This window comes from Mustelus asterias, chromosome 1 (assembly GCF_964213995.1).
Source record: "Mustelus asterias chromosome 1, sMusAst1.hap1.1, whole genome shotgun sequence".
Taxonomy (NCBI): Eukaryota; Metazoa; Chordata; class Chondrichthyes; order Carcharhiniformes; family Triakidae; genus Mustelus; species Mustelus asterias.
The window spans coordinates 185,464,216-185,752,573 of record NC_135801.1 but is presented as its reverse complement, the minus strand read 5'-3'; the positions used below and the strand labels follow the sequence as shown (position 1 = coordinate 185,752,573).

The 288,358-nt window shown below is 43.7% G+C and overlaps 1 protein-coding gene across 2 annotated transcripts; it reads right to left on the bottom strand.

Moving 5' to 3' along the window:
- Positions 1–111,749: 111,749 nt before the first annotated feature.
- Positions 111,750–284,379, bottom strand: dnaaf9 (dynein axonemal assembly factor 9). Of its 2 annotated transcripts, XM_078224135.1 has the most exons (38): positions 284,128–284,322; positions 270,279–270,358; positions 262,805–262,924; positions 256,763–256,887; positions 250,610–250,706; positions 249,663–249,769; positions 244,828–244,905; positions 244,351–244,452; positions 243,749–243,865; positions 240,356–240,411; positions 238,996–239,131; positions 237,370–237,451; positions 237,243–237,279; positions 235,561–235,645; positions 226,264–226,340; positions 222,415–222,459; positions 220,184–220,229; positions 219,221–219,332; positions 210,166–210,236; positions 205,014–205,064; positions 190,165–190,252; positions 186,358–186,461; positions 172,252–172,398; positions 166,108–166,196; positions 162,996–163,097; positions 162,403–162,520; positions 156,407–156,495; positions 154,946–155,104; positions 148,875–149,000; positions 137,505–137,542; positions 133,668–133,803; positions 131,852–131,938; positions 131,405–131,511; positions 126,547–126,621; positions 119,941–120,143; positions 119,627–119,692; positions 118,379–118,472; positions 111,750–115,801 (listed from the first exon to the last, which is right to left on the bottom strand). In XM_078224135.1, exons 1-38 carry the CDS (start codon positions 284,220–284,222, stop codon positions 115,695–115,697), a joined length of 3,654 nt encoding a protein of 1,217 aa, XP_078080261.1. In that variant the 5' UTR covers positions 284,223–284,322; the 3' UTR covers positions 111,750–115,694. The 2 variants fall into 2 exon arrangements, with proteins under 2 accessions (XP_078080261.1, XP_078080269.1); XM_078224143.1 differs by lacking the exon at positions 243,749–243,865 and having other exon boundaries at positions 284,128–284,379.
- Between the last annotated feature and the right edge of the window lie 3,979 nt (positions 284,380–288,358).

Here is a 288,358-nt window from a genome sequence, read left to right as displayed (position 1 = left end):
GTTGTTTCATAGGATGTGGAGTGTCCCTTTAAAACCAGCATTTGTTGCCCATCCCTGGAACTGAGTGACTTGCTCGGCCGTTTTAGAGGGCAGTTAAAAGTCAAGCATATTGCTGTCGGTCTGGAGTCACATGTAGGCCAGGCCAGGTAAAAATGTCAGATTTCCTCCCCGACAGGAAATTAGTGAACTCGGTTGATTTCATACAGTAAGAAGTCTCACAACACCAGGTTAAAGTCCAACAGGTTTATTTGGAATCACGAGCTTTCGGAGCGCTGCTCCTTCCTCACTCACCTGATGAGCGAGACTTCTTACTGTGCCCACCCCAGTCCAAGGCTGGCATCTCCATGAGGTGGATTTCAACAACAATGGGTTGCCATGATCACCATTAACATAAGAACATAAGAACTAGGAGCAGGAGTAGGCCATCTGGCCCCTCGAGCCTGTTCCGCCATTCAATAAGACCATGGCTAATTTTTCTCGTGGACTCAGCTCCACTTACCCATCCGCTACCATAACCCTTAATTCCTTCACTGTTCAAAAATTTATCTATCCTTGCCTTAAAAACATTCAATGAGGTAGCCTCAACTGCTTCACTGGGCAGGGAATTCCACAGATTCACAACCTTTTGTGTGAAGAAGTTCCTCCTCAACTCAGTCCTAAATCTGCTCCCCCTTATTTTGAGGCTATGCCCCCTAGTTCTAGTTTCACCCGCCAGTGGAAACAACTTCCCTGCTTCTATTTTATCTATTCCCTTCATAATCTTATATGTTTCTATAGGATCTCCCCTCATTCTTCTGAATTCCAATGAGTATAGCCCCAGTCTGCTCAGTCTCCCCTCATAAGCCAGTCCTCTCAACTCCGGAATCAACCTAGTGAATCTCCTCTGCACCCCCTCCAGTGCCAGTATGTCCTTTCTCAAGTAATTACTGAGACCATCTTTCAATTCCAGATTTATTAATTGAATTTAAATTCTACGAGCTGCAGTGATGAGATTTGAACACATCTTCCCACGGCATTGGCTTAAGGATTATTAGTCTAGTAATGTCACTCCTACACCACCGTCTCCCTGCCCCACACCACGACTCCACCCAAGTGTACTCTCAAAACTTTTATCAAAAAAATTCTAGATAGAAGATGGTTAATATACTAATTGGAAGCAGTTTTTGCAGAGAATAAACTCCATTAATTAAACTAAACTGTTCACAGCCGTTACTGACATGTTTGCCTTACTGTGGAATTAAGCATTTTAATTACTCTGATTAAATCTTACTTCATCTGATGTTAACTCAATTTGTCTTCAGAGAGGTTGAAGGATATGACAGACATGAATATTTACTTGAGAGCATGAGGTGGTTGGATAGTTACATTCAGGCTATGCAATCATGCAAGTATCTACTTCGAAAACAGTTTAATCACAAAAAGACTGCATTTATTTATTTATTTTTAATTATCCCTGGGATGTGGGCATCGCTGGCTGGACCAACATTTATTGCCCATCCCTAATGCTTCTATTTTCTTAGAAGACCCTAAGGAAACTTGACATGTCAGCTACGACTCTCACCAACTTTTACAGATGCACCATTGAAAGCATTCTTTCTGGTTGTGCCACAGCTTGGTACGGCTCCTGCTCTGCCCAAGACCGCAAGAAACTACAAAGGTGTGGTGACCCACTGTAATTACATGTTGTATGCCTGGACTCACCCCTGCTGCACCTGGCCCGAGACTCCTCCCTTTCCACCTGAGACTCCTCCCTTTCCACCTGAATGAGGTATAAAGGTGACGGTTCCTCCCCCCTGCCTCAGTCTGGGCCAGGTTAGCTACAAGGATGTGTTCCAGTTCTTTGCGATTAAAAGCCTGTTATTTTCACTCACTCGCTGGAGTCCTCGTAATTGATGGTGCATCAAAAGGGTCATGAACGAAGCCCAGTCCATCACTCAAACCAGCTCCCATCCATTGACCTGGCTACACTTTCAAGGACCCCACAAACCCCGGACATTCTCTCTTCCACCTTCTTCCGTCAGGCAACAGATACAAAAGTCTGAGGTCACGTACCATCCGACCCAAGAACAGCTTCTTCGCTGCTGCCGTCAGACTTTTGAATGGACCTACGTCGCATTAAGCTGATCTTTCTCTACACCTTAGCTATGACTGTAACACTACACTGCACTCTCTCCTTTCCTTCTCCATGAACGGTATGCTTTGTCTGTATAGCACACAAGAAACAATACTTTTCACTGTATATCAATAATGTGACAAGAATAAATCAAAAAAACCTTCAACTGAATGACTGGCTAGGCTGTTTCGGAGGGCATTTAAGAATCAGCCACATTGCTGTGGGTCTGGAGTCATACATAAGCCAGGCCAGGTAAGGAACAGCAGATTTCCTTCCCTTAAAGGACATTAGTAAACCAGATGGGATTTTTATGACAATGGTTTCATGGTCGTCTTTAGACTTTTAATTCCAGATGTTCATTGAATTCAAATTTCACCATCTACCATGGTGGGATTCGAACCCAGGTCATTACCCTGGGTCTCTGGAGCACTTCCCAGTGACAATACCACCGTGCCACTTCTCATGATTTCAGGATGTCCCAAATCACTTTACAGTTAGTGAAAGATTTTAAACGGCTGAATCGTTCTCTTTTTATTCAAATTCAATTCGCAGATAGAAAGTCCCACAAACAACCACGTGATAATGATCAGAGATTCTGTTTTTGGATTTCCAATCCCGAGGAAGGTAGTGTGAGTCGGGAAATTTCCCGGCTCACTGCACCCACCTCAGGATAAAGTATCCCATCAGAATTGGCTTTTGCTCCGTGTGGGGGTGGGGGGACGGGGGGCGGAGGGGGGGGGGGGGGGCGCGTTGGGAAGCGCTGCGCGTGTGGAAGGTGGTCAGGCTCACCCCCCTCGAATGCAGATCAGACATGGCCACAGCAGCTGCCAAAGGGCAAGGCAGACTGTTTAAAAAGGCTCACCTTGGTTTTCTGAGTCGTTGTCCCAGTTATTTTGTTAAACATCAGGCTCTTTAGCTATCACACTTGTCTCACCACCCCCGCTCCACCACCCATCACCGCTCCGCCACCCCCCCCCCCCCTCCCAACCCCCACCCTACCCACCATCCACTTCCACTCATTGAGGCAGCAAATAGGAGACGAACATCCAGCAAAGGCGGCAGAGAGACTTCACCGAGGGGAATTCTGGGAGAAGTCGCCGCAGTCACCCTGACTGTGTAGTGGGTAGAGGAAGTACTGGTGTCAAGGAGCGGTTTGCTCAACCACAGCATATGCATCTCATTAGAGACTGTATCAGTCCCATATCAGATAGTATGGACATCTCCCACAAAGGAATTAAAACGCTTCCTAGTGACCTCAATGTGTTGTTATCATCAAACCTAAGGAAGTCTATTCCTTGAGTTTGTGTCGATCTTCACAACTAAGTGAATAAGATAACATTTTAACCCATCAGTTCCACGTACTTTTGAAGTGCAAATACCATCCAGCACTGCACAGTTAAATGACTAATGTTCATCACAGGATAAAGCTCCTTATGATCTGTATAATTTGTTTGGATTCTTCATTATCTTCATTCTCTTCCTCTGTATTCTCTTCATCAAGTGTTATTTTGAGGGCCCCGCCTCTCCACTTTGGACAGTTCACGATGTAATAGTACTATTCCCATTACACTATTTCCATAGAACCATAGAACCATAGAACATTACAGCTCAGAAACAGGCCTTTTGGCCCTTCTTGTCTGTGCCGAACCATTTTTTGCCTAGTCCCACTGACCTGCACTTGGACCATATCCCTCCACACCCCTCTCATCCATGAACCCGTCCAAGTTTTTCTTAAATGTTAAAATGGACCCCGCATTTACCACTTTATCCGGCAGCTCATTCCACACTCCCACCACTCTCTGCGTGAAGAAGCCCCCCCTAATATTCCCTTTAAATTTTTCTCCTTTCACCCTTAACCCATGCCCTCTGGTTTTTTTCTCCCCTAGCCTCAGCGGAAAAAGCCTGCTTGCATTCACTCTATCTATACCCATCAAAATCTTATACACCTCTATCAAATCTCCCCTCAATCTTCTACGCTCCAGGGAATAAAGTCCCAACCTATTCAATCTCTCTCTGTAACTCAGCTTCTCAAGTCCCGGCAACATCCTTGTGAACCTTTTCTGCACTCTTTCAACCTTATTTACATCCTTCCTGTAACTATTTCGAAGAAGAGCAGCAGAGTTATCCCTGCTGCTCTGGCCAATCTCGCACTCAACATCACAAAAAACAGGTTGTCTGGTCACTATCACATTGCTGTTTGTTGAGGTTTGCTGTGCACAAATTGGCAGCATTTATTTTATATTACAATGATGATTACACATTAAAAAGCTCCTCATTGGCTGTAAAATGCTTTGAGACATCCAGTGGTTGCAAAAAGTGCGATGTAAATGCAAGTCTATTTTTCCAAGTTGCACCTGAAACAAATATTAACAATTCTTTGGGAATTCCTGTGTTTATTTCACCTATTGTTATTGTTCCAATTCCGTCTTCTGCTTTAATAACCACATCTGTTAAAGAAGCTTTCATCCTCATTCCACCTGTCTGTAACTCTTCCTTTTTATTGAAGCCTGCGTCCAGTATCTGGACCATTTGGATATCTGGCTCTCATTGAGACCTCTATTCTTTGTAGTGCTACGGAATGTCCCATTTGTCCCGGGAATTTTTCAAAGCGTTGGCTACCTGATCTGACAAGAGTCTCCTACTCAGAGAACCAAACTCCAATTTGAATCAGGAGTCTGTCCGAATGGGACACCTTAGCGGAATCCAGCAATTCAAAGTGGTGATTCAGAGATTCCCAAAGTTCATCAGTGCGTTAACATTTGATGTTAAAGGTCTGAATTAGCTGGATGAGCCACCCACCACCTCCTGGCCGTTGGTAAAATACCAGCAAAGGCAAGAAAGACCATAGAAGACCATAAAGACCATAAAACATAGGAGCAGAATTAGGCCACTCGGCCCATCAAGTCTGCTCCACCATTCAATCATGGCTCATATTTTTCTCTTCCCCATTCTCCTATCTTTTCCCCATAACCCCTGACCCCCTTATGAATCAAGAGCCTATCTATCTCTGCCTTTAAGACACTCAATGACCTGGCCTCCACAGCTTTCTGCGGCAAACAGTTCCACAGATTCACCACTCTCTGGCTGAAGAAATTCCTCCTCATCTCTGTTTTAAAGGACCGTCCCTTTAGCCTGAGGTTGTGCCCTCTGATTCTAGTTTTTCCTGCTAGTGGAAATATCCTCTCCACGTCCACTCTATCCAGGCCTCACAGTATCCTGTAAGTTTCAATAAGATCCCCCCTCATCCTTCTAAACTCCAACGAGTACAGACCCAGAATCCTCAACTGTTCTTCATATGACAAGCTCTTCATTCCAGAGATCATTCTTGTGAACCTCCTCTGGACCCTTTCCAAGGCCAGCACATCCTCCCTTAGAAATGGGACCCAAAACTGCTCACAATATTTCAAATGGGGTCTCACCAGAGCCTTATACAGCCTCAGAAGTACATCCCTGCTCTTGTATTCTAGCCCCCTCGACATGAATGCTAACATTGCATTTGCCTTCCTAACTGCTGACCGAACCTACACGCTAACTTAAGAGAATCTTGAACAATGACTCACAAGTCCCTTTGTGTTTCTGATTTTCCCATTTAGAAAATAGTCTATGCCCCCATTCCTCCTTCCAAAGTGCATAACCTTTTCCACATTGTATTCCATCTGCCACTTCTTTGCCCACTCTCCTAACCTGTCCAAGTCTTTCTGCAGCTCCCCCTGCTTCCTCAATACTATCTGTCCCTCAGGTGACAGGCATTGCACCCCCCCCTACAATCCTACTTGATTGTACACCCCCCCCTGACTGCCAGGCCAGGGATTTGGGGGTGTAAATTCTGACCTATGTGCTGAAAACAGGCTTGAGAACCATTTTCACAAATATAAACGCCCCGATGCTTTGTTTTCACCATGAATGCCTGAAAAATCATCCATCCCAATTTCAGAACGGTCATCTTGCAGGCATCCTTGGGATGGTTGTCCCCAAAATTAGGCCTCATTCCAGATATTTTACACCCACAAGCCTAGGCAACATGTCCGAACTTCCATCCCTCTTCCTTATTTCAGTTGTTAACTGTTTATGAAGCAAAGCAATGTGTTGTGTTGTATAGTCTCACATAGCCCAGTCTGATGTCTTGTCTGGAGGGGAATTGAAAAGTTTATTTATTTGTCTGGGTTAATGAGGGTCAGTGGACTGAGAAACCAACACCACCAAAGGCCCATACACTTCCAATCAGTTTATTTGTTTCTCAACCTCTTATTCAAAAAAAAACTTAATCATGAACTCCCAAACAGGAAGGCGTTATCACCAGTTAGCTCAAGTACATGTTATGCTTTCCAGGTCAGTGCAAATACACAGCTAATATTATGAAAATAAATGGGAGAGGTTTGGCTTCATGCAAAGGGGTTGAATAATATCAGGAGAAGTTTTCTCTCCTTGAAAAAGTGTCAACTGAGATGGCATCTTATATCGATCGATGTGGGGGAAAAGCATCCTTAGCAGCAAGTGTAACTTCCACTGGCTTCCAACGAGGGGCCTACGTGGCAGGATTTTCCAATGTTAGCCCTTATTATTCAGTCACGCAGTAAGAAGTCTCACAACACCAGGTTAAAATGCAAACAGGTTCATTTGGAATCATGAGCTTTCGGATCGCTGCTCCTTCCTCATCGCCTGATGAAAAAGCAACGCTCTGAAAACTCGTGATACCAAATAAACCTGTTGGACTTTAACCTGGTGTTGTGAGACTTCTTACTGTGCCCACCCCAGTCCAACGCCGGCATCTCCACATCATATTGAGTCACAGACAGCTCCGGCCATATTGGGGGCCAATTGGAATTTACTGGATGAAGCCACTCATCTGAATGGCCACACGTGAGGGCCAAATAATGTTTAAAAGAGACTTTAGGCTCAATTTTAACTCAAATCTTTGAGTGAGTTTGAATCTCACCCTGGGGAACACTGGTGGAAAGAATCAGGGCGGTCTGTTTGTTCAGTTTTATGACCCTACTCCACGACAGTATCTGGATCGTAAACTCTACACAATCAGATCCTAATTGCTTGAAGATAAGATAGAGATTGTGGCTTTAATCCCAACTCTAGCTCTCAATCTTTAGTTGACATGATGGTGCAAACTGCATTGCCAGAGGTGTTATTTACTTTGCGTTGGACATTAAACGATGGTTTCACCCGACCCTTTAGGTGGACATAAATGGCGCCAACATTCACCTGTCAATCGCTACCCCAGCACTAAAGAGAGGATCCATTGTTCTTTCCCGCTGGGCGCCATGGCCTCCACATGTCTCTGACCGCTGGATTTCCGGCACTGTCAGCTCCGTGCCAAAAATTCAGCGCGGAGCTGCATGAATTATTTAAATGAAGATTTACATGTTATTAGTAAGCCAGGGACTGAAGTCCTAGCCTCTCCTCTCCCTCTCCCCCACCCCCGCCAGGAGTGTTTCATTCTAGCGGGGTTTATAATAGCTCCCCACTTGCAGGGAGCTAGCAGCCTGACTCTGCTAGAGTGAAGGGAGGCCAGAGAGGCCCTCCCCCCAGGAAGTTGGGAGTAAGGGGGGGTGCCCCTTGGGTATTGCCAGCTTAGCAGTGCCAGCCTGGCCCCCTGACACTGCCTAAGGGGCAAAGTGGCAATGCCAGCAATGTGGAGTCATGGGGCTTGCCAGCGATCGAGCGGCACGGTGGCACAGTGGTTAGCACTGCTGCCTCACAGCGCCAGGGACCCAGGTTCGATTTCAGCCTTGGGTCACTGTCTGTGTGGAGTTTGAACATTCTCCCCGTGTCTGCATGGGTTTCCTCCGGGTGCTCCGGTTTCCTTCCACAGTCCAAAGATGTGCAGGTTAGGTGGATTGGCCATGCTAAATTGCCCCCTAGTGTCAGGGGGACTAAGAGCATAAACATGTGGGGTTACGGAGATAGGGTTTGTTGATGCAGACTCGATGGGTAAATGGCCTCCTTCTGCACTGTAGGAATTCTATGATTCTATGCTATACCACCTCTGTCCACCATGAATGGACCACTTTAGTAGCTTTGGTCTAAACATAGACCAGAGGTCAGGTGGAAGTGATGCTCTTGGCATCAAGGCAGCATTTGAACAAATATGGCATCAAAGAGCCCAGCTTATCTCACTGAAAACCAGATCAAATGAAGTTGATAACCTGTCTATTTTCTCTTTGTATTCACTATATTGTAACCTTTACATCATCATCAATTGTTCTATGGTGAAAGTGGACTATTGGGTTCATTAAACCTACATCAGGGCTTTATTCACTTAAATGTATTTCCATTCAACTCTCTCCTGGAGTTTCTGTTGAGTCTTCCTTGGACTTCTGTGTAGCAACTTAGTACCTTTCACGACAAAGAAGATACTTCTTAAACACAAGCTGTTGTTGACCAATTGCTACAACTTAACTCTCTTCCAGTCTGAGATGCCTTCTACATTTTGGGCTGGAAGATGGCAAAATCCTCCGCCATGGTTTTGGCATCGGCACAATGCAGGCAATTTGTGAAAATTATGGAGTGAGTAACTTAGGCCGTGTGTCAGAATTGGCTGAAACTTTTGCACCAATTACCATAATTCCGTACCTCCTTTTAGAATCAGAGGAATCATCAAACTTGGTGAATTACGGTTGCTGCAATCGCCACAAAGAGAGTTTAGATCATTTCGAGAAGCCCTGGTGTGGGCTCTGAATCAGTAACTTATTCAATCCCTCAGCAGGCTGCCTGGGGCTAACACTTCAGCTGATTTGTTTTCAGACGTTGATTGAAATCTGAAGCCTCAATTAAATAATAAAAGGGTTCATGATTTAATGAGCTGTTGTGCTGAGCCCGCAGCAATGAAATGTGGCAAAGGAATTGCAGGTAGTTTTAACCCTATACATACGTCTCCCTCTTTAATCAAAAGAGAAAATGCTGGAAAATCTCAGCAGGTCTGGCAGTATCTGTAAGGTGAGTAAAGAGCTGACGCTTCGAGTCCAGATGACCCTTTGTCAAAGCTGTCAAAATTTGCTCCCTTTTTAATGCTGTTTTACACATTTAAAGTTTATTTTTTAGTCACAAGTAAGGCTTACATTAACACTGCAATGAAGTTACTGTGAAATTCCCCTAGTCGCCACACTCCGCCGCCTGTTCAGGTCAATGCACCTAACCAGCACGTCTTTCAGAATGTGGGAGGAAACCGGAGCACCCGGAGGAAACCCACGCAGACACGGGGAGAACGTGCAAACTCCACACAGACAGTGACCCAAGCCAGGAATTGAACCCGGGTCCCTGGCGCTGTGAGGCAGCAGTGCTAACCACGGTGCTACCGTGCCGCCCAACGCTATATACAACGCACTCAGTACAACACTCTCAGTACAACGTGTATACAACGCTCTCAGTACAGACCCATCAATCCAATTAAATCTGACCTGTACGTACATACTGAGGCCCCTATCAGATTGGAGGCTCTGCTCTTAAGCATATCTCTGGCGATGAAATGCTGGGACAGCTCAGCAGGTCTGACAGCATCTGTGGAGAGAGAATAGAGCCAACGTTTCGAGTCTGGATGACCCTGGATAAACTGTAAAAATGGCAGAACATAGGTGCAGAGTGTAAGAATGTGGCAGGTGGCTGGGTGGGTGGGGAAGTGAAACAAGATAGAAAGTGAGATTTTCAAAGTGGAAAAATAAAAACACAAAGTAATAATAATGGTTTAATAAGATGAAAAGAAGAAGAGCGGAGGTTGAGGAGAGAGTTCATGGGCAAAATATGGTGGATGCTGGAATCTGAAAGACAAACAGAAAATGGTGGAAAATCCCAGCAGCTCTGACGAAGGGTCATCCAGATCTGAAACATTGGCTCTGTTCTCTCTCAGCAAACGCTGTCAGGCCTGCTGAGATTTAACTCTTTGCAATATTTGTCTGCACGAAATACATTATATAAATGGAAGCATAATTAGTGAGTGGCCGGCACTTGTGCAATTCCAGTGAAAGAACCTAAAACATGCACTGAGTCATGTTGCACAGCAGGAGGCCATTCAGCCCATCGTCTCCAGGACTACGATTGAGGTTGCCAGCTCTAGGTGAACATATTCCTGGTAGGTTTTAATCGGCATGACCCACCCTCATACCCGCTTCCTTGTTCACCCTAGTGACCCACCGTCTACCCCCATACATTGGAAAATAAAACAACTCTTTACTTTCCAACTGGGTGTCAGTCAAACAACCTCCTCATCCTCCATACCCAATATTTTTCCAACTAGTAAATAGAAGCATTCAAACAAAATGATTTTAAAAAGTAATTTATAACACCCCTCCAGGGATTCCTCGCAGCAATGTCCAGGCGGCTAATTGTTCATTTAAAGTTTATTTATTAGTGTCACAAGTAGGCTTATATTAACACTGCAATGCAGTCACTGTGAAAATACCCTAGTCGCCACACTCTGGCACCTGTTCGGGTGACACTGAGGGAGAATTTAGCATGGCCGATGCATCTAACCAGCACGTCTTTCGGACTGTGGGAGGAAACTGGAGCACCCGGAGGAAACCCACGCAGACACGGGGAGAACGTGCAGACTCCGCACAGACAGTGACCCAAACCGGGAATCAAACCCGTGTCCCTGGCGCTGTGAGGCAGCAGCGCTAACCAGTGTGCTACCGGGGGCAACCCTAACTATAATCAATGATTCAGATTAAAAAGTACCCTTCAAGCTTTGACCTGTGATTGATCAGCAATATTCATTTTCAATTAAAGTTACTAATCTCGATAATACAGTAGCGGTTTCACGCTGTCCGTGTTAGACTTTGGATCAGCTTCAAAGACAATCCCGACAGTATTTTCACCTGGGCTGACTGGGATGGAGATGAACTGTATGTCTTTAGTCTAATCCTTACCCTGTGTGTGCCTTCTCCACCCCCCCGCACCCCCACCACCCCAACCTCTGCTGCCGCCTCCCTCTCTTCCTGTTCCCATTTGCTGCAGAGTTACTTTCCCTCCGCTAAAAGGAGAATAGAAGAGTTGAAAGAGAAAGAAACCCCCAGAAAGTGGTTACTTTACCTCTAAGTGTAGTCGCCTTTTGAGGAAGCCCAGAGAAGGCACAGGTAAAAATGACAGCAAAAGTTGTCACCTGTCAGCTTAAATACAAGGACAACCCTGCTGGCCAATTACAGTGACAAACCTTGTTTATTATCAACCCTGTCGGCTACTTAGCTTCCTGGAGAGGAATAACTAACTTCTTTCCACATTCCAAGTCCCTCTTAACCCTTTGCTGACATAGAAATCTCAAGCAACAAGTGAAAAGAATAAAGTCTCTATGTAGTATTTTTCCCGGCCACTAGATGTCTCAAAGCACTTTCCAGCCAATGAAATACGTCTTGAATAGTAGTCACTGTTGTGAGGTAGGCAATGTCTGATCCAATTTTTCACACTGCAAACTCCCACAAATTAAGTTAAGTTTATTTATTAGTCACAAGTAAGGCTTACATTAACACTGCAATGAAGTTACTGTGAGATTCCCCTAGTCGCCACACTCCAGCACCTGTTCAGATCAATGCACCTAACCAGCACGTCTTTCAGACTGTGGGAGGAAACTGGAGAACCCGGAGGAAACCCACGCAGACACGGGGAGAACGTGCAGACTCCACACAGGCAGTGACCCAAGGCGGGAATCGAACCCGGGTCCCTGATGCTGTGAGGTAGCAGTGCTAACCACTGTGCCACCGTGCCGCCCCATAGACCAGATCATCTGGCATTTTTTGTGAGGTTGTTTGAGAGATGAATATTGACCATGGGATCTTTTATATCTACCTGAGCAGACAGATAGGGTCTCAGTTTAATGTCTCATCTGAAAGACAGCAGCGCCAACAGTGCAGCTCTCCCTCAGTACTGCACTGGAGCATCACCCTGCATTTCTGCACTCGAGCCCTGAAGTGGGGCTTGAACCCCGAAACTTATGATTTAGTGTGAGGGTGCTACCAATTGACCACAGCTGAGACGTAATAAATTTGAGATAGCATTTGTAGTGTAAGGGACAAATACATAAGGGACAGAATACAGTACCACACACACAGTGATATAAAAGAGCACATGACCCACACCCAGAGTTGTCGAGCATTGGACAGAGGTAAAGCTCTGGGGATATATTAGGGAAACAATAGTAGTTTTAAGGGATTTATATTTGTATTGGTAAACATTAGAAAAAAATGTATAATTTTAGTGGGTTTAACTTAATATCTTTGTGCCTGGAGGGGTAAAACCTATAGTTAGATTCATGCTGGACAAAGGTGCTTGTAATGTGGGGGTTGGTTTCGGATCCAACTGTGTTTTTATTGTGCTTAGAGAGGGTTAAGGTGTAAAGAGTCAAGAAACTAGCAGTGGTTGCTTAGCAACTAGGGGCTTGAAAAGTAGAAAAGCTTTTGCATTTAGTTCTTAGCTGACTTTGTTGGCAGTTGGAGACAGGGCGCTGGGGAGTAAACATCTCTAAACTCTGCCAGAAGAAAGACTGGACAGGACACGGGAGCTGCAAAGAGGCAGCCTACCCAAAAAATCAGATACAGTGCAGATAACCCAGAGAGGTGGGACAGAAAGAATGTCTTAAGAAGGTTGAAGTTAAAAGAACAGAGGTATTGTTCAGGAGAATTCAAGAAGAAAAGTAAACAATATGTTCTGAGTTGAAGAGACAGTTGCAGATTGGGAAAGCAGACTTCAAAGGTAAATCAAAAGTTTGATGCCATTTCAATAGAGTCTGAGAATCGAGAGTTAAAGCAATTGCGAACAGTTTGTACAGCAATCAAAACAAAGAAACCCTAAAGAGGGAGCTGTAAAACCTGGATACTGGATTCACTGCTTAAAGTGGAGTACAGTAAGAAGTCTCACAACACCAGATTAAAGTCCAACAGGTTTATTTGGAATCAAAAGCTTTTGGAGAACTGCTCCTTCATCAGATGAGTGGAGGTTAGTTCACAAACACGGCATATATAAGCAAAGACACAATTGCAAGATAATTGCAGGTTGGAATGTGAAGAATGATTGGAATGTGAGTCTTTACAGCTAACCAATTCTTTACAGATACAGTAAGAAGTCTCACAACAACAGGTAAACTTTACAGGTACAAACAGTGTGCGTGGAGAGAGGGTTAATCACACGTTAAGATGTGCGAATTGTCTCAAGCTAGGGCAGTTCGTTGGATTTTGCAAACCCAGGCAGTATGGTGGGGATTACATGTCGGGTCACATGAACCCAAGATCCCGGTTGAGGCCGTCCTCATGCAGTTTCTGCTCGGTGATTCTGCGTTGTCGTGTGTCTTGAAGGCCGCCTTGGAGAACACTTACCCGAAGATCGGAGACTGAATGCCCGTCTGGAAGGGTTCATGCCACCGGTCCCACCTTCAAGACCATCCAATTGGGTGATGTTGACAAACACCAATTCCTATGAAAAGTTACTTTTTTTGGCTATGAAGCATTTACGTGTAGACATATGGATTAAAACGTTGCCGGTTGGCACTCATTTTAGTTGGTAGTTGAGATATGGTCAGTTCATTCGATCAGTCAGGTTGCATGCTTGAGTCTTTCAGACTTTAAAAGCAAAGCGGCAACATGGTAGCACAGTGGTTAGCACTGCTGTCTTACAGCGCCAAGGACCTGGGCTTGATTCCCAGCTCGGGTCACTGTCTGTGCTGAGTCTGCACATTCTCCCCGTGTCTGCGTGGGTTTCCTCTGGGTGCTCCAGTTTCCTCCCACAGTCAGAAAGACGTGCTGGTTAGGTGCATTGGTCATGCTAAATTCTCCCTCAGTGTACCCGAACAGGCACTGGGATTGTAATGACAGGTTCAAATCCCACCATCGCAGATGATGGAATTTAAACTCAGTTAATAAATCTGGGATTGAAAGCTAGTAATTGTGACCAGAAAGTTAACACTAATTGTAAAAACTCATCTGGTTCACTAATGTCCTTTAGGGAGGGAAATATGACATCCTTACCTGGTCTGGCCTACCTGCTGATTCTCAGCTGCCCTCGGAAATGGTCCAGCAAACCGCTCAGTTCAAGAGCAAGTAAGGATGGATTACAAATGTTGACCTTGCCAGCGACATCCACATCCCATGAAAAGAGAGAAAAAGGTAGAAATGAACAGTATGCTGATAGACAAGGGCAAATCATTTAACGGCCAAGGGTGAGTGGCAGTACTTGCTCACCTTATTGAGTTACTGACCTCAGGAATGTCGCGATCCAATGCCTCGCAGCAAAGTGGAGAGGAGACTGCAAAAAAAACACCGTAATTCAGATTTTTGTTTTAATTTGTTCATTCATGGGATACAGGGCGACCCCAAACAAGAGGATGTGTAGGGAGGTGCATTGGCCATGCTAACTTCTCCCTCAGTGTACCCAAAAAGGTGCCGGAGTGTGGCGGCTAGGGGATTTTCACAGTAACTTCATTGCAGTGTTAATGTAAGCCTATTGGTGATACTAATAAATAAACTTTAACTTTAATTGGCCACACAAGGGTCTCAATAGGCCTGAGGGCAGGCGGGTTGACATCTCCACTGCACTGCATTGGAAGACAGGTCGGGTAGGGCAGGTAGGCAGCAGCCATGCCAGGCTATGTTTTTTCATGAGCCCTCCCCACCCTCAGGTCTTCAAACGTAACAATGGGGGAGCAAAATGGACCAGTAAAACCAATCAAGGACGACTGTGGAAGCAAAGGAAACTTGCTCAATTTACTGATCTCAATCTCTACTGAAGGGTGACACTTTGATTGGATTTATCATGATGAGATTATCACCCCTAATTAACAATAATCTAAATGAAACAACAAATAGAATGAAAGGAGATAACGAGCAAACAGACAGATGGGTTCAAAGTAGAAACAAACTAAGGGAAACAGGAAGGGGTCAGAAAGTAAAACAGTCAAAGGGGATACTGGGGAGGACTTGACTTATTATTATCACATGTATTAGTATACAGTGAAAAGTATTGTTTCTTGCACGCTATATAGACAAAACATACCGTTCATAGAGAAAGAAACGAGAGAGTGCAGAATGTAGTGTTAGAAAGAGAAAGATCAACTTAATGCAAGGTAAGTTCATTCAAAAGTCTGACAGCAGTAGGGAAGAAGCTGTTCTTGAGTCGGTTGGTACGTGATTTCAGACTTTTGCATCTTTTTCCCGAAGGAAGAAGGTGGAAGAGAGAATGTCCGGGGTGCGTGGGGTCCTTAATGATGCTGGCTGCTTTGCCGAGGCAGCGGGAAGTGTAGACAGAGTCAATGGATGGGAGGCTGGTTTGTGTGATGGATTGGGCTACATTCACGGCTTTTTGTAGTTCCTTGCGGTCTTTGGGCAGAGCAGGAGCCGTACCAAGCTGAGACCACTCTCAGTCAAACCGAGCAGTGAAGAGGATAAGGGTCCCAACAAAGTATAAGTAAAGCATTTTTTTTTGCGGGTAGGAGCCCCCTCAACACATCCCCCCCCCCCCCCCCCCCCCCGCGCCCCCCCCCCCCCCCCCCCCCCCCCCACACACACACAGAATTCCATGGACCCTCATGCGTACTGAGATGCAGTTAGTGAACTGCGGAGGGTAAGCCCATTGGCAGCCTGCCCAGTGGCATAGAGTGGCAACCCAACCCAGCCCTGCACTCCAATTGATCCAGGCCTTCCAACAGAAAGACTAGGGGGCCGACACATACAAAACAATCCGACCAGCAGTTCAAGAGTTAAAGCCTATTCCCCATCATTTTCGTTATGCCAGCAGCCATGGATAGACCATCATTGACCAAAGCAATGGGTTATTCGAATCATTCTTCAGCTCCATAAAGCACAATGTGGAGAGTAATCACCCTGCTAATGGTTAACCGATTGAAAATGTTTATGTGTTTTTAATCACCAAAGTGATTAACAATAGCAGCAATATATTTATTCCCCAGCTTGGCAGCGCTAGGTTTGGAGAGCGGTGGCTGGATAGGTTAATGGTCGCTTTCCTGAGGCGTCACTTGTCTTTTGCCCTTTGAGATTCTGATGGCTTTTCTATGAAAATGCTTTCTGTAATTTTCCAAAACCGAGTCAGAATCTTTTCACCTTGGGACCATGACAAATTCCTGACCTGGAAGTAGTCGGAATGGCCAGCACTGGGAGGTTTCTATTTCTAAGTTGCGGTACAGTCATTCTCTCATAGGTCATGCAGCGAAATACGCTAAACTGGTTGATGTTAAGGCATAATGAATGGATCCTAAACCAGATGTTGAAGCATGAAACTAGATGCAAATCCTTTTCTGTTTACTTACAGAAAGTGTCAATATATATACCTCCTATCAACTAACTCACCCAGTATTCCAACAGTCCCTCTTCATGCGCTCAAGATACTTAATAATCAATAGCCTCCACATTTTACCTTAACCATAACAACACACTTAACCTGATTTCTGATTTGATTTATTATTGTCACATGTATTGGGATACAGTGAAAAGTATTGTTTCCTGCGCACTATACAGACAAATCATACCGTTCATAGAGAAGGAAAGGAGAGAGTGCAGAATGTAGTGTTACAGTCACAGCTAGGGTGTAGAGAAAGATCAACTTAATGCAAGGTAAGTCCATTCAAAAGCCTGATGGCAGCAGGGAAGAGTGACCTCAAATTTTTGTATCTTTTTCCTGACGAAAGAAGATGGAAGAGAGAATGTTCGGGGTGCGTGGGATCCGTAATTATGCTGGCTGCTTTTCTGAATGTAGACAGAGTCAATGGGTGGGAGGCTGGTTTGAGTGATGGACTGGGCATCGTTCACGACCCTTTGTAGTTTCTTGTGGTCTTGGGCAGAGCAGGAGCCTTATCGAACTGTGATACAACCGGAAAGAATGCTTTCTATGGTGCATCTGTAAAGGTTGGTGAGAGTCGTAGTGGACATACCCAAATTTCCTTAGTCTTCTGAGAAAGTAGAAGCGTTGGTGGGCTTTTTTAACTATAGTGTTATTGGCCAAGACAGACTTGAGGTGGAGCCACCTGTCACGTGCCCCGATCACCTTCCCACCCTACAGAGGTTTTAAATTCACCCTGAGTTAAAATCAGCCCTGTGAAATAGTATTTGATTCACTCCGGGCTTCCTGCATCGCTAGAACTAGTGAGCAAGGTGATGGCCTAGTGGTATTATAACAGTGGACTATTAATCCATAAACTCAGCTGATGCTCTGGGGTCGAATCCCACCACGGCAGATGGTGGAATTTGAATTCAATAAAAAATATCTGGAATTAAGAATCTACTGATGACCATCGAAACCATTGCCGATTGTCGGAAAAACCCATCTGGTTCACTAATGTCCTTTAGAGAAGGAAATCTGCCGTCCTTACCTGGTCTGGCTGACATGTGACTCCAGGGCCACAGCAATGTGGTTGACTCGCAACTGCCCTCTAAGGGCAACTAGGGATGGGCAATAAATGCTGGCCAGATCGCGATGCCCATATCCCATGAACGAATACAAAAAAGGATGCAAGATTGCACCTTGGTAGATTCCTTTGCCCTTTCAAGAACATTCTTCAAAGGCCCTGTGGCAATATAATCATTTGTACAACCGCATTACACACATTTAGCCTACCATGCTAATAAGACAGGATTTTAATGTTATAAATTTGTCACGCAACTGCAGTTATGGCAGATTGCATATTAACCAGGAAGCAAGGAGCCAAGGTAGTAAGAAAAGCCTTTGATAGTGACTAAGGGGCTGGTGAACTCCCTGTATAATTTCCACACGGCACAACACATTACACAACGCTAACGATTAATAAACAACTTCCAGTTCATTAAAAACAGAAATGCATGCCAACTCATCATGCTCAACAAATCAGGAGTGTGATGGAGTGTTCTCCACTTGCCTGGATGGGTGCAGCTCCAACAACACTCAAGAAGCTCAACACCATCCAGGACAAAGCAGCCCTCTTGATTGGCACCACATCTACAAACATTCACTCCCTCCACCACTGATGTTCAGTAGCAGCAGTGTGTACTATCTACAAGATGCACTGCAGCAATTCACCAAAGATCCTTAGACAGTACCTTCCAAACCCACGACCACTTCCATCTAGATTCGGACAAGGGCAGCAGATACATGGGAACACCATCACCTGCAAGTTGCCCTCCAAGCCACCCAGCATCCTGACTTGGAAATATATCGCTGTTCCTTCACTGTCGCTGAGTCAAAATCCTGGAATTCCCTCCCTAACGGCATTGTGGGTCAACCCACAGCACGTGGACAGCAGTGTTTCAAGAAGGCAGCTCACCACCACCTTCTCAAGGGCAACTAGGGATGGGCAATAAATGCTGGCTCAGCCAGCGACACCCATGTCCCACAAGTGAATTTTAAAAATCATCACAGGATAGGTGACAGTGTGATACTGTTAATGACCGTTAATAGAGAGAACGACCACCCATTCCCCACAATCAGCACATGTTGTGAATCAAAGAACAAAGGACAGTGCAGCACAAGAAACAGGCCCTTTGGCCCTCCAAGCCTGTGCCGCTCCTTGGTCCAACTAGACCAATCGTTTGTATCCCTCCATTCCCAGGCTGCTCAAGTGACTATCCAGGTAAGTCTTAAACGATGTCAGCGTGCCTGCCTCCACCACCCTACTTGGCAGCGCATTCCAGGCCCCCACCACCCTCTGTGTAAAAAACGTCCCTCTGATATCTGAGTTATACTTCGCCCCTCTCACCTTGAGCCCGTGACTCCTTGTGATCGTCACTTCTGATCTGGGAAAAAGCTTCCCACCGTTCACCCTATCTATCCCCTTCATAATCTTGTACATCTCTATTAGGTCTCCCCTCATTCTCCATCTTTCCAGGGAGAACAACCCCAGTCTACCCAATCTCTCCTCATAGCTAAGACCCTCCATACTAGGCAACATCCTGGTAAACCTTCTCTGCACTCTCTCTAACGCCTCCACGTCCTTCTGGTAGTGTGGCGACCAGAACTGGATGCAGTACTCCAAATGTGGCCTAACCAGCGTTCTATACAGCTGCATCATCAGACTCCAGCTTTTGTACTCTATACCCCGTCCTATAAAGGCAAGCATACCATATGCCTTCTTCACCACCTTCTCCACCTGCGTTGCCACCTTCAAGGATTTGCGGACTTGCACACCTAGGTCCCTCTGTGTTTCTATACTCTTGATGGCTCTGCCATTTATTGTATAACTCCTGCCTACATTATTTCTTCCAAAATGCATCACTTCGCATTTATCTGGATTAAATTCCATCTGCCATTTCTCCACCCAATTTTCCAGCCTATCTATATCCTGCTGTATTGCCCGACAATGCTCATCGCTATCCGCAAGTCCAGCCATCTTTGTGTCATCCGCAAACTTGCTGATAACACCTGTTACACCTTCTTCCACCCTGGTACTTAATGCCAGGGTTGTGTCTGCAGGCATTCTCTGGCACTGATCTTTGCCATAATATACAGGGTTAAGGAGGAGGTCACTCAATCTACATGGTTTCACCGATCCACCAGTTAACTGGGCAATTGTTTCAGGCTTGTGCATTGCTCCACATGCTGGAAACTCCACTGAGACCGATCCCACCCCAGCCCTCTCATCTTGTTAATGGATGAGACAAACTTGAGCTAATCCAAAACTCTGTAACCTGCATCCGAACACACAGCAACTGGGCAGCTCAGCCTGGTATCCTACATAGAAACATAGAAGATAGGAGCAGGAGGAGGCCATTCGGCCCTTCGAGCCTGTTCCACCATTCATTATGATCATGGCTGATCATCCAACTTAATAGCCTGTTCCTGCCTCCCTCCCCCGCATCCTTTGATTCTTTTAGCCCTGGAGCTATATCTAACTCCTTCTTGAAAACATACAATGTTTTGGCCTCAGCTGCTTTCTGTGGTAGCGAATTCCACAGGCTCAGCACTCTCTGAGTGAAGAAATTTCTCCTCATCTCAGTCCTATGAGGCTTACCCCGTATCCTTAGACTATGACCCCTGGTTCTGGACAGCCCCACCATCGGGATCAACCTTCCTGCATCTCCTCTGTCTCATCCTGTTAGAATTTCATAGGTTTCTATGAGATCTCCCCCCATTCTTCAGAACTCCAGCGAATACAATCCTAACCGACTCAATCTCTCCTCATACAACAGTGCCGCCATCCTAGCAATCAGCCTGGTAAACCTTCGCTGCACTCCCACTGTAGCAAGAACATCCTTCCTCAGATAAGGAGACCAAAAACTGCAAACAGTATTCCAGGTGTGGCCTCATAAGGCCCTGTATAATATCCTGACCAATATTTATATCTCAAACAATATCTATAGAAGAGATTATCTGGTCATTGTCACGGTGCTGCTTGTGGGAGCTTGCTATGCACAAAACTGACCACCACATTTTCTACATTGCAAGAATGACTGGACCTCAAAAATACTTCATTGGTTGTAAGTGATTTGGGATATCCTGTGTTTGTGAAAGGCGCAATATAAAATGAATGAAGGTAGGCCAATTGGTCTAGCTCACCTTGTTTTCTGAAAAAGAGCGTAACTTTTCCCTGGTGTCTTTTCCAACACTCTGGGTGGAATTTTCCACTCCCACCCGCCATTTGATTTGATTTGATTTGATTTGATTTGATTTGATTTGATTCATTATTGTCACGTGTATTAGTATCCAGTGAAAAATATTGTTCCTTGCGTAATATACAGACAAAGCATAGCGTTCATAGAGAAGGAAAGGAAAGAGTGCAGAATGTAGTGTTACAGTGATAGCTAGGGCGTAGAGAAAGATCAACTTAGTGCAAGGTAGATCCATTCAAAAGCCTGATGGCAACAGGGAAGAAGCTGTTCTTGAGTTGGTTGGTACATGATCTCAGACTTTTGTATCTTTTTCCCAACGGAAGAAGATGGAAGAGAGAATGTCCAGGGTGCATGGGGTCCCTAATTATGCTGGCTGCTTTTTCGAGGCAGCAGGAAGTGTAGACAGAGTCAATGGATGGGAGGCTGGTTTGCGGGATAGACTGGGCTTCGTTCACGACCATTTGTAGTTTCTAGCGGTCTTGGGCAGAGCAGGAGCCATACCAAACTGTGATACAACCAGAAAGAATGCTTTCTATGGTGCATCTGTAAAAAGTGGTGAGACTAATAGCGGACATGCCAAATTTCCTTAGTCTTCTGAGAAAGTAGAGGCGTTGGTGGGTTTTCTTAACTATAGTGTCGGCATGGGGGGACCAGGACAGGTTGTTGGTGATCTGGACACTTAAAAACTTAAAGCTCTCAACCCTTTCCAATTCATCCCCATTGATATAGACAGGGGCATGTCCTTCACTACGCTTCCTGAAGTCGATGACTATCTCCTTTTGTTGACATGAAGGGAGAGATTATTGTCATCGCTTACAACCATGGGAATCATAGCGGGCGGGGGCAGACCATGGAAAGATCCATGGACCTCGGGCAGGAACTTCCCAGTCTTGGGGCGAGCGCAGCCGGAAAATACTGCCCTTTGATTTTTTAAGTGTGGAATAGTGATCATATCTGACTTCGTCATTGTACTTCAAACATACCCTCCATGTGAAGCATTCAGGCAAAGCTGTTGTAAATACTTTCTTTGAAGTTGTTAAAGTGAATTCTGAATTTTATAAAGTCAGTTTTATCTTGGAGTTGTGATTTAAGGAGCAACAGTTCACTTAGTATGACCTGATAACAGGGTCTAATTGTACTGCATACAAATTTTCACTTATCAATGCAGTTCACCCATTGATTCTCACAATTCCCCATTTAATTATTTCTTTGTTGATACCACACAAACATTGAAAATGGCCCAAAAGGTCTGAGCTGCAACTTTAAAATACATCAGCCAGTAATTGAGGAAGTGTTTAAATAAATGGCAAATATTGGGTCTTTATCACAGACCATTTAAGAGGTGAGATCTGAAATGAGAGCTGGGCCTGGGCCAGGTGAAGTGGGGATGTGGCTGGACAGGGACTCGGAACAGACACACAAGGTGAACAGCGAGACTGGGCTGAGAGCCGAAGGCAAAAGAGAAATTGATGGAGAGATAGGGAGAGTCTCAATGGAAGGGAGGGTCAGGGTGGAGCGTAGGGAGGATCTTTGTGGAGAATGAGTGTGGGAGGGTCTGGATGGAGAGTGGGGGACGGTCTGGGTGGAGGGTGGAGAGGGTCTGGACGGAGAATGGGGGAGGGTCTGGGTGAAGAGTGGGGGAGGGTCTGACACCCTTCCTCAAAGAGTGGCTGGAAACAGATTCAATAAGAATTTTCAATGGAGAATTGAACAAATACTTAAAAGAGGGAATACTTTTAGGGCTATGGGGAAAGGCCAGAGGGTTGGGGTGAATTGGATCAGTCTTGTATGGACAATGATGGGCCAAAGGGCCTCCTCTGTATCATTCTATAATTATTTGAGTGGAAGAAGACTGAGGAGCAAGAGATAAGTGTCACAGATGAGTGTGGAAATGGCAGGGGACAACTTAGCAAGAAACTGCAGAGAGACAGGGTGTCAGAGAATGTTGGTTTAACCGGGGATATTGACAGAGATATTTAACTTCTGGGGAATTCATTGTTAATTGCAGTGTTGTAAATGTAATTTCATTGTCATAAAAATTAGTATCAGTCGTAGTAAAACACTGGCTGAGAGGTCAAATCCATCCAGGATTATTAACCCAGAGTCCTTGAGCTGTGAGTGTGTTTTTGATAAGGAGAAAGATAATTCTGAAGATAGAAACATAGAAACATAAAAGATAGGAGCAGGAGGAGGCCATTTGGCCCTTCAAGCCTGCTCCATCATTCATCACGATCATGGCTGATCGTCCAACTGAATAGCCTAATCCTGTTTTCTCCCCATAATCTTTTTATCTTTCCCTAGGTAAGGAGACCAAAACTACACACAATATTCCAGGGAAGGCCTCACTAAAGCCCTGTATAATTGCAGCAAGGGCTATCGCTGGGAACTTGGGCCAAAATTGGGAGAGCTATCCAACAGACTAGTCAAGCAACAGCCTAACAGAGTCATACTCACCAGATCATACCTATCAACCAATATGCCAGAATTCTCTCTCATAAACATGGTGAAGCTACACATAGGACTCCATGTATGCAGACAGCAGAAGCTTGTGATTGATAGAGCTAAGTGATCCCACATCCCATGAATCCAGACTAAGCTCCTGCCGCATCCAGTCATGAATGGTGGTGGATAATTAGAAAGCCCACCAACACCCCTACTTTCACAGAAGACTAAGGAAATTTGGCATGTCCGCTATGACTCTCACCAACTTCTACAGCTGCGCCATAGAAAGCATTCTTTCTGGTTGTACCACAGCTCGGTATGGCTCCTGCTCTGCCCAAGACTGCAAGGAACTAAAAAGGGTCATGAATGAAGCCCAATCCATCACTCAAACCAGCCTCCCATCCATTGACTCTGTCTACACTTCCCGCTGCCTCGGCAAAGCAGCCAGCATAATTAAGGACCCCAAGCACCCCGGACATTCTCTCTTCCACCTTCTTCCGTCAGGAAAAAGATACAAAAGTCTGAGGTCATGTACCAACCGACTCAAGAACAGCTTCTTCCCTGCTGCTATCAGACTTTTGAATGGACTTACCTTGCATTAAGCTGATCTTTCTCTACACCCCAGCTATGACTGTAACACTACATTCTGCACTCTCTCCTTTCCTTCTCTATGCACGGTATGCTTTATCTGTATAGCGTGCAAGGAACAATACTTTTCACTGTATGTTAATACATGTGACAATAATAAATCACATCAAATCAGTGCAAAGCACAGGGCTAAACATTTGCAACCATCTTCAGCCAGGAGTCCCAAGTTGTTGATCCAACTCAAGAGGTCCCCAGAATTACAGAAGTCAGTCTTCAGCCAATCTGGCTCACCACATTGTTATGAAACTCAATTTACCTTTGTGTCAAGCATGGAGGTCAGGAGCTCCAACTCCTGACGTTCTGCAGTCCTCCCGTACAAAGAACAAAGAACAAAGAACAAAGAACAACACAGCACAGGAACAGGCCCTTCGGCCCTCCAAGCCCGCGCCGCTCCCCGGTCCAGGAATGAATCCTGAATCCAGGATCCCCGCCCAATTTTCCAGCCTATCTACATACCAATATCCTATCCACCGAGCTGTCCCTCACAGCTACGATGCTTTGTTCATTACAACCTATTAACTCACCCCCACCCCCCCATTCCAGACCATGTGATCTCCAGGGAGAGGCGAAAACCCAGAGTGAAAAACCCCAGGGCCAATATGGGGAAAAAAAATCTGGGAAATTCCTCTCCGACCCCCTGAGGCAATCGAAACGAGTCCAGGAGATCACAATGGCCCTGATCGGAAAATGCTTCCCAACCCTAGTAATTTCCACTTCCACGAACATCATAGAATTAAGCCTTAAAACGAGAAACAAGGAACAATTAGCCCGCGCCGCTCCCCGGTCCAACTAGACCACTCTTTTGTATCCCTCCATTCCCACTCCGTTCATATAGCTGTCTAGATAAGTCTTAAACGTTCCCAGTGTGTCCGCCTCCACCACCTTGCCCGGCAACACATTCCAGGCCCCCACGACCCTCTGTGTAAAATATGTCCTTCTGATATCTGTGTTAAACCTCCCCCCCTTCACCTTGAACCTATGACCCCTCGTGAATGTCACCACCGACCCGGGGAAAAGCTTCCCACCGTTCACCCTATCTATGCCTTTCATAATTTTATACACCTCTATTAAGTCTCCCCTCATCCTCCGTCTTTCCAAGGAGAACAAACCCAGTTTCCCCAATCTCTCCTCATAACCAAGCCCCTCCATACCAGGCAACATCCTGGTAAACCTCCTCTGTACTCTCTCCAAAGCCTCCACGTCCTTCTGGTAGTGTGGCGACCAGAACTGGACGCAGTATTCCAAATGCGGCCGAACCAACGTTCTATACATCTGCAACATCAGACCCCAACTTTTATACTCTATGCCCCGTCCTATAAAGGCAAGCATGCCATATGCCTTCTTCACCACCTTCTCCACCTGTGACGTCACCTTCAAAGATCTGTGGACTTGCACACCCAGGTCCCTCTGCGTCTCTACACCCTTTATGGTTCTTCCATTTATCGTGTAGCTCCTCCCTACATTATTCCCACCAAAATGCATCACTTCGCATTTATCAGGATTGAACTCCATCTGCCATTTCCTTGCCCAAATTTCCAGCCTATCTATATACTTCTGTAGCCTCTGACTATGTTCCTCACTGTCTGCAAGTCCTGCCAGTTTTGTGTCGTCCGCAAACTTACTGATCACCCCAGTTACTCCTTCTTCCAGATCATTTATGTAAATCACAAACAGCAGAGGTCCCAATACAGAGCCCTGCGGAACACCACTAGTCACAGGCCTCCAGCCGGAAAAAGACCCTTCCACTACCACCCTCTGTCTTCTATGACCAAGCCAGTTCTCCACCCATCTAGCCACCTCCCCCTTTATCCCATGGGATCCAACCTTTTTCACTAGCCTACCATGAGGGACTTTGTCAAACGCTTTACTAAAGTCCATATAGACAACATCCACGGCCCTTCCTTCGTCAACCATTTTGGTCACTTCTTCAAAAAACACCACCAGGTTAGTGAGGCATGACCTCCCTCTCACAAAACCATGTTGACTATCGTTAATGAGTTTATTCCTTTCTAAATGCGCATACATCCTATTTTTAAGAATCTTCTCCAACAACTTCCCCACCACGGACGTCAAGCTCACCGGCCTATAATTACCCGGGTTATCCTTCCTACCCTTCTTAAATAACGGGACCACATTGGCTATCCTCCAATCCTCTGGGACCTCACCTTTGCAGTCCAGGAGCAGGCTGCACATTCGGAGTGCTGCATCTTTACCGTCTTCAGGCCCAGAACAGGCCCCACACACCTCTGCCTAGAGAGGGTAAGAAAGGTGCGAAAAAACCTGGAGTAGATGACTGGATGCTGAGCAAGTGTCCTCGGCAAGGGCAAAGGAGGGGGACAGGGAGAGATCCCAAAACCAAGTCCCAGGTAAGGGGCAAAGACGGGGTTCAGAAACAGTCTCCCATTAATTTCATTTAAGGAGGAGCCGAGAAATAGGATCCAAGTTCGAGAAAGGGGTCCAGGGAGCAGACTTTAAGTAAAGATGATCGGGGTAACTGAAGGCCATTGGGGCACAGGTGCCCCTTTGGAGCAGTTGTGTTCTGCTTGCTGCAGCCATAGGTCTGAAGTTGTGGCTGAAATCTTGTGTTTGAGAGCACGCTCGGGAATCCTGGGGAATGGAATCACAAAAGGAGAGATTGAAACTCTGTGAGTTGGGCCATCGTTGAGGCCGTCAGAATTTGGTAAGTGCAGAGGGCTCAAGAGAAGCAGTGAAGATCCAAGAAGGTGATGAAAGGTTTGCAGCTGGGTGCTGTGGGCCGTCGGTGCAAAGGGACCTCTTTCAAGTGTCCTGCTCGGTGCAGCTGATGAATTGAATTGAAATTGTTCCTGTGAGTTGATGCTTGGGCGTAGACTCGGCGATCCAGGGGAACGGAACCTTGGAAAGTGAGATTGAAACACTTGAGCTGAGATGGAGCAACTCTTAAAGCAAATTCCAAGGTGAAGACTTCAAATGTAAGGATGGAATTGGTCATGAGAGAAACAGTTTCAGTGAGATTGGTTTACTCACAGTGTTTACTGACATAAAACCATAAAACCCCTATAGTGCGGAATGAGGCCATTCAGCCCATTGACCCTGTGCTGTCTGACGCACCATCCCACCCAGGCCCTCATCTCCCTATCCCCATAACCCCGTGCATTTACCAAGGCTAATCCACCTAACCTACACATCTTGGGAGACAAAGGGCAATTTAGCGTGACCAATCCACCTAACCTGCACATCTTTAGACTGTGGGAGGAAACCGGAGCACTCGGAGGAAATCCACACAGACACGGGGAGAACATGTAAACTCCACACAATCACCCAGGTCCCTGGCACCGTGAGGCAGCAGTGCTAATCATTGTGCCACCGTGCTGCCCTCTGAGTAGGTTGTTGAGCAATTCATTTTGGTCACATTTGTCATTCATTGTGTAGTTTGATGTGTTTGACCACAGCTTGCTTGTAAATTCACTTGTGCCTCATATTTACCCTAAATGTCAAAATATATGACAGATATGGTGAATGATTTTGGCCAAGATTCTCCCAAAAAAAAGCGAAGTTCCCAACTTGGAAATGGGAGAATTTCCCGCCTGGCTCAGGCAAATCTCCATTCCCAGCAGCGGAACCGGAGAATCCCAACCGTGGGTGAGGTCAGAGAATTCCGACCATAAGATCCTGAGGGGACTTGACAGGATGGATACCGGGAAGATGTTTCTGCTTGTGTGTGTGTGTGTGTGAGTGAGTGTGTGTGTGTGGAGGGGGGATACTAGAACCAGGGGAGACAGTTTAAGAATAAGAGGTCTCTGTTTGAAGATGGAGATTTTGTTTTATCTCAGAGTGTCGTTCATAGAATCATAGAAACCCTACAGTGTAGAAACAGGCCATTCGGCCCATCAAGTCTGCACCGACCACAATCCCACCCAGGCCTTACTCCCATATCCCTATACATTTACCCGCTAATCCCTCTAACCTACGCATCTCAGGACTCAAAGGGGCAATTTTTTTAACCTGGCCAATCAACCTAACCCGCACATTTTTGGACTGTGGGAGGAAACCGGAGCACCCGGAGGAAACCCACGCAGACACGGGGAGAATGTGCAAACTCCGCACAGACAGCGACCCAAGCCGGGAATTGAACCCAGGTCCCTGGAGCTGTGAAGCAACAGTGCAAACCACTGTGCTACCGTGCCGCCGTGTTAGTCTGTGGAATTCTCTTCCCCAGAAAATAGTGGGGGCTGAGTCACTAAATTTATTCCTGGCTAAGTGAAATGCTTTTTAATAGAGGAGGGAGTCACGGGTTGGGGGGGAAGACAAGAAAGTGGAGTTGAGACCAGCTGTGATTTTATTGGATTCCAAACATCCTTCACCTGCCCCTGAGTCCCGTATTCCTAAAATCAAACAGAAATTAAAAACAGGCAAAGAATGATAAAAAAAAGCAGGAATAAAATAACGTATAAGAAAAAGTTAGCTGGAATATAAAAACAGACAGTAAGAGTTCCTACAAATACTTGAAATGGTAAAGAAGAATTAATGAAAGTGGGTCCCCCAGAGAGTGAGTCTGGGGAATTAATAATGAGAAATGGTGAACAGGTAGTTTGTGTCTGTTGTAAAAGACAAAAATTACATCCCAAAGTAAGTGGAGCCTCGTTGTAACGCGATGGTTGGGGTCCATAAAATGTTATCGCGAATGTTATCGGGGTTGCGCTAAATTGGGGTTGCGCTAAATCACTAAACCGGAAAATAGCAAAAAAAAGGGTCCATCGCGTCATATCCGATTTCGCGTTACAACGGGGCTCCACTGTACCTATAAATTAAGAGGTGATAAAGAAGGAGGAACTTAACACAACTGTAATCACCAGGGAACGGGATATTCAGATGCTCTTTCCTAGGGGAGAAAAGTCAAGTACTAGGGGACATAGGTTTAAGGTGTGTGGGGAAAAGTTTAGAGGAGATGTGCGAAGCAAGTTTTTTACACAGATGGTGATGAATGTCTGGGACACGCTGCCCGGGGAGGTGGTGGGAGCTGGTACGATAGCAGCATTTAAGGGGCAACTAGACGAACACATGAATAGGATGGGAATGGAAGGATACAGACTCCATAAGTGCATACGGTTTTAGTTTAGGCAGACAGCATGATTGGCGCAGGCTTGGAGGGCCGAAGGGCCTGTTCCTGTCTTTGAAACAGAGAACTAAAAGCTGACAAATCCCTATGACCTGATGGACTTCTGCCTAGGGTTTTAACAGAAGCAACTGCTGAGATAGTATTCCCATCAAGCCGGGAGATCAACCCTGGTTCAATGAGGAGTGCATGAGGGCATGCCAGGAGCAGGACCGAGTGTCCCTAAAAATGAGGTGTCAACATGGTGAAGCTAAACACAGGCCTAGAGGGCATGGGGATTTTCACAGTAACTTCATTGCAGTGTGAATGTAAGCCTACTTGTGACACTAATAAATAAACTTTAGCTTTAAAAATGAAAAGGTCTATTTGCATGCCAAACAGTATAAGCAGTAAGTAATAGACAGGGCTAAGCAATTCCACAACCAAAGGATCAGATCTCAGCTCTGCAGTCCAGCTGCATCCAACCATGAATGGTGATGGACAATTAAACAACTCAACATCCTCAATGATGGAGGAGCCCAGCACATCAGTGCAAAAGGTAAGGCTGAAGCATTTGCAACAATCTTGAAGTGCCAAGTGGATGATCCATTTTGGCCTCCACTGGAGGTCTCCAGGCATCGCTGATGGTGTCTCCAGCCAATTCAATTTGCTCTACGTGACATCAAGAAAAGGCTGAAGGCACTGGATACTGCAAAGGTTATGGATCCTGACAATAGTCCATCAATAGTTCTAAAGACTTGTGCTTCAGAACTTGCCTTGTCAAACTGTTCCAGTACAGTTACAGCACTGGCATCTATCCAGCAATGTATCCTGTACACAAAAAGCAGGACAAATCCAACCCAGCCAATTACCACCCTATCAGTCCATTCTTGATCATCAGTAAAGTGATGGAAGGGTTCATCAACAGTGCTATCAAGCAGCATCTGCTCAGCAATAACCTGCTCACAGACGCTCAGTTTGGGTTCAGCCAGGGTCACTCGGCTCCTGACCTCATTACAACCTTGGTTCAAAAATGGATAGTGGTAGAATGGTAAATGACAAGTAACTACGAGACCCGTCACGTTGATGATACTGAGGAACCCTCATTTGTAAAGTCACAATTCCCAATATGAGGTATCTGGGATCTACTGTTTAACCTGCACACGCTATTCCTGAGCAAAACTAATTCTCATCAACCACTGAAGAATTTCCTGCAAAAATGTGATGATATTGTCCCTCTCATTCAGACGTCCAATATCGAACAACGAGAAGGTGACAATTAAACTTATCAGTAGGCTTCCCAACTACCTTGTGAATATTTTGTTACAGAAATATATGTCGGCTTTGTCACCCCTCCCAACCCTCTCACTGCTCCCCCACCCCACCCCGCTCCCCACTCTTATGCAGGAATCATCAAAGCAACCAGTAGTAAGCCACGGTGACCGGATCTCCAGCACTGAGTCCATCCCTGTGGCTCAGAAGGGAAAGGGGGAGAGCAGGAGAGCAATAGCTATTGCGGACTCATTAGTTAGAGGGACAGATAGGAGGTTCTGTGGCAGCGAAAGAGACTCACGGATGGTATGTTGCCTCCTGGGTGCCAGGGTCCGTGACGTCTCGGACCGTGTTTTCAGGATCCTTAAGGGGGAGGAGGAACAGTCACAAGTCGTGGCACACATCGGTACCAACGACATAGGTAAGAGAAGGGACAGGAATTTAAAACAGGAATTTAGGGAGCTAGGGTGGAAGCTGAGAGCCAGGATAAACCATGTTGTCATCTCTGGTTTGTTGCCGGTGCCACGTGATAGCGAGTTGAGGAACAGGGAGAGAGTGCAGATAAACAAGTGGCTGCAGGGATGGTGTAGGAGGGAGGGTTTCAGTTACATGGATAATTGGAGTACATTCTGGGGAAGGTGGGACCTGTACAAACAGGACGGGTTGCACCTGAACCAGAGGGGCACCAATATCCTGGGAGATAAATTTGCTACGGCTCTTCGGGGGGGGTTTAAACTAATTTGTCAGGGGGATGGGAAAAGGAGTTGTAGTCCGGAAGTCAGTGTTGAGTGTAGTGAGGTACTGAGGAGGGTATCATGGTCGCAGGAGTGTACCAGCAGACAGGAAGGTGGGTTGAAGTGGGTACTTCAATGCAAGGAGCATCTGGAATAAGGTAGGTGAGCTTGGAGCGTGGATTGGTACTTGGGACTACGATGTTGTGGCCATTACAGAGACATGGTTAGAACAGGGACAGGAATGATTGTTGGAAGTTCCGGGGTATAGATGTTTCAGTAAGAGTAGGGAAGGTGGTAAAAGAGGTGGTGGAGTAGCATTGTTAATCAAGGATAGTTTAACGGCTGCAGAAAGGCAGTTCGAGGGGGATCTGCCTACTGAGGTAATATGGGCTGAAGTTAGAAATAGGAAAGGAGCGGTCATGTTGTTGGGAGTTTTCTATAGGCCCCCAAATAGTAATAGAGATGTGGAGGAGGAAATTGCAAAGCAGATTATGGATAGGTGTGGAGGTCACAGGGTAGTTGTCAGGGGTGACTTTAACTTTCCAAATATTGATTGGAACTTTTATAGGTCGAATAGTTCGGATGGGGCAGTTTTTGTACAGTGTGTGCAGGAGGGTTTCCTGACACAATATGTGGATAGGCTGACAAGAGGTGGGGCCACATTGGATTTGGTACTGGGAAATGAACCGGGCCAAATGCTAGATTTGGTTGTGGGAGAGCACTTCGGAGATAGTGACCACAATTCGGTGTCTTTCATTATTGCAATGGAGAGGGATAGGGCCATACGACAGGGCAAGGTATTTAATTGGGGGAGGGGTAATTATGACGCGATTAGGCAAGAATTAGGGAGCATAAGATGGGAACAGGAACTCTCAGGGAAAGGCACAAATGAAAAGTGAAGCTTGTTCAAGGAACAAATGCTGCGTGTCCTTGATAGGTATGTCCCTGTCAGGCAGGGAGGAAATGGCCGAGTGAGGGAACCATGGTACACAAAAGAGGTTGAATGTCTTGTCAAGAGGAAAAAGGAAGCGTATGTAAGGATGAGAAAACAAGGTTCAGTTGGGTTGATTGAGGGTTACAAGTTAGCAAGGAATGAACTAAAAAAAGGGCTTAGGAGAGGTAGGAGGGGGCATGAGAAGTCCTTGGCCGGTCGGATCAAGGAAAACTCCAAGGCTTTTTACTCTTATGTGAGAAATAAAAGAATGACCAGGGTGAGATTAGGGCCGGTCAAGGATAGTAGTGGGAACTTGTGTATGGAATCAGTAGAGATAGGCGAGGTGATGAATGAATACTTTTCTTCAGTGTTCACCAAGGAGAAGGGCCATGTTTTTGAGGATGAGAGTGTGATACAGGCTGATAGGCTGGAGGAGGTAGATGTTCTGAGGGAAGATGTGTTAGCAATTTTGAAAAACCTGAGGGTCGATAAGTCCCCTGGGCCAGATGAGATATATCCTAGTATTCTTTGGGAGGCAAGGGATGAGATTGCAGAGCCTTTGGCTTTGATCTTTGGGTCCTCACTGTCCACGGGGATAGTGCCAGAGGCCTGGAGAGTGGCGAATGTTGTTCCTCTGTTCAAGAAAGGAAATAGGAATGACCCTGGTAATTATAGGCCGGTTAGTCTTACTTCGGTGGTCGGTAAGTTAATGGAAAAGGTCCTGAGGGATAGGATTTATGACCATTTGGAAAGATGTTGCTTAATCCGGGATAATCAACACGGATTCGTGAAGGGTAAGTCTTGCCTCACAAATTTGATTAAATTCTTAGAGGAGGTAACTAAGTGTGTAGATGAAGGTAGTGCAGTTGATGTCATATACATGGATTTTAGTAAGGCATTTGATAAGGTCCCCAATGGTCGCCTCATGAAGAAAGTAAGGAGGTGTGGGATAGAGGGAAATTTGGCCGACTGGATAAGTAACTGGCTATCTCATAGAAGAGGAGATGCCGGCATTGGACTGGGGTGAACACAGTAAGAGTTTTAACAACACCAGGTTAAAGTCCAACAGGTTTATTTGGTAGCAAATACCATTAACTTTCAGAGCGCTGCTCCTTCGTCAGATGGAGTGGAAATCTGCTCTCAAACAGGGCACAGAGACACAAAATCAAGTTACAGAATACTGATTAGAATGCGAATCCCTACAACCAACCAGGTCTTAAAGATACAGACAATGTGGGTGGAGGGAGCATTAAGCACAGGTTAAAGAGATGTGTATTGTCTCCAGACAGGATAGCCCGCAAGTCCAGGAGGCAAGCTGTGGGGGTTATTGATAATGTGACATAAATCCAACATCCCGGTTTAGGCTGTCCTCATGTGTGCGGAACTTGGCTATCAGTTTCTGCTCAGCGGCTCTGCGCTGTCATGTGTCGTGAAGGCCGCCTTGGAGAACGCTTACCTGAAGATCAGAGGCTGAATGCCCGTGACTGCTGAAATGCTCCCCCCAGGAAGAGAACAGTCTTGCCTGGTGATTGTCGAGCGGTGTTCATTCATCCGTTGTCGTAGCGTCTGCATGGTTTCCCCAATGTACCATGCCTCGGGACATCCTTTCCTGCAGCGTATCAGGTAGACAACATTGGCCGAGTTGCAAGAGTAGGTACCGTGTACCTGGTAGATGGTGTTCTCACGTGAGATGGTGGCATCTGTGTCGATGATCCGGCACGTCTTGCAGAGGTTGCTGTGGCAGGGTTGTGTGGTGTCGTGGTCACTGTTCTCCTGAAGGCTGGGTAGTTTGCTGCGGACAATGGTCTGTTTGAGGTTGTGTGGTTGTTTGAAGGCAAGAAGTGGGGGTGTGGGGATGGCCTTGGCGAGATGTTCGTCTTCATCAATGACATGTTGAAGGCTCCGGAGGAGATGTCGTAGCTTCTCCGCTCCGGGGAAGTACTGGACGACGAAGGGTACTCTGTCCATCGTGTCCCGTGTTTGTCTTCTGAGGAGGTCGGTGCGGTTTTTTGCTGTGGCACGTCGCTACCATGCAGACGCTACGACAACGGATGAATGAACACCGCTCGACAATCACCAGGCAAGACTGTTCTCTTCCTGTGGGGGAGCACTTCAGCGGTCACGGGCATTCAGCCTTGGATCTTCAGGTAAGCGTTCTCCAAGGCGGCCTTCACGACACATGACAGCGCAGAGCCGCTGAGCAGAAACTGATAGCCAAGTTCCGCACACATGAGGACGGCCTAAACCGGGATGTTGGATTTATGTCACATTATCAATAACCCCCACAGCTTGCCTCCTGGACTTGCGGGCTATCCTGTCTGGAGACAATACACATCTCTTTAACCTGTGCTTAATGCTCCCTCCACCCACATTGTCTGTATCTTTAAGATCTGGTTGGCTGTAGGGATTCGCATTCTAATCAGTATTCTGTAACTTGATTTTGTGTCTCTGTGCCCTGTTTGAGAGCAGATTTCCACTCCATCTGACGAAGGAGCAGCGCTCCGAAAGCTAATGGTATTTGCTACCAAATAAACCTGTTGGACTTTAACCTGGTGTTGTTAAAACTCTCACTGTATCTCATAGAAGACAGAGCGTGGTGGTGGATGGAAAATTTTCAGACTGGAGACCAGTTATCAGCGGTGTACCACAGGGATCAGTGCTGGGTCCTCTGCTTTTTGAGATTTTTAATCAATGACTTGGAGGAGGGGGCTGAAGGATTGATCAGTAAATTTGCTGATGACACCAAGATTGGTGGAGTCGTGGATGAGTTGGAGGGTTGTTGTAGGCTGCAAAGAGACATTGATAGTATGCAAAGCTGGGCTGAAAAATGGCAGATGGAGTTTAACCCTGATAAGTGCGAGGTGATTCATTTTGGTAGGACAAATTTGAATGTGGATTACAGGGTCAACGGTAGGATTCTGAGGAATGTGGAGGAACAGAGAGATCTTGGGGTTCATATCCACAGATCTCTGAAAGTTGCCACTCAGGTGGATAGAGCCGTGAAGAAGGCCTATAGTGTGTTAGCGTTTATTAACAGGGGATTTGAGTTTAAGAGCCGTGGGGTTATGCTGAAACTGTACAGGACCTTGCTGAGACCACATTTGGAATATTGTGTGCAGTTCTGGTCACCTCACTATAAGAAGGATGTGGAAGCATTGGAGAGAGTGCAAAGGAGATTTACCAGGATGCTGCCTGGTTTGGAGGGTAGGTCTTATGAGGAAAGGTTGAGGGAGCTAGGGCTTTTCTCTTTAGAGCGGAGGAGGTTGAGAGGTGACTTAATAGAGGTTTATAAGATGATGAGGGGGATAGATAGAGTGGACGTTCAGAGACTATTTCCTCGGGTGGATGTAGCTGTTACTAGGGGGCATAACTATAAGGTTCGTGGTGGAAGATATAGGAGGGATGTATGAGGTAGGTTCTTTACTCAGAGAGTGGTTGGGGTGTGGAATGGACTGCCTGCTGTGATAGTGGAGTCGGACACTTTAGGAACTTTCAAGCGGTTATTGGATAGGCACATGGAGCACACTAGAATGATAGGGAGTGGGATAGCTTGATCTTGGTTTTGGACAAAGCTCGGCACAACATCGAGGGCCGAAGGGCCTGTACTGTGCTGTACTGTTCTATGTTCTATGTTAGGGGCTTAACTTATAGAACAATCGATACTGTGTCAATCAACCATTACTTGAGGTTACTGACGCCAGAAGATGGCTTGATGGCATGATTGATTTATTCTCACAGTGATGTGACAAGTAGTAGAGTTCAACATTAGTTCAGTGAAACCGTCCAAACACTTTGGATAGTCAGCCCAGTGGAAAGTTCTTATTCCACTATCTTGCCCTTTGGTTTATTTTGAGAGCTGTCACCAAGCAGCAGGGGTGTCAGATCAAAACCTAGAGGCCAAACGCGGGGAGTTTGAGTATAAATTGAGCATGGGAACAGTCACGGAGGCGCACAAAGATTTCACTTGGTGTTACATCTGAGGTATATGTCGAAAGAAAAGTATTCCTCATGATCATAACTGGCTTCTACTGACTGGATCCCTCATGGCATTGCTCACGGTGGGTCAGTCAAAGGACATATAATCCTTTATAATGACGTGAGCATTATACCATGAAATGCATAATGTGCTGTTGTGCTGCTGTGTGCAGGTGATGTGATCTTTTAAGACAAGAATGCATAGTTGTCGTACCTTTGTTGATCAATTAGAAGCTAAATTATTCAGAGCGATTTATAATACGGTGCATATGTTTTTAAAAATATGACTGTCCAGGTAAATGAAAAGGAATTTTTGTATCAGTCAAAAAATGTGTGTTGGCGTAAGACTGTAATTTTGTTTTTTTTTAAAGTGTGACACAGGAATTCGCATTTCACTACAGAACTGGAATAATTCTGCAAAGAGAAACAGGTTTGTCGAAGTTTGTCATCTTGAACTCAGCAGGACAAATGCGAGAATGCCAAATTTCAAATAAATTACAATAACTTGTACTACTGGGGAAAATGAATGAAGTTCATCCTGATTGGCCAAGGCTGACTTACCAACCAATCGGCACCCATTATCTGCTGTGGTATAAACTGCTCTGATCTTTTGAAATTTGGCATTCTTGCTTTTGTCCTTGTGCTTTTCAGCAATAAATATTCAAATTTGATGCATGTGACTCCTTAACTGTGACAGTTGAAACTTTTGCAGAGATTTGTATCATGAAAAGCTTTTGCAAAAGGTATCTTAAAAATACCAAGAGAGTTTTAACTCCTTGAAACCCACTCAGGAGGGGCAACAAGCGCCCTGGCCAATTTTAAAACTGAATATTCACTGAACAAGGTAGCCAGGGCTACTGGGTCACGGAGGGTGTTGAAATGGAACGGGTTAATTTACCACTCCATTCATACTCCCTTCTGCTGATTTCAACGCAGTTGTTTTACATGCAGCTGAAAGTTAAAAGTTAAAATTGTCCAAAAATATATCATAGGTCACCAATTTGCATAAATGCCTGAGGCCCCTGTCTGATTCAGCTGCATGTAAAACAACTGCGTTGAAATCAGCGGGGGTATGAATGGAGCGGTAAATTAACCCGCTCCATTTCAACACCCTCCGTGACCCAGTTTCTGCCAGTGTGGGGTGGGGTGGAGAAGAGTAATAGCCCCTCTTGGATATGTTTTCTTAAACTGAGACATTCAAAATTCTAATTTTCCTGTCGGCATGGTGGCACAGTGGTTAGCACTGCTGCCTCACAGCACCAGGGACCCAGGTTTGATTCCTGGCTTGGGTCTCTGTCTGTGTGTGGAGTTTGCACGTTCTCCCCGTGTCTGCGTGGGTTTCCTCCGGGTGCTCCGGTTTCCTCCCGGAGACGTGCTGGTTAGATGAATTGGCTATACTAAATTCTCCCCCAGTGTACCTAAACAGGCGCCGGGGTGTGGTGACTAGGGGATTTTCACAGTAACTTCATTGCAGTGTTAATGTAAGCCTACTTGTGACACTAATAAATAAAATTTAAGTTTGTACAAGTTACGTGGCTTTATAATCTTCCATCTAAATGTCAGTCTTAAGCCATTGCCTTTGGTCTCTGCCACAAACTTTGTTCTCTCCATCGGTTGCATGCCTCTCCCTGGCAACTGTCTGAGGCTAATTCAACCTGACTGCTCAAAACCTCGATATCATACTTGAGCCCAAGATGAGTTTTCAACAACATATCCATGCTGTGAGTAACACTGCTTATTTCCACTTCTGTAACATTGCCAGCACAGCCTCAGCTCTTCCATTGCTGAAACCCTGCTGAGATTGTCATCGACTTCAGGAAGCGTAGTGGAGAACATTCCCCTGTCTACACCAATGGGGACGAAGTAGAAGTCGAGAGCTTCAAGTCTTTGGGTGTTCAGATCACCAACAACCTGTCCTGGTCCCCCCACGGTGGGCGGCGCGGTGGCACTGTGGTTAACACCGCTGCCTCTCAGCACCAGGGACCCAGGTTCGATTCCCGGCTTGGGTCACTGTCTGTGTGGAGTTTGCACGTTCTCCCTGTGTTTGCGTGGGTTTCCAATGCATTGGAACACTGTTGGAGCCCAGGTTGGAAATATGCTCCAATTAGAGGAGGGGTAAAATCTGCAGCAGAAAAGTTGACGAATAAACAGGTGACACATTAATAGAATATTTAAATTATTGTAAAGATAAAATAGATATTTCGATCACACTATTCGTGGCCTCAGGACATCTCAAAGCACTTTGTAGCCAATTACATTTTTCTTCCAGTTACTGTCACAGGAAATACAGCAGCCAATTTTCATAAGGTCCAATGAATCACCAACATTCTAATGACCAGTTAATTTATTTATAGTGATGTTGAATGAGGGATAGAAATTGGCCAGGACATTGGTGAGAAATCCCCTGCTCTTCTTAAATTAATGGCATTTTAAAAATTCATTCATGCGACAATGAATAGGTTTTGTGAGAGGGAGGTCATACCTCACTAACCTGGTGGAGTTTTTTGAAGAAGTGACTAGAATGGTTGACGAGGGAAGGGCCGTGGATGTCGTCTATATGGACTTTAGTAAAGCGTTTGACAAAGTCCCTCATGGTAGGCTGGCGCAAAAGGTTGGATCTCATGGGATAAAGGGGGAGGTGGCTAGATGGGTGGAGAACTGGCTTGGTCACAGAAGACAGAGGGTGGTAGTGGAAGGGTCTTTGTCCGGTTGGAGGCCTGTGACTAGTGGTGTTCCGCAGGGCTCTGTATTGGGACCTCTGCTGTTCGTGATTTATATAAACGATCTGGAAGAAGGTGTAACTCGGGTGATCAGTAAGTTTGCGGACGACACAAAATTGGCAGGACTTGCAGATAGTGAGGAGCATTGTCAGAAGCTACAGAAGGATATAGATAGGCTGGAAATTTGGGCAAAGAAATGGCAGGTGGAGTTCAATCCAGATAAATGCGAAGTGATGCATTTTGGTAGAAATAATGTAGGGAGGAGCTATATGATAAATGGCAGAACCATAAAGGGTGTAGATACGCAGAGGGACCCGGGTGTGCAAGTCCACAGATCCTTGAAGGTGACGTCACACGTGGAGAAGGTGGTGAAGAAGGCATATGGCATGCTTGCCTTTATAGGATGGGGCATAGAGTATAAAAGTTGGGGTCTGATGTTGCAGATGTATAGAACGTTGGTTCGGCCGCATTTGGAATACTGCGTCCAGTTCTGGTCGCCACACTACCAGAAGGACGTGGAGGCTTTGGAGAGAGTACAGAGGAGGTTTACCAGGATGTTGCCTGGTATGGAGGGGCTTAGTTATGAGGAGAGATTGGGTAAACTGGGGTTGTTCTCCCTGGAAAGATGGAGGATGAGGGAAGACTTAATAGAGGTGTATGAAATTATGAAAGACATAGATAGAGTGAACGGTGGGAAGCTTTTCCCCAGGTCGGTGGTGACGTTCACGAGGGGTCATAGGTTCAAGGTGAAGGGGGGGAGGTTTAACACAGATATCAGAAGGACATATTTTACACAGAGGGTGGTGGGGGCCTGGAATGCGCTGCCAGGCAAGGTGGTGGAGGCGGACACATTGGGAACATTTAAGACTTATCTAGCTAGCCACATGAATGGAGTGGGAATGGAGGGATACAAAAGAATGGTCTAGTTTGGACCAGGGAGCGGCATGGGCTTGGAGGGCCGAAGGGCCTGTTCCTGTGCTGTATTGTTCTTTGTTCTTTGTTCTTTGACATGGGTGTCGCTGGCTGGGCCAACATTTATTGCCCATCCCTAATTGCCCTGAACTGAGAGGCTTGCAGAGGGCAATTAAGAGTCAACCAACATTGCTGTGGCTCTGGAGTCACATGTAGGACAGCAGATTTCCTTCCCTAAAGAACATTAGTGAACCAGATGAGTTTCTGACGACAATCGACAATGATTTCATGGTCATCAGTAGACTTTTAATTCCAGTTTTTATTGAGTTCAAACTTCAACAGCTGCCATGGTGGAATTCGAACCTGGGTCCTCAGAGCATTACCCCGGTTCTCTGCATTACGAGTCCAGTGACAATACCACTGTGCCACTACCTCCCCGCATGGGATCAGTTGCATCCACTCAAGAGAGTGTCTGACCTGAAAGGAGGCACGTCTGACAGTGCTGCACCCCCTAAGTACTGGAGTATCAACAAAGGTTTGTGCTTAGGTCTCTGGTTTGGTCTTGAACTCACATGTTTCTGAACCAAAGGTGAAATTCTACCCATGAAGACACGATTTAAAATAAAGTAAAGTTTATTTATTAGTCACAAGTAAGACTTAGATTAACACTGCAATGAAGTTACTGTGAAATTCCCCTAGTCGCCACACTCCGGCGCCTGTTCGGGTCAATGCACCCTAACCAGCACGTCTTTCAGATTATGGGAGGAAACCAGAGCACCCAGAGGAAACCCATACAGACACGGGGAGAATGTGCAAACTCTACACAGACAGTGACCCAAGCCGGGAATCGAACCCAGGTCCCTGGCACTGAGAGGCAGCAGCGTTAACCACTGTGCCCCTGTGCTGCCACACGCTGGCGAGACAAACACACAACAGCTCACTGAGAAACTTTACCTCAGCAACTACTTTTTTTCAAAGTACTGCTATGGGATTCAAAGACTGGCCCAGGTGCATCACAAACACTGCCAGCTGGACACTTGTGTCCTGTGACCATATCAGCCAAGTTATAAATAACACAACCAAATGCTCAATCTTTGCCAAGTTCAAAGGAACTCTTGTGATGCTGAAAGGGACATTTGAAATTTAATCAGGGCTCTCCCAATCTCCCACTGTAACATTGGCAAAGGACCATGAAAAACTCTGGCCTAAATGGCAAAAAAAACGACCAATCCTTTAGTTTATTTATTAGTGTCACAAGTAGGCTTACATTAACTGTAACAATGAAGTTACTGTGAAAATCCCCTAGTCGCCACACTCCGGTGCCTGTTCGGGTAACACTGAGGGAGAATTTTAGCATGGCCAATGTACCTAACTAGCACGTCTTTCAGACTGTGGGAGGAAACCGGAGCACCCAGAGGAAACCCACGCAGACACGGGGAGAATGTGCAAACTCCACACAGACAGTGACCCAAGCCAGAAATCGAACCCGGGTCCCTGGCGCTGTGAGGCAGCAGTGCTAACCACTGTGTCTCTGTGCCACCCAAGAGAGTTTTTATTGAGGTTTACATAGAAAATATAGCACAGAAATAGGCCATTCAGCCCAAGTGGTCAATGCAGGTGTTTATGCTTGACATAAGCTTTCCGAGATCTCACCAACATATCCTTCTAATTCTTCTTCATGTGTTTATCTAGCTCCCCCTTAAATGCTTCTATGCTATTCATCTCAACTTTTCCATGCGGTAATAGGTTTGCCCGCTCTCCTTGTTATCTGAGTAAAGCATTGCATTTATTGGTGACTTATGACTTACCTTGTGTATATCTTATATTTGTGACCCCTAGTTTTAGACTGTGTACAAACAGAATCTTCTCCACTTCTACTCTATCCAAACCTTTCTGAATTTTAAAGATCTCTATCATGTCACCTCTCAGTCTTCATTCTTCAAGAGGAGTTAGACCTGGCCTCTTCAATCTTTCCTGTTTTATGCTCTCAGTTCTGGAATTGTGGTGTTTGCCCCCTTTGTGGGTCGATCTGCCAAGATGGTCACATGACCAATCAGGGACCAGGGTTACAGCAATGGGCTTCGTATCAGTTTGATCCTGGAAGCTGACTTGTATTTAAATGTATATAAATGTATACATTTATATATATAAATACATATTGTATTTATATGTAAATATAGTTATTTACTGTGGTGAACCATCGTTGGTTCCCACTAGATAGTACTGAGCCAGGGTCTGGCCAGTACTACAAGTATGTATATATGTTGCTGTTGGGGTTAGGGATGGGTTGTTCTACTTGTTGCTGTTGGGGTTAGGGTGGGGTTGTTACACCTTTGTATTGTAATGTTGTGGTACATCCCAGTCGGGCTCCGCCTCCTGGGAGAGGTATATAGGTCCCTGCTCTGTCTGGGACCCCTCAGCCTGGGATCGTGTATATAATTAGTAGCTGCCTTGTTACAGCAAATAAAAGCCTTTATTTCCTGAGCATCAAGCCTCGTGTGTGATAACGCGCATCATTTACATAGAACTATAATACAAAGGTTGTAAGTCTCTGTATTATAGTTTATGTAAATAAACATTGCAGTTGTTATTGACCTAACTAAATAGGAATCGGAATTATTACACGTATCATCTTTGTAAATACATTTTTGCACTTTCTCCACTGCTGCTGCAATTTTTAATTAATTAATTTTTAATTATGTGCACCATAATCTAATTTTGGTTTGACCAATATTCTACCCAGTTATACCATGGCTTCTCTCCTTCCAATTTCCTTTCCTCTTGAAATTACAGTGGGGAGGAGACCATAGAAATTCTACTCCACTAAAATTACTGTAATAGAACCATAGAACCATAGAAAATTACAGCTCAGAAACAGGCCTTTTGGCCCTTCTTGTCTGTGCCGAACCATTTTTTGCCTAGTCCCACTGACCTGCACTTGTACCATATCCCTCCACACCCCTCTCATCCATGAACCCGTCCAAGTTTTTCTTAAATGTTAAAATGGACCCCGCATTTACCACTTTATCCGGCAGCTCATTCCACACTCCCACCACTCTCTGCGTGAAGAAGCCCCCCCTAATATTCCCTTTAAACTTTTCTCCTTTCACCCTTAACTCATGCCCTCTGGTTTTTTTCTCCCCTAGCCTCAGCGGAAAAAGCCTGTTTGCATTCACTCTATCTATACCCATCAAAATCTGATTCACCTCTATCAAATCTCCCCTCAATCTTCTACGCTCCAGGGAATAAAGTCCCAACCTATTCAATCTCTCTCTGTAACTCAGCTTCTCAAGTCCCGGCAACATCCTTGTGAACCTTCTCTGCACTCTTTCAACCTTATTTACATCCTTCCTGTAACTAGGTGACCAAAGGTAATGAATCTACTTAAAATTCAGAATAGGCTGTACTGCTGTAACACCAATATTAATGTGTGAAAATGAACTGTTTTATCAGTAAACAGGTTTACTCTGTCTCTTTCTGTTGACCCTATTCTTCTCATTCTCTCTTTGCCCTTCAATAACTCTATGTTTAACATTATTAGATTTCTAACTAACGCACTTGATTTTACATGCACTAATTCATTAATCTATCCTTTTTAATGTGTTGCTCTTTTTCTCTGTAAGGATTATTCCTAACACTCGGTCTGTGTTGTCTTAGAATTGGATGTTAGGCAATGGTCAGCTAGAGTGACGGTCAGCTGGTTTTCTCTTACTGTAGGGAAATGCTAGGCCTCTGCTTTACGTGGCACGGTGTCATACTTTATTTATTATTACTGCTGTGAAGCACCTGGCGATGTTTTATTACAGTAAAGGCGCTAAATAAACAGTTGGCATTGCTTTACACAAGGGAATGAGGGAATGCTGCATTGTTAGAGGTCCCATCCTTTGCAACAAGACCTTGAAATCAGGCCCCCATCTGCTGGTGGTTCTGTTGAGTATTAAGGATCCAAAAGGCATTCAAAGAAGAGTAAGAAATTCTTATTGTTTACTTCATCCTTCTGCCACTACTAACCACTGGCTAATTAACCATTCCATCTTTCAGCAACTACTAACCACTGACTAATTAACCATTCCACCCTTCAGCCATTACTAACCATTGACTAATTAACCATTCCACCCTTCAGCCATTACTAACCACTGACTAATAAATCATTCCATCTTTAAACCACTACTAACCACTGACTAAGAAATCATTCAATCTTTCAGCCACTACTAACCACTGACAAATTAATCATTCAATCTTTCAGCCACTACTAACCACTGACAAATTAATCATTCAATCTTCCAGCCACTACTAACCACTGGCTAATTAATCATTCCATCTTTCAGCAACTACTAACTACCGACTAATTAACCATTCCATCCTTCAGCTACTACTAACCACTGACAAATTAATCATTCCATCCTTCAGCCACTACTAACCACTGACAAATTAATCATTCCATCCTTCAGCCATTATAACCACTGGTTAATAAATCAATCATCTCAATGCTCATTTTCGGAACATGGAAATATGTTAAATGGGAGCAGGAGTAGGATATCCCGTCCTTCAAGCCTGCTCCGCCATTCAATATGATCATGGCTGAACCTCTATGTCAACACCATGTTCCCGTGCACTCCCCATACCCCTTTACACCTTTAGAGTCTAAAAATCTGTCTAATTTTGCGGAGTTACTGCATTTCCTATTTAACAGCAATCATTACACTTCAGAATAATTCAATATAGGCAAAGACCTTGGAGGTGGCTCAGAGATGAATAGCTTATAATCCATTTCTTCCTAACTTGTGCTTTAATAAGAATATAAATTCCCACCATCTTTTCCCACCTTACAGAAGCTTTCCTCATTCTTTCCACAGGTTTTAGTTGGGAACCGAGGGGGTTCATGCCGTGATCTGGTTTGTGAATCTGGTAATGGGTTCTAAGCTCTCTGACAATCCCGACAACAATAACAATTACACAGAGGCCATTGGAGAACAAGGAACATCCAGGGAAAATGAGGGCAGTCTGTGCCAGTGTGATGGAAAATCCTTCAAAACCTCAAACCGAAACCACAAAACTATCCACAGCAGCTGCACAAATCCCAAGCACCTTTCTGAAGGGTCCTCTTCAGAGACCAAAATGAGCAAATACCAGATTGCCATGCAGAAGAGAAGCTCTTGGGAAAATGGCAGTATCATCAGAAACCACAGAGAAGGTCAAACCATTCAGGGGAGTTCTTGTTCCAAACGATTGCATTCAGTCAGTGAAATGTTTGAGTTTTGGGAGCTTAAACAATCTGAGAGAACAAAAAACATTTCCAATCTTAATTCATCCCAAAACAGCAACTTTTCTGGCAGGGTGCAGGCCACTAAATTGATCAAGAAGTCATTTAGTGAGCAGTCCTCAGAGCATGCGATACAGAAGGATGCTTGCTCACAAGTGAGTGATTCCAACATTGAGAATGAGACCAATGAAGAGCAGCGGATCTGTACGAGGGCTGTGACCATCCAGGGAAGACGTAAAAAAGACATCTTTTCAAATCCAAATATTTTCTTTCAAGTAGATAGGCATGTCCTCCATGTGAGTCAGCAGGTAAGTTAACTCTAAGAAGCATGTTTGATTTATGCAATGTACAACTAATAGCCCCCATTTTTTATCATTGCTTAGAAATCTGAAGCAAAACCATTTGGGCCAGTTCTAACATGAAAAAGACTATGATATGGGATGGAGCAGTGATGCGGGTTATGTTGTAATGTTGTATGGTGCTTCATGAAGAGGTCCAGAGGCTTGTCTGCTTGAATAATAACTGTTTATTAATAACACATAACTATATACATATGTACAGGATATAATTGAGGCAACACAATGGCACAGTGGTTAGCACTGCTGCCTCACAGCGCCAGGGACCTGGGTTCAATTCCAGCCTCGGGTCATTGTCTGTGTGGAGTCTGCACGTTCTCCCTGTTTCTATTGGTTTTCTCCGGGTGCTCCGGTTTCCTCCCACACTCCAAAGATTTGCAGGTTAGGTAGATTGGCCATGCTAAATTGCCTCATAGTGTCCCAAGATGTGTAGGTTAGGTGGATTGGGCACGGTAAATGCGTGGGGTTAGGGGGATAGGGTGGGGGAGAGATCACGGTGCAGACGCGATGTACCAAATGTCCTCCTTCTGCACTATAGGGATTCGGTGAATCCTGGTTAGATGCTATCTTCATGCTGACTTCTACTGGACTCACCACTACACTCTATCTCCCATGTGGTACTGTTTCCCCAGTCCACCATTAAGCCTTGCAATCCCGAATACCCAAATGGAGGAGAGAGGAGGCAGAGGGGTTTAGGGGAGAAATTACGGAACTGAGGACCCAGCTGACTCAAGACACAAAATGGAGCAGAAGTGGCTCCTTAAGATTGCTCCACCACTCATGGCAAATCTATCTCAGCTCCGATATCCTGCCCATTCCCATATCCCTGCATCCCCTTGACTGGTCTGGTCAATGGACTGTAGGAATTTGAGGATGACCAAGAGGCCAGAATTAGAGGAGGGAGAGTTTTAGAGGGTTATGGGGCGTATTCACATGTCAGCAACATTTTCATGACAAAGAACATTTTGGAGGACTTTGTAAAGGTAAGAGCATGACCCCAAGCAAAAGACCGGATGGGGGCTTGAAACCATGGTTGAAAGGCGGTTCTGAAGAAAGAAAGACAACAAGAAAAAGAGATTTGTAGAGATCGTTGCAAAGAACAATGAAATAACAAGAGAATCTCTGGTTAAACTATATAGTGCGCTGGGCAAACTAGTTGAGAGGTGGGGAATGACGAGTCATTAAAATACAAGATAATACAGACATAAGTTTCCAAAAGGGAATTTAGAAGAAAGTTATTACTCAAAGTGTGGTGACAATGTGGAAGTCACTATCACAGGGAGTGGTTGGAGAGAATGGTATCAATGCATTTAAGGTGAAGCGAGACAAGTACATGGGAGAGGAGGGAATCTAGATGGTTATGATGATAGATTTGGATGAGGAAAGTTGGGATGAGGCTCAAATGGTGCATTAACATTGGCATGGACTGGTTGAGCAAATGGTCCTTTTCAATGCTGTGTAATTCTATGTATGTTTCTGATCACTGAAGTTAAGTATCTCAATAACAACAAAGAACAATACAGCACAGGAACAGGCCCTTCGGCCCTCCAAGCCCGCGCCGCTCCCCGGTCCAGGAATGAATCCTGAATCCAGGATCCCCGCCCAATTTTCCAACCTATCTACATACCAATATCCTATCCACCGAGCTGTCCCTCACAGCTACGATGCTTTGTTCATTACAACCTATTAACTCACCCCCACCCCCCCATTCCAGACCATGTGATCTCCAGGGAGAGGCGAAAACCCAGAGTGAAAAACCCCAGGGCCAATATGGGGAAAAAGAAATCTGGGAAATTCCTCTCCGACCCCGTGAGGCGATCGAAACGAGTCCAGGAGATCACAATGGCCCTGATCGGAAAATGCTTCCCAACCCTAGTCATTTCCACTTCCACGAACACCATATGAATTCCCTGCCCCCGAGACAGGTTCCCAACTATCCGCAGTCTCGCTCTGTACTGGCTCCAGCAAGATGATCATAGAATGAAACCTTAAAACGAGAAACAAGGAACAATTAGCCCGCGCCGCTCCCTGGTCCAAACTAGACCACTCTTTTGTATCCCTCCATTCCCACTCCGTTCATATAGCTGTCTAGATAAGTCTTAAACGTTCCCAGTGTGTCCGCCTCCACCACCTTGCCCGGCAACACATTCCAGGCCCCCACGACCCTCTGTGTGAAATATGTCCTTCTGATATCTGTGTTAAACCTCCCCCAATAGTAATTACATTTTACCATGAATATCACTACACCATGACACGGAGTGGGAAAGGATTCAAACTGCATCAGTAGAATCAGATGATGGTGGTATGTTGCCCAATTTGACTTCCACTTTCCTGAATACCAAACCTACTACCTCCCCATTACAGCATCTAGCTGTTTTGTCATTGTTGGTTGTAATTAATAGCTCACAGTCATTCATATCAATCTTTAAACTTCCTCCGTCAGATGAAATCAGACAGTGAATTGTCAGTGGAGAAGATTGTCCACCAGATCCTGGGCATATGTCAAACTGAGTTGGAGAAAATTCGAGCCATTTGGATCTGGCTGTGCAACAATATAGGTTTGTTTAATCATTCACTACGTTCTATTTTTAATAATGCTCTCAGCTTGTGGCCAAATTGTGAGCTAATTCTTCATCCACGTGAACTAGTGCCCCACTCACTTTTCGTTAGGTTGAGCTTTTTGATGTTGTGTGCCAACTAGGACAATTGAACCATCCAAAGCTGAGATAGATACACTTCTGTCAGGCAAGAGTATTAAAGGATATGGAATGAAGGTGGGAAAATGGAGTTGACATGCAGATATCCCATGGACTATTGGAACATGTGAACATACCAGTTGGGAGCAGGAATATGCCAATCGGTCCCTCGAGGCAGCTTCCCCATTCAACAAGGTCATGGCTGAACATGATTTTAACCTTAACTCAACATTCCAGCTTACCCCTATTAAACTTCTGCCCTCTTGCTTCTCAAGAATCTATCTATCCCTGTTTAAAAATAGTCAAACTCTGACTCCACCACCTTTAGAGTTCCAAGACTCACCTTTTCCTCATCTCTGTCTTAAATGGGCAATCACTTATTTTTAAACAGTGAGTCACAGAAAACTAGCGTGCAGGTACAGCGGATAATAAAGAAAGCGAATGGAATGTTGGCGTTTATAGCTAAAGGAATAGACTATAAAGGTAAGGATGTATTGTTGCAACTATACAAGGCATTGTGTACAGTTTTGGTCGCCAAAAAAGAGGAAAGATGTAGTGACATTGGAGGCAGTTCAGAGGAGGTTCACTAGATTGATTCCAGAGATGAGGGGTTTGTCGTATGAAGAGAGATTGAACAGTTTGGGCCGATACTCTCTGGAATTTAGAAGAGTGAGGGGAAATCAAATTGAGGTATACAAGATGATAAAATGTATGGATAAAGTAGACGTGGAACGGATGCTTTCGCTTGTGGGGCGTTCTAGGAGGAGAGGTCATTGTCTTAGGATAAGGGGGAGTAAATTTAAAATAGAGTTGAGGCGAAACTACTTCTCCCAAAGGGTTGTGAATCTGTGGGATTCGCTACCCCAAAGAGCGGTGGATGCTGGGATAGTGAGTAAATTTAAGGAGGAGTTAGACAGATTTTTAATTGATAATGGGTTGAAAGGTTATGGGGAGAAGGCAGGAAGATGGGGATGAGGAGCATATCAACGATGATTGAACGGGGGAGCAGACTCGATGGGCCAAATGGTCTAATTCTTCTCCTATACTTTATGAATTTATGAACTTATGAAACAGTGACCCCTCCATTCGAGATTCTCCCACAAAAGGAAAACATCCTTTCCACATCTGCACTGTCAAGTCCCCTCAGGACCTGATATGCTTCAATCAAGTCGCCTCTTACTCTTCTGAACTCCAGTGGATACAAGCCTAGCCTGTCCAGCCTTTCCTCATAAGAGGTATTAGTCATTCCAAGTATTAGTCTAGTAAACCTTCTCTGAACTGCATCCAATTCATTTTATCCATATCCATCCAAAAATAAAGAGACTAATGCACTCCAGATGTGGCCTCACCAATGCCCTGTATACCTGAAGCATAACTTCGCTACTCTTGTATTCAATTCCCCTCACAATAAACAATAACATTCTATTAGTTTTGTAACTTATTTACTGCACTGAATCCTAATCTTCTGCGATTCATGCACTAGCACACCCAGATCCCTCTGCATCTCAGAGCTCTGCAATCCCTCATTATTTAGATATTTTGAAGGGCAACGAGGGACGGAAAATAAATACTGGTCTAGCCAGCGATGCCCGCATCCTGTAAATTAATTTTTTTTTAAATCACAACTGGTCCCTCCATCCAAATAATTTATCTAAGTTGTAAAGAGTTGAGGCCCCAGCACTGATCCCTGTGGTAGACCATGTGTTACATCTTACTAACCGGAAATGATCTATTTATGCCGACCCTCTGTTTCCTGTTAGTTAACCAATAGAACCATAGAGAACCATAGAAAATTACAGCTCAGAAACAGACTCTTTGGCCCTTCTTGTCTGTGCCGAACCATTTTTTGCCTAGTCCCACTGACCTGCACTTGGACCATATCCCTCCACACCCCTCTCATCCATGAACCTGTCCAAGCTTTTCTTAAATGTTAAAAGTGACCCCGCAATTACCACTTTATCCGGCAGCTCATTCCACACTCCCACCACTCTCTGCGTGACGAAGCCCCCCCTAATATTCCCTTTAAACTTTTCTCCTTTCACCCTTAACCCATGCCCTCTGGTTTTTTTCTCCCCTAGCCTCAGTGGAAAAAGCCTGCTTGCATTCACTCTATCTATACCCATCAAAATCTTATACACCTCTATCAAATCTCCCCTCAATCTTCTACGCTCCAGGGAATAAAGTCCCAAACTATTCAATCTCTCTCTGTAACTCAGCTTCTCAAGTCCTGGCAATATCCTTGTGAACCTTCTCTGCACTCTTTCAACCTTATTTACATCCTTCCTGTAACTAGGTGACCAAAACTGTACACAATACTCTAAATACGGCCTCACCAATGCCTTATATAACCTTACCATAACACTCCAACTTTTATACTCGATACTCCGATTTATAAAGGGCAACGTACCAAAGGCACTCTTTACGACCCTATCCACCTGTGACGTCACTTTTAGGGAATTCTGTACCTGTATTCCCAGATCCCTCTGTTCAACTGCACTCTTCAGAGTCCTACCATTTACCCTGTACGCTCTTCTTTGGTTTGTCCTTCCAAAGTGCAATATCTCACACTTGTCTGCGTTAAATTCCATTTGCCATTTTTCAGCCCATTTTTCTCGTTGGTCCAAATCCCTCTGCAAGCTTTGAAAACCTTCCTCACTGTCCACTACACCTCCAATCTTTGTATCATCAGCAAATTTGCTGATCCAATTTACCACATTATCATCCAGATCATTGATATAGATGACAAACAACAATGGACCCAACACCGATCCCTGCGGCACACCACTAGTCACGGGCCTCCACTCAGAGAAGCAATCCTCCACAACCACTCTCTGGCTTCTTCCATTGAGCCAGTGTCTAATCCAATTTACTACCTCCCCATGTATACCTAGCGACTGAACCTTCCTAACTAACCTCCCATGAGGGACCTTGTCAAAGGCCTTGCTGAAATCCAGGTAGACAACATCCACCGCCTTCCCTTCATCCACTTTCCTGGTAACCTCCTCGAAAAACTCTAATAGACTGGTCAAACATGACCTACCACGCACAAAGCCATGTTGACTCTCCCTAATAAGTCCCTGTCTATCCAAATATTTGTAGATCCTATCCCTTATCACAACTTCCAATAACTTGCCCACCACTGACGTCAAACTTACTGGCCTATAATTTCCCGGATTTCTTTTGGAACCTTTTTTATACAACTGAACAAACTGAGCCACCCTCCAATCATCCGGCACCTCCCCCGTGAATACTGACATTTTAAATATGTCTGCCATCCATGCCAATATGTTACGCACCATAAGTTTTTATTTTCGGCAATAACCTTTGATGAAGCACCTGATCAAATGCCTTCTGAAAGTCTAAGTACAGTACTTCTACCTGTTCCCCCATATCCTCAGCGCATGTTACTTCTTCAAAAAACTCCGTTAAATTTCTCTTTCACAAAGCCATCTTGACTCTGTCTGATTACCATGAATTTATCCAAGTGTCCAGCTATAACATTTTTAATAGTAGTCTCTAACATTTTCCCTATGACAGATGTGAAGCTAACTGGCCTATAGTTTCCTGCTTTCTCTCTCCCTTTTTGAATAAAGGAATTACATTCACTATTTTTCAATCCATTGGAACTATCCCCAAATCAAAAATTTTGGAAAATTAAAGCCAACTCATCAACTACCTCATGAGTCACTTCTTTTAAGACACTCGGATGAAATCCATTGGGACCAGGGGACTTGTGAATTTCCAGTTTCAACAATTTGCTAAGTACTACTCCCCTGATGATTGTAATTTTCTTGAGTTCCTCCCTCCCTTCCAACTCCTGGTTTACCCTAATTGAATAGAGCAGCAGGTCCAAGGGGCTAAATGGGCTACTCATGTACCTGGTGTTTCTATGTTTTAGGGGGGGCGATTCTCCTGGCCCAGCTCTAGCAGCATAGCAGGCCGGGAGACATAGGCGGAAGCCGTTTAATTGTTGCAGAGCTGCTTTAAATAATTAAATGGAACATTTGCCTGTCATTAGTGGGCCCTGGACTGAAGTCTCTGGGCCAGCTAGCCTCCCCCCACCACCCCTCTTCCACCCCCTGTCAGGAATGGTTCACTCCAGCAGGGCTTCAAACAGCTCCCCACCAATGGCCCTGATTTTGCTGGGGTGAAGGGAAGCCATGGAGGCCTCTCAGGAGGTTGGGGGTAGCCCATGGGCATTGCCAGCCTGACGGTGCCAGCCTGGCCCCCTGGCACTGCCCAAGGAGCAAAGTGGAATGCCCAGGGGGCACCTTGGCACTGCCCATCGGGCATCGGGCAGCACCAAGGGGGCAGGGCCAGAGGGGGCAGGGCCTATTGGGGGCATTCGATGGGGATGGGGGATCCCGATGCAACTCTGCAGTTGGGATCAGTGACAGAGGGAGGGTGGACAAAGATTAGGACTGGGCATCGGGATGGGGGGGGGTTCACCTGCCAGGGTCAGTTGGCCTGTGGGGTGTTGGGGGGGGGGGGGGGGGGGGGGGGGGTCTGCTGGTGGAGAGGGGGAGGTGCTCAGGTCTGGTGAGATTGGGGAGATTGCGAGATCGGGACTTGCCGTGGGAGTGGGGTGGGGAGGGTCGGAGCTGGCCCAGAGACGTCCAGGAGGCCAACAATTGGGGGGAGGGAGCTTGCACAGCCAGCAATGTGGGATCACAGGGCTGATCGACGATCAGGAGGCCGATAGTGCGGGGCTACTGCACATGTGCTGATCTCCACTCTGACAGATTGGGACATGCGCAGTGGCCCGCTCAGCGCTATGCTGCCAGCCTCTCCATGGGGAATAGGTCCCACCCACTGATTTTTATCATGACTCACTCTGCAGTGCACAGAGTGTGGGAGATTCATTTCGAAAATCCCGCGAAAAAAAACCAGCGGGAGTTACTCCAGTTTTTACATGAATTCGGCACTTAGAATGTTTTTGGGAGAATCTTGGCCCTGTTATTTCAAATTACGGGCTGCGGGGGGGGAATGTTACAGAATGTGTAAAGTCTGAATCCTAACCAGGAAGGGTTGTAGGTTTTTGGGTGTAACATGGTATTTACTTAAAAATGAGTTAATTTATACAATTTACAGTCTGTACATGGTGGATTACAGGAAAGGCAATTCTCTCCTCAGGGCTGACTGTCTGCTGCCCAGAGTACCCAACACATGACTGCTTGATGTCAATGTCACATCATCATGTACCTCACAGAGTAAAATACCCATTCTGTTAACCCTTTATACTCAGAGTGGAACATCCACTCTGTTAACCTTTTATACATGATATGGAGAGGCTGGCGTTGGACTGGGGTGGGCACAGTAAGAACTCTCACAACACCAGGTTAACGTCCAACAGGTTTATTTGGTAGCACCAGCCACAAGCTTTCAGAGCGCTGCTCCTTCGAGTTTTCAAAGTGCTGCTCCTTCATCAGGCAACTCACCTGATGAAGGAGCCGCGCTCCGAAAGCTCGTGCTACCAAATAAATCTGTTGGACTTTAACCTGGTGTTGTGAGATTTCTTACTGTGCCCACCCCAGTCCAACGCCGGCATCTCCACATCAAGATTAGCACTGGTGTTTTTTTATTTAACCAATTCTATATATTCCTTTCTCTGCCAGAATATGACGTCAGTGGATACCTGGGTTTATCAAAGAAGATGCACACTCCTCAATGGGTGCTGCAGTCCAGGAAGGGTGTCTGCTCTGGCTACTCCAGCCTTTTCCAAGAATTGTGTAGGTAAATGGATATTTGACTGTGTACCATGGTTTCCATTAATCATAGAAATCATAGAAACCCTACAGTGCAGAAGGAGGCCATTTGGCCCATCAAGTCTGCACTGACCACAATCCCACCCAGGCCCTACCCCCACATATTTTACCCGCTAATCCCTCTAACCTACGCATCCCAGGACTCAAAGGGGCAATTTTTTTAACCTGGCCAATCAATCTAACCCGCACATCTTTGGACTGTGGGAGGAAACCGGAGCACCCGGAGGAAACCCATGCAGACACGAGGAGAATGTGCAAACTCCACACAGACAGTGACCCGAGCCGGGAATCGAACCTGGGACCCTGGAGCTGTGAAGCAGCAGTGCTAACCACGGTGCTACCGTGCACAGTGGTTAGGTGCTGGAGTACAAGGGAGCATCCAATAGGTGTTAGCTGCTTGGTACGACTAAATGGTGTCATTCTTAAAGGATCTAGTGCTTGACTTCAATTACGAATCCAATCTGGAGGAGCCTCTTATTTTTTCCAATGTCGACTTGAGAGAAAGATGAAATGAGTTGTGTAACCTTTTGAAGCGATGCTTCCTTGCGGCATGGAAATAGCACGGAGAGGTGATAATACCTCCTGTCAAAAGGAAATTGCTGGTGTTGTGGGCAAAGAATTTCACAGGTTCCAAATTAATAAGCCCCAAGCAAGCTTGGAAAAAATTATACTTTCCTGTCAAGTAACACTTACGTGGAGCAAGAACATTTGATGATGTATTGAGTGACCCTTTCCAAAACAAAAAGAGTTGGTCAGAAGTGAAGTCTAAAGTCGAAGTTTATTAGTCACAAGTAAGGCTTACCATAGAACCATAGAACCCCTACAGTGCAGAAAGAGGCCATTCGGCCCATTGAGTCTGCACCAACAACAATCCCACCCAGGCCCTATCCCCATATCCCTACATATTTACCTGCTAATCCCTCTAACCCTCATATTTACCCGTTAATCCCTCTAATCTACGCATCCCGGGACACTAAGGGGCAATTTAGCTTGGCCAATCAACCTAACCCGCACATCTTTGGACTGTGGGAGGAAACCGGAGCACCCGGAGGAAACCCACGCAGACACGGGGAGAATGTGCAAACTCCACACAGACAGTGACCCGAGCCGGGAATCGAGCCCAGGTCCCTGGAGCTGTGAAGCAGCAGTGCTAACCACTATGCTACCGTGCCGCTTACATTAACACTGCAATGAAGTTACTGTGAAAATCCCCTAGTCGCTCCACTCCAGCGCCTCTTCAGGCCAATGCACCTAACCAGCACGTCTTTCAGACTGTAGGAGGAAACTGGAGCACCCAGAGGAAACCCACGCAGAGATGGGGAGAACGTGCAAACTCAACACAGACTGTGACCTTAGCTGGGAATCGAACCCAGGTCCCTGATACTGTGAAGCAGCAGTGCTAACCACCTACTGTGGGATGAGGGTGGTGGAAACAGATGCAACAGCAACTTTCACAAAAGAGAATTCAATTTACATTCGGAAAGGGAAAATCTCTAAGTCGACAGCGAACAGAGTGTAGGATTAAGCAGCTGATTCTTTCAAAGAACCAGCACAGGAAGATAGGACGGGTGCCTTCTGCAGGGTTGTAAGATATCCTGGGTGGAATTTTATAGCCCCTCCCACCAGCAGCATCTTCCAGTCCCACCGGACCTTCGAATGGCTCACCACGTTTTCCAGCCTGCCCCCATCATGACACGGCCATAAAACCCCACCCTCTGATTCTTTTGAAATTCAACTGGCAACATTAAAGACCACGAGAGAAATGTGATGATTAAAAACAAGGAAAGAAAAAAAATGGGAGGGAAGGAAAAAAAAATGAATGAGAACCATAGAAAAGTTACAGTATAGAAGGAGACCATTTATCCCTTCTTGTCCATGCCAGCCCGAGAACACCCAGATGCACTTTCTAATTCCACCTTCCTGCACCCAGCCCATAGCCCTGTAGCTTACAGCTCACAAGGTGCAGATCCAGGTGCTTTTTAAAAGAGTTTAAGATCTTTGCCTCCATCACCAACTCAGGCAGTGAATTCCAGCCACCCACCACCCTCTGCGTAAAAAAGTGAATGAATGAATGAATGGAAGAAAGAAAGAAAAAGCATTTACACACTGTCTTTCACAACCTTGAGATGTCCCAATGCACATTCCAGCCCATGAAGTACTTTGGAAGTATCATCACTGCTGTATCATTTGATCGTGGTAGAGATGTTTGCACTCACAATCTCATGTTCTTAGAAACGGTCTGTAAACAGCATGTTGCTCATGCCGAACTATCGGTCATTTTACTCGGGCAACAACACACACGAACCACACAGCCCAACAGATATTTTTCTATACTTTTTTCAGAGAGGCTGGGATAACGTGCACTGAGGTTTCAGGACACGGAAAGGGAATTGGATATAATCTTGGACACAGCTACCAACACAAGAAGTCAAGCCATATGTGGAATGCTGTGCAGGTGGACAAGCAGTGGTACCTGCTGGACGCGTGCTGGGCTGCAGGTGTTGTGGACATGGAGCGCGGAGTCTTTATTCAGAGGTAGTTTTGTAATTTTCTTCGTTCTTTCTGGAAGGGTAGGGGGTTTTAGTTAAGTTGGGCGGTATGGTCGATGGAGGCTTGGAGGGCCGAAGGGCCTGTTCCTGTGCTGTAGTTTTCTTTGTTCTTTGTTCTTACTGCCACGAGTCCAATGCGGATTGCACTTTGGTACAAGGTCATTAAGATTGGTCTGAGCAGTTGGCGGTGGCTAAACAAGCCAATTGGCCAAATGATTTTGACATTGTCACTGGGACGTTTGAGAGCTTCTTCACCAAAGAAGGAAACATGAATGCTTGAGTCTAACTTTGGCGTTGGAAAGTAGAGGGAGAAAGGAGAGAAGTGGGTGCGGCGTAGTGAGGGAGAAGGTGAAGAAAAATAAAATACCTGTCCCTCCTTCCTCTTTGTCCTGACAGTCCACAAAGAGAGCCTTTATTTATTTAGGAATAAGTCATTCAACCCCTTCAGCCTGTTTTGCCTTTTAATTAGTTCATGAGTGATCTGTACCTTAACTCCATTCAGGTATCTTTGAACAATATTCCCTGATATCTCTTATCCAACAAAAATCTGTTGACCTTTGTCTTTAAAGCTCCAATTGGCTCAATATCCACAGCTAGTTGGGAGACAAGTTCCAGGAATCCACTCCCTTCTGTGTGAAAATGTGCTTCACTCCGAAATGGTTACGCTCTAATTTTAAGACTGCGCTATCTTGTTTTGGATTTCTTTCATCAGAGGAAATAGTTGGTCTATTTTTTCTACTGAACTCCTTTATCATTTTAAATGCCTTCATTCGGATTCCCCTGAACCACAAAATCACGAAGGAACTTAAGCCAAGTTGATGCAACCTTAAAGATTCACATCCTCTACCATCGACACACAATGGCAGCAGTGTGCACCATTTACAAAATGCACTGCAGGAACTCACCAAGCCTTCTTCAACAGCATCTTCCAAACCCGTGCCATCTGTACCACTTACCTCCACCATCTAGGACAAGGGCAGCAGATCCAGGGGAACACCACCACCTGCAAGTCCCCTCCAAAATCACTCACTATCCTGACTTGGAAATCAATTGTCGTTCCTTCACTGTCGCTGGGCCAATATCATGGAATTCTCTCCCTAACGGAACTGTGGATGTACCTACACCTCGGGGATTGCAATGGTTCAAAGACGCCCTTTAGAGTCCCTTAGACGCCCCTTAGAGTCCTGAGATGCGTAGGTTAGAGGGATTAGCGGGTAAATATGTAGGGATATGGGGGTAGGGCCTGGGTGGGATTGTGGTCGGTGCAGACTCGCTGGGCCAAATGGCCTCCTTCTACACTGTAGGGTTTCTATGGTTTCTACGCTCACCATCACTTTCTCAAGGACATTTAGGGATTGGCTTAGTCAGCGACACCTACATCCCATAAACAAATGAAAACAAAGAATTGTTTTTAAAGCTTTTAATCTCCAATATAATCCTGGCAAATTCCAAGAAGCAATTTGCAAGTGGTGCTGTCCCATACATCTTTCCAGGTGGTAGGGGTCACTGGTTTGGAAGGTACTGTCGAAGGAGCCTTGGTGAGTTGCTGTAGTACATCTTGTAGATGATGCACACTGCTGTCACTACGGTGCAGGGAGCAAATGTTTAAGGGAGTAGATAGGGTACCAATCAGGAGAAGTGCTTTGTTCTGGATGCTATTGATCTTCTTAAATGTTAGAACTGCACTCATCCAGGCAAGTGGAGAGTTTTCCGTCACACTGCTAACTTGTGCTTGTAGATGATAGACAAGCTTTGGAGAGTCAGGAGGTGAGTTACTCACCTGAGAATGCTGATCCTCTGACCTGCTCATAGAGAAACAGTTTTTGTAGCTAACACTTAGTTGGTCCAAGATAAGTTTCTGGTCAATGGTAACCCCCAAGATGTTAATAGTGAAAGATTCAACAATGGTAATGCTGTTGAATATCATAGGGAGATGGTTAGATTCTCTCTTGTTAGAGATGATCATTGCCTCTCACTTTATTGGCGCAAATGTTTCTCAGTCCAAGCCTGAATATTATCCAGGTCTTGCTGCATATGGTCATAGACTGCTTCAGTATCAGGGGTGAAATGAACTGTAAGATCATCGACCATTTATTCTGTTCCTATCTCCACAACTGCTACCTGACCTGCTGAGAATTTCCAACGTTGTTTTTATTTCAGATTTCCAGCATCTGCAGAGTTTGTAGTTTTTGTATTAGCCATGATCTAATTGAATGGCACAGCAGATTTAAGGGGTTGAATGGCCTCCTCATGCTCCAATGTTCCTCTTGGCATGCTGTATTAACAGAGTGCACCATGGGAATCCATAGTGAAGGGTGAAGGAGCTTTTCCCATGATGCATTGATGATTTGAACATGCCCCATTGGAATGAGAAAGTCCTTTTACTGCCAATGAAACTGAAATATTGGTAATCCCGTGTGTGCCTTTTTTTCCCGCTCAGATATGATGATCACTATTTCCTAACAGACCCAGAAGAATTTATAGATTCTCATTGGCCAGATGATCCAAAATGGCAGCTAATGGATTCTGTGATCTCACTGGAAGACTTTGAACAACGGGTTTTTAAAACATCTGCATTCTACAGACTTGGTCTTTCACTCATTTCCCCAAAGAGGTTCTTGCTCCAAACAGGTAAAAATATTCAAATGAATTGACTCTCACCTGTCTAAGGTGGAATATAATCATGTCCTCTGAGCTTATGTGCTGAACATGCTGGACACTTACAAACAGTTGTGGGTTTATTTTCCATAATTACTTAAACACAACTTAAGTGCATTATTGTGTCTTGACACACATTCCAATTAATCAATAATGCAGCATAATGCTATTTTCCACGTTTAGTGCACCAGCAAGCACTTAAACAGACCTTCTGAAATAGAGATTAATATCTCCTATTTGGTTAGATAAATGGGTAATCATTTATAAATTGCAAATGTGCTGTCAATTATTTATACACAAGTATGTTTGTACATAGAGAAGGAGAGAAATATACAAACAAGATTAAGCCATTTAGCCCCTCAGGTTTATTCTATTAGATCATAGCTGCTTTATCATTCTTTGCCATTTTTTATTCTTTTGTAGAACTATAGAATCCCTTCAGTGCAGAAGGAGGCCATTCGGCCCATCGAGTCTGCACCAACTCTCCAAATGGTATCCCAAACAGGCCCTCCCCTCCATCCTATCCGCGTAATCCCACACATTTTTACTAAGGTCAGTCCACCTAACCTGCAAATCTTTGGACTGTGGGAGGAAACTGGAGCACCTGGAGGAAACCCACGCAGACACAGGGAGAATATGCAAACTCCACACTGACAGTTACCCACGAATCTGGGTCCCTGGTGCTGTGAGGCCGCAATGCTAGCTGCTGTGTCACCAGGCCTCCCAACTCAAAACCAGGACTCCTGGCTCAGGGGCAAGGATCCTACCCACTGCACCACAAGACCTCCTTTTAATAAATATCTGCACCTTATTAAACACACTCCTTTTATCTATTGTCCTACCTATATCCTTTGGGTGCCACGGTGGCACAGTGGTTAGCACTGCTGCTTCACAGCACCAGGGACCCAGGTTCAATTCTGGCCTCGATCTGAGTGGAGTTTGCATGTTCTCCTCATGTCTGCGTGGGTTTCCTCCGGGTGCTCCGGTTTCCTCCCACATTCTGAAAGACGTGTTCGTTAGGTGCATTGACCCGAAGAGGCACCGGACTGTGGCGACTAGGGGATTTTCACAGTAACTTCATTGCAGTGTTAATGTAAGCCTTACTTGTGATTAATAAATAAAATTTTATTCCCATTCCATTGAGGATTATTTTGACTTTGACTCCCAGAGGCAATGAAGCAGAAGATGGACCATTGGTGTATGTACATGTTTGCTTGTGTGAAGCTGTTGTGATTTATAAAATTCATTAATACATTTATTATGCTGTTATTGTCGAGATATTTTAACATTTGTAAACTGCCCCTCCCCTCCCCCCCCCAAACAAGACACATCAGCGTACTGCCCCCCACAAGGCATCAGGGCACTCCCCACCATAAGCATTAGGGCATGCCCCTCCACCATAACATGTTCCACGTTCCCCTCCAGGCCCACCCAGGGTGGAAGTGCTAAGGTGCCACGAGATGTCCCTCACCACCCTGGGGCTATCCTTACCTGTGCGCCCCCAGTGTTGTTACCACAACTGCTTTTCCTTTTTTGAAAGCCAGTAGCGATTGACGCCGGTGTGACGTCAGGCCAGCTGGGTGGAAGATACGTCGAGGGCGGAAGTAGCGGTGTCAAGCCTGCTAATGAAATTAGCAGAGCGGCACGGTGGCACAGTGGTTTGCACGGCTCACAGTGTCAGGGACCCGGGGTTCAATTCCCGGCTTGGGTCACTGTCTGTGTGGAGTCTGCGCGTTCTCCCCGTGTCTGTGTGGGTTTACTCTGGGTGCTCCGGTTTCCTCCCACAGTCCAAAGATGTGCAGGTTAGTTTGATTGGCCATGGTAAATTGCCCTGGAGTGTCAGGGGGTTTAGTAGGGTAAATACGTGGGGTTACGGGGATAGGGCCTGGCTGGGATTGTTGTCCATGCAGGATCGATGGGCTGAATGGCCTGCTTCTGCACTGTAAGAATTCTATGATGCTATAATGTATGCAAATCAGGCTCGCACACTTCCTGGGCACGAAGATAATTGTGTCATTGGAGGGGGGAGGGGGGGTGAGGAAGATCGGAATCCAAAATCTAACCAACACAAATCCCGTTCTCTGCCTCTTGCGAGATTTAGTGGCCATTACAGGATTTGTGCGAATGCTACCGCTACATCATTTTTAAAAAATATATTTATTTATTAGTGTCACAAGTAGGCTTATATTAACACTGCAGTGAAGTTACTGTGAAAATCCCCCAGTGGCCACACTCCGGCACCTGTTCGGGTACACTGAGGGAGAATTTAGCATGGCCAATGCACCTAACCTGCACATCTTTGGAGTGGGGAGGAAACCGGAGCACCCGGAGGAAACCCACGCAGACACGGGGAGAATGTGATTTGATTCTTTGTTCGAACAAACTAAGATTATTCCACTCTCCCGTCTTCTCCTTGTCACCCTGTATCCTCCTCTGTTTCAAATATTTACTTATTTTCCCTAGATGCAGCAATGCTTGTCTCAACCACTCCCTCTGTGGCACAACACTGCATTAGCAGAGCAGCAATCCCAATTATTCATCACTGCTATGCTTCCTGACTTACAATGGCACCCAGTTCAGTCTCAGAGGCTCATGGGACTGAAGGAGGCTGCACAGAAAGAGTGGAGGGGCAGGAGAGGGAGGGGGGGGGGGGGGGTTCCATGGAGGTGTCTCAAAGCAAGGGGAAAATTTTAAAATGGAGGTGTTGTCCCACGAGGAGCCAATATAGGTCAGAGAGTGATGGGTGAACCGGACTATTCCTCCAATACTACACGTTAATCACAAGCTCTATATTGTAGCAATCCCACATTTCAGAAGCAGATAGGGATGAAGTGCGTCATGTTGAGACTTGGGTCTGATCTCTTCCCCTCTCTATCCCACATAGTATACGGTGAAGCTGCAGTGAGCTTGGCAAGTGTTCGCCCTGTGGAATTCAGCTACAGTATAGCACAGCTCAGTGAGAGCCACCCCAGCCACATCGATGCCTCCTGTGGAATAATGAGAGTGATGCCAAGCGGGATGGAGCTCCGAGTCATACCGCCGTCACGAGGCAAGTACGACCTTAAGATCTTCTCGAAGCCACTGGACTCCAAGGAGAGCTATACCTGGGTCTGTTCTTATCAGGTCGACTGCCCTGAGCCGAAGATCCAGGGCAGACTCCCAGACAATCCCTTTTCTTTCTGGGGACTGCACTGGCGCGCCAAGTGCATGGGCGTCAGCAGCTGCAACTGCTCAGGAGGTCTGATCGATGCACCAGAAGGCTGTGCATTGTTGCATTTCCAAACTTCAAGACCATTGTCAGCTACATACAAATTGATTCACGGAGACTCAGAAAGTGATGTGAGCAAGAGGTGCGTTGTGTCTCAAATAGGGGAAGGAAAGTTGGTTTGCAACATTGCGTTACTGGCTAAAGGCTACTACCGGCTCTCTGTGTTCATTAAGCCGTACAACCAAGAAGGACCTTATCAGAACATCTGCAACTGTCTTATTGATTGTTTGAACCCTGTCGATCAAGATGAACTATTTCCCACAAACCTAAGCAACCATTGTGGTCCTGGGATAAGAACAAAAGAAATTGGTCTTACCCAAGCCAGCCACCCCGAACCTGTTATAAACGCACCACATGGCAAATGCAATATCACTTTTCAGACTGCCCGGGATGTGGAAGTTACTGCTACGCTAACCAGGGATGAGGCAAGCACTGAAGGCTATCCTTTGGAAAGGCATACCTTATGCACTCATACCAAAAACAAAGTGAACATTGGCATTAGCCTCCCTGCTTCAGGCGTATACAAACTGGGGATATTTGTCAGACCTGAAGATGAAGAGGATTTTGGACACATCTGCGATTACGTTATCCGGTGCAATGCTGAATCACGGTGGCCTCCATTTCCTCGGATGTACAACACGTGGAAGAAGGGGTGTGTCCTCTTTGAACCCAGGTCTGGCGCGCTCCCTGCCGACAAGTGGGTCAGGTTCCGCGTCCGCATTCCCGGAGCTCATCGAGTCTTCCTCATCGGAGAGTCCGTGAACGAGCTGAGTCTCAGCAAGTCCCGAGTGTGGGAGGGCACCGTGCTCACTGGGTCATCGGGAACTCAGCTGAAACTAGCTGCAAATCTTGACCGATTGTCCCCTGTAGTGAGTGTCATGTCCTCTTTTGATGTGGGAGAGGGGGGGCCACCTCACACATGATTCATAAAGATGCTGCTCTTCAGTAACACAACTTCAGTCATGGGATTCCACCTCAGTTTCCTCTCGTGCGCTGGAATTTCCTGTTGCCTCTTTGCACCAATCCATCCACAATTCTGGGTTCATTTTCCAGTGTGAGATTTGGAGGAAATAAGGACTTAAGTGAGTGCCTATTTCAGATGCACAATCATTTCTGTGGCTTTTCCTCCAACTTGCCAAAGCCCTCAGCAACAATTGTAAAACTTAGAGAAAGCACTTAGATTGAAAAGTAAGAGTGTCGAGTGTGAAGGGCGGCACGGTAGCACAGTGGTTAGCACTGCTGCTTCACAGCTCCAGGGACCTGGGTTCGATTCCCGGCTTGGGTCACTGTCTGTGTGGAGTTTGTACATTCTCCTCGTGTCTGTGTGGGTTTCCTCCGGGTGCTCCGGTTTCCTCCCACAGTCCAAAGATGTGGGAGGAAACCAGTGTCCTGGGATGCGCAGGTTAGAGGGATTAGCCGGTAAAATATGTAGGGATATGGGGGTAGGGCCTGGGTGGGATTGTGGTCGGTGCAGACTCGATGGGCCAAATGGCCTCTTTCTGTACTGTAGGGTTTCTATGATTCTATGAAGCTTATGTCTCCCAGACTGGTTCTTATCTCTCAGATTTCCTTTCCTTCTCTGCCCTGGGATTTGTTTTTGTCATCCAGAATTTCACTGAAGGCCTGAAAGCAAAACTTTCAGGATCCCCCGGCCCTCTCATAGGATAGAATCCCTACAGTACAGAAGGAGGCCATTCAGCCCATTGAGTCTGCACCGACCACAATCCCACCCAGGCCCTATCCCCGTAACCCCACATATTTACCCTGCTAGTCCCCCTGACACTAAGGGTCAATTTAGCATGGCCAATCAACCTAACCCGCACATCTTTGGACTGTGGGAAGAAACCAGAGCAGACACGGGGAGAATGTGCAAACTCCACATAGACAGTGTGTGCGTGAGGTTATAAGATGGCACTGGCCTTTCTACTGGGCATCCCTCTAATCTGCATTTTCATGGGTGAGAAGGAGCTGGCACATGAGGCAAGGCTGGTGAGGCATCCTGACTGGCGAATCCACCGGGCATGGAGCATTTTCAGTGGTCCCCAGCATCACAGATGTCAGTCTCCAGCCAATTCGATTCACTCCACGTGATATCAAGGAACAGCTGAAGGTACTGGATACTGCAATGGTTATGGGTCCTGACAATATTCTGGCAGTAGTACTGAAGACTTGTGCTCCAGAACTTGCTGCTCCCCTAGCCAAGCTCTTCTACTACAGTTACAACACTGGCATCTACCCAACAATGTGGAAAATTGCCCAGATATGTCCTGTACACAAAAAGCAGGACAAATCCAACCCGACCAATTACCGCCCAGTCTACTCTCTTGTCATCGGTCGTCAACAACTGAGCAATAACCTGCTCACAGACACTCAGTTTGGGTTTGGCCAGGGTCACTCAGCTCCTGACCTCATTACAGCCTTGGTTCAAACATGAACAAAAGAGCTGAATTCCAGAGGTGAGGTGAGAGGGACTGCCCTTGACATCTCATAGAATCATAGAAACCCTACAGTGCAGGAGGAGGCCATTCGGCCCATCGAGTCTGCACCGACCACAATCCCATCCAGGCCCTACCCCCACATATTTACCCACTAAGCCCTCTAACCTACGCATCTCGGGACTCTAAGGCGCAATTTTTAACCTGGCCAATCAACCTAACCCGCACATCTTTGGACTGTGAGAGGAAACCAGAGCACCCGGAGGAAACCCACGCAGACACGAGGAGAATGTGCAAACTCCACACAGACAGTGACCCGAGCCGGGAATCGAACCCGGCACCCTGGAGCTGTGAAGCAGCAGTGCTAACCACTGTGCTACCGTGCCGCCCATCGAGGCAGCATTTGACCGTGTGTGGCATCAAGGAGCCCTAGCAAAACTGGACTCAATGGTAATCAGGAATAGGACTGTCCACTGGTTGGAACCATACCATAGCACGAAAGGAAGATGATTGCGGTGGTCGCAGATCAATCATCTCAGCTCCAGGACTTCCTCAGGGTATTGTTCTAGGCCTAGATTTCATCAGCTGCTTCGTCAGTTATCTTCCTTCCATCATAAGGTCAGGTGGGGTTGCACAATGTTCAGCACCATTCATGACTCCTCAGATCATGTCCAAATGCAGTGAGACCTGGACAATATGCAAGCTTGGGCTGACAAGTGGCAAGTAATATTCACGCCACACAAATGCCAGGCAATAACCATTTCCAACAAGTGAGGATCTAATCATTGCCTATTGGCATTGAATGGCATTACCCTTGCTGAAGATCCACTTTCAACATCCTGACGGGCACCGTTGACCAGAAACTAAACTAGACTAGCCATATTAATACGGTTACTACAACAGCATGTCAGAAGCTAGGAATCCTGTGGTGAGTAACTCACCTCCCAACTCCCTGAAGCCCATTCACCATCTACAAGGCACAAGTCAGGAGTGTGATGGAACACTCCCCACTTGCCTGGATGGACACAGCTCCAACATCACTCAAGAAGCTCAACACCATCCAGGACAAAGCAGCCCACTTGATTGGTACCCCTTTCCCAAACATTCAATCCCTTCACCCCCCAGATGAACAGTAGCAGCAGTGTGTACAATCTACAAGATGCACTGCAGTAACTCACCAAGGCTCCTTAGACAACGCCTTACAAACCCACAACCACTACCATCTAGAAGGACAAGGGCAGCAGACACATGGGAACACCACCACCTGCAAGTTCATCTCCAAGTCACTCACCATCCTGATTTGGAAATAGCTCCTTCACTGTTGTTGGGTCAAAATTCTACAGTAACTGACTTCATCAGTAAGTGTGTAGAAGGCTGTGTGCCAAGGAAGCAAATCTGTGTGTTCCCCAACCGGAAACCATGGATGAACAGGGATATCCACTGCTTGCTGAAGTCCAGGTCTGAGGCGTTCAAGTCAGGCGACACTGACCTATACAAGAAAGCCAGATATGATCTAAGGAGATCCATCAAAGATGCCAAAAGACAGTAGCAGACCAAGCTAGAGTCCCAGGCTAGCCACACTGACCCCCACCGACTATGGCAAAGGCTGCAAGACATCACAGGCTACAAGATGAAGGCATGTAAAATCGAAGGCTCCAACGCACCCCTCCCTGATGAGCTCAATGCATTCTACGCCTGTTTTGAGCAAGAGGTCAGCGAGAGCATGCCCTCCACCCTGGAAGCCCTGGATGAACCTGTATCTGGGGTCACCACTGCAGATGTCAGAGCAGCTTTCTTGAAGGTCAACCCACGGAAAGCAACTGGCCCGGATGGGGTACCCGGACATGCACTCAGATCCTGCGCGGATCAGCTGGCGGGGGTATTCGCAGACATCTTCAACCTCTCTTTACAACAATCTGAGGCCCCTATCTAGTTCAAGAAGACAACCATCATCCCGGTACCAAAGGAAAACCAAGCAGTGTGCCTGAATGACTATTGGCTGGTGGCTTTGACATCCATCATTATGAAGTGCTTCGAAAGGTTAGTCTTGGCACAAATCAATTCCTGCCTCCCATGCTGCCTGGATCAACTACAGTTTGCCTACAGCCGCCATTTCTCTTGCTCTGCCCAAGACTGCAAGAAACTACAAAAGGTCGTGAATGTAGCCCAATCCATCACGCAAACCAGCCTCCCATCCATTGACTCTGTCTACACTTCCCACTGCCTCAGCAAAGCAGCCAGCATAATTAAGGACCCCACGCACTCCGGACATTCTCTCTTCCACCTTCTTCCTTCGGGAAAAAGATACAAAAGTCTGAGGTCACGCACCAACCGACTCAAGAACAGCTTCTTCCCTGCTGCTGTCAGACTTTTGAATGGACTTACCTTGCATTAAGTTGATCTTTCTCTACACCCTAGCTATAACTGTAACACTACATTCTGCACTCTCTTGTTTCCTTCTCTATGAACGGTATGTTTTGTCTGTAAAGCGTGCAAGAAACAATACTTTTCACTGTATGTTAATACATGTGACAATAATAAATCAAATCAAATCAAATCAAATCCTGGAATTCCCTCCCTAACAGCACTGTGAATGTACCTATCACATGGACTGCAAAGGTTCAAGAAGGCATCACCAGCACCTTCTCAAGGGTAGTTAGGGGTGGACAATAAATGTTGGGCGAGCCAGTGATGCACACATCCCCGTGAATGATATAAAAAAAAATCTCACCCCACTTCCTCCTGAGAGTGGAGGGAACTGATGTCACAGTAGCAGTTGTACATGTGCCAGGTGTTCTTCACTAAGGAAACCACTGACCACCTTTTGTGATATGCTGAAGGAAGACGTGAAGCCACTTCCTGCAAATTCATATCTGACACAACAAAGGGGAAGGCACATTCCTCGGTTGCTATGATTCCAATTCCTCCCAAAAACTCACTGGAGATGTCTTCACTGTTAGGTACTGGACAGGTGACATGGTGGTGGCACAGGGGTTCGTGCTGCTGCCTCACAGTGCCAGGGACCAGGGCTCAATTCCGGCCTTGGGTGACTGTGAGTGGGGAGTTAGCACATTCTCCCCGTGTCTGCGTGGGTTTCCTCCGGGTGCTCCAGTTTCCTCCCACACTCCAAAGATGTGTGGGTTAGGTGAATTGGCCATGCTAAATTGTCCCTTAGTGTCGGGGAGTTAGCAGGGTAAATAGATGGGGTTACGGGGGTAGGGCTTGGGTGGGACTGTTGTCAGTGCAGACTCGATGGGCCAAATGGTCTCCTTCTGCACTGGAGGGATTCTATGATTCTATGACTGTCAATATGAACAAAAATAACTGAGATGTAACTATCAATTTTCTGCTGCATAACATGATTACAATTATGCCCGTTATACTGTAAGAATATACATAAAAGCACGATGTATTAAGTTGAGATGGTCACTATTGAATTTGCTAGCTTGACCATGGTGACATGGTAGTTAGCATCACTGTCTCACAGCGCCAGGGACCTGGGTTCGATTCCCGGCTTGGGTCACTGTCTGTGTGGAGTTTGCACGTTCTCCCCGTGTCTGCGTGTGTTTCCTCCAGGTGTCCCGATTTCCTCCCACAGTCCGAAAGACATGCTGGTTAAGCGCATTGATCGTGCTAAATTCACCCTCAGTGTAGCCGAGCAGGCACCGGAGTGTGACGACTAGGAGATTTTCACAGTAGCTTCATGGCAGTGTTAATGTAAGCCTATTTGTAACTCATAAATAAATTTAATCTTGTGAGAACACAAGGGTTAAATGATAGGAAAATAGTAACGATCAATTCACCTGTGCAAAGCAAATATTATACAGAAATATTATACAGAAATGTCCTGTGCTCTGTATTCCTTAGTCAATAAATATGGCCACAGAAGTCCGATGTTCAAAAAAATCAGGTATGGGCTCTGTTCTTGTTGCAGACATTCAATGGTATAAATACCTTTTCAGCAAATCTTGTAACTTCTTCTGGTTCCAGGGTTATCATGGAGGGCACAACCTCAGGCTAAAGGGACGATCCTTTAAAAGAGAAAATGCTGGAAAATCTCAGCATTCGCTGCTCTCATTGTGGTCTCCTCTATATCTGATCACTTTGCTGAGCACCTTCGGTCTGTGCACAATCAGGACTCTGACCTTCCGGTTGCTTGCCATTTTAACACATGATCCTGCTCCCATGCCCACATGTCTGTCCTTGGCCTGCTGCAATGTTCCAGTGAAGCTCAACGCAAACTGGAGCAACAGCATCTCATCTTCCGGCTCAGCACTTTACAACCTTCCGGTCTCAACATCAAATTCAGCAACTTCAGATGATTAGCTCTACCCCACCTCCACCCCCTTTGTTTTCATTCTATTTTATTTTTAATTGTTCTCTACCTTTTATTTCTTTATTGTCTTTCTCTATTTATCGTTTTCCTCCCCCCACTTTCCCCCAATTTTATCCCCTCTTTTCTTACCTTTTCTCCACCTTTGCTTCTCTTTCCCCACTTTTTCTCAATTTTACTTCTCTCTCTCCCACCCATCTTCCCCCTCCCTCCACATCTTCATCTGTCACAGCTTACCTTCTGGTTTCAGCTTCTTTGCCGTTTGGCCATTCACACTTTCTATCCTCTCTATGGACTGCCATTAGCACCTCTCGCCTTTCCCCTTGTTTTTGTGGCTATGACTCATCTTTCATTGCCTCTCCTTACCGTATAAATATCTCCCACTTTCTGTGCTTTCTAGCTTTGACAAAGGGTCATTGAGACTCGAAACATCAGCTTTTTTCTCTCCTTACAGATGCTGCCCGACCTGCTGAGATTTTCCAGCATTTTCTCCCTTTGGGTGCTGAACATCCTAGCTCAGTCAGCTATAATCATTCCTTCCTCATCGCAGTGTGAAAATCTCTTACTTCACAACCCGACGCCATTGTCGGAATAACGCAATTAACAGAGTTAAAGCAGTTGAAAGGGCAAGCTCACTATCACCTTCTCAATAACTCACAGGCAATAAATGCAGGCTTACCAATGAAACGTGCATTTACAAAAAGATTCAGAAGGTGGGATTTTCCTCTCCCCGTCCACACCGGGACAGGAAAACCCTGCCCGAGGTCAATGGACCTTCGCTGGTCCGTCAATTTATCCATCCCGCCTGCAACGATTCGTGCGGTGGACAGGACCGGAAAATGTAGACCAAAGAGAAGTAAATGCGAAACAACTAGATGACCATCGTACACCATTCCTCAAAGTTGTCTGACACAACCTGGTTGTTGTCTCATTAAAATGGCATTTATGGCTCCTTTTGTAATAGATGCTATTAACTTTGGAATCATAGAATCCCTACAGTGCAGATGGAAACCATTCGGCCCATCGAGCTTGCACTAACAATGATCCCACCCCAGCCGTATCCCTGTATTCCCATATATTTACCCTGCTAATTCCCCTGACACTAATGGACAATTTATCATGGCCAATCCACCTAACTCTCACATCTTTAGACTGTGGGAGGAAACCGGAGCACCCAGAGAAACCCACGCAGACACGGGAAGAATGTGCAAACCCAACACAGACATTGTCCCAAGCCCGGGAATTGAATCTGGGTCCCTGGCGCTGTGAGGCAGCAGTGCTAACCACTGTGTCACCATGCCACCCTCTTAAGACCAACGCAACATCTCTACCACTTTCAGGGCCTGTCATTTAATCTTTGTAAAAAGCTGCAACAGATGTTAGTTATTCTCCAGCCTTCTCATACCACCACTGTACTGAATGAGTTGCAAAATGTTTCAACCCTGCTTCTGTGTCTCATTTCCTTAAACATTCTTGGATGATTGCCATCTAAGATCTGACAATTTATGGTCATTCAGGAGCTGCTGCTCGCTTTCGACCTCTTCACAGCTGACTTGTATTTTTTCCGGTGTCGATGGTAGTCATGATGTGGAGATGCCGGCGTTGGACTGGGGTAAACACAGTAAGAAGTCTCACAACATCAGGTTAAAGTCCAACAGGTTTATTTTGCTACCAAATAAACCTGTTGGACTTTAACCTGGTGTTGTTAAACTTCTTATTGTATTTTTTCCACCATTGAGAGAGTTGGAAGAGCAAGTACGACAGGAATAGGGTCAAGGGTTTTTAAACTGAAGCCCAGCAGAACACCAGCAGAGAGACGCACAGCGCGGCTGACAAAACATTGCAAAGTGGTGCCGCAGCGCAAGGGCAGGTTAATTGTTTCAGTTTATGGGTAAAGAGGGAAGTTAGTTAGTCCACCTATAACGTAAATTCAGTGGTTTGCAATTGGTCTGCTGCAGCACACTGGTGGTGCCGTGAGAACCATGCAAATATTCCGGCACTGCCTGCTGCGGGAATGCTAGATTCAGAGATATCCTTCATTGAAATCATTTTAAACTCACATTTCACCGATGGCCCTCTCACGCTGAGTATCTTCAGTAATGGGAAAGATCGATATTTGCCAAAACTTCAAATAAACACGAGATTCTTTCTAAAAGGCAAGAATGCGATAAAGTGAGAGCATATACACTTTTATTTCACTTTTTACAACTGTCGAAGTCATTAAAAGCCGCTCCTATATATTCTGTTTAAGACTGCACCGGACCGGGGGTGGGGGTTGGAGGTGCCAGCCGCTCACTCACCCTGAATCCGCACTCCCGCAGGGAGGAATGGACAGCGAGCCGTTCCCTGGTCCCTGAGTCACTCCAGCACTTGGCCATTTACCTCTAGCGCGATTGAACCAGCTCGGCCCCATCTGAGATCTGGGCACAAATCGGCACTGGTGCCGATGCTGGACCTTCCCGCTCTGTATCTGCTGTTCACCCATAGTAAGTATGGGGCAGGCGATGGCTTAGTGGTATTATCGCTAGATTATTAATCCAGAAACTCAGCTAATGTTCTGGGGACCTGAGTTCGAATCCTGCCACAGCAGATGGTGGAATTTAAATTCAATTTTTTAAAAATGTGGAATTAAGAATCTATTGATGACCATGAAACCATTGTCGATTGCCGGAAAAACCCATCTGGTTCACTAATGGGAAGGAAATCTGCCGTCCTTATCTGGTCTGGCCTACACGTGACTCCAGAGCCACAGCAATGTGGTTGAATCTCAACTGCCCTCCCAGGGCAATTGGGGATGGGCAATAAATGCTGGCCAGCCAGTGACGCCCATGTCCCACGAATGAATTTAAAAACTCCCATCAGTTCCTGAGCCAATGCCCCCTCTCCCAAAGCCCAGGTCGCAGCTGCCAAAGCTTCAGGCCAAGGAGGACCCAACACAAAGATGAGGGACCACATTTGCAAGGCACTTTCAGTATCACTGGCAAACTGACAGCGCTGCCACCCTCCCTCTCTCCCTTTAAAGGCAGAAGTGGCTTAGTACAAATTCAAACCCATACATCCCGGTTTTTGCCTAAGACTGTTTAATCCCTGCTTCAGTCTGGACTTTATATTGCATGAAAAGTGAGAGACAAAATCACCTCACATCAAACAGTAGAGAGGCTGCAGAACATAATGACAAATGTTTGCATTAAAATGCTACATTTTTATTTATTTTATTTTTATTTAATTATTAGTAGCACAAATGGGCTTACATTAACACTGCAATGAAGTTACTGTGAACATCCCCTAGTTGCCACACTCCGGCGCCTGTTCGGGTACACTGAGGGAAAATTCAGCATGTTCAATGCACCTAACCAGCAGGTCTTTGGGAGGAAAGTGGAGCACCCGGAGGAAACCCACGCAAACACGGGGAGAACGTGCAGACTTCGCACACTCAGTGACCCAAGCCGGGAATCAACCCCGGATCCGATGACTGAAGCCCAGCTTGTGGCAGGAGATCTGGAAATTCACAAATAAAGATTTATCTAGAAGAGTTTGAGAGTTAATCTTGTACTGTGAGAATGGAGTCACGCATAGGCCAAACCAGGTGGTGAATGGTTAATTGAATCCGAGCCACATTAACTTAAATAACAAAATCTTATTCTGGCTCTTTGAATAAACGTGCGTAAGTATATCACCAGAACATTTATCTTAGTCATTACGTAATCCTACTGGTGACACTAATGAATAAACTTAAACTCCTCTCCTCCTCCCTTATGTACTCAATGAACGGTATGCTTTGTCTGTATAGTGCACAAGAACCAATACTTTTCATTGTATCCCAATGTGACAATAATAAATCAAAACAAACTAGAGTGTGACAAAACACAATGGATTTCTGAAGAAGAGTTATACTGAACTCGAAACTCTTTGTTTCCCTCTCCACAAAAACTGCCAGCCCTGCCTTTTGGGTGAGATCAAGTAGTGAATCAAGCCCAAGAAGGGGCGCTATGCCTTTCCAATCTCCAGCATCTGTAGTATTTTGTTTTTTTTTATTTGAGCAATCTGTGGAAGGCTACAACCTTTGAGATTTACTAGGATGCTACCAGGACCTGACGGTTTGAGTTATAAGGAGAGGCTGGATAGACTGGGACTTTTTTCCTTGGAGCGTAGGAGGCTTAGGGGTGATCTTGGTAGAGGTCTATCAAATAATGAAGGGCATGGACCAGCTAGATAGTCAATATCTTTTCCCAAAGGTAGGGGAGTCTAAAACTAGAGGGCTTAAGTTTAAGGTGAGAGGGGAGAGATACAAAAGTGTCCAGAGGGGCAATTATTTCACTCAGAGGGTGGTGAGTGTCTGGAACAAGCTGCCAGTGGTAATAGTACTGATATTTTGTCCTTTCAAAAGCATTTTGGCAGTTACATGGGTAAGATTGGTATAGAGGGATATGGGCCAAGTGCGGGCAATTGGGATTAGCTTAATGGTAAAAACTGGGCGGCATGGACAAGTTGGGCCGAAGGCCTGTTTCTATGCTGTAAACCTCTGTGACTCCATTAGTAAGTACCTATGGCACAAGAATGGGCCATTCAGATTCTCAAGCGTGTTTGGGCTCTGGGTCAAATTAATTTGTAATGCAAACTGTTAAGGTTAATATGTCCTTAGAGCCATTTATAGTGCAACTTGTAAATGTCTCCACTCGTGCTGTTTAACATACTGGTCGAACACCTTCCAGTTTAATTGTTCTTACTGGACTCAAGTGGGATAAATTGGGTAAATCACTGGCAGAAAAAATGCGTGCTTCTCCATAATCAGCATTAATCAACATTGAGAGCACAAATGTACAGAATACAAGATTACCAGAGAAAATACAACAGTCCAATCCTAATTCACCAATCCAGAGATTGGTAAAGCTCGCCCTCCATCCCTCAAAGAATTCTCTTGGTCAACATTATTTTCGACCAAAAATCACCAAAACTTAACATTCACTTTGTGGTGAACCATAGATGGTTACCACTATGGGTACTTGTACATATGTTACTCTTGTTACTGTTGGGGTTAGGGTTGGGGTGTTCCACCTGTTATCATTGTTTATGTGGTACACTCCGTTCGGCTCCGCCTTCTTACAGGAGTATAAAGGTCACTGCTACTTCCTAGTAGCCCTTAGTCTGGGATAGTATTGTTAAGTAGTGTGCTCCAATCTTGTTGTGAATAAAAGCCTTTATTCCCGGGTACGTCCTAGCCTCCCGTGTGAATCAATCGCACATCAATTTTATTCACAACAAAATACCAAAAATTTTGTTCGAGGAAAAAATGGAGCAGATGCTGAAGCCCGATCGGCTAACCTTGGATCCGCGTGCCGCTGGGGCGTCGAATACTTTCGACCATTGGTTGAAGTGCTTCGAGGATTACATTGAGGCTTCGACAGCAGTCCAGTCCGACGCCGACAGATTGCGGGTCCTCCACGCCAGGGTGAGCGACACTGTGTATGCAACAATTCGCGATTCCCAAAATTACAAAGATGCCATCGAATTACTCAAGAAGCTGTACAATAAACAGCCGAACAAAATTCATGCTCGTCACCTATTAGCCACTCGACGGCGGCAGCCCGGCAAAACTATGGGACAGTACCGGCGTGAACTTCAACAGCTAGCCAGAGTCTGCAACTGCAAGGAGGTGTCGGCTGTTCAATACACCAATGATCTTATTCGGGACGCGTTCGTGGCGGGAATCGGCTCATCCTACATTCGCCTGCGGCTGCTAGACCAGGGTAACTTGGACCTGGCTAAGACGGTAGAATTGGCCGATGCAATGGAAACGGCCTCCAGAAGTCTCGAAACCTACCCCACCGACCACGTGGGAACATCATGGCAAGCACAGCCACCACCTCAAGTGTACTCGGCGGCTCCTCAGAACTGCGCGATAATGCTCTCAACTTCAGACCTGACGGCTGCGGCAGCTCCTGGAGGCCCACGGTGCTATTTCTGTGGATTGGCGAAGCATCCTCGCCAGAGATGTCCAGCCAGGACGGTGTTTTGCTCCGCCTGTGGAAAGAAAGGGCACTATGCAAAAGTGTGCCGAGCAAAGACCCCTTCCAAGCCCAGCAGTGTTGCGTGTGACTCCCCAGGATCCATCTCCTCGTCTCCGGCCTCGTCGATGTCTTCAGCCACGTGCGATCCGCGGGCGCCGCCATTTCCTATGATGACGACACAAGCCACGTGCAACCTGCGGGTGCCGCCGTTTTCAACATCATCGACCACGTGCGATTTGTGGGCACAGCCATTTTGGTCAATACCGGCCGCAAAAGACCAGCAGGTGTCCTCGTCATCGGCTATCTCAGCTGCCTGCAGTTACGCTCGGGATCCAACAGTGGCGTCAATCATCCTGGACCAGGCCAAGCCTCACAGACTCGACAAGTCCATGATGGACATAGAGGTAAACGGGCGCCTGACGCATTGCCTGTTTGACAGCGGAAGCACGGAGAGCTTCATCCATCCGGATACAGTGAAATGGTGCGCTCTCCGTGTGCAAACTGTCAGGCAGACAATCTCCATGGCGTCGAGGTCCAGATCTGTCCTCGTTCTTGAGAGCTGTGTGGTAGCCTTAACGGTGCAGGGCACAGTCTACGAGAACTCAGGCTCCTCGTGTTACCGCACCTTTGCGCTCCGGTACTCCTGGGGCTAGACTTTATGGTCCACCTGAAGAGTGTGACCTTGCGGTACGATGGGCCACTCCCTCCACTTTCAGTGGGAGAACAGCAGCCTCCAAATTGTCCAGCGCGCTCCACATGCGGTCTCTCAACACTCAAAATTACCCCGCCTTCCCTGCCAGGCTGCAAGCCCATCGCAACTAAGAGCAGGCGTTACAGCGCTGAGGATCGGATCTTTATTCGATCTGAGGTTCAGCGGCTCCTCAGGGAAGGGATCATCCAACCTAGCACTAGCCCATGGAGAGCACAAGTCGTGGTGGTCAAGACTGGAGACAAGCCCCGGATGGTCATAGACTATAGTCAGACCATTAATAGGTACACGCAACTGGACGCGTACCCTCTCCTGCGCATATCTGACATGGTCAACCAGATTGCGCAGTACTGGGTGTTCTCCACCATCGACTTGAAGTCAGCCTACCACCAGCTCCCCATTCGCCCAGAGGACCGCAAATACACGGCCTTTGAGGCGGATGGCCGTCTCTACCACTTTTGAAGAGTCCCTTTCGGCGTCACTAATGGGGTCTCGGTCTTCCAGCATGACATGGACCGAATGGTGGACCAAAACGGGCTATGGGCTACCTTCCCGTACCTGGACAACGTCACTATCTGCGGCCATGACCAGCAGGACCACAACGCCAACCTCCAGACGTTTTTACGCACTGCGACTCTCCTGAACCTGACCTATAACAAGGAGAAGTGCGTATTCAGCAAGCACCGCCTAGCAATCCTCGGATACGTGGTGGAAAACGGGGTCATCGGCCCCGATCCAGACCGTATGCGTCCCCTCCTTGAACTTCCCCTACCCACTAGCATCAAAGCACTGAGAAGATGCTTAGGCTTCTTCTCGTACTATGTACAGTGGGTCCCCAATTACGCGGACAAAGCCCATCCGCTCATAAAATCTACCTCTTTTCCCCTGACAGCAGAGGCTCGCCTAGCCTTTGAAGGGATAAAAGCCGACATCGCGAAAGCCACGATGCACGCTGTCGATGAGTCCATCCCCTTTCAGGTGGAGAGTGATGCATCTGATTTCGCCCTGGCCGCCACACTTAACCAGGCCGGCAGGCCCGTCGCCTTTTTCTCTCGCACCCTCCAAGGCCCTGAAATTCGGCACTCCTCTGTGGAGAAAGAGGCTCAGGCCATTGTGGAGGCCGTATGGCATTGGCGCCATTATTTGGCTGGCAAACGGTTTACCCTGCTCACGGACCAGCGGTCCGTGGCCTTCATGTTTAACAACACATTAAAGGGAAAAATTAAGAATGATAAAATCTTGAGGTGGAGAATCGAACGCTCCACCTACAACTATGATATCATGTACCGTCTGGGGAAGCTCAATGAGCTCTCATATGCCCTGTCGCGTGGAACATGTGCCAGATTGCAGGAGGACCGGTTACAGGCCCTCCACAATGATCTCTGCCATCCGGGGATCACTCGGTTTTTCCATTTTGTAAAGGCTCGGAATCTGCCCTACTCCATAGAGGATGTCAGGTCGATAACCCGAAGCTGCCAGGTATGTGCAGAGTGCAAGCTGCACTTCTACCGGCCTGACAGGGCACACCTCATTAAGGCCACTCGCCCTTTTGAACGACTGAGTGTCGACTTCAAGGGGCCCCTTCCTTCGACAGATCGGAACGTGTATTTCCTCAACGTGGTTGACGAATACTCCCGATTCCCCTTTGCCATCCCCTGTTCTGACATGTCCTCTGCCACGGTCATCAAAGCCCTGCGGAGTCTTTTTACCCTGTTCGGCTACCCCAGTTATATCCACAGTGATAGGGGTTCGTCGTTTATGAGCGACGACTTGAGGCAATACCTGCTCTCTAAGGGAATTGCCTCAAGTAGGACTACGAGTTATAACCCCAGGGGTAACGGACAGGTCAAGAGAGAAAACGCTACAGTCTGGAAGGCTGTTTTACTGGCGCTAAGGTCTAGGGGTCTTCCAGTCTCCCGTTGGCAAGAGGTACTTTCTGATGCGCTCCATTCAATCCAGTCCCTCCTGTGTACGGCAACCAACGCTACCCCACATGAGCGGATGTTTACCTTCCCTAGAAAGTCTTCCTCTGGGCCTCACTGCTGTCTTGGTTGACGTACTCAGGCCCTGTCCTCCTGCGGCGGCATGTTAGGGCCCGCAAGTCCGACCCTTTGGTTGAACAGGTCCATCTCCTCCACGCCAACCCTCAATATGCCTATGTAGCATATCCTGACGGGCGAGAGGACATGGTCTCTATCAGAGATCTGGCGCCTGCAGGGGACCTGGAAACCCCCGTCACTCCCGCAGCCCTGCTTAGGATTCCTTTGCCCATTCTCTCCCCTCCTGACACAGCGCGGGCAGCATTGGGACCTCAACTTAATCCTCTTACTCCCGTGTACAGCTTGCCTGAGTCCAGGAGATTGTCGCCACCTCGAGGTCCACAGGCGTGTGAGGAACTGGAGGAGTCACTGGACACCACCTCGGAGAGAGGGTCGTCACCATGGTCACCAGAACCGGCACTGGAGCCAGTGCTGCGGAGGTCGCAGAGACGGTGCGGACCCCCGATACGGCTGAACTTGTGAACATATGGACAGTTCGTATTGTCTCCTTACCCCACCGGCCTTTGTTTTTTTAAAGGAGGGGTGAATGTGGTGAACCATAGATGGTGACCACTATGGGTACTTGTACGTATGTTACTCTTGTTACTGTTGGGGTTAGGGTTGGGGTGTTCCACCTGTTATCATTGTTTATGTGGTACACTCTGTTCGGCTCCGCCTTCTTACAGGAGTATAAAGGTCACTGCTACTTCCTAGTAGCCCTTAGTCTGGGATAGTATTGTTAAGTAGTGTGCTCCAATCTTGTTGTGAATAAAAGCCTTTATTCCCGGGTACGTCCTAGCCTCCCTTGTGAATCAATCGCGCATCACACTTCATTCACCTACTAATAGATCAGATCTAAGCTCTGCTACATCCAGTCGTGGGCGGCACAGTGGCATAGTGGTTAGCACTGCTGCCTCACAGCACCAAGGTCCCAGGTTCAATTCTGGCCACGGGTCACTGCCTGCGTGGAGTTTGCACATTCTCTCCGTATCTGCATGGGTTTCCTCCGGGTGCTCCGGTTTCCTCACATAGTCCAAAGATGTGTGGGTTAGGTTAATTGGGCATGCTAAAATTAACCCTAATGTCAGGGGGATTAGCAGGATAAATATGAGGGGTTACAGGAATAGGGCCTAGGTGGGATTGTGGTCGGTATAGACCCGATGGGCCGAATGGCCTCCTTCTGTACTGTAGGGGGATTCTATTCTATTCTATTCTATTCTATGCTCCAGTTTCCTCTCACAGTCCAAAGATGTGCAGGTTAGGTCGATTGGCCATGCTAAATTGCCCCTTAGTGTATGGGTAACTACATGGGGTTACAGAGATAAGGCCTGGGTGGAATTATATCAGTGCAGATGGTTAAATGGCCTCCTTCTGCACTGTAGGAATTCTAAGAATGGTTGGTGACAATGAAATAACCAATAAGAGAAGGAGGCTTGACAAATATCCCCATCCTCAATGGTGGGTGAGCCCAGCACATCAATGTAAAAGATAAGGCTGAAGCATTTGCAACAATCTTCAGCCAGAAGTGCCGAGCAGATGATCCATCTGGGCCTCCTCCGGAGCATCACAGGTCCCAGTCTTCAGCCACCACGTGATGTTAAGAAATGTCTGAAGGTTACTTCAAAGGCTATGGGCCCTGACATCATTCTGGCAACAGTACTGAAGACTTATGCCCCAGAACTAGCCATGAAGAAGGCAAATGGAATTTTGTCCTTCATTGTGAGAGGGATGGAGTTTAAAAACACCGAGGTTATGATGCAGCTGTATAAGGTGCTGGTGAGGCCACACCTGGAGTACTGTGTACAGTTTTGGTCTCCTTACTTGAGAAAGGATATACTGGTACTGGAGGGGGCGCAGAGGAGATTCACTCGGTTGATTCCGGCGTTGAGAGGGTTGGTTTATGAGGAGAGACTGAGTAGACTGGGGCTATACTCATTGGAATTCAGAAGAATGAGGGGAGGATCTTATAGAAACATATAAGATTATGAAGGGAATAGATAAGATAGAAACAGGGAGGTTGTTTCCACTGGCGGGTGAAACTAGAACTAGGGGGCATGGCCTCAAAATAAGGGGAAGCAGATTTAGGACTGAGTTGAGGAGGAACTTCTTCACACAAAGGATTATGAATCTGTGGAATTCCCTGCCCAGTGAAGCAGTTGAGGCTACCACATTGAATGTTCTTTAAGGCAAGGATAGATAAATTTTTGAACAGTGAAGGAATTAAGGGTTATGGTGAGCGGGCGGGTAAGTGGAGCTGAGTCCACGAAAAGATCAGCCATGCTCTTATTGAATGGCGGAACAGGCTCGAGGGGCCAGATGGCCCACTCCTGCTCCTAGTTCTTTTGTTCTTATGTACTTCTGAGGCTGTATAAGGCTCTGGGCGGACCCCATTTGGAGTATTGTGAGCAATTTTGGGCCCCATATCTAAGGAAGGATGTGCTGGCCTTGGAAAGGGTCCAGAGGAGGTTCACAAGAATGATCCCTGGAATGAAGAGGTTTTGTCGTATGAGGAACGGTTGAGGACTCTGGGTCTGTACTCGTTGGAGTTTAGAAGGATGAGAGGGGGATCTTATAGAAACTTACAGGACACTGTGAGGCCTGGATAGAGTGGACGTGGAGAGCCACTGCTGTTGTCATTTTTATAAATGACCTGGATGAGGGCGTAGAAGGATAGGTTAGTAAATTTGCGGATGACACTAAAGTCAGTGGAGTTGTGGACAGTGCGGAAGGTTGTTGCAGGTTACAGAGGGACATAGATAAGCTGCAGAGCTGGGCTGAGAGGTGGCAAATGGCGTTTAATGCGGAAAAGTGTGAGGTGATTCACTTTGGAAGGAGTAACAGGATTACAGAGTACTTGGCTAATGGTAAGATACTTGGTAGTGTGGATGAACAGAGAGATCTCGGTGTCCATGTGCATAGATCCTTGAAAGTTGGCACCCAGGTTGATAGGGTTGTTAAGAAGGCGTACAGTGTGTTAGCTTTTATTGGTAGAGGGGTTGAATTTCGGAGCCATGAGGTCATGTTGCAGCTGTACAAAACTCTGGTGTGGCCACACTTGGAGTATTGCGTACAGTTCTGGTCGCCGCATTATAGGAAAGATGTGGATGCATTGGAAAGGGTGCAGAGGAGATTTACCAGGATGTTGCCTGGTACGGTGGGAAGGTCTTATGAGGAAAGGCTGAGGGACTTGAGGTTGTTTTCGTTAGAGAGAAGAAGGTTAAGAGGTGACTTAATAGAGGCATATAAGATGATCAGAGGATTGGATAGGGTGGACAGTGAGAGCCTTTTTCCTCGGATGGTGATAGCTAGCACGAGGGAACATAGCTTTAAATTGAGGGGTGATAGATATAGGACAGATATCAGAGGTAGGTCCTTCACTCAGAGAGTAGTAAGGGCGTGGAATGCCCTGCCTGCAGCAGTAGTGGACTCGCCAACATTAAGGGCATTTAAATAGTCATTGGATAAACATATGGATGATATTGGAATAGTGTAGGTTAGATGGGCTTTAGATTGGTTTCACAGGTCGGCGCAACATCGAGGGCCGAAGGGCCTGTACTGCGCTGTAATGTTCTATGTTCTATGAATCTAACCAAGCTGTTCCAGTACAGCCACATTACTGATATCTACGGAAATGTGGAAAATTGTCCATATATGTCCAGTCCCCAAAAAGCAGGACAAATCCATCCTGCCCAACTACCGTCCCATCAATCTATTCTCAATCAGGAGCAATGTGATGGAATGTGTCATTGACATGTTATCCAGCAGCACTTTTTTTTTGATTTGATTTAGATTTGATTTATTATTGTCACATGTATTAACATACAGTGAAAAGTATTGTTTCTTGCGCGCTATACAGACAAAACATACCGTTCATAGAGAAGGAAACGAGAGAGAGAGAGATCAGATACTGAACCAAGACCCCATCTGTTCTCTCAGGAAAACAACAAAGAGCCCATGACATTATTTCGAAGAAGACATTATTTCTATGGATTCTATGGAAGTGGAAGAGGTTCCCCCTGGTGTTCTGTAGAATATTTAGTCCAAATCAACAACGTTAAAAAAACAGATGATTTGCTGATTATCACATATCTGAGTGTGGGATCTTGCTGTGTACAGTGTCCCAAAAATGCTTCCTTATTATTGAAAAAAATGTTTTAACTTTCAACTGACAGGTACTTTAAAAAAATGAGACAGCAAACGGCTTTAAAATGTGAGGCAATATTTTTTATGAAGTGCACAGATGCACACACCCAAAGAAAAAGCAGTCTGAGACAAAAAGAGGAACACAGAAAACTCTTGTGAGGAGAAGAAGCAAATCTCTCTCAGGAAGAGGACAGTTTTTATATTTGTCCGGAAAGGAGACAGGAGCTCCCTGGAGGCACTGTGCAAGCTGGCTCAAGAGGTCTAAAACTTGAAAAGTTGTGTGTATAGCTCGGAGACACGAAAGGGTTGTACATTTCACCAGAAGTGGTCAAACCATGAGCTGGGGTGAGAGTGGGTGGTCAATTATAAAGGAACTTTGGAAAACTACACCATCGGCACTGTTCTGACCCGAGGAAGAGAGGGTTTGCGGACATCATCTGGCTGATGATAATCATACCCATGAAACTCAAAGGTGAAAGCTAATATCAGATTGGACTCCTACAAGCTCTAGATGAATAAAGAACAACTGTGTAACAATGTAATTCCAAATTTGTGCGGGTGTGAATGCTTGTGATTGCATAAGACGTATCTTTGTTGGAGCAACTATTTAAGTTTACCTTTTTATTTGAAGTATCATTTTCCTGTTAATTCACGTGTGATTTATGTTGGTTCTGATTTCTGTTAAAGTAAGAGTTATAAAAAGTGGAATCTTGTTGGCAATTTCTTCATTTGGGGGTCACTCAGTAAATTAGGTTATTTTGGTGTCCGGCTTCCCTGTGGGGGGATGTCATATCATCACACCTTTCATCATGACCCATCTTCTCAAACCTGCCAAGTGCATTCATCTCTCGCAAATGCTGAAAGGAAGGTGGCACAGTGGCACGGTGGTTAGCACTGCTGCCTCAAATGCCAGGGACCTGAGATTTGGACAGGCTGAGTGAGTGGGCGAGGATCTGGCAGATGGAGTATAACGTTGACAAATGCGAGGTTATTCACTTTGGAATAAATAATAGCAAATTGGATTATTATCTAAATGGAAAAAAATTACAACATGCTGCTGTGCAGAGGGACCTGGGGGTCCTTGTGCATGAGACGCAAAAACCCAGTCTGCAGGTGCAACAGGTGATCAAGAAGGCAAATGGGATGTTGGCCTATATTGCAAGGGGGATAGAATATAAAAGCAGAGATGTCTTGCTGCATCTGTACAGGGCATTGGTGAGGCCACAGCTGGGATACTGTGCGCAGTATTGGTCCCCTTATTTGCGGAAGGATATATTGGCCTTGGAGGGAGTGCAGAGAAGGTTCACCAGGTTGATACCAGAGATGAGGGGTGTTGATTATGAGGAGAGACTGAGCAGATTGGGTTTGTACTCGTTGGAATTTAGAAGGCTGAGGGGGGATCTTATAGAGACCTATAAGATAATGAAGGGGCTGGATAGGGTAGAGGTGGAGAGATTCTTTCCAGTTAGAAAGGAAGATAGAACTAGAGGGCACAGCCTGAAAATAAAGGGGGGTCAGTTTAGGACAGAGTTGAGGAGGAACTTCTTCTCTCAGAGGGTGGTGAATCTCTGGAATTCTCTGCCCACTGAAGTGGTGGAGGCTACCTCGTTGAATATGTTTAAATCACGGATAGATGGATTCCTGATCGGTAAGGGAATTAGGGGTTATAGGGATCAGGCGGGTAAGTGGAACTGATCCACTTCAGATCAGCCATGATCTTATTGAATGGTGGGACAGGCTCGAGGGGCTAGATGGCCGACTCCTGCTCTTATTTCTTATGTTCTTATGTTTCATTACGGCCTCAGGTCACCGTCTGTGCCCAGTCGGCATGTTCTCCCTGTGTCGGCATAGAGTCATAGACGTTTACAGCATGGAAACAGGCCCCTAAGCCCAACTCGTCCATGCCACCCTTTTTTTCTAAACCCCTAAGCTAGTCCCAATTGCCTGCATTTGGCCCATATCATGGGTTTCCTCCGGGTGCTCTGGTTCCTCCCACACTCCAAAGAAGTGCGGGTTAGATTGATCAGCCATGATAAATTGCCGTTTGGTGTCAGGGGGTTTAGCAGGGGTAAATACATGGGGTTACGTGGAGAGGGCCTGGGTGGGATTGTTGACTGTGCAGGCTCGATGGGCCAAATGGCCTCCTTCTGCATAGTAGGAATTTTGTGGAAGCAGTTGTTTTAAGTTCACTAATTAAGAACCTAGTCACAGAGAATCCAAAACGAATCACTGGGATCGATAAAAATGCTGCATGTTCCCTGAAGTTTCTGCAAAAGATGAGAGAGGAGTCAAATTAAACAGTCACAGACTGCGATCGGTTCAGTTGATGTGTTTGATACTCAAGTTATCTTTCACTGGTTAATTGACAGTTGTTCAAATGCAAGTCCTGGTTAAGCATCTCCAGGGATATTTAAGGAGTTGTAGTGTCAGGGGGTTTAGCAGGGGTAAACACATGGGGTTACGTGGATTGATCCACTGGAGCAAGCTGAGAGGGGTGATTGAAAAGCAGCAGTGCTGGTAAGAGATTAATTGGATTAATTGAATTGTTTATTTATTTAATTAGTCAGCTAGTGTGTGTATTTTTTTGGCCTTTACTTTAACAGCAGTTTTTCAAGTTTAAAGTGAAAACTAGAAGTGGGCAGCAAAGGAGTCTGGGAAGGGTTTTTATTTTAACTTTAAAAGTCAGTTACCTGGGTGGTTCCCCCTCAGTAGTAGTTTTTTTTTTCTCTCGGGCCCCTAGCCCTATAAATTGGTGCAGAGGAGATACCCGATCCTCTACACTGGTAGAGGATCCCACCCTTCCATCCTCCTCTAACCTAATTATAAGTGTGGGGAAGTTTTTTGTTTTCTTTTTTTCTTGCTGGTAATGGCTTCAGGGATGGCAGTTCAGGCAGTATGCTGCATCTCCTGTGGGATGTATGTGGTGAGGAAATCCAGTAGTGTTTCAGGAGATTTTAGTTGTAAGAAGTGCATTAGATTGCAGCTTCTGGAGGAGCGTGTAAAGGAGCTGGAGGGGGAGGTAGAGGAACTCCGCATAATTCGGGAGGCGGAGGTGGAAGTTGATAGGAGTTATAGAGAAATAGTAACTCCTAGAAATGAGGCTTGGGTCAATGCCAGGAGGAGGGGTAAGAAGCAATCGGGAAGACAATCCCCTGGGGCGGTTCCCCTCCATAATAGGTTTTCGGTGCTGGAGGCTACAGTTGAGGAGGAATCAACTGAGCATAGAGAGCAGATCTCTGGGGGTGAGCCGAGTGAGAAAGCTCAGGTGGTTAGGGGCTGTAAAAGACTGGGCCTTGTGATTGGGGACTCCACAATTAAGGGGACAGATAGGAGGGTCGGAACTAAAGGTAGGGACTCAGGGTTGGTGTGTTGCCTACCAGGGGCTGGGGTCCGGGATGTGTCTGACAGGGTATTCAGGACTCTTAGGGGGGAGGGAGATAAACCACAAGTTATTGTACATGTGGGGACACACGACATAGGGAGGATAGGGGAAGGGGATATTAGGCAGGGATTTATGGAGTTGGGGTGGAAACTAAAGGCCAAGACTGACAGAGTGGTTATCTCTGGACTCTTGCCTGTACCACGGGATAGTTTAGAGAGGAATAGGGAGAGGGAAGGTTTGAATTCATGGCTGAGGGGATGGTGCAGGAGGGAGGGGTTCAGGTACTTAAGCAATTGGGGCTCGTACTGGGGAAGGTGTGACCTCTATGAGAAGGATGGTCTACACCTTAATCAGAAGGGGACCAATATCCTGGGGGGTAAATTTGCTAAGGCCATGCAGGGAGGTTTAAACTGATTCGGGGGGGGGGAGGGATCCTGAGTAGTGGGGCTGAAAGTGAGGGATGCATGGATGGGGACTGCAATGCACGGCATTGCAGAGGTGGGGTGGAGCAGGGTTTGAAATGTGTATACTTCAATGCCAGGAGTATTCGCAATAAAGTGGGTGAACTTGCAGCGTGGATCAGTACCTGGGACTTCGATGTTGTGGCTATTTCAGAGACATGGATAGAGCAGGGGCAGGAATGGATGCTGCAGGTCCCGGGGTTCAAATGTTTTAGTCGAAGTAGGGAAGGAGGTAGAAGAGGGGGAGGGGTAGCATTATTGGTCAGAGATTGTATCACAGTGTCAGAGAGGAGGTTTGATGAGGACTTATCTGTTGAGGTAGTATGGGCGGAGATTAGAAATAGGAGAGGAGAGGTCACCCTGTTGGGAGTCTTTTATAGACCTCCTAAAAGTTCTAGAGAGGTTGAGGAAAGGATTGCGGAGTCAATCCTGCTTAGGAGTGAAAGTAATAGGGCAATTGTTATGGGGGATTTTAACTTGACTAATATTGACTGGAATTGTTATAGCTCTAGCTCGTTAGAGGGGTCAGTTTTTGTTCAAAGCGTGCAGGAAGGTTTTTTGACTCAGTATGTAGACAGGCCAACTAGAGGTGAGGCTATATTGGATCTGGTGCTGGGAAATGAGCCAGACCAGGTGCTAGACTTGGAAGTTGGTGTGCATTTTGGTGATAGTGACCACAATTCGGTTACGTTCACCTTAGTGATGGAAAGGGATAGGCATGAACCTCGGGCCAGTGGTTTTAGCTGGGGAAGGGTAATTATGAGGCTATTAGGAGAGAATTAGGAAACATAGGTTGGACTAGGAGATTACAGGGACTGGGAACGTCCGACATGTGGAGTTTTTTCAAGGAGCAGCTACTGCGAGTCTGTGATAGGTATGTCCCTGTCAGGCAAGGAGGAATTGGTAGGGCTAGGGAACCGTGGTGCACCAAAAAAGTTTCTTTGTTGGTTAAAAAGAAAAAGGAGGCTTATGTTCGGATGAGACGTGAGCACTCGGGTAGTGCACTAGAAAGCTTTAGATTGGCTAAGAGGGAGTTGAAGAGCGAGCTTAGAAGGGCTAAAAGGGGACATGAGAAGACTTTGGCGGATAGGGTTAAAGAGAATCCTAAGGCGTTCTATAGGTATGTCAAGAACAGAAGGTTGGTTAGGGCAAGTTTAGGGCCAGTTATAGATGGCAGAGGGAAGTTATGTGTGGAACCGGAGGAGATTGGTGAAGCATTGAACCAATATTTCTCTTCGGTGTTCACGCAAGGGGACATGAATATAGCTGAGGAGGACACTGGGTTGCAAGGGAGTAGAATAGACAGTATTACAGTTGATAAGGAGGATGTGCAGGATATTCTGGAGGGTCTGAAAATAGATAAATCCCCTGGTCCGGATGGGATTTATCCAAGGATTCTCTGGGAGGCAAGAGAAGTGATTGCAGAGCCTCTGGCTCTGATCTTCAGGTCGTCGTTGGCCTCTGGTATAGTACCAGAAGATTGGAGGTTAGCGAATGTTGTCCCATTGTTTAAGAAGGGGAACAGAGACTTCCCCGGGAATTATAGACCGGTGAGTCTCACTTCTGTTGTCGGCAAGATGTTGGAAAAAATTATAAGGGATAGGATTTATAGTTATTTGGAGAGTAATGAATTGATAGGTGATAGTCAGCATGGTTTTGTGGCAGGTAGGTCGTGCCTTACTAACCTTATTGAGTTTTTTGAGAAAGTGACCAAGGAGGTGGATGGGGGCAAGGCAGTGGACGTGGTATATATGGATTTTAGTAAGGCGTTTGATAAGGTTCACCATGGTAGGCTTCTGCAGAAAATGCAGATGTATGGGATTGGGGGTGATCTAGGAAATTGGATCAGGAATTGGCTAGCGGATAGGAAACAGAGGGTGGTGGTTGATAGTAAATATTCATCATGGAGTGCGGTTACAAGTGGTGTACCTCAGGGATCTGTTTTGGGGCCACTGCTGTTTGTAATATTTATTAATGATCTGGATGAGGGTATAGTTGGGTGGATTAGCAAATTTGCTGATGACACCAAAGTCGGTGGTGTGGTAGACAGTGAGGAAGGGTGTCGTAGTTTGCAGGAAGACTTAGACAGGTTGCAAAGTTGGGCCGAGAGGTGGCGGATGGAGTTTAATGCGGAGAAGTGTGAGGTAATTCACTTTGGTAGGAATAACAGATGTGTTGAGTATAGGGCTAACGGGAGGACTTTGAATAGTGTGGAGGAGCAGAGGGATCTAGGTGTATGTGTGCATAGATCCCTGAAAGTTGGGAATCAAGTAGATAAGGTTGTTAAGAAGGCATATGGTGTCTTGGCGTTTATTGGTAGGGGGATTGAATTTAGGAGTCGTAGCGTTATGTTGCAACTGTACACAACTCTGGTGCGGCCGCACTTGGAGTACTGTGTGCAGTTCTGGTCCCCACATTACAGGAAGGATGTGGAGGCTTTGGAGAGGGTGCAGAGGAGGTTTACCAGGATGTTGCCTGGTATGGAGGGGAGATCCTATGAGGAGAGGCTGAGGGATTTGGGATTGTTTTCGCTGGAAAGGCGGCGGCTAAGAGGGGATCTTATTGAAACATATAAGATGATTAGAGGTTTAGATAGGGTGGATAGTGATAGCCTTTTTCCTCTGATGGAGAAATCCAGCACGAGGGGGCATGGCTTTAAATTGAGGGGGGGTAGTTATAGAACCGATGTCAGGGGTAGGTTCTTTACCCAGAGGGTGGTGAGGGATTGGAATGCCCTGCCAGCATCAGTAGTAAATGCGCCTAGTTTGGGGGCGTTTAAGAGATCCGTAGATAGGTTCATGGACGAAAAGAAATTGGTTTAGGTTGGAGGGTCACAGTTTTTTTTTTTAACTGGTCGGTGCAACATCGTGGGCCGAAGGGCCTGTTCTGCGCTGTAATGTTCTATGTTCTATGGGTGGGATTGTTGACTGTGGCTGTTTCTATCTTTGTATCTTCAGATGTTTCCCCTGGAGGAGAGTGTGAGGTGGGGGAAGGATTCACAGACTGATTAACAGCCTCACTTTCTATCTCCTTCCATTGCTGTGACCAGCTTTTTATCAGCCTTTGGGTCTACATGACAGGAATGGTTTATGAACTCCCGCAACTGCTCGCTGGTCAGTGGAAACCACTCACATCCACCAGACACCATTACCCCATCGTCTCTCCACCCAAAATTCAGAGCTGGGGATCCAAACTCCTCCACTCACTGGATTTAAACACTGCACCTTCTGACTCAAAGGTGGGAGTGCTGTCACTGCCTCGGATACACAGTGCACTTGTACGTTGTTAATTGAACTCCAGAGACCTCCTTAGTGGGAGGAAGAGTCTTGTCGTGATTACACCCCAGGTCTCCGCTGCTGTTTTACCCAGAGGGAAATAGTGCAGAGGACCTGAAATAAAGCATTACATTATCTCAGCAGCTTGAGGGTTTATGAGAATGGAAGGAACACTGAATACAGCAAAACAAAATGTCTACCCTTAGATGTGATTCCACGATTGGGCAGCACGTGCTAAACAATCTGGAGTGCGCTAATAGCTACATTAACAACCGATTTAAGATCGTTATTCGAGCTCGTAACATGGCTCATTTACACTTACTAGGGCGGCACGGTGGCACAGTGGTCAGCACTGCTGCCTCACAGCGCCAGGGACCCGGGTTCGGTTCCCGGCTTGGGTCCTGTCTGTGTGGAGTTTGTGCGTTCTCCCCGTGTTTGTGTGGGTTTTCTCCAGGTGCTCCGGTTTCCTCCCACAGTCTGAAAAACGTGCTGGTTAGGTACATTGGCCCAAACAGACACCAGACTGTGGCAACTCGGGGAATTTCACAGTAACCTCATTGCAGTGTTAATGTAAGCCTCACTTGTGACTAATAAATAAACTTTAACTACTAAGAATGACAACATTCATTCGCAGCGACCCTTTCTCTGTAAACAAAGAGGGAATGTGTTTAAGCCTTGTGCATTCTTTGATTGGTTAGGTTGATTGGCCGTGCTAAATTGACCCTTAGTGTCAGGGGGACTGGCAGGGTAAATAAGTGGGGCTGGGTGGGATTGTGGTCGGTGCAGACTCGATGGGCCGGATGGTCTCCTTCTGCACTGTAGGGTTTCTGGTTTCTGAATTGCCTTGTGCATTCTTTGAATTATCCAGGAGCTTAGGGAGCTTAGAGTTTCCCATTGCTTTCTCCACGGCAACACCTCAGCCAAACGGAGTTGATTTGCCAACCAACCGGCACTCTTTTCATTTGCAGTAAAGTTTATTTTGCTTGTTTGAAATCTGGCATTCTTGTATTTGTCCCGATGACTGCAAGATGAAAAGCTTCAGCAACATGTTCCTCTTTTCAGCAACATACATGTTTTGTGTCACCAAATGACCACTGTGTATATGGAAGTTAATTCTGAAATACTTGATTCTTTAGATTAATGTCTCAATTATATTTTCTCACAATGAACTTGACAGAATGATTTCTATCTTTGTCCAAGGATATTTATCATTGTCAATGTGTGAACATTATATATTATTATTTATACATTATATATTATACATTATTAAATAATGTATACACATTGACAATGATAAATATCCTTGGACAAAGATAGAAATCTCTCAAGTTCATTGTGAGAAAAAATAATTGGGGTATTAATCTAAAGAATTAGATTAATTCTCAATTAAATCACCAGCAAGCCTGCTGTCGCAGCAGGGGGCGCCATTGCACATGTGCAGACCTGTGGCTGCATATGAGCAATGGCCGCCAGCAGAGGCCTGACAGGTCTGAGAGTTTCTAGTTTATTAGTGTCACAAGTAGGCTCACATTAACACTGCAATGAAGTTACTGTGTGATGCACTATCAATTACGACACGAAGACTTCTGAGAGTGAGGGAAACTAATAGGCTTTTATTCACAGAGAAGAGGAGCACACCCTTGTAGCTGACCTGGTCTAGACTGAGGCAAGGAGGAGGGACCATCACCTTTATACCCCACTCGGGGTGGAAAGGGAGGGGTCTCAGGTGGAAAGGGAGGAGTCTCGGGCCAGGTGCAGCATGGGTGTGTCCAGGCACATACATGTAGTAACAGTGGTTCACCAGACTGTGAAAATCCCTGAGTCACCACACTCCGGCGCCTGTTCGGGTACGCTGAGGGAGAATTCAGCATGGCCAATGCACCTAACCAGCATGTCTTTGGGAGGAAAGTGGAGCACCCGGAGGAAACCCACACAGACACGGGGAGAACGTGCAGACTCTGCACAGACAGTGACCCAAGCTGGGAATCGAACCCGAGTCCCTGGCACTCTGAGGCAGCAGTGCAAACCACCGTGCCGCCCCTGTCAGGCCTGTCCACAAGACCTGTCAGACCTCTGCAGCTGCAGCCAGTCTCGACCCACCCACCCCACTCCCAGCTATCACGGTAGCCAGCGGCCAATCGTGAGCCCCACACGCCCGGAAGTATCACCCCTCCTCCCCCTCCACCCAGACCCAGCTCTCCCCTCCCTCTCTCACTGATAGCCTGCAGAGTGGCAGTAGGGCCCCCTTCATTTCCCCACCGATCACAACTGCAGAATGCACAGTGAGCCCCCCACCGACCAGCCCCCCAGCAGGCCCTGCCCCCAGAAGGGCCCGCCTGGTCGGACAGTGCCAGGGTGCTGCTAACTTCGCGAGAGGCGAGAAAGCGGGCACGAACCTGATTTCTCGGCTCCCGCATGATTGTACCACTCGTCCCGCTCATCAGCCAGAGACAGGCAACAGTAATATTGCCCCCATAGAGTCATAGAGGTATATACAGCACAGAAAAATGCCTTTGTCCCATCACGTTTGCGTCAGGCAGAGACAAACCACCCAACTATTCTAATCCTATTTTCCAGCACTTGACCCATAGCCTTGGCATTGCAAATGCGCATTTAAATATTTCTTAAATGTTATAAGGGTCTCCGCCTTCTCCACCCTGTCAGGCAGGGAGTTCCAGACTCTCACCGCCCTCTGGGTGAAAAAATCTTTCCTTACATCCCCTCTTAACCTCCTGCTCTTTACCTTAAAGCTATGCCCTGGTCAATGATCCCTCCACCAAAGTGGAAAAGTTTCTTCCTGTCTACTCTATCTGTACCCCTCATAATTTTATACATCGCAATCATGTCCCCCCTCAGTCTCCTCTGCTCCAAGGAAAACAACCCCAGTCTATCCAATCTCTCTTCATAACTTAAGCTCTCCGGCCCAAGCAACATCCTGATAAATCTCCTCTGCATCCTTTCCAGTGCTATCACATCCCTCTCAGTATGGAACCCAGAACTGCACACAATACTCTCAGCTATTCAGAAAGAAACATTTCTTCTTCTTTTATTAAACTTACAAGAAAACCTGTCTTGAGAGTCGCAGGACATAAGGAGATCAAAAGCATGTCAAGCCAAAAATTATATGATGAATTAATTAATTTTTTACATATTTAAATTGTGGCTGAGACCCAGAAGCAGAAGTCCCACCCCCATTTCTGGAAAATCCGTTTTGCTGCTGGGAGAAGGGGGCAGGGTGTGATTTGCACAGATGCAGAACTCCACCACTGGGTGATTTGGAATTAGTGCTGAGTTCTAATTGAACCCATTTCATCTGATGGCAATCACCCATTTATGGAAGAAACAAAAAAATTGTGAAGGGTGGATTTAAGGTCCATTTAGGTGTTTTAAGACCTGATTCGATTTAAATCCCCAGCCTTTTAAAATTAAAGTACTAGCCCTCATTTAGAGTTAAAAACAGACACCCACTGCTGGAATACATTGATTGACAGGCCACAAAGAACAAAGAACAGTACAGCACAGGAAACAGGCCCTTCGGCCCTCCAAGCCTGTGCCGCTCCTTGGTCCAACTAGACCAATCTGGTGTAGTCCAAGATAAAACATTCGTCCCTGGATATGGGATATGGGCCAAATGCAGGCAATTGGGATTAGCTTAGGGGTTTTAAAAAAAAAGGCGCATGGACAAATTGGGTCGAAGGGCCTGTTTCCATGCTGTAAACCTCTATGACTATGACTCTATCTGTTTTGAAATTTTAATGGACTCCATTGTTGACATTTCCCAAGACCTTTTATTATAGCTGAGCTCATCATTAACGTTTGGCTGAATTTCTAAGGTCCAGAACCACAAGGGGCTGTGTAGATATTTTGAGTGACAGTTTTCAGACATTATTAAAGAATTAGCTGTCTTTGGTGCAGTTAGTGAAATAGATGTTAGTTCTTTCATAAGATTGACCACTTGAGGGAATTTATATTTTTTGAATGGATTCCATTATTTTTTTTCAGTGTTAAGCGTGATTAGTGAGACATTTATTGTTAGAATAGTCATTTTTAGAACATGGAACAGTGCAACACAGGAACAGGCCCTTCAGCCCACAATGTTGTGCCGAAATTAAACTAATCACTTCTGCCTGCTCTTGGTCCATATCCCTCTATTCCTTGACGCCCCTTTTGTTCTATGTTCTATGAACACAATTTGTTAATCTCCACGTGGCTCCATAGTGGATACTGGGACAATGGCTGTGCAGTATATATGAGGGGGCATGGCATGGTGTAAGAGTACATGGAAGGTGGATTGGGGTATGAGGGGAATGTGGTGGGTGGGTATAAGCTGGTGTGGCTCAAAAGGGTTGACGGTGAGAACAAAAGGGGATGATAATGGGACAAGAAAACATGGGTGTGTTGACTTGCAGATGTTGCAAATGGCAAGAGCAAAACCATTACCAACACGTGCTGTCTGAAAATAAATGGGTCAGTGGTTATGATGAATTTGGTTCAGATTGGTCTTTCAGATAGAGTGCTAGAGTCATTTCCAGCACAGGAGGCCCACTGAATCCATGCCTGCTTCCTGCAAAACAATTCAGTCAGTACCATGCCCCCGATTTATCTCCGCGTAGCTCTACAAGTTCATTTTCCTCAAGTGTATATCCAATTTATTTTTTAACCACTGAATGTCTCTGTTATTGTCACCCTTGTGGGCAGCGAATTCCAGATCATTACTACTTGCCGGGTAAAAAAATTCCTCACAACTGCCCGACATCTCTTGCCCGAAACCTTCAATCCTTGTCCCAAGTCAGAGGTTTACAACCTTCTACCATCAGCAAATGGCAACAGCTTTTCATTTGTCTACCTTATCTAAAGATTTGTCACAATCTTGTACACCTCTATCAAATCTCCCCTCAACCTCCTTTATAGCGAGGAGTACAACCCCAGCTTCTCCAGCCTAACCTTGTAGTTAAAATTCCTCATCCCTGGAATCATTCTGGTAATTCCCCTTTGCACTCTCTCGGGGACCCTGACATCCTTCGTAACGTGTGGTGACCAGAACTGGACACCATATTCCAGCTGTGGCCAAACCTGAGCCTTATCAAGGTTCAGCATAACTTCCCTGCTTTTCTACTCCATGCCTCTGTTTACAAAGGCCAAGATCCCAAAAGCTTTGCTAAATACCCTCTTAATATGTCCTGTCACCTTCAACATCTATGTGCATGATTCCCCATGTTGCTGTGCTCCTGCGCATTCTGTAGAAGTGTAATTCTATATTGTCCAAATTGTCTCTCCCTATCACTTCTGCCAAAATACATCACCTCACGCTCCCCTGTATTAAACTCCATCTGGCACTTTGGCGCCCGTTCTGCTAGCCTTATTAATTGTTGATGGAAAGTTAATTGTGAATTGATTGGGATCTTGAACTTCAAAGGAAATTTTCTTATCAGACCTTGGAATCCTGGTATCTTTTCAGCAAATGCCGTGATTAACTTTACCTTCATAAAGCATATTACTTTATCCTTTTGAAGTAGGTGGCCAGAGAATTTGGGCTCAATATTACAAACAGCCTTAACTGTTTTCTCCCCAATTGTTCTCACAGCCTCCTTGAGAATTTCCCAGCTTGGGTGTGACTTTAGGTTTAAACTCCCCTGACGCGTTAATGACAGGCGTTTTCAGAGGGGAATGTAGCAGGGAGTTACGCAATCCATCATGTAAAGCTCCTGCATTTCTTGATCACTGTTTTAACACTTCTTTTATTAAACCAGGCTGTGGCTCAATTTACTGTTTGGATGCGATAAGGTGTTTTGCAGCACTGGACCAGATATGATCCACTTGGTCTCTGCCCAGGTACAGAAAGGGGGCAGAAAAAATTTATGAGAAGGATTTCAGCCATGAAGATAGATTGGAGAAGCTGGGGCTTTTCTCCTTGATGAAGTGAAAGTGGAGAGGAAGTTTGATAGAGGTGCTCAAAATCATGAGAGGCCTGGGAAGAGCAGATATTGGTGGAAAGGAAAAGTTGAGATGCATTCATTTGTAGTATTTAAACAGTCAGCCTCATTGCTCAAAGGAGGTTGAGTGGCACTGAAACTGTGGCTCTCTTTTTTTACCTGTAACAACCTGTTAATCTGAGCCAACCTTCCAGAGGAAGACAGTTCATAGCAAAAGGATACTTCCTGATGAGGTGGAACTGAAACTCAGAGGGTGATTCATACCAGGCCACTCATATCCAGCAGCCAGCTAGAGAATAAGGAGTCAACCACCTGCCTGTCCCTTAGGAACATAGAACATAGAAAGCCACAGCACAAACAGGCCCTTCGGCCCACAAGTTGCGCCGATCACATCCCCACCTCTAGGCCTATCTATAGCCCTCAATCCCATTAAATCCCATGTACTCATCCAGAAGTCTCTTAAAAGACCCCAACGAGTTTGCCTCCACCACCACCGACGTCAGCCGATTCCACTCACCCACCACCCTCTGAGTGAAAAACTTACCCCTGACATCTCCTCTGTACCTACCCCCCAGCACCTTAAACCTGTGTCCTCTCGTAGCAACCATTTCAGCCCTTGGAAATAGCCTCTGAGAGTCTACCCTATCCAGACCTCTCAACATCTTGTAAACCTCTATCAGGTCACCTCTCATCCTTCGTCTCTCCAGGGAGAAGAGACCAAGCTCCCTCAACCTATCCTCATAAGGCATGCCCCCCAATCCAGGCAACATCCTTGTAAATCTCCTCTGCACCCTTTCAATGGCTTCAACATCTTTCCTGTAATGAGGTGACCAGAACTGCGCGCAGTACTCCAAGTGGGGTCTAACCAGGGTCCTATAAAGCTGCAGCATTATCTCCCGACTCCTAAACTCAATCCCTCGATTAATGAAGGCCAGTACGCCGTACGCCTTCTTGACCGCATCCTCCACCTGCGAGGCCGATTTAAGAGTCCTATGGACCCCAAGGTCCTTCTGATCCTCTACACTGCTAAGAATGGTACCCTTCATATTATACTGCTGCTTCATCCCATTGGATCTGCCAAAATGGATCACCACACACTTATCCGGGTTGAAGTCCATCTGCCACTTCTCCGCCCAGTCTTGCATTCTATCTATGTCTCGCTACAACTTCTGACATCCCTCCAAACTATCCACAACACCACCTACCTCTGTTTGGCAGACAGAGTTCTACAGATGGAGAAAATAATTTAAAATGTAGAACATAAGAACATAAGAAATAGGAGCAGGAGTAGGCCATCTAGCCCCTCGAGCCTGCCCCGCCATTCAATAAGATCGTGGCTGATCTGAAGTGGATCAGTTCCACTTACCCACCTGCTCCCCATAACCCTTAATTCCCTTACCGATCAGGAATCCATCTATCCGTGACTTAAACATGTTCAACGAGGTAGCCTCCACCACTTCAGTGGGCAGAGAATTCCAGAGTTTCACCACCCTCTGAGAGAAGAAGTTCCTCCTCAACTCTGTCCTAAACTGACCCCCCTTTATTTTGAGGCTGTGCCCTCTAGTTCTGGTTTCCTTTCTAAGTGGAAAGAATCTCTCCACTTCTACCCTATCCAGCCCCTTCATTATCTTATATGTCTCTATAAGATCACCCCTCAGCCTTCTAAACTCCAACGAGTACAAACCTAATCTGCTCAGTCTCTCCTCGTAATCTACACCCCTCATCTTCTCTGCACTCCCTCCAAGGCCAATATATCCTTTCGCAAGTAAGGGGACCAAAACTGCACACAGTATTCCAGCTGCGGCCTCACCAATGCCTTGTACAGATGCAGCAAGACTTCTCTGCTTTTATATTCTATCCCCCTCGCGATAACCATGAATAACTTTCAGTACACTGTCCACACAATTCATGGATGAAGCAATAAACCTGTTAGTGGAAATGCAGGGGAGAACACATCATAAAACATCAAGTGTTGTAACATGGACTGCTCCAATTATGCAACTGTAAAGATGACCTATTTTTTAAGGGTCTATTTCATACTTCCAATATGATATCATCTTTATATTGACTAGCTTCTCCTGGCCAGGAAAAGACGGGTAAGTCTTTTATTTAGACACTCTTAGCAAAACCATATGTGAAGCTGTACCTCCATCGCGCTGAAAAAAAAGGTTTATGGAGCTCATAAGGTGCTGATGAGCTTTGGTTTGCTTCCTTTTTGGCTCTAAGCTCCAAGAGGGAGAATCACAAATGGCTGAGTTAAAATAAAAGTGATTCGAATTTTGTTTCCTTCCTCGGGCAGGGTCCACGGTTCAGCTCTTTTGAGGTTTTTGGGAAGCCGCTGCAAAGCAATGGGAGCTCCGTAGTGGTTTTCTCTCAGAATACCAGAGACCACAGCGGGATTCTCCAGCACGCTCGCCTGATAACCGGAGATTCTCGCCCGACCTCAATGGACCTTTACATGATCCGCTCACGCCCGCTAGTATTCCAGTGGCAGGTGGGATGGGAGGATTCCGGCCCACTTATCTCCCTTGATGAATATGTTGTGTGGTTTCATGCCCGTTATCCACCTCGTGTCGCAGTCTATCCACCATTTTCTGTCAGGCAGTGTTTGGACTTGTGCGCTGCCCACCCCAATGTTACACGGTCAGCTCATTACTCCAGCTGAGAACACTTACAGAACATCCTACCCAGGTGACATGGATGTGTAAGAAATTGCTGTCTTTCTACCTGGTAAAATCTTAAGAATATTTTTACTGAATATTTTTAGAAACCTTAAGAAGTTTTTCAGAGCAGCTTGCTGTCTGAATAACCCGATGAACACCGCTCGACAATCACCAGGCAAGACTGTTCTCTTCCTGTTGGGGAGCACTTCAGCGGTCACGGGCATTCGGCCTCTGATATTCGGGTAAGCGTTCTCCAAGGCGGCCTTCGCGACACACGACGGCGCAGAGTCGCTGAGCAGAAACTGATAGCCAAGTTCCGCACACACGAGGACGGCCTCAACCGGGATATTGGGTTCATGTCACACTATTTGTAATCCCCACAGTTGCCTGGACCTGCAGAGTTTCACTGGCTGTCTTGTCTGGAGACAATACACATCTTTTTAGCCTGTCTTGATGCTCTCTCCACTCACGTTGTTTTGTTTCTTAAAGACTTGATTAGTTGTAAGTATTCGCATTCCAACCATTACTCATGTAAATTGAGTTTGTGTCTTTATATGTCCTGTTTGTGAACAGAATTCCCACTCACCTGAAGAAGGGGCTTGGAGCTCCGAAAGCTTGTGTGGCTTTTGCTACCAAATAAACCTGTTGGACTTTAACCTGGTGTTGTTAAACTACTTACTGTGTTTACCCCAGTCCAACGCCGGCATCTCCACATCATGAATAACCCTGGACAGGCCTAGCTGTTAACCGTTATCACTGCCAAGGCCATTTCTCTGGTACAGACATTACTGATAAGGCTGGATCTCATGACCCACATACATAAACCAATTGTCTGAGTAAAAGGTTAAAACATGCTCGCTGGGCTTGGTGATCACTCTGGACAGGAAAGAATTTTAGAAGAGCTCCATGCGAGCTGCAGTCATTGTTGGCAGGAGTAGCCTATGAAAGGTTAAGTGGCTTGGCCATTCTAAATTGTCTCTTAGTGTGGGTTAGGGGAATTAGCAGGGGTAATATGTGGGGTTACGGGGATAGGGCCTGGGTGGGATGTTCTGTCGGAGGGTCGGTGCAGACTTGATGGGCCAAACAGCCTCCTTCTGCAGTGCAGGGATTCTATGATTTTATGGTAACTACCTTAACCCCCCCCACCCCAGTCATTTCAGAAGATCAGAGAAGAAAAGAAAGGCAGCCAACAGAGCAGACAAGAGACTGTCACAGGTTATGTGCTTTTTCTGTCTACTTACCTTATGCATCATATGTAAATGTTTGCTTCTTATTAATGTATTTAATAAAATACTCTAAAATTACTTCTAAACTTCAGCTCCTTCAGCTGGCAACACTCTGAACTCTGAAATTTCCTCAATAAATCTCCCTTCCTTCCTTTAAGTTGTTCATTAAATCATACGTCATTAACCTAGCTTTTGGTCATGTCATGCCCATGCACTCATATCCGTGTCTTTGTGGAAAAATTGACACTTCACTATAAAAAAAAAGGAAGGAAAATGGAGTCTGACTCCATCTTTGAAAGTCAGAAGGTCAGGTGGCATTTTCTTCCTCATGTCTGCCAGATATACATGTAGTTACTCAAAGCTGGAAGCTAACCTGCTTGCCTGGGCAGGATGCTAAAACGTAGATGACCTTTTTGGAACATTTCATTGAGAAGACATTAAAAATGCAACAGATCTGTCCTGTGGCTGCTGCTGTCTAAATGGCTACAGAAACTAATGCAGAATGATCCCTCAGATTTTGTGGTTGCAGAATGCAATTCCATAGATTGGGTACGAGGAAAACCCATTCTATTACAAGCAGAAGCAAATTGCCAAGATTCAAACCCCATTGTGCGTCAATGCTCAAATCGTCAGGGACCATATTCATGGACAATGTGAACAGTGATACTGTGGTCACCTGAGAGATACCAACCTGTGATAAGAAACATTTATTATGGTATTTTTGGAGAACAGCCTTATGTCAGTCAGTTTGTGAGACAAGGAGACCACAGAGAGAAAAAATACGGCCTGGCAAAGGAAGAATCCAGTCTAGAATCCACTAACAGGCAGAGATGCTGGATGAGCTATTTGGAGAGCCAAGCCAGACTGTCACTACAGGGGCTCGACTGGACAAAGGCAGAAACCTGCTTTGCAAGGAGTAAGCCACTCCGATTTTGTTTCCAGAAACTTCCAACCTCCATTTCCTCAATAACTCAAAAGTGAATAATCAAGTTTGCAAAACTTCCAGCTTCCACCTTGAAAGACATAAAAGGGGCGGCACGGTGGCACAGTGGTTAGCACTGCTGCCTCACAGCGCCAGGGACCTGGGTTCGATTCCCGGCTTGGGTGACTGTCAGTGTGGAGTTTGCATGTTCTCCCAGTGTCTGCGTGGGTTTCCTCCCACAGTCCAAAGATGTGTGGGTTAGGCGGATTGGCCATGATAAATTGCCCCTTGGTGTTGGGGGACTAGCCAGGGTAAATGCATGGGGTTATGGGGATAGGACCTGGTGGTATTGTGGTCAGTGCAAACTCGATGGACTGAATGGCCTCCTTCTACACTGTAGGATTCTATGATAACAATGATTCTTTAGACTTTGTAAAAACCTAAGTGCATGTTACCTCTTTTGTCATCATCTTTTCTTGTATGAGTATTGTGTGTATGTGTGATGGGGTGTTGAAGCAAATACATTTCATGGAATCATAGAGAAATACAGTACAGAAAAAGACCCTCCAGCCCTCCAGCTCCGATCAAAGACAAACCAACCAACTATTCTAATCCCATTTTCCAGTACTTGGCCCATAGCCTTGTATGCCTTGGCATTGCAAATGCACATCTAAATATTTCTTAAATGCTATGAGGGTCTCTGCCTCTACCACTCTTTCAGGGTGGGTAGTGAGTTCCAGACTCCCACCACCCTCTGAGTGAAAAGGTTTTTTTTTCACATCCCCTCTAAACCTACTGCCCCTTACCTGAAATCTATGCTTCCTGGTCATTGATCCCTTAACCAAGGGGAAACATTTCTTCCTGTCTACCCTATCTGTACCCCTCATAATTTTATACATCTTAATCATGTCCCCCCTCAGTCTCCTCTGCTCCAATCTCTCTTCATAACTAAAACTCTCCAGCCTAGGCAACATCCTGGTAGGTCTCCTCTGCACCCTTTCCAATGCTATCACATCCCTTCTATAATGTGGATTCTGGAGCTGCACACAATACTCTCAGGTATTCAGAAATAAACATTTATTTTTCTTTTGTTTCACTTACAAGAAAACCTGTCTCGAGTCTGTTCTTGAGAGTCACAGCACCCAAAGGGTAAAAACACTTATTTAAAAACACATCTTGTTGTAATAGGTTGAGAGGTAGGAAAAGGGGGAGCCATCTTACCATCCAAAGAACAAAGAACAAAGAAAATTACAGCACAGGAACAGGCTCTATGACCCTCCAAGCCTACACCGACCATGCTGCCCGTTCCTGTCTGTAGCGACACTAAGGATATCTCCCATCATGTTGTGTGTCACTATCACCCAATGCTAACTGGGATAGACTTAGGACAGATCCAACAACTTAAAACTGAGCATCCAGTGGGCCATCACAAATCAGGAGTGTAATGGAATACCCTCCACTTGTCTGGGTGAGTGCGCCCCCAACAACATTCAAGAAGCTTAACACCAGAAAGGACAAGTGGTATTTGATTGATACCCCTTCCACAAACCTACCCCCGACCTGAAACGTACTGTCCTACATCCTCCCCCCGGGTGTCAGGCAGCCGGCCCCTTAGGCTGGCAACTTTCAGTCTCATTACTCCCTCCCACCCTCACACATCACAAGCCCGCTCCACCAGCCGGACCAGACCCCCCGAGGCCATTGGCAGCCGAAGCGTGGGGATACAGGGATAGGGTGGGCGAAAAGTGCCTGGGTAGGATACTCTGTCAGAGAGTCAGTGCTGGCTCGATGGGCCAAACGGCCTCCTCTGCACTGTAGGGATTCTATGATTTTATTATTTACTCTCTCCACCACCAACGAATAATGGCAGTCATGTGTACCATCTACAAGATGCACTGCAGGAACTCACTAAGGCTCCTTAAGCAACACCTTCCAAACCCACAACTACTACCATCAAGGTCAGCAAATACATGGGAACACCACCTGGAAATTCCCCTTCAAGTCACTCACATCCTGACTTGTAAATATATCGCCGCTCCTTCACCGTTGCTGGGTCAAATCCTGGAACTCCCTCCCTAGCAGCACTGTGGGTGTCCCTATACCTTAGAGATTGCAACAGTTCAAGAAGGCAGCTCGACACCTTCTCAAGGGAAACTAGGACAATATCTGCTGGCCTAGCCAGTAACACCCATATCCTGTAAATGAAAAAAAAAATCATAAACTGTTGAAATTAAACTTTACTTTCTGCTTATTTAAAAAATAGGCTTTGTTGCACCAAAAAATATGGCTGTTACGGGTCACATGATTTGCAGGTTGGCTACAGTTCTGGAAACTTCCAACAGTAATTACAGAACAAACCTCATCCTTGTGGAATCTCACACCTATCATTGTCAACCAATGAAGCAAGGGAGCAGCAAATGGTCTGATTCCCCAGCTTGGCCTTATAACAAAGCCATCAAAATTCATTATCAGTGGGGTTGTACAGGAATCTGTGCTGGGACCACAACTGTTTACAGTATACATTAATGACTTGGAGGAAGGAAGCGAATGTGCTTTAGCCAAATTTGCAGGCAATACAAAAATAGGTCTAAAGGCAATTTGTGAGAGGAATACAAACAGTTTACAAAGAGATATTGATAGGTTAAGTAAGTGGGCAAAAAGTTAGCAAATGGAGAATAATGTGGGAAAACGTGAAATTGTTCATCTTGGAAGAACAAAAGAACAGGGTATTTAAATGGAGAAAAACTGCAGAAAGCTGCAACACAAAGGGACTTCGGGGTACTTTGCACGAAATACAGAAAGCTAGCACACAAGTGCAACAGGTAATCAGGAAGGCTAATGGAATGTTGGCCCTTATTTCAAGGGATTAGAGTATAAGAGTAGGGGAGTCTTGCTGCAACTGTACAAGGTACTGGTGAGACCACATCTGGAGAACTGTGAGCAGTTTTGATCCCTTTATTTAAGGAAAGATATTATTTCATTGCAAGCAGTTCAGAGAAGGTTCACTAGGATGATTCCTTGTCTTAAAGATTCAACAAAAGAATGAGAGGTGATCTCATTGAAACATTGAAACAGGGTGAGGTATCTAAACGGATACAAAATTGGCTTCTTCACAGAAGCCAGAGGGTGGTTGTAGAGAGTTGCTTTTCAAACTGGAGTCCTGTGACCAGCGGTGTGCCTCAGGGATCAGTGCTGGGTCCACTGTTATTTGTCATTTATATTAATGATTTGGATGAGAATATAGGAGGCATGGTTAGTAAGTTTGCAGATGGCACTAAGATTGGTGGCATAGTGGACAGTGAAGAAAGTTATCTCCAATTGCAACGGGATCTTGATCAATTGGGCCAGTGGGCTGACGAATGGCAGATGAAGTTTAATTTAGACAAATGCGAGGTGATGCATTTTGGTAGATTGAACCAGGACAGGACTTACTCAGTTAATGGTAGGGCGTTGGGGAGAGTTACAGAACAAAGAGATCTAGGGGTACATGTTCATAGCTTCTTGAAAGTGAATTCACAGGTGGACAGAGTGGTGAAGAAGGCATTCGACATGCTTGGTTTCATCGGTCAGAACATTGAATACAGGAGTTGGAATGTCTTGTTGAAGTTGTACAAGACATTGGTAAGGCCACACTTGGAATACTGTGTGCAGTTCTGGTCACCCTATTATAGAAAGGATATTATTAAACTAGAAAGAGTGCAGAAAAGATTTACTAGGATGCTACCGGGACTTGATGGATTGAGTTATAAGAAGAGGCTGGATTGACTGGGACTTTTTTCTCTGGAGCGTAGGAGGCTGAGGGCTGGTCTTATAGAGGTCTATAAAATAATGAGGGGCACAGATCAGCTAGATAGTCAATATCTTTTCCCAATGGTAGGGGAGTCTAAAACTAGAGGGCATAGGTTTAAGGTGAGATGGGAAGAGATACAAAAGTGTCCAGAGGGGCAATTGTTTCACACAGAGGGTGGTGAGTGTTTGGAACAAGCTGCCAGAGGTAGTAGTAGAGGCGGGTACAATTGTGTCTTTTAAAAAGCATTTAGATAGTTACATGGGTACAATGGGTATAGAGGGAGATGGGCCAAATGCGGGTAATTGGGATTAGCTTGGGGTTTAAAAAAAAAGGGTGGCATGGACAAGTTGGGCCGAAGGGCCTGTTTCCATGCTTTAAACCTCTATGAGTCTATGACTCATAGAGGATTCTTAAGAGGTCTGACAGCGTAAATGCTGAGAGGATGTTTTTTCTCATGGGAGAGTCTAGGACCAGAGGGTAGTCTCAGAATAAAAGGGTGTCAGTTTAAGACTAAGATGAGGAGGAATTTCTTCTCTCAGAGGATTGTGGGTCTTTAGAACTCCTTGGCACAAGAGCTGTGGGAGCAGAGTCCTTGTGTATATATAAGGCTGAGTTAGATAAATTTTTGATCAGTAAGGGAATCAAGTGTTATGGGGAAAGGGCAGGAAAGTGGACGTGAGGCACGGTGGCCCAGTGGTTAGCACTGCTGCTTCACAGCGCCAGGAACCCGGGTTCAATTCCCGGCTTGGGTCACTGTCTGTGTGGAGTTTGCACATTCTCCCCATGCCTGTGTGGCCTTCCTCCGGGTGCTCCGGTTTCCTCCCACAGTCCAAAGATGTGTGGGTTAGGTCGATTGGCCATGCTAAATTGCCCCTTAATGTCAGGGGGATTAGCAGGGTAAATACGTGGGGTCATGGGGATAGGGCCTGGGTGGGCTTGCAGTAGGTGCAGACTCGATGGCCGAATGGCCACCTTCTGCACTGTAGGGATTCTATGAATGTTGCTTCAGCCATGATCCTACTGAATGGTGGAGTAGGCTCAAGGGGCTGAACATCCTACTCTTTTTACTATGGTCTTATGTCTGTAAATATGCTGATGGCCACCATCTATCTCCTATGGTGAACGATGGATTTTGCCCAGAAACATAAAGACTGATTTATAAATAAGTAAAGTTACCATAATCCCAGACGACCTTAGGCTACTCTCCCCTTTGAGGGAGCGAGCTGACTTAAATTGACTTGATTTAAGTTGAGGATCGCCACACCTCAGGCTAGGGGCAAAGTTGAGAAGTTGGGCCTTCATAAATAACCCTCAGCCAGTATAGGAATTGAATCCGCGCTGCATCACTAACCAACTGTCCAGCCAACTGAGCTAAACCGCCCCTGATTGATGCCCTGAAACTGACTCACCAATGGGCTACACAACATGATCCACCTGTCTGGCCTTGGAAAGTTTTCATGTTATATTCCTGGACTCTCAAGTCCATCTGCTGTTAAAATAATCAGCCTGTCAACACTAAAGGAGTAATCCAGACTGACAAGAAAGCCCACATCAAGTCTAAACCTCTTCAAACTCTGATTCTCGCTGTAAGGTTACTGCCATCGCCTGTACGGTGGACCAAACCTCTGTACCAATCTCATCTTATAATCATAGAAATCCTACAGTGCAGAAGGAGGCCATTCAGCCCATCAAGTCTGCACTGACAACAATCCCACCCCAGGCCCTATCCCCACAACCCCACACACTTATCCCGCTAACCCATCTAACCTACACATCCCGGGACACTATGGGGCAATTTAGTATGGCCAATCAACCTGTACGTCTTTGGACTGTGGGAGGAAACTGGAGCATCTGGAGGAAACCCACACAGACACAGGGAGCATGTGCAGACTCCACACAGACAGTGACCCAAGCTGGGAATCAAACCCAGGTCCCTGGCGCTATGAGGTAGCAGTGCTAACCACTGTGCCACCGTCCTGCCCCACTGCAGAATTCTGAAACTCCTGCTTTCAGTTAGCAGAACCTGCCTGAACTTTAACTCTTACCTGAAGGAACTATCTCTGGACTGAGGTTCACGTGAATTAATATCCATATCTTTTGTTTCTTTTTGTTTTAAGTTAAGCCTGGTTGCAAAACTCTTTTCTTTCCCATCTCCTCTTTGTGTGCGTGTGTAGTTGCCACAATCACTCCCCACCAAGTTTGAATGTATGAATAAACATTACTACTGATTTAAACCTGAAGGGTTTGCTGCGAGTCACTTTAAAATGGACTTCACAAACGCAGAGTCTGGAGGATCACGCTACAGCCCAATTCAAAAATTAAAACATCACCAGGTACGAGCAGGTGGCAAGAAAAAAATGTGTTCAGATCGCCTCTCTCACCTGTCCATCGGCAATGACTATCTCCAACTAGACAGAATCTAACCATCTTCCCTTGATATCCAATAGCATTGTCATTGCGGAACCAACCACTATTAATATCCTGAGGGTAATCATCTCAGCTCCAGGACATCACTGCGGAGGCCGTGCCCAAGGCCCAAATGTCAGTTAATTCACTGAAATGTCGTGATGAAAGTAACCAAAAGAAAAGCATGTGAAGAGGAGCAAACTAGGATTTCAAAATCAATGCTGATGTTATATTGTAAAAGTTGTGCCAAAGTATGTTTCGTGTTGCTTCGTAAATGAATGCACAGCACAGAAAAAGACCACTTGGTCACAGACCACTTCTCCCATCCTACTTACTGCATCTTATCCTATCAGCATATCCTTCTATTTCTTTTGCCCTCAGAGGCTTAGCTAGCTTCCCCTTAAATCCATCTATGCTGAATGCCCCCCTTGTAGTAATTCCTATATTCTTACCACACCGGATAAAGGCATTTCTTCTGAATTCTCAATTAGATGTAGTGGTAACTGTCTTAAATTTATCACTTCTAGTTTTGGACTTTTTTCCCCATCAAAGCCTTATTATCTTAAGGATCTTTATCAGGTCACCTCTCACCCTTCTCTTTTTTGTCTATTCAAAAAATAATTGAGAGCCCCAGCCTTTCCTGTTAAGGATGTTCTCTTATTTCTGGTCACATCTTCATGAGTCTTTTCACTGCCTTCACCAAAGCCCTTTTGTTACACACAGAGCAGAACTGTTCACATTACTCTAAACCTGACCACATGGAGGACAGAATCTAATACCTGCCCCTGACCCTACCACCTTCATAACCCTGCCCAATTCAGACCAGGTGGGAAGGCTCATAGGCGGCCTTCCCTCCCTACCGCAAGCAATTAATATCCATTTAAGGGCTTCATCCCTTTTCTTGTTGGTGTTTGCACAGTCGTGAGCACGGGACTCACTCAAAAAGCAAACCCTACTGAGATTGCTTGCGCTTTTAGGACTATCCCTCATTCAAAGGCACTTGGTATCTGTTCAAAGGATCTGGCATCAGTGGGGTACCCTGAGAGCCACCCTCCTGCCCTTGTTGCTAATCCCCATCTCTCACCTGTAGTCTGGGATCTCTTTCGTCAGCAGCCATCACAGCACTAATGTTGCCAGGCAATGCTAGAAACGCTCTCAGGGATGGCAGTATTTCCATCCCCCGAATCCTTGATCCCAGACAGGCTGTTGCGGCTTAAGTGGCTGATTGGCACTCAATTTGGAGGGATTTCCTGATTGGAGGTGACTCTGGGCTCTCACCACTCTCCAACCAGTGCTGAGACCCCTGCCACCTCCATTAAATACAGCCCAGAATATAGAACACAGAGTGCTTCATGAATAAAGTGCTAAAGCCAGGAATTAGATGCAAGTGGGAATTTAATGCAGAGAGGAGTTGTTTTTCTTTCATGGGATGTGAGCATCACTGGGAAGACCAGCGTTAGCTGCCATCTATAATTATCCTTGTGCTTTTATAATTTTTGCTTTCCTCCCATAGCTGGTGAGTGCTTTTCTTTTGTCTTTAAGCAAGGAAACTGACTTGTACTTTTATTAACAACTAACAAACTAAATGAAAGTTAGAAAGACAAGGAAATAAAAGGCTCAGGAAAGACAGAGGAAGAGAAAATTGAGGAGGTGGCAATAACAATTAAGACAGACATTGGATTATTGGAAAGAGGATTAGAAAGACATTTAGAAAGGCAGTTAGAAAGACATGAAATAGTCCTAACTTCTAAGTTACAGAGTCTGTGGAGAACATTGCAGTCCCAGGCAGCCGTATCTATGTATCTGTGGGCTGAGCAAACTTTGGCTTGGTATTGTTGAAGTGGAATACAAACTGCAGATATTGCAGAGCATCAGGAACGGGGAAGCACTATGGGTGGAATTCTCCCAGTCCAATTAATACTGGCACAGCCAATGAAGTCCACATTTAAAACGTCACCCATTTTTGTCCATAGTAGGACCCATTATACCCATTTACAATTTGTTACAGATGGTTGGGTTCCCTTTTATGTTGGCTGCCATTCTATTTTCTCTCATACTTTTGTCACTCTTCACCTCCCTCTCAACCTATTGTATTTGACCTGCTTTTCACTTGGAGTACTCACTTGAATCATGCACCCTCCTTTTTTTGATTCATCATAATCTCTATCTCAGTTGCCATCCAAGCACCCCTGTTTTTTGACACTTTTCGGCCTTGTTAGAATGTATCTGAAGCGCCTTCTATAGATCACCCATTGTCCCAGTAGTTTTTCCTGTCAATATCTGGTATAATTTTACCCCGGCCTTTTCACCCTCAAGGAAATCCTCTTTCCAATAATCCAATGATTGTCTTAATCGTTATTGCCACCACCTCAATTTTCTCTTCCTCCGTCTTTCCTGAACCCTTTATTTCCTTGCGTATCTACTCACAATTTGGATGTCAAGTTTCAGTTATCGCGACTAACACTATTTGTGCTTGTAGCTCACCGACCTTATTCACCACACATTGCGTATTTATGTGCATGGATTGCAAATCCTGTCTTTGGGTTCCTTGTAGTCCTCCTTAGACTGGTCCTATCTAATATGGTGCTGCTTTTATCTCTAGTACTGTGTATCACTGACTTTATGTACCTTATTTCTCATTTTGACAACTTGATGCTGGTGCCCAACCCCTTGCCAATTTAATAGAAACCCTCCCCAATCACATTACTGAATCTCCTCCTGAGGACATTGGTTCCAGCCCTGCTGAGATGCAATCCATCCCTTTTGAATAACTGCCTTCTGTGCCACAGCTGGTCGCAGTGTCATAGAATCCCTACATTGCAGGACGAGGCCATTTAGCTCATTGAACCTGTACCGACAACAATCCCACCCAGGCCATATCCTTGTAACCCCATGTATTTATCCTGCTGACACTAAGGGACAATTTAGTAATCAACCTAACCTGTACATCTTTGGAGTATGGGAGGAAACTGGAACACCCGGGGGAAACCCACGCAGACATGGGGACAATGTGCGAACTCCACACAGACAGTGACCTGAGGCCAGAATTGAACCCAGGTCTCTGGCACTGTGAGGCAGCAGTGCTAACCATTGTGTCACCATGTCCCAAGAGTCTGAAGCCCTCCCTGCCTCACCATAGTTAAGCCATGCATTGATCCTCTCTATCTTCCTATTTCTACGTCTGGCTAGCCCATGGCACTGGGAGTACTGGTGCATGTTGGTATCAATGATGTAGAGAAAGCAAATATTGATGTCCTAACGTATTTTTTTTTGAGGAGGAATTTCTGAAATATATCCGGAGGACTCTCCCACCCTGTGGCATATTCTGTACTGTCTTTGCGATTTCTGTTAGAATGGCATGGGGAAAGCACCATGCAGGACTTGCAATCCCAGTTACAGAAATGCTTGTCTGTTTCCTAACCATGGAATCTCCTATAACAGCCTACATTCTTTGCCGTCTCCATCTTTATAGTCCCTTGCTTATTGGTGCCATGTTCTGAGATGCCCCACGTTTGGACATAACAGCTAACAGTCCCTAATACCGAATAACAATTTGAGGGCATACCCCTGAGGACTCCTGTACTACACGGCCCTTATTATTCCAAGTGGATACCCAACTACTATCCTGACCACTCACTTGACTGTGGGTGACCACTTCCTGGGACATAACAATCCAGGAAACACCCATCATCCCTGGTGCTCCAGTGACTCCAGCTGCCCTTTGGAAATCCAGAGCTCAAGCTGGAGCAGCAGGAATTTTTAAAACTTCTTCAAGGGATTTGGGTGTCATTGATCAGGCCAATAATTATTGACCATCTCTAATTGCCCTTCAGAAGGTGTTGGTGAGCCACCTTGAACCACTGCAGTCCATGTGGTGGTGGTACATCCACGGTACTATTAGGAAGGGAGTTCCAGGATGCTGACCCAGCAACAGTAAAGGAAGGGTGATACAGTTTGATAGATGGTTGGATCATCTTGTTGGAGATAGCCATTGTCTTATACTTGTGTAGCACAAATTTTACATGTTACTTATCAGCCCAAACCTGAAACTTGTTCAGGCCCAGCTGCTTATGGGCACAAACTACTTCAGTATCTGAGGAGTCGTGAATAGTGCTGAACATTACGCAAACAGCAGCAAAAATCCTCACTTCTGGTCTTAGGATGGAAGGAAGGTCATTGATGAAGTAGCTGAAGATATTTGGGCCTTGGACACGACCCTGGTTTTCATCTGCAAATACCACCTCCTTGGTGGAACAAAAGCCTCCAAGTTCTATCTCGCCAACTTTACTTTTGCAATCTCAACTCTTTAGAAGGGGTTAGATGAAGTAGGGTGGAAAGAGGATCTTGTGGAGCATAAAAATCGGCATAGAGTATTGAAGCTAATGGTCTGTTTCAGCAACAATCAAGGATTTCCCAACTCTGAACACCAAACAATGCCTTTAACTAGAAGGATTAAGATTCTCCCTCCAATTTAGAAAAATATTTTATTTCAAAATCCAGAACTGAATGGTGTTCAATTAAAGATGACCACTTTAATTGGTGAAACATATAAACTTTATTGAAAGTTGAATCGAAACGCAATTGCTGAAAATTACGAGTAAAAATTGCAAAACATCACACAACTACAAGTAAAAATGTGCCAACAAATACAAAAATAAATGGAAAAACTAACAATTATTCTATACACTTTGTTGGATTAATTATCTTTTGCAGTGTAATAAATACAAGATATGCAAAAAAGCTTCAGTCACACGCAAAACCAGTTTAACTGAAGTTACAGTAGTTTTGTGCAAATACAATTCAACCATTTTAATTTAAAGATATTCTCCCCTTCCCAAAAAACACAAGCTAAAGTGGTTAAAGTTAGTATCAAAATGACAAATTTGGCACGCTTTCAAGTCACACAAATAAATTCCTGAATTCACTCTTCATTTATATGAAGAACTTTGCTTGCAAAATTCAGCAAGTAATTGTCTAAAAATTTATGTTATAGCTTTCAATTTATGTTATGAGGTAAATTATTTTGCTAATGATCTGACGTTTAAAATTACATCATAGGCTGTAGGAAATCACAGTAAAGTCATTGTTATCAAACAAATAGAATTGTTCCCTTTTTTCTGAATGCCAATTCTGTAACGGAATTCTTTATGTGCAAATACTGTTAGAATTCCAAATGGGAACACAAACTATAACTTAAATTAACCCTCGAGTCAAATAGACCAGGGAATGTAAGCTAATTCAAGCTGTTGTGTTCCTTTCCAAAGTGTTCCATAACTTCAGCGACCAGTACAAGACACGCTCCCAACAATAACAATGCAAGCACACTGTTAAGGCCTGCTAATAGTTTAACATCAAAACCCCTGCTCAGCATTCAGATTTTGTTTTTGTAACTCCTGTTACATTGATACTAAATCCCTTTCACCAACACCGTTTATAATAGAATGTTCAAAAGGTCAAATTTAACAGGAGGCCCAGAAACCCAAAGCACCTTAATGTAAGCGACTGCCTCAACATTTAACTGAAAAGAATACAACTGTTTCAATAGCATTGTTTTTAAATTCAAATATCTTTTGTATCCCGATCCCGTTAAATGCCTAAACCACCAAATAACTTCAGAGACTACAGCAGTATCATTACCCAAAACATGTGTGGACCAAAATTTTACTTTGGTTGTTATTGTGCTTAGTAAAACAATTTGTTTTACATAAAACCATTTGTCAATACATTTTCCTTTCTATTTCCGAGCTTCAAGAAACAAAGTCCCTTCGTTCTTAATTGGGTATAAATGGGATTTCAAATAATCCATCACTATGATTTATAACATACATCTGCTGGTATTTTGGCATGAATGAAGGCAATCACACAGTAACCTAGAAATATGGGCCTCTCGGGTTCTGGGTTGAATTTACAAATACGTCGTCGTACCCTATACTGTTCATATGATTGACCTGACAGAATGTACGCAACCCTGTTGCTTTTTATAAAAAGCTAAAAGTAATTTACACTCTAGGCTCCTTTGCAACGAGTGAATTAATAAGCTACCAGTTATGTAGCTTACAGCAAAATAACTTGCACTTACAGCAGCGCAAGAAATAATGCCTTGCATAATATTCTTTTTTTCATTTCGGTTTCATCCAGAGTAATATAGCAGCAAAACAGCTGCCAAAAATCAGTAACAGCCCAAATTATTATCAATAATCTTTGCTGCTCCCATTGGCAGAGAATTAAATGTGGTGAAAGGGCTAAGGCCATCTGGATGCCACATTAAACCAATTTCAAGTAAATCTTTTTTAAAAGAATTGTGCTCTACAAATAGAATGGCTGGCCACATCATATAGTGTCTATATTCCTGCCTCTATAATCACAGAAGTCACTGATGTTAAACTAACATTTTAATGTATCCTAAAATACTTAACTCCATCTTAGTGATATTAAAGCAGCTTAACTATTCATAGTTTATGATGGACGACATTTGCAATATGCTGTAATATTTCTTTATATATGAACATCAACTATTTTGGGTGCGCCCAAGTTTAGTTTTTGTTTATATATTACAGCATGGTAGCTTAAAGAGACTTTATTACAGTGCAAGGCAATAATTTACTTGTGCCAATTAATGCAAGTTAACTGCAAATCAAGGTTTAGCAGTTAGCTTTAGTGTGACTCTCTGTTGAGTCTTAATACAGCTTCAGCTAGAAAACATTACAAGGCTTTTAAAATATTTAGGCACTGTTGTTCATATTTCAGACATAAATTTGTTTTAAAAAAAGTTCATGTCGCCCATCACAACTCTACATTGGGACACACAAAATCTATTTCTTTGCTATCCCAGCATCTTAACATTAGTTGTGTGGTTATACTGGTAAACAAACACTCAACCTACCAAGTTATCACACAGCATAGCTGTAAAAACTATTTTTAGGGGAAGGCTTCAAAGCGTTTCTATATAGTTTCCTACTTCATTAATTGCTTTGTCAGCTAAATGTGCTTAAACTGCCATTTACTCATTAGACTTGTAAAGTTGTCAAAAAATGCTCCTTTCGCTTAGTTTTACATTTGTTTAAATTCAGTTACATTGTTCATAGAATGACAAAGCTAAAAGTTTTCTTTACCACCTCACCATTACTACAGCAAAACATTAAAAGTACCTGAGGTGTTGACTGCAAGTATTGGTGATAAGCATGTTACCATTTTCTTCAGTTAAACTTTACTCTCATCCAGAGGTAAGTGGACAAAATTTGTTTTTTTTTTGTTGAAATGGGACATTTCATCCATATTAGAATATAACCACTATCTTCAGAATGCTGTACCACATTGCAATGCAACATGTAAAGGAAGATTTTCTAGTGATGTGATTTAGTATATGAAAATCATCTTCTGGAATAAAAAGAGTCAGTTGTAAATTCCAGGGTACCAGATAACTGAATTTTGGAATCAAGTTTCTTGTTTCACATCCCAAATCATCACTGTAAAGCTTGTCAAATACTTGAAATGGTATTCTCTTGGTTCAACAAGATAAGTAAGGAGACATTTAGTTTGGTTTTGTCAACACCTGGCTTTACCATCATCAATGTGATAAAGCAAAGTTTAAAAGTCTTCACTCTGGAAGAAAATTCATATTTGGTGACTAGTAACCCAGTCTAATCATTTTAGATATACCACCTCTGGTATGTCAAAGTAAATGGCAGCATTAGGATTCACTGATAGCCTTTCCCCTTGAATGTATCTACTGGTTAATTTAGCCTTGCGTACCGTAAGTTGTTCTTCATGCATAAAGGCAATTCACATGCATAACTAAGTGGTACAAGAGCCCAAGAACAACACCCAAAGGCAGGTGCACATTGAATTCAAGAAAACCATATCTTTCCTTGTATACACCCAAATGGAGAAATGAAATGCAAAGTTCCTTGCATGGTTCAATATTACAGAACAGGGAAAACTTGCTGTTCAAATAGATAGGTTTTCGTCTTTATAATTCTCGGGCCCCTGCGTTACCTTAAAATGCAAGTACATTTAACTATTCCTTAGCCGAGTACTATAATGCCTCAGCAATTTTTCAGTTTTCTCTCCTGCGTCATTTCAACAGCTATCCATAACTGCTTCACAGAGCTGGCATTGCTTTTTTAAAAACCATTTATATTTATCATATTTTCGAGTAATAAAAGACAGCTGTTTGATGTAGGATACAAAAAACACGGGGCTCAGTCTTCTTGCGTTTTTCTAATCAAAACATAGATGAGTGCAGTTGGGCCAAGTCCTAGATGAATAAACCATTGTTGCAGAAACAGAAGCATGCTGAACAATGTGGTTAACATTAATTACCTGCTGAATACCTTTAGTACTCAAGTGCATTATCTGATGTGTAGTACAGCAGTGCTTCACATGGAGTAGACTCGGACTTACTTTTAGGAATGCCCAAACTATGGGAACGAAGACGATACACGGAAATTGTGTAGCCCACTAACATAGGCCACAAAGTACAAAGTGCAGCAAAAAAGTTTGTTCTTAACATTTTTCCAAAAGTAGGAGATTGCAAAGTGACTAAACAAATTAACCTGAACACGTCATATTTCATTAGAGGTTGTCAATTCCATTCTCCATATCATCAATACTTGTTCGCAGAAAATAGAATAGGAACACACATTTCAGCTTTGCAAAAGTTGTCATTCCACCAATCCAACTGTTGAGCAGCATCTGACTATTTAAAAATAGTACTTTATCTTTTTCTATATATGGAAGATACACAACAGGATCCGCCATATCCTTACTTTCACTGTTTCGTAGATTAATACATCATAAATAAAAATATTACATGCAGGAAAATTACCACAAAGAAAATGTCAGTTTTTTTTTCTAACTTGCAAACATCTCAATAATTAGGGACAGTTTAGTCATGAATGAAAAAAAGCAAATCAATGTCATAAGAGTAAATGGCTTCCTATGTAGCATTAAAAATCTGGCAACCCCCTTTCTATAGCCTCTCATTAGTTTCTCCAAAGGCCAAATAATTTTGACCACGAGCTGATGATGAACTTGAGATAGCGATGGGAATAGAAAGGCAGGGGAAATCGAGGAAGCATAGACTTCCATGCAATACTGTGCATTTGTTTGGGAGACACTTTTTTAAAATTAACTTTGCACAAATTTAACAAACCAGATCAATGCATCTGCTTTATGTAACTACATTAATGCACACAGATCTGTTATCTGTGGTTTAGGATTTGAGCTCAGTACCAGAGGTGAATCTAAATACAATCAGCGATTGATTGAATGTGTAATAATCAATCAGACACCACAGCTCCATACCTTCTTAGAACTCTGCTAATGCTTCTATAAACCAAATGTATGGTAAAGGATCATTATACCAAGATTGCATAGACCAATTCCCTGGAATACCTGCACTAATCTCTACTTGCATCCCTACAGGACAACGTAAATCATCCATTGTTCTTATTGTAGAAAAAAAACATTATAAAAACTAGGACCTCCGGGCAGAATGAATCTTGCTACACAAAATACAATGATTAAATCTAGATTGACATTGGTTCGGTGGAATTAGCAGCTTTTAAAACAAAACTACAAGATGCTTGTTGATTTCCAACATGTAATGAGTGTTCCTTTTTAGTGAATTTGAGCTTAACATTCCAGTTGAAGAAATGTACGCTATGTTCTTTTTCAAACAGCAAGTAATAACTTCAAATACTTCAGGGATGGGCTATATCTACTCCAGAACCGTGGAAGATTTAAGAAGTGTCAAGCTTTTTATTTTAATCATGTTCAATTTGTCCAAGTAAAATTGAACTGGAAATTGCACGGATTCGGACTCAGTAAGCAAAAAAAGTATGTTTTACGTAACCATCCTCCTAATGCAGACTTAGATGACAATGGTCAGCTAGTGGGAAATTATTAGAATTCTATATGTTGCATTTGAATATAGTTATCAATATTTGTAAATTCCCACCAGTTTTTTTTTGCTTATTTTTGTTTAAAGTCACTTATTGAAACATATCTTGATGTTGTCCCAGTCTAATTCAAAAACATTTCAGACCATGGACCTAAGTGGAACTTAAAATTATGGCTCAAAGAGATCTTGACACTCTTGTTTTTCAACTTCTGTGTTGTACTTCTCAATCTCTTTGTTCACTTCTGATAGATATTCTTCAATGAACGTGTCCATCACTGATTTTAGAGATGTAAGGGAAATCAACCATTCTCCACATGGTCCAGCTACAACTTGCAATGCAATTAAATTTGCTTGTCTATGAATCTCAATCATTTCTCTCTAATTAAATCAGTTTTGAATTTAATTTTTCCTTTATGTGCATATATCACCAATGCTAATAACGAAGAGAGAGACAAGGCGCGCGCGCACAGTGAGAGACAAGGCGCGCACACACGTGCGCACGCAGTGTGCACGCGGAGGCAGTGCCAGCCTGTACTCCCTGGCAGTGCCCGAGGGGCAAAGTGTCCATGCCCAGGGGGTGCCTTGGCACTGCCCACCAGGCATGGGGCAGTGCCTAGGGCTTAGGGGCGATCTGCCACTCAGATTATTTGGGGTTGGAGGGAGGTCAGCGATCGGGGGAATCTGCCGGAGTGGGAGCAAACCTTCACTGTTTGGGCAGGGCCGGGGGGTTGGGTGGGGGCTGGAGATTGAGCTGGCCAGCCAGCAACTGGGAGGCTGACAGTTCAGGGTCACTACGTATGTGCAGAACCCCCAGAACTGTCAGGCTCTGGCGTAAACATGCACCACCCCCGCAGGCTTTTAATGATGTTTACGATTGTGACCTCTGCAGTGCACAGAGTGTGGGAGATTCAAGTCTGAACTCCCACTGAAAAAATAATGATGATTTATACCAGTTTTCCTGCGAATTCAACACCTAGAACTTTTTTGGGAGAATCGCCCCCGTAGTATTTTATTTTCAATGCTACGTGAACTCACTAAGATAGGTCAAAGAGAACCATATGCATATTTGATCAACAGATAGACTTGCATGAGTATAATAGTCTCCCACTTTCCTGACATGGGATAACATGAGAGACAGGATCTACAGCATTTAGAGAAGCAAGGACTGATTAGGGATGGTCAGCATGGCTTTGAGAGTGGAAAATCATGTCTCACAAATTTGATTGTATGTTTTGAAGGGGTAACCAAGGTTGATGAGGGCAGTGCAATTAATCTTGTCTACATGGACTTTAGCAAGGCTTTTGACGAGGTACCACAGGTAGGTTGTTGCACAAGGTTAAATCTCACAGGATCTAGGATGAGGTAGCCAAATGGATACAAAATTGGCTTGATGACAGAAGACAGAGGGTGGCTGTAGAGGGTTGTTTTTCAAACTGGAGGCCTGTGACCAGTGGTGTGCCTCAGGGATCAGTGCTGGGTCTATGGTTGTCATTTGTATTAATAATTTTGATGTGAATTTAGTATGCATGGTTGCTAAATTTGCAGATGACACCAAGATTGGTGGCATAGTGAACAGTGAAGGTCATCTACGATTGCAACGGGATCTTGATCAATTGGGCCAGTGGGCTGACAAATGGCAAACGGAGTTTAATTTAGATAAATGCGAGGTGATGCATTGTGGTCAATCGAACCAGGGCAGGACTTATTCTGTTAATGGTAGGGCATTGGGGAGAGTTATAGAACAAAGAGATCTAGGGGTACAGGTTCATAGCCCCTTGAAAGTGGAGTCACAGGTGGACAGAGTGGTGAAGAAGGCATTCAGCATGCTTGGTTTCATCGGTCAGAACATTGAATACAGGAGTTGGGATGTCTTGTTGAAGTTGTACAAGACATTGGTAAGACCACACTTGGAATACTGTGTACAATTCTGGGCACCTATTATAGAAAGGATATTATTAAACTAGAAAGAGTGGAGAAAAGATTTATTAGAATGCTCCCAGGACTTGATGGTTTGAGTTATAAGGAGAGGCTGGATAGACTTGGACTTTTTTCTCTGGAGTGTAGGAGGCTTAGGGGTGATCTTATGGAGGTCTATAAAATAACGAGGAGCATAAATCAGCCAGATAATCAATATCTTTTCCCAAAGTTAGGGGAGTCTAAAACTAGAGGGTATAGGTTTAAGGTGAAAGGGGAGAGATACAAAAGGGTCCAAAGGGTCAATTTTTTGACACTGAGGGTGGTGAGCGTCGGGAACAAGCTGCCAGAGGCAGTAGTAGAGGCGGGTACAATTTTGTCTTTTAAAAAGCATTTAAACAGTTACATGGGTAAGATGGGTATAGAGGGATATGGGCCAAACGCAGGCAATTGAGACTAGCTTAGGGGTTAAAAAAAGGCATGGACAAGTTGGGCCGAAGGGCCTGTTTCCATGCTGTAAACCTCTGTGACTCTTTAACAAAAGGAAAGGTATTCTGTTAACCACTAGGTAGCTGTTAGCCACTCTTTAACAAGACACATTCACTCATCTCTGACGCGCACGCTGGCCCCCAAACACAAAAAACTGAAGTTTAAACAGTCTTGAATGTTGAACTGGAGCTTTGAGCCAGAACGTTCCCAAAGAAATTCAAAACATAAATGCAGAAAACCTCCGCCCTTGTTCACGGTTGGGATTCTCCAGCGCTGGTGAAGTGAATGGAGTTTTGGCTGGAATGCCATATTCTCCATTCTCACTTGCAGCTGGAGGGGCACGGCGAGATCGGAAAATCTCGCCCAAAGTATTTAGTGAAAACTGATTAAATGTCCATTTATTGATCAAGCCCAATTACTAATTTAGAAGAACAAACTTGGAAAGATACATGGGTGATAGTCACTCTTTTCACCAAAGAAGTTAACAAACTGGTTTCCATTGTAAAACCAACCAGGTGGAGGCAGCTCCAAATGACGTTTCACCTGTAAGACAAAAGATAAAACAACCATTACATATACTTCATTTGAAACCTTTTCTCATTAATAGACTTAATTGTCGAATTCTTTATACTGAGGTTTAAAGATTTGTTGAAATTAATGCGATACAAAACAACCTCTGACATAGTGGGTGGAATTTTCCCATCCTACCCGCCATGGGATCGTAGCAGGCGAGAGACGAACCTTACACAGCTCTGGTGACCTTGGGTAGGATTTTCGGACCTTGGGTCGAACGCGGCTGGAAAATCCCACCCAGTGTGTACAATTTGGAAGTTTGCAGATGAATCTAGGTAACGTAGCAAACATCATAACAGCTGCAGACTTCAGAAAGACAGACAGAAAATAGACAAAAGCTGTCACATGGCAAATGAAATAATATGGATGTGTGTGAAGTAATGCAGTTAGGAAGAAATAACAGAGAGGCAATGTAATTTAAATGATGAAAGTTCATCAACTTGAAACATTTGGGCCTGAACTTCTCGGGAGTGGCTATCAGTGTTGGAATGTCACTGATCCCAGTTTCTTACCTGAAATCCTGTCTCACCTGTCCTTACAAAAGGCCGAGCAAGTTTGGAGTAGTGCACTGTGTTCCTGGGGTCTAGCGTCGATGGACAGCTCTGTCAAAGGGAATGAAGCTATACCCCCCCCTTTTCACAGAACTAGTAGGTAGTTTTAATGGTCTAGTGACATTTAAAGATCCTTGACAGGCCAGATAAGTATTTAAGGTAAATGGTAGGATTTGGTGAGGGTAGATTAAATTGGACAGCTCTTTCAAAGAGCACACAGGTAGACCTGGCCAAATGGCTTCCTGGTGAGTTGTAAGATTCTATGATTCTAACCAGAAAGGAATGTTTCCCTCGTTGGTAGTAAACTGCAACTGGTCGCTGTAGAATAGTTTTGTCAGCAATGGACTCACCAATTTCAATCTCCCTGTTCATGAGTTGTAAATCACCTCCACCTTTCTCTCCATATAGCTTAACCAAGAATGCAAAAATACAGACAGCAACTGTACGTCAGTATGCTGTGTCATTCAGCAGCCTCAGTTATCACTTTCGACTAAGTCATGTAACAACTGGCTTCTGGCTTCATTCCAAATAAATAAAAAACAAATGATCAAATCTGTTGACTTGAGTACTTACATGGACATTCTTTATTTCTTGTTTGGTGAGGGTCTCAAATGTCTTGAAAGGTTTCTTCTGTAGTTTCTATAGAACAAGATTGGTATGAATGAAATATTCACAGGATTTTAATTAGAAAAAGAATAGGGATTTCAATAAAAAAGAATCAGCATCAGTTTCAACATTGGTGGAAAATGGCACAAACTTAATTCAGTTTAAGGTTAAAAATATAACTACACAATCCACTAATATAACTATTGCATGAAGGAGATTTTTAAAAATGCATTTACAGGAATCAGAAATGCATCTGACACATTTGCATTCCAAAACTCTACCTGGCTCGCACACTGTCGCAGCCAATCCTTCATGGTTTCCTCTTTCAGCATGCAACCGATGAAAACAACAAAACTGTCAAGCTTTCGCCCAATGGTCCTCCCATCACTTTGTAAAGGAGGTGGAGAAGGGCCATCTTGTAAGGGTACCATGCAGAACATATTAGTTTGAGTGTTGTGGCAGATTTCAAACATTTTCTCAGAATCTGTAAGGCAAAGTAAGATAATGATTTACAAAAAGACAATGATCTACAAAAGACGATTACAAAATATTACCAACTGGGAACATGTTGACATTGTAAAAGCTGCAGGAAAAAGAATGTGGCCCAAAGATTATTGAAAACCATTTTATACTCAGTCACTGGGTTGATTATCTTTCTTTTGTCTTTGTTGCATGCTAGATTGATGCAATGCTTGCAAGGCTTCCAAATTACTCCCAAGCCCCAAGATCTGTAGAAAGCTGCATGGATGTAATCAAACATTGCTCGGATGCAAGGAGGTGTTTCAAAATGACCCCATGTTCAATGTTCTCTTATCAACTGTGAAGAAGCATGCAACAGACATTTAATGCACCAGAAGTCCATCACCAGTTTGTCTCCAAATTAAGATAGGACTTCAGTTTACCAAATCTGAAATGCACATACTTCTTCCCAAAGCCACACAACACATTGACTTGAAGCCAGAGAAATTATGTACTGGGTAGCAGCTCTTTGAGATAGTTGTTTGATTCAGTCCACACCCTGCGCATTAGTCCTCTCAAAGTACATGTCCAAATATCTTCTGAAAGTTACTTTAGAATTTGAATCCACTACATTTTCAGATAGTGTGTTCAAGATCCTAATAACCACCTGTGTGAATAAAGGTTATGGACTTTATAGGGCAGATTGTGGGATGATGTTTCCCTTGACTGAGGTGTCCATAGTTAAATGTCACAGACTCAGAATAAAGAGCTGAACATTTAAGACTGAGTTGTAGTGAAATTTCTTCATTCAAAGGGTTGTTAAATCTTTGGAATTTTCTACCGAAGATGGCTATGGATGCTCTGTGTCGAATTCAGATAATAACCGAGATGGATAGACTTTTGGATCTTAAGGGAATCAAGAAGAATAGGACAGCAAAAATGGAGTTGAAGTAGATCAGCCATGACTGTAGGGCTCTTAAGGGTCAAATGGCCTATCCTTACTTGTATTTTTTAAGTTGAGCTCAGCAAAACACTAAATATATTTTTCAATTGTCGAAGTTAAATCAAAGAAACACAAATTTCTAGTAAAAGAAGAAAATTTTAAATTCATTCCGGTCAGGCAGCATAGATGGAAAGGGAAATAAAGCTAAATTTTCATGTCGATGACCTTTCATCAGAGAATGTTTAAGATGAACAGTAAGTATAGAGCTATGAAAACAAATTAAAAGGGATCAATCTATGATTAAGCATATGTGATTAAATAACAAAAGGAATAGCATCCCTTGCAAATGTGATAATGACACAAGTATAGAAACAAAAGCTAGGTCTGGAGGAAGCATGAATGCAAATGGCTACAGCAAAGGAGAGGAGAAAAATCAGGCTTCAGAAGTGGTGGGATTCGCTGTTGGCATATGACTGAAATGATAGGTAGTTACAAGTAGCGCAGGCTATCTTTCTTTTAACATGCGAGCTGCCATAAGGAGGCAGCTCTCCTGGTGAAAGATAGGTAGATAGCCTGCACTCCTGGAGTCTACCAGTCATATACTAACAGGGGAATTCCACTGCCCTTCTTCAGCATCAACTTCAACGTGCATCAATCAGCATCAACGTGCCGCCGTGCAGGGCGGCATGGTGGTTAGCACTGCTGCTTCACAGCTCCAGGGTCCCGGGTTCGATTCCCGGCTCGGGTCACTGTCTGTGTGGAGTTTGCACATTCTCCTCGTGTCTGCGTGGGTTTCCTCCGGGTGCTCCGGTTTCCTCCCACAGTCCAAAGATGTGCGGATTAGGTTGATTGGCCAGGTTAGAAATTGCCCCTTAGTGTCCTGAGATGCGTAGGTTAGAGGGATTAGCGGGTAAATATGTGGGGGTAGGGCCTGGGTAGGATTGTGGTCGGTGCAGACTCGATGGGCCGAATGGCCTCCTTCTACACTGTAGGGTTTCTATGATTCTATGAACTCAGACTTCCTCCGGTGCATCATCTGCTGCCTGAGAGAAAATGGAGTCGTGACTGATGTCTGGAGTTGTTAAACTCAATGTCAAACCAGACGACTGTAAAATGCCAAGACGAAAGATGACGGGGCGATTCTCCCAAAAAAATTCTAAAAGTTTATTTATTAGTCACATGTAGACTTACATTAACACTGCAATGAACTTACGGAGAGAATCCCCAAGTCACCACATTCCAGCGCCTGTTCGGATACACTGACGGAGAATTTAGCATGGCTAATGCACCTAATATATTCTACAAATATATAAAACGAAAAAGAGTGGCTAAAGTAAACATTGGTCCTTTAGAGGATGAGATGGAGGATGGAATGACTGGAAATGAGAAAATGGCTGAGGCATCGAACAGATATTTTGTGTCGATCTTCACAGTGGAAGACACAAATAACATGCCAAAAATTGATGACAGGAAGGCTATGGCAGGGGAGAACCTAGAAACTATTATCACGAAAGAGGTAGTGCTGGACAAGTTAATGGGGCTAAAGGTAGACAAGTCTCCTGGTCCTGATGGAATGCATCCCAGAGTACTAAAAGAGATGGCGGGAGAAATAGCAAATGCACGAGTGGTAATTTACCAAAATTAGCTGGACTTTGGGGTGGTTCCCGCAGATTGGAAAACAGCAAATATGACGCCACTGGTTAAAAAAGGATAGACTATCGGCCGGTTAGCTTAACTTCTGTAGTAGGGAAAATGCTTGAATCTGTCATCAAGGAAGAAATAGCGAGACATCTGGATATAAATTGTCCCATTGGTAAGCCGCAGCATGGGTTCATGAAGGGCAGGTTATGTTTGACTAATTTGGTGGAATTCTTCGAGAATATTACACATGCAGTGGACAATAGGGAACCGACTCAGTTAATGGTAGGGCGTTGAGGAGAGTTACAGAACAAAGATCTAGGTGTACATGTTCATAGCTCCTTGAAAGTGAAATCATAGGTGGACAGAGTGATGAAGAAGACATTCGACATGCTGGGTTTCATCGGTCAGAACATTGAATACAGGAGTTGGAATGTCTTGTTGAAGTTGTACAAGACATTGGTAAGGCCACACTTGGAATACTGTGTGCAATTCTGGTCACCCTATTATAGAAAGGATATTATTAAACTAGAAAGAGAGCAGAAAAGATTTACTAGGATGCTACCGGGACTTGATGGATTGAATTATCAGGAGAGGCTGAATAGATTGGGACTTTTTCTCTGGAGCGTAGGAGGCTTAGGGGCGACCTTACAGAGGTCTATAAAATAGTGAGGGGCATAGACAAGGTATAGTCAATATCTTTTCCCAAAGGTAGGGGAGTCTAAAACTAGAGGGCATAGCTTTAAGGTGAGAGGGGAGAGATACAAAAGTGTCTAGATGGGCAATTTTTTCACAGAGGGTGGTGAGTGCCTGGAACAAGCTGCCAGAGGTAGTAGTTGAGGCGAGTACAATTTTATCTTTTAAAAAGCATTTAGATAGTTACATGAGTACGATGGGTATAGAGGGAAATGGGCCAAATGCAGGCAATTGGGATTAGCTTAGGGTTTTTAAAAAAAGGGCGGCATAGACAAGTTGAGCCGAAGGGCCTGTTTCCATGCTGTAAACCTCTAAGACTCTGTAGATGTGGTGTATTTGGATTTCCAGAAGGCATTTGACAAGGTGCCGCACCAAAGACTGCTACATGAGATAAAGGTGCACGGTGTTATGGGTAATGTATTAGCATGGATAGAAGATGGGTTAATTAACAGAAAGCAAAGAGTGGGGGTAAATGGGTGTTTTTCTGGTTGGCGATCAGTGACTAGTGGTGTGCCTCAGGGATCAGTGTTGGGACCGCAATTGTTTACGATTTACATAGATGATTTGGAGTTGGGGGCCAAGTGTAGTGTGTCAAAATTCACAGATGACACTAAGATGGGTGACAGTGCAAGGTGTGCAGAGGATGTTGAAAGTCGGCAAAGGGATATGGATAGTCTAAGTGAGTGGGCGAGGGTCTGGCAGATGGAGTACAATGTTGGTAAATGTGAGGTTATCCATTTTGGCAGGAATAACAGCAAAATGGACTATTATTTAAATGGTAAAAAATTGCAGCATGCTGCTGTGCAGAGGGACCTGGGTGTCCTTGTGCAGGAATTTCAAGGAGTTGGTTTGCAGGTGCAGCATGTAATTAAGAACGCAAATGGAATTTTGTCCTTCATTGCTAGAGGGATGGAGTTTAAAAACAGCGAGGTTACGTCGCAGCTGTATAAGGTGCTGGTCAGGCCACACCTGGAGTACTGTGTACAGTTTTGGTCAACTTACTTGAGAAAGGATATACTGGCACTGGAGGGGGTAGAGAGAAGATTCACTAGGTTGATTCCGGAGTTGAGAGGGTTGGCTTATGAGGAGAGACTGAGTAGACTGGGGCTATACTCATTGGAATTCAGAAGAATGAGGGGAGAGCTTATAGAAACATAAAAGATTATGAAGGGAATAGATAAGATAGAAGCAGGGAAGTTGTTTCCACTGGTGGGTGAAACTTGAACTAGGGGACATAGTCCTAAATCTGCTTCCCCTTATTTTGAAGCTGAGTTGAGGAGGAACTTCTTCACACAAAGGGTTGTGAATCTGTGGAATTCCCTGCCCAGTGAAGCAGTTGAGGCTACCTCATTGAATGTTTTTAAGGCAAGGATAGATACATTTTTCAACAGTAAAGGAATTAAGGGTGATGGTGAGCGGGCGGGTAAGTGGAGCTGAGTCCACAAAAAGATCAGCCATGATCTTATTGAATGGTGGAGCAGGCTCGAGGGGCCAGATGGCTTACTCCTGCTCCTAGCTCTTATGTTCTTATCTTTCAGACTGTGGGAGGAAGCCGAAGCACCCGGAGGAAACCCATGCAGACATGGGGAGAACGTGCAGACTTCATGAACCAGCAAATCAGGGAAGCTGCAAGATACAGTGCACATCTCGATTTGGCAATAATGAAAGATTGACAGCACACAGGAAATCTTCATGGAATGGCAAAGCAAGAAGCAGGAAAAGGCCATTCGGCCCTTCGAGCCTGCTCTGCCATTCCCAAGCTGGGAATCGAATTCAGGTCCCTAGTGTTGTGAAGCAGCAGTGCTAACCACTGTGCCATCATGCAGCCCAGTTTCGAATTTGCGGAAAAGCTTTAGTAAATCACACTTTTTTTCAGTGGGAGTTTACAAAAGAATCTCCCACACTCTCTGCACTGCAGAGTGCCTCAGCGTAAATCCCGTTGACAAGCTGAAGGCGGGGCCTATCCTCGTGGAAGAGGCTGGCAGCATAGCGCTGAGCGGGCCACTGCACCGATCTGTCAGCGTAGAGATTGGCACATATGCAATGTCCCGTCGGCTGGCCCCCTGATCATTGGCCAGTCCTGCGATCCCGACAACATCGGCCCTCCAAGTCCCCCATGGCCTGATCGCTGGTCTCCTGGACATGTCCAGGCCAACCTCACCACCCCCTCCCCCCCTCAAATCTCCCCTACCCCCCCCCCCCCCCCCACCTTAAACCTCAAACCCCCGCACCCCTCCCACCTCCCCTCAGTGCCGACCCCTCCAGCAGGCACTTTACCAACTCCAGTGACAGCCCCAACTGCTGGCCTCCCTCCCTCCCCCACTGATCCTGACTGCAGAGTGGCAGCGAGAACTCCCCATCCCCACCAATTGCCCCCAGAGACCCCCCCCTCATGCCCAATTGGCAGTGCCAAGATGCCACCTGGGCATTGGCACTTTGCCCCTTGGTTAGTGCCAGCAGGCCCAGACTGGCACTGCCACGGTGGCAATGCCCAAGGAAGTAATGTAGTTGATATTTAGAATTCTGTCCCAAAATGTGTGTTTGCTGGCGTAGCTGAAATTCTTATGATCAAGATTTCTGTTTAATAAGGATTTCAATACATATGGAACAAAGCTGGGTAAATGGAGTAGGGATATGGATCAGCCATGATTTAACTGAATGGCAGCACAGAGTTTAGGGGCTAAGTGAACTATTTCTGTCCCAATGAACACTAAAATGTATCATGCAATATTACAGATTGGACATTCATTAGCCCACAGTAATGTGTGCAAAATAACTTTGGTCAAATTGAACAAACATTTCTGAATAAACTGCTTCACAGATCATTTTTTAAATATGCTGTGTATTGGTTGAATGAATGATGCTCATGAGGTTAAACTATAATCTCAAGGAGGCTGCTCAGTGGAATATCAGAATGTATATCATAATACAATTACAACACTGAAGGAGTCGATTCCAATGTAGTAATGCAGTGCCTGAGTGAACCTAAATTAAACATCAAATCAATGCAATTTAATGTATCTAATATTCAACCATTCCAATATCTTAAAGCAACAAAAATATCTCCATAGCCACAGCAATTATTTCACCTTAACAGATGAATAAACATGTTACACAAGTTGATGGAAATAAAATCCCAAAACGTAGGTACCTGAAAATTTCAATTGTGCTCGAATGTGATATATATTTCCATTGAAAGGAAATGACTTCAGTGTGGTTCTCAAAGCTGGACAACAAAAAAAAATGACAAGATGACCAAGAATTATTCTGAAGGTATACATTGGTTTCCACAAAAAAAGTCACAGACAATTTCGATAAAGAAAAAAGTCAGAGAATATTCATAAAGAATTCTGTTCAGTTCATTTATCTTATCCTTCCAAATGTTAACTATTTTTTCCATTATAGCACCTAACTATATGGTAAATGAATCCAATTTATGAGCCAACCTTGCTGACAATTTATTCAAGTTTTTGTTGAACCTCTCGGTAAATCTCTAGGAAATCGCGTAGGGCTGGGAGTCTGAATGGGGAGGCATTTGTAAAATGCGTACAGGAAGGTTCTTTCGAACAATATGTAGATAGCCCGACTAGAGAGGGGGCTATACTGGACCTAGTACTGGGGAATGAGCCCGGTCAGCTCTTCAAAGCTTCGGTAGGGGAACATGTGGCAAATAGTGACCACAATTCTGTTAACTTTAGGATAGTGATGGAAAAGGATGAGTGGTGTCCCAAGGGTAAGGTGTTGGATTGGGGGAAGGCTCACTTTAATGGGATTAGGCAGAAATTGGCAGCTGTTGATTGGGAGAGGCTGTTTGAGGGTAAATCCACATCTGGCATGTGGGAGTCTTTTAAGGAACAGTTGTTAGGGCTGCAGGATAGGCATGTGCCTGTAAAAAAGGATAGGAAGGGTAGGATTCGAGAACCGTGGATAACCAGGGAAATTGAGGGATTGGTCAAAAAGAATAGAGTGACGTACGTTAGGTCCAGGCAGGTAAAAACGGAGGGAGCTCTGGAGGAATACAAAGAAAGTAGGAAAGAACTCAAACGAGGAATTAGAAGGGCAAAAAGGGGTCACGAAATGTCGTTGGCAGACAGGTTTAAGGAGAATCCCAAGGCATTTTATTCATATGTTGGGAACAAAAGGATTGTCAGGGAAAAAAATCGGACCTCTCAGGGACAAAAGTGGGGAATTATTCTTAGAGCCCAAAGAAGCCCAAAGGGCGGCACGGTAGCACAGTGGTTAGCACTGCTGCGTCACAGCTCCAGGGACCTGGGTTCGATTTCCGGCTGGGGTCACTGTCTGTGTGGAGTTTGCACATTCTCCTCGTGTCTGCGTGGGTTTCCTCCGGGTGCTCCGGTTTCTTCCCACACTCCAAAGGTGTGCGGGTTAGGTTGATTGGCCAGGTTAGAAATTGCCCTTTAGAGTCCTGAGATGCGTAGGTTAGAGGGATTAGCGGGTAAATATGTGGGGGTAGGGCCTGGGTGGGATATGCCATATACCTTATTCACTACCTTCTCCACCTATGACGTCACCTTCAAGGATCTGTGGACTTGCACACCCAGGTCCCTCTGCGTATTTACACCCTTTATGGTTCTGCCATTTATCGTATAGCTCCCCCCTACATTAGTTCTACCAAAATGCATCACTTCGCATTTATCTGGATTGAACTCCATCTGCCATTTCTTTGCCCAAATTTCCAGCCTATCTATATCCTTCTGTAGCCTCTGACAATGTTCCTCACTATCTGCAAGTCCAGCCATTTTTGTGTCGTCCGCAAACTTACTAATCACCCCAGTTACACCTTCTTCCAGATCGTTTATATAAATCACGAACAGCAGAGGTCCCAATACAGAGCGGTGTTCCACAGGGCTCTGCCCCATCCTATAAAGGTGGTGGAGGCGGACACACTGGGAACGTTTAAGACTTATTTAGATAGCCACATGAACGGAGTGGGAATGGAGGGATATAAAAGAATGGTCTAGTTTGGACCAGGGAGTGGCGCGGACTTGGAGGGCCGAAGGGCCTGTTCCTGTGCTGTATTGTTCTTTGTTAAATTGCCAAAACCCAAGCATGAGAAATGAACTGCTTCATGAATCAGCGAATCAGGGAAGCTGCAAGATACAGTGCACATCTCGATTTGGCAATAATGAAAGATTGACAGCACACAGGAAATCTTCATGGAATGGCAAAGCAAGAAGCAGGAAAAGGCCATTCGGCCCTTCGAGCCTGCTCTGCCATTCATCTTGATCATGACTGATCATCAAATTCAATATCCTGATCCCCCTTCTCCCCCATATCCTTTGATCCCTTTAGCCCCAAGAGCTATATCCAATTTCTTCTTGAAATCAGATAACGTTTTGGCCTCAACTACATTCTGTGGTCGTGAATTCCACACATTCACCACCTTCTGGGTGAAGGACTTCCTACTCACCTCAGTTCTAAATGGTTTACCCCTTATCCTCAAACTGTGACCCCTAGTTCTGGACTCCCCACCATCGGGAACATTCTTTCTGAATCTATCCTGTCTAACCCTGTTAGAATTTTAGAAGTCTCTGGGAGATCCCCTCTCACTCTTCTAAACTCCAGTGAATATAACCCCTAACCGACTTAGTCTCTCCACTTACGACAGACCTGCCATCCCAGGAATCAGCCTGGTAAACCTTCGCTGTAGTCCCTCTATAGCAAAGACATCCTTTCTCAGATAAGGACATCAAAACTACACACAATACTCCAGGTGTAACCTCACCAATGCCCTATACAAGTGCAGCAAAACATCCCTATCCCTATACTCAAATCCCATCACTATGAAGGTCAACATTCCATTTGCCTAAGTATGCTGTATCTGCACGCTTGCTTTCAGTGACTTGATGCACAAGGACTCCAAGGTCTCCGAGTATCCACCTCTCTCAATTAACACCCATTCAAGTAATAATCCATCTTCCTATTATTGCTGCCAAAGTGGATAGCCTCACATTGATCCACATTGTATTGTATCTGCCATACATGCCCACACACTCAGCCTGTCCAAATCACACTGAAGCATCTCTGCATCCTCCTCACCCTCCCATCCAACTTTGTATCAACTGCAAATTTGGAGATAATACATTCAGTTCCCTCTTCCAAATCATTAATATATAATGTGAACAGGTGGGGTCCTGAAAACCCTATTAGTCACTGACTCCCAATCGGAAAAGGACCCATTTATGCCAACTCTTTGCTTCCTATCTGCTAACCGTCTCTAGACATTACCTGTAATCCAATGTGCTTTAACCTTACATAGTGTTCTAGTATGTGAGACCTTGTCGGAAGCCTTTTGAAAGTCTAAATAAACCACCTCAGTCAACTCTACTAGTACATCCTCAAAATACTCCAATAGATTCGACAAGCATGAATTCCCTTTTATAAATCCGTGCTGACTTTGTCTGATTATACCATTGCTTTCCAAATGTCGAAGTTATGAAATCCTTGATAGTGGACTCTCGCAACTTTACCAGTACTGACGTTAGACTCACTGGTCTTTGGTTCCATTTTCTCTCTACTTCCCTTTTTAAATAGTGGACTTAAATTAGCTCCCCTCCAATCTGTAGGAACCAGTCCAGAGTCCAATGGACCTACTATTTCCATAGCCACTTCCTTAAGTACTCAGGGATGAAGACTATCAGGACCTGGAAATTTATCCACCTTCAAAGAACAAAGAACAGTACAGCACAGGAAACAGGCCCTTCGGCCCTCCAAGCGTGTGCCGCTCCTTGGTCCAACTAGACCAATCGTTTGTATCCCTCCATTCCCAGGCTGCTCATGTGACTATCCCATCAATTTCCCCAAAACCATTTCTCCACTGATTTCCTTCAGCTCCTCACTAAAACTTGTTTCGCTCAGCACTTCTGACACAACTAGATTTCCAACTAATCCATTCTCATTGCACAACACCCAATCCAAGATGGCCTGCTCCCTTGTTGGTTCCTCAACGTACTGTTCCAGAAAACCATCACGTATGTATTCCAGAAATTCCTCCTCTATTGTACGGTGACTAATTTGACTCACCCAATCTACATGCAAATTAAAGTTGCCCATAATCACAGATGTTCTTTTAACATATGTATTTCTGATTTCCTGTCTAATGCTTTTCCCAACACTACAGTTTGGTGGTCTGTATACCACCCCAACCAATGTTGTTTCTTAACTTGACCCATACGGATTCCACAGCATCGATGCTAATATCTTGCCTCAATATTGTATCTATATCATCTTTGATCAAGAATGTAATTCCATCACTTTCTTTTCCATCTGTCCTTCCTAAATACTGAATATGTTTAGTTCCCATCCTTGGTCACCTTGGAGCCACGTCTCCATAATGCCAACTATATCATAACATAATTGATTTAAAAAGGCAAAAGGAGTATGAATTAGGTACATAAACTAAAAAAAGAGACCAATTTAAAGGAAATATGGGAAAGGCTTAAGAAGAATAGCAGATTTCACCCCGACAATGACTGGGGAGGACTCAAGTGGGTCTGTAGCTGAGAGGGAGGAACAGAAAGGTGAAAATCAACCTCATGCATTCATATAATGCTTTCACTTTAAAGAAACGTCCTAAACACACTTTATAGGTGAAAACTTACACAACCAAAGCAAGGTATTAGGATGAGTGATCAAAAGTTTGGCTAAAGAAGGTACGTTTTAATGAGTCGTAAAGGAGGAAAAAGATGAGGAGAGGTTTAGGGAAGGCATTCCTGAGCTTAGAGAACATATCCATAGAATCCTACAGTGCAGAAAGAGGCCATTCAGTCCATCAAGTCTGCACCAACTCTCCAAAAGAGCATTTCACCCAGGCCCACACTCCCGAAAAGCTTCAGTCTTTTTTTTCAGTGATACTCTAGTTTTGTACTATCAAATGACTAGTAGTTTCATTCAATTGCAACATTCACACAGTATCAAACTCTATCAGATTTGAACTCAACACTACTAAAAGAATGGCACTTATATTTTATCATAATATTAAAATTTACCTTTGCACTTTGTCACAAATCGGGCCTTTTCAAGTGGACGGTTGAACCTAATGCAGATCTGAGTCATTTGTGGGAAAACTGATCCCGATCTGAATTTGCCATTCCACCTGGATAAAATGCAAACTTATGCAATATTTCCAAATATCCACTAAAATTAAATGTCCTAAAAAAAACATTCCCTACCAATTCTTCATTTTCATGCTGCACACAAGGCACATTGGTGTCAGTAATGAGATATTCCACCATTACTTTAATTTGTGAATTAGAGAATCTGATCATCTGTATGCCTTATTTATGATAATTTGAAAAAAGCAATACAAAATAACACAGTTAATTTTCGGCTAGAAATTTCAGACCATGTAATTTTACATCCTCAGTTTGACATTTCTTAAAGTGCTCACAGTTCAAGAACCATGTTATAGCATTGGACTTTTATCTCTTGCTTACCAGCCAGGAAACATCAAATAACGTGCTCTCAACATTAAGGGCTCTGAAAAACTGCTTTCAGATAGAATCATTTCAACATCAGCATTCCTATATTTTGGGAAAACAAAAAAAAAGGGTTAAAAAAGATATTTTGTGAAGAAAGTACTATGTGCCATTTCTCGTCACTTGACAGACAAGTCATACAGGACAGTTTTATTCGGTCTGGGAAATTAAAGGCAAGCCTCATACATTCTAATTTAGTGATAACAATATTCCTTTCCAAATTATTGTATTCCTCAGGAACATTTAGGTCGGAATTTTACCGATATGCCTGCCCCAGGCTCGTAAGATCATGCCCTAGGCCAATGGAGAATGCCATTCTGCGAGTCTCTCCCGCCCTGATTTCGGGCGGGTGTGCCGGTAAAATCAGGGACTGAACATCTACAATTAAGCTTATTCCACCATCCTTAGTTTAGACGCATATTGTATCTTTCATGTACATACTATTGACAAAAACATTAACAAGTTTACAATCATACTTTTCGGGTAGTATTTAATGAAGGCAACATGGATTTTGCCCGCTAGCTCATCAACTCGATGGTGTATCTGAATGCATCAAGTACACTTAGGCACCTGACAGTACAGAAGCAAGCCTTCCCCGGCATCAAGGATCCTGAGAGAGGAAGCCCCACCAACGAAGAGCTGGCAGCTCTACAGAAAGGCTGCATCAGTGGATCAAGGATCCTGAGAGAGGAAGCCCCACCAACGAAGAACTGGCAGCTCTGCGGAAAGGCTGCGCCATCAGTGGCAGTGGTTGCCACGGGTATGACACCCAGCTGAATTACAGAATCCCTACAGTACAGAAGGAAGCCATTTGGCCCATCGACTCTGCACCGACCACAATACCACCCAGGCCCTAGCCCCATAACCCCACATATTTACCCTGCTTGAGCCCCTGACACTAAGGGGCAATTTAGCATGGCCAATCAACCTAACCCTGACTGTGGGAGGAAACCCACGTTGACACAAGGAGAACGTGCAGACTCCGCACAGATAGTAACCGGAGGCCAGAACCTGAATCCGAGTCCATGGCGCTGTGATACAGCAGTGCTAACCAATGTGCCATCGTGCTGCTCCAAATCCTCGAATTGTGGATGGATGTAGACAAGCGTGAATGATCATAGGGTGAAAATTCCACGGTAAGGGGAATAGGATATCAACAGCAAAGGCAAGGGGATGGTTCTTAGGGTTTCCCCCTTCCTGATGTAGAGCCCCTTGATCGAACACTGAGTGCCTTTGAATGAGGATCCTCACCCTGGGAGCTGCAAGTAAACATGCCAGCATTTGCTCGTCGTGCTCCCTGCGTGGCCTGCCCAATGCCTGCCACTCGGTTAATGCTAATGGTGGTGGGATGAGGCTATTAAATGGGCACTGTCAACTTAAGGATCTTAGTTAGTGGAGAAGCAAGAAGGTCGTAGGCTGTCCATGGGCTTTTCTGATAGATGTAATCAGGGGTGGAGACAGTAAGGTGGTAGTGTCCACAGCTGACATATTCCCATCCAATTAAATGCTCTTGCCACCGCCAAACTCACCACAGCAAAGGGCATTAATTTCTTCCCTTCATTTGGGACACGAGATTGGAGGAAGATTCTGAATTTGTCATAGAAATGTCTAACTGAATTTTACTGCTAAAGTTGCAAGACACTTTTGTTTCAAATTAACTTTATAGATTATTTTAAAATATAGAGAAAAATACAAGTAGTCTATTATTACTCACTGGGTATGCCTTTTGAATAAACATTGGTATTTCAGCAGCAAAGTACAAAAAATTGAATACCTGGTCACTGCTCCCTTTTCTGCAAGAATGAATGCAATGCTGGGATTTGCTACACGAATCAACTTCTGCAAATGTACCAAAAGCGGATGTCTTTGCTCAGTAGTCAAGCTTGTAAAAACAACATTACTGACCAAGCCTGGAAAAAAGGAACAAGAAATTTATTGACTAAATATTAAATGAAAATGTTTATTTTTATGCTAATTGGTTTCACTTAATATTTGCATTGCCAAGGTGTTTGATTTTGATTTGATTTATTATTGTCACATGTATTAACAAAGTGAAAAGTATTGTTTCTGTGTAATACTATTTATAGATTTTATTTGTAAAGAAGTGTTTAATTATACAGTTGTATTTAAGAGATCTTCGTTATAATTTATTTTAGTTATTTGATACTCTACTTCTCCTCAGTACACACCACAATTCAAAAGATTCCATTAGAAACATAGCAACTAGAAGCAGGAGTAGGCCATTTGGCCGTTTGAGCCTGCTCCGCCATTCATTTTGATCATGGCTAATCATCAAATTCAATATGCTGATCCCCGTTCCCCCCCATATCCCTTGATCCCTTTAGCCCCAAGACCTAGATCTAATTTCTTCTTGAAATCAGATAACGTTTTGGCCTCAACTACATTCTGCGGTAGTGAATTCCACACATCCACCATCGTCTGGTGAAGAAATTTCTCCTCACCTCAGTTCTAAAAGGTTTACCCCCCCATCCTCAAACTACGACCCATAGTTTTGTACTCACCCATCATTGGGAACATTCTTTCTGAATCTACCCTGTCTAACCCTGTTAGAATTTTATAAGTCTCTATGAGATCCCCTCTCATTCTTCTAAATTCCAGTGAATACAACCCTAACTGACTGCCTGTTATAGGAAATTGGATCAGGAATTGGCTAGCGGATAGGAAACAGAGGGTGGTGGTTGATAGTAAATATTCATCATGGAGTGCGGTTACAAGTGGTGTACCTCAGGGATCTGTTTTGGGGCCACTGCTGTTTGTAATATTTATTAATGATCTGGATGAGGGTATAGTTGGGTGGATTAGCAAATTTGCTGATGACACCAAAGTCGGTGGTGTGGTAGACAGTGAGGAAGGGTGTCGTAGTTTGCAGGAAGACTTAGACAGGTTGCAAAGTTGGGCCGAGAGGTGGCGGATGGAGTTTAATGCGGAGAAGTGTGAGGTAATTCACTTTGGTAGGAATAACAGATGTGTTGAGTATAGGGCTAACGGGAGGACTTTGAATAGTGTGGAGGAGCAGAGGGATCTAGGTGTATGTGTGCATAGATCCCTGAAAGTTGGGAATCAAGTAGATAAGGTTGTTAAGAAGGCATATGGTGTCTTGGCGTTTATTGGTAGGGGGATTGAATTTAGGAGTCGTAGCGTTATGTTGCAACTGTACACAACTCTGGTGCGGCCGCACTTGGAGTACTGTGTGCAGTTCTGGTCCCCACATTACAGGAAGGATGTGGAGGCTTTGGAGAGGGTGCAGAGGAGGTTTACCAGGATGTTGCCTGGTATGGAGGGGAGATCCTATGAGGAGAGGCTGAGGGATTTGGGATTGTTTTCGCTGGAAAGGCGGCGGCTAAGAGGGGATCTTATTGAAACATATAAGATGATTAGAGGTTTAGATAGGGTGGATAGTGATAGCCTTTTTCCTCTGATGGAGAAATCCAGCACGAGGGGGCATGGCTTTAAATTGAGGGGGGGTAGTTATAGAACCGATGTCAGGGGTAGGTTCTTTACCCAGAGGGTGGTGAGGGATTGGAATGCCCTGCCAGCATCAGTAGTAAATGCGCCTAGTTTGGGGGCGTTTAAGAGATCCGTAGATAGGTTCATGGACGAAAAGAAATTGGTTTAGGTTGGAGGGTCACAGTTTTTTTTTTTAACTGGTCGGTGCAACATCGTGGGCCGAAGGGCCTGTTCTGCGCTGTAATGTTCTATGTTCTATGTTCTATGTTATGTGAGACGTTGTCGAAAGCCTTCTGAAAGTCTAAAGAAACCACATCCACAGGTTCTCCTCGGTTAACTCTACTAGTTACATCCTCAAAAAATTTCAATGGGTTCGTCAAGCATGATTTCCCTTTTGTAAATTCATGCTGACTTTGTCTGATTATACCACTGCCTTCCAAATGTCGAGTTATGAAATCCTTGATAACGACCTCTAGCAACTTCCCCAGTATCGACGTCAGGCTCACTGATCTACAGTCCCCTTTTTCTCTCTACCTCCTTTTTGAATAACGGACTTACATTCGCTACCCTCCAATCTGTGGGAACTATTCCAGAATCCAAAGAATTTTGGAGACTAACCACCACCAACCACCCATGGATCTACTATTTCCAATGATTTAACCACCTACAATTGAACTTCACGTTTTCCGTGGTGGCATTCTAGGTATGCCTCACTTTAAGATAGTAAGACCAGAAGATCCCCAAATTCTACTTGCTGACTTAACTGATCTTAGGTTTAATAAGATTATGTTTGACGACTGTCATTAATTACAGTAAACTCGAGAAATGAAGGGAATCAAGCAAGCTCGGATGGCCTGTTTATTAAAAATTAAAGAGAATTCCAGGTTGTTTTACAGGGAAGAAGGTGCAAGGTGTTTACACCTGCAGACAATGACCAATGTATTTGTGCTGACGATGATTAGTTAAGTCTCCAAAGTCCAGGAAGGTGTTAGGATTGTCAGGTTTTGTAAACTATTAAGCTTTAAACATTTTAATTTATTTTCCAGAAATAATGAAGTTGGGAGCCTAAAGATGCAAAGCCTATGTGATTCACGTTGCTATGAAGAGGGATGGGGGGTATCCAAAGGAAGCCATCATAGGATTGACTTACGGGGCATCTTCTTAATATATCAGTGAACCTCACACTGTCAGTCTGCAAGAATCCGAGGACAGACAGAGGCAGCAATAGTTTACCATGAAAGATACGGCGTAGGAGCTCACACTTGGATTGAAGAGGAAGGGTTTGTGAAGATTTAAACAAGGCTGGAGGATTCACAGCTTTGCTCGAGGAATAAATCTCCAGGTTAACCCTCAATGTAAAAGCAGGTTCAGGATTAGAAGTTATCCAGCAGAAGAGGGGAAGCAAGCCCTCTGGAGCTAAGAATTGTTCTGAACTGATAAATGGAGGATAATTTCTGTAGTTCAGAGTGTATGTTGTCTAATTAAATAGTGTTTACATAATGTTACATATAGTTTATATTACAGTAAAAGCCTTAAAACTTGAAACCCTGTTGTCCAATTCCTTCAAGTTAGCCTACAGGGATCGTAACATTAATAAGAGCAACAACAGTTCAATTGATATATAAATTCTCTTCGTATACCGGAGTAGGCAGGAGTGAGTTACCTCTCCCCCCCCGCCCCCCCAGATTTCTTCCTGCAATTTCAAAGCATGTGCACGAACACTATGCAAGAACAGGACTGAGCTCCATGATAAAGTTGCAGTAAAAATGAAAGGTCGCTCTAATAGCTGAATGAATCAGTGTACCATGAAGAATCCAGGCTTAATCTATGCACTGCTAGCTAATGTTATGAGAATGAAAATTAATAAATGCAATTAGAAATGAACTTCAAATCTTCTAATCCTGAATACATCAAAAATACCTCTCAATGCTTAGATAGTGGCTTTCAAAAGATGCTGTTGTTAAACCAAAATAAAAACTGGAAAGTGTGAACATGCACTCACATTATTTGGACAAAATCACACAAAATTCTACCAATATCAGCAGTAATTGTGAAAGGAGGGCAGAATAGTGAAAGGAGGGCAGCATATCAAAAGGGAAATTATTTTCAGCAACACACAACCTTGTATATCAATATTGCATACCTTGAGAGCACTGATCCAAAAGCTTGGGGAAAAATAACCTGCAAAAAAAAAAAAATACTGGTATTAAGCAACACAAAATTGATATTTGGAAAAATGTGTTAATAATATGCTTCTCAGTGAAACATCATACAAAATAATTTGTAAATTGACTTACAAACATGAAACGGTTTGTTGTCTTTACAACTTGCATAAGTTCAAGGTCATTATGTTCTAAACAAGCTCACACTCCAGTCTGCTATCACATTCCATTTACTGCATCATAAAAAGTCTTGATACCAGCACCACATAAATATATATCTTACGTGGTAGCACTGGAAACCTCAAACGATTGCAACAAATAGCTACAAGCCTGCGTTTTAACAAATGCAATAACTATACAACATTCTGACAAACTAAAAATATTAAAGCTTAAACCAAGAATGATCATTTTGGAGGGCAAAAACACCATGAACCAATCACCTTGCTAAAATAAAAATGGATTTGCTCAGAATTAAAACTTTTATTAGTGCAGGAATTTTTTTCAAAAAATGCCCACTGTTTGATGTGAAAGTGGCATTAAGGGAAATTACATTTCATCAAAAGGTACAGAATTAACTAAAACATTTAAATGTTGATAAGAAAACAAAATCCACCTTCATGTCTAAAGAAAGAGCTAGAGCAAACTGCAAAAATAATGTAGATAATTGGTTGAGAGAAAAGGCAGCAGCAAATCAAGAAGAAATGTACTAGTGCTGACTGACTTTAGGAGCAGGATTTTCCAGTCGCGCTTGCCCCAAGACCAGAAAATCCCACCAGAGGTCAACAGACCTTTGCATGGTCCTGTCCCACCTGCTACGATTCCTGTGGTGGGCAGGACGGGAAAATTCTGCCCATCTGACAATTGAAGAGTTTCACTGATGAAATGTAATTACTATATGAATATTTTGAATTATAATAGTCAAAACCATGCAGAAAACTGTCACTTTCACACAATGGGACAAGTTGCTTCCAGCTCCAGAAAGCTGAAAAGTAAAGCTTTTGAAAGTAGTAGTTTGAATAATATCGGAAGAACTAATATTTGTTTAGGATTAACAAGGCTGCATTTTCAGGTATCAACAGCCCGTCAGCACTCCTGTGGCATCAATTGACATGAGTATGTCAGCCAAGTTCCGAACATTAATTAGTACAAAATTTTCAGTTATAAAAGTGAATTGCCATTCACTCTGAACTCTAAGGCCTTTTGGAACATTTGAGCTAAACAGATTAAAAAATACAAGGATTAAAGGATTTGGCTCAATTGGAAAGATCCCTGCTTCAGAGTCAAGCCAGAGTCATGAGTACATAAACCAGGTCTTACACTTCAGTGCAGTATCAACAGGAATCTGCGCTGTTTGGATGGGATGTTAAAGTGAGGACCTGCTTACCAGTGGAAAACACACAATTTGAAGAACAAGAAATTCTCCCAAATTCACCCTGAAGTCAATATTTTTCTTGAAGAACCTAACCAGAAACAGATCAATTGCCATTTGTGTGACCTTAGCCTAAATAAATTGTTGAGTGATAAAAAAAAGGAAAAAAAAACTTGTATTTATATGGTATTTTTCATGACTGTCAGACAAATCAAAGCGCTTTATAGCCAATTAAGTACTTTCTGCAGTGCAGTCACTGTTATATTGCAAGAAACGTTGCAGCTAATTTGCACATTACAAACTCTCAAAAAGCAATATTATAGTGAGAGACAAACTGTTCTTTGTGATGCTGATTGGGGAATAAATATTGGTCAGGACACTGGGGATAACTTCCCACTCGTTGAATTAGTGCCCTGGGATTTTTTGCATCCACTCAAAGTGCAATACTCCCTCAGTACTGGGGTGTTGGCCTTGATTTTTATATGCAAGACCTGGCGTGTAACTTGAAGTGGGAACCAACACCCTGTGACTCAAGGTGATAGTGCTACCAACTGAACCTTAAAGGACTGGAGAGCATTAGATTTAGAGAGGGGTGAGACCATGAAGGGACCTGAACACAAAGAGGAGAGCTTTAAATTGAAGGCATTGTGGATTGGGAGTCAATGCAGATCAACCAATAAAGGGGCGATGAGTGCTTGGGACTCCGAGGGATATTGAGGTTGGCCAAAAGAGCTTTGGAATTTAAAAAATGATTAGCATTTATAGTGCTCTTTGTGACCACAGAACATCCCAAAGCACTTTTACGGGCAATGATGTACTTGTTTTTTTTTAAGCGTAGTCACTGTTGCAATGTTGGAGATTGTAAAGGCAAGTATGCTGATTTCAGAACAAGACATGGGTAGAGAAAGACTGGCGATGCTTTGGAGGCAAAGTAAGCAGCCGTGTTGCAGGGGAAAGGAGATTGGAAGTTCGGCTTGAGTTCAAAAATGACACCAAGGTTCAAACCAAGGCAGTAGTCAGGAAGAAGGATGAAGATAGTGACAATGCCATCATGGAGCTTTAATGGTGTGGGCCGAAGATAACTGCTTCAGTCTGACCAATATTTAACTGGAGGAAGCTGCTGTTTATCCAAGGTTGGATATTGACCAAGTAGTTTGCCAATACCAAGGCAGCAGAGGTAGACCTGGGTGTTGTCAATGTATATGTGGACCGTTACCCAATATTTTCTGATAGTAACATTAAGGGGTAGTATCTGGATGAGGAAGAGAAAGTAGTCAAAGGCAGATCCTTGGAGGACACCAGAAGTGCAGCAGGAGGAAAAATCATTGCTGAGGATGTTCTAGTTATTGCTGACTGAACCTTAAAAGGAATCTATTGGTTGGGATCACCTTAAAATATGACAAGGTCCTCTATAAAATGAAGTTCATTCTTCCTTACAACTGATAATTGGAACACTTTGCAGTTCCTTCTTTGGTTATACAGTGGGAAAATTACCTCGTCCTGTGCTGCAGACTTTTATGGTCTGGGGTAATTCTACTGGTTTAGCAGCTCAACATTACCTGTATCCTAAACAAAAAAATCCTTCTCAAAGAGTTTGGGAATTTAAGGCAATTTTCAGTCAATTCAGTTATTGAAACGCAGAAACTTTCCAACAGTTTCTCATACCAAAATTTACAACAAGTGAATATAATCACATTTATACCCAACATAAAAATATTATATTTCAAGATAGTAATTTCATTAAGTGTCTTAACTGAAAGCAACTCAAATTTATATAGCAACTTGAATGCCATAAAAGGTCAACCTGGATTGCAGTGACGAGCAGGTTACAGCAAGGATCAGTTGTTCGTGTTCTTAATTATAGGCTACATTAGTCTCTTCTGTTCATGTTGTACACGTAATTTTTGAATATTTGGAGTGACACCCATAGCAATTTAATTTCATTCTACTACAGGGAACAATCATCTCACTGACCTGCAAAATAATACTACGTACAACCTGAGTAATAATGAGTTGGAGATATGGTGCTATATAAGGAAGCAAGGTTTGAACATCTGCAAACAGAAGATAAGAAAGGAGAAAACAATGTAACAGGTCGAATGAGACACAGGGCTAATTAGGAAACCAGGCCTCATGAATGGATTTTAGATTTGAAAACTCAACAGACTAGATTCTTTGACTGTTTTACTTGTACAAATTGACAGTGGAATCCCACAGTGATGTCTCTCCAGGATTGCAGAAGTTAATCTAAACTGTGTTTTTTGTGCTGTGGAGAGCATAAACAAATCCAATGAAAGCTCTCTTCCCTGATGGCAATCCAGTGACCCCTGCTGGAACGTAAGTGTATGGATGTCAATTGAGGACAGCATTGGGCTTGGATATGATTGCCCCCAAATTCAAACCACGTGCCAATATTCAAGGTCTCGGTTGTCACGTAAATAACAGACGTTTACAGAAAGAGACAAGTATGATGCTAGAACCCAAGGAACTGTGTCCATCAAGAGTCAGGATCTTCAAATAGGAAAGGGAATAAAGGATGAGCATAAAAGTAGGATTAATCACTTGTTTTTGTCCGAGAGAGAAAAAGCTTCTTTAGTTAATCACTAAATGAGAATGGTTTATCTAACAAATATCAAAGGTTTTTTTAAAAAATGGAAACTACCAGATAAATTTACAACACAGAAGGTTAACAAGACAATGCTGATAGCTCTTTCACAGAGCTAGTTCAAGGCTTGAAAGAAGAATTTTGATCCAGAATCATAAGAGATATACAGCATGGAAACAGTCCCTTCAGCCCAACTCTCCATGCTGACCAGGTGTCCTAAAGTGAACTCATCCCATTTGCCTGCGTTTGGCCCATAAACTTTTCCCATCCATGTACCTGTCCAAATGTCTTTTAAATGTTGTAATTGTACCCGCCTCTACCATCGCTTCTGGCAGCTCATCCCATATACACACCACCCTCTGTTTGGAAAAAGTTGCCCTTCAGGTCCATTTTGAATCTTTCCTCTCTCACCTTAAACCTATGTCCTCTAGTTTTGGACTCCCCTACCTTGGGGAAAAGACCTTGGCTATTCACCTTATCTCTGCCCCTCATGATTTTATAAACTTCTAGAAGGTCACCCCTCATCTTCCTCTGCTCCACGGAAAAAAGTCCCAGCCTGTCCAACCCCTCCTTATAATTCAAAACTTCCAGTCCTGGTAACATCCTTGTAAATCTTTTTTGCACTCTTTCTACTTTAATAACATCTTTCCTATAGCAGGGTGACCAGAATTGAATGCAGAACTCCAAGTTGGCCATACCAAAGTTTTGTACAGTTGTAAAATAACATCGCAACTCCTGTACTCAGTGCTCTGACCGGTGAAGGCAAGTGTGCCAAATGCCTTTTCTTCATATCATAGAATGACAGAATTCCTACAGTGCAGAAGGATGCCAATTGGCCCATCAGGCCTGCACCAACAACAATCCCACACAGGCCCTAGCCCCCACGTATTTACCCTGTTAGTCCCCCTGACACTAAGGGGCAATTTAGCATAACCTAACCAGTCCATCTTTGGAATGCAGGAGAACAAAGAACAAAGAACAGTACAGCACAGGAAACAGGCCCTTCGGCCCTCCAAGCCTGTGCCGCTCCTTGGTCCAACTAGACCAATCGTTTGTATCCCTCCATTCCCAGGCTGCTCATGTGACTATCCAGGTAAGTCTTAAACGATGTCAGCGTGCCTGCCTCCACCACCCTACTTGGCAGCGCATTCCAGGCCCCCACCACCCTCTATGTAAAAAACATCCCTCTAATATCTGAGTTATACTTCGCCCCTCTCACCTTCAGCCCGTGACCCCTCGTGAACGTCACTACCGATCTGGGAAAAAGCTTCCCACCGTTCACCCTATCTATCCCCTTCATAATCTTGTACACCTCTATTAGATCTCCCCTCATTCTCCGTCTTTCCAGGGAGAACAACCCCAGTTTACCCAATCTCTCCTCATAGCCAAGACCCTCCATACCAGGCAACATCCTGGTAAACCTTCTCTGCACTCTCTCTAACGCCTTCACGTCCTTCTGGTAGTGCGGCGACCAGAACTGGACGCAGTACTCCAAATGTAGCCTAACCAGCGTTCTATACAGCTGCATCATCAGACTCCAGCTTTTATACTCTATACCCCGTCCTATATGAGAAAACTGGAGTACCCGGAGGAAATCCACACCGACACCGGGCGAACATGTAAACTCCACGCAGACAGTGACCAGAGGCCAGAATTGAACCCGGGTCCCTGGCGCTGTGAGGCAGCAACATTAATCACTGTGCCACCGTGCCACCCCTATATGAAGAAAATCATGTTATTCAAAATGGTGGCATTTTGTGCTAGACTAGTAATCCAGAGACCCTGGGCAAGATCTGGGGACCTGGGTTCAAATCCCACCATGGCAGATGGTAAAATTTGAATTCAGAAAATACCTGGAATTAAAAGTCTAACGATGACCAGGAAACCATTGTCGATTACTGTCAAAATCCATCCAGCACATTAACAGGAAATCTGCCATCTTTACCTGATCTGGCCTACATGTGACCAACAGCAATGTGGCTGACTCTTCGATTTGGAGGACAGTTAGGGATGGGCATTAAATGCAACACTCACTTTCCATAAGTTTTTAATTTTTACTGGAGCTTTGAAAATGATCAGTTTTCCAAATTCACATAGGTACACTAGCATGATAGTTATGGCACTGAACTAACAACCCACACACAGTCAACAAATCTGCTAATTGTGAGAGATCACAAGGCAAAATCTGACCATGAAAGCTATTGTTCAGTTGCCGAGAGTATACATGATGACAATGCGTGACTGAATCTGAATGTCCTCCGAAATGGCCTAGGAAATGACTCGGTTTAGTTCAAGCTGAGTGGACAATAAGGGCGATTTTACCATCACTTTGCGCCCGTTTTTGGGCACGACAAGGTGTAAAGTCAGGCATAAAGCGGTTAGCATGACTGGCACTGGTTTCCCCGACCAACGCCATTTTATGAGCACCGGTTTTCTGGCGCGGTCAGCGTCCCGCCGGAAATGGGCAGGAGGCAGGTTAATATATGGAAATTTATCATAATGCTATTTTACATCTGCTTAGCAAGCCCAGTGCTCAATCGTCCAGGTCGGCCCCCCCTTTATGACCTCGCTGGCAAAGGTTCGCGCTGGCGAGGAATAGACATGCTCCCCATGAATGGGGAGCAGTCGATTTGGCCTCACTGGTGGAACCAGAGGACATTGAGGGCAAGGGGTGGTGCCCCTTGGGTAGTGCCAGACTGGCAGTGCCACCCTGACACTCGGGCAATGCCAGGGGATGGGGCCAGTGAGAGGCTAATGAGGGGAGGGGGCCTACTGCCACTCTGCAGCAATCGGTGGGGGAGAGGTGTCCGCGATCGGTCTGGCCGGTGGGGGTTGTATCTCAGGCTGCAGGCCCGCGCAATTGCGGGGACGGGGGCGCTGCTTCAGGCAACGTGCACCTGACAGCGCTCTCTTTTCCGTCAGACCCGCTATTGCGCATGTGTAGCATCAGAGGTTTGCACATGCGCACTACCTCCCTCTGCAGGGTTTTGGCTGTGTTAAGCCCCAGCAAGCAATAGGTTTGCTGATATTTTTGCAGGCAGGGTGCGTATGGGTGGGGGGGTTTTGAAAACACACCCAAAAGTCAGATCTGAAACACTCCCAGTTTCAAGTCCGCCCAACACTTATGAAAAAAAAAGGTAAAATCGCCCCCAATTATTGTGATCTTGCTTTTCCCTCGTTCCGACAAAACATTTTAAAAAAAAGCTTTTTTTCAATAATAAAGGTGTGTGCTCAGTATATGTACCAGAATATAACTTATTGTTTTAATTAGTTCTTTAAAACTGCAATGCTTGAATTACACTGGACATTGGCAACCTGCAGGCTTCAGAGCCACCTGAAACTCTGAAACCTGAAAGATGTGCGGGTTAGGTTGATTGGCCAGGTTAAAATTGCCCCTGAGATGCGTAGGTTAGAGGGATTAGCGGGTAAATATGTGGGGGGTAGGGCCTGGGTGGGATTGTGGTCGGTGCAGACTCGATGGGCCGAATGGCCTCCTTCTGCACTGTAGGGTTTCTATGATTTCTATGAACATCTCATTTGCAGCGACCTTTTCCAGTTAGATTGCATTAAAAAACCTTTAATAAAGTAAAAAAAGAGGCATGCTTTTATTGGGAGGGTAAAAAGCTAATCATTAGGCTGCACTTTACAGTTTCAAGTGATTATTTAAACAAGAATCATCATGTCTAAATAAACTTGAAATGGTACAATCATACCACGGTTATAGATAATGCCTTTGGTTCAAATTTTAAAGTTGTAACTATAATTGTTTCTATTATAGGTGAGACAATATTAATGTGCTATTAGCTTTTTATTAAAAATGTCACGCCGATAGTCAAAAAATGCCTCGATTTTTAACCTCCAGTTAAATATGTTCTGAAGTTGTTCTGGCAGTTATAGTAAAAGGTCAAAAATTCTATAACTCAATTAGTTCTTGACTTTTACCAGTAAAAATGGTTGCCAACCCTGAACTACGGTCTAAACGTAATTTTGCAGCAATGCTCTGATACTCCATTCTTATATTTCGAAAACCTGAAATGTCAGTGTCTTTTTATAATTTTTATCTACTTCATCGTAGATATAATTTATGACCCTCTACAATGCTGCACCGCACCCTTTCAATTGAATGTACAATCTAACTCTCTGGAATAAGCTGCTCACTTCGCATTTTTTGCTGACCCTCAAGAGAGATGGGCTGGTCCTTCGCTAGGTTTGAGGAAAATTCTTACCACAGCTATGTATTTATCAGTTAACATGAGCATGGTTCAATATCGTCTTCTGGACAAGAGATAAATTTTACTTCATTGTTTCCCTTTTTGGCTATATGTAATTTTTCTATTTTTTGGGGGATAGGAAATGTCTGTTAAATGATGCTCTAAAAACTGTGAATGAGGGGGCCGTGAATGTTAATGAACCACGTAATCTTTTTCTCCCAATTTTCACATGCTTGCAATCTTTACCCTTCCTCCCAAAGTATATCAACATTAAATTTCATTTCAACTTGTTCTTCATGCTCAATTTCAAATTATGTGATTTTTAAAAAAAGAAAAAAAAATGGCTGTAAAATTCCGGCCACTGCTACAAGCGAAGATGTAGAATTTGGCACTCAGCCAAATCTCCGTTCTCTGCAGCGAGACCAAAGAATCCCGCTGGTGTAAACGGCTGGAAAATTCCTGCCAACATCAATAATGAATGACTTAAAATCTAAAATTACTACAAAGAGTTCACCAAACTTTAGCCAGGATGGGGCAGACTGCAGTCTGGACTGTACAGCATAATGGCGGTATGGTGGCACAGTGGTTAGCACTGCTGCCCCACGGCGCCAGGGACCCGGTTCGATTCCAGGTTTGGGTCACTGTCTGTGTGGAGTTTGCACATTCTCCCCGTGTCTGCGTGGATTTCCTCCAGGTGCTCCGGTTTCCTCCCACAGTCCAAAGATTAAGTGGATTGACCATGCTAAATTGCCCCTTAGTGTCAGGGGGATTAGTGGGGTAAATGCATTGGGTTATGGGTATAGGCCTGGGTGGGATTGTGGTCAGTGCAGACTTGAGGAGCTGAATGGCCTCCTTCTGCATTGTAGGATTCTATGATTCTATATGTGCTGCCCAAAACTCAGTGATCATCCAGGGGAAAAGCTTTTCTACTAAAATGATAAAATTAGAAATATTTCACAGCCAAACTGAAATAATCACATAAAAGAAATCAGACATCTTCTATACCTACACAAATAATAAGTGAGCAGTAAAATATGGGGTAGGACAAAGATGGTGATATATGTTTCAAGATACAGGGCAAGGTTCGGATACTTAACGAGTATTTTATATCGATGTTTACTAAGAAAGAGGATGCTGACAAAGCATCGTAAAAGCAGAGATGGTAGAGGTAATGGATGGGGTGATAATTGATTCTGTGGTGGTTCAGGTCAGAAACTCCCGTTGGATCATAAGTTTTGAACCTTGAATTTGGCTAGGATAAGCATGATATATTTCACCTGGTACGATTCATATGACCCACTGGGACTTTTTACCAAACAAAGTTTATTTAGGAATATTGTTAACATGTATGGAAAGAAAATTAGCAATAACTTTTATCAATTACAAAAAATAAACAAAACCACAACAATGTATTACCTTTAGCAAAGATATCTAAGATGTTCCAACCAAACCAATCGCATTGACCAGAAACTGAACTGAACCAGGCATATAAATATTGTGGCTACAAGAGCAGGTCATAAGCTGGAAATTTTGCAGCAAGTAACTCACCTCCCGAGTTCACAAAGTCTGTTCGCCATCTACAAAACACAACTCAGGAGTTTGATGGAATACTCTCCACTTGTCTGGGTGAGTGCAGTTCTAACAACCCTTGAAAAGCTAGATAGCATCCAGGACAAAACAGCCGACTTGATTGGCACCCATCCACCAGTCTAAACATTCATGGCTGATGCACACTGCTGCCAGTGTGCACTATCTACAAAATGCACTGCAGCAGTTTGTCAAACCTCCTTTGACAGCACCTGCGACCTTCGCAGAAGGACAAGGGCAGCAGGTGCATGGTCTGCAAATTCCCCTCAAAACCAACTCGACTTGGAATTATATCACCATTCCTTCACAGTCACTGGGTCAAAATCGTGAAACTCCCTTCCTGACAGCACCTGTCATGGACAGCACCGTGGATGGGCTGCAGCAGTTCAAGAAAGCAGCTCACCACCACCTTCTCAAATGTTAAAATGGGCAACAGTATACCTACTATTGGGAACTCATCGCTATGTCAAATACAACACTAGGGAAGTGACCAGTCTGGTTCAGCTTTTTATTTACGGGATGTGAGCATTGCTGGCTGGGCCAGCATTTATTGTCCTTCCCCAACTGCCCTCCATTTCAGAGGACATTTTAAAAAAAGAGTCAATCACATTGTCATGGCTCTGGAATCACACGCAAGTCAGACTGGGTAAGGACGACTGATTTCCTTCCCTAAAGGACATTAGTGAACCTGATGGATTTTTACATCAATCGACAAGGGTTTCATGGTCATCATTAAACTTGTAATTCCAAATGTTATTGAATTCAAATTTCACCATCTGCCATGGTGGGATTCGAACCCATGTCCCCAGAGAATTACCTGGGTCTCTGGATTACTAGTTCCGTGGCAATATCACTATGCCACTGCTTCCCTTCAGACAGCTGCCTAGGAAAAAGACGGAGATTGTGGCTAGGGAACCAAGCTTTTATCAGGTATTAAAATCTTCTGCCTTCCTTGCATTTAACTGGAGGAAATTTCTGCTCATCAGCTCTGAATGTCAAACAAACAGTCTGACAATATAGAGACGGTGAAAGGTTCGAGAGAGGTTTTGAGGTAGACTCAAGTATTATCAATGTACATGTCGAAACTAACACTTTTCAGATGGTCTCTCTGACGGGCAGCTGAGAAGCAGGGGAGGTCAAAGATAAATCTTTGTGAAGTAATTGTGAACGTATAAGAAGAAAGGCATTCAAGAGGCAATTCTCTGGTTACGAATGGAAAAGCAAAAGCAAAACAGTGCAAGAGCTGGAAATCTGAAATCTAAACAGAAATGGTGGAAATACTCAGCAATCTGGCATCAGCTGTGGAGAAGAGCTAAGGTTTCAGCATATTAACAGATCACATCTCAGCACTCAACTTGCTTTTAATAGATTAGCCTCAATTAGCCAAAATCAGTGGTTGAAAATCTGATCCTTGATCCTACCATTGAAATGAATCTTGCACTTAAGCACATTAAACCTGCATATGCAGAATGGTTTTAGATCAAAATGGATGGTTAGTGTCAATTTAATAAACATGAGCAGAAGGAAAAATTTCAAAAGGTTTTCAATTTAAAATATTGAGCAAGCACTTTAAGGGCACCTGTGTTCCATGGTCGAGCATTGTGGGTCAACACATGCAGTGATAGCACCAATGATGAACGCAGACTGAACTTCAGGGTCTGGATGCATCTGGATAGCCTGCACAACATCAATAACATCAGTGTATCTAGGAAAAAACAAAGTATGTGTATGAATTAAAAATTAGTTGCAAGAGCAGCAGCAACATTTCATTGAAGTGTGACACGTTGAAGATTCCAAGAAAAGGCTGAACCAGCCTCAAGCATTTCTCACTAGTCGTTGTGTGGTAGAGCCTTTTAATTTGAACAATTATACATTCTAATTGAAGCACTTCATTGAAAGAACAATCTAAGCACTTAAACCATTTAATCACCCTCTAAAATGGCACACCATACTTCAAATGTCCTTTGCACTTTTGAACAGCTGAATAAAAAATTAAGTCACCTGGGTTAAGCTTGTACAGGTCATAGAGGTTTACAGCATGGAAACAAGCCCTTCGGCCCAACTTGTCCATGCCGCCCTTTCTTTTTTAAACCCCTAAGCCATTTCCGGTTGGCAATCAGTGACTAGAGGCGTGCCGCAGGGATCGGTGCTGGGGCCTCAACTATTTACCGTATACATAGACGATCTGGAGGAGGGGACCGAGTGTAGGGTAACAAAGTTTGCGGATGACACAAAGATGAGTAGGAAAGCAAATTGCGTGGAGGACACAGAGTCTGCAGAGAGATTTGGATAGGCTAAGTGAGTGGGCAAGGATCCAGCAGATGGAGTATAACATTGGAAGGAATAATAGTAAAATGGACTATTATTTAAACGGTGAAAAATTACAATATGCTACTGTGCAGAGGGACCTGGGGGTCCTTGTGCATGAATCACAAAAACTCAGTTTGCAGGTGATCAAGAAGGCAAATGGAATGTTGGCCTTTATCACGAGAGGGATGGAGTATAAAAGCAGGGAGGTCATGCTGCAACTGTACAGGGTACTGGTGAGACCGCACCTAGAGTACTGTGTACAATTTTGGTCCTCTTATTTAAGAAAGGATATATTAGCTTTGGAGGGGGTACAGAGAAGGTTCACCAGGCTGATTCCAGAGATGAGGGGGGTTAGCTTATGGGGAGAGATTGAGTAGACTGGGCCTGTACTCATTGGAGTTTAGAAGGTTATGGGGAGATCTTATAGAGACATATAAGATAATGAAGGGGGAGACAGGGTAGAAGCAGCGAGGTTATTTCCACTTGCAATGGAAACAAGAACTAGGGGGCATAGCCTCAAAATACGGGGGAGTCAATTTAGAACAGAGTTGAGGAGGAACTTCTTCTCCCAGAGGGTAGTGAATCTTTGGAATTCTCTGCCCAATGAAGCAGTAGAGGCTACCTCGTTAAATGTGTTTAAGTCACAGATAGATAGATTTTTAACCATTAAGGGTTATGGGGAGCAGGCGGGTAAGTGGAACTGAACCCACTATCAGATCAGCCATGATCTTATTGAATGGCGGAGCAGGCTTGAGGGGCTAGATGGCCTACTCCTGCTCCTATTTCTTATGTTCTTATGTGCCTGAAGATTGGAGAGTGGCAAATGTTGGGCCTTTGTTTAAAAAGAGCTGCAGGGAAAAGCCTGGGAACTACAGGCCAGTGAGCCTCACATCTGTAGTGGGTAAATTGTTGGAAGGAATTTTGAGAGACAGGATCTACAGGCATTTAGAGACGCAAGGACGGATTAGGGACAGCCAGCATGGCTTTGAGAGTGGAAAATCATGTCTCACAAATTTGATTGAGTTTTTTGAAGGGGTAACCAAAAAGGTAGATGAGGGCAGTGCAATTGATGTTGTCCAAACGGACTTTAGCAAGGCCTTTGACAAGGTACCGCATGGTAGGTTGTTGCATAGGGTTAAATCTCACAGGATCCAGGGGAGGTATCTAAATGGGTACAAAATTGGCTTCTTGACAGAAGCCATAGGGTGGTTGTGGAGAGTTGTTTTTCAAACTGTGAAAGGCCTGTGGAGGTCTGTGACCAGTGGTGTTCCGCAGGGCTCTGTACTGGGACCTCTGCTATTTGTGATATATATATATATATATATATATAAATGATTTGGAAGAAGGTGTAACTGGTGTAATCAGCAAGTTTGCGGATGACACGAAGGTGGCTGGACTTGCAGATAGCGAAGAGCATTGTCGGGCAATACAGCAGGATATAGATAGGCTGGAAAATTGGGCGGAGAGGTGGCAGATGGAGTTTAATCCGGATAAATGCGAAGTGATGCATTTTGGAAGAAATAATGTAGGGAGGAGTTATACAATAAATGGCAGAGTCATCAGGAGTATAGAAACACAGAGGGACCTAGGTGTGCAAGTCCACAAATCCTTGAAGGTGGCAACACAGGTGGAGAAGGTGGTGAAGAAGGCATATGGTATGCTTGCCTTTATAGGACGGGGTATAGAGTATAAAAGCTGGAGTCTGATGATGCAGCTGTATAGAACGCTGGTTAGGCCACATTTGGAGTACTGCGTCCAGTTCTGGTCGACACACTACCAGAAGGACGTGGAGGCGTTAGAGAGAGCGCAGAGAAGGTTTACCAGGATGTTGCCTGGTATGGAGGGTCTTAGCTACGAGGAGAGATTGGGTAGACTGGGGTTGTTCTCCTTGGAAAGACGGAGAATGAGGGGAGATCTAATAGAGGTGTACAAGATTATGAAGGGTATAGATAGGGTGAACAGTGGGAAGCTTTTTCCCAGGTCGGAGGTGACGATCACGAGAGGTCACGGGCTCAAGGTGAGAGGGGCGAAGTATAACTCAGATATCAGAGGGACGTTTTTTACACAGAGGGTGGTGGGGGCCTGGAATGCGCTGCCAAGTAAGGTGGTGGAGGCAGGCACGCTGACATCGTTTAAGACTTACCTGGATAGTCACATGAGCAGCCTGGGAATGGAGGGATACAAACGATTGGTCTAGTTGGAGCAAGGAGCGGCACAGGCTTGGAGGGCCGAAGGGCCTGTTTCCTGTGCTGTACTGTTCTTTGTTCTTTGTCTTTGCTGTGCCTCAGGGATCAGTGCTGGGTCCACTGTTATTTGTCATTTATATTAATGATTTGGATGAGAATATAGGAAGCATGGTTAGTAAGTTTGCAGATGACACCACGATTGGTGGCACAGTGGACAGTGAAGAAAGGTATCTCCAATTGCAACGGGATCTTGATCAATTGGACCAGTGGGCTGACGAATGGCAGATGGAGTTTAATTTAGACAACTGCGAGGTGATGCATTTTGGTAGATTGAGCCAAGGCAGGACTTACTCAGTTAATAGTAGGGCGTTGGGGAGAGTTACAGAACAAAGAGGTATAGGACTACATGTTCATAGCTCCTTGAAAGTGGAGTCACAGGTGGACAGAGTGGTGAAGAAGGCAATTGGCATGCTTGGTTTCATCAGTCAGAACACTGAATACAGGAGTTGGGATGCCTTGTTGAAGTTGTATTGGTAAGGTCACACTTGGAATACTATGTCCAATTCTGGACATCTATTATAGAAAGGATATTATTAAACTAGAAAGAGTGCAGAAAAGATTTACTAGGATGCTACTGGGACTTGATGGATTGAGTTATAAGGAAAGGCTGGATAGACTGGGGCTTTTTTCTCTGGAGCGTAGAAGGCTTCGGGGTGATCTTATAGAGGTCTATAAAATAATGAGGGGCACAGATCAGCTAAATAGTCAATATCTTTTCCCAAAGCTAGGGGAGTCTAAAACTAGAGGGCATAGGTTTAAGGTGAGGGGGGAGAGGTACAAAAGTCCAGAGGGGCAATTTTTTCACACAGAGGGTGGTGAGTGTCTGGAACAAGCTGCCAGAGGTAGTAGTAGAGGCGGGTACAATTTTGTCTTTTAAAAAGCATTTAGATAGTTACATGGGTAAGATGAGTATAGAGGGATATGGGCCATTTATTCCGACTCTCTGCTTTCTGTTAGATAGCCCTCACCCGTGACGATCGATGATTCAAATGTCTCGGCCAGGGGACTCGCAATTTCCTCCCTCGCCTCCCTTGATAGAAGATTTCAAAACTATACAGAAACAAAGCAAAAATAACCCGACATTCTCTCTTCCACCTTCTTCCGTTGGGAAAAAGATACAAAAGTCTGAGGTCACGTACCAACCGACTCAAGAACAGCCTCTTCCCTGCTGCTGTCAGACTTTTGAATGGACCTACCTCGCACTAAGTTGATCTTTCTCTACACCCCAGCTATGACTGCAACACTACATTCTGCACTCTCCCCTTTCCTTCTCTATAAACGGCATGCTTTGTCTGTACAGCACGAAGAAACAATACTTTTCCCTAATACTAATACAGGTGACAATAATAAATCAAATCAAATTCAAATCAAAAACATTGAAATGGAAAAGTCAAAATTATCACCCAAAACGGATAGAGCTTTCTCTGATAACTGGAATTTTCCTTCTTTATTTATTCCTTTATTCCATTTTCTACATTGTTTTCTTCATTTTTAACTAAATTAAATTTCCTTACCTTCTTATAAAATTTTAACTGAATCCTCATTCATACACAAGAGAACAGTAATACTGTTTGCAATCTCTGCCCTCTCATCACTACGAGAACGCCAGAAGGGATGGGGATGTTTTGCTCCTGCCCCTCTAAATAGAATCTCGGAATAATTAATAGTACAGGAAGCCATACAGCCCATCATATCCGAGTTAGCTCCCTGCAAGAGCAATCAGCTAGTCACACTATCCTGTCCTTGTCCAAAGCCCTCTTTTGTGAGGTTTGCACCTCATACAGGTGGGTCAGGTGTTAGAATGTAACCTATGATAACATTGGATCTGTTATAAAGTAACCAATGGTAACATGCTGGGAGGGTCAGCTAGACAATGTAACCAATGACAAAATGATGTGGTCAGCTGACCAGCTGACCCAGTATAAATAAGAAGCAGATGGGAATTGTGGGGAGCTTGTATGGCCTAGGGTTGGAGTAATTAAGTTTCTTTATTAAACCTTTTTCTTTGATTTACTTTCTGAAGTAAGTTTTTTTTTATTGCTTGCAACTGAAGAATTCCTTCTGCTGGATGAACAAGGTACATGGCTAGATTAGGGGATGCTTAAAGTCCCATTGCTTCAACCCATTGCCTGCAGTAAAACAAGCCTGCAAGCAGTTCCAACTGAAATCTTCAAATAACAGCAACACAAAAAGATCGATAACAGCAAGAAAGGTTTTCAATATCTTTCCTAAGGCATTAACAACTTGATGTGGCACTGATCCATGCCTTCCGGCACCTTCCCCAAATGATCTAATGCATAAGCTTTAGCGATGAGCATCTGTAAGGATATTAACTAGAGTCCAACTCTGTTGTCACCTGATTCGCCGGAGTTGAACCCCGACTGATATTCATTTCCAAACCACAGATTCATCCAATGAACATCAGCTACCTTAGTACCGAAGGGTTAAGTGACCTGGAAACCTTCTTAATTTGTACAACTCAGTTAACATATAAATTCAGGTCAATTGGGAGAGTTGGCAGAGTTACAGAAGTTAGTTTGAGAGTTTTAGATTACTTTTCTAGGAATTCTTGAAGGTCAGATAGGGAAAGACATGGGCCAGTATTTTCTGATACCATTGCACTGGACAGAGATTTGGCTGAGCGCCAAATGCTTCATCCGCACTGCAGCTACAGCAGGGCAAACAACTCAGGTGAACCTTGAATTAAGTGAGCTGCAGGTTAGGTTCTATAGTCGGTTAAGAAAGCCAATAAATATTACCGAAACAAGCATTAAAAACGTCCACATTATGATACAATATTAGAACTACTTTTGAATCTTAGTCCAAAAAATGAGACACAAAAAAGAATAAAAAGAAATAAAAATAAATCATTCTTAGCTTTCAACAATCTATTTTCCATCTTCTTAGATTTAATTTAGTTTAATTAAGCCATTCCCTAAATGGGACAGACAAATGGCAAACTTTTCTTACAATTCTTGATGTTCTTGAACTAACTACAAGGTGTCAAACGTCACATCTTGATGTTTTTCGTCTTTGACTTGGTGTGTGGAACTCGCACGCAAAGCACGTCCTAGCTACTCTGAATTACACTCACCCTGGAGTAACAATCAGTAGCCTCAACTTCTTTCTTGAGTACACAGATTGACGAACAGTCCTATTACGCTGTGCTTCAAGAACGTTTGAAAGATAACGGTGGATTTGCCCAACATTGAATGGCTCACAGTTATCTGGCATCTGACGGTAAACTAACCACCTATAATGAAAGGAGACCACAATTAGTTGCAAGAAGAGACACTGCTATCAAAACTTTTCATCCTTCATTCAACAGGACTGCTCGCAATAATTTTCCAACAGTAATGGGGAACAACAATTCATACTACATAGTGTTGATTCGTTGGCAAGTGACTGGTGGAGGTGCTGCCATGAGAATACAGCATGGAACAATTAACTGTCTAGCTTTTCAAATTCAAACTGGGCAGGTCGACTCTGACTGGTCAAGACATTGTCCTGGGGAAATCTCCACATCTGGGGAAATGAACCAGGGAATGACTGTTCCTTAAGCTTTTGTTTAGTTGAAAAAGGCGCAATATGTGGACATGGCCCTTTGCAGACAAAAGGAGCATGTGTGAATACATGTGGCTTCTAGCATGCATTAAGTGAGCCACACTGTGAATCTGACAATCTTAAATTGGTTTTCAGTGCAACGCCTCACAGATTGCTGATTGTCTAATCGCAGAATCATGTCTAATGTTGGACTCTGTGGGCCAGATTTTCTACACGCCCTCGTGGCATGTTTTGCGGCAGCAGCTCCCAATGGTTAGTGACAGGATTTTTTGGTCTCACCACTTCAACAAGGTTTTCCGTTGTATGCAATCTCCGCTGGCTGGGGACTTGTGGAGTGGCTCGCCATCGACAGGGCTAAAAGATCCCCACTGGTGGGAACGGCTGGAAAATTCCAGCCTATAATTTGAATTTTGGAAGGATGGGTTGGTTATGTATGGGTCTGTACTTTGTCTCTTGTGAACAAGAAACATACTACTTGATACAGTCCGCCAGCTAATGGAACATATGGCCTATGTACCTGGTATCGCACCGGCACTGAAATTCAAACTACACTGCTCATTTGTGTGATCAGCAGAACATCCTTTTGCCTTGATGGCAGCATCCTGTTAGCAGAGAATGCCACTCGCGTTGCTACTGCATAGTAACAGCATACAACAGCTAGCGTCATCTGTTGCTCAAATGTTTGAGACACCTTACCTTCTAGAGTAATCTGAGGTAGACTGGGTACTTCCCAGGACTGAAAGTGACAGCCTTAGGCCCTATTTATTTAATCTCATACTTGAACATATGGAATTATGGTGTGAAGGAGCATATAACTGGCCTAACATTAACCTCACCCTGATGACTAATGTTGGATGCAAGCTACTATGTGTGGGAAAGGTAGAAGAACAGAAAGCATTAATTTATTACATTTAAAGAAAAACCTTCTCGTTTTACTAAGACGTACTCACTCCAAAACAAAATTGACTGTGAAATTATTCAATTTACTGACCTTCCATGTTCTTGATTGAGATTGACAATTTTTGTACATAGATCTTCTTTATAACTACCAGGTAGACCTGCAATAATAGTGATCGTCATCTGAAACAAACACCAAGATAAGAAATCCAATTATATAAAATACTGCTACAGGTATTGTCAATTTTAATATGGAAAATTAAATGATACTCTGGGAATCAATAAAAAAGCAAACATTTATACAATAGAAATCTACTGCAAAATATTCTACAGCAGTGGAATTATTTAGTTATGTAATGTAATCCAGTGATTCGACACATGTTACTGACTTATTGCCAGATGTCGCACACCAGGAAATGAGAAAGAGGAAAGGAATGATACTTTTTCTGATCTAAAATGCTGGACCATTCTACAAAGCACTGTGAAGATGGCCCAATTTTTAAAAAATTACCGCAAGTTCATTGTATAACTTAACTTAACATTGTATAACTTAACATTGGGGAGCATTCATTGGATAATTATCTGTGCATGTAGGAAGAACATAGCTCTTTAAGGGTCTTTTAACTTGTTTATTAGTTAATTTCTTAACTGCCTTATTTTTACCAATATACTCAAAAGCAGTTTAGAAAGAAATTAAGACTATTGGTGGGTTGTAGAATTGGCAGCTACACATTTGTAATGTCTCACTTCGCGAATAACTCAAACTGATTAAAGATAGACTTCTGGTCTCCTTTTTTACCAACGGACTACAAGTAGTTTATCACCATTTATTTACTTAGTATTTCAACTCAGCCCTTTTCTTTTCCCTATTAAATTCAAATTATCTCGAGCTTGGCCCCATAAGAGATTAGCATGCAAAGTTAAAGCATATGGGATTGGGGGTAGTGTATTGAGATGGATAGAAAGCTGGTTCGCAGACAGGAAACCGTAGATGGAGAAAGAACGACTACAACAATGGTTTCACAACAATAATGGCAATAGGGACTTTAAAATGGCTATTCTGGTTGAGAGGTAAGCATGCTGGGATTTTTGGTCAACTTATAATTAAAACAAGATGCAGGTCGTAAAGTTACTCTGGTCTGGAAACTGGTCTGAAGCTTCCTGTGTTGACTAAATAAGAGAAGTTGTTTACTTTTGAGCAGACATTGAATTTTATTTACGTTGCGTGAGACATGCAATCTGAAGTAAGCATAGTGGCATCGTTCACAAGTAATTTCATTGGATGTTCGAGCCACGTGATTGGTTTCTGATTACACAATTGGTTGGATGAGAGAGTCTTCTGGAAGCAAGTGAAGGATTTGTAGATAAAAGGCATTGCAGTCCCTTATTAGCCAACAACAACTCTAGAGATTAACCATTCTAAGAAGGAATCTTCAGCAAGTAGATAGATTCTACATCGGGAATATTTCTTGGCCAAGGTTTTTCCTGAATTCGGTTGTATCTATTTTCAGTTAAACAATTAAAGTTAATGTTCAATTAAGAGTTAAAGTTCAGTAAGAGAGTTCATGAGCTGCACGTATTAAATAAGAAAATAAATTGTTGAATGAATTAAAGAGTGGACCACTGTTCTTGTTTGTCTTATTAAACTGGAACGCTTGGAAGTTGTTTAAATTAAAAGTCGAATAACAAAATAAAGAGTTGGAATAAACAAGTAATTTTCCGAACGGCAGGCAGTGACTAGTGAGGCACCGTAGGGATAGGTGCTAGGACTCCAGCATTTCACTATATATATTAATGATTTAGATGAGGGAACTAAATGTAATATCTTCAGATTTGGAGACAATACCAAGCTTGGTGACAGGGTGAGCTGTGAGGAGGATGCAGAGTTGCCTCAATGTGATTTGGATAAGCTGAGTGAGTGGGCAAATGCATGGCAGATGTAGTATAATGTTGGTAAATGTGAGGTTATCTTTGATGAAAGTGGACCACTGTTGTCTACGCCCAACTTCTCTGACACACTACTGAAGAAAGGTGGCAAACCACCTTAAAATGAAGATAGATCTCCAGGAAAATTCTGAGGCTGGAAGATGGATACCCTCCAGGACACCTAATCTGGAATGTCCACTTGCAGATGCACCCCAAATCACTGCTGTGATGTTCCAGGGTTTCAGGCAGCCTCCATCCTAAACTCCAGAGAGAACCCAAGCATTGAATACATGGATATATAGGGAATAGAGGGGTATGGACCAAGTAAGGGCAGAACATTTTTTTTAAGTTTAGTTAGGGCAGGAATTATCAACTGCAGCCAAGGCCATGGATTCATGGAAGCATTGAAAGAACCAGTTCCCTTAACAATTAAAAATTGAGCAATCCCAAATAATAAAAACAGAAGGCAACTTAATTAGTCACTGCAAACTAATTGGCCTGAAGGTAAATGGAATGGAATTTCTGCAACACCAGACAACATTGCACGAGATGTAATTGGAGTTATCCGATTCAGTAACTCAGTGTTGTAAACATGCCTGTACTTTTTACAATCCTCTCATGGCAACAATATCAATGTAAACATGTCTGAAGGATTAATTCTTTAGGTCAGGTTGAAATCAGTATATCCTGAATTTGTTAGAATCATATCTTGCGAAACTATATTTCTTTTTTAAAATTTGGAAGGACATTGCATTATTTAAACACTTGGACTATTTTTTTTACAAAAAGGTCACAAGTTTACCTTTGGATTACAAATGGAGATCTGCAAAGCTGAGACAAAAAGCTCCAGCTCAATGTATTTATATTGATCCAACTGTATGAGTGCTGAATGCTTTTGAACAAGGAACCTCTTTCCAGGAGGCCACAAGGGGAACTGCACAAGTTTGTACTTAAGAACTTAACTTGTCGGTGGTGTAGGAAGGCTGACAAAGATCCCCCTTGATCAGGGTCAATCCATCATGATCACTCCCAATTCGATGCCCTCCCAGCCTCCAAAATCACCATGATTGAAAGCAAAAAATCCATCAAGTCCAATGAGCAAAAGCTTGGTTAAAGAGACAATTTTATGGAGTGTGTCTTAAAAGGAGGAAAGCAAGACAGAGAGACAGAGAAATGCAGAGCTTAAGGCCAAGGTAACCGAAGGTATTACCACCAATGGAGAAACAATTACAAGTTGTAAATAAACAAGGGGCCAGAATTAAGGGAGCACAGAGATCTCCAAGGATTGTGGGGATGGAGGGCAAGGCAATGGAAGGATTTGAAGCCAAAGATGAGAATTTTAAAATGAAGATGTTGCTTGACCGGGGAGGTCATCAAGCATGGAGATGGTAGGTTAATGCAACTCGATACATGAGTAACAGAGTTCTAGATGTCCACAGGTTTACAGAGAGAGTAGAATGTAATAGACAACTCATGAGTGCATTGTTATACTCATGTGTGGAGGCAAGGAAGGCATGAATGAGTGTTTCAGCAGATGGGTTAACGCAGGAGCGATGTTTTGGAGGTAGAAAAGTGCAGTTTCAGTGGTGGTACAAATGTGAGGTTGGAATCACATCACAGGCCATATCTAACGGTGTGGCACAGTGGCACAATGGTTTGCACTACTGTCTCACAGCGCCAGAGACCCGGGTTCGATTCCTAGCTTGGGTCACTGTCTGTGCGGAGTATGCACGTTCTCCCCATGTTTATATGGGTTTCCTCCGGGTGGTCTGGTTTCCTCCCACAGTCTGAAAGACGTGCCGGTTCGGTGCATTGGCTGTGCTAAATTCTCCCTCAGTGTACCCGAACAGGAGCCAGAGCGTGGCGGCTAGGGGATTTTCACAGTAACTTCATTGCAGTGTTAATGTAAACCTACTTGTTTGTGCCACTAATAAATAAACTATAACACCAAGGCTACAAACTCATGACTTAGTCTCAAATCTTTGCAAGGGAATTATGTTTGCAGCAGTGACCCAAAAAAATGGTTTCAGTTATCCCAACATTCAACTGAAGGAAATTTCTGCTCATTTACTACTAGTAGCTTCCTTCCATAAGGTGAGAAATGAGGATGTTTGCAGGTGATGGCATAATGTTCAGCACCATTCATGACTCCTCAGGTACTGAAGCAGTTCATGTCCAAATGCAGATTTGGGCTGACAAGTGGCACAAGTCAGGAATGTAATGGAGTGCAGCGCCAACAACACTCAAGAAGCTTGACACCATCCAGGTCAAAGTACCTTCATTGCTACCACTTCCACAAATATTTCAATCTCTCCAGCCCCAATGAATAGTGGTAGTACCATCTGCAAGATGCATTACAGGAACTCAAAGGCTCCTTAGGCAGCATCTTCCAAACCCATGACCACGACTATCAAGAAGGTCAAAAGCAGCAGGTTCCTAGGAACACCACCACCTGGAAGTTCCCCTTTATGTCGCTCACCATCCTGACTTGGAAATATATCACCATTCCTTCACTGCTGCTGGATTAAAATACTGGAATTCCATCCCTAACAGCACCTTGGGTGTACCTATATCTCAAGGACTGCAGCAGTTCAAGAAGACGGTTCACCACCACCACCTTTTGAAGGGTAGCTAGAGATTGGCAATAAATACTGGCGTAGCCAGTGATACCCACACCTCATAAAATTAATGTTTTGAAATGTTGAACAAGTGTTCTGATAGCTCAGAGACAGTGAAGGAGTCAAGGAAGATGGAGGAGAGGTAGAGGTATAGCTGTGAAAATTAAAGCTGTGCTTTTGAATAATGCCCCCCAGGGACAGCATATAGATAGTAAATTGAAGGGGGCCAAGCATCAATCTTTGGGCACATCAGAGGTAATGGGCCAGGAGCAGGAAGAAAGGCCATTGCAAATCATGCTCTGGCTGTGATTAGTTAGATAACAATAGAACCGGGTGAGAGTAGTCTAACCTAGCTGGATGACAGTAGAGAAATATTGGAGGAAGATGGTGTGGTCAAATGTGCCAAGGCATTCATACAGGTTAAGAAGGATGAGGAAGGCAAGCCTTCTGTCATAGTTATGTAGAATGTCTCTTGTGACTTTCATAAGAGCTGTTTTGGAACTTTGGTTGGGGCAGACATCTGATTGGATGAATTAAAGCATGCAGTTCTGGAAAGAATAGAAATAGATTTGGGAGGGGATATCACTTTTAAGGACTTCAAAAAGGAAATGGAGGTTGAATCATGATTTGGAAGGATGGCAGAGTCAAGGGTCGGTTTCCGAGGAGAGGGGTCAGATTTAAAGAGGAGTGGGACAATATCTGAAGAGAAAGAACAGTTAGCAGTACCGGCTAACATGAGAACCAGAAGGGGAAGTTGGGTGGCCAGCAGTTCAATGGAAATAGATTTGAGGGAGCAGGAGGTCAGTCTCTTGGAGAAGATGAGCTCAGAATATTTCAAAAAGGTTTCAATTTATATTTCCCAAAAGCTGAATTCTGTAACAAAGTTATCCTAATGTAAAGACAGAATTTCCCAGGATTCAGTCACAGTATCAGAGAAGCAAATGCCTCCACAATATTAACCCATTCACTGATTCCATGGTTTTGTGCAACCAATCAAGTTACAACTTATAATGCAAGTCAGGTCATGATTCTGATTAAAGGTCCTTGACCCGAAACAGTAATTCGGTTTCTCTCCACAGATGCTGCCTGACCTACTGCGTATTTCCAGAATTGTGTTTTTATTTCAGATTTCTGGCACCAGCAGTTTCTGCTTTTTAATTCTTCTGCATGACTCATGGAAATGAAATATATTAATTCTTGTGCCCAGAAGATGTAGTTTTACTATTAGCATAGCTTTCTTGTCCATCAAAATATATATTAAATGTGAAATAATGCGCTGTGGTATATTAATACCAATGCTTAATTGGCTAAAAATTATGCAGGCCTACTCTAAGAGAGATTAATACAAGTGGAAAGGCAATGAATGCAATACTGATTAATCCAAGTACCAACTCATTGGTTAATCACTATTTTTATGCTGTCCTGATGTATTAGCTGGGCATTTAACTATCTATATTCACTCAAATCCATTCACAATTTTGTAATTGCTAATAAATAAGTACATTTTAAGCATTGGTTTTGAAAGACAAAGAACATGTTTCATTACCTTCGTCTGGTCTTCACTGAATGGGGAGGTTACCTTCGGCTGCTGTAATAATATGCACAGATCAGATCTTCTCACTGGTTCATGGCTCACACTACTGACAGCAAAATGCTGTAAAAACCTGGAATCAATTTAGAGGCAGATTTAATTTCCATTTTCTTTGTTCAATCATTGTGTCTAAAGCTGAGATATGATAGTCTGGCTATCACACTTGAGATGCAAATCTTTACAGGTATTTCAAAAATGAGATCACAAACACTTGCTGTAAACTCATTTTAATATTAGTCAAACATCAATACTGAAAACATCTCTGTAAAGAGAATTTAAACACAGAAGTTTGTGCTATTTTCACCAGCAATTGAGCTCCCTACTATTTGATAGTTCTCCAATAAGGCTCCAATGGATGTTTCTTAGCTTAAAATTTCGCAGTTGTAGGCAATTTTCATCTACAGTTGGGATTTAATGGAAGATTACCAAGAGGCAGAAACATTTAGAATGGGAATCAAAGGCAGCTGAAGTATTAATGAAAAGGTGGGAGCGAAAGAAAATATTCAATGGTCAGCACTTCATATGGCAAAAACAAAAGAAACACTTACATGTCAAAATCTGGTAGGTTAGCACCAACTCTTTTTAAACGGTTCCAGCGTTCATCTTTAGGTATAGACTGGACCTCAAAAAGTTTCTCCAGGTTCAAGTGTCTAATGGAGAATAAAGAGCAATGTGTGCAATATTATAATGTGCAATTTAAATATAACGAAGTTGGAATATTAATACGCAAGAACGTTTATTTCAATATTGATTTAATGATGTTTTAAAACAATACTTTATTTCATAGAATCATAGAATCTACAGCATGGAGACAGGCCCTTCAGCCCAAACTGGTCCAGGCCGACCAAAATGCCCATCTAAGCTAACCCCATTTGCCTGCATTTGGCCCATATCCCTCTAAACCTTTCCTATCCATGTATCTGTCCAAATGCCTCACTGAAACTTAATATTCAAGATTAGTTTAATACATCTTACAGAAAAGAAGATTACTGAAGTTGCTAGAAATCTGAAAAATGGCAGAAAATGCTGGAAATCCTCAGTTGGCCTGTCAGCATTTGTGGAGAGAGAAACAAAGCACAATGACCAATCAGAAGTGCAAAATATTAGAGCTGTAATTGGTCCTAAGCAAGTGCAGAGGCAGAGAGGGAAGGTTTAAAAAAAATAAGGTCTGTGATAGGGCAGAAGATAGGAAAGATGAAATGACAAAAGGGATTGTCGCACAAGGCAAAAGTGAGTGGCAAAGGAAGGGACAAGTAAAGAAACAGAAGATAGGCCTGAAGGAGGTATAAATGGCAATGTGGTGCACCCGCAGCAAACATAATACCAACCAGCTCTCCTTAAGCCTTTTGAAGCGTGACTTATAATGCTTCTCTATTAAACAATCATATAAAATTAACCAGCACCTGGAGAAGCTCAAGTTAGTTAAGAGCCAGCACAGATTTGTAAAAGGTAGATTGCATTTAGCTGATCTATTTCAATGTTCTCGATGAAATGACAGAGGAAGTTGAAGAGATACTAGTGGTTGTTTCTGTGTGTATTTTAAGAAAGTGTTTGACAGAGAACCCCATTAAGGACTGGTTAGCAAAATTAATGTTCATGGAATTGGAGGATCAGTGTCCGTTTGGGTAAAAAAACTGATTGGCTTAAGGTCAGGATACAGTGAGTCCTGATAAATAGTTGTTTGTCAGACTGGAGGATGTTAGAAAGCGGTGTTTCTGCTTGGACCACTGCTTTTTTGATTCACATCAATGGCTTAGGATATTGGAATAGAGAGTAAAATTTCTAAATTTGCCAATATCAGACTAGGAGATGTGGGCAAAGTGATGATACACATCGATTGCAACAAGGCATAGACAGGCTGATAGAACGGGCAGACAAGTGGCAAATAAAATTTAATTCAAAGTGCGAGGTAATGCATTTGGGCAGATAGGATAAGGAAGGCAATAAAGACTTCTTGGCACAGTTTGAAAGAACATCTAGGGACATAAAGAGAGCTACTGAGCACAAAAGCAGGGAAATTATGCTGAACTTTATAAAGGTCTTGTTCAGACACAACTAGGGCTACATTTTAGGGAGAGTGGATTGTTCTTCCCTCCTCTCCCCAGCTGATTCTGACTCGCTCCATGCCAGCCCGCTCTGCCACAATACACTGCGGATAGGCTAAATTAGTGGAAAATGGGATTTCTGTCCGTCACTCAGGAGCAAGTCCTGTCCTCAGGAGTTACCAGCTTGAGTAGTAGGCACTGAAGGGACTGCAGGAAGAAGGCTGAACAGGAACATGGTTCCCCAAGAACACAAGCAAGTTGAGGCAGGGAGGGGGTAAGAACAAAAAGGAAGGTCTGGACAGAAGATAGGAAATCCGAAAATGGAAAAGTGATTGTGATGCAAGTCAAATGTGGGTGGTAATGAGACAAGTAAAAAATGGGCCTGAAGGAGGTGTAAATGGCAATGTGAGTGGGGAAGGATCCGAGAGCCCAGGGATGGGTAGGCAAGGGAAGAGGAGAGTGCCTGCCGTGTTCTGCCAGGCAGGTGGCGTGGAAGGAAGGGGGTGGGGGTAAAGAGGGTGACACCTTGGTACCATCTTAATGAGGTAATGAGATGCACCTGTTCTCCCCCCTTCCACCTTCACTCATGCTGGCCTTTACAAATGGCCCACCACTCCCGCCTGACTGCCGGTGCCAACCGTGTTATGGTGTGGGAGGTGTATTATTTAAGTCAATAGGTTTGTTAACAAGCCTAAATAACCTGTAATTATCTATTTACTTATGGTGGACAGGCACCAAAATTGGCAGCCTGCCCACCGAACGTATAATGGAAGTGAGGTAACCACCTGGCCTATTTTGCATGCCCCACCGCCAAAAACATATTCAGCACGTAACGCCCAGAGCTTGGAACATTGCATCGAGTTTTGAATAAAAGATGTGAGGCTCCTCAAGGGGGCACAGAGGAGAGATTGGTCAGAATGGATCCAGAGATTGAGGATTTTAGCTGCAAAGTTAGGTTGATGAAGCCAGGGTTATTCTCCTTGGAGTAAAGGAGTTGACCAGCGATTTGGAAAAAGAGGTGTACAAAATTATGACACATCTAGATAAAGTCCACAAAGAAAAACTGTTCTCATTAACCAATAATAAAATGACTGGGAGACAGATTTAAACTTTTTAGTAAGAGAAGCAGGGAGGGAATGTGGCAATGGCCAAGAACTTGCTGCCTATGAGGATGCTGAGACAATCAATTATTTAAAATTAAAATTGGATGGGGCTTGAGAGAAATAAACTAGCAGAGCTATGGGGATTGAATGGGGGAATGAGACTGATTGGATTGTTCGGAGTACGATCACAGATTCAATGGACCGAATGGCTTCCTCCTGCCCCATAATGACTTAATGACCGGGTGGCTGGGTTCATCTGCAAATGCATAAAGACTGAATAACTAGTGCATTGATGAAGTCTGCTTAAATTTAAATTCTGCTTCCAGTCAGCCATTCGAAAAGATAAATAATTAAGTAATAATTAAGTAATAGCTTAAGTAAATATTGGAAACAAAACAATTTATTAAGCGCCTGAACTTGCTGACTGAAGGCAACAATGAAAATAGTAGCAATAAAAATTTAAAAATGTAAATTTTAATTTCCAACATCGACTGGCCAAACAAATTACTTACAGCTTTCTCTGCTCTTCAGATAACTGATTACTCTGACACATTTTTAGTGTAATCCCCGACTCTCCCATCTGCTGCCATGGAGACATCACCTATAACATACCAAGATCAAATTGAAGCTATTTTTAGGAGAAGAAAATAGACGCCTCAAGTACATATTCAACTTTGTCCATCCAACCACCTTTCCCCAAAGAACAACTTTAAAAATGAGAAAGGTCAAGTAGAATAGGCTGGTCACATAATACAATAAAAATGATCCCTTAAAAATACCAGTACATTTCAGTGGAAATATCAACACCATTTGGCCCTGGAATCTATCATTTCTACCAACTTTCTTGCAGCCAAGTTGATAATAATTCAATATGTGAAATATAATATGAAAACAGGCCTTTTGAAAAATGATCTTTTTCATACAAATAAATAACAAAGTTTGACAATAACTCAGCAGGACCTAGCTTGCAGATGAAAATCCCTCCAAAACCCGCACATGCTCAACAGACGCAAGTAATACAGTTACATAGCAGAAAGTTTTAAGAACACTCTGCACTTAAAATTACATTAACAAGCTGGCACAGTGGTTAACACTGCTGCCTCACAGCGCCAGGGACCCAGGTTCGATTCTCAGTTTGGGTCACAGTCTGTGTGTTCTCCCTGTGTCTGCGTGGGTTTCCTCTGGGTGCTCTGGTTTCTTCCTACAGTCCGAAAGACATGCTGGTTAGGTGCATTGGCCATGCTAAATTGCCCCTTAGTGTACCCGAACAGGCGCTGGAGTGTGGCGACTCGGGGATTTTCACAGTAACTTCATTGCTGTGTTAATGTAAACCGACTTGTGACACGAATAAAATAAAAAATTAACACCTTTCCACCTGCCCCTAAATTCCAATCCCCCATCAAGAGAGAAATACAACGAAAGTAATGTCTTAACTATATGAGTGTCTGTCAGTTGCTTTGTGATTACATTGTGATCTACTCAATACCACTGGTGATTCTGGAATCATAGGCTGAGATGTAGGCCACAAATCTGTAAATGAACGTGCCCCTTCCACTCTCACAGTAAAATCAACCAGCAAACCCTGAACCTCAGAAACAACTTCCTGGTGAATGTCCACAGTTGCATTACCAACCATCTGCCAAGTTATCAGTATTGGTTGCTAGCTACAAATTTTTTTCTGATCCTAGGTCACACCATAAATGAATGTGGACTTGGTGTCTAATGTGGTAGCGTGGCATCTTTAAGGGGCATTCCTTCATGGGCCACAGCCAATGAAGTGTGTGTGTGTGAATTTGGGCCAATTGGGAGCAAGGACGAACATTCCTGGGCTGGAGGGCTTCAATTGGAGTCAGGGCATTGTTAGGATTACACCTGTATTAGTTGTGCTGTTAAACCCTTCGTGTATATAGTTCTTCTGATCAATAAACCCTTTAGTTAATTGTTTGTCACAAAGAGCCAGGAGTTATTACACTGGCAACAAGTGTTTTATGAAGTCCGCCTGGATCATACGTTTTGCACTTTGAATTTGGCCAGGATGAGCATGATTCAAATGACCCACTAGGGCATTTAGTTAACAAGGTTTATTTAAGAATACAGTTAACATGTATAGAAAGAAAATCAGCAATAACTTTTACCAGTTACAAACAAAACAATGATATTGTATAAACTTTAACAGCTAAACACTGTTCCAACAAAACAAATCCCATAAACAAAACCTTTGCCACAGATTTAACACAGCAAAGACTAATGCTCACATGATACTGGAATTTAGTCCTTTGGTTGAATGCTGCAGTTCTCTTCAGGTACACACAGACAAGCTTGGAGTCAGAACAGCTTCCCAAAACCAAGCAATGAGACTCTAGGGTAAACTAACCACCAACAGCAGATTTTTCTCCAGGAAGGCCAGAAATCTTGCTTCCAGCTACCAGCAGAATTTCCAAAACCAGGGAAAGAGAGAGAAAAACACCGATTTCCAGCTTGATGTCCACCACCTCCTTCTAAACTGAAACTGAAAATGAATCCCCAGATTTATTTCCGGGGGGGGACGACGATGACGGGGGACGACGACGGACAGACGACCACTTGACTTTGACTTGTCCATCATCTTCCCCCTCAACACTAGCTCATAAAAGATCTGAGAGTAAAACTAAACAAATCCCCATTTAAGTCATTGAAGTAGCAATAAAAGGACTTCTAGCAGACGGGCCAGCAACAATGAGAAAAAAAGCTGAAAAGGTCTGCTTACAACTGCAGAGAACGTGATTTTAAAAAAAGTCTAAAGGTACACTAACATCACATAAGGAAAACCCAGATCAGTCAATGAAAGCCCACAGTTCAGACATGGAGGGGAAAGAGAGTGATCACTCGAAGTCAATGTGCAAAAAAGGTAAAGCCTCTATATTTTAAGGTGCCATTATTTGCAAAGATAGAAGCATTCGATCCTGAGATTGAGAATTGGGGCAATATATTGAGGTTGTGGTATCTTTTCATGGCAAACAAAATAGTGGCCGAGGAGAAACAAAAGATGATACTCACAGTCTGCGACCCAGACTTACAACCAGGTGAGAAGCTTGACGTAACCCGAAGTTTCAGACATAAAAACCTTCAAAAAGTTTGTCAATTTGGGTTAAAAATTACTGTAACCCCCGACCATCCGTAATCATGCAAAGGTACAAACTTAAACTGGAGATAAGAGAGCCAGGAGAGATGGTCTCTGGCTTCATGGCCAGACTTCGCCGGCTGGCTGAGCAGTGCGAGTTCAGGCCTTCATTGGGAAACAAGTTGAGGGACTGTTTAGGATGGGATCCACAACCCTTTAGTTAATTGGTTGCCACATTGAGTCACTTCAACTCATTACAAAGCAAACAACTCTTCTGTTTCGCAGTCTCAAGATTCAAGATACTGGACCACTTTGGTCTAAGGTTATTTCCACTAACTACCTCTAGTTACTACCGAAGGTCCTGATGTAGACCTGATCATCTGGTTTAGACTGTCTCTTCTTTGGGATGGTAGTCATGTCCCCCCTTCTGGGTGGGGAGTAAGAAGAATATAGGGGGAAATCACCCCTTATATTCTACACCCTCTCCTTTCCTTCTCCCCATGTACTCTATGAACGGTATGTTTTGTCTGTACAGCACAAGAAATAACACTTCTCACTGTATCCCAATACATGTGATCAATAATAAATCAAATCAAATCAAATGGTAGTCATTAAGACAAGTTCCCTGGCTTTTCTTCAGTACAGGGATGATGGCCATCTTCTTGAAGCAGATAGCAACCTCAGATCGGAGTAAAAAGAGGTTAAAGATGTCTGCGAATACCCTCGCCAGCCGGTCCACTCATCCGGGTACCCCATCCAGCCAGTCGCTTTATGTGGGTCATATTTCAAGGCGGCCAATCACTGTCTACGATGGTGATCTCCAATACTAATTTGTAAACATAGTGCCATTATCCAAAACAAGCGAATCTAGTAAACCAGGAGTTGCAAAAATTTGACATAGCTTCTCAATTGTCACAGAAGCTGTAATATTGCTCATGATGTGCTTCCAACCATTTTGAATAGGATGTTGACAGTGGAGGATTTGAGCGATGGTAATGCCACTGAACGTCAAGAATTGGTTAAATTCGCTCTTGTTGGAGATGGTCATTGCCTGGCACTTGTGGCATAAATGTTATTTGCCATTTGTCAGCTTAAGCCCAACAGTGAATAGCCTAACATTTTCTGGTGTCAAGCTCCACAGGCTAGACTATACATCCTCCTGTAAAGCACAAGTCAAGTCAACACATCTTACAACTCCACTCATTCCACTCTGAAGACACCTTACCACCCAATCTCACTCACTCTCAGCCTATTGCCTTCTTGCACCCAAGCCTCAATCACACTCCACATATAGTGTTGCATACTCTGCACACAAGCCATTACGAGCACTCGTGAGAAGACCGTTCAACCTGTCGTATCTCTCTACAACAGCAGCGCTTATAGTGCCACACCCCTGCCTTTCCTCCATAATCCATCAAATTTTTCTTCTTCAGATAAATATTCATTCTGTTCCAACAGCTGGTTAAGATTGGTCCATATTGTTCTGGCTCTTGCTCCACAGAAATGGAAGGTAAAGCTGCATAAATTGTTTCTCTCTGTGGTGAAGGCTAGTACAGGGAAGTACAGCTAAAGGTGAGTGAAATAAGTGCGAGACAGATGAAGAAGTTAGCAACCAACTGTCATGCAGCAAAAGCACACAGAGAAGAGCTCTGAACAGCACCTGGTAATGGACATAGCAGAAGCTCTTCAGTGTAATTGATCAGAACTTCAGAGTTTTGACAAAGGGTCATCTGGACTCGAAACGTCAGCTCTTTTCTTTCCTTACAGATGCTGCCAGACCTGCTGAGATTTTCCAGCATTTTCTCTTTTGGTTTCAGATTCCAGCATCCGCAGTAATTTGTTTTTATTCAGAGCTTGTCAGTTCCACAGAACAGCCATTTCCCACTGAACACTTAACTTGGTAAATTGCTGATAGATTGAAAAAGGACCCCTGGCTGGGAAATCCAGGATTCAATATTATAACAGTGAATAATTGGCTTAACAACCTCAACCACTTCTTAATTATTTATCTGGCAGATGCAGTGGGGGTTCCTGCTCCCCTTCAATCGCTCCCCAAGGAAAGCAGCAGAGGGCAGGTTCATATCAGGATCCTGGCTCAATATCAGTTTCCAGGATTTCCCACCCTGTTGCCCCAGATCCAGCCTTCAACAGGCTGGAAAGTTCTGCCTTGTATTAGCATTCAATCTTAGACTGAACAGGTGCATGACAGAAAATGGATAAACATGTTCAGAATCATTTTCTAACTTCTATGCATCAAAATGGAGTTAGACTAATGCCTAAGTAACATCTTCCTTAATGATGTAATCCAGTACTTCATACAATAGTCAAACAAGAGCTGAAAGTCACAGGCCACGGAATACTTCGCAAATTTTGAGACTTTACAATTGCTTTGTGTATCTAGATAAAAATGAATCTGAGATAATGTACTGCAATTGCAGCAACATAATCAGGTTAACATGGGCTAAATAATAAACTGTAATTAACTCCTGAAAGCAACGAAGAAGGATTAGCTCAAGTGGTCAGTTTTAGCTTTAAAAAAACGCGCCACAAGCAAATACGGCATAGAAAGCAATTTGAATAAATGTGAATTTTATATGAAGTGCCTCAAGAGAAAGATATATCAAGGCAGACTCTTATACTGTTCTCAGGAGTTTGTGGTCCTATATTTAAGGATGATTAATCGGGGTCCGACTCATGAAGGAGTATTCATTTGAATATCTTAATAAAGTATTTTCCATTGAACAGTCAATCAAGTCACCTAAAAATGCAGCTATTAGGAACAGGCAGGATTTTAAAAATGCTTTACTAGAACAAGGGGCATAAAAACTCTCCCGCTTCAGGAGACAGGACAAATAAAAGGTAAACTTTTAATGGCATAATGACAGTATTAGTCTCCACGAAGGTGACTGGCAGCCACCCAAATAATTCTTCAGGATAATGGATGACTGAACACCACTATTTTCACTTAGTTACCCAAATAATTCTTCAGGATAATGGATGACTGAACACCACTATTTTCACTTAGTTACCCAAATAATTCATCAGGATAATGGATGACTGAACACCACTATTTTCAGGTAGTTACTGCTCGAAATATATTCACTCGGTGAAATTATTTAGACAGTTTTTTCCCCCCCCCCGATGGTGTAAGTATGTCAAAAAAAGAGAAGTGTGAAAGGGAAGTTACTTACTGATTGTTTAAAAGCCAACAACAATGTGCCCACCGAGCCTTGTTCCATAATGGAATGGCCATGCAAATCATTTCCAAGGGTCACATCCTGAAAAATTATTGGTCGCGCGCAATAGCTACATTTTAAAGGGGGCATTGATTTTAAATACAGATAATGAGAAGTTTATCAATTTTAGCAGATAACTGTTTATTAGGTCAATTATTGGTTAGACCAATAATCAAGCAGGCATGAGGTTGTCTATTTGTAAATTAGAATAAACTTTTACAGTTGGAAACTGTATCGATTTCTACCCATGTTATAAGGAGGCATCGGAGGGAAACATTTAATTATTGGAAATCATCCACCATTTGTATTTATGATCTTACCTGGGAGTAAAAGGATTTATAGATTTTTGATCGTGGCATAAATGCAAACATCAAGCAATTCGACGCGGTGTGTAAATGAATGGGCAGATGCGGAAGCAACGATTTCTTGTATTCAATGATAAGTACAGCAACAACACCTGGAGAATTCTAGAATATGAAAAAAATACATTAGTGACACACAGCCTCAAAATCAACATCTAGTCTGGGGCAGAATTCTGATTCAAGTGTTTCATTGAGTTTTTCAAGGAAAAAAATAAAATTTCAGTCAAGGAATTACATTTTTTCACCTATTTTTTTTTCAATCATGGGACAAGGACATTGCTGGCTGGCCAGCATTTATAACCCATCCGTCGTTGCCACTGAGAAGGTGATGGTGAGCTGCCTTCTTGAAACGCTGCAGTCCATGTGCTGTGGGTTGACCCACAATACCATTTGGTATTTAAAGAAATGAAGCAATATTTGTGACAATTACCTAGTCTGTTTTGCCAAATATGGTTACAATGTGGACCAATCTTAACTGATTGCTAGAACAGAATGACCATTATCTGAAGAAGCAAAATTTGGTGGGGATAATGGGGAAAAGGCAGGGGTGTGGCACTATAAGCACTGCTCTTGTAGAGAGATACGACAGATCGAACGGCCTTCTATGCTGTAACCATTCTATGACACAGCACAGCAAGAGGCCATTTGTTTCATTGCACCTGTGAAAACTCCTCGAAAGCCCTGTCCAATTTAGTCCCACTCTTCTGCCCTTTCTCCATAGCCTCCAATTCAAGTACTTATCCCGACTGAAAATTACTGCTGAACCTGCTTCCACACACTATCAGGCAATGCATTTCAAATTATCATAAGTTGCAATATAATTATTTGTCCCATTCCCCATACGTCCCTGGTTCTTTTGACAATTGAAGAGTCACACAGACTCAAAATATTAACTCTTTCTCTCTCAACAGATGCTGCCAGATCTGCTGAGTTTTCCAGCATTTTCGGTTTTTAAATTAAATCTGTGGTCTAGTTGCCGACTCAAGTGAATGTCATCAACTGGACTATCCATAGCCATAAACACTCTCCAAGCAAAAATATCTGAATGTAACATACCACCATTTGTGATGGTACTTTTATAGGAGTATCTAATTCATTGTGCAGATGGACTATTCCAATTATTAGAAAGTAACTGACTTAAGCTTTTTTTCCCCCCACAGCAGCATGCATTCTGTAACAATTTGGTCATGAAATTCCAGCTTTTTCTTCACTCACTGTAAGCAAACATGAAGATGGCAACTCGTGCTAGCAGCTTGAAATAGAGTGTAAGCTTAGAAATTTGTTAAGTGACAATATCTTCCTAAAGTCTAGTCAAGTTTGCATTTAGCATGCAACTACAATTTATTGCTGAAGTTAAATTTCTTTCAGGGCGGCATGGTGGCACAGTGGTTAGCACTGCTGCCTCACAGCACCAGGGAACAACCTTGCATGACTGTGTGGAGTTTGCACGTTCTCCCCATGTCCGCATGGGTTTCCTTCAGGTATTCCGGGTTCCCCCCACAGTCCAAAGATGTATAGATTAGATGGATTAGCCATGGTGAAAAAAAAACTCCCCTTAGGTGTCCCAAGATGTGTCTGTTAGATGTTTTAGCCGTGGTAAATATGTGGGGTTACGGGGATAGGGTGGGGGAAGACGGCCTGGGTAACATACTCTGTCAGAGAGGTGATGCAGATTCGGTGGAACAAATGGCTTCCTTCTGCTTTGTAGGGATTCTATGATATGAACATTCAGTCGTAGTCAGGGACAAACACGCTCTCTGCTGGAGAGAGCGCCACAGTTTGTTAATTAGAAAGCCAGTTCAACAAACACCAGCAGTTACCAACACAATTCTGTGGAATTTCAGCTGATGTAAACACAGGTGTCTTGCGATGCACACAGGGGAAATAAGCTGAAAGATAGCAGCCTATGACAGAATGCAGCGTGAGAGAGTATAAGCTTGGGAGTTTTAAGTGAGGGCAAAGGAATTTGGTGTAGTGCAAGAGGTGCTGTTCTGATCCTTTACTGAAAAAGTGGGGAAATTATTGGAGAAGATTCTTAGGGACAGAATGTACTCACATCTGGAAGAAAATAGGCTTATTAGCGATAGGCAGCATGGTTTTGTGAAGGGGTCATGTCTCTCAAATTTGATTGAATTCTTTGAGGAAGTGACAAGAAAAATTGACCAGGGGCAGGGCGGTGGATTTTGCATACATGGGCTTTAGTAAAGTCTTTGATAAGGTTCCTCACTGCAGGCTGATACAGAAGGTGAAGTCATGTGAGATCCGAGGTGAGATGGCAAGATGGATAAAAAAACTGGCTTGGGCATTGAAATCAGAGTAGCAGTGGAAGGGTACTTTTCTAACGGGAGGTCTGTGACAAGTGGTGTTCCACAAGGATCAATGCTGGGGCCTCCGTTCTTTGTTAAATATATAAATGATTTGGGGAGGAAAATATAGGTGGTCTGATTAGCAAATTGGCAGATGATACAAAAATTGGGAGAGTTGCAGATAGCAAAGAGGATTGTCAGAGGATACAGCAGGATATAAATCGACTGGAGGCCTGGGCTCAAAGATGGCAGATGGAATTTAACCTGGACAAATGTGAGGTGATGCGATTTGGAAAGTCTACTGCAGAAGGACAGTATACAGTAAATGGTAGAGCTCATAGAAGTATTAGCATGTAGAGGGATCTAGGCGTGCAGAGCCACAGTTCCCTGAAGATGGCAACCCAGGTGGACAAGGTGATCAAGACGACATATGGCATACTGGCCTTCATCAGTCAGGGCATAGAGTATAGGAATTAGAAAATCATGTTGCAACTGTGTAAGACTACGGTTAGGCCGCATTTGGAATATTGTGTACAATTCTGGTCACCACACTACCGGAAGGATGTTGATGCATTGGAAAGCATGCAGAAGAGATTCACCAGAATGTTGCCTGTTTTGGAGGATATGGACTATGAAGAAAGGTTGAACAAACTTGGATTGTTTTCATTGCAGTGTCAGAGGATGAGGGGAACCTGACAAAGGCTTACAAGATTATGTTAGACTTGGATAGAGTGGATAGTCAGAGTCTTTTTTGAAGGGTCAATTACTCAGGGGCATAGGTTGAAACGGAGGTGAGGAAAGTTTAAGAGAGATGTAAGGGGCACGTTTTTCGCACAGAGGGTGGTGAATGCCTGGAACGCACTGCCAGAGGTGGTGGAGGAAGCGGATTCTATAACAGCATTCAAGAAGCATCTGGATAGATACATGAATAGGCAGGGAAAGAGAGGGATATGGACCACATAGAGGCAAGAAAATATTAGATTAAAGCAGCATTTGTATCGGCACAGACTTGGTGGGTTGAAGGGTCTGTTCCTATGCTGTACTGTTCTTTGAGTGGTCTGAGAGTGGAGGCCGAAGACACCCATCCATTGGGATGGCCTTCAACTGGTGGCATGGTAGAACAGTGGTTAGCTCTGTAGCCTCAGTGCCAAGGATCTGGGTTCAATTCCAGCCTTGGGTGACAGTCTCTGTGGAGTTTGCACATTCTCCCCATGTCTGCGTGGGTTTCCTCCGGGTGCTCCAGTTTTCTCCCACACTCCAAAGATGTGCAGGTTAAGTGGATTGGCCTTGCTAAATTGCCCCAAGATTAGATTAGTGGGATTAGCGGGATAAATATGTGGGGTTACACCGCGATAAGGTGGGGGGTGGGCCTGAGTTAGATACTCTGTCAGAGAGTCGGTGCACACTTGATGGGCTGAATGGCCACCTTCTGCACTGTAGGGATTCTATGATTCCCTTAAAACTTCAATTTCTCTCTTTCACCCCCATAACCAAGTTGAGATATTAAAGAGTTAACGTCCACTGTAGACGGCAAGGTAAACTATTGGGCTTGCAAGAATGGCAGAGAAACAGCTCATGGGAGCAAACTGACAAAACAAGATAACCACAAGCTCCAGCTTGCTGGGCACGGCTGGGGTGCGAGTTTGGCTAAGTACGTGACAATGTTCTCTTTTGCGCTAACAGATAGCGTATCTTAAAGACATTATGCTTATGTTCTAATGGGTGGGGGTTGTTACTAGTAAATGCATATTTGAATAGAATGTTCTTTCTTATGCAGCAATTCCTGTAACTACTTGTTTTTGATTGAATCGGATGATGTGTGCTTAAGTCTTGTTTGAAATCACATCTACCTGATGCAATAGTAAAACTGTTTAAAAGAGGTCAGCCTTGTTACTCCGGGCACGCTTTTTGCTAACTGACTTCCAGCACTGAGTGGAAGTAGCAAAGGTTAGCCAGCCTACATATGTGGGACAAATAAAGAACTTTGATTCTGACAACGGTTGGTGTTTGCCTTTGTATCAAGGACGGAAGAGTCGTGTGAAAAACGAACGAAGTATCAGGGGATCTCCCCCCAACCCCCTTACTCACTTCCCCACCACTACCCCCACCCTCTACCTCGGGCTCTCCCCCATCCTCCACAATTATGGCAGGATCAGGGCATTCCGTCCATCCCCCTCCACCCACTTAAAGGCATTAGCCCCCACCCCAACCCATGGGGCTTCCCAGAGAGCCCATCCTGGCACTGCCCAGGCATGGCCCTCTCCCCCCGGGCAGCCTTTGCAGGTTTTCTTGACTGATTTCCGTTCTGATATAGCTGTTGTGACCCTCACTGACATGACATCACGTCGGCGAGATATGAATATTCAGTTGGAAGGTGAATCATGTGGCTGGGAAGCCCTTTAATTCAATGGAAATTTATTAAAATCTTTGGAAATGAGTTTCCCGCACATGGTGGCAGAAGCGAGGGTGAGTAAAATTGGGAAACAAGATCATGATGGTGAAAACATTTTGAGGGGGCATCACAGGGTAGATGCTGGGAGGATCATTTTTTATGGGGGGAGGGAGATCCAGAACGGGGGTGGGGACAGGGTGGATATGGTTTAAAAATAGTGAGTCTCTCATGATTCTCTCTGGGAGTTGTTCATGTTTGGAATTCTCTTCCCAACGAGCAGAGGTTGGGTTACTGAAAATATTCATAGCCGAGTTAAACAAATTTTGATTGACATGAGAGTTGAGGGTTATGGAGGGCAGGCAAGAAATGGAATTAAGACCACAATCAGATCAACCACGGTCTTATTGTATGCAGCTCCAAGACACCAAATGACTTGATCCTGATGATCGTGCTGAGCTATAGATGCTTTCAGAACTTGCTGCAGTATAGACATCAATGCTTTTTGCTGTCTCAAAAGGCAATGCAGACAGATATCATTACAATCTCATACATTCAAAATGGTTTGGAGATAGCCAATAAATGACATCTAGGAGACATTTGGAGAGAAAAGGGCTCATTGTCAGAAGATTTAAAAAACAAACACAAATGACCATAACAAAGGCAGTCAAAAATTGAAAAAAAACTTGGAGAAAAGAGCCTAAGGCCTTGGCATCCTTCCTCAAGTGTGGTGCCCAGAACTGAAAATACTCCAACTGGGGCTAGCCTAACCAGTGTTTTATAATTTATATATTTAGCACCTTCTTGCTTTATTCTCACCTCACGATAAAGCCAAGGATCTTGAGTGGTCTTTTTTTAAAACCAGCCTTTTCAACTTTTGCTATCACCTTCAAAGATTGTGTACATAAACCCCCAAGTCTCACTGCTCCTACACCCTTTCTAAATTTGAATCATTTAACTTCACACTACTGCTCATTCTTCTACCCAAATTTCAGTTCACACTTCATACTGAGTCTCATCTGCCAAGTATCTGCCCATTTTACCAGTCTATGTTGTCCTGAAATCTATTATTCTCAAGTCTATAGTTATTCTCCTCATTATTTCCACATTTCTGAATTTCATATCGCTAGCTAACTTTGAAATTATGTCCTACATATCCAGTTTATTAACTTATTAAAGAGCAGTACACCCTAACTCAAGTTAGCTTTGATGGTTGCTGTGATGTGATATCCTGTTAATAATTATCAACTAGGTTCAAAGTGCACTTGTCGTGCACAAGTGCTTAAGCGAGCATCATTCTATTTTTCATCCAATAAATAAAGTAGCCTGTAATGTATCTATACTCTGGGTAAAACAGACCACAACGGGACTAAATGCAGGCCAAGAAGTATTCCTCAAATGTACTGGAACTTAATTATAGAAATGGCCATAAAATTACAATCGTTAGAGGTAACAGTTTTGAAAGACTGCACTTGTATTTATGTAATGAGTAAAATTCTCCCAAGCCCCCTCCTGCAGGTTCGTGGGGAGACTATATGGCAAGGGGCCCAAAAATTGGTTTCACACCGGCATGAATTTACAGTGGGATCCGACACTGGTGCCCACCATGACGGTTCGGAAATCCCGTCAGAGGCTGGCATGAACTTCTTTTGCATCCCATTAATTGGATGCAGATAAGGGCTCTAACCCCCATGCCAGATTCTCCACAATGTTGTAGGGACGTTGTTGGAGAGGATTCTTAGAGATAGGATGTATGCGCATTTAGAAAGGAATAAACTCATTAACGATAGTCAGCATGGTTTGTGAGAGGGAGGTCATGCCTCACTAACCTGGTGGAGTTTTTTGAAGAAGTGACTAGAATGGTTGACGAGGGAAGGGCCGTGGATGTCGTCTATATGGACTTTAGTAAGGCATTTGATAAAGTCCCTCATGGTAGGTTGGTGCAAAAGGTTGGATCTCATGGGATAAAGGGGGAGGTGGCTAGATGGGTGGCGAACTGGCTTGATCACAGAAGACAGAGGGTGGTAGTGGAAAGGTCTTTTTCCGGCTGGATGCCTGTGACTAGTGGTGTTCCGCAGGGCTCTGTATTAGGACCTCTGCTGTTTGTGATTTATATAAACGATCTGGAAGAAGGTGTGACTGGGGTGATCAGTAAGTTTGCGGACAACACAAAAATGGCTGGACTTGCAGATAGTGAGGAACATTGTCAGAGGCTACAGAAGGATATAGATAGGCTGGAAATTTGGGCAAAGAAATGGCAGATGAAGTTCAATCCAGATAAACGCGAAGTGATGCATTTTGGTAGAACTAACGTACGGGGGATCTATACGATAAGTGGCAGAACCATAAAGGGTGTAGATACGCAGACGGACCTGGGTGTGCAAGTCCACAGATCCTTGAAGGTGACGTCACAGGTGGAGAAGGTAGTGAATAAGGCATATGGCATGCTTGCCTTTATAGGACGGGGCATAGAGTATAAAAGTTGGGGTCTGATGTTGCGGTTGTATAAAACGTTGGTTCGGCCGCATTTGGAATACTGCGCCCAGTTCTGGTCGCCACACTACCAGAAGGACGTGGAGGCTTTAGAGAGAGTGCAGAGGAGGTTTACCAGAATGTTGCCTGGTATGGAAAGGCTTAGTTATGAGGAGAGATTGGGTAAACTGGGGTTGTTCTCACTGGAAAGACGGAGGATGAGGGGTGACCTAATAGAGGTGTATAAAATTATGAAAGGCATAGATAGGGTGAATGCTGGGAAGCTTTTCCCCAGGTCGGTGGTGACGTTCACGAGGGGTCATAGGTTCAAGGTGGGGGGGGGGGGCGCGAGGTTTAACACGGATATCAGAAGGACGTATTTTACGCAGAGGGTGGTGGGGGCCTGGAATGCGCTGCCGGGCAAGGTGGTGGAGGCGGACACACTGGGAACGTTTAAGACTTATCTAGATAACCACATGAACGGAGTGGGAATGGAGGGATACAAAAGAATGGTCTAGTTTGGACCAGGGAGCGGCGCGGGCTTGGAGGGCCGAAGGGCCTGTTCCTGTGCTGTATTGTTTTGTTCTATGTTAGCGAGAAAACACACCATCATGAAACACATTTGGAACAACATGGCATTCAGATGTCAGGACTCAACTGAACAATGACTGGGGCTGCCTCCGGAGTTCAAGATGATGACAGCTCACAATCCTGGATTCCAGAACACCACAGCAGTGTCAGAGAGTCATAGAGGTTTATAGCATGGAAACAGACCCTTCGGCCCAACTTTGTCCATGCCGCCCTTCTTTTTTTTTAAACCCCTAAGCTAGTTCCAATTGCCCGCCAAATCCCTCTATATTCATCTTACCCATCTAACTGTCTTTTTAAAAGACAAAATTATACCCGCCTCTACTACCATCTCTAGCAGCTTGTTCCAGACACTCACCACCCTCTGTGAAAAATTGCCCCTGTTTCCTTTTGTATCTCTCCTCTCTCACCTTAAACCTGTACTCTCTAGTTTTAGACTCCCCTACCTTTGGGAAAGCTGATCTATGCCCCTCATTATTTTATAGACTTCTATAAGATCGCCCCTCAGCCTTCTACGCTCCAGAGAAAAAAGTCCCAGTCCATCCAGCCTCTCCTTATAACTCAAACCATCAAGTCCCGGTAGCATCCTAGTAAATCTTTTCTGCACTCTTTCTAGTTTAATAATATCCTTTCTATAATAGGGTGACCAGAACTGTACACAGTATTCCAAGTGTGGCCTTATAGCATGCTGAATGTCTTCGTCACACTCTGTCCACCTGTGACTCCACTTTCAAGGAGCTATGAACTTGTACCCTTGGATCTCTTTGCTCTGTAACTCTCCCCAATGCCCTACCATGAACTGAGCAAGTCCTACCCTGGTTCAATCTACCAAAATGCAACACCTCGCATTTATCTAAATTAAACTCCATCTGCCATTCATCAGCCCACTGGCCCAATTGATCAAGATCCCATTGTAATCCAAGATAACCTTCTTCACTGTCCACTATGCCACCAATCGTGGTGTCATCTGCAAACTTACCAACCATGCCTTTTATATTCTCAACCAAATCAGTAATATAAATGACAAATAAGAGTGGACCTAGCACTGATCCCTGAGGCACACCGCTGGTCACAGGCCTCCAGTTTGAAAAACAACCCTCTACAACCACCCTCTGGCTTCTGTCATCAAGCCAATTTTGTATCCATTTAGATGCTTCACCCTGGATCCCGTGAGATTTAACCTTATGCAACAACCACCATGCGGTACCTTATCAAAGGCTTTGCTAAAAATCCACGTAGACAACATCAACTGCTCTGCCCTCATCTAGCTTTTTGGTTAGCCCTTCAAAAAACTCCATCAAATTTGACAGTGGGTCAAGGGTGCATCTGTAGGTGGATATTCCAGAATCAATGTCCTGCAGGGTGTCCACCTTCCAGCCTTAGAACGTTCTTGGAAATCCACTTTCATTCTCAGGAGGTCCATCTTCCGGCCTCAACTGCTCTGAGGTCTAACTTCATTTTCTGGCTGTCAATTTCTTTCACAATGGCGCCAGTGATGTTGGGCATCTTTTCAATATGGCACCCAGACACTATGGTGTCCAGGTCTGCCCTGCCATCGAATGTGGCACAAAATACCTGGGTGCACAATTAATGAGGTTGAGCCAAAAGATTTGGTGCGTTTTCCCGCCAGTCTCCACAGTGGGAAACTCCATATTCCTGCCCCACCATGGCACTTAGTCTCAAAATGGGGGAATGCAATCCAACATCTTAAGGATGCCCCAAAGCACTTCGCAACCAATGAAATATGTGTACTGACCAATTCATAGTAACAGCTGCCTAGGTGTACAGCAACAAGTGGCCAGATAATTTTTCTAAGTGTTGGTTGGACGTTAGCACCTTGTTCAGATTAAATTGGACGCCACTTTTAAAGAGCCGGTACTGACACGATAGGCTGAATGGATCTCATCTTTTAACACCAGACAAACATCCCTGAATCATGTCATGGGATTTTTTACGTTCATCTGCAAATGCCTCAGTCTAATGAAGATAGCAGCTTGGAAACTATAGCACTCCTTAATAATGCCCTTACGCATCAGTTTAGATTATGTGTTAAGTCTCTCGTGTGGGCTTGAACCTATGATCTAGTGACACAGAGGCGAGTGCCAGCTCTCCAGCCAAGGCTGCTAGCTGTCAATTCAATCCTTAAATTAGGTAAAAGATATTTTCATGCAACTCAAGTAAATTTCCAATTTTAGAAGCACGATAAGCATTCATGGTTGCAACCTTAAGTTAAAATCTCTAACCATTAGTCTGTACTGAGTAGTACACCACCCTTACCCATAACTAGATCATTATCCTTCAAAACTTTACATTGTAGAAAAAAAACGGTCAGTAATTTAATGCATGACAATTAGTTGCCATGAATACCATAGTAATGGCTCAACAAATTTAATATTTAAAACAAATAAGGTCATATCACAGCAGTAGTTTGTTCGGTTGCAGAGTTTAAACACCATATTTGAAAGCAATATTTATCCAATTTAACCCTTCATTATAGTGATGGCAGCTGCAAGAATTAAGCTCCAAGGGGCCTGGAAGGTGTTTGTAACATCTGGTAGCTCATTTAGGTGACACTCTACACAGATCTAAATCTGAAAGTGGGAATCAAACATAATTTGTAATAACTTGATATCAACTAAACATTCAAGTATAGACTGGGTTAGTTTATTCCAGCAAACATGACCAGCGAAATATGAAATTGCCATCAGTGCCCTGAATTACAGGGGGAAAAAAAGTAGAAATGAATCAACTGGGGGTCCTACTTCTATAACTCACGCTGGAATGTGCATGTCAAATCAAACATATAGAATGATGCTCGTTTAAGCAATTTTGCATCCTATCAAGATATATCAGCACAAAGGTAAAAAATAGATATATTAGATGGCCAGCCATCTAATGCAACGCCATAGCATGTTTGGCCCGATAGCTTAGAATAATCAGCGACTTCTAGACAAAGACAGCTGTTAGGGACACTACTAGAGAAAAGGAAGAAATTATTCTGCATTCTACAGAGAAACATAGGAAAAGGAGTAGACCGTTTGATCCCTTGAGCCTGCTCTGCCTTTCAACTCCATCATGGCTGATCTAACGCCACACCAATTCCCTGCACAACTCCCATATCTCTTGATATCCTCAGAAAACTATCGATCTCTGCCTTGAATGTAATCTATGACTGAGCTTCCACATCCCTCTGGAATACAGAATTAACCATTCTCAGTGAATAAATTTCTCCTCACCTCAGTCTTAAATGGCCTACCTCTTACTCTGAGACTACGTCCCCTGGTTTTATATTAGCATGTTAAACACCCTTTAGTTTGACGGGAACAAACCACATAAAAAGCTAATGTCCTCGGCAAATATGACAGTTTGTAGAAACATCTACGAATTAAATTAGGTGTGCATATGCTCTAAACAGCAAAAACAGTAAACACCCTTTTTTGTTGACTTGTTTTCCATAATCCTGCCTGTTCTAACAATCACAAGTATGACTATTGATTTTAGTTTGCACCTTCCAATTTCTTTACTTTTCTACCTTCAATTTGCTTAAAGTAATTTTTCAGGTGAACAACATTTTTAGTATTTAATTTATTCTTAGCCTGTGCGTGACTCTGCTATGGTCACATTGTAAAAATAAATCACTTCAGTTCACTAATCAAAGTGGCTTGCTATATCTTTTCAGGAGACATTAAGACCTAATCATCGATAGCCCTAATTCATAAAGGGGCTTCCTTCCCTAAAGGGCATTAAGAAAATACCAGAGTTTTAGCAAAACTCGGTCTTTTATGGTGGCAATTGGCCATGCTGGGATTTGAACCGATGGCTTTTCATTTGTTAGCCCTGTACAATAACCATTACACTATTGCAGTGATGGATCAATTGGTTTGTTTAAACCCAGTGTTCACATTTGACTCCAATGGGTTTTGAATCACTATTATTGATTTTAAAGAGTTCTACAAATAGCTGACAGAATATAACAGCAAAGGCCATTGTTAGCCCGTAGTTTGCTAAGCAATTATCAGATTTTTTGACAGAATGTTTTAACGAAGAGGTAAATCAACCTGAAATGTTGACCCTCTTTCTCTGTCCAAAGAGACTGCCAGACCTGCCAAGTATTTCCTGTATTTTGTTTTCAATATCTTAATCCAAGGACATTGTGCACAAAGCCACAGCACTTTCAATAAAGTACACTTCAACTAAATTTTACCTTTTGGCTAGCTGTAAATTAACTAAGAATCATTTAGTGTCAATTTTATCAGTAGATTATTCCTTTAATAATCTCTCCATTATCTTAAATAGGGTATCAAGAATAGCCAAGGAGGTTCTCGAATGGTCAGAAAAGGGTATTCTAGATTATGAAAAGTTTAAAAGGTAATTAGTATTTTGATTAAGACAAATACAAAAGGTACAATTTAAAAATTCTCAAAAAGCAATCAGTGAAGTTAGAAAAATGTTTTTATTGAAAATGAAAGTGTCTGGTACAAATTACTTCTGAAGCAGCACTCCCCATTAATTTATGAATTAAATATAGCCGGTTAGTCAGTGAAGGCTTATATGAACAGTCTGTGTAAGTTGATTTTTAAAAAACAAAGAACATTATGATCATGGCTGATCATTATTTCAATATGCTTATTCCCCCACCCCTCTCCCCAAATCCCTTGATCCCTTTAGCCCCAAGAGTTGGATCTAATTTCTTCATGAAATCACACAATGTTTTGGCCTCAACTGCATTCTGTGGTAGCGAATTCCACACATTCGTCACCCTCTGGGTGAAGAAATTTCTCTCACCTCAGTTCTAAAAGGTTTACCCCTTATCCTCAAACTATGACCACTCGTTCTGGATTCCCCCACCATTGGGAACATTCTTTCTGAATCTATCCTGTCTAACCCTGTTAGAATTTCACAAATTTCTCTGAGATCTCCTCTCGCTCTTCTGAACTTCAATGAATATAATCCTAACCGATTTAGTCTATCCTTATGTGACAGGCCTGCCATCCCAATAATCAGCCTGATAAACGATCGCTGTACTCCGTCTATAGCAAGGACACCCTTCCTGAGTTGACACCAAAACTGCACACAATGCTCCAGATGTGGCCTTACCAACGCCCTATACAATTACAGTAAAACATCTCTATTCCTATACTCAAATTCTCTCGCTATGAAGACCAACATACCATTTGCCTTAATAAAATTACCATTTGCCTTCTTTACTGCATGCTGTACCTACGCGCTTACTTTCAGCGACTGATGCACAAGAACTCCAAGATCTCACTGAGTATCCACCTCTCTCAATTCATACCCATTCAAATAATAATCTTCCTATTATTGCTACCCAAGTGGATAACCTCACATTTATCCATAATATATTGCATTTGCTCACACACTCAGCATGTCCAAATCATGCTGAAGCATCTCTTTATCCTCCTCAATTTACCCTTACACCCAACTTGTATCATCTGCAAATTTGGAGAAGACCAATTTATGCCAACTCTTTGTTTCTTATCTGCTAATCAACTTTCTATCCATCTCAAGATATTACCTGCAATCCCATGTACTTTAAATTTACATAGTAGTCTGCTATATATGAGACCATGATGAAAGCCTTCTGAAAGTTTAAATAATCCACATCCACAGTTCTCCTCGGTGAATTCTATAGTTACAAATTCAAAGAATTCCAATAGATTTATCAAGCATGATTTCCCTTCTGTAAATCCATGCTGACTTTGTCTGATTATACCACTGCTTTCCAAATGCTGAGGTATAAAATCCTTGATAACGGACTCTAGCAACTTCCCCAGTACTGGCCTATAGTTCTGTGTTTTCTCTCCATCTTCCTTTTTGAATAGCAGGCTTACATTCGATCTGTAGGAACTATTCCAGAGTACAAAGAATTTTGGAAAATGACCACCAATGGATCTACTATTTCCAGGGCCACTTCCTTAAGTACTCTGAAATGAAGATCATCTTGCCCTGAGATTTATCCACTTTCAATCCCATCTCCCCAAAACCATTTCTCTACTGATAGTATGTTTACATACTAAATGGTATGTTTATCTAATTCAAAGAACAAGAAATTTTCACCATTACAGAAAATTCTATTCCAACAATTCCACCTCAAGTCGTCATTCCTTAGAACTTTTGCCTTCAACACAAGATTAGTCCTACTAATCCTGTACATTTCCCCATGAGCCTCGATGGCCCCCTTAGAACGTGTGACTACAATGGTGTACACTACTTGAGATGCACCACTGAGGTTCAGTCAGCATGCAACTCCAAAGCATTCTTTCTTAAATTGCCGATAATGGTACTTACCCCATCATAATACTTCAGTGCAGCCACGTGGTTCTTTGGAATTGTCATGCTGCCAGAGCGAGGGTGAATGAATAAGATGCCTTCTGACAAAATTAAGAGTTTACCTAAAATAAACATAATTTATTAGTTGGTCTTTTTAATTTCTCTTGACTTTTTAAAAAATTATGATTCATCACGAAATACATTTCCATGGGTCCACAAAGCCTTTCAGTATCTGATCCAAGTGTTCACACACTTGTGTTCACACAAGCAAGTGTTTATCAGACACAATTTGGCAACAAGCCACAAAAGGAGATATTAGGCCAAGTGGTCAAAATGATAGATTTTCTGCAACATCTTAAAAGGTGTTTTTTTTCTTTATTCATTTGTGGGACATGGGCATCGCTGGCTGGCCAGCATTCATTGATCCCCGGCTTGGGTCATTGTCTGTGTGGAGTTTGTATGTTCTCCCTGTGTCTGCATGTGTTTTCTCCGGTTTCCTCCCACTGTCCAAAAGATATGCTGATTAGGTGCAGTTACCCGAACAGGTGCTGCAGTTAGGCGACCAGGGGAATTTCACAGTAACTTCATAGCAGTATTAATGCAAGCCTTACTTGTGACTAAAGTCAATAAACTTTACTTTAAACTTTTTTTGCCCAACCCTAGTTGTCCGAGGCTAGTTGAGAATCAACCACATCGCTGTGGCTCTGGAGTCAAATGTGGAACAGACCAGGCAAGGACGGCAGATTTCCTTTTCGAAGGAAACCAGATGGGTTTTTCCCGACAAACAACAACGGTTTAATTGTCCTCAGTAGATTCTTAATTCCAGGTATGTTTTATTGAATTCAAATTCCACCATCTGCCATGGCGGGATTCAAACCAGGATCCCCAGACACAAGTTGAATTTCTGGATTAATAGTCCAGCGATAATACCACTAGGCCATGGCCTCCCCGGTTGAGAAAAGCAGATGTGCAGAAAGGATCTAAAATTCTCTATCTAAACCTAAGACCTCAGCATCTGGAGATGCAGCTGCCAATTGTGACAGAGTCACAGAGGTTTACAGCATGGAAACAGGCCCTTCGGCCCAACTTGTCCATGCCGCCCTTTTTAAAAAAAAAACCCCTAAACCAATCCCAATTGCCTGCATTTGGCCCATATCCCTCTATACCCATCTTACTATCTAAAAGCTTTTTAAAAGATAAAAAAATTGTACCCACCTCTACTACTACCTCTGGCAGCTTGTTCAAGATACTCACCACCCTGTGTGAGAAGAAATTGCCCCTCGGGACACTTTTGTATCTCTCCCCTCTCACCTTAAACATATGCCCTCCAGTTTTAGACTCTCTGACCTTTGGGAAAAGATATTGACTATCTACCTTGTCTATGCCCTTCATTATTTTATAGACCTCTATAAGATCACCCCTCAGCCTCCTACGCTCCAGAGAAAAAAGTCCCAGTCTATTCAGCCTCTCCTTATAACTCAATCCATCAAGTCCTGGTAGCATCCTAGTAAATCTTTTCTGCACTCTTTCTAGTTTAATAATATCCTTTCTATAATAGGGTGGCCAGATTTGCACACAGTATTCCAAGTGTGGCCTCACCAATGTCTTGTACAACTTCAACAAGACGTCCCAACTCCTGTATTCAATGTTCTGACCGATGAAACCAAGTATGCCGAATGCCTTCTTCACCACTCTGTCCATCTGTGACTCCACTTTCAAGGAGCTATAAACATGTACCCCTAGATCTCTTTGTTCTGTAACTCTCCCCAACGCCCTACCATTAACTAAGTCCTGCCCTGGTTCAATCTACCAAAATGCATTACCTCGCATTTGTCTAAATTAAACTCCATCTGCCATTCGTCAGCCCACTGGACCAATTGATCAAGATCCCGCTGCAATTGGAGATAACCTTCCTCACTGTCCACCATGCCAATCTTGGTGTCATCTGCAAACTTACTAACCATGCCCCCTATATTCTCATCCAAATCATTAATATAAATGACAAATAACAGTGGACCCAGCACTGATCCCTGAGGCACACCGCTGGTCACAGGCCTCCAGTTTGAAAAACAACTCTCTGCAACCACCCTCTGGCTTCTGATAAGAAGCCAATTTTGTATCCATTTAGATACCTCACCCTGGATCCCGTGAGATTTAACTTTCTGCAACAACCTACCATGCGGTACCTTGTCAAAGGCCTTGCTAAAATCCATGTAGACAACATCAACTGCACTGCCCTCATCTACCTTCTTGGTTACCCCTTCAAAAAACTCATTCAAATTTGAGAGACATGATTTTCCACTCACAAAGCCATGGTGACTGTCCCTAATCAGTCCTTGCATCTCTAAATGCCTGTAGATCCTGTCTCTCAAAATAGCTTCTTACAATTTACCCACCACAGATGTGAGGCTAACTGGCCTGTAGTTCCCAGGCTTTTCCCTGCAGCCCTCTTTGAACAAAGGCACAACATTTGCCACTCTCCAATCTTCAGGCACCTCACCCGTGACTATCGATGATTCAAATATCTCGGCTAGGGGACCCATAATTTCCTCCCTAGCCTCCCACAACGTCCTGGGATATACCTCATCAGGTCCTGCAGATTTATCTACCTTGATGCGCTTTAAGACTCCCAGCACCTCCTTCTCTGTAATATGTACACTCCTCATGACATCAATATTTAATTCCCTAAGTTCCCTAACATCCATGCTTTTCTCAACGGTAAATACTGATGAGAAATATTCACTTAGGATCTCACCCATCTCTTGTGGATCCGCACATAGATTATCTTGTTGATCCTTAAGAGGCCCTACTCTCTCCCTTGTTACTCTGTGGGGCAATGAAAACTGGGGAATGCTCCAGAGGCCAGAATTGGAGCAGCACACAGATTTCAGAGTTGTAGGACTCAAGGAGGTTGCAGACAGAGTAGAGCAAACTCATAGACTGATCTGAATACTAGAATGAAAATTTCAAATTTGAAGTGATGCTAAAACAGAAGCCTATATGAGTCAGTGAGTACAGGGGTGAGAGGCAAATAGACTTCGTGCAAGTTAGGATATGGGTACTTTTACTGCCCACATTCAATATTCTTCATATTTACCAGACTAATATGTGGAATGAGTGGGTTATCTTATGAGGAAAGGTTAGGCGCATTTGCTAGAATTTGGAAGATTGAGGCAACTTGAATGAAACAAGATCCTGAGGGGTCTTAACAGGGTGGATGATGAGAAGATGTTTCCTCTTGTAGGAGAATCTAGAACTGGGGGTCACCCATTTAAAACAGAATGAAGTTAAATTTTTCACTCAGAGCATGAGTCTCTGGAACACTCTTCCTGAAAAGGTTGAGGAAGCAGAGTCTTTCAATATTTTTAAGGCAGAGGTGAATAGATTCTTGGTAAGCAAAGGGGTGACAGATTATCGGGAGTACGTTTCCACGTTATAAACCACAGTCCATGGGCGCAATTCTCTAGGCCCATTTGCTACGTGCGTAAATCCCACAAGAGGGCCAGAACAGGATTCGCGCTGGTGAGATTTCCGAGCGTGATGCTCCCCGGCCCTCCCAGATGATGCAACCAGGTTCACGCCCAGAAAAGCTAAGGTCATGAAATGTGCAACATAAATGGGAGTCTTTATCATGTATTTCCTTACTTGTCCCATTTACCTTGCACCAATCTCCATGTCATTTACTGTAGAGTACAATGCATAGGTCAGTCTTTGAAGTTTCAAAAAAAATAATGTATTAACCTCTTCCTTGTTTAAGGGCATTCCACATAATAAAAAAACCTTAAAATTAATTTAAATTGATCCAAATGACAAAACAATTATTACCTTCTTCAGGTCTGGCCACTGTACTGCCAGAATAAAGGTAAGCAGAGTCTCCACTTGCAAGCAAAGTTCCCAAGGAACTTTCTTCTGTCTGAAAATAAAAGAGCAGAATTCCATAATGCTCACTGAAACCATTAAGATTTATGACAGAATTAGGAGTCAGATCTGCAATATTATAAAAAGTTACTCTTTTCTAATATACTACACAAGGATTCATGTTCCAAGCAAATCTAAAGTACATAGTATGTTAAGTTTGAAACTTTAACTGGACTGCAAGATTGTAATAACCACATTAGGCTGGTTGATTGGATGTAATGTCTACGTGCTGCAACTGACCACATTGTACAATCTCTCTGTCCCTCGAGGAACTTGTAATCAACTGCTGAAATATTGCAAACTATACAAACTCTAAATAATTCCAGTTAAGGAATGACATTAGACAGAGCAAAAGTATAGGTATGTATGATTATAATGGAAAGCACAAGGAGTGTTGAAATGATAGCCTTTGATTCAAAAAAGCAGCATAAAAATTGGCAAAACAAAGCAACAGACCGGAGGATCTGAAGCAATTTAAAATTCAGCAAAGTGGACCATGGGGCTAATTAAGAAGGGGACAATAAAGTATGGAAGTGAGCCAGCAGGGAACATAAAAACTAACTGTAAAAACTTCTATCGGTACATAGAAAGAAAAAGATTGACAAAAAAAGAATGCCCCTTACGGTCAGAAATGGGAGAATCCACAACGAGGAACAAAGAAATGGCTGAGGAATTGAATTCGTAAAAAAGCAAATTACTGCGGATGCTGGAATCTGAAACCAAAAGAGAAAATGCTGGAAAATCTCAGCAGGTCTGGCAGTTTCTGTAAGGAGAAAAGAGCTGATGTTGCAAGTCCAGATGACCCTTTTTCCAGCATTTTCTCTTTTGGTAACTAAATTAGCAATTTGCTTCTGTCTTCACAAAGGAAGACATGAATAATGTACCAGAAGTGCTGAGGGAAGCATGTTCTAGTGAGAAGCCGAAGGAAATCAGCATTAGTAGAGAAATGGTTTTGGGGAAATTGATGGGATTGAAAGTGGATAAATCTCTGGAGCTTGATAATCTTCATCCCACAGTACTTAAGGAAATAGCAGATCCATTGGTGGTCATTTTACAAAATTCTTTGGACTCTGGAATAGTTCATACAGATTGGAGGGTAGCTAATGTGAGCCCGCTATTCAAAAAGGGAGGTAGAGAGAAAACAGGGAACTACAGACCAGTAAATCTAACATCAGTACAGTCCATAATCAAGGATTTCATACCTCAACATTTGGAAATGTTGAGCTAACAAAGTCAGCTTGGATTTACAAAGGGGTAATCATGCTGGACGAATCCATTGGAATTCTTTGATGATGTAACTAGTAGAATTGAACAGGGAGAACCAGAAGATGTGGCTTATTTAGACTTTCGACAAGGTCTCACATCACAGGTGACAATGTAAAGTTAATACACATGGGATTGCGGGTAGTGTCCTGAGAAGGATAGAAAGTTGCTTAGCAGACAGGAAGCAAAGAGGTGGAATAAATGGGTGACCCTTCGTCAGAGGTGGGGATGTCCAGAACTAGGGGTCATAGTTTCGAGTGAGGAGAAATTTCTTCACCCAAAGTGTGGTGAATCTGTGGAATCGGAAAAAGGCCAAAAAACTGTGCGATTTCAAGGAGGTATTGGATATAGCTCTTGGGGTTAAATGGATCAAGGGATATTGGTGTGTGTGTGGGGGGGACATGTGATCAAGGTATTGAATTAGATGATTAGTCATGATCATAATGAATGGCAGAGAAGGCTCAAAGGGCCAAACTGCGTACTCCTGCTTCTGTTTTCTATGCATGTTTCTATGAGTTGCCATGGCACCAGAAAGCTTGCTCCACTGGTTGTGGAGAGGCAGGGGTCTCAGAGGAAAGTCAGAGTGCTGTGCACAGATGTGAGACTGGTGGAGAATGCGTAGTGTGGGGTTGTGTCATCTCAAATAGAATTGCCACAGCAAGGTGCCCACTGATTTTCCAAACACAATGGCATCATGATGCAGTTCTCCATTGTCTTGAGAATTAACTATGTATTGATTTAATGTACTGACAAACTGTATTCCTCCCTCAGATGTGACATCCTCAAGAGGCTCCAGAGACCCCCAAGGACCCCCCTTTAACCTCTGAAGAGGAAAAACAGACAGATGCATGCACATCACACCCTCTCTCTGAACCAAGCTCCAGTGCAGATACAAGCACATTGGTGAGCATTAGATATTGGCATACAAGGTAGTGCACAGTAGGAAGCGCAAGGCATACTCTCATGAGGAGCTAACAAAGACATACAGTGCCCAAGTTAACGGCAATCAGCGGACACTTGGAAACCAGGACCATCCAGAGTCCAAAACAGATGAAGAGCCTCTGTAGTCGTCAATCAGGTGGCAGATGCTGGATGCTCAGCAGGATGTGCAGAAACATCTGGCCATAATCTCCAAGGGTCTGCAGACCTTGGTCTCTGTCATGGTCGGTGGGGGTGGGAGGTGGGGTGTCCATTAGGAGCATGAGCACTGCGTTTACCTCAAGCGCGGAGTCCACTGGGAGAGTGCCGACTCACATGAGGGAGAGACAGCTCCGGGTGAAAAAGACAGGGGTCATGGAGGTTGCACTCAGACCTGCAAGCCCTCATACATTGCCTGTGGCCTCATTGCCTCAGGAGGTCACCATCAGTGATTTTTTTATTAATTCATGCAATGTGGGCATCACTGGCTGGCCCAGTATTTATTGTTAATCCCTCATTGCCCTTGAACGACCCCTTGCTGGGCCATTTAACTGTCAATCACACTGCTGTGGATCTTCCAGAGAGATGGATGAGACACTTGGGGCCCGATTTTACCATTGCGTCGCGCCCGTTTAAACTTGGTAAAGTCCGTGCCCATGCAAATGCCCACTTTACTAAGGCCCAAAAATTGCCGCGATCTGAACCGTGCGCAACTGCAATTTAAATGCATTTGAATTGAATTAATGGGCTGCCCGCCCAACTTTACCAGCACTTCTCCCTTTCCCATCATGTTCGCCCATCCAGATTTGGCACAAAACAGACATGCTTGGCAAAAGTCTGTTTCGCGCACGCCAGTTTCTGAAGTTAGTTCAAAACTTCCAACAGCTCCCCAACTCAGATCGATGTTGGGAAGGGGGATGAAGGCGGGCCAGATCATTCCCCAATCATTCTCTGGTTTGTGGCGGGGGGAAACGATTCTCTGGTTGGGGGGGGGTGGAGAGGCCAGATGGATCTCTGGTGAGAGCGGGGGTGGCAGGGGCAGGGGGGACCACTGCCACTCTGCTGGTGATCGGTGGGAAGGTAAGGGAGGGATCACTGCCACTCCATGGGCGACCGGTGTGGGGGCAAGTGGGGCAGAGGGTTGCGATCAGTCTGGGTAGCGGGGGGATGGGGTGGATAAGGGGGACAGTTATGTTATGGGGGTGGGGCAATGTCTGTGGGGGTCATCACTCCCAGGCCACTTTATCCGCTTTTTGTGGCCTGGGAGCAATGTGACAGGGGAGCGTTTTTCAAATTTTTTCCCCCACTGTGCATGCACAGTTGAAGGCTCCGATCGGAGAAGCAGAGTTTCAGGCGCGATAAGCCCCGCCCACAGCACGATTCAGATTCGCGATTTTTTTTTCAGGCTAAGTGTGTATTCAGTTTTCCAAGTCGGATCTGAATTGTGCCCAACTTCGGCACTTAAAATCCAAATGGTAAAATCGAGTCCTTGGTCTCTCTGCTCGGTGCCCATCCATCTAAAATGAGCAGGGAGGTTCAAATGACTTTCATGCTGGCTCACAAGCTGAAAGCCATCTCCGAGGATTCCTCTTAGGAAGCTCCAGAGGGGGGGAAGCAGCTAATAAGACTGTAAAGATTGAAGCACGCCCAGCCATGGCGTTGGATGCCCCAAACCAGGCTGAGCCCACTCAGGCTCAGCCAGCCAGAGGAGAATCGCCAAGGTCATCAGGACCGGCGTGATGGGAGTGTCAACAGGCTGCCTCCAATGCCAGCGGTGGCATTTGGGGCCCACCAAGATGCAGCATCTGCAAACCTATCTTGAGCACAACAGGTGACATGATTTCTGTTCATATTTCAAAACTCTCTTTGTGGTGAGATCATTAACACCAGAAAGTATCACATTTGTTTCTTTGAACATTATATACACATGGATTTTGTTGTAATCGTGTAATGTTTCTTGTAGGTGTGGGGGCAGCAGGGGCTTTGAAATTCATTGCATAAACTGCAGTTGGTATTTGGTGTCCTGGGTTTGTGCATCACAATTGTCTTGCACAGACACCATGGCATTAGCATGAGATGGAATCGATGCCGTGGCAGCCGAGCTGAAGGGGCACAATAATTAAGGCCTCCCTGGTGCCCCTGCTTCCAGGAAGACTCCAGACATCTGCCTCCATGTCCTCATCCTGTGCCTGCCCGGGCTTCTCATCAGACACTTCATTAGGTTTAACCTCCTGTCTGGAGTTACCTCACGATCCTCAGCCTCCAGTGGGTCCCCCCTTGTCAGAGCCAGATTGTGCAGAGCGCAACAGGCAACAACTAGAATCGCAGAATCCCTGCAATGCAGGAAGCCATTTGACCCATCGATTCTTCACTGACTCACCGACATAGAGTCATACCAGAGGCCCAAACCCCCCCCACCCTATCTTTGTAACTCCCTTATATTTACCTCGCTAATCCCCCTAAACCACATATCTTTGGACATGGTGGCACAGTGGTTAGCACGACTGCCTCACAGTGCCAGGTTCGATTCCCGGCTTGGGTCACTGTCTGTGGAGAGTCTGCACGTTCTCCCCGAGTCTGCATGGGTTTCCCATGGGTGCTCTGGTTTCCTCCCATAGTCCGAAAGATGTGCTGGTTAGCATTGGCCATGCTAAATTCTCCCTCAGTGTACACGAACAGGTGCCAGGGTGTGGTGGCTAGGAGATTTTCACAGTAACTTCATTGCAGTGTTAATATAAGCCTACTTGTGACACAAATAAATTAATTTAAAAAGCTTAAAAACTAAGGGACAATTTAGTATGGCCAATCCACAAAGTTGGACTGCAGGAGGAAACTGGAGCACCCAGAAGAAACTTAGACACGGGGAGAACATGCAAACCTCGCACAGTCAACCAAAGCCAGAATTGAATCTGGATCCCTGGTGCTGTGAGGGAACAGTGCTAACCACTGTGCCACCATGCTTGCCCTATAAGGGACATGCGCTCTGGAAGACACTGCAGTATTCCTGATGGGTCCGGGCAGTCCAATAATCCCCTCTATCAATGCCCTTGTCGAAGCATGACTCCTGCTGTACCTCTCCTCCAGCTCTTCTTGGGTGCCTGAATGGACTCAACAGCCACCTTTGGTTGAGAAATATTCCTGAGAACTGTTACGTGTCGACCAGTAACCACCAAAAAGAAAAGTAATGAGCTGCCACACTAAGTGGGTTGTAATAAAACATAATGCAGGTTTATTAAGGTGCTTCTTATTCCAGGTCTGAGGGGAAAGTCGTGCTTGACGAACATGTTGGATTTTTATGAAGATGTGACTAGGGCGGTTGATGGAGGAGAACCGGTGGATGCGGTGTTTTTGGATTTCCAAAAGGCGTTTGATAAGGTGCCCCATAAAAGGCTGCTGAAGAAGATTAGGGCACACGGAGTTGGGGGTAGTGTGTTAAAGTGGATTGGGGACTGGCTATCCGACAGGAAGCAAAGAGTCGGAATAAATGGGTGTTTTTCCGGTTGGAGGAAGGTAACTAGTGGCGTGCCGCAGGGATCGGTACTCGGGCCGCAACTATTTACCATTTATATAGATGATCTGGAGGAGGGGACGGAGTGTAGGGTAACGAAGTTTGCAGACGACACAAAGATAAGTGGAAAAGTGAATCGTGTGGAGGACGGAGAAGATCTGCAGAGAGATTTGGACAGGCTGAGTGAGTGGGCGAGGATATGGCAAATGGAGTATAACGTTGAGAAATGCGAGGTTATACACTTTGGAGGAAATAATAACAAATGGGATTACTATCTCAATGGAAACAAATTAAAACATGCTACCGTGCAAAGGGACCTGGGGGTCCTTGTGCATGAGACGCAAAAGCCCAGTCTGCAGGTACAACAGGTGATCAAGAAGGCAAATGGGATGTTGGCCTATATTGCGAGGGGGATAGAATATAAAAGCAGGGATGTCTTGATGCACCTGTACAGGGCATTGGTGAGGCCGCAGCTGGAATACTGTGTGCAGTATTGGTCCCCTTATATGAGGAAGGATATATTGGCATTGGAGGGAGTGCAGAGAAGGTTCAGCAGGTTGATACCGGAGATGAGGGGTTTGGATTATGAGGAGAGGCTGAGGAGATTGGGTTTGTACTCGTTGGAGTTTAGAAGGATGAGGGGGGATCTTATGGAGACTTATAAGATAATGCGGGGGCTGGATAGGGTGGAGGCGGAGAGATTCTTTCCACTTAGTAAGGAAGTTAAAACTAGAGGACACAGCCTCAAAATAAAGGGGGGTCGGTTTAAGACAGAGTTGAGGAGGAACTTCTTCTCCCAGAGGGTGGTGAATCTCTGGAATTCTCTGCCCACTGAGGTGGTGGAGGCTACCTCGCTGAATATGTTTAAAGCGCGGATGGATGGATTCCTGATCGGTAAGGGAATTAAGGGTTATGGGGATCAGGCGGGTAAGTGGTACTGATCCACGTCAGATCAGCCATGATCTTATTGAATGGCGGGGCAGGCTCGAGGGGCTAGATGGCCTACTCCTGCTCCTATTTCTTATGTTCTTAAGCTGGAAGAGCCACAAAAGCCCGCAAATCGCTCTGCATACATCATTACAGATCACGTTATGTTATACAAGAGATGCAGTCCCTTTAAATACACAACATCCCCCCGCCCCCGCCCCCTCTCCAACCCTCCGGGCTTTACTTCGTCAGTCTCGAAATGACAACTTTATTCAATGTTTCAACACCAGACCCAATTAAACAGTACATACTTTACACCATTATTTCCCATATATATACACACACACAATTAATGTCTGATAGTGGAATTTGAATTCAATAAAAAAATTACTGGAATTAAGAGTCGACTGATGATCCTGAAATCATTGTCGATTGTCGGGAAAAAACCCATCTGGTTCATTAATGTCCTCAGAGTCATAGAGGTTTACAGCATGGAAACAGGCCCTTCAGCCCAACTTGTCCATGCCGCCCTTCTATTTAAACCCCGAAGCTAATCCCAATTGCCCGCAATTGGCCCATATCCCTCTATACCCATCTTAACCATATAACTGTCTAAATGCTTTTTAAAAGACAAAATTGTATCTGCCTCGACTACTACCTCTGGCAGCTTGTTCCAGACACCACCCTCTGAAAAAATTGCCCCTCTGGACACTTTTGTATCTCTCCCCTTGAACCTATGCCCTCTAGTTTTAGACTCCCCTACCTTTAGGGAAATATATCGACTATCCAGCTGATCTATGCCCCTCATTGTTTTATAGAACTCTATAAGATCACCCCTCAGATCAAGTTTCAGAGAAAAAAGTGACACTTTATCTAGCCTCTCCTTAGAACTCAAACCATCAAGTCCCAGTAGCACTTTAGTAAGTCTTTTCTGCACTCTTTCTAGTTTAATAATATCCTTTCTTTGGGGCGGCACGGTAGCACAGTGGTTAGCACTGCTGCTTCACAGCTCCAGGGTCCCGGGTTCGATTCCCGGCTCGGGTCACTGTCTGTGTGGAGTTTGCACATTCTCCTCGTGTCTGCGTGGGTTTCCTCCGGGTGCTCCGGTTTCCTCCCACAGTCCAAAGATGTGCGGATTAGGTTGATTGGCCAGGTTAAAAAAATTGCCCCTTAGAGTCCTGGGATGCGTAAGTTAGAGGGATTAGCGGGTAAAATATGTGGGGGTAGGGCCTGGGTGGGATTGTGGTCGGTGCAGACTCGATGGGCCGAATGGCCTCCTTCTGCACTGTAGGGTTTCTATGATTCTATGATTTCTATAATAGGGTGACCAGAACTGTACACTGTACTCCAAGTGTGGCCTTATCAATGTCTTGTACAACTTCAACAAGCTGTCTCAACTCCTGTATTCAATGTTCTGACCAATGAAACCAAGCATGCTGAATGCCTTCTTCACCACTCTGTCCACCTGTGACTCCACTTTCAAGGAGCTATGAACCTGCACCCCTAGATCTCTTTGTTCTGTAACTCTCCCCAACACCTTACCATTATCTGAGTAAGTCCTGCCCTGTTTCAATCTACCAAAATGCATCACCTCACATTTATCTAAATTAAACTCCATCTGCCATTTGTCAGCCCACTGGCCCAATTGCTCATGATCTCGTTGCAATCCAAGATAACCTTCTCCACGTCCACTATGCCACCAATCTTGGTGTCATCTGCAAACTTACTCACCATGCCGCCTATATTCTCAGTCAAATCATTAATATAAAATGACAAATAACAGCACCGATCCCTGAGGCACACCGCTGGTCACATTCCTCCAGTTTGAAAAACAACTCTACAACCACCCTCTGGCTTCGGTCATCAAGCCAATTTTGTATCCATTTAGCTACCTCACCTTGGATCCCGTGAGATTTAACCTTATGCAACAACCTACCATGCGGTACCTTGTCAAAGACCTTGCTAAACTCCATGTAGACAACATCAATTGCACTGCCCTCAACTACCTTTTTGGTTACCCCTTCAAAAAAAAATCAAATTTGTGAGACATGATTTTCCACTCACAAAGCCATGCTGACTGTCCCTAATCAGTCCTTGCATCTCCAAATACCTGTACATCCTGTCTCTCAAAATACCTTCCAACAACTTACCACCACAGATGTGAGGCTCACTGGCCTGTAGTTCCCAGGCTTTTCCCTGCAGCCCTTTTTAAACAAAGGCACATTTGCCACCCTTCAATCTTCAGGCACCTCACCTGCGATTATCAATGATACAAATATCTCTGCTGAGGGACCCGCAATTTCCTCCCTAGCCTCCTACAATGTCCTGGGATAGACTTCATCAGGTCCCGGGGATTTATCTACCTTGATTTATCTACCTTTAGGGAAGGATATCTGCTGTCCTTACCTGGTCTGGCCTACATATGACTCCAGACCCACAGCAATGGGGTTGACTCTCGAATGCCTTCTGAAACGGTCTAGCAAGCCACTCAATTCAAGGGCGACTAGAGATGGGCAATAAATGCTGGCCAGCCAGCAACACCCATGTCCCACAAATGAATGAAAAAGACAATCTCTCAGGTGGACGTCTTTTTTTTTGGGTTGTACTCAATGCCTTGGAAGTTAGCCACTCAAAACCTTTGAAGTGTCCTCTTTTTCTTCTGTTGGTTGTCATTGGTGTGAAACAATTTCTGTGTCAGTTTCTTTATTCATTCATTTGCGCATCTCTTTCTAGCTGAGCATAATTCCTTCCTGCGCTAGTAAAGAGTTCGTGAAGTGAAGGCCATTGATTGTTCTTCTCCAGAGGGCATTATGTGCGAGATGACGGCGTCTACTCCATAGGGCAATGCATCGCAAGCAAGTTGTAGATTCAACTTGGGATTAAAACGGATCAATAGCTCCAACTTCCTTGAGGTTTCCTTTGCCTCTTCGTAAGCTATTTCACATTCTTCTGTCAAGTGCTGTTCCTGTTTGACACATAGCAAAAAGTGTGCAATGGCTTCAACAACATTGCTAAAAGCACAAATTTACCATAATAGTTGATCAATCCAGGAAACAATCTCAGCTGCGTCATATTTTGAAGATGTGGTGCTTCTAAAATTTCTATCATCTTTATGGGTTCCTTATGCAAGCCATTTCTTTCAATGATGTGACCCAAATAATTTATGGATGTCTTGAAAAAATTACTTTTCCTTCTTCACTTGGAGATAATATTTTTGCAGACGTTCCAATGCAGTTTCCAAATTCTTCAGGTGCTCTTGTTTATTTGAGCCTTTTATGAAAATATCATCTAGATAACACTGTTTGATCCATGGACCTCTGGAATAGAGCAGGTGTGGATGTTATCCTGAATGGCAATCTCTTGTATTGAAACAGAAGTGTGAGACACATGATAGTGGGTATCGGTTGTGAAATTGCAGCCATTTTCACAGTAACTTCATCGCAGTCTTTTTTTAAATTCATGGGACATTGACGTCGCTGGCTGACCAGCATACATTGCCCTTCCCTAGTTGTCCTTGGAGGGCAGTTGAGAGACAACTGTGGCTCTGGAGTCACATGCAGGTCAGACCAGGTAAGGACAGCAGATTTCCTTCCCTAAAGGATATTAGTGAACCAGATGGGTTTTTTTTAACAATTGACAATGATTTCAAGGTAATCAGTAGATTTTTAATTCTAGATGTTTTTATTAAATTCAAATTCCACCATCTGCCGTGATGGGATTTGAACCTAGGTCCAAAGAACATTAGCTGATTTTCAGGATTAATAATTGAACGGTAATACCACTAGGCCGTCGCCTCCCTTAGTGTTAATGTAAGCCTACTTGTGACACTAATAAACAAACTTTAAATATTCATTTCTAAGTATGCTTGTGATCGATCTATTTTACTGAACTGTTGGTCACCAGATAATACAACAAACAAGTCTTCAATCAATGGCAGTGGATATTGATCAGGGCACAATACCAGGTTAATCTTCGTCTTGAAATCTCCACCTGTCCTTACTGAGCCATCAAATTTAATACAGGCACAGCTGGCGAAGCCCAATCACTTGTAGTAACTGGTTCAATGACTTCTGCTTGGACCAGTCTTTCTAGTTTTTCTTCGGTTTTTGGTCTGATCTCATATGGTACTGTTCTGGCTTGTTAGACATTTTGACATACTTGTCAGAACTCACCACCTCGCCCACCACGGAATCGGAGCAGGTAAGGGTCCGACAACGGAAATCTCCGTTGACCTCGGGTGGGAATTTCCGGTCTCGCCCGAGCGAGGTCATAAAATCCCACCCACTGTCTGGCTTAATTTTTGAGTTGGACTTCAACTCCAGTCACTGAGCCCAATGAGTTTCCAAACACACTTTTGTACTCTTCCAGAAGTTGCTATAGGTCAGTCTTGCTATCATAATGGATTTACAGTTCCCCAGTTGAGTTTAATTTTACCCAACAATGCTCTACCGAATAAAGTAGGAAAATTTCCGCAAACAACATGGGGAGGCAACTCCACTATGTCCATTCACCTCCATTTTTACCATAATGTATCCTTTTAGTGGTACAACCTCTTCAGTGTGCATCCTGAGGATAACATTCAATGGTTTCAATGGTAAAGGCTTTAACTTCTGCTTATAGATCTCATATCAATAACGCAGCCTCAGTTTCAACTTCCATTTTGATTTTGTTTCTGAGAATACCTAAAAACGTTGTGAATTGCCATGTAGTAACAATACTCCTGGACCAGAATTCTCCCAAAGAAATTCGAAGTGCCAAATTCACGTGAAAACTGGAGTAACTCACGCTAGCTTTTTCAGCAGCACTTTCAAAATGAATCTCCCACTCTGTGCACTGCAGAGGTCACAAGCGTGTATATCATTAAAAATCAGTGGGCGGGGCCTATTCCTGCTGGAGAGGCCAGCAGCATAGCACTGAGCGGGCCACTGCGCATGCGCCAATCTATCAGCACCTACATGCGCAGTAGCCCCACACTGCCAGCCTCCCAATCGCTGGCCAGCCCTGCGATCCCCGCATCGCCGGCCCTCTGTACCCCCACGGCCCGATCACTGGCACCCTCCCTGACCATTCCCAGGCCAGCCCCCCTCCCCATCAACGATTTCCCCCCCTCCCAGCCCGGTCTGAAATCCAGCTTTCCCGATTCCATCCCCCAGCAGCCCCGCCCCGATCCTGGCCTCCCTCCTTCCCCCACCAATCCTGTCTGCAGAGTGGCAGCGGGACCCCTTCCACCCCCACCGATTGGCCCATCAAGCCCCCTCTCGGCCCTGCCCCCTTGGCATTGCCCCAGTGCCAAGGTGCCCCCTTGCCAACATGATCATCCATGTTGAACTGCCTCTCCTTCGCATGCTAGTCATGTCCCTCATCCTGCTTTTCATCTATTATACATAATATGCGCTTCCATCACCCCGAGGAACAATATGGGCTCTTCAGTTTACTTCCAAAGTTTGATCTCTGCTGGAGTAAGGTGTTTCGTTGGAGTCCCAAGTCAACATGTAGGTTTCTTCACTAGTTAAGGATGCAGAAGCTCCTGCGTCCACCTACATCTTGATTTGCTTACCAACAGCCATCGCTGTAGTAAAAACAGGCTCTGCCCACCCCTTATTCACATGAAACATGTCAGAAGCTTGCTCCTCTGCCTGTTCCGAGCGATCTAGGTGATGCATAGCTGATAGAGACTTCTTCGAATTTAAATTTTCTTGCTCAGCCTTTGCCTTGTTTTTGACACCCCTGCATTTCTTTGCTAAATGACCCTTCTTGGTGCACTGGTGACAAATATCATCCATAAATTTGCAATGATTCGCATTGTGTAGCTTTCCACACTTAAAGCATGCCACTACTTTCACCTTTTTGCATGCAACCTCTTTCTTCACTTGATGCAGTGCGCAGCCTGGGCACAAACATTCGCCTTCTGAATATCTTTAGCATTACTGGCAGCCATTTCCATGCCTTGCAAATTTTTTTTAGAGCTTTGTTCTCACAATGTTCCGAGAGCTGGCATAATTCTGCCACAAAGTTTGCTGCCGATTGATCTGCCTTTCAAAAACACCAACCAAATTTGAATCTTTGGACAATTACCGAAGGTTTCGGACTGTGGCATTTTTGCACAAGTGCAACTAAATGTGCAAATAGAATGTCCACTGGCTTTCGAGATGTGCACAGTAAGTCGTCTCACAACACCAGGTTAAAGTCCAACAGGTTTATTTGGTAGCACAAGCCACAAGCTTTCGGAGCACTGCTCCTTCATCAGGTGAGTGGGAGTTCTGTTCACAAACAGGACATATAAAACTTTCCTGCAGCGAAAGGATGTCCCGAGGCATGGTACATTGGGGAGACCATGCAGCTGCTACGATAACGGATGAATGAACACCACTCGACAATCGCCAGGCAGGAGTGTTCTCTTCCTGTTGGGGAACACTTCAGCAGTCACGGGCATTCAGCCTCTGATCTTCGTCTAAGTGTTCTCCAACACGACACACAACGCAGAATCGCTGAGCAGAGACTGAGAGCCAAGTTCCGCACACGAGAATGGCCTCAACCGGGAACTTGGGTTCACGTCACACTATCTGTAACCCTCACGACTTGCCTGGACTTGCAAAATCTCACTAACTGTCCTGGTTGGAGACAGTACACATCTCTTTAACCTGTGCTTAACCTTCTCTCCACCCACATTGTCTGTACCTTTAAGACTTGACTACCTGTAAAGACTCACATTCCAACCATTATTTTGTAAATTGAGTTTGTGTCTTTATATGCCCTGTTTGTGAACAGAACTCCCACTCACCTGAAGAAGGAGCAGCGCTCCGAAAGCTTGTGGCTTGTGCTACCAAATAAACCTGCTGTACTTTAACCTGGTGTTGTGAGACTTCTTACTATGCTTACCCCAATCCAACGCCGGCATCTCCACATATTTTGAGATGTGGCCAGATTCCTCATCAACTTGTAGGTCCTTGTCCCATACACTCAGGAGAATGGAGAACTGCTTTGTCTCATCGGCTCTTCCGATTACTAAAAACACGTATTCAGCCCAGTCCTCGCTTCTCTCAAACTTGCCGATCGTCCCGAACATAGCCATAGTGCTGCTAACTTGATATCCATCAAATAAAACTCACGACGTGAATTCACTGTTTGTTGCCATGCTGAACATTGAAAAAATTTCCTTCACCGTCTCCTCCTCATCGCCCTAAAGATGTGGAAACTTGAACCCACAATAAAAGCAATTGAAAGCGCTGTCAAACAGTCTTTATATAAGACAAAGTTTGCAAACAGCAATAACTAACCAACAGCAAGAGCAACAAAAAAAAGGAGCAACTAGAACACGTCTTGCTTGCAGACTGCCCCAAAGCCTGTGCTGTCAATGTCACAGACATGCGCAAACCCACTCAAAGACATCGGTAATACATTACATCGACTGCTGCTACTACAACACTCTAACACAGAAAAACCTCTCAAATAGAATAAACTTCACAGTAATAAACTCTAATCTAAAGAGACAGAGCCTTTGCTCTAAAGCTCTTTTATCCCACTCCTGGACGAGAACCCGAGGAAAATGTGTTGGCCACCTACCTGCATTGCCTGTGTAACGACCACAAGAGCACACGGCCAACATAAAATTGCTTTCAATTATTAAATTAATGGCCTTAATTGGCCCTTTATAAAGTGTCAGAGGGCATGCTTGTAAACGCCACCAACTGCAATATTAGTTGCATGCACAATGACATCAGGAGGCATGCCTGAAATCTTCTCATGCACGCGCGGGTTGGGCACGCACCCACTTTAATCACATGGAATTCTGGCCACTGTAATCACAGGACAAACTTTGTTCAGTTATTGCGTAATGAAGTCTGGTCATTGAAGCAAAGTGCTGTTTTTCACTTATGAAAGCTAAAATCCTGAAGGTGTTACGGTACGAATATGAAAATCAACCTACAATTATGACGATAGCCTATGGAACCATGCTTGCAGAATCACATCACAAAATCTCAAAACATTATTTCCCTTATTCCTAGCCATTTTCATACTTTAAACTCCCAAAGCATTTTCCATTCCAGCAAATCAAACATGGTCATTGCGAAAATACGTTCGCTAAAAGTTATGAGCCAAATAACTCCTAATTTTTAAAAATTCAAATTTAAGGACCTACCTTTACCATATGTTGTGCTTCTTCAGAAAGTTTCACCTCAGCATCTTCAACCTTATAGGAAGAAATGATCATGAATAGAAAATACTTTGAAATAATAGAATACCTCAACACCACTTCTTATTGTTTTTATTCTCCCTTCCTAATTGCTTTCAAGAATGTGATGAACTGCCATCTTGAACCAGTACATGTAATGGTGTAGGTACACCCACAGTGCTCTTAGGGAGGAAGTTCCAGGATTTTGACCCAACAACAGTGAGGGAACAGCGATATATAAGCTTTAAGGTACTGATGGATAAAGATAAGTGTATAGTCTTCAAGTTAAGGTGCTAAATTGGGGGAAGGCTAATTACAACAATATTAGGCAGGAACTGAAGAAAGTAGATTGGGGGCAGATGTTAGAGGGCAAATCAACATCTGGCACGTGGGAGGCTTTCAAGTGCAAGTTGATAGGGATTCAGGACCGGCACATTCCTGTAAGGATGAAGGATAAGTATGGCAAGTTTTGGGAACCTTGGATAACGAGAGATATTGTGAGCCTAGTCAAAGAGAAAAATGAAGCATTTGTCAAAGCTAGGGGGCTGGGAACACACGAAGCAAGTGTGGAATACAAGGAAAGTAGAAAGAAACTTAAGCAAGGAGTAAGGAGGACTAAAAGGGGTCATGAAAAAGCATTGGCCAGCAGAATTAAGGAAAATCCCAAGGATTTTATACATATATAAAGAGCGAGAGGGTAGCCAGGGAAAGGATTGGCCCACTCAAGGACAAGGGAGGAAATTATGCGAGGAGCCAGAGGAAATGGGTGAGGTATTAAATGAGTACTTTGCGTCAGTATTCATCAAAGAGAAGGACTTGGTGGATGATGAGTCTGGGAAAGGATGTGCAGATAGTTTGAGCCATGTTGAGATCAATCAGGTGGTGGTATTGGGGTTCTTGAGAAACATTAAGGTAGACAAGTCCCCAGGTCCTGATGGGATATACCCCAGAATACTGAGAGAGGCAAGGGAGGAAATTGCTGGGGCCTTGAGAGAAATCTTTGTATCCTCACTGGCTACAGGGGAGGTCATGATGTGGAGATGCCGGTGTTGGACGGGGGTAAACACAGTAAGAAGAAGTTTAACAACACCAGGTTAAAGTCCAACAGGTTTATTTGATAGCAAAAGCCACACAAGCTTGGAGCTCCGAAAGCTTGTGTGGCTTTTGCTACCAAATAAACCTGTTGGACTTTAACCTGGTGTTGTTAAACTTCTTACAGGGGAGGTCCCAGAGGATTGGAGAATAGCAAATGTTGTTCCTTTGTTTAAGAAGGGTAGCAAGAATAATCCAGTAATTACAGGCCGGTGAGCCTTACATCAAGGTAGGGAAATTATTGGAGAGGATTCTTCGAGACAGGCTTTATTCCCACTTGGAAATAAGTGGACGTATTAGCGAGAGGCAACATGGTTTTGTGAAGGGGAGGTCGTGTCTCACAAACTTGATAATAGTTTTTCGAGGAAGTGACAAAGATGATTGATGAGGGTAGGGCAGTGGATGTTGTCTACATGGACTTCAGCAAGGCCTTTGACAAGGTCCATCATGGCAGACTGGTGCAGAAGGTGAAGTGACATGGGATCAGAGGTGAGCTGGCAAAGTGGATACAAAACTGGCTCGGTCAAAGAAGACAGAGGATAGCAGTGGAAGGGTGCGTTTCTGAATGGAGGGCTGTGACAAGTGGTGTTCCTCAGGGATCAGTGCTGGGATCTTTGCTGTTTGTATATATATATATATATATATATATATATATAAATGATTTGGAGGAAAATGTAACTGGATTGATTAGTAAGTTTGCGGACGACACAAAGGTTGGTGGATTTGCGGATAGCGATGAGGACCATCAGAGGATACAGCAGGATATAGATCAGTTGGAGACTTGGGCGGAGAGATGGCAGTTGGAGTTTAATCCAGACAAATGTGAGGTAATGCATTTTGGAAGGTCTAATACAGATAGGAAATATACAGTAAATGGCAGAACCCTTAGGAGTATTGATAGGCAAAGGGATCTGGGTGTACAGGTACACAAGTCACTGAAAGTGGCAATGCAGGTGGAGAAGATAAGTCAAGAAGGCATATGGCATGCTTGCCTTCATCGGCCGGGGTATTGTGTTTAAAAATTGGCAAGTTATGTTGCAGCTTTATAGAACCTTAGTTAGGCCGCACTTGGAATATAGTGTTCAATTCTGGTCGCCACACTACCAGAAGGATGTGGAGGCTTTGGAGAGGGTACAAAAAAGATTTACCAGGGTGTTGCCTGGTATGGAGGGCATTAGCTATGAGGAGAGGTTGGAGAAACTTGGTTTATTCTCACTGGAGTGACGGAGGTTGAGGGGAGACCTGATAGAAGTCTACAAGATTATGAGGGGCATGGACAGAGTGGATAGTCAGAAGCTTTTTCCCAGGGTGGAAGAGTCAATTACAGGGGGGCATAGGTTTAAGGTGCGAGGGGCAAGATTTAAAGATTTGAAGAGGCAGATTTTTTACACAGAGAGTAATGGGTGCCTGGAACTCGTTGCCGGCGGACGTAGTGGGAGCGGATACGATAGTGGCTTTTAAGGGACGTCTTGACAAGTACATGAATAGGATGGGAATAGAGGGATATGGTCCCCGGAAGGGTAGGGGGTTTTAGTTAAGTTGGGCAGCATGGTCGGTGCAGGCTTGGAGGACCAAAGGACCTGTTCCTGTACTGTAATTTTCTTTGTTCTTTATATGTTTATATGTTCTTTATATACCAGGGGCGGCACGGTAGCACAGTGGTTAGCACTGCTGCTTCACAGCTCCAGGGACCTGGGTTCGGTTCCCAGCTTGGGTCACTGTGTGTGTGGAGTTTGCACATTCTCCTCGTGTCTGTGTGGGTCTCCTCCGGTTTCCTCCCACAGTCCAAAGATGTGCGGGTTAGGTTGATTGGCCATGCTAAAATTGCCCCTTAGTGTCCTGGGATGTGTAGATTAGAGGGATTAGCGGGTAAAACATGGAGGGATATGGGGGTAGGGCCTGGGTGGGATTGTGGTCAGTGCAGACTCGATGGGCCGAATGGCCTCTTTCTGTACCGTGGGGTTTCTATGATGTTCAAGTCAAGACGGTGTGCGGTCTGGAGGGGAGCTTGCAAGTGGTGTTCTCATGTGTCGGCTGCTATGTCCCTTCTAGGTGGTAGAGGTCGTGGATTTGGAAGGTGTTGTTGAAGGAGCACCAGTGAGTTGCTGCAATGCATCTTGCAGACAGCACACACTGTTGCCATTGTGTGTTGCTGGTGGAGCAAGTGAATGTTGAAGATGGCGATAGTCTGAAAATCAAGTAGGCAGCTTTTTCTTGGACAGTGTCAAGCATTTGAGTGTTTTTGGAGCACTTATCCAGGTAGGTGGAGGTAAATTTCTGGTACGTTTTCCTCAATCAAGGATTCCCCCACCCCACTACCGTTCAGAGCACTCAATCCTGCCAGACCCATTTTGCACACTTGTGCCCTCACCCCTTCCTTCCCTCCCAGAAGAACAAAAGGGCCCTTTGTCCTCGCTTACCAACCCACCAGCCTCCACATTCAAAAGGATCCTCTTCTGCCATATCCAGCAAAATGCCACCATCAAACATATCACCTCCTCCTTCAACCCTATCAGCATTCTGAAACAACACCCTGATCCACTCTTCCATCATTCACAACACCTTGGGGGCAATTTTACCACTTCACCCGACTTCTCGCCTCTCACAATCTAACTGACACTGGATATCTGGCGCATACAGCCTCCCGCCGGAAAAATTGTGTAAATCAAATTTTAATGCAGTTAGCATTGATTTAATGAGCCTGGGACGCAATCGTCCAGGCTCACTTGCCTTTGTTGCCTCGCCAGTAGAGATTCTTTCTGACGAGGATCACGTACGGAGAACCGGAGGCCATTGAGGCCCCCCGGGGAGGTCAACGGCAAGGATAGGGGTGGAATTAACAACCACAGAAAGTAGTTGAGGCCAAAACATTGTGTGATTTCAAGAAGGAATTAGAAAAAGCTCTTGGGTATAAAGGGATATTTGGGGGGGGGGGGGGGAGGAGATGATGATGATGTATCAGGGTATTGAATTTGATGACCAGCTATGAACATAATGAATGGCAGAGCAAGCTCAAAGGACCAAATGGCCTACTCCTGCTTGTTTTCTATGTCTGTATGTTTCTATGTAAAAGACGTGGACGCAGAATTAGTGGATGCATTGGCTGTGATCTTAGTGGATTGGAAAGCCATAAATGTAGCACCTCCGTTCAAGAGAGGGAGACAAAGCAGGAAACTGTAGGTCAGTCCACCTGATGCCCGTCATTGGGAAAATGCTAGAATCCATTTTTAAAGAAGTAGCAGCAGGACATTTAGAAAAGCAGAATACTATCAGGCAGAATCAATATGCTTTTGTGAAAGGAAAACTATTTGACAAATTTATTGAAGTCTTTCAGGATGTAAATGCAGGGTAGATAAAGGTGAACCAGCAGATAAAATGCCTCATAAAAGGTTGCTACACAAGAGCTTATGGTGTTGGAGGGACAGGGGGTGGCATACTAATATCGATAGAGGATTAAATTAACAGCAAACAGAGTCAGGATGAATGGTAATTTTCTGGATGACAAACTGTAACTAGTGGAGTGCCACAGGGATCAGTGCTGAGTCCTCAACTATTTAGGATCTGTATTAAGGGCATGGATGAAGAAATAAATTTGCTGATGATACAAAGATAAGTAGGAAAGCAAGTTGTGAGGTGGATACAAAGAGTCTGCAGAGGGATTTTGATATGTTAAATGAGTAGTAAAAAATTTGGCAAATGGAGTATAATCTGGGAAAATGTGAGGCTGTCCACTTGAACAGGAAGGATATTAATGGAGTATATTATTTAAATAGAAAGAGTTTGCAGAATGCTGCAGTACTCAGGAATCTGGGTACATGAATCACAAAATGTCAGCACACAGGTGTAACAAGTAATTAGTAAGGCATTAGTAAGAATTTGCAGCTTCTAAACTGCTTTTGCAGCCACAATATTTATTAGACTGGTCCAGTTAAATTTACTCAACAATTACAAGATTCATTAGTTTTAGGTTGCTGCAGTAAACAGCGATATCAATGTCCTGTGAATACATATTTTCATAGTTACTCACCATCCAGGAGACATAACGAGGCACAGTTGCTGAGAGAATCAGGTAGCTGCTATCTGTAGACACAGTGCCATCTGCAGTGCAGAAAGAGGTACAACTCATTATTTTATCAAAATGCCAAACAAATTATATTTATATTGCACCTTTAATGTCGTGAAATGTCCCAAGGCACTTCATAGGATTATAATGCAACTAAGTACGTCACTGAGCTACATAAGGAAATATTAGGTCAGATTATCAAAAGCTTGGTCAAAGAGGTTGGTTGTAAGGAGTGTCTTAAAGGAAACTCTAAATCCATCATGTTAACCCTCCGTTCTATTCTCACTCATTTGCTCATCTAGCTTTCCCTTAATGCATTTACAGCATTTGCTTCAAACACTTCCTGCCATACCACATTTACAATGGCATTACCCTAGGTCTCTGGATCACTAGTCTAGTAAAAATACCACTGCACCACCGCTTTGGAATCTGGAGACAGAAAAGGAATGGATGATCTGCCAGGCAGTCCAAGATGACTCGACGGGTAATGCAGGAGTCCCCTGGGGTCCCGCTCACCAATCGACTTTCAGTTTTGGGTACCTATGTGTGTGTGTTGGTTCCTCAGAGGAGTGCAGGCAAAACCAAGTTTATGCTGTACAGGAGTGCAGAAAGAAGAGGGAAAGAACAGTAGTAATAGGGGATTCGTTAGTTAGGGGAACAGTCTTTTCTGTGGCCACAGGCCTGACTCCAGGATGGTACGTCGCCTCCCTAGTGTCAGGGTCAAGGATGTAACAGAACAGCTGCAGGACATTCTTCTGGGGAGGGTGATCAGCCACAGGTAGTGATCCACATTGGTACTCGTGACTTAGGTAGGAAAAGGGATGAGATCCTGAAAGCAGACTTTAGGGAGCGAGGTAGGAGATTGAAAAGTAAGACCTCTAAAATCTCAGGATTACTCCCAGTTCCATGTGCAAGCAAATACAGAAGGATGAGAATCATAGAAACCCTACAGTACAGAAGGCGGCCATTCGACCCATCGAGTCTGCACCGACAATAATCCCACCCCAGGCCCTATCCCCACAACCCCACTAATCCCTCTAACCTACACATCCCGCGGGGGACACTAAGGGGCAATTTAGCGTGGCCAATGCACCTAACCCACACATTTTTGGACTGTGGGGAGGAAACTGGAGCACCCGGAGGAAAGCCACGCAGACATGGGGAGATCGTGCAAATTCCACACAGACATTGACCCAAGCTGGGAATCGAAACCAGGCCCCTGGAGCTGTGAGGTAGCAGTGCTAACCACTGTACCACATTGCCGCCCCACAGTGCCCATGAATAATGCATGGCAGTCTGAGGAATCTGGTCTGGCAATCAGAAGTCATCTTCTTACAGTTAAACTTCACTGATCTAACATGCCAGATAAACTTCATTATATTTCAGTCACAACAAGCACTCTATTCATTTCAAAGCAGATTTATAAATTAACCTTTCTCCATACTATTTAGATTTCTAAATAATCACAAAAAATACTATACCCTGCAGAGAATTAGCTGGCGTCAACAGTTGAATTAATGAGATCACCAATAAAAAAACTAAAATTTAAAAGCGCAACTATTGAGGAGGAATGACAGAAATCCTCTGGAGGAGGGATCCTCGGGAGGGGGATAAAATATGGAAAATTACAGACGAGTTCGTTTAACATCTGTTGTTGAGAAAGTGTTAGAATCAATTATCAAGGAAGCATTATCGGGACATTTGGAAAGTCAAAACACTATCCATCAGAGTCAGCCTGGTTTTATGAAAGGCAAATCATGTTTGACTAATTTGCTGGAGTTCTTTGAAGATGTAACAGGCAAAGTGGATAACGGGGATCCTGTAGATGTAGTATGTCTGGACTTCCGGAAGGTGTTTGATAAGGTGCCACACCAACGGTTAATTCACAAGATTAGATCACATGGGATTAGGGGTAATTTATTAGCTTGGATTGGTGACTGTCTTCTGTCCATCTTGATGTGGAGATGCCGGGGTTGGACTGGGGTACGCACAGTAAGAAGTCTCAGAACAGAGAATTGAGCAATTAAACCACATGGCTAGAAAGCTCATGCAGGAGGGAGGGTACTAGATTTCTGAGGCAGTGGGACTGGTTTTTGTGAAAGTCAGACCTGTACAAGTTGGACAGTCTGCACCTGAACAGCATTAGATGACTATCCTCGCAGGGAGATTTGCTGAATGCTGTTGGGGGAGGGTTTAAGCTAGATTGGCAAGGGGATGGAAACCCAAATTCAGAGTAGGGAATGGCAAATAGAGAATTAGCGAGGTGCTGCATTTTGGTCGATCGAACCAGAGCAGGACTTACTCCGTTAATGTTGGAGAGAATTATAGAACAAAAAGATCGAGGGGTACATGTTCATAGCTCCTTGAAAGTGGAGTCACAGGTGGACAGAGTGGTGAAGAAGGCATTCGGCATGCTTGGTTTCATCGGTCAGAACATTGAATACAGGAGTTGGGACGTCTTGTTGAAGTTGTACAAGACATTGGTAAGGCCACACTTGGAATACTGTGTGCAATTCTGGTCACCCTATTATAAAAAGGATATTATTAACCGAGAGAGTGCAGAAAAGATTTACTAGGATGCAACCGAGACTTGATAGTTTGAGTTACAAGGAGAGGATGGATAGACTGGGACTTTTTTCCCTGGAGCATCGGAGGCTTTGGGGTGATCTTATAGAGGTCTATAAAATAATAAGGGGCATAGATCAGCTAGATAGTCAACATCTTTTCCCAAAGGTAGGGGAGTCGAAAACTAGTGGGCATAGTTTTAAGGTGAGAGGGGAAAGATACAAAAGTGTCCAGGGGAGCAATTTTTTCACACAGAGGGTGGCGAGTGTCTGGAACAAGCTGCCAGAGGCAGTAATGGAGGCCAGTACATTTTTAATCTTTTAAAAAGCATTGAGACAGTCACATGGGCAAAGATAGGTATACAGGGATAATGCGGGCAATTGGGACTAGCTTAGTGGTTTAAAAAAAAAGGGTGGCATGAACAAGTTGGGCCGAAGGGCCTATTTCCATGCTGTGAACCTCTATGACTCTATGAGCAGTAGAAGTGTCTGGAACAAGCTGCCAGAGGTATTAGTAGAGGCGGGTACAATTTTATCTTTTAAAAAGCATTTAGATAATTACATGGGTACGATGGATATAGAGGGATATGGGCCAAATGTGGGCAATTGGGATTAGTTTAGGGTTTCTTTTAAAAAAAGGGCGGCATGGACAAGTTGGGCCGAAGGGCCTGTTTCTATGACTCTAAGTAGTTAAGGCTAATGGAATGCTTGCTTTCATCAGTCAAGGCATAGAGTATAAAGCAGAGAGTTGGAGCTGTACAGAGTGTTGGTTAGGGCACTGCTGGAGTACTGTGTGCAGTTCTGCTCACCTCACTATAGAAAGGCTATGTTTGCACTAGAGAAGCTACAGAGGAGATTCACCAGGATGCTGCCTGGGATGGAGCATTTGAGCTACATGGAGAGAGTGGATAGGCTTAGATTGTGTTCTTTGGAGCATAGAAGGCTGAGGAGAGGACATGATTGAGATGTATAAAATTAAGATAGATATGGACAGGATGAATAGGAAGCAGCTGTTCCCCTTGATTGAGGGGTCAATCACAAAGAGGCATTGTTTTAGGGTGAGGGGCAGGAGATTCAGAGGAGATTTGAGAAAAAAAAAAATCACTGAGGGTGGTGAGAATCTGGAATGCACTGCCTGGGAAGGTAGTGGAGGCCGGAAACCTTGCAACCTTTAAAAAGTATTTGGATAAGCACTTGAAATATCATAACATTCCAGGATATGTGACAAGGAAACTAGGATTAGCGCAATTTTAATTGTTGATGCAGACTCAATTGGCCAAAGGGCACTTTCTGCACGGTATGACTTTATGAGTAATAATTTCCCATTCCAAGATTTGAGATTTATCAATTTTTAAACTTATTTGTTCCTCCATCACTTATTTTTAAAGACTTGATTTCTTCCCCTTGATTTTTCAGTTTTATTGTATTATATTCTCATTCTCCACTATGAAGACTACCCAAAAGGACAAGGATGGCAGACACATGGGAAAACCACTACCTGAAGTTCCCCTCCCCATCCCGACTTGCCACCATGCAGCCATTCCTTCACTATTGCTGGACCAAAATCCTGGAATTCCCTTCCTAACAGCACTGCGGGTGCTCCTATAACACACGCATTGCAGTGGTTCAAATGACTCAAGGCAGCAGCTCACTACCACCTTCTCAAGAACAATTAGGGATGAGCAATAACTGCTGGACCAGCCAGCAATACCCACATCCTACGAATGAATCAACAAACAAATAAGCAAATGTTCCCAAACAAATAAGGTCATTTTTAGGAAATTAGGAAGTGACATAGGACATTTAACTACTCGACCCTCGTTACACATTTGGTTAAAATCATGCCTGATCTGTACCTCAACTCATTTAAGCACCTTGGATACTATTCCTTGATACCCACACCTAATAAAAATGTGTTGAAGTACCTCCTGAAAGTTTCAGCTGACAAATTTTGGGGAGAAGTTCATGCAAACTGCCCGCAAAGGCAAAAATATACTTCCTTGGGACAGTATCTGAAACAAAATGCAACAGCACTGCAGATATCGAAGCAAAATTTTGTCCCACTGAAACATAGCTTCTGTCCCATTGCATTCCAATGTTTTCAATATAAATGGTAACCTTAAATAAGCCCTTTTGCTTATTTTTTCTACCTGGGCAGTAGTTTTTACTAATTTGTGCATTTTGCCACCCAATCTGCTTCTCTCATCTCTGTAGCTGGCCTTTTGCCATTAGGAAAATATTCCAATTGTATTTTCTTGTACCCAAGCTTCCCAGTTTTGTCCATTCAGTTGAATTGTCTGTCTTTCTGTAAGTTCCTGCTCCCACTTACTCTTCTGACTGTTTCTTCTAATTTAGTATCATTTGCTAACTTATGTTTATGACATCATTCATTTATCCAAGAGAGTGATCCCCGGGGAATGGCAGTTGACACATCGGCCACAGTACATTTCCTTTATCCTTGCTCGCCGTCTCCTACATCCCAAATCACGACCAACCTCAATCACAAGATTACCTCCACACTTGTCTTTTTTGATAATCTTGTGCACAATTTCATTAAATGCCTTCTGCAAATCCATAGTCAACATCTATAGATACACCCTGTTAGTGACTGCCACAAAAATCATTCTAGACTAGTCAGCAATAATCTATCTTTTCAGAAAATTTTCCAAAACATTCCTCATCTTCAACACCATGACCCCATGTATTTACAATGGCTAATCCACCTAATCTGCACATCTTTGAACTGTGGGAATAAACCAAAGCACCCGGAGGAAACCCATGCAGACACGGGGAGAATACCACACAGACAGTCATCCAAGGCCAGAATCAAACTCAGGTCCCTAGCACTGTGAGGCAACAGTGCTAACCATTGTGCCACCATGTCACCTCCCCCTGCCCTCCCTCAAAATGGCAAAAGGGAAGATATGAAACAAACAAACAATACTTCTTTAATGAAATAGGTTGAGAAATTGGGACCTCTTTAGGGGCAGGTGCGACCTGTACAAAAAGGACGGGTTTCACTTAAATCCCAGGGGGACCAATATCCTGGTGGGAAGGTTTGCTAAGGCTACTGGGGAGTGTTTAAATTAGAATGGTTGGGGGGTGGGAATCAAAATGAGGTGACTGGGAGAGAGGAGGTTAGCTTAAAAATAAAAGGGGCTTGTAGACAGTGTGAGAGGGAGGATACGCAGGTGACGGAGAAGGGGAGCGCTCAGACCGAAGGGTTGAGATGTGTTTATTTTAACACAAGGAGTGTAGTGAAAAAATGGATGAGCTTAGAGCGTGGATCACTACTTGGAAGTGTGATGTGGTGGCCATTACAGAGATTTGGTTATCTCAGGGACAGGACTGGATACTTCAAGTGCCAGGTTTCAGATGTTTCAGGAGAGAGAGGGAAGGAGACAAAAGAGGTGGGGGAGTGGCACTGCTGATCAGGGATAGTGTCACGGCTGTAGAAAGATTGGACGCCACAGAGGGATTGTCTATGGAATCTCTGTGGGTGGAGGTTCGCAACAGGAAGGGGTCAATAACTTTACTGGGTGTTTTCTCTTGGCCGCCCAATAGTAGCAGGGATGTGGAGGAGCAGATTGGGAAGCAGATCCTGGAGAGATGTGATAATAACAGAGTGGCCGTGATGAGAGATTTTAATTTCCCAAATATCGATTGGAATATCCCTAGGGTAAGGGGTTTAGATGGGGAGGAGTTTATTAGGTGTGCTCAGGAGGGCTTCCTGACACAGTATGTGGATAAGCCTACAAGGGGAGAGGCTGTACTTGATTTGGTATTAGGGAATGAACCTGGGCAGGTGTCAGATCTCTCAGTGGGAGAGCATTTTGGGGATAGTGATCATAACTCTATCTCCTTTACATTAGCATTGGAGAGAGATAGGATCAGTCAAGCTAGGAAAGTGTTTATTTGGAGTAAGGGCAATTATGAGGCTATTAGGCAGTAAATTAGAGGCATAAATTGGAAGGTTTTCTCAGGGAAATGTACAGAAGAAATGTGGCAAATTTTCAAGGAAAATTTGTCTGGAGCTCTGCACAGCAACGTTCCAATGAGACAGGGGAGTTATGGTGGGTTACAGGAACCATGGTGCACGGAAGCTGTAACGAATTTAGTCAGGAAGAAAGGAAAAGCCTAGAAAAGGTTCAGGGAGCTAGGTAATGTTAGAAATCTAGAAGAGTATACGACTCGTAGGAAGGAACTGAAGAGGGAAATTAGAAGAGCAAGAAGGGGTCATGAGAAGGCCTTGGCAGACAGGATAAAGGAAAACCCCAAGGCATTCTACAAGTATGTTAAGAGCAAGATAAGACAAGATGTGAAGGAGTAGAACCTATCAAATGTCACGGTGGGAAAGTCTGTATAGAACCGGTAGAAATCGCAGAGGTACTCAATGAATACTTTACTTTAGTATTCACAGTGGAAAAGGATCTTGGTAGTTACAGTGCAGTGGACTGAGAAGATTGAGCATGTGGACATTAGGAAAGAGGATGTGTTGGAGCTTTTGAAAAGCATCAAGTTAGATAAATCACCGGGACCGGATGGGATGTACCCCAGGTTACTGTGGGAGGCGAGGGATGAGATTGCTGACCCTCTGGCGATGATCTTTGCGTCATCAATGGAGATGGGAGAGGTTCCGGAGGTTTGGAGGATTGCAGATGTGGTTCCGTTATTCAAGAAAGGGAGAAGAGATAGCCCGGGAAATTATAGACCAGTGAGTCTAACTTCAGTGGTTGGTAAGTTGATGGAGAAGATCCTGAGAGGCAGGATTTATGAACATCTGGAGGGGAATAGTATGATCAGAAATAGCCAGCACAGCTTTGTCCAAGACAGATCATGCCGTACGAGCCTAATTGAATTTTTTGAAGATGTAACTAGACACATAGACCAGGGAAGAGCGGTAGATGCATTTTATATGGATTTCAGCAAGGCGTTTGATAAGGTGCCCCATGCAAGGCTTATTGAGAAAGTGAAGGGGCATGGGATACAAGGGGACATTGCCTTGTGGATTCAGAACTGGCTTGCCCACAGAAGGCAAAGAGTGGTTGTAGATGGGTCTTTTTCAGCATGGAGTTCGTCACCAGTGGAGTGCCCCAGGGATCTGTTCTGGGACCCTTGCTCTTTGTGATTTTTATAAATGACCTGGATGAGGAAGTGGAAGGATGGGTTGGCAAGTTTGCTGATGACACAAAGACTGGTGGTGTTGTGGATAGTGTAGAGGGATGTCAGCAGTTGCAACGAGACATAGATAAGACGCAAGACTGAGCGGAGAAGCGGCAGATGGACTTCAACCCAGATAAGTGTGTGGTGGTTCACTTTGGCAGGTCAAATAGGATGAAAGAATATAATATTAAGGGTAAGACTCTTGGCAGTGTGGAAGATCAGAAGGATCTTGGGGTCCGGGTTCATAGGACGCTCAAAGCAGCGTCGCAGGTAGAGGCTGTGGTTAAGGAGGCGTATGGAATACTGGCCTTCATCAATAGAGGAATTGAGTTTAGAAATCAGGAGATAATGCTGCGGTTGTATAGGACCCTGGTCAGACCCCACCTGGAGTACTGTGCCCAGTTCTGGTCGCCTCATTACAGAAAGGATGTGGAAGCCATAGAAAGGGTGCAGAGGAGATTTACAAGGATGTTGCCTGGATTAGGTGGCATGCCTTATGAGGATAGGTTGAGAGAGCTAGGTCTTTTCTCCTTGGAGAGGCGAAGGATGAGAGGTGACCTGATAGAGGTGTATAAGATGTTGAGGGGGATTGATAGAGTGGATTCTCAGAGGCTTTTACCCAGGGCTGAAATCATAGAAATCATAGAAACCCTACAGTGCAGGAGGAGGCCATTTGGCCCATCGAGTCTGCACTGACCACAATCCCACCCATGGCCTACCCCCATATCCCTACATATTTTTACCCGCTAATCCCTCTAACCTACACATCTCAGGACACTAAGGGGCAAATTTAGCATGGCCAATCAGCCTAACCCGCACATCTTTGGACTGTGGGAGGAAACCGGAGCACCCGGAGGAAACCCACGCAGACACGAGGAGAATGTGCAAACTCCACACAGACAGTGACCCGAGCCGGGAATCGAACCCAGGTATCCTGGAGCTATGAAGCAGCAGTGCTAACCAATGTGCTACCGTGCTGCCCTTGGTTGCCACAAGAGGTCACAGGTTTAGGGTGCTGGGGAGTAGGTACAGAGGAGATGTTAGGGGTAAGTTTTTCACTCAGAGGGTGGTGGATGCGTGGAATCGGCTGCCGGTAGTGGTGGTGGAGGCAGATTCGATAGGGTCTTTTAAGAGACTTTTGGATAAGTTCATGGAAGTTAGTAAGATAGCAGGTTATAGGTAAGCCTAGTAGGTAGGGACATGTTCGGCGCAACTTGTAGGCCGAAGGGCCTGTTTGTGTTGTAGCTTTTCTATGTTCTATAAATGAACTCATCACAAATTATTCCACTTACCATTTTCTTTGAGAAACAGCTTTGATTCCAGGAATGATTCAGAAAACACTATGGACCCCAGAGTCCCTTTTCCTCCTGTTAAATCTGGAATGTCATACACGGTCATGGATGCCTAAATAGAATTAGAAATGGAAACCACTCAGTTGCCCTAACTCAAACCAAGGCTGGAAAATAAAAACACACAGCAACAACAAAAAAAAATCAGCAGAGCTTTGAGGTCGATTATCATTTGGTGATCCATAATGGCATTCAAGAAGAACGAGAGAACCCTACCCATTTTTAATGGTATCCCAAATTAGTAATTAATCTACAACTCCTATCATCTATGCTAACATGTGATGAAGCATCTAAAACCTAAGTAAGAAGGCGACCCCAAGGATTATTTATAAATTGGGAAATGGAGATTAGAAGCACAGAAAATTTACAAGACAAAAGGGATAATTCAGTTGATTGCACCCAAGCCAGCCAAAAGATCTGTACAGCCTAATCCTACTTTCCAGCTCTTGATCTATAGCCCTGTAGATTACAGTCTCCCTTTAAGTGAAACAAGTCAAGGTTGCTCATAGAATTCAAGAAAATAATTTCTCTTAATCCTGCAACACATCTGGAGATTGTTCAAACACAAAAATGGGGAGCAAACACGAAAGCAACATATGATGCAAATATGAAATAAAAACAGAGATTGCTAAAATTCTGGCCACTAAATTTCTAAATAGAACTTCCTATTGGAACTTTAGGAACAGGATTATGGAATTCAGGATTACATTTTTAAAAATTTGCACATTTCCATTTTAAACTGAAGTGACTACGAAGTGGTTGCATTGTCAGGACATAAATACAACCAAGTGTACAACATCTTTATAATGTAATTAATCTATCTCCATTGTGAGCCTGTCATGTTCAATTGTAAGTTTTAAAACATTTTTGACAGATAGCAGGGAAGCAAAACAGAATTTAACTTACTGTTTTAATGAGGAATTTGCTTGTGTGATTTTCCAACGAGATAATCCTAGAAAGAAAAAGGTGGAGAAATATTTCATACGCTGTGAAAACTACAATTATCATTTAGATTGGTCCCTGGTTCCTGAAAAACCTGGCTTGCTCATTATTAAAGTACCTTCTGCTACTCACAGTGGCTCATACAGTATACAGCCTCCAAAGGTTCCTAAGCAACTTATCTTTGAATGAAAGAATATATTGTTGGCTATAACTGTTATCACAATGCCTGGGAAGGTAGTGGAGGCCAGAAGCCTTACAATCTTAAAAAAGCATTTGGATAACACTTGAAATATCATAAATTCAAAGATATGGAACAGTTGCTGGAAAATGGGATTAGTGCAACTTTAGTATTGCTGGTGCAGACTCAATGGGCTGAAGGGCCTTTTCTGCGCTATATGACTTTATTCCAATACATCAACAACAGAAATGTCATGATGAATAAACCGAGTAGTATAAAATATTTTTGCATGCCTATTTTACAGTCATATGGAACAGAAACACAGCTGGAGCAATGAATCATATATCGCCCAAACTACTGTAATAGAATAATATTGTTTCAAATTTGCAACTCCCCATCTTGGCTAGGTTATGGACATGGTGGTACGGAAAGAGCAGAAAAACAAAACAGCGCTGCATTAAAAATGAACTTTGTTCGTTCTCCTTTCATTTCCTATGCCACAAATCAACCAACAATAATAACAAGTGCTCCCTGACCGCCATCAAAATGTATTCTGGAGGAAGACCAATGCAAAAGCTAACCAAAAAACTGAAACTGTCATGCCTGAATTTTGCAATGAATACACGTTTAAGCTAAAGTTGTATTGCATTCTTAGATCAGAGAAAATCCTAACTTAGAATGGGCAACAATTTGAAGGCATTCGACAAGGTGCCGCACAAAAGGCTGCTGCATAAGATAAAGGTGCACAGTGTTACGGGTAATGTATTCGCATTGATAGAGGATTGGTTAACTAACAGAAAGCAAAGAGTGGGTTAAATGGGTGTTTTTCCGGTTGGCAATCAGTGACTAGTGGTGTGCCTCAGGGATCAGTGTTGGGACTGCAATTCTTTACAATGTACATGGATGATTTGGAGTTGGGGACTAAGTGTAGTGTGTCAAAGTTTGCAGATGACACTAAGATGAGTGGTAGAGCAAAGTGTGCAGAGGACACTGAACGTCTCCAAAGGGGTTAGAGATAGTTTGAGAGGGCAAGGGTCTGGCAGATGGAGTACATTGTCGGTAAATGTGAGGTCATCCATTTTGGTAGAAATGACAGCAAAATGGACTATTATTTAAATGGTAAAAAAATTGCAGCATGCTCCTGTGCAGTGGGACCTGGGTGTCCTTGCGCATGAATCACAAAAAGTTGGTTTGCAGGTGCAGCAGGTAATTAAGGTAAATGGAATTTTGTTCTTCATTGTCAGACGGTTGGGAGTTTAAAAAGAGGTTATGTTGCAGCTGTATAAGATGCTGGTGAGGCCACATCTGGATTACTATGTACAGTTTTGGTCTCCTTACTTGAGAAAGGACATGCTATCACTGGAGGGAGTGCAGAGGAGATTCACTGGGTCGATTCCGGAGTTGAGAGGATTGGCTTATGAGTAGGGGCTGAGGAGACTGGAACTATACACATTTAGAATTTAGAAGAAAGAGGGGGGATCTTATAGAAACATATAAAATTATGAAGGGAATATACAAGATAGAATCAGGGATGTTGTTCCCACTGGCGGATGAAACTAGAACTAGGGGCCACAGCCTCAGAATAAGGGGGAGCAGATTTACGATTGAGTTGAGGAGGAACTTGATAGATTCATCAAAGGGTTGTGAATCTGTGGAATGCCTTGCCCAGTGAAGCAGTTGAGGCTACCTCGTTGAATGCTTTTATGGCAAAGATGGATAGATTTTTGAACAGTAAAGGAATTAAGGGTTATGGTGAGCGGGCCGGTAAATGAAGCTGAGTCCACAAAAAGATCAGCCATGATCTAGTTGAATGGCAGAGCAGGCATGAGGACCCAAATGGCGCACTCCTAGTTCTTATGTTCAATCAAAATAAATCCTCCAACTAAACTGTTTGGCTTCAAGGACAAATCAAGTACGCTGAAACAGTAGGTCCAAAGTTCTTAAGTGGATAATTTAGCCCTGTACATATAAATTTTAGACATTTAAGAAAACAACACTAAAAACAAAATATACTAACCTCCCTTGATTATTCACAGCTTGAATAAGGAAAGACAAATTAGATCTGAAGAAAAAAATGAAAAGTTAAAGTCTATTTATTAGTCACAAGTAAGGCTTACATTAACATTGCAATGAAGTTACTGTGAAATTCCCCTAGTCGCCACCCTCCGGCGCCTGTTCGGGTCAATGCACCTAACCAGCATGTCTTTCAGACTGTGAGAGGAAACTGGAGCACCCGGAGGAAATCCACGCAGACACGTGAGCCGAGCCAGGAATCGAACCCAGGTCCCTGACGCTGTGAGGCAGCAGTGCTAACCACTGTGCCACCGGGCCGCCCCTGAGACAGTTACCAAAATGTTTTGTCTAAAATGCTCAAGGTAAAGTACACATTAGAATTTTGGAATGCCATAAAAATATTGAGGGTCAAACAAAGGAAATGTTTAAGAATGCCAAGCAATCAAAAGTGTGCATGGACAAGATGTATTTGATTAACATATTAGAATCACAATCCAACACTTTCTGGAATGGAATAACTGGGATCAGATTTTTGTGTGGCGGAGGCAGGAATAGGGTCAGTAATTACATAAATTTAAGGATTTTTTTTGCAGTACTTTCCTGACCCCAAACTATTTTTTTATGGCCTTCTCAAGGGTGAGGAAGGCTTTGGGTTGCGATCCTACACACCGTCAGAAAAATTGTTGGGGATTGTCTATAGGTCCCCAAACAGTAGTGGGGATATAAGGGAACATATTTAACCAAAAAAAAAGAGATGTATGCAATAAGGATACAACTGTAATCATGGGTGACTTGAATTTACACAGATTGGACGAACCAAACTAGCAATGGGAGGAGTTCTTCCTGATGTGTGTACGTGATGATTTTTAGACCAATATGTTGAGGAACAGGCTAAACCTTGTTGTGTGGGGTTCCCTTCAGAAAGGGTGATCATAGTACGATAGAATTCTTTAATAAGTTGGAGAGTGAAGTCACCAAATCCGAAACCTGAATCTAAATAAACTATAAGGGTGTGAGATGCGAATTGGCACGGGTAAATTGGGAAAAGGTGGCTCAAACATGGCGTACAAACTAAATTAGAAATAATATTAAATCCAGAGGAGACATAAAATTGCCAGAAAAAGCAGCAAGCCTGAGGATTGGGAGAATTTTAGAATTCAGCAAAAAGAGACCAAACATTTGATCAAGAGGGTGAAAACAGAGTATGAGGGTAAAATTGCAGGGAACATAGACGTTGACTATAAAAACGTCATTAAATATGTGAAGAGAAAAAGATTAATAAAGACAAATGTGGGTCCCTTACAGTCAGCAGCCAAGGAAATTGTAATGGGGAAGAAAGAAATGGCAGAATTAACACATACTTTTGGTCTGTCTTCACAAAAGAGGGCACACGTAATCTCCCAGAAATGTTGAGAACCAAGGATCTAGTGAGAAGTCGGAACTGAAGGAAACCAGCATCAGTAAGAAAATGATGCTGGCGATATTAATAGGGTTAAAGGCTGACAAAGCACAAGGGCCTGATAACCTACACCCCAGAATATTAAAAGTACACAGACATGCCCCTGTCTACATCAACGGGGACAAAGTGGAAATGGTCAAGAGCTTCAAGTTCCTAGGTGTCTAGATCACCAACAACCTGTCCTGGTCCCTCCATACCAACACTATAGTTGAGAAAGCACACCAATGCCTCTACTTTCTAAGGAGGCTAAGGAAATTTGCCATGACTGCAATGACTCTCACCAACTTTTACAGCTGCACCATGCAAAACATTCTTTCTAGTTATATCACAGCTTGGTATGGCTCCTGCTCTGCCCAAGACCGCAAGAAACTACAAAAGGTTGTGAACGTAGCCCAATCCATCACGCAAACCAGCCTCCCATCCATTGACTCTATCTACACTTCCCGCTGCCTCAGAAAAGCAGCCAGCATAATCAATAACCCCACGCAACCTGGGCATACTCTCTTCCAGCTGCTTCTGTTGGGAAAAAGATACAAAAGTCTGAGGACACGTACCAACCGATTCAAGAACAGCTTCTTCCCTGCTGCCATTAGACTTTGGAATGGTCCTACCTTGCATTAAGTTGATCTTTCTCTACACCCTAGGTATGACTGCAACACTACATCTGTACTCCTCTGTGTACGGTATGCTTTGTCTGTATAGCGCGCAAGAAAAATACTTTTCACTGTATACGAATACATGTCACAATAATAAATAAAATAAAATCAAGTAATGGCCCTGGAAATACTGGATGCATTGGTGGTCATCTTCCAAAATTCTACACATTACAATCCCTCCAGATTGGAGGTTGGCAAATGTAACCCCACTATTTAAAATAGGAGGGAGATAAAAAAGGGAGAATTATAGTGCAGTTAGCCTGAAGCTAAAAGTGGGGAAAATGCTGGAGTACGTGATAACAGAACAATTGGAAAGCATTAACGGGATGAACAAAGCCAGCATGGGTTTATTAAAGGTAAATCATGCTTAACAAATCTCCTGTTTTGTTTTGAAAAAGATACCTAGTTTAATAGATAATGGAAAACCAGTGGATATGGTGTATTTGGATTTTCAGAAGGCTTTTAACAAGTTGCATCCAAAGAGGTTAGTGGGCAAAATTAAAGCACAAGGGATAGGGAGTAATAATGTATTAGCATGGATCAAGAATTGGTTGACAGATGGGAACAGAGAATGGGAATAAGTGAGTCTTCTTCCAGCATTAACTAGTGGGGTACCACTGGGATCAATGCTCAGGCCCCAGTTGTTTACGATATAAGTAAATAACTAGGATGAGGGAACCAAATGTAAGGTTTCTAAGTTTGCTGACAACACAAAACTAGACGGAATGTGGGCTGAGAGGAGGAAGCAAGGCTTCAAGGTGATTTAGACAAGTTGAGCGAGTAGGTAAACACATGGCAGATGCAGTACAACTTGACTAAGTTACACACTCCGGTGTGAAAACAGAAGGGAGAGCATTATTTAAATGGTGACATATTGGGAAGTGTGTATAAAGGGATTTGGGTGTTCTTGTACACCAATCAATGAGAGGCAGGTGCAGCAAGCAATTGGGAAGGCAAATGGTGCGTTGGCCTTCATTGCAAGAGATTTGAACTCAAAAATAGGGACATCATACTGTAGCAATACAGGGACTTGGTGAGACCACACCTCAAGTACAGCATGCAGTTTTGGTCTCCCTACCCAAGAAAGGATACGTTTGCCATAGAGGGAATGCAGTGGAGTTCACGAGGATGATACTAGGTTGGCAGGACTGTCCAATGAGGAGAGATTGGTTCAAGTGGGCCTGTATTCACTAGAGTTTATAAGGATGAGAGTAGATCATCCCCCTCTCCACCTACTTCTCTAAAAGACGGAAATATGGCTGGAATGGTATCCAGAGAAACGCTTAGGTTGCTGAACTTGGGAACGGGCTCATGTTTCCTGAGCCCAAAACAAAATCAGGGTCCTGGAGTCTCAAAAAAAGATTTCTTGCAAAAAGCACTTTGAAACAGAGGAGTTGAATGGCCGACTCCTGTGTCTATTCAATACAATGGGTTGGTACTTGCTCTTTTACTGTTCTGCTCTCCCTGCCCAAATCCTACTACCCTCCTTGCTTCAAACATTTATCATGAGTTGTAAAGATATTTGAAAATGCAAAAAGATTAGGGGAGGGAAAAAACTAGCAATTAGCTCAACAATAACTTATTGCTATGTAAACATTGCTATGATTTTATGGAGGCACTAAATGAAATAGAAGCATTGATTATGCCAGTGCTTTCTGTCAGGTACTAAACACAGTCTTACTGCTGGTCTTTATTGCAAGTTAAATTGCAGCCCCAAGATAAAAGATTTTACACGTACCTGAGGACAGTTTTGTACTGCATAAGACTGTAGTAATCCAATGTTGAAAGGAAAACCTCTTCAGCAACTTCTTTGGCCTATAAATGAACAAAATGCAGTAATTTATTATTGTATGGTGGCAGCCTCCATCTCATAAGATCATTGTTTGCATGATGGGGGTCAATTCTGTGCCAAGTATCGCCTGGTATGGTGCTGGAGTCACACCCTGACATGGAAATCTCTGCCACATTTGCTGCAGGGGAAGACAGTGGACTATACAATATTTACTTAAATGAAGGGTAATCTATTCAAACGGATTACTATTTCTAGAACCATGGGTGCTTAACCCGTAATAGTGTAGAGAAATTTACTTGGCCGGTGCAGTCTTGCGAGCTGCTCCTGATTTTACTCAATTATTGGAAGTTGCTTTCCATTCAACAGTGCGAGAAAACAGTGCATAGACACTGCTTATGTGCAGCTTTTGGCAAGTTGATAAAAAGCAATATAGGTTTCATCTTTCAAAACGTTGCTCCCTCTTCCAATTGAAGAGCAGAAGGAACAAACAAAATTATGCACATTGAAATTACTGTTTAATTGTCAGCCTGGTTTCAGTGGTGGCACTCTCACCTTAGTATCAGAACGTTGTGGATTCTGTTGCAAAGTTGAGTTTATGAAGTTGGAATTTGATGTTGGTAAATATGTAAAAAAGAAATTGTAAAAATGCTGGAGGGAAAAAAAACATTGCAGTGTCCCTTTAAAAGCTGGTATTTTGTTTCAGTGCTTGGAGGTTCAAAATGCAAAGTACATTCAGAGTCAAAGCTGAAACATTTGGATCAAAAAGTCAAGCAGTAGCCTTGACAAGACAACCTGTTTTTATTTTAATTCCAATTAATTTAAAACAGACACTCAGCTACCAAGAACCTATAAAATTTGAATTTGGTGGTGTTGACAACATCAGACCAATCCTATTGTAGGAAAATTGATAGGTCATCACAGGTATAAAAGAGAGCGCAGGGGGAAAAAAAACCAGGAGCGTAACAGAAAAACTGCCACCTCTCCAGCCGAGGGGGAGAGAGCAGCTCTCAACTCTGCCAGCTTCAGATATGTCTTAAGAGAGCATACCATCTAACTAGCGAAAGGTACCAAATCAGAAAGAACTTACAGACAGAGGCATCAATAGAAGAACTCCAAAAGTTTCCGAAAGCCACAAAACCTGGATGTACTTTTTTGAGTGACTGAATTCTATTGTTATACTTTTTCCGGTTAATGAGAATTGTATTTATTTGAACAACCTTCCAATAGAATCTTATTTCATTTGGTATGTTACTTGTTTAGTTAAAGTTCCCTGTTAGTTAAGTAAATAAACTGTTAAGTGTTCATTTTAAATTGCATATCAGGTATTTCTGTTAGTTAACCACTAAATGGTACTGAAGAACAGTTCACACCTTCCCACATACCTTTAACAGATTACAAGGAGAGGTATTCCTCTTTGGGGGGGGTTCGGCATTACTTCTCAACAGAGGGTCAACCTCAGCATCATAACAATTCTAATCTCACACAAAGCTTGAGAGCATAACATCACCTGATACTTGAATAGGGCTGAGAGAATCGTTATCAGAGATGCTGCTTTTCTAAAGAGATGGTAAACTGAGGTCCCATCTGGTGTCTCACAATTTGAAGAGCAGGAGCCAGAAATTCAGTTGCCAGCCACCAATTCCATTTCTAGAACATAGAAAAACTACAGCACAAACAGGCCCTTCGGCCCACAAGTTGCGCCGGTCATGTCTCTACCTACCTAGGCCTATATATAGGCTTACCTATAACCCTCAATCCTATTAAGTCCCATGTACTCATCCAGAAGTCTCTTAAAAGACCCTATCGAGTTTGCCTCCACCACCATTGATGGCAGCCGATTCCACTCACCCACCACCCTCTGAGTGAAAAACTTACCCCTGACATCTCCTCTGTACCTACTCCCCAGCACCTTAAACCTGTGTCCTCTCGTAGTAGCCATTTCAGCCCTGGGAAAAAGCCTCTGAGAATCCACCTGATCTATACCTCTCAACATCTTGTACACTTCTATCAGGTCACCTCTCATCCTTCATCTCTCCAAGGAGAAAAGACCGAGCTCCCTCAACTATCCTCATAAGGCATGCCACCCAATCCAGGAAACATCCTTGTAAATCCTCTCTGCACCCTTTCAATAATTTCTACATCCTTCCTGTAATGAGGCGACCAGAACTGAGCACAGTACTCTAAGTGGGGTCTGACGAGGGTCTTATAAAGCTGCATCATTACCTCCCGACTCCTAAACTCAATCCCTCGATTGATGAAGGCCAGCACACCATACGCCTTCTTAACCACCTCCTCTACCTGCGAGGCCGATTTAAGAGTCCTATGGACCCAGACCCCTAGGTCCTTCTGATCCTCTACACTGCAAAGAGTCTTACCTTTGATATTATACTCCTTCATCCCATTTGACCTGCCAAAATGGACCACTACGTATTTATCCGGGTTGAAGTCCATCTGCCACTTCTCCGCCCAGTCTTGCATCCTATCTATGTCACACTGCAGCTTCTGACATCCCTCCAAACTATCCACAACACCACCAACCTTCGTGTCGTCGGCAAACTTACCAACCCATCCCTCCACTTCCTCATCCAGGTCATTTATGAAAATGACAAACGGCAAGGGTCCCAGAACAGATCCCTGGGGCACTCCACTGGTGACCGACCTCCATTCAGGAAAAGACCCATCTACAACCACACTCTGCCTTCTGCAGGCAAGCCAGTTCTGGATCCACAAGGCAACAGCCCCTTGGATCCCATGCCCTCTCACTTTCTCGAGAAGTCTTGCATGGGGGACCTTATCGAACGCCTTGCTGAAGTCCATGTAAACCACATCTACCGCTTTTCCTTCGTCAACGTGTTTAGTCACATTTTCAAAGAACTCCACCAGGCTCGTAAGGCACGATTTGCCTTTTACAAAGCCATGCTGACTACTTTTGAGCATACTAAACTTCTCTAAATGTTCATAAATCCTGTCCCTCAGGATCTTCTCCATCAACTTACCAACCACTGAGGTTAGACTCACCGGTCGGTAATTTCCTGGGCCACGTCTATTCCCTTTCTTGAATATAGGAACCACATCCACAATCCTCCAATCCTCCGGAACCTCTCCCGTCTCCATCGACGACGCAAAGATCATCGCCAGAGGCTCTGCAATCTCTTCCCTCGCTTCCCACAGTAACCTGGGGTACATCCCATCCGGTCCCGGCGACTTATCTATCTTGATGCTATTCAAAATTTCCAACACATCCTCTTTCTTAATGTCGACAAACTCAATCTTCTCAGTCCGCCGCAATCCTGTAGTACAACCACCCAGGTCTTTTTCCACTGTGAATACCGAGGTAAAGTATTGATTCAGCACCTCTGCTATTCCTTCCGGTTCCGTACACACTTTCTCACCTTCACATTTTATAGGTCCTATTCCTTCACATCTCATCCTTTTACTCTTCACATATTTATAGAACGCCTTCGGGTTCTCCTTAATCTTACCTGACAAGGTCCTCTCGTGACCCCTTCTGGCTCTCCTAATTTCCTTCTTAAGTCCCTTCCTACAAGCCGTATACTCATCTAGATCCCCATCATCGCCTAGCTCTCTGAACCTATTGTACGCTTTCCTTTTCCTTTTGACTAGGTTCAGCACAGCTTTCGTGCACCACGGTTCCCGTAACCTACCAAAACCTCCGTCTCATCGGAACGTTGTCATGTAGAACTCCAGACAAACAATCCTTGAAAAGCTGCCACCTTACTACGGTACTTTCCCTCGAGAATACCTCCTTCCAATTTACGTCTCTAATCTCATGCCTGATGGCTTCATATTTCCCCTTACTCCGAGCTTGCCTGATCCTATCTCTTTCCAATGTTAGCGTAAAGGAGAGAGAGTTATGATCACTATCCCCAAGATGCTCCACCACAGAGATCCGACACCTGTCCAGGCTCATTAGCCAGTACCAGATCGAGTACAGCCTCTCCTCTTGTAGATTTATCGACATGCTGTGTCAGGAAACCCTCCTGAACACACCTCACAAACTCCTCCCCATCCAAACCCCTTACCCTCGGGATATTCCAATCGATGTTTGGGAAATTAAAGTCTCCCATCACGACAACCCTGTTATTACTACATCTCTCCAGGATCTGTTTCCCTATCTGCTCAACAGCCTTGTTACTATTGGGCGGCCTATAGAAAACACGCAGTAAAGTTATCGACCCCTTCCCGCTCCGAACTTCCACCCACAGAGACTCCGTAGACAACCCCTCCACGGCGTCCATCTTCTCTACAGCTGTGACACTATCCTTGATCAGCAGTGCCACTCCCCCCACCTCTTCTGCCTCCCTCTCTGTCCTTTCTGAAACATCTGAAACCCGGAACCTGAAGTATCCAGTCCTGTCCCCGTCCCCAAGTCTCCGTAATGGCCACCACATCACACTTCCAAGCATCGATCCACACTCTAAGCTCATCCACTTTATTCACGACGCTCCTGGCATTAAAATAGACACATCTCAAACCATTGGTCTGAGCTTTCCCCTTCTCCATCATCCATCTATTCTCCCTCTTACACTGTCTACAATCCCTCTCTATTAGTGGGCTACCCTCCTCGCTCCCAGTCACCTCATCTCGATTCCCTCCCCCCAACCTTTCTAGTTTAAAGTCTCTCCAGTAGCATTAGCCAACCTTCCTGCCAGGATATTGGTCCCCCTGGGATTCAAGTGCCACCCGTCTTTTTTATACAGGTCACACCTGCCCCTAAAGAGGTCCCAATGATCCAGGAACCCGAATCCCTGCCCCCTGCTCCAGTCCCTCAGCCACGCATTCATCCTCCACCTCTCTCCATTCCTGCTCTCACTTTCCCGTGGCACAGGCAGTAATCCTGAGATTACTACCTTTGCGTTCCTCCTTCTCAACTGTCTACCTAACTCCCTATATTCTCTTTTCGTGACCCCTTCCCTCTTCCTACCTATGTCAGCGGTACAATATGTACCATGACCTCTGGCTCCTCTCCCTCCCCCTCTCAGGATTTCTGGGACGCAACCAGAGACATCCCGGATCCCGGCACCAGGGAAGCAGACCACCATCCGAGACTCCCGTCTGCCTCCGCAAAAACGCCTGTCCGACCCCCTTACTGTTGAGTCCCCGATTAATACTGCCTTCCTCCTCCTTTCTTTAGCCCTCTGAGTTACAGGGCCGGACTCTGCTCCAGAGACACAGCCACTGCTGCTTCCCCCAGGTGGGCTGTCCCCCCCTGCAGTACTCAGACAGGAGTACTTATTGTGAAGGGGCGCATCCACCGGGGTGCTCTCTATCACCCGAGCTTTCCTCCTCCTGGCCGTTACCCACTTGCCTGCCTCCCATGGCGCTGGTGTGACCACCTGATGATAGCTCCTGTCTATCACCTCCTCATTTTCCCTAACCAGATGAAGATTCTCGAGCGGCACTTCCAGTTCGCTAACATGGTCCCTTAGGAACCGCAGCTCGACACACCCATCACAGATGTGGACATCTGGGAGGCCAGGAGCCTCCAGGACCTCCCACATCCTACATTGGGAACAACAGACTGGCCTCACACTCATAATTTCCCTTTTTGTTTCAAGGAACACAGAGAAACGTACTTAAGAATTAAAGTTACCCCGCCTCACCCTTTCCGCCCAAGCCCTTCGAGCCAAAGCCCTTACAGCTCTCACTCAACTCCCAGCTCAGTCTTTTTTTAAATCATTTTCAGAGGCTGTATATCTCACAGTTCACAATCTTGGGTGTCATATTTGAGCTTCTGACCCCATATCACCTGCATCAAAGCCACCACTAGCACCTTCATAATCACGTTCATCTCCATTTCTGTCTCAGCCCATCTGCTGTTTTATTATCTTAAGACTCAAATCCTGCATCACTTTCCTGCCAACCTCTAATCTTTTCCTTCCCTTGTACTCACCCCCAAATCCTACCGCAGAATTGACCATATCCAAAACTATGTGCATTATTCCTAATTTTCTAACTTTCACCAGTCCCATCATCAATCCTGAGCTTTCTGATTGACAAATAGTCATACAAAGCTTTCAGAATTTTTTTCTTGCACGTCAGGACAGGACCAAGAACACAAAATTCAAAAGAACAATTTGTACTGCAAGAGTAAAGGGTTGGTAATTGGTTGGCAAGTCAGCTCTGATAGAGAATATAGGGGCACAAATTTAAGACTGAGTGAAGAGAAATTTCTTCTGTCAGAGGGCTATGAGTCTTTCAAACTGCTTGCCACAGAAAGCTGTGGGACATATACTTAAGGCTGAGATAGATAGATTTTTGATCATTAAGGGAAATCAAGGGTTATCGGGAAAGGGCAAGAAAGTGGATGAGAGGAACGTTGGATCAGCCATGATCCTACTGAATGCCAGAGCAGGTTCGAGGGGCCAAACGGCCTACTCCTGTTCCTATTTCTTATGGTCTTATGATTGGTTATAAACATTACCATGGTGAATGTGCCAGTAAGCTATTGTACCACATGCTTTCATTTATTTTTAAAAAGGGGCAATATCCGCATAAGGAAGAAGACAGGTCCCTGCATATGAATATATGTAGTTTCTAGCAAGGATAAGTGAATTACATTACATGTTTGACTGATAACCCGAATTTAGTCATTGGTGTAATTCTTGGCACAATCAAGATTGTTCAGCAGGTGCTGCCCAATCGCAGAATCAGATCTAACATCTGGCATTATGTTATGAGTTTTGCAAACATGGGTTGGTTGAGTACAGTCAGTGCACTGCCTATTACAAACAGCCCAAACGATGTACTGCTTGATACCAGTTGCTGGGGCAGCACGGGTGGCTGTCAGTGTGGAGTTTGCATGTTCTCCCAGTGTCTGCAGGTGTTCCAAATGGCGTGTCAGTTAGGTGGATTGGCCATGCTTAATTCTCCCTCAGTGTACCCTAACAGGCACCAGAATGTAGTGACTAGGGGATTTTCACGGTAGCTTCATTGCAGTATTAATGTAAGCCTACTTGTGACACTAATAAACTTTAAAACTATATTCAAAGAAAGAAAAAAGAACAGTACAGCACAGGAACAGACCCTTCGGCCCACCAAGCCTGCGCTGATCACTTTGTCCTATCTAGACCAACCACCTGCATCCCTCTAATCCTTGCCTGTTGGCCTTATAAGTTTTAAAGGCTAACGTGCCTTCCTCAACCACCTCACTTGGAAGTGCATCCCAAGCCCCCACCACCATCTGTGTAAAAAGCTTCCCCTGTACATTTCTACTGAACCTTTCCCCCCTTACGATGAACTTGTACCCCCTTGTAATTGTTATTTCTGCCCTGGGAAAAAGCTTCCAACTGTTTACCTTATCTTATTTATGGTAGTGTGGTGACCAGAATTGGACACAGTATTCCAAATGTGGCCTAACCAATTTTTATATAACTAACATAATTTGCCAACTTTATTCTCAATGCCCCAGCCAATGAAGGCAAGCATGCCATATGCTTTCTTCACCACCTTTTCCCCCTGTGCTGACACTTTTAAGGATCTATGGACCTGTACTCCCAGATCTCTCTGCATGTCTATGCTCCTGATAGTTCTGCATTTATGTTATAGCTCCTGGTATTGCACTGGCCCTAAATTCATATACCACAATATGGAAGAATGTCTTTTTGACATCACGGCAGCATCTTGTTAATGGAAAAACACCATTTTGGCACTGCTTAATAGTGGTATAAAAGAGCTAACTTCACTTGCTCAAATTTTTGAGATACTTTATCCTTCCAGGTCAATTTGAGGTGGACTGCATGCTTTTCAGGTCAGAAAGTGGTGAACTTGAGGCCATTCCGAAGTATGTATGATAGTCAGTGTGCAATGATCTGATCAGGATAGTTATTTATCTTGCAAGTTAACTTTGATGCATCCTATTTCAGTGTCAATTCTTCATGCTAATCACTTGCTAAACAATCCTGTGTGCGCTAAGAATTACACCAACGACCAATTTAGAATTAGCAATCGGGCTCGCCATGTTGCTTATTAGAAGCTATAAACATTCATACGCAGGGACCTTTCTTCTGCAGGCAAAAGGAGTACGCCCAGATGCTGGTCCTTTTTGAATAAAGCAAAGCATGAGGGATAATTGCTCCATGCTGCATTCGGATGGCAACGCCTTAACTAGAGCCAACTTATCAACCAATCAGCACCCCTTTTCTCATGCAGTATAAATTGCTGATCTCTTTGAATTTGGCATTCTTGCATTTGTCGTTATGAGTGCAAGATGAAAATCTTTGATAGCATGTCTCTTTTTTTCAGAAATAATCAATTTCTGACCGATGTCCGACTTCTACTTCAGCAATATTTCAAATTTAAAATTCTCATTCAAATCTCTTCAGGGTCTCCTCTGTCACTACCTCTGTGACCTTCTCCAGTCTTATACCCTTCAGTTGTCTAGACCCCAAGTTCCAAATTTCTCTCCCAAGCCTCTATTCCTTTAAGACATTCCTTAAAACTTATTCCTGTCCTAACATTGCCTCATGCGACTTGCTACCAAAGTTAAACATTCATCTGAAAAACCTTCAGATGTTTTGCCACTTTAAATGTGCTACATAAATTTAAGTTGTTCTGGTCCTGGTCAATATTTATCCCTCAACTAAGCACATTATCTGGTCATGCTTCTCTTTGATGTTTGTGCAACATTGCTGTGCACAAATTTTACTGCAGTGACTACTTGAGAAGTACTTCATTGGCTGCCAACTGCTTTGGGGCATCCTAGGGTAAAGAAAAGCACTGCATAATTCAAGTTCTTTCTTCCAACTGTGTAGCTAAGTCTGAATAGGTGAAAGTAAAGATTTCCATTTCAGTCAAAGATGAGGGGCCATAGATTCAAGATTAAATATATATGACTTAAAATTTGACCCAAATGAAACTTAAATGACAGATGAAACTACTTCACAGAGAGTTACAAAATATGGAAGTTGTTCAAGTAGTTGAAGCAGAAACTGTTAATAATTAAGAGAAGGGTATACCATCGCACACTGTTTTGGCCAGTATTTCTACATTTTTTCACAGTACTAAGCTGAAAATTCATAAAATACAAATGGAGCAAGAATATCTCCCATGCATTACATGTTGTCAGACATATTATTCCACCTTCATTCATTTGGAGGATGTTGCCAAGATTCAAGCATTTTGCCGGGGTATGATATAATTTCTAACTTAATTAGTCATGCTTGCTACAGATTGCAACACCAAAACAAGCACAGTTAAAATTCAATCTTACAAAAGACTTACAATTTTTATGCTGGAAGTTTCTACGTAGCATCGGATGCTAGCCAGCACTGCTTCTACTACAGCAACATAAATCTGTGGCAACACCCTATGAAATAAAGATCATTCAGAAACTTACTCACTGATTCATGATGCAGCCCAGAACAGTGTTTACCAATATATCATCCACCAGCTACATGTGGCCAGCTGAGAATACATATGGAGCCAATGACATTTCTGATTAGTAGGTTAACAATAAGTAATTGGCATTTGGCATTGAGATGCGATATCAATATTCAGAAACACATGGAGTTTCCATGGTACTTTAACCTTTGTTTGTTTCTTTAAATTCATTTTTATGGGATGTGGGTGCCACTGGCTAGACCAACATTGCCTATTCCTCGTTGCCCTTGAGAAGGTAGCGGTGAGCTGCATTTTTGAAGTCCCTGAGGTGTAGGTACACCCACAGTGCTGTTAGGAAGGGAGTTCCAGGATTTTGACCCAATGACAGTGAAGGAACGGGGATATATTTCCAAGTCAGGATGGTGAATGACTTGGAGGGAAACCTCCAGGTGATGGTGCTCCCAGGTATCTGCTGCTCTTGGGCTTTTAGTAAAACGTGAAGAGGAAAGCTAGAGCGAGTGGTTTTTCAGTGCTACGAGTACCTTACTTCCTTGCTTACAGAATGGTGGCAGATGTTTGTAAATATACATGCAACACCAAGCCCCTTCTCTTTCAGCAACCTAAAAAGGAATATTCCCTCTGCTCTGCTACTTTACCCTTTTCTCAATCACCCCCCAATGCCCATCTCCCCTTCTCACACAAGAACAGGAAAGGTGAAATATGCCTTTTCTGCCTGTCCTTTCCCACACTTCAAGGCCTCAAACAGTCCTCCCAAGTGCTCCAGTGATTTGCATGTACTTTTTTCAATTTAGAGTACAATATTCATTGCCCATAATGCAGCCTTCTCTCCAGTGAAGAGACTCAATGTTGGTTGGGTGTCGCTTTGCTAAACACCTCCTTTCAGTCTGTAAGCATGACTGTGAACTTCTGGTCTCCTGTCATTTAAATTCCCTGTCCCATGCTGACTCTGACCTCTCTGTCATTGGCCTCCCACACTGTTCCAATGAAACTAATCCCAAGTTCAAGGAACAGCATCTCATCTTTCAATTAAGCCTTCTGGACTCAACATCAAGATCAACAATTTTAAATCCTAATTCTGCAATGGCCAGTTAAACATCCTCTACAGTACATTCCTGAAGTGCAATTTTAAGCTTCTGGTGATAAAATACAATTGTTGATATCAGATCTGCCGCATGTTTAAAAACTTAGCCAAATGTCTTTTCCATCAATTGAACAATCTGGTGTCACTCGTTTTACACTATTGCAAAGTAATATTTATTTTAGACTATGCAACTCTTCCTGGCTCCTGGCCGATCATCATCATGAGTTATGTGCACTATTATGAGTTACTATCTCTAGAAGTTAAAATATTCCCCCCCAAACTGGATAAGGGCTCATATAGATCCAAAATGTTAACTCTTTTTCTCTCTCTCCATAGATGCTGCCAGACCTGCTAGGTTTATCCAGCATTTTCTGTTTGTATTTCAGATTTCCAGCATCCACAGTTAATTTGATGTTGGTCCAAGTTCATCATGCATGTCTTTATTTTAAATGATGGCATAGAAAATTAGAATAAAACTTACAACAGTTCATTCTTTTTCTGTTGATTGTTGTCTTTGCCTGCAAGAATTACATTAAAATAGACATTCATTTTATTTCTGATTGTCTTTAGAAAGAAGAAATTAACTAATTTTTCAGGTATTAACTTACCCATGTAAGGCACATGAGAATTTCCAAAAAAATATGTCCGTGAGCATGCCAACGGTCCTCTGGGTGATGTGCACTGCACAACCTGGAAGGTATTTTGGTAGATTACCCCATATAGCCGTTGCAATTTTGGAATCAAACAAACAACTAACTAGCAATTCTGCACATTTTCAGACAAAAGTAAAATACAATTTAAGATTCGGAATTAATAATGGAGAGCATTAAAGAATTGATGTGCTATGTCATAGAACAGTAGGACACAAGGTTCAAGTTCAGTATTTCCCACATAATGCACTTTGATGCAATTCCCAGCATATCTTTGTTCGACAATCAAATTAAGTCATCAAATTAATGTGACAAAAACACTTTTTATTTATACTCAAACACTTTGAAAAAATATTGACAATGTTCTCAACACTGAAGCTAAAACACCAACAAATCTCCATGTCGCTCAGTTCTGACTACATTAATTCAGCTATTATTTAATCTTAGAGATGAGAGTGCAGTATTTTGTACAGGATAACACAATTAGCAAATAAAGCAACAATTTTGGAAAACCTCCACCAATACACAGTGGGGAAGAGCAAATTTCCCCATCACACAAAAATATAACACTCCCATTAACTATGCTTTAATGTTTAAATTTGTTGTCGAATATAGCTATTTATCAAATCATTGGATACCGGTGGCTATACAGTGTGCAGAGTAAAATATGCTATATCTGGACTATGAGGTTAAAAGTGTCCAAGTGTTGATAAGTCAAAACATCAATCAGATGCAAGGCCATTATAAGTGACAAAATGTACCAATTTTTAGCACCGCAGTGAAACACCAACAAATTTCCACGTCACTCAGGTCTGACTACCGCAGAATATTGACACAATCTGAAAGTTATTTGCATGCAGTTATTATGACTGTCCCTTCATCCATTCTTTTGTATGGGTAAAATGTTTGTTGCTTGCCAGTCATCTTAGAAACCAATATGACATGGCGTCTATCCTTAAGGGCCCAATTTTGAAAATATGAACATCTGCCACATTATGGATTAATGCAGTTTAAAACCAACTGCACAATTTTTCATACCGTCACAGTGCAAAATCGGATTACTTTATCTCCTGCATCTACCGTCTCAAAATTATTCTGATGCAAGCTAAAGCATATCCTATTTAACCCAGTTAATCAATAGAAAGACAGACGTAACGTAGCATCCCATAGTACCAAAACAAACCATTTGGTCAAAGTTAATTTTTATGTCTTATCTCATGCATGAGATCATCCTCAATTAGCCTGTCAGATTAAATAAAAATATCGCCCCTTGTCTGGATAATTCAAACTGATACATCAACTGGGAGTCTCGGGTACGAACACACACCTTACTGAAGGTATTGCATTAAGTTTCTTGGACCAATAACAAATGTACCAATCTTAGGTTTATTACATTCTAGATAGCATTAAATCTTAAATTTAACTTTTTGGTGACAAGGTAGGATGAAAAGTCCAAACCAATACATTTGCTGATATATTTTGCATCGCATCCTATTTATATACCACCAGAAAATTAGCCACAACTATTGCAAAAACCAGCACACATATTTGTGAATACGAAATGGGAAAAATGAGTTACAATACCATATGCCTAGCTGTGCCTCCTCTGTTGTTTGTGTTTTTAACAAGGTGACCCTCAGATGGAAAAGTAAAGCTGTACGAGTTTAAGTTTTCTTTTGTCGAGTGACAACCAAAGAGAACAAAAGGCTGCCGATCAGTGCTAAATAAGGGTAAAAAAAGTAGTAAAATCATCTAGAATATTTGTAGCTTATTTTCAAAGAAATTGTAAATTGTACTTTTTGTGACCACCAGGCATCACAAACACTATCCAGCCAATTAAGTACTTCTTTGAAGCATAGTCATTTTTGCAATGTAGGAAACATGGCAGCAAGTATGCACAAAGATCATAATTAATATTTTTTGTGATGGTGATTGAAGGATAAATATTGGCCAGGTCACAAGACAGCTGCCCTGCTCTTCTTGGATGTTTTACATCCACCCAACCAGGTGGATGGGGCATCAGTTTAACATCCCTTCCAAAATATGGCACCTTGGACATTGCAGTGCTTCCTCAGTATGGCATTGAAGTGTCAGTGTTGATTTTTAGACAACATTTCTGAATCCAGAACTTTGTGGGCGGAATTTAATGGAGCATGATGGGACAGACATAATTGACAGTGTGCCAGGAGAATCAGATGGGAGGCCACATGTCCAATTTCCAGTGTCAGGAAAATTGTACTCCATTTCGTGTGAAGGCAGGAAGGGCTCAAGGCTAGAATCCTGCCTTCTGGTGACAGGAAATCAATTAGATTTGTTAACAAGCTACTTAAAGCAAATTGTCTCCGAGCCCACCAAAGGTTAATGGGGGCTCAGGGATTTCAATGGACTTGCACAGTTCTCCCATGCCTTCAAAGGCTGCCCAGGTCGGGTGTTAGGGTAGGAAACAGTTAACTGTCAAGGAGTGTGAAGTTGGTAATTCTGGGTGAACTGGCTAAGCAGTTCAGTGGGTGCGTACACAAGGGGAATTTTGTGTGGAAGAATAAAAGTGTGTGAAGAAGTCAAGACTTGGTCCAAAATCATGAGGGAAAAACTGTTCCCACGCGTGAAATGATAAAAGAATGAGGGGACATGCAGGGAAGAACATTTTCACACAGAGTGGTTCGGTTCTGGGATTCCTGTAGCTGCTCATACAAATTTTAGTGTTAGAACCTCTTAAGTGAAGAATTTGATTGAATATCTGATTTCAATCAAAGTCATCTTAAAAGCAACTTGGATCAGCTTGCTTTTGCTTTAAAAATTATTTTCTTTCACCATCTGGCACCATCTATTAAAAATAAGTTGTTTTTTAAAGAAATAAGAGGATCCCTGTACATAGAGCCCAAAATAAAAACACATCATCAAATACTCCATGTTAAAATAAAATATTTTGCATATATATATGTACCTTTTTTCTGTAATTTGACTGGTTATCAACCCGTGGCTGAAGTAAGTTCGAAAAGGCTGGAAAAGAAAATTAAAAGTCATTTTTGGAAGGAGAACCAAATCGCCTTAAGATGCTCAATACATTTGTTACATTCAATCTAAGTCTTCTGTGAAGTGTACAATTTTCAATGGATAAGCCATGAATTTATGAAGTACATCATTTCTATCAAATCTAAAACTTGTATTACACTGTTTGCCCTCTCCTAATATCCTTGAACTTACAAAAATACAAAAAATGATTTTGGTCAAATGCCATCACACGAGTCCATTTCATAATTTTTGTCTGACTAAAAATCAAATCCCACGTACTTATTCCATATTATCCAGCTTCAGCTTACTATTTTTAAAAGAGCATAAATCAAGATATCATTGATTTTAAGATGCTGATCGATCACCTGAGCATTTTCGGTGTTCCTGTTTTTAGGTATTCAAGGGTTGCCTGTGCACTATTTTCAGAGCAACAATAAATAAAAACGATAAACAAAAACTGAAACGGGAGAATCCAGCAAAGAAAGTCATGCAATGCTGGTCTGAGGAATAGGATGATCTCCTACGGGACTGTTTAGAGTCAGTGGACTGGTCAGTATTTAAAAACTCTGCCACCAGCCTGAACAAGGGCGCCACTACAGTAACTAACTTCATTAGTAAGTGCGTAGAAGACTGTGCCATCGAAGCAAATCCGTGTTTCTCAACCAAAAACCATGAATGAACACGGATATCCACTGCCTGCTGAAGTTCAGGTCTGAGGCATTCAAGTCGGGCGACCCTGACCTATACAAGAAAGCCAGATATGATCTACGGAGATCAATTAAAGATGCCAAAAGACAGTACCGGACCAAGCTAGAATCCCAGGCTAGCCACACAGACACCCACTGACTATGGCAAGGTCTACAAGACGAAGGCAGGTAAAATCACTGGCTCCAATGCACCCCTCCCCAATGAGCTCAACGCATTCTGCGCCCATTTTGAGCAAGTGGTCAGCGAGAACATGCCTCATTAAGTCATTAAGGCACATTGCCTGGCTTTTCTTTGGTATTGGGATGATGGTCGTTGTCTTGAAGCAGTTGGGACTTCAGATTGGTGTTAAGAAAGGTTGAAGATGTCTGTGAATACCCCAGCCAGCTGGTTCGTGAAGGACCGGAGTGCTCGTCCAGGTACCCCATCTGGGCCAGTTACTTTCCGTGGACTGATTTTTGAAATGTCGCCATCCCGGAAGCCTTGGATGAACCTGTACCCGAGGTCACCAGTGCCGACATTAGAGCAGCCTTCTCATAGCGAAGAAATCATAGAGGTCAGTACTGACGACGTCTCAAAAATCAGTCTACGGAAAGTAACTGGCCCAGATGGGGTACCTGGACGAACCAGCTGGCAGGGGTATTCACAGACATCTTCAACCTCTCTTTACACCAATCTGAAGTCCCAACTGCTTCAAGACAACGACCATCATCCCAATACCAAAGAAAAGCCAGGCAGCATGCCTTAATGACGATTGTCCGGTGGCTCTGACATCCATCATTATGAAGTGCTTCGAAAGGTTAGCCACGGTACAAATCAATTCCTGCCTTCCATGCTGCCTGGATCCACTACAACAGGTCCACAGCAGACGCCATCTCCCTGGCCTTACATTCAAACCTGGAACACCTAGATAACAAAGACACTTAGGTCAGACTCCTATTCATAGACTACAGCTCAGCCTTTAATACCTTTATTCCTACAAGAGTCATCTCCAAACTTGTGGCCTGGAGCTCGGCTCCTCCCTCTGCAACTGGATCCTAAATTTCCTAACCCAAAGACCGCAGTCAGTAAGGATAGGCAACAACACCTCCTCCACGATCATCCTCAATACCGGTGCTCCGCAAGGCTGTGTCCTCAGCCCCTTACTATACTCCTTATACACCTCTGAATGTATGGCCAAATTCCCCTCCAACTCAATTTTTCAAGTTTGCTGATGACATCACAGTTGTGGGTCGGATCTCAAACAATGACGAGAGACAGTACAGGGAAGAGATAGAAAATCTGGTGAACTGGTGCAACAACAATAATCTCTCCTTCGATGTTAACAAAACAAAGGAGATAGTCATCGACTTCAGGAAGCGTAGTGGAGAGTATGCTCCTGTTTACATCAATGGGGACAAAGTAGAAATGGTCGACAGCTTCAAGTCTTCAGGTGTCCAGATCACCAACAACCTCTCCTGGTCCCGCCATGCGGACGCTATAGTTAAGAAAACCTCTACTTTCTCAGGAGACTAAGGAAATTTGGCATGTCCGCTACAACTCTCACCAACTTTTACAGATACCAGTCCCAAGTAGGATACCAAGAAAAAACAATCACCCGCTTCTGGAATTCTATCATTAACATGCTTTGAAATATTTCTTCTTTCAGTTTCAACAATTAGATGCTTAATTGGAAGTTCAATATGTTTTTACTACAGTGATTGGGATCTCTAGTGCAATTATCTGAAGTGATTAATTGTCCAAAGTCCTTTTCAAATAGGAAAAATCCTTCAGCAACTGTCAAAGAAAAAAAGCCTTAACCTGTTCCTGGATTGCTTTGATTGACAGGTCAAATTAAACAGAAAAAATATGAGCCATCTATTTTTGCAATTTCAATAGACTCTATTATCTGTGAGTTACAGTGGTTTGTTTAAGCGAATGAGATTAGATTGTTAAAAGTTTATTGGTTTTAATGTCCATTTCAAAGACCTCTACTCAGTGGATACTAGGAGAATGGCTATTGAGGGGCAATGGGGGAGGCAGAGGAACAGAAGGAGGGTTAGAGGTGGCATGGGTCATATGAGGGGCATGAAATGGACATTAAGGTAGGTGGCAGTGAGGTGTGAGGATTTGACAATCATTGTTATATTAAAATCAATGTCACGGTAAACGGAGGTGGGTGTTCTAGCCTGCTGGCCTGGCCATTCGCCTTCCATCCCATCTCTGCCTCACCAACAAGGAATATGGTGTGCGGGACCCTATTAAAGGAAACAAGTCTTCTGGATTAGGAAACACAATCTTCCTGGTTCCTCCACAAGAATCTGGTCACCAAGACTCATTCTCAACACTTATACATTCTTGAAACAAAGTCTACACATAGAACAAGTGGAAAATACTGAAATATTTTAGCATGTATATATGTTTCAAACAAAACCGAAGTGGTGCATCATTTAATTGCTAAAAATGTATTACAGGTATACATGTATGACAGGTATATATCAATACCAATAAAATACCAGCAGATGACACTTGACTATAACAACTGCCATCATTTTCAAGTGGGTTTGTAATGGAGCTAGAGGAACAACCCACATCCCATTGCTGGGTTTAAAACAGACATGCTGAATTTCAGACCCCTTACCATCATGCCTCCCGTTAGTTGATCCATGGAAGAGCATTGGTGTTGAAAGCCATGTAGCAGCTTGCAGCCTATTTGTCTGCTCCTCCAGCTATATGAAGTATATCTGGAGGCAAGTGGCTGCGTAAGGGGCAGATAGGAGAATTAAGAATAAAAATAGGGAAAACAGTTTAAAGAAAAACAACACTTGGAATTGTCACAACCAAACCATGTAAATCAACCTTTAATAAGCCACAGTGAGGGTTCTAAGCTTTATGAGTTTGACCCATAGTATTGCACCACCCATCTCAGGTCAGAATTCACCATCCTCGCAGCTCCAAACCATAATCCTAGTCAAAATAACATCTTTTCACCCAAGCCTAGAGAAAAAAATCCAGTTGTCTGAAATGAAACTGTAAATCTAAATTCCTGAATTCTGGCAAGTTTACTTACTTTAGGCTCAAGACATAGGTTGGGATTTTCCAACCCCGCCCTCTGACGGGTTTGTCCAGTCCCAGAAAATCCCAGCCTGTTTTAGCTTCTGGTTTTTATAATTGGAAAATCAAAAGGGTAATGGACAAATGTCAATAGCATAAGCTGTATTGTAATAATGTTGTATTTCTCACCTCTCCAGCCTGTGCCTCTGAAAGTTCCAATATTGAGGAAGAACCCTCAATGTCGAAGTTGGAAAAGAAGCTTGTCCACTGTCTGTCAAATGACATCAAATCCTGAAACATTCAAAATAGACATGAGAATCAGAAAGAACAAATTGTTAAAGCTCCTACAACCCACTCTATTCCAGTAGCAGCCTTTTTAGTTCTTACTGATGACATAAGATTTCCATAACATGTTTAATGTATAAAGTAAACACCAAGTTTTTTTTTCCAAGTTAAAAACAGGGCAAGTTAATACTCAAAGATAATTTGTTATGGAATTTAAGAAATGTAACTTTAATATGTGTTAGCTTAAGTATGCAACATTCACTCTATTTTCAAAACGATTGGTTTACTGAAACTCCATCATATCTAAATGGCACAGCTCCAATCAAGATTTAGGAGTGCGGTATGGGTTATAAAATGTTTAGTTATTTATTATAATATTACCTCAGTAATCAAGACTTCCAGAGAGACTGGATCCAATCTATTGTAGGTTTGCCATAACTCCTCGCTAGCATCAAACAGCTACAATTGAAAGAAAAAGACTGACAACATTAACAAAGTAGACCATTTTTAATGCTTTTCTTGGTGTTATGTAGAGGTACAATAATGCACTTTTGTTCAAAACAATACATTACATTGGTGCCTGTCTGGCAAACTGAAGTAAATGTGCTCAAACATTATTCTAAGTTAAACTGATTGGTGGGTCTGAAAGGAGAGAGGCCCAGAAAACTTCCCGATTGGCTTTCCCACCATACCCTCAGAATAAATTCCTCCAGGTGGCCACTGTTGGGATGACGAGCAGTTCTTGGATTCTGTGTCCAGGTCCAGGATCGGTGGGAGGAGGTGTGGAGCGGGGAATAAATATGAATGGAAATGTTGGAGAGATCCAGGGAGAAGAGGGCACTTATACCCAAACGGAACCACTGCAATTCAACCCTCCACTCCTCAAACTTTTCCCACCGGTCTCAAAATTGAGGCGGGTTGGGTTAAGGGTCTCAATTTGGGGCAAGGTTGGCCGGCTGCTCTCGGCCTTATTTGTCCCTGGTAAAATTGCAGTTAGACTGGGGGTGGGGGTACAGTTTGGAATTCTCTTCCCCAGAGAGTGCTGAAGTCCGGGTCATTGAATACATTCAAGGTTGCCAGGAACACCCAAGTGAGATGTCTTACCTCCAGCAAGTTATTGCCCTTTGGAGTGATAAACAACTGCTGGGCTGCTGTAATTGGCAAGGATGTAATCCCTACCAAATCTTAGGGTGGTGGTGGGTAACCCTGCCATCCAAAAAGTGCCCAACCCCAGAATACAATACAGCACAGAAAACATTCATTTTGTTCTTTGGATGGAAAATGTGTTTAACAGACGTTTGTGCAATTTTAACTACTGAAGAAAATTATGACTCAACGAAAACATTGAGATAAGCTAGTTTAGTTAACATTCAAAACATACAAATTAGGAGTAGGCCACTCGGCCCCTTGAGCCTTCTCTGCCATTCAGTAAAATCATGGATCATCTAATTGCGACCTCAACCCCACCTTCCTGCCTATCCCCAATAACCTTTCACTCCCTTGTTAATCAAAAATCCATCCAGCTCTGCCTTAAAAATAATCTTGTACTGAAATTGGAAATAACCTTAATCTTGTGAAAAACACACTTTGATTGCACTTCCTGTATATTAAAGCCTTGCTTAAAAAATATATAACCATAAAATCACAAGAAAAAGTAGGAGTATATTTTGCCTGCTCCATCATCCAATAAGATCATGGTTGATTTGATGACGACCGTAACTCCACTTTCTTTTCTGCTGCCCCATAACCCTCAACAATCCAAAATCTGTTGAGAACTCAAAAATCTGTTGAACTCAACCTTGAATGTATTCAATGACCCGGACTTCAGCATTCTCTGGGAAAGAGAATTCCAAACATTAATGACCCTCGGAATAAATTCCTCCTCATCTTCGCCTTGAACAGAAGACCTCTTATTTTTATTATTTGTATCACAATTAAGCTTACATTAATACTGCAATGAAGTTACTGTGAAAATCCCCTAGTCGCCACACTCCAGCACCTCTTCGGGTACACTGAGGAAGAATTTAGCATGGCAAATGCTAACCAGCACGTTTTTTGGACTGTGGGAGGAAACCGGAGCACCCGGAGGAAACCCACACAGACACAGGGAGAACGTGTAGACTCCGCAGAGGGTGACCCAAGCCAGGAATTGAACCCGGGTCCCTGAGGCATCAGTGCTAACCATTGTGCCACCGTAGAGAAAATAGACTCTCAAGCATATAACCTTTTAATTCCCCTCAAAATCTTACATTCTTAAATAAGATCACATCTCATTCTTCTAAACTCCAATGAGTATAGGCAATCTGCTCAAACTTTACTCATAAGAGTGGTTGAAGGAGTTTTCTTATTGGTACACTTCTCTACCCATTCTCCAACTATTACAAATTCCTGTGAACCTGCAAGTACATAATTTCACCACCAGATGGTTTCTTCACATACAATATTTCTCTGTCCTGCAAGTTTCTCATCTGCATGCAGATGATCTGCCTCCATCCAGGGACTGAAACTTGTACCCAAAATAAGCGTTTACACAAAATCAAAATATTATATAATTCACAATAACATGATCTGTCTTCTAAGACATATTTTAAGGCTCAATCTCTTTCATTAACCTGGGTTTGGATTCTCATGTATTCTGCAATATGTATAAATATGTTAAGAGTTTTGAAATCTGCTGAATATTTAATTTGTGTTTGATTAAGTTACCTTGTGAAGTTGGGAAGAGTAATTGTAGATTAATGATTATAAAATTGTAAAATGGTAAGGAGAATGCATTGTACGGTCCCTTTAAAAAGTGGTGCTTTTTCGAGTTAACAAAATGCAAGTAAATGGAGAATCCAAACTGAAACATCTGTATCGAAAGACCAAGCAACAGTGTTACCAAGACAACAGATTTTTGATTTTAGCCAATTTGAATCAGGCACTTGGATACCAAGAACCGATTAAATTTAAATCTGATGGTTTTGACAACCTAGGACCAATCTGAGCAGCCTGGGAATGGAGGGATACAAACGATTGGTCTAGTTGGACCAAGGAGCGGCACAGGCTTGGAGGGCCGAAGGGCCTGTTTCCTGTGCTGTACTGTTCTCTGTGTGAAATATTGATATGTCATCACGGATATAAAAGAAGAGGGCAGTGGGACTAACAGCTCTCAGAGAATGAGAGAAAATCTACTGGCTCTCTCAGCTTCATTTATGTCTTAGAGAAAGCTCCATCTAGATGACCAAGGTACCAAAGAAGAAAGAAGACAGAAGAATCAACACAGAAGGCCCAGAATATTCCAGAACAACCAAAACCTGGTTGTAATTTAGAAAGTAACTAAATTCTATTTGTTGTTAATAAGTGGGAATTGTATTTATTGGAATGGCATACCATTAGAATCTTGTTTTATTCGGAAATAGTTAGAAGGGATTTATTTGGTCTATTAATAGTTTAATTAATTTGTTCACTTTTAGTTAGATAAATAAATTATGTGTTGATGTTAGAGCGAGTGTCAGGGATTGATTTTGTATTTAACCACTAAAAGCTGCTGAAGCGCAGGTCACACCACTTCACGCACGTTTTACAGATTATAAGGCGATGTACTGCTCTTTGGGTGTTTTGGTGTTAGTTTTCAGAGGGGAGATCAATCTCTGCTTTGTAAGTTAGAAAAGGTAAATGCTAATTGCTCGCACCACTATGAACGTCCAAAAGGCAAAGGATGTGTGCCTTTCCTCAAATTTAAAAAAAAACTTTACATTGTGGAAAATTGAAGGCAAACAATGTTAGTACGGTCAACAGATAGGGATGTTTGAACAGGTTGAGTAATGGAGAACTGTTACCATCCTAGATTGAAGTAGGAGCAGGAAAGTAGGTGCGTGGTTAGGGTAAGTTGAGTGACAACAAAGCAAATGGGAGGCAAGGACAAAGGAGTTCAGCTGGCAGCTCAGAGGAAAGGTCAGGATGATTTTGCAAGCAAGGATGAGGGAGGAGGTTATGTGAATGTGAAAGTTGGGTGGGTGGGGAGGGGCGCGGGGGGTGGGAGGTGGGAGAACAGTAATGATTGGAAAAATATATTGGAGAGTTGCAAAGAGCCAGATTGGAAAAATATATTGGACAGAGTTGCAAAGAGCCAGATTTCCTCCACACAGATTTCAAAGAACAAAGAAAATTACAGCACAGGAACAGGCCCTTTGGCCCTCCACGCCTGCACCAACCATGCTGCCTGACTGAACTAAAACCCTCTACCCTTCCAGGAACCATATCCTTCTAATCCCATCCTATTCATGTATTTGTCAAGACGCCCCTTAAAGTCACTACTGTATCCGCTTCCATTACCTCCCCCGGCAACAGGTTCCAGGCCACCCACTACTCTGTGTAAAAAATCTGCCTCGTACATCTCCTTTAAATCTTGCCCCTCGCACCTTAAACCTATGTCCCCATGTAAATTGACTCCACAACCTCTCTCCAAATGCAGTTTGACATTGATCAATCCTTTCCTCACAATCCCAACTGAAGCAAAACGTTGAGAACGCATGAGAAAAAAGTAAAACAAAATAGTGACAGAATCAGCACAATGCCAGTATAGAGAGCTATAGCAGAGGCCATCTTCTCTGAATTAGCATGCACAATGCCACTCATGGTGAATTATATTCAATACTTAGCATTTGTGTTGTGTACATTTCCACTCAACATTTATTAACTGTAAATTGCAATGTCCATACTTAAAATAGAAATTTCCTCTATCAACTTGTCATTCTGCAATTGCACTCCCTCACTATTTATTACTTCAGCTGTAATAATGGCCCAGTTGTGTCCCAGTTCCTCAGGTGCCAGTATCAGAGAGAAACTCCTATATGCCAAACATTTCCACTTAAGTATGGGGTGGGGGGGGGGTGTTGGAGCATACGCATCAGAGCAAGAGAGAGTGTACGCGCCATGGCACGCGAGAGAGAATGGGTGCGGGGGGGGGCCTGACAGACAAAAAGCGTGGGATGCACCGAACTGACCCCGAGAGACCAATGTTAATTAGAAATAATCTCAATGGCTTCCATTGCATCCAACATCTTCACCCCAGTTTCTCAGTACCATGGACAAATGCATCTATCTCTGCAGCTTTGTGGTTTATTGGGCATTTTAACCGTCATAAATTTTGCCTGCTTACCCATTTCAGGCTTTTAACTTTAATAATACTATAGTTGCATTGTACAACACTCACATAGAATTAAGTTAAATACCTCATGTTTCATTGTAAAAAATTCCCCTCCTCCAATTCCTTCCAGAGCAAATGCTTGTACAATGGGCCACTTCTCAACAATGAACATGTCAAACTTCTGAATATGGCCTAAAAATAGTAATGGGCACAGAATGATAAGCACAATGAGGTGATTGAAAAACAAAGTTAGAGATCCATTAAGTGAATAGAAGTAATATATAACGAGATGACATAACTTCATCAGTAAATGCATCAAGGAGGACAAGAAATGATCACAGGCCTACCAACACCCAGGAGTACAAATATATTAATCTTATACTTTGGTAACTTTAAAAAAAATCAACCACATGCAATTCAATATCTATGGCCAAAAGTAAACGGCAAATAAAAATAAAACTTGCCAGTTTTTTGCATCTTAATATATATTCACCAAGTCTCAGACAGCTCATTTCCAATTGAATAGTTCAGATGGCAACATTCACATCCAAGGAACATTGTGTGGAAAGCGCTTTGACAAATGCCAGTATAAAGATAGAGGATGTACGGCCAATAATACATTACATAAAAATTGAAGGAATAACAATAATCTATGGCTGCTTCACGAGAAGAGGAAACCAAAATAAATTTAAGATGGTGACTTGGATCAAGAAAAAGCGAAGTTCATCAAAACAAATGAAATATCTAAACTCAAAACACATATAGCCAGCATTCATCAAAGTGCATTCAGAATTCCAAATGGGTCAGGTTTCCAGTGTTCATTTTACTAGAAGAGGGGTCAGGTACAAACCAAAATAAATTGTTCTACACACCTAGTCTGAATGTCTTTGCTAAAAAGATTTAGCATAATAAGGATACAAAAAAAATGAAAAGATCAAGGATAACGAGGCAAATTAAAAAGAAATACTTCTGTGGCCTGCTTAATTATTTTACATAATATTTATAATATTGGAAAACATTTTTTATCTTTACCCTGAAAGCTGTAAGGAACTCGAATGCGATAACAATCTTGCACCATATCCACAAAGCTGGTAATTTTAAACTCCTCTGCTGCCTCTTCATCTTCATACTAAAGAAAGAAGTTTCGACCCAGTCAGTTGTGTAATGAATAATTGTAATAATTTATATTTTGAACTACAGACTAAACATCTTGAGCATAACTCCCAAACCAATGACCTTCCCAATCAGGAGAGACAAGAGCAAGAGTCACATGGGATCACCCAGTTCTTCTCCAAGTCGCACGTATCACTCCTTATTCATAGTCACATGTGCAAAATCCTTTAACCCCATACTCAATGGCATTGTGGGAGCACTTTCACCACATGAGCAGTAACAATTCAAGACAACAGCCCACTGTCTCAAAAATGAGCATGGGCAATAGCGCATTTTGCTGCTGCTGTTCTATGAATCAGCTAAACTTATGATCACAGAGATCCGACATGGGCTCCACCAGCGAAACGACATCCTTCTGTACTGCAACCATTCTATAAATCTACTCATAGGCACAGTATCATTACAGAACAGGATGCCATTTTGCCCACTGAGTTCAGACTGGCTTTGTAGAAAAATCCTGTCATGACAATCCTCTTTCTGTCTCCATAACCCTGCAATTTATTTCCCTCAAGCACCCATTTAATTTCTTTTCAAAATTATTCAACACCACCACTTGTACCACCCTCCTTATGTAGCAACTTTCAGGTCATTACCACTTGTTACGAATATAAGCTTCTTCCATACATGCACGCGCACGCACACAGTGCGCACCCCACCCCAAAACCTTAAATCTGTTTCCCATAATCCTTGTACAGTCAGCTAAAGAGAACAACTTTTCTTTGTCTATCCGATCTAATCTAGTCATAATATTGTACAGTTTATCATATCTCCCTCAATTTCCGCTGCTCGAAGAACTTCTCCAATCTAACTCTGAAGTTAAAATTCCTCAACCCTTGAACTATCCTGGTGAATCCTCCCTGAATCCTCTCAAGGATCCAGATATTCTTCTAAAAATGTGAGACCAAAACCTGATGGAGTATTCTAGTTGTGGTCTAACCAGAGATTTATGCCGTTAGGCTTAGCCTCCCTGTCTTTATCATCAATACCTCTATTAATGAAGCCCAAGGTTTCATATGCTCTGCTAGCTACTCTATCGATATGTTCTGCCATCTTCCATGAAACCCAGGCCCCACCTGTCCCTAAAACTGTCATTCAGTCAACATTGCTAGACAGATGCCAGTGATACAATTAGCAGAAGGGATGGGGAAAGGCAATGTGGAAAATTGCCTGCACACAAAAAGCAGGAAAATTCCAACCTGGCCAATTACCATCCCATCAGTCTCTTCTCGATCATCAGTAAAGTGATGAAATGGGTCAATCAAGTGGCACTGACGCTCAGCTTGGGGCCTGCAACCACTACAGCCTTGGTTCAAACACGGACAAAAGAGCTGAACACCAGAGGTGAGCTGAGAGTGACTGCCATTGATATCAAGTCTGCATTTTACAAGACTGTGGCATCAAGGAGCCCTAGCAAAGGGGTCAGTCATCTCATTCCAGGACAGCGCGGCAGGGGGTCTTCAGCACAGTATCCAAGCCCAACCATCTTTAGCTGTTTAATCAATGATCTTCATTGCAACATATAGTCAGAAGTGGGGATGTTCGCTGATGATTGCACAATGTTCAGCACCATTTGCGACTCCTCAAATACTGAAGACGCCCATGTTCAAATGTAGCAAGCCCTGGACAATGTCCAGGTTTGGGTTGACAAGTGGCAAGTAATATACATGCCACACAAGTGCTAGGCAATGACCATCTCCAACAAGGGAAACTCTAACCATCGCCCATTGACGTTCAATGGTATTATCATCACTGAATCCCTCACTATCAACATCTTGAGAGTTACCATTGGCCAGAAACTAAACTAGCCGTATAAATATTATGGAAACAGCAGCAGGTCAGAGGCTGTTGGAATCCTGCAGCGAGTAACTCATCTTCTGACTCCCCAAAACCTCTCCACAATCTACACTCAAGTCAGGAGTTTGATGGAATTTGTCTGGATGAGTGCAGGTCCAACAACACTAAAGAAACTTGACACCATCTAAGACAAAGCGGCCCGTTTGATTGGCATCCTTTCCACATTCACTCCCTCCACCACCAATGCAACAGTAGCAGCATTGTGTACCATCTATAACTTGTGCTTAGAAACTCACCAAGGATCCTTAAATAGTATCTTCCAAACCCATGACCACTACCATCTAGAATGAAAAGGATAGCAGATGCATGGAAAACACCACCACCTAAGAAGTTCCCCTCCAAGTCACTCACCACGCTGACTTGGAAATACCATTCCTTCACTGTTCCTGGGTCAAAATCCTGGAATCCCTCCCTAACCGCACAGTGGGCATACCTACATCACAGTGACTGCAGCGGTTCAAGAAGGCAATTCACCACCATCTTCACAAGGGCATTTAAGAATGGTGTATAAATGTTGGCCTAGCCAGCAATGCCCAAATCTCTTAAAAAATAAAAAATGGTACAGCAATTATCATGGGGGATTTTAATCTACATATCAATTAGTCAAACCAGGTCGATCAAGGCAGCCTTGAGGAGGAGTTCATAGAATGTATCCGCAATAGCTTCCTTGAACAGTATGTAATGGAACCTACGAGGCAGCAAGCTATCCTAGATCTGGTCCTGTGTAATGAGACAGGAATAATTAATGATCTTACAGTTAGGGATCATCTCGGAAGAAGCGATCACAGTATGGTTGAATTTAAAATACAGGTGGAGTGTGAGAAGGTAAAATCCAATACCAGCGTCTTGTGCTTAAACAAAGGAGACTACAAAGGGATGAGGGAGGAGTTGGCTCAGGGAGACTGGGAGCAAAAACGTTATGGCGGGACAATTGAGGAACAGTGAAGGACTTTCAAAACGATCTTTCACAGTGCTCAGCACAAGTATATACCAGTGATAAGGAAGGACTGTAGAAAAAGAGATAATCAGCCATCGATAGCTAAGGAAATAAAGAAGGGTATCAAATTGAAAGAAAACGCATACAAAGTGGCAAAGATTAGTGGGAACCTAGAGGATTGGGAAATCTTTAAAGGTCAACAGTAAGCCATGAAAAAAGCTATAAAGAAAAATAAGATGGATTATGAGAGTAAACTAGCTCAGAATATAAAAACAGATAGCAAAAGTTTCTACAAATATATAAAATGAAAAAGAGTGGCTAAAGTAAACATTGGTCCTTTACAGGATGAGAAGGGGGATGTAATAACTGGAAATGAGAAAATGGCTGAGGCATCGAACAGGTATTTTGTGTCAGTCTTCACAGTGGAAGGCACAAATTGATGACAGGAAGGCTACGGCAGGTGAGGACCTAAAAACTATCACGAAAGAGGTAGTGTTGGGCAAGCTAATGGGGCTAAAGGTGGACAAGTCTCCTGGCCCTGATGGAATGCATCCCAGGGTACTAAAAGAGATGGCGAGGGAAATAGCAAATGCACGAGTGGTAATTTACCAAAATTCACTGGACTCTGGGGTAGTTCACGCAGATTGGAAAACAGCAAATGTGGTGCCACTGTTTAAAAAAGGAGGCAGACAAAAGGCGGGTAACTATAGGCCGGTTAGCTTAACTTGAGTAGTAGGGAAAATGCTTGAATCTATCCTCAAGGAAGAAATAGCGAGACATCTGGATATAAATGATCCCATTGGTAAGACACAGCATGGGTTCATGATGGGCAGGTCATGTTTGACTAACTTGGTGGAATTCTTTGAGAACATTACATGCACAGTGGACAATGGGGAACCTGTAGATGTGGTGTATCTGGATTTTCAGAAAGCATTTGACAAGGTGCTGCACCAAAGACTGCTGCATAAGATAAAGATGCACAGTGTTACGGGTAATGTATTAGCATGGATAGAGGATTGGTTAACTAATAGAAAGCAAAGAGTGGGGGTAAATGGGTATTTTTCTGGGTGATGATCAGTGGTGTGCCTCAGGGATCAGTGTTGGGACCGCAATTGTCTACGATTTACATAGATGATTTGGAGTTGAGGACCAAGTGTAGTGCGTCAAAATTCGCAGATGACACTAAGATGAGTGGCAGAGCAAAGTGTGCAGAAGATGTTAAAAGTCTGCAAAGGGATATGGATAGTCTAAGTGAGTGGGTGAGGGTCTGGCAGATGGAGTACAATGTTGGTAAATGTGAGGTCATCCATTTTGGTAGGAATAACAGCAAAATGGACTATTATTTAAATGGTAAAAAATTGCAGCATGCTGCTGTGCAGAGGGACCTGGGTGTCCTTGTGCAAGAATCACAAGGAGTTGGTTTGCAGATGCAGCAGGTAATTAAGAAGGCAAATGGAATGTTGTCCTTCATTGCTAGAGGGATGGAGTTTTAAAACAGTGAGGTTATGTTGCAGCTGTATAAGGTGCTGATGAGGCCACACCTGCAGTACTGTGTACAGTTTAGATCTCCTTACTTGAAAAGGATATACTTGCACTGCAGGGGGTGCAGAGGAGATTCACTAGGTTGATTCCGGAGTTGAGAGGACTGGCTTATGAAGAGAGACTGAGTAGACTGGGGCTATACTCATTGGAATTCAGAAGAATGAGGGGAAATCTTATAGAAACATACAAGATTATGAAGGGAATAGATAAGATAGAAGCAGGGAAGTTGTTTCCACTGGCGGGTGAAACTAGAACTAGGGGGCATGGCCTCAAAATAAGGGGGAGCAGATTTAGGACTGAATTGAGGAGGAACTTCTTCACACAAAGAATCTGTGGAATTCCCTGCCCAGTGAAGCAGTTGAGGCTACCTCATTGAATGTTTTTAAGGCAAGGATAGATAAATTTTTGAACAGTAAAGGAATTAAGGGTGGAACTGAGTCCATGAAAAGATCAGCCATGACCTTATTGAATGGCGGAGCAGGCTCGAGGGGCCAGATGGCCTACTCCTGCTCCTAGTTCTTATGTTAGACTCGCAGAGTCATAGAGGTTTACAGCATGGAAACAGGCCCTTCGGCCCAATTTGTCCATGCCGCCCTTTTTTTTTTTAAAACCCCTAAACTAATCCCAATTGCCTGCATTTGGCCCATATCCCTCTATACCCATCTTACCCATGTAACTATCTAAATGCTTTTTAAAAGACAACATTGTACCAGCCCCTACTACTACCTCTGGCAGTTTGTTCCAGACACTCACCACTCTGTGTGTGAAAAAATTGCCCCTCTGGCCACTTTTGTATCTCTCCTCTCTCACTTTAAACCTATGCCCTCTAGTTTTAGACTCACTACCTTTGGGAAAAGACATTGACTATCTAGCTGATCAGTGCCCCTCATTATTTTATAACCCTCTAAGATCACCCCTCAGCCTCCTACGTTCCAGAGAAAAAAGTCCCAGTCTATCCAGCCTCTCCTCATAACCCAAACCATCAAGTCTCGGTAGCATCCCAGTAAATCTTTTCTGCACTCTATCGAGTTTAATAAAATCCTTTCTATAATAGGGTGACCAGAACTGCACTCAGTATTCCAAGTGTGGCCTTACCAATGTCTTGTACAACTTCAACAAGACATCCCAATTTATGTTCTTAAATGAATTTTTAAAAAGGCAACTAGCCAGTAAGTTTGTCAATAATGGAAAGCAACGGAAAACACCACACAAGGAAAAAAGTCACCTTCACCACAACCCAAATCCCATTTCCACCCCTTCTCAAACTCTCTCGCTCCAACTTTCACCAGCTTCCTTCCTTTTCACCCAGGTATTGCTTTGGTCACTTTTCCCATCTCATTCACTCAAATCCACCCACCAGTCTCACCCACTTCTCACCACCATTTACAAGAAGGGCTAAGCAGTGTGGTGCAAGTCAGATGATGAGCAGGGGACCCATGTTTAAAAGTACAACAGCAAAGATGACTAGATCCAACAATGCAGGAGCACACAGTAATAAACTGTTTTGTATGATTCTTTATGCACTGTTATTCTGAACTGCGAACAAATGGGGCTGGGTTTGATGATACATTTGTCCTCTTCAGTTAAATTTTCAGATTGATCACTGAAAAATAAATCTTCAAAGAAAACTTTAATAGTAAAGCTTACATATGTACAAAATTCTGAGTTTTACAACTTACTTCTTTTTCTGTCAAACAGTGCAAGCGTAGGTTTCTCCAGTATGCCACATAAGGCAGGAGATAGTTATAATTTACAGGGTTGCAGTACACATGAACACTTTCAGGCTTGATTAACAGAATTACATCTGAAATAGAAAGGAGATAAGATAACAATGTTTTAATTGTGTTTCATTGTAAGGACATAAAATAATCCATGATCATCTGACATTTAACAAATGACAAACTTAATAATCATCTTGTAATCCTTCCTTTGGTCATGATACAAGAAATATAAAAATGTTGACATTTTGTAGCAGTATAACCCAGAAAAATATTTCAAAAAATCTTGCTGTAACATGAAATATGATTATGTGTACTATATACTTTGAAATACTACTGCACTAACTGATGACTTCCAAAGTGTCAGATGACTACAAATGACAGTGGCCTTACAAAGCACAAACACTGGGGCAGGATAAAAACAGGAGTCTTGGGGGAAGTGCAGTCCTGGTAGAGACAATAGCAGATAGGAGATAAGATACTTCTGTTGTCAAATGTGTATCAGCTGTTTTCTGATTAATAATTACACAGCTTCCCACAGTAGTAATTTGATTAAATGTAACAAAAATAGATGCTTGAAAAATGAAAAAATGCATTTTGTTTCACTTTTCACCAATTATTTTGCATTCAAAATTTAAAAATACAAGGTCATATCAAACCGCCATGAGTTGGCTTAGGGAATGCAGTTGCAGGATTTGTACATAATTGGAACTCAGCTGTGCCTATTGCAAGGGTTTCCCATTAATACAATTTATTTATTTTTAAAAGAGTAGTTTCAAAGGATGTCACTGCAGGAGGTCTGCAGGGCAGCATCTGAGGCCCAACCATCTTTGGCTATTTCAACAATGGTCTTGCGTTCATTGCAAGGTCAGAAGTCACAAATCGTAGAATCATAGAAACCCTACAGAGCAGACAGAGGCCATTTGGCCCATCGAGTCTGCACTGACCACAATCCCACCCAGGCCTTACCCCCATATCCCTACATATTTGACCCGCTAATCCTTCTAATCTACGCATCTCAGGACACTAAGGGACAATTTTAGCATGGCCAATCAACCTTACCTGCACATCGTTGGACTGTGGGAGGAAACCGGAGCACCCAGAGGAAACCCATGCAGACACGAGAGGAATGTGCAAACTCCACACAGACAGTGACCCAAGCCAGGAACTCGAACCCAGGTCCCTGGAGCTGTAAAGCAGCAGTGCCAACCACTGTGCTACCGTGCCGCCTGAATATATAATATTCAGCTCCATTCCCAAATCCTCAAACAACAAAGCCATCCGGGCCCATATAGCAAGACCTGGACAACAACCAGGCTCAACCTGATAAATGGAAGCAATATTTACACCACAATGTCAGGAAATAGCTATCTCCAACCACTTCCCCACAACATCAATCACATCACTATCACCAAAACCTCCACTGACAATAAGGAGAATCCTAAGGCATTCTATTCATACGTTAGGAACAAAAGAGTTGTCAGGGAGAAATTCGGACCTCTCAGGGACATAGGATGGAAATTATGCTTAGAACCCAAGGGAATAGGAGAGATCTTAAATGAATACTTTGCATCGGTATTCACGAAGGAGAGGGATGTGTTAACCGGGAGTGTCTCGGAGGGAGGTGTTGACCCGTTAGAGAAAATCTCCATTACAAGGGAGGAAGTGTTAGGTTTTTTAGGGAACATTAAAACTGACAAAGCCCCAGGGCCTGATGGCATCTATCCTAGTCTGCTCAGGGAGACGAGAGATGAAATTGCTGGGCCTCTGACAGAAATCTTTGTCGCTTCTTTGAACACAGGTGAGGTCCCTGAGGATTGGAGGATAGCGAATGTGGTCCCGTTATTTAAGAAGGGTAGCAGGGATAATTATAGGCCGGTGAGCTTGACGTCCGTGGTAGGGAAGTTGTTGGAGAGGATTCTTAGAGACAGGATGTATGTGCATTTAGAACAGAACAATCTAATTAGTGACAGACAGCATGGTTTTGCAAATTTGGTGGAGTTTTTTTGAGGAAGTGACAAAAACGGTTGACGAAGGAAGGGCCGTGGATGTCGTCTATATGGATTTCAGTAAGGCATTTGACAAAGTCCCACATGGCAGGTTGGTTAAAAAGGTTAAGGCTCATGGGATACAAGGAGAAGTGGCTAGATGGGTGGAAAACTGGCTTGGCCATAGGAGACAGAGGGTAGCGGTCGAAGGGTCTTTTTCCGGCTGGAGGTCTGTGACCAGTGGTGTTCCGCAGGGCTCTGTACTGGGACCTCTGCTATTTGTGATATATATAAATGATTTGGAAGAAGGTGTAACTGGTGTTATCAGCAAGTTTGCGGATGACACGAAGATGGCTGGACTTGCGGATAGCGATGAGCATTGTCGGGCAATACAGCAGGATATAGTTGGACTGGAAAATTGGGCAGAGAGGTGGCAGATGGAATTTAATTCAGATAAATGCGAAGTGATACATTTTGGAAGAAATAATGTAGGGGGGAGTTATACAATAAATGGCAGAGCCATCAAGAGTATAGAAACACAGGGACCGAGGTGTGCAAGTCCACAAATCCTTGAAGGTGGCAACACAGGTGGAGAAGGCGGTGAAGGCGGCATATGGCATGCTTGCCTTTATAGGACGGGGTATAGAGTATAAAAGCTGGAGTCTGATGATGCAGCTGTATAGAACGCTGGTTAGGCCACATTTGGAGTACTGCGTCCAGTTCTGGTCGCCGCACTACCAGAAGGACGTGGAGGCGTTAGAGAGAGTGCAGAGAAGGTTTACCAGGATGTTGCCTGGTATGGAGGGTCTTAGCTATGAGGAGAGATTGGGTAAACTGGACTTGTTCTCCCTGGAAAGACGGAGAATGAGGGGAGATCTAATAGAGGTGTACAAGATTATGAAGGGTATAGATAGGGTGAACGGTGGGAAGCTTTTTCCCAGATCAGAAGTGACGATCACGAGGGGTCACGGGCTCAAGGTGAGAGGGGCGAAGTATAACTCAGATATTAGAGGGATGTTTTTTACACAGAGGGTGGTGGGGGCCTGGAATGCGCTGCCAAGTAGGGTGGTGGAGGCAGACACGCTGACATTGTTTAAGACTTACCTGGATAGTCACATGAGCGGTCTGGGAATGGAGGGATACAAACGATTGGTCCAGTTGGACCAAGGAGCGGCACAGGCTTGGAGGGCCGAAGGGCCTGTTTCCTGTGCTGCACTGTTCTTTGTTCTAAAGGATTTCGACTACAGAAACTTAACTAGACCACCACATATTTGACAGCAAGGAGGCTAGGGTGCATCATCACCCCGAGAATGATATTTTCATCTGATTTATAAGTTTCCTTGGAAGTATTTTTTTGTTAGTGTCCCACCAGGTGCTGTCATCAACTCTCTTTTTTAGATCTTTTATTTAATGATTTGTTTGTTTTAATAAGAGCATACAACAGCAGGTCAACAAAGAACAATACAGCACAGGAACAGGCCCTTCGGCCCTCCAAGCCCGTGCCGCTTCCTGGTCCAAACTAGACCATTCTTTTGTATCCCTCCATTCCCACTCCGTTCATGTGGCTATCTAGATAAGTCTTAAACGTTCCCAGTGTGTCCGCCTCCACCACCTTGCCTGGCAGCGCATTCCAGGCCCCCACCACCCTCTGCATAAAATATGTCCTTCTGATATCTGTGTTAAACCTCCCCCCCTTCACCTTGAACCTATGACCCCTCGTGAACGTCACCACCGACCTGGGGAAAAGCTTCCCACCGTTCACCCTATCTATGCCTTTCATAATTTTATACACCTCTATTAAGTCTCCCCTCATCCTCTGTCTTTCCAGGGAGAACAACCCCAGTTTACCCAATCTCTCCTCATAACTAAGCCCCTCCATACCAGGCAACATCCTGGTAAACTTCCTCTGCACTCTCTCCAAAACCTCCACATCCTTCTGGTAGTGTGGCGACCAGAACTGGACGCAGTATTCCAAATGCGGCCGAACCAACGTTCTATACATCTGCAACATCAGACCCCAACTTTTATACTCTATGCCCCGTCCTATAAAGGCAAGCATGCCATATGCCTTCTTCACCACCTGTGACGTCACCTTCAAAAGTTGTGACTTTTTCTAGTCACCTGAAATGCGTAGCTCTGCCCCGACTCCAAAAACTCTCTTATACTTACACGGTATAAGTCAATTCTGTGACTGAATACACTTCATTTGCCACTTTGAGCATTGTTGCAGCTGCATCCACCTATTAGCTCAATATTGTCCAAAACAAAACAGCCCACTTCATTGGCAGCCGAGCCATCCACCATCACCAATGCATTTTATATTTTTATAGCATACTCTATAACAACTCGTCAAGACTTACTTATCATCTCCACAATCTAGAAGGCAGCAGGGACACCATCACTTCCACATCCTGGCTTAGAAATCTCATTCCTTCATCATCACTGGGTCAAAATTCAGTAACTATCTAACAGAACACTAAGAGTGCTTTCACCATGTGTATTGCAGCAGCTCAAGATAGCTCACCATCCGGGGCAACTAAAGCTGACCAATAAATGCTGTCATTGCCAATGACAACCACATTTCAAGAATAATTATTTAAAACAAACTATCCTACATAACTTCAGTCCATCGTGGATCAGATGAAAAGATCCACGCGTGTGTGTGTATGTATGTATGAAAACAAGAGTTTCATACCTGCTGTTTTGGCTAGGGAAAAAGCAAATCACTCAGAAAAAAAGCCAAGTGTGATCCTTGCCAGTAGGAGTGGACAGAGTGTATTCACACCAGAAAGCCGGCTGCTGACTGCTAGATGTCACTATTGCGTTTGATCTCCCAGTGCACTATGTACAAGAGTAAATAGTGCATCGGGAGATTGTTACTCCCCAGATATTCTCTCTCTCCCCCTTCTCCCCCCCCCACCGCTCCGGTTGACTGGCTTGACAAGTCGGTAAGATCACTCCCAAGGTCTTCCAGATCGCCTGAACAGCCCATCCAAAAGGTCAGGGTGAAAAGCCATCTCATTATTGCCCTCCCAGAGATGGTGACATTTAATCAAGGGCTCAGTATGACATACTCAGCAAAACGTTATTAATCAGCAATACAAACTTCTGGCCCTAAACAAAGATAGAAATTGAGCCTGTAGGCCTTGAAAAAAATTTGATTTACCCCATGCACTGCCAATTTTTATTTTACATTCATTCATGGAATGTGGGCTTTGCTGGCTGGACCAGCATTTATTTCCCACCCCAAATTGCCTTTGAGTGGTTTGCTTGGCGGTTATGAGTCAACCCCACTGCTGTGAGTTGGGAGTCACATGTAGGTCAGTCCAGGCCAGGCTGGCAGATTTCCTTCCCTGAAGGGCAATAGTGAACCAGATGCATTCTTACAACAGTGGACAATGGTCTTTTAATTCCAGATTTTTATTAAATTCAAATTTCACCATCTGTCGTGGCAGGATTCAAACCCAGGTCCCCAGAAGCCATTACTCTGGGTTTCTGGATTATTACTCAAGTGACAATACCATTACACCATCGCATCCCCAGTGTACTCCTGTCTTACACTTGTGTTAGATATGAGTTGTTCACTTTTGGAACCTGGAGTTAAACTCAGCCTATCGAATGGATGAAGTTCCTGCATGCAAGAGTGCTAGGTGGAATGAGCATCAACTGTCCCAATCCAGTTTCAAGATTATCCAAAGCAGACAAATCCTGAATGAAGATCACGCACTATGAGCCCCAGACTGTTTATGTGAAAGACACCACATCGGTACAGTAGGGATTCTGGCATTTTTAAAAACTAAAGAAAAGCTTCATTCAACAACCAAAATGAGTGATCAATCACAAGCCTTGGTACACAAAATGCTAAGTGTTCCAATCTACCAACAATGACATCCCATGCCTTCATAAGCATAATATTGGGGAAAGCATTTCTGTTAAAAATGCAAAGGGAGTACTTTATCAGATCAATAATTCAGGCATTTGCTCTGTGAAATTAGATTGAAGATTATATATTTACCATCAAGCACTTCTTCTGGCAAATCAGACACATCAGAATCAATGTTTGTCAGATTGTAAAGGTCAAAAAGTAGATAATTTGCCAATTCTCTACATCCCTCATTATATCTGCTATCAATACCTGTAAAAGAAAAAATAGTCACTCAGAAACCACACAAAGAAATCTTGTCAAAATGTGTAACATGCAACTGGCACTTCAAACAATATAATAAATGTACTGGAATATTAGAACCACTGCTTTGTTTAATGTATATTGACAATGTAGAATCGAGTATCGGAGGCACAATATCAAATTTTGAAAATATCAGAGCTTTGAACTGTAGCGAGCTGATTAGTAGACTACAGGAAGTCAGTGACAAACTGGTGAAAGAAGCAAACACGTGGCAGATGAAATTTAATGCAGAGAAAGTGTGAAGAGATGCATTTTGAAGGATGAAATGAGGAGATGCAATGTAAATCAAACAACATTATTTTAAAGGGAGTGAAACTCAGCAGGGACAGACTTATGAGATCACATATACAAATCTTTGTAGGTGGCAAGACCAGCTGATCAGGCCTTTAAAACAGCAAAAATCCTGGAAACACTTGAAAGATTAGGCAGCAAATGCGGAGAGAGAATTAGTTTTAGGTTAATGAGCTGGCCTTAGAGCCCCTGATTAGGAGAAATTGATTAATTTACATCACTTCCAAACTAAAGTTGAAGAGAATGTCCAGCCAGATAAACAATGATTGTAATTGCTGCTGATCACAGATGTGGAAGTTATAACAGAATTTGTAAAATAGAGCTTTGCGTATCTAAACGTTATTTTGAAGCTTTTCTGAAATAAAAGACAAACTCAAAATCTCTCAGGCTAATACTCTGCCCTTATCTTTCTTAGAATGCGGGGGTTGACCCGCTTTTGAGAAGTATTGCCGGATCCCCCAAAGAGGAATACCTTGTCTTAAAAGTGTGTGGGAACGTGTGAACTATTCTTCAGTAACATTTAGTGAAACGTTTTCTTCACGAACAGAAATACCTGACACTCACTTTAAAATGAACACCTAGCAATTTATTTAACTAACAAAGAACTTTAAACCGAATAAAATAAGATCCTACTGGAATGCTGTTCAAATACAATATCTATTCATTAACAAAAAAATATAACAATAGAGCTCAGTCATACTCAAAAAATACAACAAGATTTTGTGGCTTTCGGAAACCTTTGGAGTTCCTCTCTTGATTCCTTTAAGTTCTTTCTGATTTGGTTCTTTTCACTAGTGCATGGTGCATGCTCTTAAGAGATATCTGCAGCTGGCAGAGTTGAGAACTGCTCTCTCCCTCTCGAGGCTGGAGGGGTGGCAGTTCTTCAGTTGCTCTGCTGCTTTTTTCCCCTGCAATTTTTTATACCTGTGATGACCTATCAATTCTCCTTCAATAGGATCGGTCTGATATCATCAACACCATCAAATTCAAATTTTATAGTTCCTGGTAGCAGAGTGCCTGTTTTAGATTGATTGGGCTAAATTAAAAGAAACAGGCCGTCTTGTCAAGACTTTTTGATACAAATGTTTCAGTTTGGATTCTGAATGTACTTTGCATTTTAAGCAGTGAAACAAAACACCGGCTTTCAAAGGGACACTGCAATGTTTTTTCCCTCTAGCACTTTTACAATTTTTTTACATCTTTATCAACATCAAATTTCAACTTCACAAACTCAACTTCCCAACAGCCTGAAGAGAACTATGCTGACAATTTTATAAATTACATACAAGAACATGAAGAATTTATGGATGCAATTCATCATCTGCTCCCAATTGTTGAGGTACAACTACCCTGACATTTTAGATACCAGATCTTAAAAGTTAAAAATTCAATTAACAGAAAATAAATGGCTAAAGGTTTAAAACAACACGGGTGTTTTTTTACTTTTTAAAACCTGTTCAATTACTTTGTAAATGCGATTTTTGCCCCAAATCAGTGGTCATAGAGAATTACTGGTTTTGTTCAATTCCACCATAATAAACCAGTGCACATGTTGAATACTGAATATATATGAAACAAATAAATGCCAATTTCATGTTTAGAGGAGGTGATGACTTTGTGGTAATGTCAATGAACCAACATTCCTGAAGTCCAGGTTAATGGCCTGGGAAAATAGGTTCAACATGGCAGCTGATGAAATTCAAAATTAATAAATCCGGAATATAAAGCTAACCTCAGTAATGGTGATCATGACAACCGTTATGGATTGTCATAAAAACCCATCCAATTCATTAATGTTTCTTAGTCTGACCTACATGACAATTCTGATCCACAGTAATGGGGTTGACTCTCATTTGCCTTCTGAAATAGCCTAGCAAATCACTCAGTTCAAGATAAATTAGAGATAGGCAGCAACTGTGTGGAATGCCCACATTCCATAAAGAATAAAAGAGAAAGTGAACACCACCAGAACAGAAGAAAATGAGGGCTGCTTTAGCTCAGTTGGCTGGACAGCTGGTTCATGATGCCAAACACGAGTTCAATTCCCGTATCAGCTGAGGTTATTCACAAAAGCCCCGCCTCTTCAACCTTGCCCTTCGCCTGAGCTGTGGTGACTTTATTTCAGAAGAAGAAAAAACATACCAGAGCAACAGAGCAGCAGGCCCATGGATGGGATGGGATGGGAAGTGGCAGAAACAATTAGGAGGCTCAATCGGTCTCCAAGAAACCTGGCAGACTGCCAAAAACAAGCCAGCTTGAAAAGGTCGCATCAGTACAATGCAAACAGTCAGGCAGAGACTAAAATGGAGCACTTTAAGTGGCCTTCGTTGAGAATAAAAGGCACTAATGAGATTTGTAACAGAAAGGTTAGTTAGCTAGATAAGTTTCATGAAAAAGTGAGGGGGAAACAGGCATTTACAGATGCATGGACAGATTAGGGACTGTCAGCATGGCTTTGTGAGTGGAAAATCATGTCTCACAAATTTGATTGAGTTTTTTCAAGGGGTAACCAAAAAGGGAGATGAGGGCAGTGTAGTTGATGTTGTCTAAATGGACTTTAGCAAGGTCTTTGACAAGGTACCGCATGGTAGGTTGTTGCATAAGGTTAAATCTCATGGGATCCAGGGTGAGGTAGCTAAATGGATACAAAATTGGCTCGATGACAGAAGCCAGAGGGTGGTTGTAGAGGGTTGTTTTTCAAACTGGAGGCCTGTGACCAGCGTGGTGCCTCAGGGATCGGTGCTGGGTCCACTGTTATTTGTCATTTATATTAATGATTTGGATAAGAATATAGGAGCCATGGTTAGTAAGTTTGCAGATGACACCAAGATTGGTGGCATAGTAGACAGTGAAGAAGGTCATCCCGGATTGCAACAGGATCTTGATCAATTGGGCCAGTGGGCTGACGAATGGCAGATGGAGTTTAATTTAGATAAATGCGAGGTGATTTTGGTAGATTGAACCAGGCAGGACTTATTCAGTTAATGGTAGGGCATTGGGAGAGTTAAAGAATAAAGAGATCTAGGGGTACATGTTCATAGCTCCTTGAAAGTGGAGTCACAGGTGGACAGAGTGGTGAAGAAGGCATTCGGCATACTTGGTTTCATCGGTCAGAGCACTGAATACAGGAGTTGGGACGTCTTGTTGACGTTGTACAAGACATTGGTAAGACCACACTTGGAATACTGTGTGTTCCTGTGTATAGGGAGTACTGGTCACCCTATTATAGAAAGGATATTATTAAACTTGAAAGAGTGCAGAAAAGATTTACTCAGATGCTACTGGGACTTGATGGTTTGAGTTACAAGGAGAGGCTGGATAAACTGGGACTTTTTTCTCTGGAGCGTAGAAGGCTGACGGGTGATCTTATAGAGGTCTATAAAATAATGAGGGACATAGGTCAGCTAGATAGTCAATATCTTTTCCCAAAGGTAGGGGAGCCTAAAACTAGAGGGCATAGGTTTAAGGTGAGAGGGGAGAGATACAAAAGTGTCCAGAGGGGCAATTTTTTCACACAGAGGGTGGCGAGTGTCTGGAACAAGCTGCCAGAGGCAGTAGTAGAGGCGGGTACAATTTTATCTTTTAAAAAGCATTTAGACAGTTACATAGGTAAGGAGGGATATGGGCCAAATGCAGGCAATTGGGATTAATTTAGGGGTTTTAAAAAAAAGGGCGGCATGGACAAGTTGGGCCGATGGGCTTGTTTCCATGCAGTAAACCTCTATGATTCTATGAAACCAAAATAAGAAAGAAAATGGCGGACAGTTGCTACAAAGTTAGGAACTGTAGATCACATCAGACAACCACTGAAGCTTTGAACATTCCTTCCAAAACAAATGGGAGTTGATCTATATGCCAACTATAAAATGTGTCAAGCAAAGCAGAAACAAGGAATGTGAATACTCGGGACTCATTTCCTTTGGGAGGAACTGGAAAACCATGCCCAGTTTGTGTGGAAGATGGCAAATTTTGAGAAGATGGAATATTTTCTGTTTTTAATTGATAAATCCAGTTCGTTCTGGTATCTTGTGATACATGTCCCATGTCAAAAGAAAAGAAAATTAATCAGTTTCCTCCAAACTGCAGTCAGAAACAGAAATGAGAATGTACTGAACATATTAAATTCTATTCCAAAAATTCTATTTCTCTCTTCCTCTCTATTATAAACTCCCAATAGAAAGACAGCACTAGTGACTAATCTGTATTTAATGCACAAGTAATTCCTGTTTTCAAATTAATAGTACACAGCTAACATAAAAGCTATTCATTTATTAATACAACTCAAAGACTCTTTGCAGGCCCACATCAAAACCCAATTCCAAGTGCTTTTATGGCACTTTTATTGTCCAATGTCCCTGCCTCAACTTTTAACAAAGAACAAGATTCTCACAAAACTACTGGAGGTTACAGCAATCCCCAGAGCCAGTGTGGTAAATGCACACATGATACCCATGTAATTTTGCCTAGTGGATTTAAAGTTCAACCTAAACTGGAGAGAAAAATGTTAACCAGAAAAAAACCATACATTTTATTGTAAATTCTTGATATTCCTCAACTCCTAAACTTAATCCTAGATACTGTAGAGTGCAGCCTACTAGAGTTTTAAATTTAACTTTATTTATTAGTGTCACAAGTAGGCTTACATTAACATCACAATGAAGTTGCTGTGAAAAACAACATACAAGATGACGCCCACCCCACCCCCTTCACTTTTCTGCAAATAAATTTCCTCAATCCACCTGGAATTTACTGGTTGCAAAGCATCATTTCTTTTTTACTGTTGGAGAACAGTTTGACTATTTGAATTCTATCATTCCATGAGGAAATGTCACCAAACTTTATAATTACATGAAAACAAGATGGCTTACAATTTAAAACAATAAACAATTTAATCGAAACAATGTCAAGAAAATGTTTGACATTTTTTTCAGCAACTAGACAAATGGTAACTGGGTCCAGCAAATATGGTTATCTGCAGACATTTGAACTAAATTAAAAGTTAATACTAGCTGATTTCTGTTATCTGTAAACTCTTCAAATACATTATTTTTCTCAGCTTGGTGTCTTTGAATTGACATCCAGACTCAACCCAGAGAGTCATTTATAGTTTCCTTAAAGTTAATCATGACCTTTACATGAAAGTACTTCTTCGTCTTTTCACTCCTTGTCAGAGCATAGGCCATGGACAAATTCTCTCCATCTAATCCTGTTTTGGGCCAAACTCTACAGTATAGAGTGAACGTTCAAAGACTATTTCCTCGGGTGGATGGAGCTATTACAAGGGGGCATAACTATAGGGTTCGTGGTGGGAGATATAGGAAGGATATCAGAGGTAGGTTCTTTACGCAGAGAGTGGTTGGGGTGTGGAATGGACTGCCTGCAGTGATAGTGAAGTCAGACACTTTAGGAACATTTAAGCGGTTATTGGATAGGCACATGGAGCGCACCAGGATGATAGGGAGTGGGATAGCTTGATCTTGGTTTCAGATAAAGCTCGGCACAACATCGTGGGCCGAAGGGCCTGTTCTGTGCTGTACTGTTCTATGTTCTATGCTGTTACCACATATAGACCTCAGCTCTCATCTCCTTTTCTGTATCCCACCTCCATGTGTTCCTTGGTCTACCTTGCTGTCTCTTTCCTTGCAGGTTCCACGGGAGAGTTTGCCATGTAATGTTGTTCAATGGCTTCCTCAAAGTATGGCCTATGCAATTCCACTTTCACCTTTTAATTTGGAGGACCACTGCCTCCTCCCGCAGCCTAATGTTATTGATGGTATTTGGCCAATGTACCCCAAGGATGCTTCTGAGGCATCTGTTGATGAAGGATTGGATTTTCATCAACATTGTTTTGGTGGTCCTCCATGTTTCAGAGCCATGAAGGAGAGTAGATTAAGTTGGAGTTGAATATCTTTAGCTTTGTGGCCTTGGTGATCTCTCGATTTCCAGATGTTGGAGTGCCAAATCTTGCTCGAGACATTTGCTCCCTTGTGCCAGGGCAAGTATTGAACCACATCTTACTGGATAGAATGAAAGGGGCAGTAGAACATATTTTAAAGAGACAATCAGGCAGGATTTCACCAAGGAAGATCCTATGCGAATTATATAGCAACCCTGCAGAACAATCATTGGAATGGAAGTCATCAATCCACATTAAATTTTGTACACCATGAGAAGGCATTTGACAGTATTGACCAAACTCACTGTGGAAGTTTTTGGAGAGTTATGGCACTCTAGGAAAAATATCTCCCTCATAAAGAATAACTATGATGGAATGAACTGTCAAGCCTTGCATAGAAAAACCTTCTCTGATAAATTCAGTGTACAAACTGGTGCAGGACAAGCTGTTTGATATCACCATTCCTAATTTGTTCACAACTGATTGGATTTTGAGACAAACAACATCAAACAGAAGAAATGGCACACAATGAATCCTCACAAAACAGCTGGAAGATTTAGACTTTGCAGGTGACTTGGCTTTAGTATTACACATCCATTTTTTTATGCAAGATAAAACCTGTCTCTTGATGCAAATATCAGCCAAAATTGGCCTTAACATCAATATTGAGAAAACAAAGATAATGCGGATAAACACCAGGGACAACTCCACTAAGATAAGGGGCTGGATGAAGTAACATCTTTTACTTATTTGGGCTGTGTTGTATGTACTACTGGTGGGACAGGCGAGGATATAAAGATCAAAATTGGGAAGGCACTCATCACATGGAACGACAAGGAGGAGCAAATTGAAATGAGAAGAGAAATGAGTACTAAAGAAAATCTGTTCTACAGAGTAGGACACCTACTTTTTTTTTCATCTCAACTGAATGGCAGGAAAAGGCAAATTTTTGGCACTGGTTAATCCAAAAATGTGCTTGGAATACTTAACTGAAGTAAGTTTTTAACATACTTACTGCCAAGGAAAGTGAACATTTAGCCAATTTGCTTGACAAGGAAATAGCTATGTCATTGTGGTCAAAGCTCAGATGCAAGTACTCCAAGAACTAAAACATACCCAGAATGCAGAGAATTCCATCAGATTTTGGCTTGCTGCTGTAATTCAGGATGGCTTGAACTTGTCGAAGACGACTGCAGCTATGAAACAGAAAACAGTTGAAATCATTGGTCATATTTTCTACTTCATATTTAACAGTGAGAAAAACAACAGAAAAGGTGTAAACTCATACGATAGTCATTGCACAGGAACAAAGGTGGTCATAACTTATGCAAACCTTAACAAAAAAATGGAATTGAGGCATCAAGTGCTTCAAAGCTGTCAAAAATTTAAAAATAATGTTCCAAACTATTCACTAATTTCCACAGAATTTGACATCTTATTGTATAACCAATGAATCGTAGTGTGCATTTCAAGAGGACTTCTTCAATTCCACTTTTTGAAAAACTTTGATTGTAATTATTTAAACAAATTAAATATCAATTAATAGGCAAATTGTATTCCACAGAAAGCACAAATTACACTTTAAATAGCCGATACAAAGACAAGTCTCTCAGATCTACAGGACATTTCCCTGATTCATGTGGCGCCACTTCCAGTCATCAATGTGCTTCACAACTCTACCTTCCTCAAGTAATGCAGAATTTCAGCTTCACGTAGCCTCCAACAACTTTACTAATCTCCATGGATATGGTTATCACCAAAAAGCTGCACGCCTGCAGAAACATCTCAGCTCGGTTCACAAGTCTTCAGGTTTCAGCCTTTTCAGCTGGCTCTCACACAATTTCACAGTCACAATCCTGTTCTGACCACCAGTTGAAAAGCCATCAGCAAGGGGGCAATCTTACGAAAAAAAATTCTAAGTCCAGGACAAGGGTGAAAAGGGGAGAATTTCAAAAGAGGAGATTCACGAGGTTGATTCCGGAGTTGAGAGGGTTGGTTTATGAGGAGAGACTGAGTAGACTGGGGCTATACTCATTGGAATTCAAAGAATGAGGGGGAGATCTTATAGAAACATACAAGATTATGAAGGGAATAGATAAGATAGAATCAGGGAAGTTGTTTCCACTGGTGGGTGAAACTAGGACTAGGGGGCATAGCCTCAAAATAAGAGGAAGCAGATTTAGGACTGAATTGAGGAGGAACTTCTTCACACAAAGGATTGTGAATCTATGGAATTCCCTGTCCAGTGAAGCAGTTGAGGCTACCTCATTGAATGTTTTTAAGGCAAGGATAGATAAATGTTTGAACAGTAAAGGAATTAAGGGTTATGGTGAGCGGGCGGGTAAGTGGAGCTGAGTCCACGAAAAGATCAGCCATGATCTTATTGAATGGCGGAGCAGGCTCGAAGGGCCAGATGGCCTACTCCTAGTTCTTGTTATGTTCTGATCCTTTTTTGGGCAAGTCCAAATCTGCTATCTATCCACTAAAAACAAACCTCAAGAAAGGTTTCTCGTTTATAGGGGAAAGGGGTGGGGCTTAAATCTTAAGAACGTTGGCTGAGCAGCAGCAGATGGCGCAATTGCGCATGTGCAGGTCTCTACAGCTCCCAGCCAGCCTCAACCAAAGCACCTCCCCCATCCCAAGCTACCGCGGGGGCCCTCAACCTATTGTGACCCTCCTACCCACCCAGACCAATCTATCCCCGCAACTCCCCCCCCCCCCCCGCCAAACCAATCTACCCCCGCAACGTCCCCCCTCCCTGGGCCAATCGACGGCCCAGCAACTCCCTCCCCACCAATCTCCAATGCAGGGTGGCAGGGTCCCTCCCGCCAGGTTGGGAACATATTGCTGTTCCTTCACTGTCACTGGCCTCTCAAAGGCCTTCAGTTCTACTGGCGAGGCTATCATGTCTGGTCCCCATCGCTGGTTGGCTAGCACTTATTGTCCATTCCTAGTTGCCATTGAGGTGGTACTGGTGAGCTGCCTTCTTGAAACGCTGCAGTCCACATGATGTGGGTTGAACCACAATGCTGTTAGGGAAGGGATTCCAGGATTTTGACCCAGTGACAGTGAAGGAACAGTGATATATTTCTAAGTCAGGATGGTGAGTGGCTGGGAGAGGAACTTGCAGGTGGTGGTGTTCCCATGTATCTGCTACCCTTGTACTTCTAGATGGAAGTGGCTAATCTGCTGATTACAGAACTGACAATGCAACATCAATTTTATATTCAAGATACTGATTAAATAAATTAAGGAATGCAAATTGAAAATCTTAGGCAAATGTTTAATTCCAGTATCCTTCTAATACAATAGTTTGAACTTGACTGTGTTTAAGCTTAGAAACAGCATAGATAGAAGGATTTTTAATTGTTCTCATTGTTATCAGTCAGCTATGATCTCTAGATCATTATAGCTTCAAAAGGTTAGTCATGGCACACATCAACTCCAGTCTTCCAGATTGCCTAGACCCACTATAGTTCGCCTAGCGCTGCAACAGATGCCATCTCCCTGGCCCTACACTCAGCCCTGGAACACCTGGATATTTATGTCAGACTCCTATTTATTGACTACAGCTCAGCCTTCAATATTTTTATCCCAACAAAACTAATCTCCAAACTCTGTGGCCTAGGGCTTGGCTCCTCCCTCTGTGACTAGATCCTGGACTTCCTAACTATTGACCGCAATCAATAAGGCTAGGTAACGACACCTCCTCCACGATTATCCTCAACACCGATGCCCCACAAGGCTGTCTCCTCAGCCTCTTACTATATACTCTTTATACACTTCTGACTATGTAGCCAAATTCTACTCCAATTGCATTTTCAAGTTTGCTGATGACACCATTGTCGTGGGTTGGATCTCAAACAATGACAAGACAGGGTTTGGAAAAGAGAGAGAGAATTTGGTGAAATGGTGTCATGACAATAATCTCTCTCTCAATGTCAGTAACATGAAAGAACTAGTCATCGACTTCAGGAAACATAGCCCCTGCCTACATCAACGGCGATGAAGTGGAGATGGTCGAGAGCTTCAGGTTTCCAGATGTTCAGATCACCAACAACCTGTCCTGGACACTCCACACCAATGCAACAGTTAGCTCTCCAACGCCTCTATTTTCTCCGGAAATTTCTAAGGAAATTTGGCATGTCCGCTACGATTTTCACCAGTTTTTACAAATGCACCATAGAAGGCATCCTATCCGGTTGCATCACAGCTGGGTAAGGCTCTTGCTCTGACCAACACCGCAAGAAACTACAAAGGGTTGTGAACGTAGCCCAGTCCATCACGCAAACCTCCCATCCACTGACTACATTTACACATCCCAATGCCTCAGAAAAGCAGCCAGCATAATCAAGGACCCCACGCATTCCAGATGTACTCCTTTTTCTGTCAGGAGAAAGATACAAAGTCTGAAAACACGTACCTCAAGAACAGCTTCTTCCCTGCTGTCATCAGACTTTTGAATGGTCCTATCGTATATTAGAACATAGAACATAGAAAGCCACAGCACAAACAGGCCCTTCGGCCCACAAGTTGCGCCGATCATATCCCTACCTCTAGGCCTATCTATAGCCCTCAATCCCATTAAATCCCATGTACTCATCCAGAAGTCTCTTAAAAGACCCCAACGAGTTTGCCTCCACCACCACCGACGTCAGCCGATTCCACTCACCCACCACCCTCTGAGTGAAAAACTTACCCCTGACATCTCCTCTGTACCTACCCCCCAGCACCTTAAACCTGTGTCCTCTCGTAGCAACCATTTCAGCCCTTGGAAATAGCCTCTGAGAGTCTACCCTATCCAGACCTCTCAACATCTTGTAAACCTCTATCAGGTCACCTCTCATCCTTCGTCTCTCCAGGGAGAAGAGACCAAGCTCCCTCAACCTATCCTCATAAGGCATGCCCCCCAATCCAGGCAACATCCTTGTAAATCTCCTCTGCACCCTTTCAATGGCTTCAACATCTTTCCTGTAATGAGGTGACCAGAACTGCGCGCAGTACTCCAAGTGGGGTCTAACCAGGGTCCTATAAAGCTGCAGCATTATCTCCCGACTCCTAAACTCAATCCCTCGATTAATGAAGGGTAGTACGCTGATATATTAATATATATATTAAGCTGATTTTTCTCTTCACCCGACCTGGCTTTGTACGAGGGAGATCATGCCTCACAAATTTGGTTGAGTTTTTTGAGGAGGTGACAAAAACGATTGACGAGGGAAGGGCCGTGGATGTCGTCTATATGGATTTTAGTAAAGCGTTTGACAAGGTCCCTCATGGCAGGCTGGTGCAAAAGGTTAAATCTCACGGGAGAAAAGGTGAGCTAGCTAGATGGGTGGAGAACTGGCTTAGCCATAGAAGACAGAGGGTAACAGTGGAGGGGTCTTTTTCCGGTTGGAGGTCTGTGACTAGTGGTGTTCCGCAGGGCTCTGTACTGGGACCTCTGCTGTTTGTGATATATATAAATGATTTGGAGGAAGATGTAACTGGTGTGATCAGTAAGTCTGCGGACGACATGAAGATTGCTGGAGTTGCGGATAATGATGAACATTGTCAGAGAATACAACAGGATATAGATAGGCTGGAACATTGGGTGGAGAAATGGCAGATGGAATTTAATCCAGATAAATGCGAAGTGATGCATTTCGGTAGATCTAATGTAAGGGGGAGCTATACAATAAATGGCAGAACCATCAAGAGTATAGACACACAGAGGGACCTGGGTGTACAAGCCCACAGATCCTTAAAGGTGGCAGCACAGGTGGAGAGGGTGGTGAAGAAGGCATATGGCATGCTTGCCTTTATTGGATGGGGCATTAAATATAAAAGTTGGCATATGATGTTGCAGCTGTATAGAACGATGGTTAGGCCACATTTGGAATACTGCGTCCAGTTCTGGTCGCCACACTACCAGAAGGACGTGGAGGCTTTGGAGAGAGTACAGAGAAGGTTTACCAAGATGTTGCTTGGTATGGAGGCTCTTAGCTATGAGGAGAGATTGGGTAAACTGGGGTTGTTCTCCCTGGAAAGACGGAGGATGAGAGGCGACTTAATAGAGGTGTATAAAATTATGAAGGGCATAGATAGAGTGAACAGTGGGAAGCTTTTCCCCAGATCGGAGGTGACAAACACAAGGGGTCACGGGTTCAAGGTGAGGGGGGCAAGGTTCAACACAGATGTCAGGGGGACGTATTTTACACAGAGGGTGGTGGGGGCCTGGAATGCACTGCCAAGCAAGGTGATTGAGACGGACACGCTGGGATCGTTTAAGACTTATCCGGATAACCACATGAACAGACTGGGAATAGAGGGATACAAAAGAATGGTCTAGTGGGCACATGAGCGGCGCAGGCTTGGAGGGCCAAAGGGCCTGTTCCTGTGCTGTATTGTTCTTTGTTCTTTGTTTGTAACTGTAGCACAATATTCTGCACCCTATCCTTTATGAACAGCACGTTTTGCCTGCATAGTGCATAAGAAACAATACTTTGCACTGCATCCCAGTACGTGACGTCTATGATCATCTTGCTGGTGCCAGTACAGAGCGAGACTGCGGATAGTTGGGAACCTGTCTCGGGGACAGGGAATTCAGATGGTGTTCGTGGAAGTGGAAATGACTAGGGTTGGGAAGCATTTTCCGATCAGGGCCATTGTGATCTCCTGGACTCGTTTCGATCGCCTCAGGGGGTCGGAGAGGAATTTCCCAGATTCTTTTTCCCCATATTGGCCCTGGGGTTTTCACTCTGGGTTTTCGCCTCTCCCTGGAGATCACATGGTCTGGAATGGGGGGGTGGGGGTGAGTTAATAGATTGTGATGAACAAAGCATCGTAGCTGTGAGGGACAGCTCGGTGGATAGGATATTGGTATGTAGATAGGCTGGAAAATTGGGCGGGGATCCTGGATTCAGGATTCAATCCTGGACCGGGGAGCGGCGCGGGCTTGGAGGGCCGAAGGGCCTGTTCCTGTGCTGTATTGTTCTTTGTTTGTGACAATAAATTAAATCACTATTGTACAAAGTAATACATATAGATGTTCCAGAAAAATAAAATCATGGTAAACACTAGAGAAGTTATATGAATCAAGTAGAAAGCAATATCATTTTTCCATTATAAGGTTACATCAGAAACAGATGTACTCACATCATTTTCAGATATGGGCTGAAATTCTACTGCAATCTTCAACAAGTCAACTAGCTTAATTCTAAACTTAACTATTACAACACTCTCCTGGCTGATCGCTCACACCATCCCATCCAGAAACCCGAGGTCACCCAAAATTCTACAGCCCGTGTATAAACTCGCACCCCATATGGTAACTTGCACAAAGTCCTATTCCCCTCTGTGCTCGCTGACCTACATTGACACCCTGTCAAGCAACATCTTGATTTTTAAATTCTCATCCGTTTTCAAATCCCTCCACGGCCTCACCTCCTCCCATTCTCCATAACCCCCTCCAGTACCAAAACCTTTTGAGACATCTGCAGTCTTCTAATTCTAACCTCTTGCACATTCCAAGTTTTAATTGCTTCAACATTGATGGCTAGGCCGCAAGCGCTGGAATACCCTCCTTGTATCTCTCCACCCATCTAGTTTTCCTCCTTTAAGGCACTCCTTCAAAGTTACCTCTTTGACCAAGCTGACGCATACCTCATGTTGCTCAATATCATATTTTGTTTTATAAGCACCATAGGCCATTTATTACTTTAGAAGAGGCTTTATAAATAAGATGGTACTGTTGTTACAACTTAATTTGCTGCAGACTTATGCCACAAGGCATACATGCTTACTTGGAACAATGCCAAAGGAACTTGGCAAATTCCATTATAATACTTGGTATATGTTTCAAGAAAAGGTTGCAAAAATTAATAGAAATTAATAGTATGCAATGACCTACTTTTACACAAGCTTTCAAATTTGCTCGTCAGACATGTTTAAAAGCTTTAAGCTCGTCTGTCTGAATGTTAACAAACTGGCTATTAGTAGAATGTACTAAAGAGGATTCCGTCCTCAGTTCAAATTACAACGTCTATCGCAATTCCTGAGAAATAAGGGAATTATAGTTGAATGGAGCAGGAATTGAATCCAGGGTCTATCAGAAACATTTCATCCTGGCTCAGACACCACAGAAAATAGAACGTGCGGCATTATGTGAAATTAAATCACTGCTTCCATCCATTAAACAATCCAATTACATTTCACTGAAATTACAGGTAGCACAGAGGTCATCAGGAGATTATGAAAAGTTAAACATTAGGTGGCTCACAATGAAATGGAAATAAATCTGAACATAAAGACACTCCAACCTCCACCATGGCAACACAAACACTCCATCGTCTTAACAAACAAAGCATTTAGTGTTTGCCTGGCTTGCATATTCAACTCAATATATATTTTAAGTTCCGAAAGCTATGAAAGAGTGTGATTTGTGCTGCATTGAACTTAAAAAAAACTAGTTTTCACCAGAAACTCCAGTATCTTTCAATGCTGTGAGCTCAATTATTTTTCCAACAATTTCTGTCCAATGTATTTTTCCTCAAACGTAAAATTATTACATTAAGAGCATAAGTATTTTCATTGCCCCTCCTCCTGCCCCCTTCCCCTAGCATCAAACATTTCCAACATTTAAAAACCTCTCTGATCGGGTTTTCTAATTTTTATTTCCTGGTTCAGTATTAGCTTAATGATGAGATTAAAATTTGCTCAGTTTGCATTCAATACTGAAAGATGTTAGTTTACTCTGTAATCATGGTTGCATATCTGTTATAGCACACTTCGATCCAGCATGAAACAAAGAATCCAATGACTTTATAAATATCTTCAAAAGAAACGTGAAATACATGCATGCAAATCACAGGTTTCATTTCAGAAAGCTTCAAGCATCAAGCAGATAAAAAAAACTCAATCCAAAATGTGCCATCTATCCAGTCTCCAAATATTACGAAACAAAAATCTCTGACTAGTAGAAATAAGATTTTGGTTTTGCCAAATTTTATATATCCAATATAAAATTTTCTGCTCCAGTCAATACATTTTTCATCTCAATCATGTTTCCACAGAGCCAGGCAAAGGAGCCAGAGCCACAAAGGAGGCCATTCAACCCATCAAATCCATGCCAGCTCTCCGTATAGCAATCAAATCAGTCCCCTTCCCCTACTGTAGCTTATGTCCCTTTAAGTGTTCATGCAATTTTCTTTTGACATCATTGGCGGTGTCCACTTCCACCACCCTCAGACAGCAAGGCCATTACCACTATGTAAAAAAGTTGTTCCTCACATCACCCCTGCACTTCTTTAGAACTTTAAATCCATGTCCTCTAGTCCTTCTACCATGAGTTGACAGGAAAAACTTTTCTTTGTCTACCTTACCTAAACCTGTCATAACCTGCCCAGATCTTCACTCAAAGGATAGTAAATCTGCGGAATTCTCTGCCACAGAAGGCTGTGGAGGCCAAGACACAAATAAATATTCACGGAAGAGATAGAGTTTTTTCAGATTTCAGTAGCATCAAGGGGTATAGAATAGGCACTGAAGTAGAGGATCAGCCATGATCATAATGAATAGCAGAGCAAGCTCATAGGACCGAATGGCCAGCTCCTGCTCCTAGTTTCTATGTTGCCAATGTAACTCAGCAAGTACACAAGTGAGAGAACTTGGAGAAGGATAAGAGCAGAAAAGATTTGGATGAGCTTAAGGTTATCAGGGGTTGAAGAATGAGAGGTTGACTAGGAGAGCATGGGAATATGAAAAGACAAGTTCTTAGAAAAATGAAATGGACAATAAAGTAGGGTTCAGATCAGTGAAAAAAGACATACTGAGACAAATACCATCTTAAATGATATTTAAATACCTGCAATAAACAGTAGTAACCCACAAAATGTTTAACATGAAAGCATCACTAAAATGCAAGAATTTAGAATATTAGACAACTGCTATTCTTCAAAAGTTTTGTATTTCACTATATATAACTAAATGCACAATTATATATTTTTTAGCTAATTAATTGCCAGCTTTATCTGAATATCTAATTTTAATTAAAACCTTTTATAATGAAATAAGAAGGCATTACAGTCCTTTTAAAACCCTAGCCCATACTTACACCTGATACCAAAACAAAAATAGTTCCTTGAACTGTGACAGTGAATGTCAAGATCTACCAAGTTTCATACAGCTTAAGGGTGAAAGAACATGCTGTGGGGAAATGGGCTGCAACTTCTGAGCTCCCCAGTGTTGGATTGGGAAAGGTTCCCAAAGCTGCGCTGAGGAACTCCTCTCAGAAACTCCCATGTAAGGTTTGCACGGCAATTGCTCTGTGCTGGGAACCATCAAAAAATGCAATTTAAATTGCAAACTTCGCAATGTTGCAACAGGGTTATACGAGTAGTCACCCAGAAAAAGTTAGAGGAATGAAAACTTCTAACTTTTGCTAACTATTATACAGACGCAAACCAAACTCCCCACAACTCCATCCTCTGCTGCCGCCACCAACACCCCCCCCCCCACCCCCCAAAGCTTGTCCCTCCAAGTTCTTCCCAGCAAAATGAGTCACGTCGGCCACCTGTCCACCAAGTTGCCTATGTCTTTTTGAAGTTCTACACTATCCTCCTCATGGTTTATCAGGAAAATCAAGGGTCCCAATGCCAACCCCTGTGAAATTCCATTAAAGACCTTCCTCCAGCCAGAATGACATCCATTAACCACTTCTCTGTTTCCTATCACTCAACCAATTCCATATCCATGATGGGACTAGCTTAATGGTAAAACATGAACATGTTGGGCTGAAGAGCCTGTTTCCATGCTGTAAATCCCTATGACTATCTTTTTGGGATATGGGCGTGCTGGCAAGGCTATATTTGTTGCCCAATTGCTCTCAAAAATGTAAGTCACAGTCTTGAACTGCTGAAGGTAAACCCACAATGCTGTTAAGGGAGTTCCAAGATTTGAGCTCAGCAATTGTGAAAGAACAGCAATATAGTTCAAATTAAGGATGGTATGTGGTTTGGAGCTGATCTTTTTTGGCAATGCTGTTCCATGCAACTGCTTTGCCCTTTTAAATGGAAGGTACTGTTGAAGGAAGCTTTGAGAGTTGCTGCAGGGCATCTTGTAGATGGTACACACTGCTATCACTGTGCATCATCGGTGGAGGGAGTGAATACTTAAGGTGGTGATGGATGCCAATCCAGCTTTAATTGTTGGAGATACCAAAACATGCAAACAAGTATATAGTATTCCATCATACTCCTGACTTGTGCTTTGCAAATGGTGGACACGTTTTGTGGAATCAGGAGGGGAGTTACTCACTGTAGAATTCCCAGCCTCTTATCTGCTCTTGTAGCCCACAGTATTTATGCAGCTAGTCCAATTCAGTTTAAAAGTTTATTTATTGTCACAAATAGGCTTACATCAACACTGCAATGAAGTTACTGTGAAAATCCCCTAGTCACCATACTCCGATGTCTGTTCAGGTACACAGAGAATTTAACATGGCCAATGCACCTAACCAGCACGTCTTTCGGACTGTGGGAAGAAACCGGCGCACCCGGAGGAAACCCACGCAGACACTGGGAGAACGTACAAACTCCACACAGCGACTCAAGCCAGGAATCGAACCCAGGTTCCTGGCGCTGTGGCTCCTATCCACTGTGCCATCCAGTTCAGTTTCTGTTCAATGGTAACATTCAGGATGTTGATAGTGGGGGAATAAAGTGACGGTAATGTCTTTGAATGTCATGGAGAGATGGTTGGATTCTCTCTTTTGGATATGGTCATTTCTTGGCATAATTGTTACCCTCCACTTATCAGCCCAAGCTCGAATGTTTCCTGATTTTGCTGCATATGGAAATGGACTGCTCCTGAATTGGGAATGATAATGAACAATGTGCAATCACCAGTGAATATCCCCACTTCTTACCTTATGATGCATCGATCCCCACTACAAATTCTGTAAATTTGACACCAATTCAACTCCTGTCCACAGACGCTGTCTCAGACTAAATCAATCTGAGAGCAACTTCAGACTTTATTTAAATTCGATCTGAGCTTCCAATATAATAAAAATTATGGATTATTTTGAAAGTGAGTAAGTTTGGCTTCAATTGTGCAGAGCCTTGGTGAGAACTTCCTAACTGGAATTTTGGCACCACATGTCAGAAAAGGTTTGGTAGCTTTGGAATTAAAGTTATACAGATTCACTAAAACAATACTAAAGCTTAAAATTTCGATTCTGAGGGCAGGTTGTGTAGACTTATGGAAGGTTATGGGGTGATCTAATCAAATGAAAGCAAAATACTGCAGATGCTGGAGTTACAAAATAAACCACAAGAGCTGGAAAAGCTCAGCAGGTCTGCAGCGAGAGAAACAGACTTGATGTTTTGAGTCCAATGTGACTTTTCTTGAAAACTGGAATAAGTCTTTTAAATAACAACAGGGCTCAACACAGAGGAATAGTTTCCACTGGTGAGGGAATCCCAAACAAGAGGGCATAATATTGAGCAATGCCACAGAAGAGTGAAATCAAAGCATAGTTTTCCACAAAGGGAAATAGAAATCAGGAACTCAATCTCCAAAAGGTTGCAGATGCTGAGACAATTGAAATTTGAGACTGAAATTGAAAGATTTTTTGGCAGCATCTGCGGAGAGACAAACAAGAGGTCATGACCTTTTAGGGATGGCAGGTCTGTCATATGAGGAGAGACTAAGTCGGTTAGGATTATATTCACTGGGATTTAGAAAAGAGAGAGGGGATCTCATAGAAACTTATAAAACTAGACATGCTCCTATAGCTCACATTGTTCCTTTTTAATCTTCATGTTGCAGGATCGAAATGAAGAGAAGTACAGGAGCTGCAGACAAGAAGGGATTTTTCATCCTTGCTAAAAAAAACTCTCAGGAAAAAAATGTGGGTTCACAAATAAGAAACCAAATGCCCAAAGGCCTTCAGTTTTCATGTGCGCACTTAAAAGAGTGCAGCTTTCTCCAATTCCACAAACAGGTACCTCAGGTTTCAAAGCTTAAATATAGAAAATATGCTAACAGATGGTTCAAAGCCCCTTTAAAACTGACCTTGTTATACACATAATTATCTATTGCACTGTAGGAATTTCAATTCCTTTTGATGGTTAAATGCTGTTTATTCAGCAACATAAAACCACATAAAGAATCAGGTCTACATGCATTCAGGTTTTCATTGTCAGCAATATTTTTTCTGCATTTCTAATAACCACTAAATATAAAGCACCATTGCTTTGTTGAGTATCAGTTGGCAGCAGTGAGAGGGGGTTTTGGATGAGCTAAAGTTCATAGTTGCAATGAGGGAGCAATGATATGGCTATCAAGTTCAAGGAATGGAAAGAATAATATTACAGGGGTGGAAGTGAATGACAGGATTTGGGCTTGGAGAGTCAACCAAGTACGATACCTAGCCCTGGACAGTGGCTAAGAAATGGGGACAAAATTAGAAGCAAGGATCAAAGATGATGACTTAAGTATTTCCAATGTTGACTGGAATATTGATATTTAAGCTAATATCAGATAACAGTTGGAGAAAAACTTAATGTGAAACAGGGAAAGGGTGCTGGAGTGTCAAATATTGGGGTGGAGATTCGTGTCAATAGGGGGTGAAAGCAGAAGCCATGTCTGGGGTCCCGAGTGTCAGGGGAAGTCAGAGGCAGAGAGCTAGAGATACAACACCATCCAACGCAGGTGGTGGGACAGGATTGCCTGAGGTGGCTGTGTGTGGGGTGGGCAGAGGTGCTGTAAAGTCGCCCAAGGCAGGTGAGGGGCAGCAGGGATGTCGCCCGAGGCAGGTGAAAGTGGCAGGGGCAGCTTAGGGTTGCCGAAAGCAGTTGGGGGAACAGGGGTGCCACAGGCTGACCCAACATGGATGGGGAGAGGTAGGTGTGCCACAGGATCATCAGAGGCAGGAGGGAGAAAAAGTGGATGCCACAAGATTGCCAAAGATCTGAGCAAGGTGGGGGGGAGGAGGAGGAGGAGAGAGAGAAGAGGGGCAGAGGGCTGAAGTAGAGTAACGCCAGTGTTGCCAGAAACGGAGCGGTCGGGCAGTAAGAGTGTTACTGTGTTGCCAGAAGTACAGGGGAGGGGTGCCACATGGTCTCCAGAGATTGAGGGGTGGGGGGGCCACCTGAAGCAGAGAGATGGGGCACCAAAGGGTCATCTAGGTGGGTGAGAGAGGTGCAGGGCCACCACAGCATCAACGGAGACGGATGGGTAGGGAAGCCAGTATCACCCAAGGAGGGGGTGGAGGGGGGTATGCAGAGGTACCCAAAGGTGGTGGGGGGGTAGCAGGGGCACTAGAGTCATCCAGGTCAGATGGGGGGGGGGGGGGGGGGCACAAGGGCACCACATGGTCACCCAAGGTTGAAGCCAACAAGGGGAGGGGGTATGGGCAGGACCACCTCAGGGTCACCCAAGGTGGGGCAGGAATGCCATAAGTGACCCATGGCAGGGTGAGAAATGGGGGTGGGGGGGGGGTATGGGGAAGAACTAAAAAAAACACACAAACATAATCTGGCGCTACTGAAGAGGCAAACCAAGATGCGGATAGAGATGCTGAAAAAAATGACAATTCCTTCAGACAAAAGAAAATGACATACCAATGATTGGGGGGTGGGGGAAAGAATTGGTATTTGACTGGGGTTTTTTTTTAAAAAAGGGGCCAGGTAATGCTTTTATTTCCTATCAGAAAAAGAGAAACAAAAAAATGTAACTGGAAAGAAGGTGGCGGAAATCAAAATATTTAAAAAATGTCGAGGACAACGGACATTAGCATGAAATTTATATATATATATATATAGTTATTATCCGTGCACACAAACCCCCCCGCCCCCGGCAGTGCCGCTGACTATAGAGGCAGCGCGAGGGTCGCCTGTCAGCCACTAACGGTCGCCCCCGGCGCGAGCCCCGTTTGAACATTCGAATCGCGTTCCATTAACGGCCGCTCCGCGAGCTCTACCTGACAAACGGGCTGAAGGTTTCCGAGCGCACGTTCCTCCAGGCCGGCACCGAACGCCCCTTCCCCGCCGTCGCCTCCTGCAGCATCGATAACATCGCGGCCCCTTTTGTTTCTAATTTTTTTTAAAAAAACGACTCCTCTACATGTATATGGATGTCATGGAGGTTTTGTCGTCTCAGGGGGGGTGGGGAGAGAGGAGGAGAAGGAGGGTGGGGGGGGAGGAGGAGTCAGTCACTAAGTCGCCATCAGTCTGCCCCCAACGGCATGAATGGCAACCGGACCAGTCAATTAAGCACAAGGTTGGGAATGGACGACACAACACTTCAAAGGTAGGACGCAGGCTGGGCTCGCTTTACTACTTTCTTTCTCTTTTTTAAATATGCATCTGAAAGATTTAGCATCCCGACTTTTGAGCTGTCTCCCTACTCGCTAATCTTTATTTTGGTTTTTAAGATGATCAGAAACCCCCCCCCCCTCTCTCGATTCCCAACATGGTCGGTGCCCATTGTTCCCCTTAGGCTCCGCCCACCCCTCCGTCATCAGGAATGTTGTTCTCGTGGTTCCGGGGCAGTGAGAACCCGCGCGGCACCAGGAGGGAGGGCGGATTTTATTATTTACTGTACAACAGGCCACGTTCACAGAACGGTTACAGCGCCGAAGCAGGCCATTGGGCCCGTCGCCTCTCTGCTGGTCATCTGAAGGAGCAATTCGCCAAGAACCACAGAATTCCCTACAGTGCGGAGGGACCAGTCAGCCCATCCACATCATGCATGCACCAACTACAATCCCACGCAGGTCCTATCCCCCTCATCGCCCCATGTATTACATGGCCAATCTACCTAACCAGCACGTCTTTCAGACTGTAGGAAGAAACCGGAGCACCCGGAGGAAACCCACGCAGACACGGGGAGAATGTGCAGACTCCGCACAGACAGTGATCTGAGGCTGGAATCGAACCTGGGTTCGATTTTGGCGCTGTGAGGCAGCAGTGCTAACCACTGTGCCACAGTGTCGCCCAAAAAGAAGGGGGCTTAAGTGCCCCTCCCCTTTCCTCCCAGTGCTCCTACACTCCTTTTTTAGATAACGATCCACTCAAGTGGATAGAGCTGTGAAGAAGGCCTATGGGTGTGTTAGCTTTTATTAACAGGGGGTTGGAGTTTAAGAGCTGTGGGGTTATGCTGCAACTGTACAGGACCTTGGTGAGACCACATTTGGAATATTGTGTGCAGTTCTGGTCACCTCACTATAAGAAGGATGTGGAAGCGCTGGAAAGAGTGCAGAGGAGATTTACCAGGATGCTGCCTGGTTTGGAGGGTAGGTCTTATGAGGAAAGGTTGAGGGAGCTAGGGCTGTTCTCTCTGGAGCGGAGGAGGCTGAGGGGAGACTTAATAAAGGTTTATAAAATGATGAAGGGGATAGATAGAGTGAACGTTCAAAGACTATTTCCTCGGGTGGATGGAGCTATTACAAGGGGGCATAACTATAGGGTTCATGGTGGGAGATATAGGAAGGATATCAGAGGTAGGTTCTTTACGCAGAGAGTGGTTGGGGTGTGGAATGGACTGCCTGTAGTGATAGTGAAGTCAGACACTTTAGGAACATTTAAGCGGTTATTGGATAGGCACATGGAGCACACCAGGATGATAGGGAGTGGGATAGCTTGATCTTGGTTTCAGATAAAGCTCGGCACAACATCGTGGGCCGAAGGGCCTGTTCTGTGCTGTACTGTTCTATGTTCTATGATCCAATTCCCTTTTGAAACAAAAGCAGAAAATGCTGGAAAATGTCAGCAGACCTGACAGGTCTGGATGATTCCAAACGTTGGCTCTATTCTCTCTCTAAGAGTTTTAACAACACCAGGTTAAAGTCCAACAGGTTTATTTGGTAGCAAATGCCATTAGCTTTCGGAGCGCTGCGAGCAGAAATCCACTCCATCTGACGACGGAGCAGCGCTCCGAAAGCTAATGGCATTTGCTACCAAATAAACCTGTTGGACTTTAACCTGGTGTTGTTAAAACTCTTACTCTGTTTACCCCAGTCCAACGCCGGCATCTCCACATCTATTCTCTCTCCGCAGATGCTGTCAGACCTGTTGAGATTTTCCAACATTTTCTGTTTTTTTAGATTCCAGCATCCGCACTCATTTACTTTTGTATTATTTTAATTCCCTTTTGAATTGCTCAGTTGAATGTGGCCCAATCCGCACCCTCAGGCAGCGCATTCCAGATTGTAACCACTGGTTACATAAACAAGTCAATTACTTTAAACTGACTTCTGAGGATCTGGATTCGGATCCCGACATGGCAGATGATTTATAAGAACATAAGAAATAGGAGCAGGAGTAGGCCATCTAGCCCCTCGAGCCTGCCCCGCCATTCAATAAGATCATGGCTGATCTGAAGTGGATCAGTTCCTCTTACCCGCCTGATCCCTATAACCCCTAATTCCCTTACCGATCAGGAATCCATCTATCCGTGATTTAAACATATTCAACGAGGTAGCCTCCACCACTTCAGTGGGCAGAGAATTCCAGAGATTCACCACCCTCTGAGAGAAGAAGTTCCTCCTCAACTCTGTCCTAAACTGACCCCCCTTTATTTTGAGGCTGTGCCCTCTAATTCTAGTTTCCTTTCTAAGTGGAAAGAATCTCTCCACCTCTACCCTATCCAGCCCCTTCATTATCTTACAGATCTCTATAAGATCCCCCCTCAGCATTCTAAATTCCAACGAGTACAAACCCAATCTGCTCAGTCTCTCCTCATAATCAACACCCCTCATCTCTGGTATCAACCTGGTGAACCTTCTCTGCACTCCCTCCAAGGCCAATATATCCTTTCGCAAATAAGGGGACCAATACTGCACACAGTATTCCAGCTGCGACCTCACCAATGCCCTATACAGATGCAGCAAGACATCTCTGCTTTTATATTCTATCCCCCTTGCGATATAGGCCAACATCCCATTTGCCTTCTTGATCACCTTTTGCACCTGTAGACTGGGTTTTTGCGTCTCATGCACAAGGACCCCCAGGTCCCTCTGCACAGCAGCATGTTGTAATTTATTTCCATTTAGATAAATAATCCAATTTGCTATTATTTCTTCCAAAGTGAATAACCTCGCATTTGTCAACGTTACACTCCATCTGCCAGATCCTCGCCCACTCACTCAGCCTGTCCAAATCTCTCTACAGACCTTCTACGCCCTCCACACGATTCACTTTTCCACTTATCTTTGTGTCGTCTGCAAACTTTGTTACCCTCCACTCAGTCCCCTCCTCCAGATCGTCTATATAAATGGTAAATAGTTGAGGCCCCAGTACCGATCCCTGCGGCACGCCACTAGTTACCATCTGCCAACCAGAAAAGCACCCATTTATTCCGACTTCCGATTTGATTTGATTTATTATTGTCACATGTATTAACACATAGTGAAAAATATTGTTTCTTGCACGCTATACAGACAAAGCATACCATTCATAGAGAAGGAAATGTGAGAGTGCAGAATATAGTGTTACAGTCATAGCTAGGGTGTAGAGAAAGATCAACTTTATGCAAGGTAGATCTATTCAAAAGTCTGACAACAACAGGGAAGAAGCTGTTCTTGAGTCGGTTGGTACGTGACCTCAGACGTTTGTATCTTTTTCCCAACAGAAGGGGGAAGAGAGAATGTCCGGGGTGCGTGGAGTCCTTAATTATGCTGCCTGCTTTGCCGAGGCAGCGGGAAGTGTCGACAGAGTCATTACTGCGGACGTTGGAATTTGAAACCAAAAGAGAAAATGCGGGAAAATCTCAGCAGGTCTGGCAGCATCTGTAAGGAGAGAAAAGAGCTAACGTTTCGAGTCCAGATGACCCTTTGTGTGCATGGTTCCAGCATCGCTGCAGGAAAGGATGTCCCGAGGCATGGTACATTGAGGAGACCATGCAGATGCTATGACAACGGTTGAATGAACGCCGCTCGACAATCATCAGGCAGGAGTGTTCTCTTCCTGTCGGGGAACACTTCAGCAGTCACGGGCATTCAACCTCTGATCTTCGGGTAAGCGATCTCCAAGGCAGCCTTCATGACACACGACAATGCAGAATCGCTGAGCAGAAACTGATAGCCAAGTTCCGCACACATGAGGACGGCTTCAACCGGGATCTTGGGTTCATGTCACACTATCTGTAACCCCCACGACTTGCCTGGGCTTGCAAAATCTCACTACCTATCCTGGCTGGAGACAATACACACC

Coding starts and splice junctions, on each gene's coding strand:
- dnaaf9 (XM_078224135.1), bottom strand. CDS start 284,222: ATGTTATCGATGCTGCAGGAGGCGACGGCGGGGAAGGGGCGTTCGGTG. Junction 240,412..243,748: donor AACTAACGGGAGGCATGATG/GTAAGGGGTCTG, acceptor TTTCTTTTCCAG/CCTTTTCGAACTTACTTCAG. Junction 220,230..222,414: donor GCTGTGAATAATCAAGGGAG/GTTAGTATATTT, acceptor TTTTCTTTCTAG/GATTATCTCGTTGGAAAATC.